The 284,626-nt window shown below is 45.6% G+C and overlaps 8 protein-coding genes across 29 annotated transcripts; 5 read left to right on the top strand and 3 right to left on the bottom strand.

Annotated features, from left to right (window-relative positions):
• Positions 1-5,996: 5,996 nt before the first annotated feature.
• On the top strand, positions 5,997-37,798 carry ARFGAP3 (ARF GTPase activating protein 3). Its single transcript, XM_074825556.1, has 16 exons — positions 5,997-6,128; positions 11,171-11,289; positions 12,385-12,457; positions 14,434-14,565; positions 16,517-16,600; positions 18,816-18,903; positions 19,307-19,363; positions 21,113-21,159; positions 23,346-23,491; positions 26,980-27,105; positions 27,642-27,764; positions 30,834-30,971; positions 32,119-32,242; positions 33,246-33,336; positions 35,909-36,030; positions 36,704-37,798. Exons 1-16 carry the CDS (start codon positions 6,060-6,062, stop codon positions 36,719-36,721), a joined length of 1,557 nt encoding a protein of 518 aa, XP_074681657.1. The 5' UTR covers positions 5,997-6,059; the 3' UTR covers positions 36,722-37,798.
• A 23,903-nt stretch (positions 37,799-61,701) lies between these two features.
• Positions 61,702-87,091, top strand: LOC141923889 (lactosylceramide 4-alpha-galactosyltransferase-like). 6 transcript variants are annotated; one of them, XM_074825550.1, is made up of 3 exons: positions 61,792-61,849; positions 83,044-83,152; positions 85,468-87,091. In XM_074825550.1, the coding sequence occupies exon 3, from the start codon at positions 85,522-85,524 to the stop codon at positions 86,605-86,607; it is 1,086 nt and encodes a 361-aa protein (XP_074681651.1). In that variant the 5' UTR covers positions 61,792-61,849; positions 83,044-83,152; positions 85,468-85,521; the 3' UTR covers positions 86,608-87,091. The 6 variants fall into 6 exon arrangements, with proteins under 6 accessions (XP_074681653.1, XP_074681655.1, XP_074681651.1 ...); XM_074825551.1 differs by having other exon boundaries at positions 83,601-87,091; XM_074825552.1 differs by lacking the exon at positions 61,792-61,849 and adding an exon at positions 61,702-61,753 and having other exon boundaries at positions 83,044-87,091.
• Positions 61,717-76,004, top strand: LOC141923888 (lactosylceramide 4-alpha-galactosyltransferase-like). Of its 2 annotated transcripts, none has more exons than XM_074825548.1 (2): positions 61,717-61,753; positions 72,158-76,004. In XM_074825548.1, the coding sequence occupies exon 2, from the start codon at positions 72,197-72,199 to the stop codon at positions 73,283-73,285; it is 1,089 nt and encodes a 362-aa protein (XP_074681649.1). In that variant the 5' UTR covers positions 61,717-61,753; positions 72,158-72,196; the 3' UTR covers positions 73,286-76,004. The 2 variants fall into 2 exon arrangements, with proteins under 2 accessions (XP_074681649.1, XP_074681647.1); XM_074825546.1 differs by lacking the exon at positions 61,717-61,753 and adding an exon at positions 61,811-61,849.
• Positions 87,092-87,886: 795 nt separating the features above from the next.
• LOC141923891 (poly(U)-specific endoribonuclease-like) lies at positions 87,887-98,253 on the bottom strand. The gene is made up of 7 exons (XM_074825555.1): positions 98,051-98,253; positions 93,214-93,313; positions 91,176-91,287; positions 89,867-89,988; positions 89,667-89,779; positions 88,893-89,046; positions 87,887-88,470 (listed from the first exon to the last, which is right to left on the bottom strand). The coding sequence occupies exons 1-7, from the start codon at positions 98,059-98,061 to the stop codon at positions 88,213-88,215; spliced, it is 870 nt and encodes a 289-aa protein (XP_074681656.1). The 5' UTR covers positions 98,062-98,253; the 3' UTR covers positions 87,887-88,212.
• A 3,944-nt stretch (positions 98,254-102,197) lies between these two features.
• On the top strand, positions 102,198-122,466 carry CYB5R3 (cytochrome b5 reductase 3). Of its 2 annotated transcripts, XM_074825544.1 has the most exons (9): positions 102,198-102,260; positions 105,457-105,588; positions 109,969-110,041; positions 111,995-112,101; positions 113,878-114,012; positions 115,906-115,984; positions 116,121-116,206; positions 118,442-118,541; positions 120,110-122,466. In XM_074825544.1, exons 1-9 carry the CDS (start codon positions 102,240-102,242, stop codon positions 120,280-120,282), a joined length of 906 nt encoding a protein of 301 aa, XP_074681645.1. In that variant the 5' UTR covers positions 102,198-102,239; the 3' UTR covers positions 120,283-122,466. The 2 variants fall into 2 exon arrangements, with proteins under 2 accessions (XP_074681645.1, XP_074681644.1); XM_074825543.1 differs by lacking the exon at positions 102,198-102,260 and having other exon boundaries at positions 105,412-105,588.
• Positions 122,467-123,978: 1,512 nt separating this feature from the next.
• On the bottom strand, positions 123,979-128,080 carry REP15 (RAB15 effector protein). Its single transcript, XM_074825545.1, has one exon. It carries the CDS (start codon positions 125,836-125,838, stop codon positions 125,086-125,088), a length of 753 nt encoding a protein of 250 aa, XP_074681646.1. The 5' UTR covers positions 125,839-128,080; the 3' UTR covers positions 123,979-125,085.
• Positions 128,081-128,210: 130 nt separating this feature from the next.
• On the bottom strand, positions 128,211-244,157 carry PPFIBP1 (PPFIA binding protein 1). 15 transcript variants are annotated; one of them, XM_074825527.1, is made up of 31 exons: positions 244,052-244,157; positions 211,519-211,594; positions 180,146-180,307; positions 178,001-178,206; positions 167,215-167,301; positions 165,930-166,043; positions 165,251-165,382; positions 158,714-158,806; positions 158,134-158,226; positions 156,260-156,374; positions 154,720-154,752; positions 153,346-153,407; positions 152,543-152,627; positions 149,735-149,892; positions 148,670-148,800; positions 147,113-147,166; positions 145,871-145,931; positions 144,730-144,759; positions 143,401-143,572; positions 141,860-141,892; positions 139,465-139,606; positions 139,058-139,186; positions 138,236-138,386; positions 136,918-137,029; positions 136,683-136,771; positions 134,777-134,899; positions 133,812-133,937; positions 132,784-132,972; positions 132,066-132,245; positions 131,636-131,701; positions 128,211-130,914 (listed from the first exon to the last, which is right to left on the bottom strand). In XM_074825527.1, the coding sequence occupies exons 3-31, from the start codon at positions 180,207-180,209 to the stop codon at positions 130,828-130,830; spliced, it is 3,117 nt and encodes a 1,038-aa protein (XP_074681628.1). In that variant the 5' UTR covers positions 180,210-180,307; positions 211,519-211,594; positions 244,052-244,157; the 3' UTR covers positions 128,211-130,827. The 15 variants fall into 15 exon arrangements, with proteins under 15 accessions (XP_074681628.1, XP_074681630.1, XP_074681632.1 ...); XM_074825529.1 differs by having other exon boundaries at positions 152,552-152,627; XM_074825531.1 differs by lacking the exon at positions 141,860-141,892.
• Positions 244,158-259,101: 14,944 nt separating this feature from the next.
• Positions 259,102-278,238, top strand: LOC141923714 (tRNA wybutosine-synthesizing protein 4-like). Its single transcript, XM_074825343.1, has 15 exons — positions 259,102-259,151; positions 259,303-259,432; positions 259,487-259,705; positions 260,710-260,912; positions 261,357-261,546; positions 261,973-262,077; positions 264,111-264,201; positions 266,319-266,576; positions 267,507-267,737; positions 271,378-271,475; positions 271,796-271,875; positions 272,358-272,565; positions 276,411-276,598; positions 276,684-276,819; positions 277,851-278,238. The coding sequence occupies exons 1-15, from the start codon at positions 259,102-259,104 to the stop codon at positions 278,016-278,018; spliced, it is 2,355 nt and encodes a 784-aa protein (XP_074681444.1). The 3' UTR covers positions 278,019-278,238.
• Positions 278,239-284,626: the final 6,388 nt, after the last annotated feature.

Below are 284,626 nucleotides of genomic sequence, written 5' to 3'. Positions count from 1 at the left end.
TCATCTACGTAAAGTTCTGGTTCCTGATGCGGGGAGTCCAGCCTGGTGCAGGCACTCGGACCCCCCGCGGGAGGGGCCGAGGGAGGTCTCTAGTCCAGTTTAAAGCACAGCCAGCTCTGCATTCAGACCAGGTTGCTCAGGCCTTTGAGCTGGTCTAGAAATTGTTCAAAGACCGATTTCATAACCTCTCTGTTCAAACTGTTGTAACCATTATAATCTTCCCCTTTTTATTTGTGGTTAGAACCTGCCCTGTTGCGATTTCTGACCAGTGTGTGTCGCTGTGCTGTGCTGGGATGGAGCCCGACTGTCGTTTCGGTCGCCCCCTTGGAGGTGCTGGCAGGCTGCTGTGGCATCCCCCTAGTAACCTCTTCTCTGGGCTGGCCGAGCCCCGGCCCCTCGGCCTCTCCTCCCGCAGCAAGCACTGGCCCCTCGGGCGCCCTCCGCAGCACTTCCACGGGTTTATCAGGATCTCACACTGGGGCGGGGAGGGGCTCCAAGGCTGGACCGAGTCTGCCGTCATGCTGGCTAGCAGAATGGCAAACTTACTTACCAAACATTTAAAAAAAAAAAAAAGGTATTTTTAAGAAGTTATTTGTCTGCTAGCAAGTATAAACAAGAGGCCATCCTAAGTGCTTCAAACTCTTACTATATTTAATTTCGATGAGAGCTTTGGGAAACAAACTTGGCTTTGGTCAAACAAAAACAACTAGTTTCATCCTCATTTTGAATGGACAGCTGTTTACCTTGCACAAATGAATTTGGTTGATAATTTTGCTTTAAGAACATGGATCTTGTCTCATTATCTAGTAAACAGAGTTTGAATAGACTCCCTAAAGCCAGATTTAGAATGAGAATGCGAGGGACTTCTGGAGGCTCCCCAGCCCAGCCAGGGCACCTCAGAGCAGCTCCAGTTAGAGCAGGTTGTTCTGGGCTTGAACATCTCCAAGGATGAAGAGTCCACCACCTCCCTGAGCAACCTGAGTGGTTCATCACTTTCACCACGAGGGATTTTTCTCCTTATAGGTATCAGAACTTCTCACGTTTCCTCTTTCACTTTGTGCACCTTTAAGACCCTGGCACCATCTTCTCCAGCACTCCTGGCACTCCTATCGGGTGGCTTTAGCCAATTCTTGCCAACAGAGCCCGGTGTGCTACGGCCGCCTTTGCTCCACGACCACGCTGCCGATTCCTTCGTTAACTCGGATCCCCAGGCCTTTCTCTGCAGAGCGGCTTTTCATCCTGTCAGCGCCCTGCCTGTCCTGTTGAGATGGAGTAACTCCGTGCAGGTGCAGGCGCTGCCTTTGCCGTTGGTGTTGGTGAGGTTCCGGCCAGGCTGTTTCCCGAGAGCTGAGCTCCCTCCGAGCGATGCCCCTCCACAGTCTCTGTGGCTGTTGGAGCGCGTCTGTCCCGTCATCCAGGTTATGAAGGCAATAAGGAATGTTGGCCCTAGTACCCACCCCGCAGGGTGCCAGCTGGGTTTTGTAAGGCCAAGCCATGACCCTTTGAGCCCCACAGTCCCGACAATTTTCTATCCAGTCTATTTAGTCTCCAGTTTGGCTGTAAGGATGCTACGGGAGCCTTGCTACAGTTAGTAAAGTAATAAAGCCTCTTGAGCAACAGTAGAGAAATTTTCCTTGTAAGTTTATCCTGGGTTTAAGCAGCTATACTTCTCTTTCACAGGACTAAGTTTACAAGGTATAAAAGGAGAATATGACACTCAATGTAATTTCTCCGCATCCTGCCCCTTCCGTTTCCATTAAAATTCTGAAGATAAATAGTACATTTCAAAACCTAACAGGTGTACATTTGCTTGTACTGATTGAGCCACCCGACCCCTGCTGTAACCCTGAGCATGTTCCAGCCTCACCCCATGAAAATACTTGCTGTTTGTGTAGCGTGTCGTGAATGCTTTGAAAACACGGTCTGCTGTTTCACAGAAACTGTTGACTTTTTAATCTGGCTATTTGCAGTGATCACTTAACAAATTAGGAGCTTTGTCTTTTTTAGTGTAATACTGTTTTTTATTTCCAGTAATTGATAACAGTGGTGAATTCATCTAGTTAAGATGGAATATCAGGAGAATCTTTTCAGGAAAATAACAGACTTTTATCAGAGAAGGTGCAGAGGTGAGTGGTTCCTGATGCACAATACAAAGGAATAGTAATATTCTTAAGTTGTTGCTTCTGAGGCTGAAGGCTTGACACCAAGATTTTGAACATGCTTTCCCCAAACTGCCTCTTAATTTACTTGTAAGCTAGAATATGAACATACATATGACAGTTGCAATACACATACAAGATGCCAAAAATAAAGCTACACCCTCAGTGTAATAAATCAATCCATTGCTATTACTTCTCGTTGAGATATCTGTGAAGTTCATCTGATGTAGTAATACTGTTCTTACCATGGTTGAGCTGGTATTTTTTGTTCTAGTATCTTTTTTTCTTCCAATTATGTTTTTATTCATGACACTTGCAAAGCAAAAATTAAGGCAGATTTCACAGTTGGTGACAGATAGAAATACTGAGGCTTCTAGTAGGAAATGAGTAGACAATAAATGAGATGGTTTTGTACTAATCTGAAAGCTGGCATCAAGATTAAGAAATACAGACTACTTTGTCTGTAAAAAATGTTTTCAATGGCCAACTTACTGGATCATTAAACTCCAGTGACACGCCTCGGTGGGCGAATTCGGTGTTTAGTACAGGATGTAATTTTGGATGTAATGTTGGGGGATGTGGTGTAGGGGGGAACTTTGTGGAGTCGGGCTGAGGGTTGGACTCAATGATCCCAAGGGTCTTTTCCAACCTGAGTGACTCTGTGACTCTGACTCGATTAGGGTGGTTTTTAAAATACCTTTTGTTAGCTGTATATTATTGTAAAACAAAGAAGAAAAGGGATAGCATAGAGACGGTGTACTGAAGGTTGGATATCCAGCGGCAATACCTCCTGTTGTCCTGGAGCTGCATCTGTTTTAAAAAATAAGATTACATATCTTTCTCCAACCTTTCTGGTTGTTGGTCATTCACCCCAAAACAACAAGGATCTTGCTAACTGTGGTCTAGTGGTCAATTTGAAGAGCTGCAGATTCTGTTCCTGAAATGAGGGAATAGGAGATAATCCCAGTTTTACTGGGATACTTCCTCCTTTTTTGGAGCTAAAACATACGCATCCGTTTCAGGAGGTAAGCAGGGTGGTGTGGTGGTTACTGCCGTGGGCCGTACCCCGGGTGTGTCTGACACCGAGCAGTTTACCTGCTGGTGCTCGGTGACTGTCGTTAGCAGCCTGCTTTACTCGCTTTACCCTGTTAGAAATTCAGATTCCTGGGTGCTACTGTATTAGCACAAAATTTCACAAATACCATAGGTGCTTCTTGACGCTTCCATTCAGGGGAGAGTACCCGCGTACATCGGAAGGTTTTGCTGCGTGCCTGGCCGCGTTTCCGTAGGTGCAATCTCTTCTCGAGGAATGACCGCGGTGGATCAGGCGAGGGTCTGTGCCCGCGGCACGCGGTGGGTGCCTTGGGAGGAGCGTAGGGACACGATGACATACAGCGATACCTCAGCTGTACTATTTTTGGCTTTCAACAACGTGTGTCTGTCACGACCCACACTGGGAGCCCAGGGACTCGTAAAGGTTCTGTGATCCCCTCAGGTTAAATTAAGGTGAAACAACACCAAATGACCAGTTAAAATGTTCTACTTGAGGTAGAAACAATTTAAAAGTGAAAAGGGATAATAAGGAATGTAGTCCTTATTGGAAAAAGGAAAGGAAAGAAAGAGTCAAAGAAATCCAGATCACTGCCCTCGTGCAGTCAGATGGGGCTGAGCGAGCACCTCTGGAGAGGAGCGTGCTGTAGGGAGCCCCTCTGACCGCACAACATCATCCTCCTGAAATGTTGTAATGGGAGGTCTCTCGGTGGACATTACTGATCTCAACTGATTTAAAAAATTTTAATCAAAGGGGCTGTGTTTCCCTCATACCATCTTTCCTGCTTTCTTCTTGTTACTTTGGGAGAATCCAGGGGTAATTTCTCTGGACTCTAACCTGGGTGGATGGATCCTTTCCACCTGATCTCAGTGTCTCATCCAAACATCTCATGGCAGATTTTATTGCTACCCTATGTATAGTCCTACCTATTTGAATTTTGTTTCATATAAATTGCCTTCTTGACTCTGGCCTGGTAAATTTGCTTGGCTTGCTAACTCATTTTCCTTTGTCCTTGTATTGTGGTATCTATCAAATCAGTATGCAAAGAGTATTTTCTGTCATACTAAAAAACTAGCTGTAAACAGAAGAGAAACAGGAAAGTTCGTTGCTGCCTTACAGATTTTTCATGTACTAGTAGCACATTTGGCATTACAAAAGAGATCATATAAATTGCGAAAAATGGTAATGAAATATACCTTGGAAATGTTATAAAGAATCCAGGTCTTACCACGGTAAAACAGAAGCAAAAATATAAGCAGAGGGGAAAAAAAAAAAGTTAACTTGAATGACCATTGCAATTTCTGAAAAATTATGCATAGAAAAGCAAGATGTGATTGGAACAAACAATATGTACCAGAAAGAGAACAGCATAATTAAACCATGTATGTATATAAGTATTCAATTGCTAGTATTTTCAATGAGATGACTTTAATAACATACAGTGCTGATGAAGATTAAAAGCAGAACCTGTTGAGCAAGACCTCCGTTGATCAGAGGGACATGAGGTCCCTACTCTGTGAGTGACGTGCCCTGGCAGCTCTCGCCCCAGGAACCCAGGCGGCCACCGGTCTCATCACCATGAACAACCTCCCCACGGACCAGTAAGAACTGGGGCTTGTCAGCCTCCCCGGGAGACGGTGAGCCCCTGGTATTCGAGGCATTGACGGTGATGCAGGGTTGAGGGGCCGAAGCTTGATTTTCATGCAGAGCCATGAGCTTTGCAGGACTATTTTGGACCTTAGATAACTCAGTCTGTGGCCCTGTTTTTAACAAGAAGGTTAGAACAGGCAATCCCCAGAGGTACCTTCCAAACTGGACTTTTTCTGAAAGCAAATGATAGGATTATAGAAAATTTGGTTTACCTGTATGCAGAACACCCAGAGTTAACTACTGCAGAGTCAGGGACAAAGGGCCTTGTGAGCCTCGATGGTCTGTGATGAGGAGGAGCGCTGAGGAGCCGAGCTCTGCGGAGACACCAAGCTGTCCCTGCACTTGGGCCACCCCTCGCACTGAGCAGCTTGAGTTCAGTGCTGGCCATGAGGGGGCCATGAGGGAGCCCTGCGGCACCCTGGCCCGTGATTCCAGCTGCAGGCCTCTTAGCCGGGGGCCTGCCCCTCAGCGGAGCTTCGCGCCCCGAGCCGCACTCCTCTGGGGGGGGAGCATAGGGGGCGCACCGTGGCGGAGGGGCTCTGCCCGCAGCCGCCCTCAGGGCCGTGCCTCAGGCGCTCCAGGGTTTTGAGGTGGGGGTGCCCCTAAGTTGCGCAGTTCCCGATTATGCGTCTATGATTCAGTTTCCTGCTCTGAGAGGCTTTATGATTCTGGATTTGTGACTTGAACGTGCCGCTTCCGAAAGCAAGTAAAACCTGTCGTCTTTTTGTCCTGCTGCTTTGGCACCGGCTCGCCCGTCGCCGGGGAGAGGGAACGGTGGCGTGAAGGAAAACTTCCACAGAGCGCCGGGGCCCCAGGCCCGGCCCAGGCCTGGCCACGCGCCTACACCGCCCTGAGGGAACGTGGCCTCGTTCTTGCTGCTCCGGTACCGCCGTCCCTCCGCGGGTTTTGTCCCCTCACAGCGGAGCGCGCCCCCCCCCCCGCGGCTGCACCGGGGTTCGGTCCGTCTGCCCGTGTGCCCGGTGGCGGCTGGCGGGCGCTGAGGCGGCGGGGTCGCTGGTCTCCATGGCAACGCCCGGGCGGGGGAGCGCCGCCCCTTCGCGCCACGCCGGCGGCCGCAAGGCCCCGCCCCTCCGGGCGCGCGCGCGCCGCGTGGCCGCTTCCCGGGGCGGAGCGTCCCGGCGGCGCGAGCGGGCGGCGGCGGCGGCTTCTCCGTGCGGGCCCCCCACAGCCCCGCCGCCATGGGCGAGCCCGGCCGGCAGGACATTGCCGCCATCTTCAAGCGGCTCCGCTCCGTCCCCACCAACAAGGTGAGGGCGCGGGGCCGGGGTGGGGGCGGCGGCGGCTGCTGCCCTCCGCCGGTGTGACACGTCGCACTGCCGGCGGGCCGGGAGGGTGGGGCAGGGAGGGAGAGGGAGGGCCCGCCGCGCCCCGCCCCGTCGGGTCCCCGTCGGGTCCCCGTCGGGTCCCCGTCGCCCCGGCCCGGGGGGGTCCGCTGGGCGCTGAGGGCGAAGCCCCCGGTCGGGGAGTGCAGCCCCTCCCGGGGCCGGGCGGGTCGGCTCGGCCGGGGGGAAGAGCGAGTTCCGAGCCGGGGACTGCGGGAGGCGGTTGTGGGGGGGTTCGGGTTTTTAATCAAAGAAGCCAACCCCGCTGTGGCACGGGCGCTGCTGTGGCGATAAAAGTTTGATGTTTCCTCATCCCGTTGGACTCGGCCGGTGGCGACTTTAATTTTTCAGCGTTGCAAAGCGCTGTTGGTGTTTGAAGTCCGTTACGTAGGAAGGTGTGCGGGGGGCGGCTGTGAGCTGGGACGGGGTAGGAGGGTGTGCGGAGGGCAGATGTGAGCTGGGACGGGGTAGGAGGGTGTGCGGGGGGCAGATGTGATCTGGGACGGTGTAGGAGGGTGTGCGGAGGGCAGATGTGAGCTGGGACGGTGTAGGAGGGTGTGCGGGGGGCAGATGTGAGCTGGGACGGTGTAGGAGGGTGTGCGGGGGGCAGATGTGAGCTGGGACGGTGTAGGAGGGTGTGCGGGGGGCAGATGTGATCTGGGACGGTGTAGGAGGGTGTGCGGGGGGCAGATGTGAGCTGGGACAGGGTAGGAGGGTGTGCGGGGGGCAGATGTGAGCTGGGACGGTGTAGGAGGGTGTGCGGGGGGCGGCTGTGAGCTGGGACTGGGTAGGAAGGTGTGCGGGGGGCAGATGTGAGCTGGGACGGTGCCTCAGGCTGCCAGGGGTCATGGCAGAACCGTTGGGTGGCAGAACCGCTGTCCACAGCGATGTGCTCCTGTAGCCCTTCCTTTGCCATCTGCCCCGTTGTATCGGCGTTGTGGTGTACGCTGTGGACATACCTGAAAAGTAACACCCTAGGAAACTTTGGATTAGCGTTATGAAGAAGCAGCTTGGTTGTGTTTTCTGGGAACACGAATCTGGAGGTCTGTCTTTGGTCCAAAACTGACTTTCACACTCTGAACACAAATCATGAAGACTGTACAGGCAATGGACACATTTGGTTTCTCAGAAAGCAGAGCTCAAAGATGAACATCCACCAGTTAGTTTCTAACATAAATACTCCTAAAACTTGCCTTTGCCAGGGGGGTGAAAAGTTCATCGAGGACAGGTCCTAGTCCCAACAGGAGGAGTCAGAAGAACTCTTACAAGCTCCTGAAATTCGCTGGCGCTAAGAGATGGAGTAGCCCTGTAATACTGTTGTGCTGCTTGTTCTGTGTTGGGATCACAGGAGAGCCCAAAGGTGCTGCCCGAGGCTGGCCGGGGGGAAAGCCCGAGGATGGAGTGCCGCAAACAGTTCCCTGTACCGAACCCGTTATTGCTGTGCTTGGCTTAACGAGGTGGATGCGGTACCTGAGGTCACTCAGATACATCTGTCCGTCCTTGCAGTCACGTCGGGTGCCACACAGACACTCAGTGCCAGTGTTGACAAAGCAATACTGGCACAGTGGGTGCTGCCATTCGCAGCAGGTCGGTTTGGAAGAAGTAGCTCAGGCGCAGAAAACTGACTAACGCTGCCGTGACGCCTGGTCGTGTTGACCTGTAAAGACAGAGGCAGGAGAGTGGGAAACATCAACAGCTTTGATCCCACAACTCGCCCGTGGCTGTGCATCTGACCAGTCTCCTTCAGTAAAAGCTGTTGCTGACACCAGTTTATCTTCTCATGTTTGATTACATCTCATTTTCTTCCCTTTCTCTTCTGTTCTTATGCTGTCTGCCCCTTTTATTTGTAGGGCTTTTCTGCTTGGAAAGAAAGACATGGGAAAGTGCAAATGTGGGAAAGGTTTAGTATTAAAAGCTTAGTAATGTACTTTGTGTTGTTTATGTGTACAGTTTGGGAGGAGCTGGTATCTCTTCTGTGCAGCATTTGGGCTTCCTGATTGCCTGCTATAAGCAGGCGTGTATATTCATGCTGTGCTAGGTGCTCTGCAGTAGTTCTTAGTGCACATGAGTTTAGGAAAATAATTCTAATTTACATAAATCTGCAGTTTAACTTGTGGATTATAGGCTGCTTAAACTGATATTTGAATAACTGCCTTGAAATTTACATCTCTCTAGTTTGATCTGGGTTTCCTTTACTTTGTATGGCAGGAGAAATAGCTTTTTTTGAGTTCCTGGTGTGCCTTTGGGTACTACATAATACAGAGCTGCCTGACGGCACTTAACAAACATGCTACAGCTGTTAAATAGGATGTATTTTGTGCCTATAAAAATGTTCATAGTCCTTAAGCTACCTGGTATTGCCGAGTGTTTGTAAAGCTCACCTGTTTTGAAGACTGCACCCTGAGGCTGTGCTGTATAGTCTCTTTTAAGCTGGCAGAGATACATTTCTCTGAAACTGTCCATTTTTCACTCTCTTCTCTCTGGTTCTTTCTTCTCTTGTGTTGATGATTGTATTCGTGTCTGCTTGGACACCAAGATCAAGGATCTGACCTGGCTGAAAACTCAGTATGCGTGTGGTGGTGGTGGTGGTTTACCAGTTGCTCAGTTTTGTTCTTAGTGTGTATTGCGGGGGTGTTGGGGCGGGGGGTTGCCCCAGAGCAGTGTATAGTATATCACGTCTCAAGTCATTTTAAGACCACGACACTTCCAAAACGGACAGTCCTGTCTTCTCCCCGTGGCAAACACTCCTGTGCCCTCCCTCCTGTCGGCTCACGTGGCTGTGATGTGAGTTGGACCTACCTTTGCTCCGAGTCACAGCGGTGCTGGCTTCAGTAGGGTCAACACGGGTGATTATTACTGCTGATGCAAGAGGAGAAGGAAAGCGTGTCTGGAGGCAGTGGCTGGTAGCTAAGAGAGTAGCTACTTGGATTTAGCTCACCTTTGACCCAGTGTGAAACCGCCTCCTGAGTTTTAGGCCAGGTTAGTGTTGGTGCAGCCTTGCGGGCGGGGAGTGGCAGGCACAGGGAGGTGCGGGGGTACCCTGTGGCAGTAGCCCTCCTGCCACCCTGACCTCGGGGACAAGCTGCCTGAACCTGCTCCCCTCTTCTGAAGTGCCAAAACTAACATTTCTGCAGGCTATGTATTACTACGTTTCCATATCCAGTAACAATATGTATTATATATCTATTTATTAACATCTTGTGCAAGGTGGATGTTGTACGATTTAGTGACTGCTTACTGTGGATTGTACTCCAGTCTTTGTGTTTGCTCAGCTACAAACATCTTCGTTAGGTCTTTCGCTATTTTTTTCAAAGTGACTGTTACTGAGTCTAGGCTGTCCTGAAATGCTTTAACGCAAAATAACCCAAAAAAATATGTGTGTTTTAAAGGTGATAGCTTATTTAAGCATATCATTCAAACTGATTTCTGCAATGATTTTGATATCTTGGTTGTACCTAATTCAGTACAGAAAATACACTTTACCTGTTTCTGAAATGGAAATGGTTTCATAGGGTGGCTCTGAAATTGTCCGGGTTCTTTTTTTCCAAGTCTAGTTACAATTTATGTGGTGGGAAGCACTTTGAAAATTGAGAAAACTAACCAAAATGAGTCTTAAGTGTTAATGAAACATGCTTCTATTTCTGTTGCAGAGCATGATGGAAATGGCAGTTCTTACATTGCTTTCACAAGAAAATTAGATGTTCCTACTTGAATCACAGTCCTAAAAGCTACAGGTTCTATGCATCTGAATAATTCTCACAGGTGTCTGGTAAACATCTGATAGAGAGTCCTGCATGAGTGAAGATGCTGAGCTGTACTGCTTTGTGGCAGCTAGCTTCCAAGGTGATGCAACTGACTGTTAAGATGTTGAAATTAAGAAGTGTTTATAATTGTAGCGGGGAATGCTACAGCTGGAGAGTGGCGGTAGATGCCACTGACTGTACCTATGGATGGATGCTTTTGCAGCCTTTATAGGTACCACTGAAAAAGCATCAATCAGATAATGAAGTGCTTTCATACAGGAATAGACGTGTGCACATGGCATTAGCTAGGAATAGCTGTTTCTGTTTAAATTTGTGTTCTTCCTTGCATTTGAAAATTGATTTGTATCAGATAATTTTTTTTTTGTTTTGCTTTCCTTGGCCAAAGTAGTACAAAATTCAGAATAACTGGAACAGAGCTTAGAAGTTGTGGTGTGCAGACCTGCAAAGTGTATGAGATGTAGCTGCAGATACCTCTTGTAGTTTTGGGTGAATGTTAAGAGTCCAGTGTGGTGGCAGAGGATAAGAAATTCTTGGGTTTGTCTATGCAGTAGTTGTGGGCATATTTGCTTTGTAACCAGTCTACGTTACGGACAGTTAAAAGGTCGATACAGGAATACCTGTGGTGTCTGGCAGAGAGCGCTGGGCTGGGCAGTACACGGCGTGGACGCTTCCTTCACACAGCTGGATTTCAGAGGCTGCTCTAAGGGTCAAGGGTTCCATGTAAGAAAGTAGATAATGATGTCATTAGTGCTGCTGGTAACTGCAGTCGCAGGTACGTTCTGAGAAGAGAGTAGACTCAGTGGTACGTCACGAGGAGAGCCTGCCCTTGGGAAAATACTTGTTAAACTCTTTTGTATTTCAGTAGTGCTGGAAGAACTGCGTTACACGTGTGTTTGAACTAGATGGATGGGGGTTCTCTGAGCAGTTCCTCGGCCTGTGGTCCCCGTGTACCCTGGTGCTAGTCGGAAACCGGGAGGGCATGTCGTCCTGTCTGGTTAGGGCAGAGACACACAGGTGTGGGCAGATTGCATAACTCCTCTTTATATTTCTAAAATTAGGATAATATGAAGCTGTCATGTCAACGGACGCTGTAAGGATGAGTTAATTAAGTTTGATCACTGCAAGGGTGTTAGCATGACCTGTCATACAACTATAAGACCTGGGTATACTCAAGTCCTGTTACTGATCTCTATTTTCTTTAAGGTATGTTTTGACTGCGGAGCGAAGAACCCGAGCTGGGCAAGCATCACGTACGGCGTTTTTCTCTGTATTGATTGTTCAGGGACCCATCGATCACTTGGTGTTCATTTGAGTTTCATTCGGTAAGTAGTTTGTATATTTTTATAGTAAAAATTGCATCTTTTAATGTTTCTCTTTGTTTGTTCAGATACCTGCTCAGAGAGGAAAACCCGTTCTTCTCTCAACTACTGACTCAGACCTTTTTAATGTTTGTATTGGCTTTGATGTATCTGATAGCTGCCTGGGAATTAGGTAGAGTTCAGCAGGATTTGTACCCCGCACCCATTCCCATTGCCTGCTGCTTGTGTCAGTAGTGCACATCTGTTGGCAGGTCTGTTTCTGCACTGAAGGTGATAAAAATGAAGAACAGAGAAAGCACGTTGAAGTGTTTTATCATTCCTCCAAATCAAGACTGTGGCAAATACTAGTTTATTATCTTCAACAGTGTTACAGTGTACAAAGATAATCTGACCCCCAGCAAGCCCATTCAGAGAGCTAAGTACCATTTTGGCAGCTTTTAGCTCAGTCCGTTGGTGCAGTAAATCTGCACCCCGGCTGTCGCTCGGGTGAGTACCCTGACTGATGGCCTGGGGGCCTTTTTGGCCTAATAAATAATTACATCTTTGAAACGTAACGTTCTGCTTGAAGTGAGTGACAGCAATGCATCCCAGAATGGATTGCACATAAAACCAGCCATTTTCAATCAACCAAAGTTCTTCCTCTGCTGCCCTTTCACCATACACAAGAGCGTTACAAGAGGCCTCTCAAGAATCCATTCCTAACAATCACAGTGTTAGTTCACCTCATACTCACTGAGCCCCACGTTTTTGTTGTGATACGACATTCCAATTGTCATTTTGTCCGTTACATGTGATGGTCACCTGCTGTTAACAGAGTTCAGATGTGATTCCTGAAAACATATCTTATTGGTGCTTTCTAAAAGGGAGGCCAGAGGGTGCATTTTTTCCAAGCTTTTATAGTTTGAAAAACTGTGGCAGTTCTACATGGCTTTATTATTTGTTTTGCACATTGTGTATTGTCACAGATTATTTTTTTTCTACAGATGCATGTTTTTCACTTTACAAATAAAAAAGGGGGGGTGAGAAACAGCTTTTTAAAAAAAGGGTAGATTTTAAATGGCTTTGGAGATAACATTAAAAATGTTTTATTTTGTTTAGATCTACAGAACTGGATTCCAATTGGTCTTGGTTTCAGCTGAGATGCATGCAAGTTGGAGGAAATGCAAATGCTGTATGTACTCCTGAGTATTGCTTTGCACGTTGAAGCCTGTTGGGCTTGGAAGCTATCAGCTGTCCTTACTGGCTTGCATCTTGGGGATATTTTTATTTTACCAGTCCATTTCTCTTTTTTTTTTTTTCTCTTGTTTTTAAAAATTCCTTTGAACACTGATTTCATCCTTCATACTTCTTGCAACTTTTCCATCTCGTTATAATCTGCAAATGTTTTCTTTTTTCTTAGTCATTAATAAATATCACTGAAAAGGCCAGATCAGATTCCTTGTCAATATGCGTCTAATTTAACAGGGAAACATTGACAGCTGCTGAAAAATGGCTTTCCAACAGCTTGTAAACCTAGCTTATGGGCATCTTCCTGTGTCTGTGTTTCCTTACATGGTTTATGAAAACATGTCAAAAATCACGTCACTGTCCAGAGCCACACTGAAGTAAGATCTGACTTAGACCTGAGGTGCAGCTGAAGTAGAGATAAGACATGCTGCACTGTCAGAGGGGAAACAGCAGTGGTTTGGTTTGGGACACTTCATACTGGCTGTTACTTTCCACTTCATTTCTTATGTACTTACAAATAACTTTGTTACACAGTGTTTTTGTAAATTGAAGTTATGTTGACTGATGTATTATTCTCAATCTCCTTTTTAAAAGAGGATGTTTTCCCTTATCAACTCTTTCAGAATCTTGTTTTCCCATGTTTTTTCAAAGATTGACCACCAATAACTGAGAGTGCTTCCCTAAGTTGACCCACCCAGTGTGTGAACATGCCATTTCCCTAAGCAATTTCTACTTTTTTTCTAATTCCCTGCATGCTTTCCCCTTATCTTTCTTCATTTGTGCTTTGTACTTAAATGTTGTCAAGAAACTTCACCCAAATTTGCTTTCCATAGGCTTTTTCTTAACAATCTACTCTCCTTAAGTCTAACGCTTTAATATTCAGCTGGTTTTTCTTTTTTTTTTTTCCCTATTTCCATACAAAAAAAGATGGGGTTTGGTTTACCAAAAAAAGCTTGAATATCAAGTTCAAAGGTGTACATATTTAAATGCAAAAATGCAGAATCTTTCCAGCATCTGTGATGTTTACGACTGTTTCTGTTGTAATCACAGTAGTTGATTGCTGTTACCTCTCTCCTGCACGGTTGTTGCTTAATTTTTGTATGAAGTCTGGTACTTGTACACTAGATTTATGTTTTGCAATTGCAGCATGTGAGGTCATAACCTTATGCTATCTAGACTCGCTGATCCTATCAGAAACGTGTTTATTATGTTGCACCGTGACAGTCTGACATGTTCTTCCGTGCAAGAATGTGTGATACCATTTGCTAGTCAATTCTAGGTACAGAGAAAATTATTTTTTTAGATCTCCCAAACAACTTGTGGAAGTCTGATATAAATGTATTGATTTGCTTTTGTTCAGATCCTAAATCGGAATAAAATTTTTCATTTATATATTTATATTTTTATATAAATACACAAGCATATAAATATGGGTGCATATATATGTGCATACACACACTTTTGAAGGGAGACCATTTTTATACAGTCATTTTGCTGTCTATGCTATTGAACATACATTGTTCTCTCTAGCATATTAGAGATGATGTCAAGCGGTGCCTTTTAGAATATCAAGAATGTCCTCTGAAGCACAGGTATTGGCAATCAATTTTACCTCTTCCTTTCTACACTTAATTTCAGAACTAGGATTCTTTGCATAGGACAGCAAGTTTGCAATTTGTATATGCTTTTAAAACATCCCACTAAGATATTTGTTTTTTCTGTTGTTTTATTTGTATGTAAAGAGGTTGCCAGAATGGAGTTTTCTTTTTATTTTGGAGGTCTACATAGGCTTCATTATTTAAAAGATTAGATTTAGGTAGAGGAGCAGAGTATTTTGCTGCATTGCAATATATTTTTATGTTAAAAGGCATTAGTTTTTAAACCTGTTCCTCGTAGTGTTTTCTGTGTTCTGCTTCGCAGTCTGCTTTTTTCCATCAACATGGATGCACAACAAATGATACCAATGCGAAGTACAACAGTCGTGGTGCTCAGCTTTACAAGGAGAAGATTAAATCTCTTGCAACACAGGCAACGAGGAAGCACGGTACTGATGTGAGTAGTGTGTGTCCCGTGTCGTTAAGATTTCTGAAAAATTTTATCTTCATTCTCCCTAGAGTCATTTGAAGTTTCTAGTTAGTAATGCAAAAGGTTATCTGTCTTCAGGAGGTGCTGATACACACTGCAGTGAATAGGCAAGCTGGGGAGTGAACTATTTGTAGCTTACCTTTTTTGTTTGAAAATTGAGATAGAGCTCAACTGGGGATTTCAGGATCATTTCTGGCTCGTTCAAAACATTAATTTTAACACTTGCAGTAACTTACAGGAGTTCTGGGCAGAAACTTTGGGTGTTTTTTCTAAATGGCAACTTCTTTGTTTGCAGGTCTGCCCTAAAATTATATTAGTTGTATTGCATAACAAAAATGTCAGCACTTCTCCATGAACTATACAGTGGTTTTATTTTTGCTTATCTGGAACTGAATTATTGAGAAGTACAGCATGTAAAAGCATAAAAGTGCTAATAGATTTAACTACAACATATTTGTGATTTAAGTGGTATTTGATTTGAATGGGTAAATGTGTGGTTTTGCTTCTTTTCCCTACAAAAATAATATTTGAAAAATTAGCAGGTTATATATGTCCTGAACTTGCATTAAAAATGCTGAAACAGTTCATGCATGCTGTCAAAACGTTGTTAAATGTTTTAACATTGTTAAGTAAGTTTGACAACAGTTCTCTTCTTCATACACAGAAAGCATGTTTTGATTGTTTAATTCAGCTTGTGAAGTCTGTGGCTGATTCATTTGGAGTTGATCAGATGAGTGGGAATTAAAAGCAAGAAAGCTTGTTGGGTTTTTTTCTAATATATACATCAAATAGCATGACATTTAATGGATTATAATAGTTCTTTATCATAAGTGTTATAGACAATATAGTTCACATCACTAACTTCAGAGAGTATTTTTGACTTACTGAACAGCTTTAGATGTAAAGCATGTTCAAGTAAATTTAAGTTGACAAGTTCCCCAAATGACACTTTGAAGAACTGTTATTATCTTGCTTCAATTACAGATTCCCTCCAATTGTTTGATATTTATGTATTTCTTATCTAAAAATTATAGTAAATATATTTTTAAATTATGTACTACAAGCTTAAGTGATTTATGTGCTATCTAAATTGCTGAAGTAAATTATTCAGATAATTAGATTTAGTACCAACCATCCCCTCCCCTGTCACATTTTTTAAAGTTTCTTCTCTGTCGGTTAAGTTAGAGTCAGTTGTTGAATGGTGAGATAAGCTCATCTGTGCATTCAGTAACCTTTTTCACAGAGGTCATTATTTTTGGTCATGTATCTCCTGCACGTGGTAGGAAGAGCCATGAGAAGTTATTTGCCTGTGAGTAACCTTGGCGTGCAGATCACGGGTGATGGTCATGTCCTGCACGATGCTAAGAATGATCAGTGGCACTGTGGGCCCTCCAGCCCGCCCTGAGGTCAGGCATCGTGCAAACCCTGCGTGAACTGTAGCAGAGGTTTGGGGACTCTGGGGCGAGGTGGGAAAATTCACCAGAGTACCAGACTACACTGATGCGGTTCTAAAGTCTGCTTCCAGGGACTGCTAGGGTCATGTTTTCAGGTTTTTTTGCTTTGGGCAAAATAAGAATATTAGGGAGAAAATACCATATATGAGAATATGAAAAAACTTACTTATTATAAAGCTCTAGCAATACTAAATGTTGACAGTATTACTGCAGCAGAGCTTATACTGAGCATTTGGTTGGGAAGAAAATGGTAAATGTGAAGGAACAGGTCAGAGAGATATGAAATTAAAAAAAAGGAATGGCATATGTTGAAGCTCGAATAAATTTGTAAGGAAAAACTATGTACCAGGAAACAAAAATCAATACATTTTTAACCTGAAAAAAAAGTAGTGTTAAGATTAGTGCATTTGAAAAAAATATATTGATGCAATTGTCCTGTAAAATTCTCACTCTTTTAATTCTAGCTGTGGACAGATGGATGTGGAATGCCACCTGTGTCACCTCAAAACAAAGAGGAAGACTTTTTTGCATCCCATGTTTCTCCCAAGGTATAGATTACCTGTATTTAATTCTTGTTAACTTCCTAAACACTTAGGTTAGCTGTGTGTTCTGTGATGAAGATTAAACCCTGAAAGAAAACCTTACAGAGAAAGGGTAAATCAGTGAGTTAACATTTATCTGCTTTTCCTTCTGTGGGTCTCAGAATTATTCCTGCATGTGAACCACTTTCTGAGGTGGTAATTTAGCATGACCCAAACAGTAGCTAAATGTGGAACGAAACTATCTTTTTGTAGGCATACATTCCACTTGAACTCATGATTCCTTGCTTGGGAGTGCTCTGATTTAAATATACTATGTGATAACTTTGGTTTTTAATCAGTAAAGTTTAACAGTTCTTAAAACATTTGCTAAGCAGAATCTTTTTTTTCTCCCTCCAAAATATTTGCATCCTCTTTGGCAATGTTAAAGTAACTTTCCAAAGGCTGTTGCTACTGTTGGTTTTTGTTTCTTTGATCCTACCTCCTTAAGGTGATAGATGCGGTGTTTATTTCACAGATTAATGTTTCAGAGACTCTCGAGTCTGGTATTTGAAAAATATCAGTGAAAACAACTTCAGCAATGGTGATCTTCAACTTAGAGCAATTAAGTTATTACTACACCTAGTATTCCTAAATATTGCAACAATATTAAGTGTTCTAGTGTAACTGCTTTCCAGTACAGTTGCAGTCTGTGAACACCTAAAACACAAGTATGACCATGAGGCATATTTTGGGATAGAGAAGAATTCGGAGAGCTTGGATATATCAGATTAGCCTTTGTTGTGAAAGCTCTCTACCAGTTCATATGCACGTTAATTACCCTGGCATGGTGCTGTGATTGTGCATGGGCATTAGCAGCAAATAATAAAAACCTGTGCAGGTTGCTCATATCTGCACCTGGGTGAAGAACATAGTGAAAATGACACAACTTTTTACTGACTTTCTAGTGTATATGGGATGCTTAAGGTTGAAAAAGGTTTTTTTTTTTCCTTTTGGTTATTTAGTTGTGACATTTCAAAATGTATTTTTTTTGTTGTATTTGTGAGTTGTCAAAAATGATGCATTTTAAAGGGAAATTCAGCCTTTTTGCTATTTATTTGTTTCATTTTAGGAACTTCTACTTCAGCCAGCATTTAAATGTCTTATAAAAATAAATTTCAGCATCTTTGAGACACTGAAAGAGTATTTGCATTTTACAGACTGGGAAGATTGCTCTATTACTCAGAAATGTTCATTGCAAAGACCAAAAAAAAAACCCAGTTACTGTGAATTCTAGTCTATTATCTTTACCAGAAGATCATCTGTCCTGATAGTAGAAAAATAAATGGAGTATTTCTGTTTGCAAAAGGCAGCTCGGAAGAATGTTTGCAGTTGAGGGGGAAAAGCATAAACTGACACAAGCTAGAGAGAAAGATGTTGAAGCAGAAAAGCGTTGCAGATATTTTTGTGGTTGAGGACAAGAAGTAGAAACTTGATACAAACCATCTTAAGAGAATGTGTGGGTAGGATAAAGTAAATTTTCACAGCAAACTTTCCAGGTAGCTGCAAAGGCAGGGGTAGAGACAAGCAGTCTGTGTACCTCAGGGCAAGAGATTATTGGGGTATGGAGGTTTTGAGAGAGTTTTGAGGTTGAGGTTTTGGGGAAGAATAAGCATGAACTGGCAGTGGCACAGCACTGGTGGGAAAGATAATACTGAGCAGATATTGTTGTTACCAGGTCATAAGCCTGCATGTTGAGGAGGGTGTGTCTGAGGGAGGTGGGAGGACTCATCAGGAAGGCTTGGGAGGACTGCTCGCAATCAAAAATTGTGTTAGAGAATGGGAAGTGCAAGAGCTTAGTGTGGGGAGAAGGCTTGGTGATTATATGTAAAGAAATGATCCAGATTTCCTGTACCGTATTACTGTTTTGAGTAAAGACAATTAATAGCCAGCATACAATAAATACATCTAAATGCATATGATTGTTTTGGATGGTAAACATACTGAAATTCCTGAGAGGGTGCTCAGGAGGGGTTTGAAACCAGCTCGCTTTTAATAAGGGTAGGCGTTTCTTGTAACTTTAGTGACTGCCCTTCTGAGAACAGATTTTAAACCTAGAAGCTGTATTCATAAGAATCCAGTATTAACTAATCATTGATGCTGAGGCAGTCTTTGAGCTCAGTGCTCATATTTATTTGCTCTATCCTATTTTGTGTGCATTTCTGATTTTGAATTTTTTTTCAAGGCAAAGAATACAGAGCGGGTGCTATCGGAGTCAGAGCCAGATTCTCTACAGCAGAAAACTTCAGAAAATATTGCAGAATGCTATGAAGGTGTGACTGATTCTTTGTTAACAATAAGCTGCATTTTTCTGGTAGTCTCTTTGTTCAGTCTCTTTTTACCCTACTTTAATAGTTAAATAACCTAACCTTGCTATTAATGCAAGAATTTTGGGAGAGGAAGGACTTTTTAGAAGGGTTATGTTAGAATGTATGAGACTGCATGTTCCTTTAATAATGTTTAATAGAAATCTAAATTAAAATTTGATGCAAAAAACTTGGATGAATCTTTGGGTGCCTGCAGCTCTTTTAGTGACTAGTAAAGCTGTGATAGAAATAACACACTATGCTATATGTATCAAACAGTGCCCTGAGTACAGTGAGTTGTGATTTGGTATTTTAAGCACTTTTAAAGAGCCTTCTGATATTCTTACTCTTGTTACTCATTATGTTTTAGGACCAGAACATGGACCAAGTGTTGATTGCCTTAGCAGATCACCGAAAGCTGCGTTAGGTAATGAGTGTAAGCAGAATAATATAGTAGCCACTGTAGTGTACTTAAATACTCATTTGTACAGAGAATGTAGGACTGGGAAGAGATGTGGAATTCTTACTTTGATATCAGTGTGTGTGAGTTAGTTGAAACATCTGAATTTGTATTACAACTTCTTCTGTTAAACAGTGTACTACTACTAAGAAGTTAATTTTAGTCAGTGTTCTTCTGGTTTTACCTATCTTCTCTTAGCTGACCTGATGAATTTAAAGGCTGCAGGTATCACACCTAATAAAGGTGACTGTTAATGTTTTACACCTGTAGGTTGCTTTAAGTTCTGCATTTAAAGTGCACAGGTGGAATAGAGCATTGTGTTGTGACTAACGGCCTGTTATTTTTGTTAAGCAAACACATCTTGTACTAATAGGTCAGTCTTTCTATCTAGACGTAGTTTTTGCTCCCTTTTCAGAAAACTGAGCATAAAAATTCAGACTGGAAAAATCTTGTATTTGTAATACAATATTGTCAATGTCCAGAGTCTTAATATACTCTTCAGTGTTAAGTAAATTATACTATAAGTAAAAAAAAAAGTTGAGGAATATAGAGTAGAACAAAATACATCAGTGATTGATCATTTTGAAGATCATCCTGCAGGAGCAGGTTTCTGAGAATAGAGAGTATCGATTCTCAGCAGCACAGGGGTAGTTAAGTGGTGGCAGGGTCTAACTCAGTACTTCAGGAAGGTCTGATCTTCATCACTGTGTTTATTTTCACTTGGTTGGGTTTGGTTTTGGGTTTTGGTGTGGGGTTTTTTGAGAGGTGGAGGCTAGGAAAAATAGTTAATCACATACACTTCCTGGTTTTCTCATTTGTATCTTTAACACACGTTCTCATAAAACAACTGCTTTTCTTGTTTGTTTTGGACATCACAATTTCTATCTTATGTGAAGAATCTCTGTTCTGCGTATGCCCATTTCCATCTAAATTTCAGCTCAAAGCAGTTTTCCTGTACATACAAATGTTCAGTAGGATTTGTTGATTGAAAATGGGGGGATTTATCCTGGCTTGGGGTAGCTGGTGCCTTACAGAATGTGGTGAGTCCTGTTAGGGTCTTACTGAAAACATCAAAGTTAGGAGTTGTGTCAGACTTCGTGCAGAGCAGAATGTGGGTTCGTTTCTGTGTTTCAGGATTTAATACAAAGGATTAAGGCTGGAACTTTCAAACTTTATGTATAAAGCCAGACTCCAAGTACTGTACTTAGGCGATTGATCAAGGTGTTCAGTGTAGTGACAGAGTATGTGTTCACCTCTGATAATGCTTCTGATTTTGTTTATGATGATACAGGTGTGTTGTATCTGTATCACTGGTGGGTTTAAACATAGCCAGTACCTTTCTATCCAGGAAACGATTCATCTTGGAAAGGGTACAGGGTGAGGTGGACCTCTAGTCTGATTTGGAATAGCAAGTCCTGCTTTCTTGTTCTGTTTACTAGCAGGTACCTACAACTGAAAACTGAGCAGTAATTTTCTTTCTATTGTGTACTTGCAAGAGATACGATATCCTCAGTCAGAGGCGGTTTGAGATAGTCACAGTGCTGTTCCCTGTAACTCAGTTTAGAGTCTCAGCCTCTTAGTGCAGAAGCTGTAATATTTAAAGGCCTTAAAATAAATTCCAAAAGCTATTTTGAGGCTGATATTGTGGAAATTATTTTCTGCAGTTCTGGAATTAATAAAATTGTATGTAAAGTAACGTACATTTGATCCTTGCAGAGAACACCACCTTCATAAAAAAGAAGCCAAATCAAGCTAAGAAGGGGGTAAGTGTATATAAAAAAACGCGTATTTTAAACTGTGTTACAGATCTCTGGAAATAATGTAGATTACAATATGGAAATATATCATGTAAGTTAGCACTAAACAGTACTTGTATTGGTAACAATTTCTGAAACTAAAATGGAATTGAAAAGCATTTCTATGTCAAAACAGCCAATGGTCTGTTTGCAAATGGGTTATTGTTAAGATTAATTTGTGTAACAGGTTGCTGTTACTATGTAGTAGAGTGCTTCAGATCTGTGGGTGGTTTTCTGACCTCAGATAAATTCAAAGTCTGTTTACACATATATAGTTTACTGAACTGTCCAGACTTCCACATGCTGCATATCTGAGTGTCATTTTCTCTCTACTGTCTGGACCTGAACAGCAGGTGATATTTTTTCAAAAATGAGTAAAATAAAAATGTCAAAGCATACGTTGATGTCAAGATCTGTATCCCACTTCTTTTCACAACCATTGTCTGGGCAGCTTCACTAATGCCCTGTAACCTTGCCTCTCACTTGCTGATACTGGGTTGCAGGGCTTCTTTAGGCTTTCACCTGAGTTAGTTGGCACTGCAATATTTTTGTAGCAAATCCTGAAAACAGAGGGAATTCCAATAGCACTTTGGAGTGGCTAAATACACGTGTGGTATAATCTGCCAGTACAAGGTGAGTTTGAGACATTCAGATCTGTGTTTCTGGAGCAGTCCTCTCTCATAGCGCACAGCAGTATGGTGTTTGGTTGTATTTACAGGTAACTTGCAGCTACATTCAATTCGGGATAATTTCAAGGTAGTTTACAGACTTGTTTCTGAATGGGGTCTTAGCACGTTCTTAGGCATCTGGTCTTTGTAAAGAAGGCATGAGGAGAGTTGAGCATTTCAGAATGATGGTTCAAGGAACCTGAAAACTGCGTAAGACCGCTCAAGTTAACTCAGGTTTTCTAGGAAGAGCTAGGTTTTGAATGTATGGCTCTTAAGGGCCAGGAAAATAGCCCTAGTATTAGGCTATTAGGGTGACAGTATGTTACAGGGAGTCACTTCTTTTAAGTCTGGGCTATTGTATGGCAAAAGATTTTGAAGGTTTGTTGGAGTGGATTAATTTAGATTGAAGCCTATTATTTCTTGCTCCCACTAGAGGGCCCTAATATGCAAGAGGAATTTCTTATTCTAAGTGGTACATGCCAGGTACGTTCCCTTCCAGTCAGAAAAGTGTAACTGAGTTCACAGGTGCACATACAGTTTGTGGGCTGTGGTGTCAGAGACAAAAACTGTATGTATGTAAGCCAGAGCTTTTACATGAAGACTTTAAAGCATTAAAAGGTTAAGATATATTGTGAAAATTAATATTGTTGCAGTGTTGCAGATTAAAAACATGGGAGACTAAGAACAGCAGTTTGAGTGCTGTGCCACTGTCTGAATCAGCATCATTGTATCTGTTCATCTTTGTAGTATGAAGTGTTTTTAAAATCTATCATAATCAGAATGAAAGAGTATGTATCCCTGTATTGAAGTAATATGAACTAGAAATAGAATTATTTTAAAAGAACGAATGCAAAACTGGAATCTCTCAGATGATGTATTTATCTAAAAAAGTTTACAATGCTTTGTCATGTGCAAAGGGTAATCATGCGTACACATACAAACAAAACTTGCATATTGCTCTGCTACCATGAGTCAATAAATGCCTATGTACATGCTTATTAAAAAGATGAATAAATCAATACTTAAGATAACACACTAGCACTGGCCAGTGAGAACTAATTCAAGAATCTTTGCCACTTCTAAATGTAAATCACGAATTAAGTGAATGAGCACCAAATGGTTCCATCGCAACGAGTTTTATTATGTTATTCCTATGCAACAGAATTGTTATTAAGGAACTAAAGTTGCACTATATAATATTTATTTGAACATGCCAAGCTCTGAACAATTGAAACTATAATGGTTTCATTACCCTGTGATGCTTGACCGCAAAGCTAACTAAATTTGTAAGTCAGTAGAAGCATGTAGAGGGTCAAAACATGAAAAAATACCTTCTCTGCGCCAAACTTTCATTGTTGTTTGCAAATGCTCCCAAAGAGAACATGGTGTTTGCTGTTGCTTTCAAAGTTGACTGTTAAGTCAGTTGAAGTGCTTGTGTCACTTACAATGTTGGGGCTTTTGTTTTTTGTTTTTCAATATATCAAGCTTGGTGCCAAAAAAGGTGGTTTGGGGGCACAAAAAGTGAGCAGCCAAAGCTTTACTGAGATTGAAAAACAAGCACAAGCTGTAGATAAAATGAAGGAACAAGAGGATCTTCATAGCAGTAAGAAAACTGAGAAGGAAGAGCCACTGTAAGTATGAATTATATGTACAATGGTGAGCCATGAAGCCTAATTTCATGTTAATGAAGTAATTGTCAACATTTTCAATACTACCAAAGATTAGCTCATGCAAATAAAACTTCAGTTCTTGCTTTAAAAACAAACTCAAATGTGGATGAGGTGGGCCAGACAGCAATTCCCCCATTGCCCTTTTTTTTGCCATGAAGTATATGTTTCTAGAGTTGATGGTTTACTGTAGCAATAGCCCAGTGCTCTTTTTAAAAATAACCTTAGTGTTATTGTTATTTAACACAGAAAATAAGGAGACATTCTACTGATACATATGAATAAAATGTGAAAGAAATCTAAAATATGTTAAATTTAAATTATTACCACAGAAGACTCTTGCCTCTTGAACTTTCTTTACCCCATGCTAATTACCTAGTTTATTTTGTTTTGGTGTAGTGATCTGAATACTTTAAAAAATAGTCTTTCTAAAAGCATAGGGAACATACAAATATTCAGCCTTATTTGTACTTACTGGGTAAGAGTTCCTATGCTGAAGGCAGGGGGTAGTTTAGGTATGACTAGAATTGCCTACTTAAGTTTCAGCTGTTTTATGCTGGAACTGCCTTTGTTTTCACCAAAACCCTTTGAATATTTTTGTCTGAGGCCTCAAATCAGTTAGTCCCACCTTAATTAATAAATATTCAGCCCTAAGGCTCAGAGGGTGCTCTTCCTGATTCCTTCCACTACATTTCTCTGCTACGTGTTTTGGTTTTTAATGTTTTGTTACTTGTCATCAAAATTTAAAGAGCTGGTTAGTGTACACTTCTACTGTTGCAAAGCTTAATGTCCTCTCAAGTGCTAAGATACATCGTTTTTACAACCTATTGAGAAGTTTTCTGAATTATTACATAATTACAGGGTCACTTGGAGCTCATGGTACCAAACTCTTTGGTCTGTAATCTCCTCCCTACTCTTTTTGCTCACTTTTATGTAGCCTCTGCAGAAATGGATGTTTTGTGTGCATCAGAAATATTAATCATGAGGGGATCATTCATTTTTCATGAAGTATTTTTACCACAAAGTCAGTGATTGCCAAAAAATGCCAGTAGAGTGACTCAGAGGAACGGACTACTAAGTATCAAGAAAAATTTTTGCTCATTATTATTTATTATTCTGTAATGATATTATCTTTAATGATATAATTCAGTTTGGAAGAAAGTCCCAAGTAGTGATGCGGTTTTTGGTCAGAAATGTATAAATCTGTATAGATCCAAGGCAACCTTTAGTATAAGGTCGCTGCAACCTTTCTGCAGTGGCCAGAACCCTCTGAAAATGCCTGCAAGCATGAGGGGTGCACGTACACTTCAGTTTATGGATCCTATCCCAGTAGAGGCAAGGTAACTGTTTCCCTTGAGATTAACTTTTTGGATTTTTAACTGTAGATGGCAGTATGTACCAAAATTAAAGAAGGGTGAATACTTTTAAAATTACATTTGCTTCCAACTAATCTGTGTGGCAGTTTTCATTTTAAAAGCTTGAGTAATGAGCTTTAGTAAATAAATTCAGTGTGGCTTTGTTACACCGCGGGCATGGAAACGATGCTTTTGTAGTCTAGTGCTTAGAAGGAAAAAGAGTCCTGAGGCTTAAAACTTAAAATGTGATTTTATAATTGGTACAGTTTCTTTATTTCCTGTTGTGGACTGACAAGAGAGTCACTTTCAAAAAAGTTGATCAGTATCCCCATTTGTTTTAATCAACAGTAAACAAGATTTTTGATGTTCATGAAACAGATTTCATAGGGTGGGCTGCTAATCTTTCTACTTAAAGTGCTGGGTAGATTTTATCAGTTTCAAGTTGAATTTTAGAGAACATTTTCAATTTTCTGTGTAACAGTTGATCCTAAACTGTAAGAATTGGTTTAAAATGTCCCCTCTGTGCTTTGAAGGTTTATTTTTCTGATTTCAAAAGTCATTCCACAGATGCATCCTGGTTCGTATCTGACTCTTATTGTTAAAAGCATCTGAACATAAGATGTAGTGATTTTTTAGTTCTGGCTCCAAGTCCTCTGAAAGCCCTGAAGGATACCTAATCATCTGAGATGGCGCTCTCTCCTCCTTTTTGAGATGCCTCATCAGTGGAGGAGTGATGTCCCGTTCCTTATAGCAGGCTGGTACCCCTGTCCCTTGTCTGTGAGAGAAGACAATCAGCTGCTGTGCCCTTTCCGTTCTGAGAGGTTCAGCCACACCAAAGCTCCTGCCTTGCCAGGGACGCACAAACCAGCGGGGTGGGAGCTTTGGTAGGGGCATCTGGTACTCCTGGTTAGAGTTAAGTCAGTATGCCTGGGACCAGAAGAAATCAAGCTGGGAAGAGCCTGTTTCAGTTATCAGATAGTTAAGAGACACACAGGAAGAAAATACTCCCTGGTCAGAAACTTGGGTTTTTTTAATTCCTGCTTCTGCACAAAATGGACAGAAAGTTACAAGGGTTTTCAGACTTAAGTACTTCCTTTCTACTTGCAGCAGGACGTCTACCAGCAGCACCCTAAATCTCACTTACCTTTCTTCTGGTAGTGTTCATTTGAACTTTATGCCAGCCAGAACTTATGAATTAAAATACTGCTGCATTGCTCATTAAACTTACTATTTGTATCCCTTTTAACCTAACAAATTAAATGTAAGCAGTGTTTCTACAATTCTGTAATCGAGATTAGAAACCTCTGTCTCTGCTACACCAGTGTAGTTAAGATCATTTTGGGGTACAGGAAGGTTCATGGCATCTCAGAAAGACAACTTACGATGTCTGAACTGTGAGGATGTTCCAGATGACAAAATGTGTTGCCAGCTGTGCAGAGAATGGTAAGTTTTGGATGCTTCAAAGTTTCCATAACACAGAATATATTCCATTTTGGGAGTACAAAGACTCTCTCCTCCCCTCTTTGGGCACAGGGGAGGGCAGCATCGGTGAAGGAGTGTGGTCTACCTCTAGCACTTGTCTCAAGAGCGTGTCTGTAGCAAGTGTTAAAACCACTGAGAGCATGAAGAGGGCGAAGGGAGGGAGACGTGGTAGAGCCACGCTGTGCATTAGGGGAGAGTGTTACTGGTGGTGTATCGTGAATGCCACAGTACTGTAGGTGTCACAGTTGGATAATTTCGACGGTTATTTGGTGTCACATAGAATTAGGACTGTGGAAAAAAGACTCTTTCAGTTTGACGCAACGATGATGCAAAACTGCATCCTGAACTTCAGCAGTAGCATGTTTCACATTTGTTTTGAAGAAGACTACCTGCTCATACACAGACCAGGGAGCTGTTTAGACAGTCATCTCTACTGGCTTTCTCCCATCCTTATAGCTGAAATTTAATCCAATTAATAATGATTATTTTCAGTAAGCACAGAACATACAAAATATAGTGCTATAACATATATTGTTAATTTTCCACCGGTGTTATTGGGTTGGGTGTTCAGTGTAGCATTTTATAGTTACATGTTAACTGTATGTTTTGTTCTAGTGTATCATCTTTACGGTTGGCCTACAGAGACCTTGATATTAACACAAAAGAAGAAAAGTTAAATCTGTCTGGTAAGAAGAAAACTGAATTGGAGAGACTTGGCATGGGATTTGGCAGCAACAGAAGGTTCGTGAAGTTCTGTAAACTGTATGCAGTTATCCTTCGTTTTACTTAGGAAATGAAAAAAATAGTGTGTTATGGAAACTTAAACGATATCATCAAAGAATCTAGTATTTTTCAAGGGGAAGGGGCAGGATTGCGTCTGATAGATTTAAGTTCTAACCTGCAAAAGGTGTTAACCTGAATTGTAGGATGTCAGTAGGGTGTTTGCCTCTGCTGGCTGACTGTGGGGAAGGCAGTCGGGATGCTTTCAGTGAGCAGTACCAACCTAAGTACAGTCTGTCTTTTACAAGAAAAGGTCACGTTGCTGTGTTTCCAGCTGCTGGAATGGTCTGTGTGTTCAGAAGTCCTTGTCACCATTCCAGAGAACTATAGTTGAGTTTTCCAGGGCTTTTTTTGTTTTAATTCCTCCTTTCTAAATGTTTGTATAGCTTGGGCTTTATCAGCAAGCTTCAGAAACTGGATTTGGGCTTTCACTTCTTTCATTTTTAGGGTGTGAGCTTTGTTATCTCTTTACATAGTTATTTTCTTCCTGTCCCCAGTGGCATTTCTCACTCAGTCACCTCAGATATGCAAACAATAGAGCAGGAAACACCTGCAATTGCAAAGCCGAAGAAAAAGTACACTGATGATGTAGAAGATTCATATTTCTCTTCTAGTTCAAGGTAATGTATAAGCTTTTAATTTTGAGTGGGAATAGAAGTATATGCAAATTACGTGTTCAAATATACACAAGATATTTGGAACTTAAGATCAAAACACATGACAATTGGGCATGTCTGCACACGTAGCATATTCTCGGGGAACATCTGAATCGGAAAAGCTGTGAAATAGTTGACCTTACCTCGATGACAGATGTATTTATAAAGAAGATGAGTTACTTTTTCTGAGGAGAAGGTAGTCTAAAAGTCTAAACCATGTGTTTAGGGGTTTTGTCTTGTACAGGGGTCTAGTCTCTACTTGCACAGAGAGTTGCCATATAAGCTTTTATTTGCTCTATACTGAATCCAGTGAATTTTTTGTCAGAATGACTTGTGTTCATTCTTTCTTCTTGCGGTACTGTCTTCAACTTTCAATTTAATTTTAGACAAGTATCAACATCTGATACTAGATAGACTACAGTTGCCTCACGGACACATGCTGAATGCAAAAAATGAAATCTTTTTGAGGTATTGTGCCTTGGATGTATTGTGTAGGTCTCTGCAGTCTTATTTGACTTTTATGTATCTGAACATAAAATGTAAGTAAAAACCAGTTGATGAATTTTTGATCACAGTATGAATGCAATGCAAATTATAAAATACTGCTCTTGGGAGAGAGAAGAAAAATAATTAGTCCTGCAGGCACTAATTGCAATGAAACAGCTGTTTCTGGACTAATAGATAGAAACAGGTGTTGCTTTTATAAACTGCCTTTGGTGCCACAGAAACATGAAAAATTGTACCTAATTACTTGTAGACAGGCAAATAAAATCACAAAGGCTTTTGTGTCATTACTTTGTAGTATAATCACTAGTGGCAGAAATGCAAATGTGGTACCAAGTAAGCTGGCAGCAGTCTTGTAAAATAAAACATACCATTTCAGTGCTTCCCTATTTGTTCCCTGAAAAGAACTGTTACTGCTCTCAAATTATTCATAAGCCTACTAGCAGGCAAAGGATAAATTATGGAAGAGGCTTTTTAATGTGTTTTGGTTCAATAATTAGAAGATAAATTGTAACCTAGCAGTTCCCGGCTCTTGTTCTTCTGGTTATAGGAATAGTAGAATCTAATTGGAGTTGGTATACAAATTCATTCTCTTTGAAGAAAGTACAGAGTCAGATTGTTGGATTTGGTAAGGTTTGTAAGGTGGTTATTAGCCTTTGTTCCAGGCTGTGACTTTGAAATAGAGGTAATTTTAATATCATCTTGGTATGTGCCCAAAAGCAAAATAATCATGCTGGATATTAGAGTGCTGATAAGTATCTGTAAATTAAGCAAGCTAAATGTCTCAAGGTTTAGATAATTGAAGCCTCCCAAAATACTTGGATTTTTATTTTTCTTTTCGCTACAATTAATAAAATCTTTATTAACATAACAATGCAAAATTCTGGTTTCTATTAAATGCAGTTTTTCCTTCTCACTCTGTCCCCCTGCCCCAAATTCTGAAGAAGTATTTTGCAAAGTAGGAAAGTCTGAGGGGAAAGGATGGAGGAAGTAAGTCATTTTATTCAAATTGGCTCTTGTAGCCTCTGCGCCATCCCATGGTTTTGACAGCCATGGTGAGATTGTGTAGCTTCATATATATGCATATAAACACCTTGTTTGTTGTTACACATTTGTATGGAGCTCATAGAGATTTCTGTGGCTTCTTTCTGTCTGTCAGGAGAGAAGGGGAGAGACTTCTGCTTTTTGTAGAAGTTCATTCCAGATCTGTCTCTGCTCATTTTAATGTGCGGTGGTGTGACATTGCTGCTGAAGGTGTCACCTTTCTCAGAAAAGGCAAAAACAAGTGTCCTGACTATTCATAACACAAACATGGAGAATGTTGTTTTTTAAAGAGTGCTTTTCCCGTAATACAGATGCAGACTTTAATATTCCATGCTTGTTCTGCTGAATGATTCCGTTGTGCTAGCCTCCAGTTGTTTTGATCATCTTACTCCCTATCCTTACATCTTGTCATATCCAAACTTCAAGAAAGTTTCTTTAACCACAAGGGGGGAAATTCTTAATCTTTGGCATTTTAATAGTGGTTTTTTTCAAGTATTTTCCATAAATGTTTAGATAAGTGTAGATAATCAAAGGGGGAAAAGTCAGGATAACATACCACCAGAATTGACAAACATGCTTCATTTTCTTTCCTTTTCTTTCTGTTTGTGTTTTCCCTGCAGTTTTGATAAGCAAGAGAAGACTGTCTTCTTAAATTAAGGCTCACTTTTAAGAAATGTGTTCTTTAGCATTGTTTTGATAAAACATGTTATAAAACTCAGAGCTACTTAATATTTGTATTAAATTAAAAAACCCACAGAACCAGAGACAAGAGCTTTCCTTACTGTTCAGAACTATGTTTATTGATGCCTCAGCAGGTGGGAGCAGATTCTCTGCTTGTGTGTTCACAGATTGACTCGTATGGGGCTGTGAGATCAGCCACCAACAGCCCCTTAGCTAGAAAGCTTCACCCCCGTGGGACCATGGCATGGTGGGGTGCCATGGGTTAGCTGGGTGCTCTTGGATCTCTGGAGCGTTCAAAGTGCCTTGAAAGTTGTGGTGGCTTTTTTCAAAGCTGGTGTCTTAGCACGGAGCGTCAAGAGCACCAGCCCTTTAGAGCAGACCACCCCGTAGGGTTGTCACCGTGCCGTGCTTGCAGGGTCCATCCTGAAGTTTTTTTAGGGTCATTCTTAAACTAGCCAGGTACCCTGAGAGTGTTCTTCCCAGTGCTTTCCCTGACGCCAAAGAAGATGTAATACTTTGAAGTCGTGAGAACTCTGCTCATTTTGGTGGGACCATGTCTTTCAGGCTGTCCACTGCATATTCATGACCATATTCAGCCTAAAGAAAGGCCGAACTTTTTGGTCAGTTGGATACATGTGTGTAAAACCAAAAATCCCTTGGATTCAACTGTAGAAAGCTTCTAACCAATATTATGAAATCCAGATTCACTACCATTGTGCTGAAAACTTACGTGCTAATGAACACTTATTATAGCAATATTTATCTAACAATATAAAGTTCCCACTTTTCTTTTTCTCCTTTTAGGTACTATGATTCTTCAGATTTGAAGAGCAGCACTTTCTCTAAATGGGATGACAATTCAGATTCTTTTTGGAAGAAAGAAAATAATAGTAGAGATGTCGATATAATGTTAACTTCAAAAAGTACAGGATTTTCAGACAGGTATACCAAGAAAACCTAGGTGTACTATGATTTGAGTCCTGGTCATAATAGTGGGATTTTTTTTCAAGCAACTTCCTGGCTGAATTTCTTTTGTAAGCTGAACTTCCTAGTTACATTTTAAGCACTTCTCTGTTTTGCTAAGTGCTGTACAGTATGTGTACATGTACTGGAGGTGATTTCCAACGTGTTCCAGCAAAAAAAGTAGTAGACAAAAGATGTGGAGAGAAACTCAAATATTTGCACTGTTCTGAGAGCATAGTTGCTTTACTTGCTTTGTTTATTGCCTAATGAACCAAAGAGAACCCAGTGACCAAAGGAACAAAGCTGTAGGGTATTCAGCTTTTAGGATCAAGGTGTTGAAGATACTTGCAAACAACCGGTCTAGTTGTGATGATAAAAAAAATGTATTTCTTCTTTAACAACTGTTTTTATCTTTGTAATCAAGTGGAAAATGTAAGAATGTGGGGTGTTGTGTGCTCAATTGATGTTTTCAACTTCTGTTCTTACTTAAAACTGTGTTTTTCATTTACCTGTAAAATGCAGGTTGTGCACTTAAGTACAACTGTCTTTTTTTTTAACACAAGCACGTTCTGTCATGTCCTAAAGAGTGGACCAGTGATGCATATTACACAAGATAGGGATTCATGTCTGCAATGCTATTACTTCCTTATTTCAGTACTTTTTTTTTTAAGTAAAAAAAGGCAAGTGTTGAATATATATGTTTGAAGTGGAAGGCATTCGAAGAACATTGAACCTTCTTGTGCTGTTACATTTAAATCTGAATTTCACTAACATTGTGTTTTGGGTTTTTTGAGGTTTTGTAGAAGTAGTCTGTCCTTGTTCACATAATTTAGCTTGCTTTTTAAATGAGCTCTGAAAATAGACATACAAGATTAATGAATTTGAAACACTATATGCTCAGCATCTTGTAAACCCGTCACTGAAATTTTATTTGCTGCTCCTATCAACTTAGTTATCTGAATTTCTTTATGCTGGGTTGATACTGATTTAATTTTTATTTTAAAAAATCACTATTATACTTTTAGGCTTCAGAAAGCAAAGGTGATAGTGCTTCTTGTTTGATTTATTGCATTCTGCCATAATGTAAATAAGTTATGCTCACTAAAGCATTTTATTTTTCTTTTAGGCCTGCATCTCGTCGTAAGCCTGACTATGAACCATCTTTAAACACAGATGAGGCACAAAAGAAATTTGGCAATGTAAAAGCGATTTCATCAGACATGTATTTTGGAAGGCAAGATCATGCTGATGTAAGTAGAAAGTAGTGATAAGTATTTTTGAATGTTAAAATATTCTTTGACTATGAACATGATGTTCTTATGTAAAGAGAAGCCAGTAAATAGTTAAAATGGGTAGAATTGGTAAGCTTATAGAATTATGTCCACTTGGATATTTGTTTGATAGAAATGTACAAGTTTCTGATAACTCTGTTAGTTTACTATTTCATTTTAAGGAGTTGCAGCTGCAAGCAGGACCTTGCATCCGCCATCACTCTCCGCTGGGAGAAGTGGTAGACTATGATTCAGCAGTCTTTATTTTTGAAAGAATCAGCCTGATGCTGAGTGAAGGCATATTTCATTAGTTCTAAATACCCAAACTGGTGCCAACAACCCATTGTTAAAACAGCTGTCCTCTCTGTATTTGTTACATGGAAACATTATTGTAAGGCTAACTAAGCAGATAAATCATTTAACAAATGACATAATTGAATCAGCCTAGGAATAAAAACCCGATTAATATTATTTTGGAGGTGAGGGATCATTTTAAAAAATCTATTTTTAATGAAAAATTAACAATGTAAAGAGTAATGTAAAAGAAATATAATCAATGTATCACCATTCCCAGGGAACTCAGAAGAAGTTGAATTGAAGACATCACGTGATTGGAAGGGTTATCGATGCTAACTGCAGTGCTTTTTCCTTACCCTACCCAACCACTCCATTTCACATTTTTTAGTTGTTTTAATGGTTGCATAGTTTTTCAGCAATTTTAGGGTAGCTAACAGTGAGTAGGCCTCTTGGTGTTGCAATGATAAATGTCACTCTTTGATCAACTCAGAAATGAGTTGAGATGATGACAGACTAATGTAAGTCATGTGAAGACTACGAAATGGGAACAGCTTTCAGAGCAGCCAACTTCAGCTGGATTTGTATGTTCTAAAACTGTATCTATAATCTCACAAGTTATCTGACCTGACCTTGAAAGGTGACAGCAGACTGTTACAATACTTTTTTCTTCTCAAATCTTTTCTAGTATGAAGCAAGGGCTCGACTAGAAAGGCTTTCTGGAAGCTCATCTATAAGTTCAGCTGACTTGTTTGAAGATCAGAAAAAACAAGCAACAGGTACATATTGAACAGAGTGAGAATCTGTATCATGGGGTGAACACGTTCCCATACTCTGATTCTAGTTACGCTATCAGCTGGCTGTTGCTGTATTCTGCAAGAAGTGTGCAAGTGCAGTATGCATTAGTATTGCTAATAAACAGGTGTAGTCATTATTTAAAAAAAAATAATTTCATTATTCAAAAAAACCCAATTTCTTAAATTTCACGTTCTGTATTTTCAGTTCAGTAAGTTCTATATTTTATACTGTTTTTTTACGTGACTTGTTGCAAATAATAGACTAACTATATTGCAAATAATTTTTAGCAAAGGAAAACTGTAATATTTTGTTATAAAAACAAATGAGGTAACACCTAAATTGACTATCGGTTCGGGGCTTTTTTTATAAATTACCATAAGTAACTTAACCTATTTATATATGTGAAAATAGCGTCACAATAGTATTGAATCTAAGAAGAATTTTTCATAAAATGTTAGTGGCCTTGAAATTCCCATGTAGTCTGTTGCATGGCATATCCATTCTTCAGGATATCTGCTTCTAACATCGGTCTTGCCAAATTACTAAGGAAATTTTCAATTGGTTTGTCTGTTTAAAAGATTTGTTGGAACCCCTTACGTTGGAGAGTATAGTTCATCAAATTAGCCAGGAAGAAGTATTAGATTAGATTGACTGAAGAGCAGCCTCTTAGGCTATTGAAAATACCTCATGTTTTCTTTCCAACACCCTTTTTGGGTAGTGCAATACTGTGAAATAGAAAAAGTAGGAAATACTGGAACATTTTCTTGACTTGATCAGTTAGGTTTCATTCCTTGTGAAGAAATGGAAAAAATATAATTATCGAAGAACTTGAAATCTGTGAGTAATTATATAAATAGACTGGAAAAGCAAACAGTATGCAGCATCTGATTTTACTTTGGAAAAGTTGGAGGGAAAAACCATACATGTGACTGTTCGGCTTTGATCCCCTGAAAGCAAGTTTTGAATACATGGGCTAGTAGAGAAATAACTCCTGTTACCAGTTACTTAAACTGGATTTTAGTCAATTGAAATGTAAAAAAATAAATAAAATTAAGGAAGGGAGGAGACATAAAGCAGAAATTACAGTAACTTACTTTAGCCACTTGAAAGTGTATTTGCAACGTGGTGACATACTTGTGCTTAAAAAAGATGTGGGGAACATAAGCCAAGAAGTGGTGTTTCTTTCTGAATTTCTAAACTATGTTTTCAATAATACATGGGATTGTGATAGCATATTATTTTATCTCTCGTTGACTAGAACTTTCTTCATCCTTTTAATTTTCTTGGCATATAAATTATTTTATATGGAATTAACTATTTTTTCCTTTAATTTGTGTGGGGTTTTTACACAGTAATGGATAAGAGAATGAACTAGGAAAAGATAAATATAAGTTAAAGATGGAACACATTGTGTGATGTGAGAGATATATATAGTCTCTGTGTGTGTGTATATATATATGAATGTGCCTTTCTATGTACACATATATATATGTGATAAAATTCTCACCGTATTCTGAATAAGCTACTTACAGGCAATTATATAATGTTTACTGTGTGTACATGAATTGTGCACACGCGATTATTCATCACTGACCACTTGGAAGGGTTCTTGGGGCTTGTGGGGAAATGCAGAGATTTGTAATAATGGAATGAAAAATACCTGCCTGCAACTCGAGGTTAGTTACTCTCTGTGACTGGCGTGTAACCCAACAGTAAATTTAAAGTTATATTACAAAGACTAAACTTCTGCTAAATTCTGTGGGTTGTTAACTGCTCTAAAATAATAGTGAGGAAAAAATACACCAGGAATTATTAGTATGTAGATTATAAATTCATACTATATTCAGTCTACACAGTCTTCCTTTCCTGCATGTCTTTCTCCTACACCCCCCACCCCAAAGACTGTCTTTTGACAGTGGCCCTTCTTGGAGAAATTTTACTGCACTGATAGCTTGTCTGGTGTTGGATTAATGCCAAGGCCATCATTAGTTCCATAAAATAAAGGTAATCAGGAGACTGGAGGCTGGCAACAAAAACACTGCTGTAATTCTGGGGTCCTTGCCAGAATAAAGTGTCCTTTGAATCTAAAGTTGTTTTTATGAGCACTGCTGAGATTTTAGGGTAGAACAGTTTTGGGATGCTTGCTTTTGTACAGAATGCTGTAGGAGCTATTTACCAAAAAGAGGGGGCTGCGAGGAAACGCTTTTACTTTGCGTTATTTCAGACCTGTTGCTTAGGAAGGATGGCATGTCAGGTGGGTGACTCGTGATTTCCCTCAAAATCAGCATCTGCAAGAAAAGGAGTTGCTTTCCTGCCTCATTTACAAGAAGTTTTTCAGACAACCATGCATAACCAGAAAAACACGAGAAAATTCATGTGGCTGAGAAGTGGTTAGAGCTTTTCTCAGGTTATATTATATATTATATTTTTATATATATAATATTATATATTAATATATAACTTTTCTCAGGTATATTGTCTTCAGGGGGGAAAAAAGGCTGCTTTTAATATAAAACTCTGTTTTCTTCTTGTGTGTGTGTGTTCTCCTTTTAGGGAGCTACAATATTACAAATGTCTTGCCTTCAGCTCCTGATATAGCTCAGTTTAAACAAGGAGTGAAATCTGTGGCTGGAAAACTTTCTGTACTTGCTAATGGAGTCATGACATCTATACAGGTTAGTAAAAATATTCCAATATATTAACCATCAGTTAAAGTATTTTTGTAGGGGTTTAGTATCATGGATCATGCCATCTTTAGGGAGAAGAGAATGAATTTGGTTTTGAGCTTTGTAGACCTCTCATGGCAGATCTTTATCTTTTTAAAAATGAATCTGTAGCTGATAGCTCACTTTCCTTAGAATATCTTTTTTGCCTTTTTCCTTATGTAGTTTATTTCCTTACTCACAATTGAAACAAAAATTCCATCATGGAAATTATTTGCTGTCACTTTACTTTCAAAGAAATAATAGTTCATAAGTCAGGATAGGATAATTTAGTTGGAAGAGACCTACAGTGGTCATCCAGCCCAGCTCTTGTATTGACTTGACAGTAATACCCTTAATCCATGTTTATGCACAAAATTAGGAAATCCAGGCCTCAATAGCGTAAAGTATGCTTCGTGCTCCACTTAGTTCACATTTCCTGTATGAGGTCAGTGGGAGCTTTCAGGTCTTTGAAAATCAGGCTAATTATCCTGGAGCTGAACCGTAAGTTCCAGTTCCTGGAAGCGCCGGTCAATTTTCTTTAGGTCTTTAAGAATTAAAACTAATTATTTTACAAATGTAAGTAAAACTAATCTTTTTCAATGGGAAACATACTCAAGTCTGTCTGGTTGTTTTGCTTTTCTAGGATCGATATGGTTCGTAACATCTTTTGTATCGACATCCTACACTAAAGAAGGATTTGTCTTCAGATCTACAAGTAATCACACTGCTGTTTCAAATGAAGGTTGCCTTAAGACTGATGTTTTCACTTGTTCCAGCATATTAGTTTCCTTGGGGAGCTTTCTGGCTCAGCCTTTTCTTACTGCTATTTCATCTTTACACAGCAGAAATCTTGTAGCTACTTGTTACATTGCACATGCTCCTTTTTTTTTCCTTTTTTCTCCTTTACAGTCTTGTATTTCTTAGTGACCTTAATGTTAGATGTTAGAAACTTTATTTTATTACTGTTTGGGGCTGTGAGGCAGGAAAGAGAAAGAGGGATGAGCACATACATTGGAAATGAGGCTTCCTAATGGCAGCCTCAGTGCAGCTGCATCCTTACTTGCCAGATGAAACTTGTCTTCTGACCTCCTGATCTTATGAGCTGTGGAGAAGAAAATGTAAATTAAGCATATGCTGAGGTGGTATTTAGTGGACTGTAGCAAAATATAGAATTAAGTTAAACCTGCGCTTACCAGGAAGTAGAAGCTCTTGCAGTCATAAATTGATGCACATTAAAATGATGGGGAATTAGTGTTTTAAAACAATATTCCTGCTAGAAAATTGTATGCTTAGATGTGAGGTATGGAGAAGGCAAGACACATGGTATACTGAATAGTGGATTTCATCTTGTCATGGGAACAACCTATTTATTCCTAGTTTTCAACATTACAAAAAATTGCAATATAGAATCCTTAAGTGCTTTTTAAAAATCTGTATTGTGTACAAATTGAAAAAAAAAAGGCCTAATAGAGTAGTTAATTAAACACTTGTTAAAAATGTTTAGAACAATCTTAGGTTTTTGATAAATTATGAAATATTGAATGAGGAAGTAGCGGGGCTGTGTTTTAGACAGTCTAGAATTTATTGCTGATGACATCCTGTATAAAAATGATTATGACCTTAAAGAAAAAACCTCACAACCAAGAATGAGCTCAAGCTAATTCCATTCTGTAACTTTATTTCTCAATTCAAATTTGTAAACTGCTGATATCTAATAAAAACAATTGATATAAACTCATTTTAATTAAATTTCTATGTGCAGACAGCAGTCTTCAGCTTTCTAAATACTGCCATCTGTATTCTGTCTGTACAATGGTAAAATTAGCCTTTAATTTCAATTAGTGAAACTAGCTTACTTATTAAATTGCTATAGTGATTTAGAAATCAAAAACCAAGGCTGGGGTAGAAAGTAAGCTACTGTATTGAAATACTGCGTTGGAATACGGTTAACTGTATACCTGAATTTGTTTTTTAATTTCTAGTTGCCTCTTACATCCAACTTGCAGTTCTTGTAACTTTCTCTTGTGGCTCTTGCGTTTAGATTTATTAATCCCAAAATGAACTTACTTTTTTAAGAGCAGTACGTGATCATAGAATCATAGAATGATTTGGGTTAAAGCCCATCCAGTGCCACCCCCTGCCCCGGGCAGGGACACCTTCCACTAGCCCAGGTTGCCCAAAGCCCCGTCCAACCTGGCCTTGAACCCTTCCAGGGAGGGGGTGTCCCGATCCAATGTCGGGGGAGGTTTCGATACGATCCCAAGAGCAAGATTAAGACACAAATGAGGTCAAATGCTGTATACCCCAAACAGGTTTTTTATTATTAAAGAAGTGAAGAGGGGTAGCGATAGGACAGAATGGAAGGAAAAGGCAGAAATAAAGCAAGGATGGGGGATAGGGCTGCAAGAATAGTCACCACCATGGATCCAGCGACGTCCCGTTGGTCCTCAGTCTTCAGTTCTTCAGCGGTGAGTGCACACGAATCAGGCTTCAATGGTAGATGCACACAGAGAAAATTTTCTGCTGTCTTTTTAAGTTCATCGTATCGGCTGATTAACGTATCTGCTCGCCTTTAGGTTTTTTTTCTCTGGTCCAACAGGTTTTGTTGCATCTGGCTTCAGGGCAGGAACCTTTGCCTCTTGTCAGTTCATTAGCCATGCAGGCATGGGGTCTGGCCTACACAATAGGGCCACAAACGGCTACAGGATGGGGCCAGCTCAGCACACCTCTGCCCCTTTGAGGCTTATCTACGGAGTCTGACAATGCAACTGCAAAGAAGTGGGGGGTGCATCCTTCAATACACTCCCTCTTCTCTTGGCGACATCCCCCAGACCAATTCACAGGCCACAGCAGCTTCTCTTGGAGGTTTGCACAGACACAAGCAAGCTTTGAGACAGTCATAGGACATTTCAGTCTCTCACAGGGGGCAGCCACAGCTTCTCTGGGCAACCTGTGCCAGGGCCTCACCACCCTCACAGGAACAATTTCTGCCTTAGATCTCATCTAAATCTGCCCTCTGTCAGTTTAAACCCGTTACCCCTCACCCTATCCCTATCCCCTCCTCGCCCAGCCTGGATTTGTGCTGGGGATTGCCCCGACCCATGGGCAGGACCTTGCCCTTGGCCTTGTTGAACTCCATGAGGTTGGCCCGTCCCCCCTCTCCAGCCTGCCCAGGTCCCTCCGGATGGATCCTTCCCTCAGCGTGTCCCCGCACCACAGCTCGGTGTCGGCGGGAACTTGCTGAGGGTGCCTCGATCCCGCTGTCCCTGACAAAGATGTTAAACTGGTCCTGACCCCTGAGGACGCTGCTCGTCACCGCTCTGCACTGGGACATGGAGCTGTTGACGGTGACTCTTTGAGTGTGACCATGCAGCCAATTCCTGATCCACCGAGTGCTCCGTCCGTCAGATCCACGACTCTGATTTAGAGACAAGGGTGTCGTGTGGGACAGTGTCAGACCTTTGCACAAGTCCAGGTAGATGAGGTCAGTAGCTCTTCCCTTACCCACCAGCACTGTAACCCCATCGTAGAAGGCCACCAAATCTGTCAGGCAGGATTTGCCCTTAGTGAAGCCATGTTGGCTGTCACCAGTCACCACCTTATTTTCCACGTGCCCCAGCAGAGTTTCCAGGAGGATCCACTCCATGATCTTGCCAGGCACAGAGGTGAGACTGACTGGCCTGTAGTTCCCTGGGTCATCTTTTTTTCCCTTTTCAAAAATGGGGGTTATGTTTCCCCGTTTCCAGTCAGTGGGAGCTTCCCCACACTGCCACGACTTCTCAAAGACGATGGAAAGTGGCTGAGCCCCTTCATCCGCCAGTTCCCTCAGGACCTGTGGACACATCTCACTAGGTCCTGTGGACTTGTGCACCTTCAGGTTCCTGAGATGGTCTCGAATATGATCTCTTACAGTGGGCATTTGTTCTGATAAGCATTTGTTCTGCTTAACTGTGGAGCTTTACAATAAAAAAATTGCTTTGTTTTCTCCTTTCCCACCCTGTAGATATGGTTTTGTTAATATAACAAGCAAATGTACTGGTCAGGGCTTACTTCGGTTTTCTCTAATTACAGGTTATGACTCTTGGTTTTCAAACTTCTCAATTAAGTGTACACAGAGTAGAAAATTTACTAGATTTTCAAGAGCTGCGATATTCCAACAGCATCCAGTGACTTGCAGAAGAGCTGCTCCTGCAATAACTGGGCTGCATATTTAGGCATTTGTGTATGGATGCAGTTGTGTAAATGAAGGCAGTGAAGTACAACAAAATGCAGTTCTGTCCCCTCCGATGTAACAATGTACGTGAGATCACCCACACTGAAATAATTGTGTGCGTCATTGCAGTACAGCAAACCACTCATGGAAAAAGACAAAAAATTGATATTTTCAGTACAAAATAAGAAGAAATTCTAGAAGGAAACAACTATGGGATTATTTTAAATGCCATAAACCGTGCAACTCTCTTAAGGGTGAAGCTGGAGACCACATAAAATGATGTGTGCTTGATTTGGTTTTGAGGGGCTTCTACACAAATTAGCTTTTTTGCATATCCATGCATATGAGACTGCATTGTCTTTGATCAGTAATGGTCAAACCGGTGTCCTTCAGACCTGGAGGTTGCTGAGGGTGGAACAAAGCAGAAAAATTGCAGCCATCCTTTGTTCTGCTGCTCACAACTTCAAAGACAAACAGAAGCATTGCCTTTGTCTTCTTCCAAGATCAGCTGCAACTGTCAGAATATGTTACTTCTAATTTTAGTGCTTTCAATTTAAGTTTGCTCTTGGTGTCTGGTATTTAAAACCTTCAAAGGGAGCCTAGCCGTGTAGTCTCCCACAAAAAGCAGTATGATCTCATAGTTCTTTTTCAACTTCGATTTCTGTAAGACTTTTGCTTCCCTTGACATGGTAAGCAACGTTGCTTTCTTCCCAAGAAGATGTGAAAACAGGGAAGCATGGCCCTGCTGAAGCAGCCCAGAGAGCCTTGTGGTGCTTGGAAGGTAAGTAGAGGGTTGTGTCCGTCCTGTTTTCAAACTATGCAAGAACAGTTTGTTTTCTGGTTTGCAAGCCTCTAAGGGTGCACCACCTTCAACAACCTTCCTGTTTTTAGAGAGAAAAGAAGGAAAGGAGCGATAGAGGACTTGGAACTTCTGTCCACCTTCTGCTTAGCTTGCAGCTTTGTACCGAAGCTCTGCAACACTTACATCTTCCTTTGTAGCTTTGGATTTTGTGTGGTTAGTCTGGCCTTTCTGTTCTCTTCTGTCATCTCTAAGAGCAGGTTTTGATCTTCAAGGCAGCTATTTCTGTGTCTTAGCTAGTGAGAGTTCAAGTTGGTTGCCTACTTAAAGACATCTGTTGCCATTAGAAAACTCTTAGCCTCCCTTGCCAGATCGCTGGCTGAGACACCCAAAGGTGTGGGTCTGCTGTAGTGCTGCGGCCTCAAGGGCATCTAAAGTGGGCACTTGGGTTGGGCCCCTTGTGGGTGCTGTCCGTTGAGCGATACAGGTATCTGCTCCCCACCATTTATACTGATGCTCCATGTGTTTACAGCAAGGACTCCCACATTTTCTCTTAAATGGGAGGTTGGTACAGAAGAGCTGTGGCTTTCCTTGGTGGAGGTGGAGAAAATAATGACGTTGTTGACAGGCTGGTTTGAGAAGATGCAGCAGGATTGTCCATGAGACAAGGTGCAGAAGGTCAGGATAGGCAGGAGGCAGGTTTGGTGATGGGGACATGGAGATGTTCCCATCCCAGCACTGCAGGATCCTATAGCGTGAGGACAGAAAGTTCTGCAGCCTGTAAGTCAAATTCTTTATTGGTTCATCAACTAATGAGCCAATCAATGCAAAACAGCATTTATATCTGTATTTATAAATGGATGTGGTTTTCTCATGGTTTCTGTTACTGTAATGTTTAAGGGGACAAAATCCTTAGGGAGGTGAACACAGTGCAGTGCTTTGTGGATGCAAAGATTGCTAGCAGAACAGCTTGATTAGAAATGATACATATTCCAGAATTAAATTGTACTGATGAATGCATTGGCGTTCCATTACTTACCTCACCCAGTGCCTCAGAGGTTTGGTGTATGGAGAGGGAAGGTGCTGACACAGTAATGTTGCTAAGAGAAGCTCCTTTGTCATGGTCTGTAAAGACCAGTTGTGTGACAAAACGTGTGCCCATAGCAGGGAAAGATCTAGGACTTATTACTGAAAATGATAAAAGGGGAAGGAAACGGAAATTGCCTGTGTTTCCTCGGAGAAACATGTCATTTGTTATCCAAACATACTCATCCCCCCTGTGCAATGTCTGACCGGGCAGTGGCTCCATCAAAAGGCAGCCTGTGAAGCTCACAGTGCTTGGGCATGAGGTAACACTTTTCACTCTGCATAGGAATCCTTTCTAAAAGCTGACATAGAGCTGGATTTCATAGGTACAGCAGCCAGCCGTTGGAGAGGCACCCGCTTTCTCCTTCAGTTTTCTCATTATATGGACATGAATTTCTGCATTCCTTTCTGGTAATACATAATGTGCCCATAGTGTCTCCTATTTGTCTGACAGTTCTTTCCTGTTTATATTCAAACTTGATGCAGCAATAATTCATGATTAATGCAATTACAAATGTGAGCAATGCTGGGAGATCCAGAAGCATTAATAGGACGCTTCAGAGACACAGTTCACAAAAAGCTTGACTAGTTGGAAGTGAACGGGCTGTATTGTAACAGGACTGCACTTACTTTGCAACCCACATTTGCAGCTCCTTGTTTTCAATATCTGAAGATGACTGTTATATTTTGTAATACTAAATATCACCCTTTTCTGTCTTGAGAACAGCAGAAAATAAAGGAAATGCAAAGCTATAGGTTAATTTTCTAGCTAGCATCTTAATTAACACCAGTCATCCACCAAAGAGGAATGCCTGTTTAATACCTGATTGCAACAGTTATTCCTGGCCTGGAACCAAGTGCCTCGTGAAGATGAGGCGGATGCTGCTGCCTGCACAGTAGTGATCTAATGGTGGGTTTAACGGTGGTTTTTATTGGCACTTGCCCCTTTCCTGCTCCTGGGCTACGCTTTGTCACCCTCTTTCCTAACTCTCCCGTTCAAGGTTAGAACAAGCTGGGCAAGAAAAGCCAAACTGAGAGGCAGCCCAGCTTCAGGGACGGGTTTGGTTGGGGGGTGTTGGTCGTTTGGGTGAGCCAGTTTTTCAGAACCCTGTAGGCACAGTGGAGGGTGGTGACCTGAGGGGGCAACTGCTGGCGTGGGCCTTCCCAGCCAGGCGAGATGAAGTCACGGCCATGTTCAGCGAGAGTCTGCCCGAGATTTTGGGAGTCAACCCTTCACGAAGAGAATGGAGGTGATTGCAGCAACCTGGTTCAGCCCCAGGGGAATGCTCATCAAGGCTGGGTTTTTCTTAGGAAAAAGATTTCTTCCTCTCTTCCCCGGTTTGGCTGAATTTCATTTTTTCTGATTAACACAAAATCGGCTTCTTTTTAAAACTAAGACAATGTTTGTCTCCTCAGTGAGGAGCAAATGAGACCACTGACACCCCCTCAGCTATTTTAACTTCTTTACAAACTCAGGACTGCTTTGCTCTGAGCTGTATTTTAAAGGTGCTTCACAGACCTACCTGGCAGCTGTTAAGGACATGGAGACAAAATGCTGCCATCAGGTCTGAGGGGATTCTCTGATGCCCCAGCCTGCCAGGTCTGCTCTTTCTTAGGCCTGACTAAATTGTGGGTACTCAAGCAGCAACATCCAGCTGTCCAGTGGATCTAAGGAAACCTGCACATGGCTGCCCCCCTTCTATAAATCCAGCTGTAAATAGGATTTCTCTGTGCTGAGAGACGTCTCCTGAGACGTGATGAGAGCTCCAGTTCATCCCTGAAGACAGTGCTGAAGGTAAGCACCGCTACCATTATCTGCTTTGTGAAGGTCAGGTCAACAACATATACAGGCCATCATAGTGTTCCCAAACCCACAAATGTCCTTGAAATGTGAAGGAAACCTGTGATTATGGATGTGAAGGGGCAGAATTAAGGCACATAACGATGATAAAGTGAACCCAAACATCCTGCTCTTGGGGGAAAAAAATATGTGTGCCTATGAGTTTATACTGAAAATGTTGCTTTTCTGCAAAATAAGTCATATCCAAAAGGAAAATGTAGGGGAAGAAAAGAGGGTTTGGGTACTTCTGGGCAGAATAATGTTGAAATGATTATTTTCTTTTTGTTGAGTGGAAGGCTTTAAATCCTTCAGACCCATCTTGGCAGTTCCCGACTGGAAGCAGAGACGTGTGTCACAGAGCGCTGGGAGTGGGAGGGGGGATGGTTCAGAGGAGCCGAGGGCCACCATGCACAAGATGGTTCTGCTTTGCGTGGCCCCAGAGCTTGGGGGTGCTGGTGTGGTGTTTGGTTTTATTCTCACAGCTAAGAAGTTTATTAAAAGTTTGTCAGGAAACTTTCAGCTTAGATAATCTTATCTGTGTCTGCCTGTGTTGCAGCTTAGAGGTTTGAAATGCTGTGATCGTTTTAAGTGCTAAGTTAAGTGCCAAAATAATTATTTAAAGCATAACATTATTACCTACATGTATCCAACCACATTAAAAAAATTAAAGGAAGTTTTCTATTACAAAGTTATTCAGTGGTTATTTTCTGAAATTCACTGCGTGGTATAAAGATGTTAAAACCTTACAAAGCTGTTTGCCCCAAGTCTGGGAAACGGGTCGAGTCCCATTTCAACTTACTAAAGTAGGATTTGAGGTTAAAAGTTTGTTAACATTAACTATGCTAATTCATGAAAACCACAAAATAAAACTGGTCTCCTCTGATGAACAAATGAATTGAAAAACAAAGGAAACAAAATACATCAACAGCATGCAAATAACTAGGATATTTCTTTTACTTTATGACTTGTGAGACATTACCAGTGAAATTGGGGAATATTTATTTAAAACACGTAAAAGCAAATGTAGCTTGATCTTTTTTTTTTTTTTTTTCTCCACAAGGTGCACCTTATTTGTGTTTTCCATCCTGCTGGCATTTCTACCGAGTGACTGACAGCAGTTCAGCTGGCCAGGATGGGGCAATACTTGATTAAAAGGCACGTGTGATGGCTTGTCCAGACTCTGGCATCCCTCTGTGCTTGTGAACATCTCATCCTCTTGTGCAATGTTTTTCCTACCCAAGGGACTGTCACCGCACGGCAATGCCAGCAGCATCCACCTCACGTTCCTTCCCTGGGAGGGGAGCAAGTTTTGTGAAGACTCTCTTGTTTTGGTTGGGTTTTTGACAGCTGCTTGTTTTCCAAATGCAGGTGCTGGGAAGTGTCACCCAGGTGGGAGGGGGCTGCGCTGCTGGGGGTGGCTGGGGTCGTTCCAGGCTGCCAGGGCTGGAGGGACAAGCCGCTCCTGAAGGATGCGCCTCGTCCTCCCCGTGCCTGCCTGGGGTGATGCCGGGGGTGTCTGCCATGGCAGCTCCCCAGAGGAGCTTTTGTCTTGGTGCCAGGCGGTGGGAGGACCGCGGAGGTAAGGACGGGAGACTCTGTGCTCTGGCAGTCATTTGCAGCCTTCCTGGCAGCTCTGGCCCAGCCACCCCGGGCTCGTGTCCCCTCGCCTCCCTGCCCTGGGCTCTGTGTCACAGCAAGAAGACAGGCCGTGACTGGAAACCCAGGACAGGGACAGGCTGATGGCTCACCATCCTGGCCCAGGAAAGATGAGGATGGGCTCTTGGGAGCCTCCAGGCTTGAACTGGTCTGTGCCAGACGTTGCTGAGGGGTGACTGAGCAGAACCCCGGGAGGTGCACAGATGGGCAGGAACGAGCAGTGGGCATTGATCCGCCACACTGGACCCTCATGTCCAGGAGCAGAAGGTCTGGAAACAGCGTCATGGGCAAAAACCAGCTTCCACAATCTTCCCTGCTCATCCTCTGCACTTTACAAGCTCCTTATCCTTCCTAACAGGACAGACTATGTCCTGTGACCCTCAGAAATTTTACCTTCTCTGTCGTGGTTGCTCACATTGCCTTCTCCTCCTCTCCCCCCACGTCTTTTTTCTGTCTAGAGCTATCTGCACTCATCTCTCCACAATCATTTTTTCCAGTTATGCAATGCCAGCTTTTGTAGCCCCCGACCTCCTGTTCTCGGCACTTCTATCACTTGCCCTTTTCTGTCTGCTTTGTTTCTTTCCCCTCAAGTGATTTGCCTTGCAGCTATTTTGAACATTACGAAGCCAATCCTTTAAGGCACTGTTTGTACTTATGGTGGTTTGATCTCTCCCATTCTTTAATGACGTTAATACCACTTACTAATACCAGTTTCAGTTCTGTGCTCAACTTCTCTTTGTTTTCCAAGACCTAATAGACAAGTGCAAAATTTCTTCATGAAAGTGGTCTACAAGTTTTCACAACCCTCAGGGCTGTTTCCATGGTGGCAGCGGGAGGCCTCACCTCCAGCACACATTAGTCATAGTGACTTCCCTCCCTCCTCCCAGTTCTCCAACTTACAGAGGTGTGCTCCTGGCACCCACGTGGCTGGTGTGGGCTGAGATCCCAGCTGAGGCCGGTGCCTCGGCCGGTGGCGTGGCTGTAGGTGAGACCTGATGCAGGACACGAGCTCCTCCCTCACCTACGCCCTTTGCTGGTTATTTTGGTGTTACAGCTCTAGTCCTGGCGACAGCACTAATTCAAATTTCTGCTCCCAGATGACCAGTTCCAGCTCCTCCACTTGCTGGGGGTGGATGGAGAGCTGAGGCTCTTGGACGCCGTGGCTGTAGGCATTACTCACGCTGATGTGCACCATGGACTGGGTATTGCCATGGGGGTTTGGTTTAAGATTGACCCCTCAGGCTGGTGTCTGAGCTCCCTTCGCAGCCGGCAGAGCCCCCGGCGCTGGCCCACGGGAGCTGGCCGGCCGCTGGGTGTTTGAATTTGCTCGGTGATGCTTGGGTCTCCTCCAGCTGGGGAGGGAGCTTGGGCACTGCTGCCCCAAGCCCCGCTCCCCAGATGCTTTCATTTCTTCCTGCACAGCTGTTAACTTGCACTGCTTTGAACAGCAAATGTTTCCACGAGGAATTAATAACATGGGGTGCCTGACACTGACCGGTCTCTGGCCATGGTGAGACCGGGTGTGGGTCTGTGTGCAGCCAGGGCATCCTGCAGCTCCCCAAACTGCTGCTTGCCACACCCCAGCTCCCAAAATCACCCTCTCCCTGCTGCTCCTGGCTTCCTCCTGCCCGTATTTCTTCTACCCCACTGGTAATTGCTTTTATGATACGTGCACTGGTGCTCACTTCTGTCTGAGGCCACCTGAGCTTTGTTTTGCGGCTGCTGCAATATGCAAGATCGGAGCTATGGCAGCAAGCGTGAAAGCTTTCTTGGCCGAGCAGGGCAGGGAAGAAGCTGCTCCGCCTTGGGATCTTGTTCCTTCAGCTTTGATGGAAAACAATGGCAGTTTCTGGAAGCTATTACAAACCCAGTCAGCAGGCTTCAAACACAAATAAAATGTGCTCGCTTGAACTGAGACATGCATGACATGATGGGCCAGGGGGGCAGGAGACTTCAGAAAATGGGGAGTGGGCAGAAATGTGAAGTAAGGCATTAATTATCTCACTGGTATAGAACTGCAAACTGAGATACAACTGCTGTTCTAACTGGTATATAACTGCATAACTGAGATACAACTGCTGTTCTGATCAAATGTGACTAATAGAGGAGAGCTGACACCGCAAATCAATAGCAAGTATTTACAGTAGCTTTTTGCCTCATCTCAGACATCACCCTCTCTGGCTTTTTTATCTTTTCTCTAAGTTTTCTAAGCATCCATGGAAATACAGTTTAACACTTTCATCTGCCCCTTCTCTCAGGGAAAGCTGCCGCACCCCACCTCTGTCAGGATCCGTCAGCAGGCTGGATCTGTGTGCCTCTCCCCGGTTGCAGTGGGTTTCTGCAGCCTGGGGGGTGGATTTGAGCAGCAGCGATGGCAGCCAGCGTGCAGGCACGTGGAGCTGCTCAACTTTGCCAGGCAGAGCAACCAGGCCTGGGTTGCAGCCTGGTCTTCTTCAGTCTTGGCTCCTGCACCACTCTAGATTAATGCACATTTTGTTCCCCCCAAAGGAAACGGTTGGTGTGAAGTTCAGACACCTTGGGGAGTGAAAAAAACGGCATCTGCTCTGACTCATACCCCGGACACACCAGCCTGTCTTCACTGATGAGAGAGAAGGTACCTCACTGATTTCAGAGAGTCGATGAGATGCCGGGAGCGTGTGGGAGCAGAGCCGCAGCCCCCCTCGCCCCGCTGGCAGCAGATGGGTGGCACGGAGCGCGGTCCCGGGCTGTAGGGAAGCCCCTCTGCAGGGAGGGGACACGTACAGGTGGTTTAACTCCAGCTGCAGCCTTTGCTATGACAGACTTAATACCATAAATGCTGAGGGAAGGGAGGAGTTTTCTGAAACCTTACTGAATTTCAAGCGAAAGATTGCATCTTTCTGGGAAGCATCAAAACTGTGATGTAAGTGCTGATAAATACGAGCGCATAGAGGCTCTTGTGGAGACTGGTGGGACTCCTGTGCAGAGCAGTGCATACAGAGCTATGTCAATAACTCCCTATTTTAATTAGCTTGGAGAAAACTGGAGAAGAAGAGTTTTGTTCTCACTCAAAACAATTTAAAAATATCAGGTAAAAAAAAAAAAAAGTAAAGAGAAAATGTTTTGGATCAAACTAAATATGTTGTTCAGCCTGAGAGGCGATGTTTTCCTTCTAGTTGGAGACCTTTCGGTTGAAGGACATTGTAAATGCACTTAAATGAAAACCAGAAAAAAATGATCAAAAATGCCAGGAAGAAATTATCTTTCCTCTGACTCTTTCCTTTTATTTCCCCATTTTGTTTTTTGGCATGAACAATCTGGAATCCACAAAATGTTTTGTTGGCATCAAATCTGTACTTTGTGTTGGAAAAAGCTTCTGCAGGGGTAGGGGGCGGGGGGGGGGTGTGGTGTTTGTTTTTTTCCTGGCCTCTCCCTCACTATGTGCACAGGGTAAGTTCCAGCCCATTTCCCAAATTGCTTCCAGTCTTCCTGCTCCACTGGTGCAGGAAAGGAGAGCTGCCCTCACTGGGGATGTGTGGGGTGGTGGTAGGGCCGTAATGCTGGTGCACAGTGTGGGGGAAGCCCAGTATCCCCACGTAGAGACATGGAGCCGTAGCTAAAAGTCATCCGGACTAGGCTACCACGCTCGATTCCTGCCTGCTTGGGTCAGGGTGGAAACCCACACCCTGCTCGAAAAATCTTTTACTTAATTAAAAAGGAGCCTCAGAGGTGGGTGGGGGAGAACAGAAATAATTGGGATGCCTCAGCCATGCACTCAGCACCCAAAAGGGGGTCAGCTGCTGAGCCGTGTCTGCGGCAGGGGGTCTGAGCCAGGAGGAGGAGGAGGAGGAAGGACAGGATGCTAAGGCCTGAGATGCAGGGGGTGCCGGGGCAGGCAGCCCCACAGGTGCACTGGTGCGAGCGGGTCTGGGTTTCCCTGGCCGGAGCAGCCGGGCTAACTGGAGATCCCCCACCCACAGATGCTTCCTGTGGCACTGAGCCACCAATTTAGCCATTCCCTCAGAAGCAGGTAAATAAAATCCCATCCCTCCACCTCAGCCCAGGGTTGGTGCGAGGCCGGTGCCTGAGCAGGTCCGTGGCCTCGCAGGTGGCTGCAGCAGGGGCCGCGGTAACGGCACCAGGTCCCTGCGCTGAGGTGCAGCCGCTCTGTGTGCGCACACCCGGACACATTAAAGGCCTTTATCTGCACCGGGCGACAGTGTGGGCACTTTCTGTTTGCTCCCAGCTCAGGCCAGAGGGTGTCCGCACTCTGCCCGGGTGCGTTGGCAGCGCTGTGGGTGTAAAGAGCCAGGCGGGCTCCAGCGCCAGCAGCCACAGCACCTTCCCGTGCGCTGCCCGCAGCTGGCCCCGGGGGCTTTGTCTGGGTTATCTTTTAATTGCCAGAAAATTCATCAGGGTATTTGGAGAGTGGAGAGTAATAAAAAGCTGACTTAGAAGAGTATGTCAGCTGACAATACAGATAATGCCCCTTCCTAAATGTATTTTTCAAGGCATCATTTTTGACAACAAAATTAATGTTTAAGAAACTCAGACCGGAGGAATATAGTGAAGCTACACAACAAAAACATCCAGTAAAGTATCTTTAGGGACGTTCCTACTTGCATGACAGTATTCACAAAATCTAAGTTTTCACTAAAAATGAATTTTAAAAAAATCTCTTGCACGCATAGTTGAGGAAATAACTTTAAATGAATGTAACTAGGAGTTACTTCTGCCTGAGCCTTTACAAAACCTGCAGCACCGAGGTTAACGTCCTGGTTCCCCGCAGCTCTTCCCGCTGTTCGGGCAGCGCGTTGCTCCCCCTTCTGCGATGGACACAACCAGGAGAGCTGCTCCAGGAGCCCGGCCGCCCCCAGGGGTCCCAGGCAGAAAAGGGGGGAGAGATGGGGTGAGCAGCCGCTGACACAGCAGATGCCTGGCTGGGTTTCTTTGTTTTTTTCTTTTTTCCCATCAGGAGGGTGGACAGATGGAGGGCGATTTTAATCTTCTTCCTCATCCTCCTGGTGCGAGAGTCTCCAGGTAAGAGGACGGCCGGCTCTGGCCCTCCAGCCCCGGCCGCAGGGACCTGGCCGCCGTGGCTCATCCCGGCAGCAGAAGGATGCCCTGTAATGGAGGTCTGCAGGTGGCACCCGCTCTGATTTTTGGCAGAATCCACTTGCCCTCTCCAGCCACAGCGTACAGAGCTGTGTCCACAGGCAGCGAGGTGGGTGACACCTCCAGGCAGAAGGTGTTGGCAGGGCCAAAGTGGCGCAGGATGAGAGAGCGATGGCCGAGCTGGGGGGCTGTGGGCTCCGAGCGGCCACGTGCCCCCAGCCATGGCCACGGAGGCACCGACCCCTGGGGCTGGGCGGTCTGTGGGGAGCAAGTGCTGGGGCTTGTGCTGCTGGGATGGGCAGGAGACCCTCAGGGGCCTGCCCTGCCCCGAAAATCAGTGGTCAGTGACAGGCAGGGTCTGCCGAGGCGGGTTTTGCACGTGCCTGATTTTCGGGAGCATGATTCAGAAGGTTTGTAGGCTCGTTGGGTTAATTGCAAGTCTGCTGGGATGAGGAAAACAGCACTGTGGTGCCTTGTATAAAATGGCTTGCTCTTTTAATTTGGGTTTGGGGGGTTATTTTGAGATTTAAAAATATTTCTACAAAGTCTTTCGTTGCAGCTGCGGAATTCTGTTTCCTCCTCTTGATATCTGAAACTGGTGGGACTTCGCATAGAAAGCGCGTGCAATACATGGCTGCAGAGAGGAGCAGAACTCAGCAGAACTCCTGTGATAAAGCAGCCGCTTCCCCCGAGCCAGATGGAGGGAAATCGCTGCCCACTGAAGAGGTGGATAACATCTCCCTGCCCAGCATGGGGTTTGTCACTGCTTCTCTGTAGTTTGCAAAGTGCTGTGCCCCAGGGACCATCTTTTCTTCACCAAACACTCAAAAATGCTATGTTGATATTTTCATGTAAAACCAAGCATTCCTGGTTTGCACGTCTTGGAAATAAGATGTCCATGGTTTTTGGTGGAAACATGGACAAGTTTCATCTCGATCTGGCTATCTGTTCAGTGCAAGCCCTATTTAGCTGGAGTCCCCCTCGGTTCCTTTGCCAAATTATTCTGTTTTCTCTGCTCTTTTTGTTTTCCCCAGGCCAGGGAGGGGTTTGACCTAAAACCTGCCTGGCACTCCTCGGGGCTGGGAGCTGAGGGTGACCTGACCCGGGGCCGCTCACGCATCGCTGCCGGAACCAGGACGGCAAAGGACACGGCGCCACGCTGGGCACGAGCAGCTCCCAGGTACACAGATGGCGTTTGGGGCTTTTTTAGAGTTGATTTGGGCGGGTTTCAGGTACAACCTTGTCCTGATTTAGCCAGGATAGGGTTAAGTTTCCCCAGCAGTGGGGCGAAGCTCTAGCTGGGTTATTCAGATACCCTGCTGATGTCAGGTCGGGGCGTCAGAGCGCGGGAAGAATCGGTGAGCGCGTGGGTTGGCGCAGCCGTTCCTCTCACTGCTGTATCGGTAGATATCTTGCTCTGTTTATTGTTATTACTGTTATCGTTATTGTTGTTTGTTGTGTTGCTGTTGCACTGTTGTATTAAACCTCTCTTTATCTCAGCCCCGGGACTTTGCATTTCACTGCCTTTGTGGGGGAGGGGCAGTGGCCGCGTGGTCTCAGACCCCGGCAGGGGCTAAACCACCACAAACCTCTACAGGGATAAGTCTCCATGCCACTTTTTACGAGTGACTTATTTTTCTGCTGGTTTTTCCATGGTGGCTGCCTGATGAAGGCCCCTCCCTGGGGCATCCTGGCGCCGACAGCCCCACCGCCTGCGCGTGGGCTGTGGCACCAGCTCAGTGCCGCTGCCTGGCTTTCCCTCGGGGAAACCCCCCAAAACCCAACGCTGCCCTCTCCCCAGCATGGGGCCAGTGGGCTGGAACGAGCTGTCTTGCAACACGATTTCCCACGCTCCTGGAAACGATGAGATAAACCTTCGATGGGAGGGAAATACAGGATAAAAGAGACACTCGGTGATCCCCAGCCAGAGGCGTTTGGGAAGCCAGACCCGGGCTGTGGCAGGTCACTCATATGCTCTTCATTGCATTTCCACAACCATAACATCACATCACGGAGCCACTCCAGGTAGCGCTGCAGAGCGAATGATATCGACTAGTTTTACAAACAGAGAGCCTGAAATCATTTTGGAGACACAGATGTGCAAATATCTGCCTATCTAAAGCGAATATTTAATTTTCCATTTGTAAATTTAGGAAGCCTGTAACGAGAGCTGGCCTGAACTCAATGGATTGTACTTTCCTGAAGGCAAAGGCGGTATTTCGTGAAGTGGGTTATGTTCAAACAGTTAATAATACTCCAAACTGTTCAGCCGAGGGGAAGTGTTTCACTTCTTGTGAGAAACTCCTTTGAAATGACCTTATTTTGTGTCCAAAATATACAGACTTTTGAGCTGTACGTGGTTTGTGGCTGCACTGTTGGCCATCCCAGCTGATGCAAAGGCAGGTGAAATGCAGCAAATTTAGGCAAGGGCTGAGGGGGTGCCTGATCACGGGCGGGCACGTCTGCTAGAGGGACTGCTGTGAGAGCTCCCGTCTGCTCTTCAAAACTGGCTGGCTTTGGAGATGAAAACATTCAGTTCCTCGGTTTGCTGTATCAAAGCAGGGTTCTGGAGGATGGGTGAGGACAAAGTGGAGCCTCTGGGTTTCTGTTCTCATCACGCACCTCGCTGAAGGAGTGGAAGCATGGCGATGGCGGTGGTGTGCAGGCACTGCTGGGAGCCCCCATCATACCGTGAGGCTGTGTGTGGCGGTTGGGCCGTGCCTGAGCTGGTGAGCTATTTCAGCCCGTTTCAGACATGGGTGGGAGTGAGAGGCCGGGCCAGTCCCCGCTGCACCAGGGGAGCCAACGTCTCGCTTGCCTTTTGGACCAGGGCAGGCTCCATGCCGCAGCTTGCTCACAAAACACGGGTGCCCCGGTGTGCAGGGTCTTGCCCATGTCACCCCTGCGCTGTGGCTGGGCACGCGTGGCTGCTGGTCCTGTGCTGGTCCCACTGGTCCTCCATGGTGCGGTGGGGAACCCAGCTTCTGGGGGGTGACAGTACCCCGTGGACATGGAGGGGCCACCAGGCACCGGCGTCCCCTTGTTGGGCAAAGCCGTGCGTGGAGAGGGGGTGGAGGCACTCTATTCCCTTGGGGCCTTTCCTTATTTGTTTCGATCGTGACAACATGATTTACTTTATCTATAAATATCCTTCTGGCACAAGGAATAAAGCTCTGGATGACATTTTCCAGATGGTCTCATGTTCCTGGGCGAGGCGATCCCTTGGCATCATTAGAAAAGGGAATAAAATGCGACCTCCAAGCCCGCACACCATTTCGCAAGCGGCTTTAAAAATAATTTCACGTCCATCCCTGATCTCAGGACAGAGCAGAAGGAGCCCATTCTCCATGTTTTGACACATGTTGCAATCTCCCAGCTGGGACCCAACACCCCTTGAAATCCACATACTGCAAAAAAACTGTCAGGCAGGCTGAAGTCAGTGGCCTTTCTTCTGCTTTTTTTCCCCCTACTCTTTATTTTTCTTCAGAAAAATGCTTTTCCTTAACAATATGGGGGGATTTGAGAGATAAGAAACTGAAAACTTTGCTGCTGTTCCTTATTACGGGTTTTGTTTTTTTTTAATCTCAAACTTGCTTCAAGACTAAGAGCTATTCAAGGCAGGCATTTAAAAGTTCCCATTGCAGTTCAAAACGCCCTGTATTTTTTCAAGTCCTTTGGAAGGAGCACCCTGACCAGGCAGCGCTGGCAGACCATGCCATCGTTAACTGCTATTAAGTTGTTCCGATTAAGCAATCTGTGGCTGGACAGGCAGGAAGGCCCAGGGGTGCTGTGAAGCTCCTGGCCAGCTTCCCCAGGAGCCCAGCAACATCCCTCCTCCATATTAGTGGAGCGTGTAAGAGCACAGGGAGGCAGCCCTGGGCTCAGTGACGGTGACAGCGAGCAGTGCTGGCTCCTGTACCCGACATGCTGGCAGCCACCTCAGGGACCACTGACCGGCACGTGGGGAAGCCCCTTTTGAGCCATTGTCAGGGTTCGCAGCCTGGCGTGTCAAGTGGCTCCCCAGCTCAGCTCCTGTTTGCTGTAACACACCCCTGTCCTAGGGGTCTGCACCTCCCTGTAGGGCAAGCGCGGGGCCGGGAGCTGGCGAGGAGGACGTGAGGGCAGGCGCTGCCGGGGCCAGCACCAGAGCATGCACATGGCAGTCAGCGAACCCTCGCTCCCCTGCTGGTCTTTGTGTCACTGCTTACCCCAATTTCTCATCGCTACCCGTGTGGCAGCAGTTTTTTGGGGGTTTTTGGATGGTTCCCCCATCCCAGAGAGGCTGGCAGGGCCGTTTCCAGCTGTGGGAGCAGGGATGTTGCGGGGTGGCCAACCCCAAGGTGGGAGCACCGGCCACGGGTGGCAAGCACTGCCTGTACGGTGTTGGCCCTAGAGCTGAGCAGAGCAGAAGGGGCGTAAAACACAGGAGAGGCTTTGCCTGGTGTCTGCAGCATTTCTGGTTTGAGAAGAGGAGCCCTGAAAGCCCTTAGGGTGCAGGGAGGGCACAGGGAGGATGCACCAGGAGAGACCGACCTGGTGGGGCTGCAGCCACCTGCTGTCATCACCGGGCATGTTGCCAACTCATCTGTTTTGCAAAGAGCTGAAGCTGCCTTTTTTAGGACCTGCGCCTTTACTCACAGACTAAAAGGGCTGGGGGGGGGGCGGGGGCCAGCACAGGGGCTGTGCTCTCAGCAAACCATGGCTCCAGGTGGGAGATCTCAGCTGTCAGTGCTGATTTACCGCAGGAGAGTCCCTGCTGCCGCTGCTCCCGGGGCCAGGGGTTGCGTCAGATCTGACACGAGAGTTGTGGCTCCTGGCAGTCCTGGCTTTTGCCACCTTAGGTGTTCTTGAGGAAAACCTGGGGAGGGTATGAGTTTCCACCCCACTGCTTGGAGATGGAAACCACAGCTTGGGAAAGGTCCTTTGAACTTCACCTGCTCATAAGACACAAGTGTGGCCTGTCCCCAAACTGCTAACACCACTGTGCACAGCTCTGCTGCTTTTAGCTTCGTTTTATTTTAGGTTCATTTTATTTTAGTTAACCAGCTGTGGATTGGCTGTTATTTTTGCTCTGAAGCCAGGGAAAGCAAAAGTTTGCAATACTTATCGAGGCTCCCCTGCCTGCCGCGGCTCTCCAAGCGAGCCGCCTGCGCTGGGCGAGCCCTGAGCGGCAGCAGTTTTGGGGACAGCGTGAGCACCTCCCGTTCACACCAACCGCAGCGTCACAGTGCCAGGATCTGCAAGAGCCTCCTAAACCGGCCCGAGGCTGCGCCTGCTCCAGGCTCGTCAGGGAAAATGTTTTCCCAGGACAGGGAGTGCCTGTTTCCCCAGGGCTGGGGCACCAGGAGCCCTGCAGTCACAGTGGTGTGATCAATTCCTAATCGTCCCTGACATTGTAAGTAATGATATTTTTCCTCCTCTCTCTGTTGTCGTACCAAGGCAGCCCTGCCTGCTGCTACTAGTGAATACACGAGTTACCCACCAGTCAGCAGTAAGAGCAGCACGGTCCCACCGTGTTTACCGACTCCATGACTACTACAGAAAACCGCCCCAGTTTTCACACCCACTCCTCCTTCCTTATCAATCTAGAGGTGGCTGGGATGAATGATTAGGTGGAATGGCAAATATCACACGTGTGCTACCAATTCTACTTTTCAAACTAAAACCAAACAAAACTAAGCCTGACACAATGCCCAGGAAGAACACGGGGGTTGTTGGAAGACCATTAAACTTTATGGAGAGGATGAGTTGCAGAAAATGTTACCTAATACACATAAGCTACCCACAGCCTGCTGGAGACCAGGAAAACCTCAATAACCATCAGCAGTTCTGTGTGTGAACAAAAGGACTCTATTTCACTAGTTAAATACTTACTTTAAACTTGATAAGTCCTGTGTGTTGGCATTGGTTGTCTCAGGGGGAGTGAAAATCTTCCGTGACTGTGTTTTTCCCTGGCATTTCGGTGGGTCTGTTAATCCTGCTGTCGCGCCACACCCCAGAGCTGGATAAATTTCACTGAGGGTGAGTAATTTGTGGTCTGTGTGGGTGTTGTGGGTTTTTTTGGCTTGTAGAGCACCTCCAGCACATGTTTAGGTCAGTGCTTAAGCACCTGCTAATCCTTTAGACTCAGGCTCTGGCCTCCTGCTCAGGAGCCCGGAGCTCTGCCCCGCCAGACCAGTGGGACCCAGGCGGGACTAAGGAGGGACACCACCAACGGGAAAAGCAGACAGCTCCTCTGGAATTAGCCCAGACAAATGTCAAGCCCTTTGCAACCCACAAAGAAGTGGAAAAACCCCTGTATTACACAGTATTTCTGTAAGCTGGCTGACGAGCATGAAGGCACCCACGCCTCTTCCTCTGCTTGAGGTTTTTTTTGCCTGTTTCACAAGTTAGCTTCGATGGCTCGGAAGTCTCAGACAGTCACATGCTGCTTTCAAACTGGTACAGGTTTCATATCAAAATGGTACATTTATTTCAGCTTAACAGGAAACTTCTAAATGACAATATCCAGCTCCCAAAAAGCCCCAGCACTCAGCCTAGACCATCCTCTTTCCGGAAGGTGCATTAGGACCTTGAGAGAGCAGCCCCAGATCAATAACAAGCCAGGCAGATTTTTTTTGAAATGGACCTTTTGTATTCACTTGTGTTTACAGTCCTAAATGTATTTTACTTCCAAATAGCCTCAGAGTAAAGAGTAATTCACATTTGAAGTGCAATATATAACTCAACAAATATCCTTAAAGACCACGTTGAACAAAGGAGGAACAGAGGACTTTATTAACGACCTTTATTTGTGTAGGAACACAATGGTCAGTTGTTTTTAGCACCATGCTCACCATCTTAATTACATCTACACCTTGCTGTAGGTTAAGGTGTGAAAAACAGGAATGTTTTACAGCCTGCTGCACTGGAGCTGGGAAATGCTGCAACTACTTTCCTTATGTTAGGAGAACTCAGCATTATGCCTGTGGATGGTAATATTAGTCTGATAAGCAATAAATGTCAACAAATATATGGAAATACAGGTACAGGGGAGAGTCAAACACTGGGTGTTTATAACTTCATCTCAGTGCCCAAATCAGAATCACCTGATTCATGGGAACTGGCAACTCTGACCGACCGCAGCTTTACAGATTTGGGCCCTTATTATTAGCCTCAGAATTTGTCCCAGAAAATCATTTAGACAATCAGTGGAGTCAGTTTGGGATTTTCCAATGATTTGGGGTTTTCTGGTATTTCTTTCAAACTGGCCTTCTGTCAGGAAGGATTGAATTTTAGTGAATATCAAAATTAAAAGGAAATGTGGTACAGGGAAATAAAGGTGGACAAAAATTTCCCAAATTTGACACTTTCTAAGCAAACATTTTCCCTCTAACTCAAAACAATTATTCTTTTTGAAACATTATTTGAATTTTGAGTCCTTTAAATATGACAGAAATTAAAATTATTTGATACGATCAGCACGAAACTTTTAAGTACGATCCAACCCAGTTTGGTGGTGATTATTAATTCAGTACCCTTCTACTTTGGACCTGGGCCAGGGAAAGCTTTTGCAATCTCAGGCCCCTACAGAGAGGGAAAAACATCCTTGATTTCCAAGTACTCAAATGGTTCCAGATCTTCCTGCAGCTCCCCTGCAGCCAGCTATAGGTACACGGTGGCCGCCCTTACCGATTCCCGTCCGGAGTGAGCTTGGCTGGTAGAAAGCTGAAGCGGACACGGTTGGCGCCTTTTTGTGCAAAGCAGGTGGCTCCTGGCCTTTCATCCAGCTGAAGGCTCTTACGCCTGTGGTAACACGCCTCCCTTTGGGTTTAAATTATGTAGCAGCCATCCTGCCGTCTGCCTGAAGGTAACGCGCTGTTCCAATTTCCCTCTTATCACATCTTCATTTCTAACCCATTCGCTGGACACGGTGCTTATCATCAAGCTTGACTCAACTGGCACAATTTATCAGAGTGCATCCCTCGTTGGTGCATACTGATCAATAAATATGATAACATCCTAACCACACCAAGCTAATGCTGATAAAAGGATTTATCTGTAAATGCCAACTTCAATTTAAAAATAAAAAGTCTTTTGGTAGAGGCTCAGCAACTTCATCTCAAGGGGCGAGTGTCTGCTAGCAAAGACTGTTCACTGGTTTTTTTCTTCTTCTTTCCTCTTACAGAAATTTGATCAAGAAAACCTGGCAACGGGAACACGCTCCGGTTTCGATCGCATTGTGTTGTCGCTGATGGGGAATACCATCCCTTTGGCACTGTAGCACAAAAAAGACAGGTGGTTTAAGGGTCTCAGTCTGCAATCTGGCTCCTATCAGGAGAAGGCCAGACAAGCGCTGGTGGCTGCATCATGAGAGGGTTTGATCTGCTTTTCCGAAGAGAGGGAGAATACTTCTGGTTTGCTTAAAACCAAAGCCAGGAGAGACAGCAGGAGTGAAGCCAACAGCAGGGGTTGAAAAGCAGGAGGAAGGAGAGCAGATGCGAGCATCTTTCAGCCTGGCCACTGAGTCACCATCCGCAGCCCCGTGGGACAAGCTGCCCCTCGACGTGACCCTGCGAAGAGCTGCTGGACAGAAAGGTGGGAGCAGGGCGGCACCAGACGTCCGGGTGCCTGCAGGAGACGGCCCTCGGGCAGGGGAAAAGAGCCCCAAGGGCACCACCGTGTCCTCAGTTATGCCCGTTTACCACTTTGGACCTTCCAGCTCCACGAACACCTAGGCTCCGGTCCGTCTATCACGGAGAAGGTACGTATAACTGCAGTACAGCACGTATAATATCTGGGAGACTGATACCGCAAGGGCTTAATGACCCCACTGGCTGCCTGCTGTCCCCTGCGCTCTGTGCAGGCCACCCAAAGCCTCTGGCATGGGCTTGCTCTGCCCCCGTGAATGGACACACGTCCTCCCTCCTCCTCCCGAGGTGGGACGTTACAATCTAATCGCTGCGTGCCAGCCGCGTGGCACCCTCCTCCCTCCCCACCTTTGGTGAGCCCTGTCCTTATTTCTCAGGCTGAGACCGGTGCCGTGATTACGTCTCTTTCTCAGGAACCGTTTCTGTGTAAGCTCTTCCCAGCAGTGGTGCCTCGGCAGCTGATGCACAGACATTTCCAGCAGCGGGACTCAGCCCTGGCCAGCAGCTCGCTGACTTATTTTAAAACAGGGATGAGGATGAAGCCACCTGTAGTGTCATAGCAACCCTCCCCAGCAGCTCCCCTGTCCCATTTCAAACCAAAGCCACCTCACCGACTGACAGACCAGGCACAAAACTGCTCATTAAATCAAAGCCAGGCTGAAAGCACTTAAAAACTGTTTACTCAGGTGTTTTGCAGCTGTGACATTAGCTCACAGGTGACGCTGCTCTGCTGCCGGCTGCTGTGGAGGCTGACCTGCATGGTGCTGTGCTCTTTGTGCTGGCTGGGGGTGGGTCACTGGCCTCCCCAGCCTGTCCCAGCATACCCCAGTTGTGATCTGAGCAGGGCTGACTGGCATCCTCGGGGCACCCCCAGGTCATGCAGGGCTCTAAACTGACAGAAACTAATGAAGAAAGGGCCCAGAGGCACGTGCAGGATCCAAATGCTGCTGTTTGGGCATGTCTCCATGTCCGCAGACTAAGACTTTACCATCGCTGCTGTAGTGGGAGCTAAATCCCGGCTCTGGCAATCTTCTGGAGAGAGGGCTGGGCTGCAGAGCCTCCTTCCCTACCTCGTTACCCTTCCACAGGTGCCTGCATGTGCCCTGCCCGCTCCCATGAGGTCGCTCTGTGCCCCTGAACACACCCACCCCAGGCTCACAGACCCCACCTCACCTTCCCCTGCGTCCAACACCCGCTTTCGCCCAGGGACCGGGGGAGGAGGAGCACCCCGGGCTGCTGCAGGTGCTGTCCGTGCAGCTCGGAAACGCAGAAAAACTGGAGCGGGAAGAGATGTTAGGAGGTCATCTTGGCCCAAAGGCTTCTCCAAGGAGGGCGAGCATTGACACCTTTGGCAGCAACTCTGTCGCATCAATCTAAATCCTGCTCAGCAGGGCAGACAAAAGTGTCTTGAAATCCATTTAACTTCAAATAGGATTAAGGCCTGTTCTTGTAAAAGAAATAGTTTATTTTGGGGGGCAGGAGCAGTTTCAGATTACTTAATTTTGGGAAAATATGTTTTATGTTGAACGCAATGTCAACATTTCTTTTGTTGAAATGCTTGTCATAGGTACACCGCTGTGTGACACAGAGGTAACGTACTGTATCATGGGAATTGTGAAAAACAGGGCTGGAAGGTGTCTCAAAAGCGCTCATGTCCAGCGCCCACTCCAGGTGGGATTGATTCCCTCCACCTAAACCGTTCCTGATTATCATCTCACCTGCTTCCCAAAATCTCTGGTGATCTTCTCATGCAATTTACTCCACTCTGTAACAGCCTTGCAGTCAGAGGGGCTTTTCTAAATGAAAGCCCAAACTTCCCTTCTTTATTCAAGCTCATTAAGAACTTGTTAAGCAAGCAATTGTCAGGAGTAATTTAGACAAAACGTCCTCCTGCCTGAGGGTAGATATGAAACTTGCGAGGCAACATGTAAGCAGCTCATCTGCGGGCTTTTTTTTTTTTTAACTAAAATTTTCAGTTTCACGTTTTTGTTGATTCGCGTTAACTTTGTACCCGTTTCCCTTGGCGTCAGAGGAGGTGGGAAGCTCCGCTCCTGCCCGCACCCTGGCAGCCCTTTAGGCCACCAGGTCTCTGACCGGGGTCGGTTTAACCCCTCCGCGCCCGCTGCGCTCCGCGGGAGCATCGCGGGTCGGATTCGGAGCTGCCGACCGGCCCGGGGGCGGAGGGGAAACGCCTGGAGGTGGGCAGGAGGGAGAGAGGGCAGAAAAAGCCTTAAAACTATGTATTATGGATGAAAAAAACCCCGATCCACCACCCCCAAAGCAGCCGTGCCCAGCGAGGAGCCGTCGCTCGGAGCCGTCGGGGGGGGGGACGGGCGGGCGGCAGCGGGCGGCCCCGTCCCTCCGGCGAGTAACGGGTACGTCTTGCGGGGCGGGACCGGCGGGGGGGGGCGGGCGCCGGCGGTGGTGCCCGGGGCGGCCGGAGGGAGCGGCGCTGCTCGGCGGGCGCGGGGGTGAGACGAGGCGCGGGGTCCGGGGGCCGCGGCCCCGGGGGGGGCGGTCCGCGGGTCTCGGGGTGCCCGTGAGCCGGGGCTGGGTGGCTTCGTCCTCCCGCCCCGCTGGGGAAAAGGTGCATTTTTCCGCGGGGAACTTTTCCACTAGCGGAGCGCGTCCCCGCGCAGCGCGGTGCCCACCCCCTGCCGCGGGCGGCCCTTCCGTGGGGGCCGGAGCCGGGCTGCGGACGGGAGGAGCAGGGGCTGCCCCCCGCCGGGACCCCCGGGCGGCTCGGAGCTGGCTCCGGGGGCCGCCGTGCCCGCTCGGAGCTCCGCGGGTCGCAGCCCCCGGTGCTGCCGGCCGGGGGGTCTCTGTCCCGGGGGTGGGCAGGCGCCTCGGCCGAGGGGAAGGGGAGCTGCTCCCGCGCGGCTTGGGGGGGTTCTGCTGTGCTGGCACCGCTGTCAGAGGCAGCTGGCGGAGGGGGGGACTCTGGCAGCCGTGGGGAAGGGACCTGCACGTCGTGGCCGAAAGGGCCCCATCCCGCTTGAGAAGGACTGGCCAAAGCTGAACCCCTGGGTCCGCGTGCGGGGCAGCTGCACAGAGGGACGGCAGAGAGAAAAGGGTCGGATGGACGGAGAAACGCGGAATTCCTTTCTGCCAGCGGTGACAGGCTGGCTGGGGAGAGCCAGGGGCACTGCGAGAAGGGGCGGGGGGGCAGCTGGCCGTCGTGTTCCCAGGCAGAGACGTGCCCTGAGGAACGTCGAGGTCTGAGGAAGAAAGATGGAGACTCGCGATAGAGCTGTAGAAACACTTGCTGTGGCGAGAGCAGGAAGAAAGAGGCATAAGAACTGTGAGAAACTAAAACTAGTAATGCTGCTGAAAGAAGGCAAGTTTAGAAACTTTGGCTAAGAGTTAACTATTCTGGTTAAACTAACATACTGTTTCTTAATGCATGAGAGGTTGCTCAGAATAGACTGGATGTTTCTTAACCTTGGAGAGACCTTCTCTAGCTTCTGCTGATCTCTAATGATTTTGCACTATTATTCACGGGTTTTGCTGCAGGGAAGTCAGAGGAGCAAAATCTTACCGAACTCAGAGTTCCCCTTTTTTGGTTCTTGTCACAATTCCAGCAGCGGCCGGAGGCACAGGCTCTGTAGGAGGAAGCACTGACTAGGGAGTCAGTCATACGTGAAGGCCCTTCTCCTTCGCATGCCCCTCGTCTGACAGCACAAAGTCATCCTTGAGAGCTGGAGGTTGTGATGTTGGGTGGATAGCAGTCTGCCTGCCATGAATTAGTCTCAGGTGTGTTGTGCAGGTAGCAGCTGGTAACTATGCCCCAAGTTTTCCTTCTCACAGGATTTCTGCTGGCTCTCAGGGCACTGGCTGTTTCCATCCGACAGCGGCTCTAATGAAGATTTTCCTGCTCAGGGGTATCACGGGGCCAACTTCAGTAGTTGTGGACTGTGAAGGCCTCGATGTGCAATTTTGTGTTACCACTGATAAGTTCTGCGATGCTAAAAGGATGCAGCCTCCTGGCTGCCTGTTCATGCTCTGTGCCAGTATTTGTGCCTGCCTCACCCTGCAGTGGAGCAAAACCAGTTCTGGGAGCTAAACCAGTAAGAAAATCAAATCTTTCAACAGAATTGGATCTTTGGTGCTTTGCTTTTCAGGGCTGGTCACAGCAGGGTCAGAGGAGCATCAAGGAAGAGCCTGAGGGGGAAGGGAGTGGGGCCACTTGCTTTAGCAGCAATTAGTCATTGCCTGGGTTTTGTTGTGTCATCAGTAGATACTTTGGCATGAGGTATTTAAGAGTAATCCTGCTTCCATCTTAACTTTCATTGCATTTGGTCATTAGTAGAGAGAGAAGCCACTGTCTCCAGTCACAGTTACCATAGAAAACCGTGCAGATGTGCCTGTTCCATATAGAGAGGGGAGACCAGATGAGCAGCGTGTAGTGCTGGGTCCGTCCTGCTATCAACGCTGCTGTGGTTTTCCAGCATGTGATGGCAGGAGGGATTGGAGTCCCCCCCTCTTGTCTTTACTGGCAGGTCCTCGGTCAGTCAGCGTGGCTGTACTATGACTTATCTCCCCAAGGGCTGCGCTTCCCATGCTTGTTAAAAGCTTGGACTGTGTCTTCTGGCTTTGAGATTCCTTTCTCTGCTCTCGGCTGGGGTTGGTTTTTTTTTTTCACAGGCACTCCTGACTAAACAAACACTTAAAACTCCTTAAGTTGCTGGGTCATTCAGATTCCAGAACAGATTCACGAATCTTATTTTGGGCAGCCCTTTCACTGGGAAACAGGTGATACATTACCAGTGTACCCCTCCGCTTGTAACTCGCTCACCCCTTTGCTTCTCTCTACTGGCTTTTACAATTATTATAAACTGGGGCTGGGAACTCTGCCCAACAGTTTAGGAGGTCTGGTGGAACTTCAGATTATGGCATTGTGAACCAACTGCTCCTCTGAGTGAAGGATTAAGTACAGGATGTTAGTATTTAGATTTTTCTGTTAAAAAGGAAAGTGTTCACACTCTATATTTTTGTATAATTGCGCAAAACCTCCCATCTGTGCAAGATACATGGGTTAATATCTCCCGATCTTTAGTATGTTCAGTCTCGTGGTGATTCTGCCAGATAGGAAAGTACTTCTTCCATATGTACAGGAGGAAGGTGTGTTAGAGACAGAAAAACAACACCCGAGATCCTTGAAGAATTGTAGAGATGAACTTCACTATGATCTCAAGTCAGAGGTGAGATTTTATGCTTCTGTTTTAACTGCTTCCTGCAGCCAAATTCTGCCTTCTCTTTTATTTTAAGTATTGATGAGGGGTTTATGTGGTCTGTTTCTTGAGAGCTAAAAGCTGTGAGGTACAAAATCTGCTCCTTTCAGTTAAAGAAGGCCCAGATGCTAAGCTTTACAAGAAAGCACTGGGAAACTTTTCTTGACGTGGTGCTGAATAAGATGCTCCTGTTCTGTTCTGGGCAGAGAGAGATACCGGTCTGACTCCGCACTGCTGCTGGGTTCCTGATTTTGCCAGCCTTTCTTTACCCGGGTCTGTCTGTAAATGCTCCTGCTCCCCTTCGTGCCCGGCAATGACTCCTGCACCTTTCCTTGTTCCACCGTGCTTGTCATGTTGCTCGTCAAAACCCTTCACCACTCCACCCCCGGGAACCTTGGTTTGGCCCAGCACCCTGACACTATACGGCGTTACCCCAGCAGTACACAGGGGTGCACGGGGGGATGAGGGGTGCGGGCGGGCGCAGCCAGGAGCCCCACGTGAGACCCAGCCACGGGGCTGAGGCATTGCTGGGCTCAGTCTGTGGGGCAGGGTCCGGATCGATGGGGTACAGGGCCGGACACGGGCATGGCTACAGTGTCAGGGCTTGTAAAAGCCTCACCTTAAAAGCCCTCTCCATGTTCCTCATCTCCTCCGCACTTCCCTGCCTGCAGCCAGGCTGCCTTGTAGCACTCTTTCTCCTCTGTTGAGCAGTTCCATCTTCTGTCCTGCCTCACAGCTCAAGGTTTCTGGGTTGGAGATGCTTGCTGTTGCCCTCTCTGTTTCCTGAAGGCATCCCACATAGCTGCTGCTCACCAGGGTCTTTACGGGCCATGGCAGAGTGGGGAGGAAGGTGTGGAGCACAGCAATGTGGGGAGGGGTGCACCAGCCGTGAGGAGGTGAAGGGGCCACGGCCCACCGTGGAGGAGGGATGGAGACTCACAAAAAAACCCCGAGGGGTGTGCTTTGAATGATCACAGGACTTTCTGAGTTGGGTTACAGCTCCCACAGTGCTGGCCAGCTGTACAGTGCCTAGTGCTGGGGGCTTTGCTGAGTGTTCTGCTCTTGTGTCTGTCAGATGCAAGTAAATCTTACCACTTTACTCATGAAACAGGCGTAAAAATCTAAGGAAGACACCAGGCTGTAGTGTTTCACTTGTACTTACAAATCTGCACTAAGAAATACTTGAGGTCATTTGAGAGCCTTGTAAGGATACGTGGAGTCTTATATTTCAATAAATAGTCTAAAGACTAGCAACAGCTTTTTGTAAAGTTAAGAAGAAAATTAATCTTCCTGGGGCTTTTTGGGTAACCTCAGGTGTGCCTGAGTGGGTGAGGCATGTGGGGGTGGGACCAGAGGGCCTTCCCTCCCTCCCGCCCCACACCCTGCTCCTTGGTGGCCTTGCCCCAGAGATGCTGCTCACACCTGCAGAGCTCCCTGGAAGGCTTTGGGAAAGCTGCAAGTCAGAAATGATGCTTCCTCTTCAGCCCTGTGTTTATTTGAGCAGCTCAGCCCTGTATTCATTTGAGCAGGCAGTCACAATTTCAGTATTAGAAATCTCTCTCTTAATCGGGTAGCTAAATTCTCTGTGTGAATGGCGTGTGGAGCATGAATAGCATTGAATTTACGAGGAGTGTGTTTAGGGAGGTTACGTGTGATCCTGACACGCGCTGGCTGAGTGCAAATAGTGCGTTACCGTGAAGCGTGCAGAAGTGAACAGAATCAAACGCATTATCTCTTACATAGATGGTATTAGTATTGGGGGAAGCCTTAATAAGCAAGAAACTTTAACTTAGATTCAGGCTGTGTAAAAAGTCAAGGCGTTTTAAATATGTTAGCGATGGTGCCCGGTGTGCCCTCGAAAGGCCGCCACGTTCCCCCCTTGGGCTGCGATCGTGTGAACGGCTTCATACAAACCGACCTGCGTCTGCGTCCGTCCGGTCTGGGCACAGGGGCAGGACGAAACACGCGGCTCCAAACGTGAGTCCTGTGCCCACCTTCCTGCTGCAGGCTGCCTCATGCCGCGTGTTGCCAGAGACCGCTCCTGACCGTAACTCTCCACAGCACGTAGGGACAATTCGGAGTATCACTTCCTATGTGCTGTCCACAAGTGTGCTGAACTTGACAAAGCGGAGGGATAAAAGCAGAAGGAGCAGTGCAGAGCAGAGCTGTGTACGGTCTTCGGACTGAAAGACGCTGCACTTCGCTTTAATAACTCATGTTGTGTAGATACGTTTTTTTCCGAATTTGTTCTTGATGAAAGCTGTGCAAACTTTACTTTTCCATTGTGCTTGAAAGGAAGGAAATGGTGTCTGTAGCTTCTCTGAAGCACAGTATCTGGGAACTGGTTTATGTAAACTTTCAGCAGATTTTTTTTCCTTCCGGTTATACTTAAGGGGGCCTTAACACCAAATGTATTTGATGTGAATTGTGCCCACTGGTTATTCTAGATTCAAGCTCAACATGTTTAATTTTGGTGCACCAAATGTTATTTAAATGTTTACCTTGACAATTCTTCTTTGATGCTAGTGAGATTTTAAGATTTTGTGTATTTTCTTGTGACTTATGTTTCCAGTGGCTTTTAGAGTAAAAACTATAGGTGTACCCCCAAAAAACTTGTCATGGCTATCTGAGAAAAAAACAAAGCAAGGGCTAAAACTTGTCGGCCGGGAGGAATGAAATCATGGATTTGACTTTCTCCATGAAGCAGCAGCAAAAAGACCAGATATTTTCTATTGTTCATCTGGGAAAGCATCCTGGACTCAATATTAGGGAGCATATTTAACAAAGCATTTAAAACCAGCACTTTACCTGACCCATGTAGAAATGTCCTAAACTTCTACTATATCCCCTTCAGTGAGTTGCAGCCCTGTCTGCTGTGTGGAAACTCCTGCATGGCACACCCTGCGCCTTGCTGAGCCAACAGCATATTGCTTCAGCCATGGTTACTAACTGTCGAGCCTGAAATAGAAGGTACCTGGCAGCTTCTGAAGGCCACTTTGTGGGGTGGAGGTTGTGATTGATGCTGGGATGTGGCACGCTGTACTGCACAGAAAGTACTATACTGAAGGTACTTTAAAATAACAAACAAGTTTATTATTGCTTGGTGTGTGCATGACAGTAAATGACCTCAGTGGATCTGTCCCCTGCCCTGCCGGACAGTGCAGCCTGGTTTCTGTGAGGGAGGACCCAGCTCCTGACTCTGCTGCTGTGATACCCCATACCTGTTTGCAGCTGTCATCTCTTCTTTGTCCCAGCAAAGTCTTCAAGCGCCTCTTTCTGACAGGGTCAGGAAACTCCATTCACGTTTGCTTTGCTTTTTAGTCACAAAGCACCTCTAAGGTAAAAACATCAGTGAATTTTAAGCAAACGCAGCTGGATGTTTGCACTGGTGTGGCAGTCTTTTCTGTGCTCGTGGTCATTTCCTCTTTGTTTCATCAATTGAATTTGCTAGATGGGACTTCAGTGGTGTATCCCCGTCAGCTGTCCTGCAGCTTCAGATGAGGCTCCAGCAGACACGGTAGGAAGAAATGGAGATTTTGCTATAGCTCTAGAGGTGCTTGCTCTGCCTTGGAGGAGCCTGTGGTTTTCCTGGTGCTTTCTGAAACAGTAGTTGTAACCTGTTGCACCTATTTACTGCTTTAGATACTTCTCTCCTGTTCAGCTGCTGAGTATCTTTACAAGAAATCAAACTGGGCCATTGCTATTTCCTCACTGTTCATAAGGGAGAAGCGTTGAGGGAGCAGTTGTGCTCTTAACTACTCTCCCTCAAATCTGTGCTTCGATTGAGCTGTTCTGTAGAAGCTAAACCATCAGAAAAGCTTCATCTTTATTTTGTAGGTGAAATCTTCTGCCCCAGAGGCCTGAGGGAATCTCCCTTTTGTTGGAAACTTCTCCGTAGGTTGGTTTAGGTGCAGCACAAAGCCTTGCTTTCTGGAGAAGGATGTACGGGTGGATGGCAGTGCTGGGACGTCCTTCCCTTCCTGCTTAACTGGTAGAGTCATTTCACCTGTGCTAAGGAGATGTTTAGGGTAAGCTTTGACAGGTTTGAGCAAATTATAAAATGAGTTCTCTGGAACTTGAAGCTATCAAAAAATTGTTGACAAGCCCTTTCCACTGCAAGTAGGTAAATGATGTGTCACAGTTACTCATTTTCTTTGTTTAAAGAATTTCTAAGGAGTGTTACAGGGAACTTTTTGAAGCAGATGTTGCCACAAAGGGAAATAAATGAGTCATTTGGGAAGTCAGTAACCCTGACCACCTAACCTGTTTTATAACCAGTTTTCTTTGTACTAGGTAGTGCAGAACTGTTGGTAATCCAGTTGGTGATCCAACATCGAAATCTGGATTTCACCCTTACAGGATAAAAATAAACTAGGGAGTTCTCTGTATTTAAACATTACAAAGTACTCTGTATTAGGCCGTTACTGGCAGGGTTCGGGGAGCTGGGAGCTGCAGGGGTGAACTGTGTTGGAGAGGGGCCATGAGCTGCCTGGTGCCAGTTCCAGGTGGTTCCAGCCAGCTCCAGAACAGATAAAAACAGCCCGTTGCACACCAAAACTGCAACTGGTCAGAGCAGCACACAGTGCCTCTGCTCAAATGTATTTAAGAAAAGGTGGTAGCTGCTAGGGACAGGAGTTACAGAAAGGAGACGTGGGAGGAGGCACATGAGGAGATGCAGAAGGGCACATGTGAGGACAAACACGGGACGACATGTGAGGATGCAAAAAAGGAGACGTGAGGAGTCACAAAAAAGGACATGAAAAGGTGACACGGGGCAGGAGGCACAAAAGGACGTGTGTGAAAACAAAAGGAGACACACAAAGATGTGAGGAGACACAGGAGGAGATGTGAGAGGAGGTGCAAGGGGACATGCAAAAGGAAGCGTGAGGTGATGTGTGAAGAGACGTGTCTGGAGCAAAGGGAGGAAGAAGTGGAGGACACATGTGGAAGGGGACACTGGCCCGTGGCTGGAGATGCTCTCTTGGAAGGAAGCGCTCTGTGCTGGAGCAGGTACCCTTGAGGGACTGCAACCCATGCTGGGCAGGGACACCCCTGAGGGACCGTGGCCTGTGGAGAACCTGTGCCAGGGCCTGTACACGCCAGGGGACTGTGGGCTGTGGAGGACCCATGCTGGAGCAGAGGAGCAGTAAGAAGCAAGGAGCAGTGGGGGAAAGTGAGATACAAGGAGCAGCCAAAAGAAACCGTTATGCACTGACCCATAGCCTCCTGTGCCACGTGTTGCCTCAGTGAAGGAATTGGGGCAGGCTGAGGGTAACCCACAGAGAAAACAAGGGAAGTGCAGACTAGGAAATGAGGAGGAGAGGAGCCCGGGAAAAGAGGAGGAAAGGTGTTTACCAAAGCATTTGTTTAATTGTTCTTTGGTCTCCCCCCCCCTCCCCAGTATCTGAATCAGTAGTTAAAAGTTTATGTTAATTTGTAATAAATTAATTAAGTGAAATTCCCTCAGTCGAGGATGCTTTGCCTATGGCAGTATATTCATTATGCTGGGATGTAAAGTGCAAACACTGGCCATATCATTGCTAAAGCCCCATGGGGACGTAATCTGGGTAGAGTCTCCCCTCTCCATGTGTGAGACTGACATACCCCCGTACCGCTGCGTCGGCATTGTGCCAAGTACAGCTTTCCAGAGAAGGGCCAGCACCAGCCGCTTGCGGGCGTTCACGAGTGGCCAGCCTTCAACAAGTCATGTAGGTAAAAGCTGTAGAATAGATGCAGTTTGACTTGCAAACCCTTATATTCAGGCTATTAAAGATTCATTGTGGGGCAGAGCTGGGGTGAACTTTTGCCGTTGATGCTGTTTCTGCAGCGTGGAGTTGCAGAGCCATCTCTCCCCCCCATCCCCACACTCTCTGCTGGCGCAGTACTACCAGCCTAGCGGTAACTACACCATGTACTCCAGGTGTAACGTGCTTAGAAGAATCTCACTCCCTCGCTCATCTTCTGTCCAAACACGAGTGGAGAGATGAAAGAGGGAGGGGACATGACAGGGTCTTTCCATTTCTTGCAACTATATGGAACGAAAATGTGTGATACCCTCTTAGAGTCTGCAGGAAGGCAGAGGGTACAGAGGGGAAGGGCAGCTCGCTCTGGCGTGGCCATTCCCTGTCCGGTGATGTGTCGTTGTCTACAGGTAGAGCAGAAACACTCCAGAGCAGACTCTCTGGGAGACTGAAGGTGTGTTGAAAAATCATAGGATGATAAGGGTTTTGTTCAAATGAAGGCAAAAAATTGGAAGATAAAAAGATCTCAGGGGAAATTTTTCTTTTTTTTCAACTGAAGAATGATTAATCTGAAATGGAACACTCTGTTCTGCTGTCCCATAGCTATCTGCAGCAGGCACAGTGTAGTTCTCTGTTACGTTCTGCACATTTTTGGTTTGTCTCACAAAACTTCTGGTTTTACTGTTGGATTGTATTGATTTTATTTCTTTTAAATTATGCAAACTTTTACCAAAAGGGAAGTGGGGATTAAAGCAGAGAAGACATTAAAATGTTTTGCATCTTTCAGACAATTTTTTTTCTGTAATGTGTATATTCCTTGTGAAACCTTACAGTTTTTTTTTTTCTTTATTAAGAGCCTGGCACCACTTCGACTATGCAGGTTTTGAGCAAGGCAGTGCCCTTCAATTAGACTGTGTGTTGACCCACCTTATATCAAACTGTTAAAACCTGTTGGACTTTCTGGGAAAGAAACTCAGCTTTACTCTTCCATCTGCTGCAACATATCTCTTTATGGTTGTATTTACACTTTGGTCTTCAGAGGTCTAAACTTGGGGGATGGCCAGGACAGTCACACTAGGCTTGTAAAAGCAGAAATATCACTGTGTATCCCAGCTCAACTGCCTGACAGGGGGGTATAGAGGCGTCCCCCTACACTGGAGCATACTGTTAGAGAAGGTCTGGCTCTGTGTGTAGAATAGGTGGGAAAAGAGGAGAATGTGTCTTCTAAAGATGTCTGCTGTACATTACAGTTGTAACATTCAATTATCTTTCACAAAGTATGGCTTTAAATGGTGAAAGAAGGGAAAAATATATTTCTTTCAGTGAAGTGTTACGTACTTTAAGTCTAGAGTCTTAAACATAAAATTAAGTGCATGGTGAAGAACAGAGGTGTTGTGTGAAGGAACATAATAAACACTCCCATGTTGTGGAGCTTTGTAGCAAATATGGGACAGAGGATGGTTATCAAAGAATACACGGAAGGGAAACAAGTACCATTCTGTGGTTCTGGGAGCTGAGACCTCTTGGCAGGAACAGATGATAGCCCTGGGGCTTTGGATAAGTTCTCAGTTTTGGGGAAGGCTGTCAGGTGGTTCCCCTCTGGGGAAATGAAACACCTCAGACACAGCTGTCCCACAGGGTCCCATGACAGCATGGAGAAGCCAGGATGCTTTTTTTAAAGATGACCTCAACGTGTAATGCCGGCATGAAGGGGAGTTCAGCATGTGACTCTGCCATAGTACTGTCCTGAGGCTCGTGGTCTGTTGCCTTCCCTGTCAATGTCTTTTTCTTCTTTCCTCCCCTTCAGATCACGACGGTTGTCTTGGGAGAGCAGGCTCTGACGGGAATGAGAAGGCTCAGGATGCCCAGCTGCCTGCTAAAACTGACCAGGGTGGTGCTGAGCCACAAGCTCAGGGCTCTGTTTATCCTCGCCTTTAAGTTCATGTCCTTTGCCTCCATCGTGTTGTACTGGAGAATCACGAGGGACACTAATGGCAGAGGCCAGGTCTACAGCTTGCCTGTTGAAATCCGCTGTGCTCACTCTGTGCCTTCTCCTCCCCATGCCATTGCTGGTGGTCCCTCTCCTTCCCCAGGGGATGTGTTTTTTGTGGAGACCTCGGAGCGAACTAACCCGAGTGACCTGTTCGTGTGCTCTGTGGAGTCAGCGGCCCGGACGCACCCTGGGACCAGGGTCGTGGTGCTCATGAAAGGTCTGGCAAACGGTAACGCCTCACTACCCAACCACTGGGGCTTCTCCTTGCTGAGCTGCTTCCCCAACGTGGAAGTCCGGCCCCTGGACTTGCGGGAGCTTTTCTCTGGAACACCTCTGGCAAAGTGGTACTTGCAGGCTCAGCAGCGCTGGGAGCCTTATTTCTTACCTGTCCTGTCTGACGCCTGCAGAATTGCCATCATGTGGAAATTTGGTGGCATCTACCTGGACACAGACTTCATTGTGCTCAAGAACTTAAAGAACCTCACCAATGTGCTTGGTACCCAATCCAAGTATGTACTGAACGGGGCCTTTCTGTCCTTTAAGCCCAAACACAAGTTCATGGAGCTCTGCATGAAGGACTTTGTGGAGAACTACAACAGCTGGATCTGGGGGCACCAGGGCCCACAGCTGCTAACACGTGTCTTCAAGAAGTGGTGCTCCATCAGGAGTCTTCGGAGCAGTACGAGCTGCAAAGGAGTGAGTGCTCTGCCCCGTGAGGCTTTTTATCCCATTCGGTGGCAGGACTGGAAGAAATACTTTGAAGTGGTCAACTCCTCGGAGCTTCACCACCTCTTTAATAACACCTATGCAGTGCATGTGTGGAACAAGAAGAGCCAAGGTACAAGGCTAGAGATCACATCGCAGGCTTTGCTGGCTCAGCTGCATTCTCACTTCTGCCCTGCCACATATGATATCATGAAGAAGGACTCTGAACGGCAGTGACTCAAGGGTCAGCTAAGAGATGTTGCCCAGGAGCCCACAACTCTCCAGCTGTTCCATCACAAATGGACCTTCTTTTGAAGTGAAGTGGTGAGAGTTGAAGATAAAACCCATTGGTGGGTGTAGGTGGAGCCTGTAGCTTCAGCCGACGTCTGTGCAGCTCTTTGTCTTGACTTTAACTGCCTACCAGCAACATGTTGTTTCTCTGCAGGACCTTTCTTCTGCTCTGCTTGGTCAGGTAGAGAAATCTCAGGAGGAGAGCAGGTGCTGGGCTGCTTGTGGCAGCCTCCATCAGCCTTTCAGAGGAGTGAGGCCCCTTTCTACGGCTGTAAACCTGGAAGAGGCCTTTGTAGAAATGCATATCCCATCGCCTGATTTGCAGGACTTCTGAAGTGCAGTCCCTCAAAGCAGTGAAAGGATGGGAGAGCAAGGAACAGGAACTGAGGAGGAAGTTAAGGATGTGCTAGAGGAGGTGTCCTGGGAAAAACGTAGAGGAAAACAGAGAAGAAAGAACGGGCTGAAGCGACTTCTTTGTCTTTTCATTCCCTCCTCTTCAGAAGCCTTTGGTGGAGGAGACTTCCTCATGTCTGGTTTGAGCAGGAAGCAGGATGCTGTGGTCTCTGTTTGATGTCATAGATCTGAAAACGTGGAAATTTGGTGTCAATCAGAACATGAGTATCTGAGGCCAGCTCATCATTTAGAAGTTCTTGTGCAGCAATGATTTATTTTGTAGTAGTGACAAATTAACACCCTGCAGTGAGCAGGAGAGCTCATCCAAATCACACCTTAAATTGCACCTGACACAGGAAAAGCTGTGTGTCTGTCTTTTACACTGAGTTTGTCTCTGTAACCAGATGTCCATAACTGCATCTAAGATGCACCAGCTCTTTCGGCACTTGGACGGATCCTAAAGGAATGATATTTCCAAGTATTTCCAAGGTTAGAGAGCTTGGTAGGGAATGTGTACTGTCTAAATTTAAGTCCATTATGAGTCATTTGTGGTGGACATCTTCAAGTAGCCTGGAGTACTCCTGCAATTCACTGTTCAGGAGTACAAATCTCTCCTGGGAAGTCTTGAGGAGGACAGTGCAAAGCTTTACTCTTCTCCCTGAGCATCGTCCTGAATTGCAGTGGAGAAAGTTAATGTATCTCTCGCCAAGGTGCTGTTGTGCCTTTGAGGGTTCCCACCACAGAGGCGAATTTGTTGGACAAACTGTGGGAGAAAACTCGTCCCTTGACTTGCTGGCCAAAAGGATGTATTGATGCTCTTACAGTTCTTGTCTGAAAATAATGAAGAGAGAGCAGTGAGAAACAAGAATAAGGCCAAGACCATCAGCATCGTTCCATCTGGTCCCCACCACACTCTAAAGGGGATTGCTGAGGCACGTGAGCTTGGCACTATGATAGGGTTAATGCAGATGAGCAGAGCACTGGCCATCCCCTCTCTTACACTACTAAGATTATGGTCTCATTGTCAAATCTTTCCTGCCTCCAATGTGCCTCCTTTTCTTATGCCTAGGAACAGCAGTGGGGTGGTCCAGTGACCCCTCTGATAACTACGGGTCGGTCAGATCTTCAGTGTCACCTGGCCCCAAAGCGACAGCTCCTTCACATGGTCCTGCAAGTTCTCTGAGTGTGACTCAAATGATTTCTAGATCTGCAGCTGTCTGAGGCCTCTTCTGTTTCTCAGGTCAACCCGAAGCGATATGAAGTTTGCTCAGTTCAGTCAAGGCAATGGTCAAAAATGTAAAAGACTGTGCATGCAACTTCTCTGTCTCAGGTTTATTTGTCCCTTCTTTGATGATAAAAATGAGAAAGACAAATTACCCATCTTTTACAAACACTTCCCTGTCCCTCAGGGAACGTGGCTGTGCATGCGAGCTTAAGGAGAGCGTGCACTTTTTTTTTAAATGCTGCTCTGTCTGGGGTTGATCGAAGGCCAGTGCTGCTTGGATTGAAAGTTGCCTGCCTGTGAGTTGGGCGGGGGGAGAGGTCTGTGCGCCAGTAGCTGCTCTGGAGTGAAGAAGGTGCTGGAAACACCCCTCCAGTGGCTGGCACCACGTGTGTGTATGTGAGTAGTGCTGCCCCTTTTTTCTGCCCAGCTTTACGGTGTATCCTGGAGGCATTCAGGATTTTGAATGTCTGCAGCCTTCCCAACATTAAACATCTTGAAGAACAAAGACTGTGTAGGGAAACAGCGGACCTTCCTGACTGTATAAGCATTCTTCAGCATGCTAAGCGGTATAAATGGATTTCCACTCCCTGCTCTCACTGTCACTACTCTGTGGGGTTTTTTCACTGCTTTCTTTAGAAGCAGCTGCAAAATTGTCAGCCCTGGCCTAGTGTGTGGTCAGTGAGGTGTGGTTTCTCCTTCTACTGGTTCCTTCTGTTTTGGGTCATTTGGGCTACACAACAGGAATTTTAGTGAGCCAGGAACCCCTACCAGAGATGGTAAAATGGTGATCGTAAAGGCGCAACAGGGGACTCTACTGTGGCAATACCATGAACTGACTGAGGGTGTTTGGGACCCATTGCAATGAGTATCTGGCTTGATGTACTGCTGCTTTTTGGATAAGTGGAGGATGTTTTTTGTTTTTTTTAGTCTTTTTTTCCCCTGTAGAGTCAATGTTCTGAGGTTTGATAAGGAGAGAATCAAACCAAAGCAGCCTTTGGCCTTTTTCCCTTTGTCTTGAGAAAGAAAAATAAATAGTTTTTACTATTACTTTTCTCTGCTATGGTGTTCCATTTTATTCTGCGAGGCGTTGGTGGTAGGTCTGAGCAATCTGTTAACTGTTATGCAGAAAAGCATTTTAAAGTTGTGTCTGAAGTGACTCACTAAAATTAGGAGTGTGGAATGAAGATGAGACAAGTTGAGCATAAGCACACGTGGAAAGAAGGCTCTGTGGACTGTGACCACCTGCCCCCTTTGGGACCTGAGCGGGGGGAAGAGAGGAACGCACAGTGTGTGGTACTGATTCCTAATCCAACCAGGTATCACCCCATCCTTCATGATCTGCAATCTACCTGAAGGTCTGGATGTTATGGAATAGGAAACTCCATTAGAAATGTTGCTTTTTCCCTGGGTGATGGGCTACAGCCTCCATTAGTAGTGACAGCGTCTGTACTCTTGTAGTCCTAAAAGTGGAAGGCTTGTGCGTGCTGCAGCCATTCATTTTCCCACCTGCCTTTCAGAGCCTGATCTAAACAACCTGGAGTCCAGGGGAGCGTTTTGAGAGTCTGTGAAAGGACTGGTGGGGTCTGCTCTACAGTGGGGTTTTATTGTGACTCCTTAACTCAAGAGCCAGGGCAGCAGTTTTCCCTCGAGATGTAAAATAGTTGTCTGTGCTTTCTGCATTGCTGATGTGCAGTCAGGGATGATGGGAAGTGGTGAGAAGGCACTGGCTGTTTCTCACCCCGTCTCCTTTGTCCTTGAGCTCGTGCAGATTAACTGGCACACAGGTGTGCAGTACATCAAGGAGAGAAGCCAGGGGAGGGGGTTGGAGATGCAGAATTGGACACTGCGACAGAAGAGGAGTAAAAAAGGATCAGTAAGGTAATGCTGGACCCCTTCTCCTGGGAAGAGACCGAATGATGATTATTTTCTGGCTGAGAACTCTCCTATGCCAGGAGCTCTTGTGTTGGGGGGATCTAAGATGCGCAGTAAGTAGTAGTAGGGCTCTTTTTTGCCCTGTTGTACTCCTCCCTGTTTCTTCTTCCTCCTCCCAAAATGTGTTGTCCAGGAAGGCTGTGATGCAGAGTAGCTTAAGAGCCATTCTTGGTGAAAAGTGCAGTTATCTGCCTTAATCTTATATATGTTGGGAGCTGAGGTCTGCCTAGGAGTGTTTTTTCCTCAGCACGAGAGAAGAAGAAAAACAAATTTCTGTGTGGATGTGCCATTTGTGAACATTGGCACTCTGGTCTTTCATATGTACTTCAGGTTCATCTCTTTCAAGTATTTGTGACCGTTCCCTGTGTGCACTTGGCTTGTGGTATCTCTGGTGTCTTCTTTGCAGCCATGCCTGTCACTCAGATGAACAGGCATAGTCCAGAAGAGAAAACTACAGGAGGAAATCACTTCAGCTGAACCCTACCATTACAGCTCAAGCTGAGATCTTGACCTTTAAATTTGTGTATAATGATGGAGCCAAATAGCAGCTGCCATGGCTTTGCAGTATGTTGGTAGCAGTACAAGAAGTGAGACATACTCTTTGCAAAGTGGAATCTATGTCCAGGGGGAAAACTAAGTAGGTGCATAAAGTCTGGCAAGTTAAATAGGAAAACACCATAAGGCTACAGAAAACATTGTTTGAAAAACAATTTTCCAAAGATATTAAAGCTACCAATGTTGTTACTCTTTTTTTCCAACTGCAGAAGGAACAGGAAGCCTGCTAGGCCAGTAGGAGATGAGAGGTTGAAAGGGAGTTCAGAGATCAGTTTGAAGCAAACCAAAATTAATTTCTGCATCTGGCTACAGGTAAGAGGAACTTGGGGATGTTTCTCTATACTGTGATCCCTCCCTGGGGGGAGATGCCTGCCGCAGTCTCTTGTGCATCACATGTCCATGGAATACATGTCAGGACTGAATGACCAGGCAGATGATGGGACCTGATGGGATGCATCCACAAGTGCTGCGGGAGCTGGCTGATGTCATGGTGAGACAGCTCTTTGTTATGCTTGAAAGGTCATAGAGGTCAAGGGAAGTGGAAGGGAGCAAAAGTCACTTCTATCTTGCTTATCTTCAAGATGTGCAAGGAAGAGGATCCAGGGAACTACAGGCCAGTTAATGTCACCTTGAACCCTGGGAAAGTGGTGGAGCAAATCCTCTTGGAAGTCATTTGCAGACATATTAAGGACAAGAAGGTGATTAGGAGTAGCTGGCGTGGATTTACAAAGGGGAAGTCATACCTGGCCAAACCGATAGCTTCTATGATGAAATGACCAGCTCAGTGGACAGGGGAAGAGCATTGGATGTTGTTTATTGTGACATTAGTGAGGCTTTTGACACAGTCTCCATAACAGCCTCGTAGACATACTGATGAAATGTGGACTACATAAACACAGTGAGGTGGATTGAAAACTGGCTGAACTTCTGGACTTGAAGGACTGTGATGAGTGACACACAGTCCAGGTGGAGAGCAGTAACTAGTGGTATGCTTCAAGGATCTGTGCTGGGGCCAGCACTGCTTAACATCTTTATTAATGACCTTGATGACGATGGAACGGAATGCAACCTTGACAAGTTTGCAGATGATGCAAAACTGGGAGGAGTGGTTGATAGACAAGGTGGGTAATCGACCTCTGAGAGTCATCTCAGCAAGCTGGAGAAACAAGGCAGCAGAAATCTCATTAAGTTCAACAAAGACAGATGCAGCTGGTGAGGGATAACTCTGTGTCCCTGTGAATGAGGAGTTGGCCAGGAGCCAGCAGTGTGCCCCTGTGGCAAAGGCGGCCAACAGCCTGCTGGGCTGCGTGACGCAGGGCACTGCCTGCAAGGCCAAGGGGAAGCAATCCTTCCCTGCGGCTCAGCGCTGCTGGGACACAGCTGGAGAGCTGGTTCTGGGCTCCCCAGCTGGCTCAGGGGTTAGTGCTGGCATGTGCTGTCCCTGAGCTTGCCAAGCAAGCAGTGGCACCGCGGCTGTGGCTGACAGCACCGGTGACCTTAGAAGAATGCATCTCTCATGAATTCATGTGCCACCGTTCTCAAGTAGCGCTGCCACTGGGTGCAAGCTAATCCTGTCTGAGAAAAAAACAGCTCCTGCTAGCTTTATTTTACAAGTGATGAAGCTACTGAGCAAGCTCACTTAACTGGAATTGGAAGCTGTTACAGCTCTGTCTTAATTCATTCAACAAATTTCCTACTCTGTCAAAGTGTAACAGCATTCCTGACCATTTTCCACTAATCTTAGACTACTGCTTATTTTATTTAGGAAGTCTGAAGCTGAGTTGAAGCTTAATGATGTTGCCGTGACTGGCTGTGTGATCTTCTTTTGTGGCCATTACTTACGTACCACATTGGTTCTCTCTGTTGCAAATAACAGAGTCTGTATATTTTTTTCTGGGTAACTTCAGTGAGATGTACAGTAATTTGGGAATTGACAGCTATAAAACCTGCTGTATCATTTCTCCCCGTAATCCATTTATCTTTTGCAGAAACTTGCTAATATCATCCTCTGACTCTTTGCTGTGGTTTGCTCTTAATTCTTCTTACCCTATGGAGTGTCTGTCCAGCACTGCGTTACAGCTATACGAGTGGGTATTTTCACTGTTCTTTCTTTTATTTCAGGAGAAAACTTAGTTCTAAAAAGTGTGTAAGTGGAATTGGATATTGCAGGGTACACTCTGGGAAGGTGCAGTTGTGATTAAGTACCAAAGATGCAGTTGAGAGACAGGTGCCTTAAGTGTCCTCTGCAGCTGCAGTATCTTATGCCTCGGGCATAAGTGACATTATTGTCACTTATACCCATTACAATTACAGTACTTGCTCTCACCTGAAATATTCGCACATGCTTGGTCTGCCATTCTCTCTAGGGTCAGAAGGAGGAGCTCTGAAGCTGTTGCTAAAATGCTAAATTCTAATTCCCCTAAATACTAGGGTTAATTAGCTGGTGGATTCATCCCTGTTTGGCACTGCTCTGCTTTTCTATGCCTAACGGACTGATTAGTCACCCACTGAATGTTGGTATTGTCAAATCTTACCTCTTCTGCTCTTGTTGGTAATGTAAATCTGGAGAAAATGGAGATCTTCAGCTGTTTTCTGGTGGGTCCCCTGACTCCTGTCAGGCTGCTTGTCATCAGTGATATTGTTCAACACTCCTAGCAGCTACCTGGGTACGCAGCAGCACTTTGCTGGACCTTTTTCCTCTCTGTTTTTGTTACTGAATTTGTCGCAAATTTACACACCCCCTCCAGTGTTTTTCTGTTCATATGTCCACACACTTACTTGAAGGGACATCGCTAAACTCAAGAATACTTGGTTCGTTCTCTTAAAGACAACTGGGACTTGTGCAATCACTTCTTCCAAGGTTGATCAAAGCTGCGTTGCCATCTTGCTACTTGATGTACCATAAATGTAGCTTTTAAATAGTTTAATGGCATAAGGTAGTTGAAGTTGCACTGGAATTATGCAACAAAGACAAGCAATGATAGAACGAAGAAAGAAGGGAAGGTATAGCACAGTGTACTTTCATTTAGCCTGTGGAGCTAGATTTGGGTGTTCATGACATATTCTGGCCAATCTCAGCTCTGTGAGATTCTCCAGCCCAGCCCCAGTCTCAATTCCTCTAGCACTGGGTCCTTTGCTTCCCCAGCAGCACCCTCCTTAAACTCAGAAGGCTATTTTTAATGCACAGAAGTGCAGAAATGATAGCTGAATTGGCCATGAGAGGGCACAGCTATTGCTTTAAAATGTTGGCTATGTAAGGGACTGTCCAAAGCATTTTGCTCAGTTTAAGATACAAAACCACATTTAACCAGTCTCTCTTGTAAATCTGTATTTAAGCATGTTCTGAGAGACATCAAAGCATTACATTCTCAATCCATTTTAGTTAATACTAGTAGGAGATATAGGTTACATTTCTTTTACAGGTTCCTTTCTTCAGGGATGAGTGCGAGAGCCACCCTGTGTTTTCTTGTCACCGCTGGGTGAGATCTAGCAAATGTGGTGACCAAGAAGCCAACACAAGAACACACAAAAAGGGAGGGCAGTGGGAAGACTTTGAGGACAGAGAATCCACCTCATCTCCTCTGAACACAGAACAACTAGGTTTGGGTCTTCTTTCCCGACCCTAGGGATGTGCGCCACGTGCAGGTAGGCTCACAGGACAGGCATTGATAATTTTCCTTTTAAGACAGGTTCAAAGAGCTCACAAGACTGGAAGGAGGAGTTTCTCCCTCTACCTGGGGTTATGTCAGCTGAATACTGCTAGTGGTTGTAGTTGCTCTTTCTACACTGTGGGAGCACTCCATCTCAATTCCAGTTTTCCCAGGAGCCCTCTTATTTGGGAGCATTGTGACTTGATTAAATATTCAGATTCTAAATTGACTCTTATTTGTGTTTTCTACAGCCTCAGCAGCTGCCTGCTCAGCAGTTCAGCTTTTCTCCTCCCCACAGCCTAGGAGCTGGGCTTGTTGCTTCCCTGCCCTCTGCAGACAGGCCAGCTTAGGAGAGAGCAGCCTGGTCGTACAAGACAAAGAGTGTATTTGACAGCAAGCATGAGCTCTGGCAGCCAAAGTCACAGGCATCCAGGGGATCGCCCTTCCTGGTCCCTTTGGGCGGGTGATCAGAGAGTGTCTGGGTGTCAGGGATCATTGTGCTTCTCTTTTGCAGTTTTCTTCTTGCAACATTTCAGGCAAAAAGAATCCTTAGTCTGTGCCTCTGTTTCTGTTACTCTCTGCTCTTCCTCTTCTCCCCTCTTGCCCAGCAGGTGTATTTGCTAATAGCTAGATGATCCCTGTGCACCTTCTTTCTTATAATTTTCTGCTTATTTGCAGGTCCGTCTAGCTCCATAGGTTAAATCTGCTAATTGCCTAGGCATAAGCTGTATCAATTTAAATCACAGAAGGAAAACAAAAGAAAGGAAAATCTTTATTCACATCCTTAGTTCATATTCTACTTTGCAAACAACATTTGCACTTCTGCAGTAGACACAGCAATGGTTTTCCTGTAAACATCTGTTTATCTCTGCCTAAGACTGTCGTTTATACTGGTTATACTAAGGTTTAGGCCTGGAGGTTTGAGACCTTCTACAGAAGTCATAATCTGATAATTATACAATTCTAATGTAATTATGTAAAAGCAATTCTAACTGCTTTCATCGTGATCTGAGCATGTAACATTTCATTCTCCAACATCACCTAGAGCAACTTGCTCTAGGAGACTCTGCTTTGAGCAGGGGACTTGGACAAAGGATCTTCAGAGGTGCCTTCCAACCCCTTCTGTGATTCTGTGACCAGATCAGGCCTGACCTGAGGCCTCAAGAGCTCCACTGATGAAAGGGCTGCGAATAGCTTAAGGTGCTTTCCAAAGAGCTTCCCCAGTGCTGGCATCTTACGAGTCTGCAGTGCTGCAGTGCTTGGAAGGATTTGGGGCGGGGAGAGGGGTCTGGGAAGCTACAGAGCCATAGGCCTGACTTTTGTGGCAGGCAACTAAGTAGAAACTGCAGTAAACCCTAAACTTAGTGGCTGTATGGATAAAGATGGTATTTTATGAATGTGTCAACATGTCTTCTGTAACAGAAGGTCAGTCACCATAGAGCACAGGAACAAGGGGAAACTGTCATAAAATGAGGGATACCTGAATTTGGCAAAGTCATTCAATTAAGTATCTGACATAAGGGGGAATATTCCCAAATGAATGAGTAAATTAATTGTTTGAGAGAGTGTGTGTTCAAAGAAGCATTCAGAAGTGAAGCCTTGGATGGGAGGAGGCAGCTCTGTGAAGTTCTCGGCTCAGTTCTCAGCCACCCAAGCAGCATGAGCACAGGGAATTCTTAGCAAAGGAGTAGGAAACAAAACAGCAAGCGGTTTCCTGCTGCAGAGTAAAGCTTAATGCGTAGCGATAATGGGGTTTCAATTTCCTTCTTTTGTTTTTTTCTTTTATTTTTTTTTCTGATTAATTTCTTATTAGATGTGTTCTTCACAGCACAGCTGCATGACCGTTATATCAGCAGCTGTATTAGCTGAAGGTATATGATGTCACGTCCTCCTTGGTCTGCGTGTTTTTTCCAAATGCTCAGACTACGTTTTTCACCATTTCTTTTCAGAAGAAGGAAGTGCCAGGCCAGAGTTATAGGAACTCTCAGAGACACTAACCTCTTGAAAATCTTGTCCAGCAGAGCAGTGACTTCTGTGACAGCTTGAAAGCAGGGACGGGTGAGTAGTATTTTCACTTTCTGTGCAATGGCACTTGCAATGTCAGAGGAAGGTAGAGAGCGAGATTTCCTGTGTTTGTTTTGCAAAATAAATGGACTGGCTAGTGCAGTGTCTAAAATGTCCTCTTATCTGCTACAAAAGCAGAAATGTATTTCTAAATATACAGAAGTGCTATTGCAGTAGAAGTTCCACCTCTTACTAGAAATATGCATGTAACCTTGAAGCTTGCTCATGGTTAGATTAGAGCCATGCTTTTCCTGCCTTCTCTACAGCAAAGGCTCTGTCCCCTCAAGCCTGTACCTGCTTTCTCTTCTACAGTTCACCAAGCTAAAAATCATTTACAGGATTGAACCAGCTGTAGGGAGGGGGAAATAAGTATGTAAAAAAACAGAGTGAGGTTTTGTTTCTGTCTATAACACTCACAGCACATGCTGGCATTTCTCTGCAGGAGAAGAAAATGTTCTGGGAACCCAGAGCTGATGATTTGTGTCTTGACTACCTCTCCTCTGTCCTCCAAGCCACAGTGCCGAGTGGAGAGCGGCGCTCCGTGCTGTTGCATTTGAAAACCTCCCAGTGCAGATGAGAAGTCATTTTCTGGCTACACGGGGAGTTTAGTGTGTGACCCCATCACAGTAACCAGGGGTGAATGACAATGGGATCGTGCCAGCTGAGTTTTCTTTCCTGTTCCCTGTCTGTTTGGTTACAGCTGTTTTAATCAAAGCTTTTGTTGTTTCCTGAAGCTCTCTGTTCTAGAGCATGGGGATTTGATTTGGAGATGGAGCAGAGGGAGGCAGGAGAAATCATAGAATCATTTAGGTTGGAAAGGACCTTTAAGATGATCAAGTCCAACTGCAAACCTCACACTGCAAGTCCACCACTACACCATGTCCCTAAGAGCCACGTCTACAGGGCTGGTGACTCAACCACTTCCCTGGGCAGCTGTTCCAGTGCTTGATAACCCTTTCAGTGAAGAAATTTTTCCCAATATCTAATCTAAACCTCCCCTGGCACAACTTGAGGCCACTTCCTCTTGTCCTAAATGCCATCATCTTCCTCGTTGCTTCTTCATGTGCTTTTGTGCATCGACCTTTGGGGCCCCAGTGGTGGGTCTAGGAGGTGCTGGTTCTGCTGTCCCTCACTTTAAGGGGAGGCGAGGGCAGAAATACTGATGCTAATGCTGAGAATGTAGCTAGAATTACTTCTCTTTTTGTTGCTACCTTGTTAATAACCTTTTCCTCTCCATTCCTCTCTTTTGCGGGAGAAAGAGAGGAAGTAACGGTAGGGTGGCGGGGGGATTGTGTATCCATCACCAGGTGATTCCGCTGGCAGAGCTGAGCAGGTCACAGCCAGTATGGCCTTTGCATCCTGGGTCGGTGACATTTGGGTTAGCCAGCACCATCTACCAGAGGAGGTAGAAGTGAGGACTTGGCAGAGGAGCAGGGTTGGGAAGCAGCCTTGAAACTCTCTTTACCTAGGCAGTTCTTGTCCTTATCATCTGCATCTGCCTCCAAAGCTGCCGTGTATCAGTTCCCCTCCCATTCTCCATCCATTCTGCATCCATGCTGCAGTGCTATGAAAAGTGAGCCAGGCTCTCTGTAGGGGTGGGTGGTTGATTTCAAAAGGCAGCAACTGCTGGTTCAACAGCCTGGGAGATAGAGGCCTCTTGATAGGAACTGATGACAGCACTGAGGTTTTAGTGTTGTGCTTGGTTTTGGGGAAGGACAGGTTGTGTATCAGGAGAAAAAAACGTTATCGTGAGTAAAAGCTCTCATCAGGGCAGCAGTTCCAGGCAATGTCTGTTGGCAGAGCTCCAGGAATATTCATAAGGAGCATTCCTATTTCCTTGTCCTAGGGTTTTTTGTATGTCTCGTGCAGAATGACCTGAAATTCTAGACAGTGGTAGATAAGGTGTCTAACGCTGTTCCCAGAGTTTGTTGTGCACCACCACAAAGGAATGCCATTTGTGTGTCAAATGCTGCATACACTTCCAAGTGGCAAGCTATGACAACTTACACAGACGATATACATGGACAGAATTGAGGATTAGTCTTGGTTTGTGATACACAGAAAGGAGAGACTTGTCATTATTCTGTGTTTGAAAGAGGGGGGTCCAAAGATGGGCAGTAGTTTCTGATGTGGGATCTGAAAGCCCTGTGACAGCATGGAGAAGCCAGGAGACTGTTTCAGAAATAACCAAAAGGCGTAATTTAAGCATGCTGCCCTGACGGAGAGTTCTGCTCTGCTGTGGCACTGTCCCGAGGCTTCTGGTCTGCTGCCTTGCCTGTCAGGTTTTTTTCTTCTTTCCTCCCCTTCAGATCACGACGGTTGTCTTGGGAGAGCAGGCTCTGACGGAGGTGAGACTGTCCAGGATGTCCGGGTGCCTGCTAAAACTGAACATGGTGCTGCTGAGCCACAGGCTCGGGGCCCTGTTTATCCTCACTGTTTTATTTGTGTTCTTTGCCTCCGTCATGTTCTACTGGAGAACTGGGGAGGATGCTGAGGGCCAGCTCCACAGCTTCTCTACACAAAGCAGGCATGAACACGTTTTGCCTTGCCTTCCCCCTCCTGCTGCCCGTGGCTCCCCTCCTTCCCCAGGGGATGTGTTTTTTGTGGAGACCTCGGAGCGAACTAACCCGAGTGACCTGTTCGTGTGCTCTGTGGAGTCAGCGGCCCGGACGCACCCTGGGACCAGGGTCGTGGTGCTCATGAAAGGTCTGGCAAACGGTAACGCCTCACTACCCAACCACTGGGGCTTCTCCTTGCTGAGCTACTTCCCCAACGTGGAATTCCAGCCCCTGAACTTGCGGGAGCTTTTCTCTGGAACACCTCTGGCAAAGTGGTACTTGCAGGCTCAGCAGCGCCAGGAGCCTTATTTCTTACCTGTCCTGTCTGACGCCTGCAGAATTGCCATCATGTGGAAATTTGGTGGCATCTACCTGGACACAGACTTCATTGTGCTCAAGAACTTAAAGAACCTCACCAATGCCCTCGGTATGCAGTCTCAGGACGTACTGAACGGGGCCTTTCTGTCCTTTAAGCCCAAACACAAGTTCATGGAGCTCTGCATGAAGGACTTTGTGGATAATTACAAAGGCTGGATCTGGGCACACCAGGGCCCACACCTCCTAACACGTGTCTTCAAGAAGTGGTGCTCCATCAGTAACATCCCGGATGCTATGAGCTGCAAAGGAGTGAGTGCTCTTCCCCAAGAAGCCTTTTATCCCATTTGCTGGGAGGACTGGCATAAGTTATTTGAAGCAATCAGCTCCTCGGAGCTTCACAGGCTCCTTAATAACACCTATGCAGTGCACGTATGGAACAAGCTGAGCCATGGGACAAGGCTAGAGATCACGTCACAGGCGTTGCTGGCTCAGCTGTATTCTCAGTTCTGCCCTGCCACCACGTCTGTGAAGATGAAGAACGACTCTGACAAGTCGTCAAGGCCTGCAGCGTGACCTGTGGGCCCTTGGCTGCAGGGAGGGCCTTTCACCTTCCATGGAGCTGGTTTCTAGCCCTCGGAGCAGGTATTCTGTGTGACAGCTCAGTGATTTTGTACCATTTCTGATATCTGTCTCACATCCTATGTGCTTCAGATATACACCAGACCCTGCGTTCGGACTCTCTTGCTATCCTTCAGCAGCCCGTGAGGCTGCAGGGAAGGGTGAGCTCGTTCATTGGTGACTATCAGTTGTTCCTCTGTTGCTGTTCTCTCAATTGCTCCTGAAAAGAGGCCTGAAAAGCCTCTCATGTAGCTTCAACAGCTGTAGGAATCCTTGGTTTGCTCTCTGTAACATTGCTAACTCTGTAAATAAATGCCAGCCAGTGCTATAGGGCACGGTTTACTGGAGCTTAGGACCAAACTCCCTGGGTGGTGAAGATTCTTATGGCTGGCAAAGTATATGAAAATTGCTTTAAGAAACAGAAAACATTTTAAATCTCTGTGTGGCTCAGTGTACAGTTTTTCTTTCTTTCCAAAAGTACTTCCAAAATGATCTTTTCTACTGTTTTACATTCCACAGCAATAGGCTGAGTTTTATGGTCCTTTTCAGGAAGCAAATAGAAAAAAGCAGTTCTGTTACCAGTGTGAGTAAAGATCCTTGTTTGGTTGAAGAAATTCTTGTGGGATGTGTATATCTAACCAGAATTTGTCACAATCTCAGAGGGTCTCGGCATCTGCCTGTTTCTGCATTGGTATGAGAAGGAAAAGCATTACATTCCTTTCATTGTGCAAGCACAGGGGCAGACGTGCCCACATCAGCAGGAGGACCAGTGACCAGGCCCAGGACTAGAACCAGTGTCCCCAGAGACGTCTTCTAACTGTCCCTGGGGATCTAGTCAGCGGGCCCTGCAGGGCCGTTCCTCTAACCCTAATGCAGATTACACGGGCAGGTAAGTGCCTGCGGGCATCGCTGCCTGCAGTGGAGCACAGGGGCCCCTACCACAGAGTTTTAGGTGAGAGAAAGCCGACTGTGGCTTCTAGCAAACCTGGGCAAAGCCAATGGGGTGGCAGACCTGCTGTTGATCTGATGACCATTCTCACATCTGAATGTGTTTCCTGTGTGTCCAGGGCTTTGTAATTGTAAAAATGCATTTGAAATTAACCTCTTATAGAATGAGGAGAGCAGAAAAAAAAAGTACTGTGGTGCTACTTGTGCTAAATCAAGGTTCTTGTCTGGAAGGCAAATGTAAACAATGTGTGGTTATTACTCTTTCAGGTATGCAGTAGCTAACAAGTAAGAGAAGTATGTGTATCAATTTTAATACGGCCTTTTCCTAAATTCCATTATCTGCTGAAAAGTACAGTGTTATCATGCACAAAGGAAGGCTGATGGAAGTTTGATCCAGTCTTTAATGAGAGTAGCAGTATGTTTCAAAGTTTGTCAGACACTGAGCCACAGCACACTATTGATCAAACACTCTGTTGCAGGCCAAAAGCGAGTGAGTCATCAATTTTTACTGAAAACCAATTGTATAAAACAACACATCAACTTACTCTGCCATCTGGTCCCATGTCCCCCCTCTCCCCTCCCAAAAAGAAACATTGCCTGATCACTCTAATACTAGTCTTCACTACTGGTGCTGAGGAGTACGGGGTATGCTGTTCCAATGTGGTGCCCATGGCGGCAAACAACCATCTGTAGCTCATATTCCTCTATCTTCACTGTTTCACGTGTGACTCTTTCTTCAGACAGCAGGAAAATGACGGTGTAAAGGGCAAATTCAAACTCTGGGCTGACACCAATAAAGGTGCTTCCAATGGGCTTGACTGAGCCCTTCCAGCTGAACTGGATGCTCAAAACTTGGTCATCTTTGTCAGGCTGAAAGCATAAACAAAACAATAGAACAGTCTCCAGCACAGCTGTGACCAGACAGATACAATTTCCGACTCCACATATTTGAGAGCATTGCAAGATTCAGTCATCCTGCTGTGCCAGGCTGCTATAGCTGGAGCACAGCCCTTTCCCTGTCCTCTGGAGCATCCATGATCATTTCTCTCAATTAAGCTTCAGCAGTGTTGCGATTCTGTAAACACCGGCACTAACTTTTTAAATAGCTTTTGCAAAAGAATAAGCTGGACTTGAGGGCATGCTAGTATTTCTTTTGCTTATATACATGTGGGCAAATTAGGTTCAAAACATTTGAGCCTATGATTACATCATTGTGCCTTGATTCATTACTGCAGCTTTTATCTCTGGATACATTTGTCTTTTTTTTGCAAAGACACCCTGCTTGTTCTTACCCTGGTTTTGTTCTTCTGAGTGACATATCCCTTGTAGTCAATTTGGTTGTGCTTTTCCTGAAGGTAAAATTGCACCCAGTTGTGCAAACCTAAGATCTGTTTACCACGCCGTGTTTCTCCAACAAAAACATGTTCAAACCCGCAAGAATCAGGTCTGTAATAAACCAAAGAATAATATATAGGGTTTTTTATGTGTTTAAATAGCTCAAATTCGAGGATGTAAAAGGCAAGAAGATGCACATGCTGCTTAGGTTGATTTGTGAGCAGTTTTTTTATTTGTCTGGATTTTTGGGGTTTTCTTTCTTAACTTGCACAAAACTTGCAATGAAATTCAGCCATGAAGTCTAAGTTTGTATTTGATGATGAAGGTTGCTAGTAAATGCCACAGATGCATCACTGCTGCTTATCCAGATTTTAGCAAGGCTTCTGACACTGTCTCCCGTAACAGACTCAGACAAACTCATGAGGTGCAGATTAGAAAAGGGGATGATGTGGGCAGAGAAGTGGATGAATGTCTGCGGCTGAAGGCCTGTGATTAGGGACACAAAGTGCAGGTGGAGGCAGTTCACCAGTGGTGTACCCCAAGAGTCAGTACTGTTGGTATCTGATCAGTAAGTCTTTAAACACAGTCTGTGTGGGAGCAATGAACACCTGACTTAGGCTGTGTTCTGAGGGCATCTTCCAGTTCTGGGTGTAGCAGGTGGCACTCAGGCTTATATTTACCCAAGTCAGAATAGGGTAGGGATTATCAGCGGCCATATCCATCAAACATACCTGTCTCCTTCTTTCCTGGCATAGAGCTGGAACCAGATGTCATAAAGCTGGTACTTGAAATCGGCAAGGTTTGGCTTGGCTAGGTTTTTTTTAAGCAGATATTCATGAGCTAGCTGAAGGATAGGAAACCAAGATACATACACACAGTTTACTTTTTAATTCAGCATTTTCAGCGACTAAAAAAGATCTGTGTTACTCACTTTCATGACTTCTGTTGCTAAGATAGCATCAAGAAAACAGTTGTTTTCAACTATTTCTTCTGGAGTCACTACTTCTGCTACACCGGTTGATGTCTCATAGTTGTCCAGTAAGGAAATAAAGGCTGCAGAAAAAGAGAAACTTTCAGTGTGCTCATAGCAGTGAACAGGCCCTACCCCTAATCATACCTGTGATCCAGCCATTAGAGAGCGCCATCTTTTTAAAAAGATGCCATATAATATGCCTTGGCAGCCCTTAGAGAAAGACATTCCTTTGTAAGTCAGATTGCATTCTCAGGTACGCTGCTGGGTGTAGGTCTAGAGGTGACTCAGGGTCAGACCACTGCTCTACTTTTTACGATAAACAGCTCCCTACTGAGCTTCCTTACGGAACCAAGTGCTGAAGCAGTAATGACATACCAAAACAAATCGTATCTGACCACCAAAATTACAGGTATAGGCTTTGTGAACTTGAGCTATGCTAGCAGAAGGCTTTATGGGCATTACTTCAGTGGAGGAATAATACAGCATAAACCTACGTGAGATGGCTTGAGCATGTGGCCAGTGAGCAGATGGGTTCAATTTCTCCTTTGCACCCTTTTTGCCACTTGCTCCCTCCCATCACTTCATCTACTTCTGCTCTGACACTCAGTGGACTCTGGGGGCTGATTCAACACACCAAGCTGGTAGAAAAATACTTGAGGCCAAAAACCTAAGTCATTGCCTGCCAGGTTAGTGAGCTGAAGGGACTCAGTATAGTGTTCAGTGGGTACCAGAGCTGCCCTCACTACACAGGATTGTGTGGCTCAGAGAGGAGTGGGGGTGCTCCCCGTTATGCCGGCTCTTTGATCAGTTAATGTAACTCTGTCTGGGGAAAAGAAAAATCAGGGAAGGAAATGTACATTTATAGACACGCTTGAAGTATCGCCCCCAACAGAAATGCAAGAAGTAGCTGTGGACCTAGTGCTATCTGAAAGGACCAGAGGCTGTGAGCAATGGAGGAAGGATGACTTTGGTGTTTTTTTCAGTACGTGGAATAACATCAAAGCAATGAGAAGAGTCTCATTCGTTTTGCTTTGTAGTAGAAGAACCACAGAGACAGCCAGATTTTGGCTAAGGCACAAAAGGATGTTCTTCCTGAGGCTGAGGCTGCAGCTAACCTCCATGCAAATGTAGAAACTGCCTTCAAATGACAGGCGGCCTGATGATCCTCACCACCATCCAAATTATATATGGTGTTATATTTTAGGCAAACATGTAAAAACCAACATAGATTCTTCATGTCACTTCCACCATTAACAAAAGGTCTCACTTGCAAAAGTTTTTATGCTCTTCAGGCGTTCTTCATTTACGTTGTGAAACAGATGTTTGGCTGCGCTGTCCTGGACAGCACTGTCACCTTGCTGAGCAGCACCTGCTTTTCCCTAGGAGAAACACCAGAGTAAAACAGTGAAAGAAGTAAGATGTCCTTAGAGAAGACAGTGCCTGCCTTTGTAATAATCAAAACAAAACCCATAACGCGATCAGGATTCTTTGTTAGGAATGGCCCTTCTACAAAACAAGAGAAGACATTACAGAAGAACTGCCAGCATAAAGAAAAAAAGACGTAATCTCTGACACTAAGAGCCTGGAATTTCTCTGTTGACTCATTTTCAGAGATGACTGTGATAGTTCAGTTCTGATCAATAACCAGCTGTGCTACTATGTATATACATCACAAAGGATAAAGAGAAGTAATACAGAGCCAAGGCTCCCTCTCACCACAAATACATAGAAAAGAGATTTGGGCACCTTCCTTCTCTGTTCATTTGTAACCCACAGACCCACTGCATATAGTTTATGAGGCCATGCAGTGCAGAGGAGGGGTTGCTTCTCTCCTGAGTTCCTGCTCCCCAAGCTAGCCAGTCTAATTCTCCTCTCCTCTGTGATAATGGTTAAGCAATCCAACTCCTGAGCAGGCTCCTCAGGCGCAGTCTTTGTTTTCTGATCTAATGACTGCAGTCCCAGCCATTGCCCCAGTGCCGGGGAGATGCCGAGATAGTTCTGTGCAGCTCCATCAGCTTTGGACTGGTGCATCCTGGTGCTCTGGAGTTTTCAAAGACTGGTTGGCCACGTTTAAGGGCATTTTAATCAATGTTACCAATAAGCACATCCAAAATAGAAAGGAGGCTTTCCTGGCAATTTTCAAATTTCTGTTCCAAAAAGGGCATTCTCAAGGAAAGAGGAGAAAAGATGAGTAGCAGTTTGTTAACATGGGCAAGGGGTAACTAGAGCCTTGTTGTGAGAAATGGAGAAACCGTATGGGAGACGTTTTCCCCCCCCACATTTTGGCCTGAAGTAGGTACCCCTTTTTCAAGTTTGTCAGCACGGAAAATTGTATCTTATAATATGAAGCAACATTGAAATAACGTGTTTGAGTACTTGTGTGAGTACAGAATTGGATACTGAATATTCAGTGGCCTGCTGCAATTTGTGGCCAAAACACATGGCCATGTTTGCACTACACTGAGCTGGCAAGGAGTGAAATGCCTGCTCATCAAATCTGATACCCACTCCTCCCTCACAGTTCCCTGGGGCTGGTAGCAGCAACCCTGAAACCCTCCTCACCCACACCTCTGTGCTACTCCACACTCTCCAGGAGACACCCAGGAATTCCTCAAGTTCCTTCCTTATTCCTCCAAGAATGACTTGGGACCTATCTTGCCTTCCCTCTCACTGAAAGTCACCCAGATCATACACACAAGAAGTCATACACACAGAAACATCCAGGGTGGAGGGGACCTCAGGACATCTCTAGTCCTGCTCAAAGTATGGTCAGCACTGAATTCAGACCATATTGCTCAGGGTGTCATCTTGTTGGGTCTTGAAAACCTCCAGAGATGGAAATTTCAGAGCTTCTCTTGGCATTCTGTCCTGGTTGTATTTGTCCTTGTTGAATTTCATGATGTTCCTTCCTTAGTCTACTCCTCCAGCCTGCCTAGGTCCAGCTGAAGAGAAGCCCTGCGCTTACCAACTTTATCACCACAGTTTGCTGTCACCTGCAAAATTGTAAAGGTTGCACTCCATCTCCTCCTCCAGGCCACTGATAAAGATATTAAACGTTACAGGCCCCCAGACAGACACCTGAGAGACTCCACTTGTAACCAACATCCAGGCAGTGTGGACCATTAATGTGTTCTCTGTACTGTTCCTTCTCCTAAGTGATTCTTCATCATAAGGAGGTCCTGCCTATGCCATTAGTGAAGATGACGAAGCACAGGCAACTGTTTTAGCAGAAGGCAGTTTTGCAGACACCTCTTCCTACAGTACCATACTGCCCTTAATTCTCATGTGACTTAGCAATTGGTTACCTGCAAATCAATGGTGTAGTCCTTCCCGGGCACAAGGCGGTTAACATCCATATCCCACATCTCACTGAACAGTTTAGAAAGTTCATGATTTAAAGCCTTCCTGTCAAGAAATCCAGAAAAAATGCACGTTAGAAAAGCACATGCTGTTATTTCAGCAAGTCACTTGTGGAGTCTTCCGTGTCACTCTATGTTCTGGCTCTAGGCTTGTCAGCAGGAGAGCTTTCTCTTCTCCCCACGCCCTTCTGCCAGGGCTGCTCTAAAACCAGACAGCTTACGGTTCATGTTCCTGTCTAAAGAATGCAGGTAACCTGTAAGGATACTTGAGCCTTCCCTAAGGTTATTTTAGCATATATTTTAACAAAGTTCTTGTTAATAAGCCTCCCTGTGGTTCTCCTTGCACTGAAGTAAAAATGAAGACTGTGGTGTTTCATTCAGGAGGATTCTATGTACAAACCAGAGGCAAGCTGGACATCGTTACCAGTGTGCAGCAACAGTGCACAACAAAACAGGAAGCAACGAATTCTCTCTATGATGCTTTTCTAGCAACCTCATATACACTCTTCCTACCTTTTTTCCTGCAAGACTCCACACTAGAGATGCTTTCCTTCACCCATAAGCGTGGTTATCCTAGCATAAAGTTAGCGTGATGAAGGGTGACTAAGACTCTAAACAGAGTGTCTGCGTACAATAGAATTCCTGATGCACTAATCTCTGATGCACATACAAGCCTACCCAGGCTGGTTCTTTCCTCATTTCAATGGAATTTTGTCCTGCATAACAGTGTACAGTTTTCAGAAGTCTATCCATCCATCTAGCAATAAGATTTAGGAAGGATGTTACTGTGATGAACCACCCAGAGGTAGCTGCAGTTTCAAGGGCGTTATGTCCACACTAATACATAAGGCCAAGACAAAGAACGGAGCAGAGAACGGAAGCGGATTAATCTTTAAATGACCGACAGCTGAATTAATCGGTTACAAACCAGCACATACATCGAAGCCCAGAGAAGAACCGCTTGATAATTTTGCATTTCTCCTCCAAAGCAGATGTTATCAAGAAAAGAAAAAGAAGTGTAGAAATTTGTCAACAATAGGCATTTATTTGAAATAGCCTTTTGGGCAACTTGCCATCATTTTAACAACTGGTTCTCCCAGACTGAACCAAGGCACCTTCAAGCCCAACTCTGAACCTCCTAACTGATAAGACATCTTCTGTTCTGGCCAGGATGGAGACATTCACTGCATCCTCCTGCCAGTGGCGAACTCCATGCTCTTTAACAGAAAGAGCAAACAAATATTGTGGTAAGGTCACAGTCTTCTGACGTGGCAGCCTTGATGTGAGGCAGCTTGAGAGCCAGGAAGAGCAAGAAGTGAGCCAGGTGGGCACCTGCCCCATCGTTGGCAGGGAGGTAATAGAAGTCACAGCAGAAAAGAGGGCATTAACCAAATGGTTGGAGAATAGTCTGGAAGCAGTACAGTAAAATTTTATGTGCCTTCTCCTGTCCTGGACTGCACCTCATGGCTGGCTCAGAAACTGCTGGTCTAAGCTCCATATTGAAAGAAACAGAAAGTAGCCAACTGCCTGGAGAATGGAGACTTTTTTTTTTTCACATTCTTAAGCAATCCTTTTTCTCTGGAACTGCCTGTGTAACTGTCAGATGGAACTTATACAGCCTATACTTATATAGCCTAAGATTAAAATCCTGAAAAGCATAAGCAATCTGTGCCTAACTCCTTGAGAAGTTGTTTCCCAAAGGAATTCTCTGAGTTAAGAGCCAAAAGCAGCCAGTTTACAGTAATGCACCAGAGGATAGGCTGCAGCAGGTGAAGAGCATAAAGAACATGTATGATATTCCTATTATACACAGTATTATTTAGAGTGGGGAAAGCAGCCTCCTACAGATGGGCAGGGCAGACAACCGTGACTACTTGGCTGCCACACCTCAGTCCGCCTGCAACGGGGAATCCGAGCCATGGTGTACCTCAGTAACGCTGGAGGCACTGACACTCTGTTTTTGCTCGGGCTCTGTGATACTTTGAGATCGTTGTTGATGGGAAATCTGCAAGATCACTGGCATTTGGAACTGGGCTTGAATAGGTGTCAATACCTGAAAGAAGGAAAAGGACTAAAAATTCTAGTATGTGGGAGCCAAAGGATACGTTTGTTGCTAGGGTTAAAGGTGGATACGAAGGAAGATTTTTGCTTGGAAGAAGTACTTGCATGGATCTCACAGTGGAGCAGAAGGAGGCTGTCACAGAGGAGCTGTATTCAGCCCGTGCCCAAATCCCAGGCTCTGCTTATACAGCAGAAGTGTGGCTTGTGGCACCACATTATCGATACTGGCTGTGCAGCCCAAACGAGACACCTGCTCAACTTCACGGGGAGTTAGCCTCACAGCACATCACAGAAGCCACCAACAGCAGCATTTTTATTTATTTGCAGCGGCACCTCCACATTCTTTCCAGAGTCTTAAGAAGAGCAATTCCTTCTCAAAAGGGCTTGCAAACCAACACTAAACAGAAAATTGTTCATCTCACCAGCTCAGCTGAAGTCCCAAGAACAGGATCAGCACATTCACAGAACAGTAACAAAGATGTTTTTCAAACTTGAAGTCTTCATTCATGTTACCTTGGACTGACCTAATTTTATTGGATCACTTTTCTCCTGAGTTCTGGACCCTCCTGCTGTCTACTCCTCTGCATCAGCTTGCCCCATCTGTTTGAGTACCACCATATTATGTTTAATACAGCTTTTACTTTGGAAGTAACTACCAGTGACAGATAGGCATCTGCTGTCTGTTGAACATCCAAGGTATGTGAAATATTAGGGGGGGATGTCAGGTTATTTTTAAAATATTTTGTTCCATATATATAGTATTTTATATACATATATTTTGGTATGTATATATTTGGGTAAAAGTCACCTATACAGGCAATCGTCATCCCCATCAGTACCTACTCCTTGTTCTTGGTCTGCTCTTGGCAGATTTGTCCTGTGTTTATAAAGCACTGTAGTGCTGTGTTTGATCTTTCCTCCTCTAGAAATGTTATGGAATATTGCATGAGCTCGTGGAGGCAAGCTCAAGGTGTCTACTCAGGAGAGGGTTACAGCAGGAGCATACCTACAGATTTCAATCCTCATATTTATTTAATAAATATACTAAATATTCCTGCATTCAGAAAATGTGTCCCAAAACTCTAAAGTCACTTAATTCTATAAAAGAAAAGCATTTTCTCTCCTTGTTCTCTGCTGGGTGCTACCACAATATCATCATGCACTTTTCCTCTCCTTTTTGTTGTTCCTTTAGTTTCCAAACAGAGCAGAGCACCTGTACACACTGCAACTGAAGATCAGGGTAAAGAAAAATATATCCCTGCCAAAGCAAAGAACTTGTTTAGCAACTTACATAGTCATCTTGTAAAAACTCTTTCTGGACAGCATTGTTTTTAAAAAGGTCCATAAACTTAGCTTACACATATGAGGTGAGACAACTTCAAAGAGAAGCAGCCCAACACCTTCATGCAAATCCATGACACACAGCATTTAGGTAGGGTTTCCCTGAAAAAGAGTACTGTGTATTTACTCTCTGGTTTTCAATACGATTGCAGGTATGACTCAGAACAGAGAGTTTTATCATTAATTCTGAATCGTGTCCCTGTGGTGAAATCTCTCAGTTGTTAGATTTGTGCTTTCACGTAGAATAAATTATTTCTGTGCAAGAAGTCTGGCCAATTGGATTTTGTCCAGTTGGAGTCTTGGTTGTGTTTACTTGTGCAAAGCACCACCCCAATACCAACACTTAGTCTGCACTTGTAAGAGCTGAGAGAACCTTTGGGGGAGGCTCTTTGCAATAGTAACTCTAATGCACCAGCAGTGTAGCTAGAGAAAAAGAATCTAACATCTCCATCTTGTCATAGCTTTCAAGTGAAACATTGACATGGTGTGCCTATTTTTTCCAAGTGATTTTCTTGTATGAAACCTTCATTCTATCCAAAACAATGCCTCAAGAAGAAGTCTTTTATATTGCTATAAATCAGAAATGACTCAAGACATGAAGAGAATTAAAGGGTCAGTAGTGAATCATGTGAGCAAGTCAACAGTGTCAAAGCAAGAAAAACATGTATTGCAAATGGGTCACATGGAGCCCTGCAAAAAAGTTTTGATTGAACATATTCTTTAAAGTAAATTTACCTTCAGAGATCCTTTTTAAAAAGTCTTTAATCTAGGCATAGAGAAGAAAAGCATTTGGAAAGCCTGATGAGCAGCCGTTTACAAGAATTGTCCAATCATTTTAAAAAATTGGTTCAAATGTTGTGAAATACATGCAGCAGCTTATCTGGTTAATAGAAGATACAAACAATTCTCTCAATTTTCCTCTTGTGGCAGCGTGTAGTCTTTTTACTTGAGTCCAGTGATGTTTTTCTTAGTTTAAAGCTAGTATTTGAAATACCAAAGGGTAAATAAGACAGGTTTTGTAGGTGGAATGGAAAATGCATTGTCAAGGGACAACCGTAAGAGCAGGCAGTTACTCGGCAAATACTCTGTCAAGGTCCTGGGCTGACAGGTGATGATGTTTGGAGAACCGATTCGACGTTATCAGCTATGTTTAAGCAAAATCTGATCTTAGCATTACCTTATTTTAGCTAAAACAGCTTACGATTCAGTTGTCTCACCAACTTTTTACATTGAGTTAGTAAAACAAACAGAATAGAAACAGGAAGCAGGGTTCTTGCAGTGCTGCATTTCACGTAACTCCCTTTGACACGTCTCCCAGATGAATATATCCCATCCCCACTGCCCTTCGCGTTAGAGGAGAATTAGTATGATTTTCTCTTACCCATTAGCCATGCCAGGAAGAAGTTTTCTCTTAGCAAATACACTGAGCAGGGATAAGGCAACCTGAAGCCCAGCAATCCTCCTGATAGTCCAAAGCACAGAGGTGCCTCCCTCTTACCTCACTTGCCCGCTGAGGACTGTCACTCAGACTGACAGGCAGCACAGGCAAGCAAGGGAGAGGCAGGAGGTGCCAAACCCCACAAGAAGACGTGGAGTGTAAAGATTGCATGTCTCACGCCTCTCAGGGCAGGCAGCTCAGACCAGGAAGTCAGAGCCACCTCTACCAGGCTCCTGCTTCACCCTGTCGCCCCAGACAGCCAGCATGGCAGGGAGGAGGACAGACGGCGACGGCAGGGAGATGCACGGTGACCGTTGCCTTCTCCCACCTGGGTTTGCAGATACAACCCCAAGATCAGACATGAGGCAGGACATTGCATCTGGAGTCGTGTTGGGTTATTTGTTGACAGATTTTAGATCTCCACGTGAATTTTGGGCCCAGAAATAAGCACTTCAAGTCTGAAAGCCTTGACTGAGATGGACGGGCCATTCTAGCCTTGCTGTTCTATATACGGCTGTTATTTGACAATAGAAAGGAAGATGATAGTAAATCAGATAAAAAAAATATAGGTGGAGGAGAAAAAAACAAAACCACATGCTTCTATATTTACAGCTGAAATTGCTAGTTGTGACCTTGTAAATATTAGAAGGCATTATAATCAGGAAATGTTTTACAAAGGCAGCACTTTGCATGCACCACTGGAAGCCAGTGGCAGCAGGTGCTGGTGAGTGCAGGTACCCATTCCAGTGCCTGCCCTGGGAAGCATGCATTCATTATGTGGCTAAATTAACCTTCAGGTGGTTTAAAGATTATTCTGTTCGATTGATACTTCTAAAATTTTCTTCTTCACAATAATTAATTCCTGAAAAACATAGCTTTAGGTTTAAACTGCGTATATGTATATAGGGAAGCCAAACTGGTTTGATGTTAGGCTACCAGTTATACAAATGGTTCTGCACTTCTGGTCCACGTACTCCTTCAAAGAATCGTATTAGAGCCAAACAAAGCTCCCAGGAATGCAGATGCCTGACATGTGGAATCGCATAGGGGACAAGACATGCAGCTAGCTCACTTAAAACACTTACAAGGGAAGCTTCCTTCTGACACTGGCAAGGGAAATTAATATTATCTTAAAGTTGAATGTCCTTACTTTTAACAGAAATTTTCTTTACCATTTTCTGTTAGTATTTATTGCAGTTCTGGATAAGCAAGTTAAATGACAAAAAATACAGTGCCTGTGTTTATCAGCTGAATGCAGGAACTCTTTCTAGGCTCTCATTTAATATACAAAAGCCAGTGGGCATGTTCTGTCTATAAGAAAGTTGCAACTCCTTTATTCACATTAGCAGGAGCCCAGATGGGAGACCAGGAATTTCCATTTACAAGCAGCAGCATCACTGGAGTCATCAGATTTAAGTTAATCTAAATTACAGGTCAGATCACTAGCATTGCTAGCAATTTCATAACCAAACATGTACTTAAATCTGTTGTAAAACTGTCCTATGATTTATATGTTGAGCTAAGAAAAAGCTAAGGATCCCAAGGAGTGTAAAAGGGTGTGTTGGCCAACAGAAACGAAGCACTGATCAAAGGCAAACAAGAATCTGGGTCGCTCTCGGGTCTAATGCAGGCAGTAAGAAAACCCGAGTGTCCAGAGCCTTGCTAACACCATGGGCTGGCTTTCTCTACTGAACAGATGAGGCAATGCTGTGTCAAACCCACTGCACAGGGCAGTGTATGTTTTCTTGCGCAGGAGCTGAGGTCAGGCTCCCCCTGCCCTCTCTTCCTCTCTTCTGGCACAAGGGAACAGGGAGAGTGTTTGGCACTGTCTCCCTCGCATGTGAACAGCATTTCCAAAGGAATGGGGCAACAGACTTTCGGAAGATGCTCAAGCATCAGATGCTGACCCTTGCCAAGGTCAAGGATCAAGGAAACCCTGTGAATAAGACCCATTTCTAAAGCATATAGGCATCTCTGTGCGTTTCTGGCCTAAGTATTCTGCTTTTCTGACCAAGGTGGCCAATGGATAAGTGCTGGTTTGTCGCCTCTAGTCAGGTGCCTAAACTTCCCTGAAGAGGGAAGGGGCTCATTCAGAGAGTTAAGTTCAACCTCTTTGGTGGATCTAGAGGGGGTGGGCACGAACCCTGTGCTTTATAAGCTTTCAGACCAAAGCAGCCAGGGCTCATACATGCACAAAGGACACATTTGGGCCGGACAGGCTCACTCAGGGAGACAGTAAAAGCTGGCAGCTAGAACAAACACCGTGCAGATCGATAGCAGGCTCAGTCCTTGCCCTGGAGAATCCAGAGCAGGCCTTTGGGTCATGTTTTGAGTGTGGATACAGGGAAGAGGAAAGTTTCTGAGACACTGAGTTTGCTGTACATTTCCATGGGAGCTTTGGCTCTCACTGACAGGTCTCCACAAGCTGACCAACACTGACAAGGAATAGAGACACGGCCTGAGCTGCTCAGTGGGAACCTAGGCAGGTCAGAGCTCACTGAGAGCAGGGAGCGGAGATTTTGATGTCTCCACCCTTCTCTTGGCATTACTGGAGCCTCACCTGACAGATTGTCTCCCACCAAGTTCCATGGTCCCTGGCCCAGCCTGTCTCTCCGTTCTCTCTCCAGTTTCCTAGGCCTTGGCTTCTCAATCCTGATGTCCTTCTCTTCAGCCAATGGTGTTACAATCCCTCCACTCAGGAGTTTCTGGTGCAGCAGCTGTCCTCAAAGAGAAAACGAAGAGGATTACCCAGCCAGGCATGTTTTTGTCATAGAAATCCCAGGAATAACTCACTCCATTCCTGCAGCTAAATGTCGTTACCTAGACTGTGCAGTGACGTGACCTGCTTACCTTTAGGTTGGTCTGTTAACCTTCCTTCATTTACCAGTGCTAATCCCCAGGTTTACAGGTAAACCATGGCTGACTTAGGGATGTTCTCGCAGCCGGACGGGCTGCCTGCACAGCCAGCAAACCCAGAGGCTGGGAGGAAGCAAGTGCTTGGGGGCGCAGGTGGCTCCAGGACCCCTGTGTGAGCCGAGGGGCTAAGGGAGGAAGTTTTTTATTGTTTCTTTTTATCTTAATATTAGGACTGTCAAGCACACACCTTCCTTGATTTTGTAAGGAGAAACTGTGTCTAGGAATCATCGCGATCTGTTTAGTGCAAGTTAAGACGTATTAATTAAAGAGCTTTGAAGATTTTCACATTTAGCACAAAGACGCATTTGCTTATTAGACATTAATTTGTACACATCGATGTAAAGCAAAAATTTAGGCAGCCAGGCCGAAACATCGTTTCTTGTTGCAGGGCTCATTTCTTGTGCTTTTTGGGTAAACATCACCATTCCCGAGTCAGGCTGTCGGCCACCACCGGCCGAGATTCCGAGAGCCCGGGAGTGCCCGTGCGGAGCGTCCCGGCACCCGGCACCGCTCCCTGGGCTCGGCTGGGGGCGGCTGCTGGCCCCGAGCAGCACGACCGGGGCAGTTCGGGCTGGAGGATTTGGTGAAATAACGAATTGTGATGTTGAGTCACCTCCGGCAGGGCTGCCCCGCTGGTTCGGAAAGGCGGGTACACGGTTTCATCGCCCCGGCTCCCCCGGCGTGGTTGGGCCGTTACGGAGGGCAGAGGGGGGTGACGCCGCAGCGCGGGGCGGGCTGGCGGCAGCCTGGCACCGAGATGCCGCCGCTGTCTCTTCCGCGTTGGCGGGGAGCGGCTCGGAAGGAAAACGCCCGGGTGACAGCGGCGCGGGCGCGGCTCCAGGATCTCGTTTCTGTGTGATTTCCGCGCCGGCACCAGGAGCGACGGCCCGATCTGCGCCGCCTCGGGCAGCCGATTCCCCGCGGCGACCGGCCGGGGGCCGCTACCCGGAAAAGCGCGGGCAGCGCCTCGCCCACCCCGCTGCCCGCCTCCCCCCACCGCCGCGCCGGGCACCGCCCCGCCGCCTCCCGCCCGGGCACCGCCCGCGGCCCGGCCCCGCGCAGCGCCCCCCCCGCGCGGGGCGGGACCCGCCGGCGGCCACCAGGGGGCGGCGGCGGCTCGGCGCTGATTGGCGGGGCGCGGCGGCGTGACGTTCCGGGGCGCGGCGGCGTGACGTCACTGGAGGGGCGGGGCTTTCGCGTCTGTCTGGGGGCAGCGATGGGGGCGCAGATCAGCACCGTGAGTGCGGCCGGGCCGGGGGCGGCGGGAGGGAGCGAGGGGCGGGCGGGCCGGCGGCGGGAGGGGGGTGATGGTGATGGTGGGCGCGGGCGCGGCGGCTGCTGTGGCGCTGCGTTCTGCCCCCCCCCCCCGCGCCTCCCGCCAAGGCCTTGAGCGAGCTGAGGCCCCGGGTTCGGGCGCGGGCCAGGCCGGCTGTCAGCGGGTTCGCTGGGCGGTGTCGCAGGGTGCCCGAGGCCCCTGCTGTCCCCCGCCGTGTGCCCGTCGCTCGGGAGGGGGAGCGGGGGCGCCTGTGTTGGCAGCCGCGCCCGTACCCCCGCAGGGATGCGGTGGCTCCGGGGCCTTCTCGGGGCTGGCGTGAGCGCCCGCGGCTCTTGGCTGCGATAATGGTGCCGGTGTTGGCCGCCGTGGCGTGTGCCTTGTCCTTGTCCCCGTTGCCTGAACGGTTTATCAGTGTCCGAGGGCTTTAAGCCCCAGCCTGACAGCTGCTGTTGCGGTGTGGAGCTCTTTCGGGGTCGCGTCTGCCGAGCGGTGGTTTGCAGGGCTGTTGTCTCCAGAACGCATCGTTACCTTCTTCTCGGCAGCCGCCTTTCTTGTTTCTTTCCTCTGATGCATCTGCTCAGACGTTCCTGGCTCTGGGTTTGTGAGAGGAGCAGGACGGAGGTGGATGCAACACACGCTAGTTTGGGTACAGGTGCTTCTTGGGTTACCTGAACAGAAGAGGATGAGACAGATGCTAAAGCTGCCCAAGGGAAGAAATGCTCCTCCCTTAATCCCCTCATCGTTCTCTAAAACAGATGAGAAGAATGTTTAACTAAGATCATTTAAAAATAGGGCTTGAATGAGGAACTGGGAGAGGGGTGATCGGAGCTGAGGGTACAAGGTTTTTCTTGCCAAAGAATCATTTGGTTTGTGTGTTTGTGGGGCAGCTCGGTGATGCGCCCTGCCACGCGCTTACCCGTTTAACTGTGTTTTGCTCACCACGCCCTAGTGGAAAGGGCTGGCAGCCTCCATGCTGTGGCTTTTCTCGTGGCCCTTCTTGTTATCCCGCAGAGGTCTGTTTCCATTAATAAAAATTCCTGCTCGGTTACTTATTCTGTGATCTGTTCGCAAAGATTAGTGCAGCTGGAAGCTGTGAGTCACCAGATCTTCCTTTAGTGATTCCTGGTCTTATGGTCAGCCAGTCATTCCCTTTGCTGCAGCTTCCATGGTTGCAGTGCAGTTACCTTCATCAATATCTTGATATGCCCTGTGGTAACATCACTATTCACCCCGAGAATGTATTTCTTAGCAAGGATAACCTTTTGTAATCATTCAGCCTTCAGTTCTTTCTGGTTTTTTTTCTGCCCACCAGCTGATACTTTCTGAGTAAGGGACTAAAATAGATGTTCAAATTAGTGGGTATGCTATTTCTTTCCAGGCTAAATTCCATGAGACTTTTGCACTAATTGACCGCGAATAACAAATTGCCTTCCATGAGGCTAAGACTGTGTTAAAAGTATTTGTCAAAATTAGACTGCATTCTCTTCCAGTAGACTTGGATCTGGTGCATTGCTTCAAAAAATGATGATTATGCACATTTGGGGAGTGTGTTAATTCCATTTATTGAACAGCTGTGATAGTTTTCACTTGACATCTGATGACCCAGAAATAATTTGCAAAGATGAGAGAAAACACAGGTGGAGAAGCTGACTTGCAGAGATGGTACTTTGAACTCCACTCTCCTCCTGCCTTCCTGATTATCTGCTACTGGTGCCCGTTAGTGTTGGAGTTGGGACTGTGTCTAAGTTTTTGAATTCCCATTTTCAGCTGCAATTTTGCTAGACCGCAGCTGTGGGTTTTTTGGTCAATTTTAGATAGCCATATCTGTAAATGACACTAGTTTATTTTAACTTATTAATGTCTTGTTTGAAACATCGTCTGTGGCAGATATTCAGCTTGCTCTCTCCACCAGGTCTCATTCACCTGTTGCACTTCTCATTAGGGAGCTTATTTGCTGCCCTGTCACCTTCTTAAACAACTCCTCTCTCTCCCCTCTTTTTTGTGACTCAGTAAGCTCTTCCTCGAGCTGCAGTAATGTGGTGCATCTGTGGGAATTGAGGAATAACATTCCTGTAAATATCAGCTTCTTCAGAAACAACCTGTGTGGAGCTGTTTCCGTATTGTCAAATAAAAGTGAAAAGTGCAGAGTGTGTTTATGGCATTGTGTGCCTTCAAGCTATACCCAGTGTTGACACATTTTAAAGGGGTACGGCAGCATTTTAACAAGAGAGAGTTTATGCTGTCTTTTTTTTTTTTTTTAAATTTTACACTTGCCACAGTTTTAGTAATGTAGGACTTTTTTTTTTTTTTTTATAGCCTCCTGAGAACTGTCACACTCACGGAAATGGGCTTTGGAAAGATTGGTCAGGTTCCTTTAAAATTAAATGAAAGTGAAAGCTAACTGGGCAGGACTTTGAGCTTTTCTGATTAGTTAGTGCATTGTATGCAATCTAAGTACTTGCCTTTTTTTTTTTTTTCTTTTGGCTGCAGTCATGCTTCTTCCCTCTCCTCTGTTAAAGCATTGAATAATAAATTACAGAGTTAGAGAGGATTTTTATAAGTAGTTGTTCAGTTTGTTCTCCTGTCCGAAGTCAGGACCAAGTCCCCACACAGGGGATTTTGCAGGCTGTTGTGGTGCTTATCTTGCCTCGCAAGAGCAGGACTGTCGCTGGGAACAGGCACTAGAAATGGAGGCGCAGGCCTCTGGCTGAGCACAGTCCTGGCAGGCTCTGCCCTGTAGCCTGCGGGTGACCCATCTTCAGCCCTGGGGACACACCAAGTGCCCATGGCACTGGGCTGGGGAGGTGACATCTCCCATCCATCCTCTCTGTACAGCTGTAGTTGCAGCAACGTGGTCTCTTCTGCGCTCTCCTGGGCTGGCGTGGCCGCTCGGCCTCTCGCGGGTCGGCAGCCCGCTCGTGGTGTTGGGGATGGAGAGTGCCTCAGCGGAGGAGTAACGCCAGGTAGTCGTAAAGCAAATCTGTGTGTTACACTGGCTGGTGTTCTTTTAATATTTCCTCTTCCTGCTCGTATTAGTACGAAGAAACAGGTTTTTTTGGTGTTTAGATTGTCATGTCATGCTACCACATTCCTTCTCACCAAAATAACTTTCTCTTGTTACACACACATGTCTCACACTCTTTCTGTATTGCTGCAGTTGAGTTGGATTGTGACGTACCCAGCATGGCTAATCTACACCGCTATCCTGAGGATTTTCGGAAATCCCCATCCTGCGATTACTCTGAAGGATCCTGAAGTGAAGTATGCGTTGAGGCTGATTGATAAGGAGGTAAGGGCATGTACAGTGCTGAGCACCACCTCTCCATGGATACTGTGGAATGCCTATAGCTTCTTAAACCTGCGGTAATGTTGCAGCAGGGCAAATATTTGTATTTTAAGGACAGGACTTCTTTATAAATGCTCCTTTCCTAGTGTAACTGAGTTGTGCAAGCAGCTTGTTTCCAAGCAAGTTAGAGTGGAGAATAATGCTTTAGAAATGGCAAAACCTGTAGTTTGTCACATGTGTCTCATGTCACGGAGTACAGCAGTGGAAATTCCTAAACTCTGCACTGCTAGATTGGCTGTGAGACAGCAGTCATGCTGTCAGGCAGAGCAGGCAGTTTTTTCATGGTCAGTAGCATTCTGCGTACTGGTTGTCAGAACTGTGTTGATACTGATTCATGTTATTGGATTTATGTACTCTAATGTGGTACGGGAAGACGGGTGTTGAAATGGTGTAGTCCTGACAGCACCGGAGCTGCCTTGGCTTCTCTTTCTTTCTCTTGAAAGTAGAAGCCGTTCTGTACCTCCCAGGCTGCTCAGCGGGTTTTCGGAGGAAAGTCATGACCCTTTCAGGGGTGGATCTTGCTATCAGAAATTGGTAACTCAACTTCGGGAAAGGGGACCAAAGCCACAAAAGGTGAAGAGTCCAGATTTTCATTGGATAAACTCACCATCAAACGCATGAGAGAGAGATCTTGGCTTTTCAGGTGTGAAGTCAAACCTGAAGATAACTTTCTGTGTTGACTTTTTAAGTTATTGAGCTAGACAGAAAGTTATCAGAGTTTGGATGAAAAGGACTTTGGAACAGAGCTTTGTTTGTGGTATAGGGAATGCACCAGTAGCTTGGCTTTCATTTGTTCTGTCTGTCAAAGAAAATTATTAGTGTCATTCCAAGTCCTAGTTTCATGGGAACTGAAAGCTTCCCTGTGGCTTGGGCTGGGCAGCATTACTGGGTTTATTTCCCATATGTACTGCAACAACGTTGTTGTTATATACTCCCCACTTTCTCATCAGGTCTGTAGCACGTGGTTGCAGGTACAGTCTGCCTGACCAGCAGAAGGGGGGGGAGGCTTGAGGCACTGCACGTGCTTCTGAGAATTAAGCTACTTGCAGGTTTCTGCTGTAGCAGTTTGTAACAGAAGAGAATTCACAGTTCACTTGATTTTATTTATTTATTTATTTATTTGCTAAATACTGATCTTTTTCTCACTCTGTTGTTGTTTTTTGTATGCTTTTTTAAAATCTTGGTATGGAGGAATGCTCTTACATAACCAGGTCAAGTGCTGCTGCATGCAGTACCTTGATCAACTGAGAATATTTGACTGATGAATGTTTATAATTTTTTGCTGAAATGGGAGATGTGTCCTGGAAACAGAAGTTAATTTTGAAAAATAACAACTTGATACAGTAAGTGCTAGTAGTTTCTAACATCCTGCCAAAAATCTGGTGCAAACACTCTGATCTTTGGTACTAAACTTCAACATTGCCCCATCCACCTGTCTGGAAAAGATGAAATTAGTCAGTCTTTCTGATGTGCTTCAGTTTGTATTTTACAGGCTATTAAATTTGAAGTGGATGAGAACTTTAATCTAAAACCACCTGTCATTACACAAAAACATTTTAACTTGAGAATTGTGGCTCTCGGTGTGGTTGTGGAGCCTGCTCAAGACATCTGTGTGGTTGGCTGGAGTTTACCTTCCATTGCAGGAGGAATTGCAGTACGTTGGTTTTACCTTGTAGTGTTGCTCCTTTTGCCTGCCCAGCCTAGCAAAAGACTCTCATATTTTAAAAGTTTCTGCTATTCCCATTACCATGTTGGTATTTATGATTCCCTTTTTATGACTATGAAGCTGTTAGTACCTTCACCAGCAGAGCACCAAAATGATTTGTGTTTAAAACAAAAAATGAACAAACGTACTCCCTGTTTTGGGGGTAGCTGGGGGTTGTAATTTTTAACCTGATGTATTTTGATTATATCATTGAGAGTATGGCCTTGCAGAAAGTTTTTTTTAGCGACTGTTCCTTTGCTTAGGAAGGGAAGCGGCTTAGACCAGTGTCACAACTAAAGAAAATGGAGTGGTGATTGCAACAGAAAACATGAGTTGCACGTCCTGGGCTGCTGTACAGCAACACACGTATGTGAAATTTCAGAAGGATTCCACAGTTACGTAGAAAGAGTTTTTAAGTGTCTTCAATCTGAAGTTTGGAAACCCTTGTTCTAGAGAATGCCTAGTTTGACATATATGTGTCTTTTAATGCAGCTTAGATTTCTGTGTATGAAAGCTGGAAATCAAACGTACCATTTTGTTGAGCTGTTGCAAGCAGAAACCTTTCTGCCTCTACCCACTGTCTGCCTTTCACCCACCAGCTGAAACGTTAACAACTGCCCAGATGGCGTATGCCAGACCTGTCTGTCGAATGGAGAAATAGGGGTCACAAAGCTGCTTCCTAGGGTTAGGTGTAGGAAAAAATTGTCATAATATAGTTAGGTGTGCTGATTTAGTTTATGCCTTAGAAAAGCCCACAACCTCAGGGTTTTTTTTTGTAATGGTAAGCATAATTCATTTGTTGCCTTTCAGTGGCTTCAGCAAAGCACCAGCCTGCAAAAACTGTTGTCCAGCTGTGCGTTTGGTTGTGAGTGTGGAAGACTCCTCAGCAACTCGAGACAACAATGCGTGCTGGCAGCTGAGCCCTGGGGCTCGCAGGTGCTTAGGGCAGTGCCAGGTGGTGGCTTGGGGGAACGCGGTGAAGATGGCCCCGAGCGGGAAATGGCTTCTGTGTCCTCTTACAAGGCAACTTGCTGACTGGCGTGCTCAGTGTCCTGGCCATGTCACAGGGACACGGTGTAGGCATGCTGATCTGGGCACTAGGAATTTCTTGAGCTTTTTAGTGTTTCTACAGTTGTCTCTCATGATGCACCAAGATGTCTCTTGTGATGCATCTGTATTCAGATACCTTTCTCAGCTTTAATTGATGAGATGATTAACGGGGAATTCAGAACTTTGCTCTTTCTGCGTGCTGTTAAAGACTGCGTCTTAAAATAAAGGATTATTGGCAAAATCCAGCCTTGAAGTAGTGAAGCTTGTGCTGAACTTTTCATAGAGAAACAGCAGCGGTCAGTGCGAGAGCAGCAGCGTTAAGTCCCTGTTAGCTGTCTTTCTAGTGGAATTTTCAATGGCAGTTACTGTTCCTGAAGTACAGAGAAGCTGTTTTTAGGCTGCCACTCAGTTCCCTTCTTTCTTCAGCATTTACCTTAAAATGATTTATTGTGAAGAAAATGTCATCAGTGTGACCAGAACTCGTTAAGGGAAGACTAGACAAACGGATGAGAAAGAAGTCTGTTTCCATTGGTTACTTTAAAATCAAAAAACCAAAAACAAACAAAAAAAGGGTTACAATATTTTATAGGATGTTTCTGAAATTTTCTCTAGAAGGGATATTATGTCTCATAGGGCTTTAAAAAAGAGAGTCATTGGATGAGGCATCAGGCTGTATGCTGTTTCTTTCTTTTTTTGCGTCTTTTTCAGTCCCATGAATGTGACCTGATTTTTTAAGAGGTAAAACATATGTAGTGTAAGAAATAACATTTCATTTACTCATTACCAAAATTTTATTCAAGGTATGACTTTCCTAGTAAAAGATTAGGACAATTATCCCACCTGGACTGCATAAATTGTCATAATTTTATAATAAAGTTCCTATCTAAATAGAGCGCTCTTTTCAATTTTAATTAAGGATTAATTACGTTTTTATGGAGAAAATATTTTTAAGGCCCTTAACATAGCAAAGGGACCAGGTTGCTGCTTTCTAATCTTCCTGACATCCACTAGTGTCTTCTGAAAAAGTCTTCTACATTGAAATGGTTAATTCACCATGATTTTAAGATGTCAAAATCAAAATTTTTTTGGCCTTGAACTCCTGCACATTTAAACTTTAAATGAGAATATAAGAACTGATTAATTTTTATCTTGTGGCCTTCTCACAGAAGGCAATGTAAATGTTCATACTGTTTATAATGTTATTGTTTAGTCTTAATCTGCATATGAGTATCTTAATAAGTTTTGCTAGTCACATTTAAATATACCTCAAGACAGTATTTGCATTTGTCTGGGTTTTTTTTTCTATTTTTACTTCTGTATTACTTCTAAAATATTTTGAGATAAAGTTAAGTTTTCAGGGAGTTTGAATTAAAAGTTGACCTCTGCAGGATTGCCACATTCAGAGAAGTTCGTATTTGCATGATGCAAAAATTTCAGTTAGGATGCTGCTCTGCCCCAAATATTTAATCCTGCGGGAAGACAGGCTAGTGTGTTGGCTCTACAAGTGAAATCACAAACATTAAATCCAAACCACATAGCTGATTGTTCTTTCTATTCTCCTCTTTCAGGAAGTTAGTCATGACACAAGAAGATTCCGATTTGCTCTCCCTTCCATAGATCACGTTCTGGGTCTCCCTATAGGTACGTTCTGGCTTTCCTTACTGAGAATCCGAGCACTGTTAGTTCCACGGTAAGAGACTTTGCGGGGCCCAGGGAGGTTTCCTACATTTTGAACTGTTGAATTTCAAATACTGTCCACGTGCTTTGAGCTGGTGTTTAGAGCTTTGCAAGATTATCCTCGCACTGTGAGTGATCTGCAGGGTCTGACATTTTGTGTACTTGCAGAGAGTGTACTTTCAGCTTCCTTCTGTGAAGACAGCAGAAGCAAGTATACAAGTATAAGAACTTGTATTTTTCCAGTCACGACTTCCTAGTGTGTGTTATTCCCATGGTGCTTGGTCTCTGGGGTCCCCTGAGGCAGTGCTCTCAGCTACTTCTCCTCTAACACATGCAGTTTACCAGACGATCTGCTCACTTTGGAATTTGCAGCCAGTCTCATGGAACTTCTTAATCACCATGGGGTAGATGTTTCCTTAGGTCTCGCCACATGGCCTGTTGCCTTCCATAATAGCTCAGTGCTATTGTTTCTTACGGAAAGCTGGTGAGGGTGGTAAAAGCAGCTGGAAGCAGCAGGCTGGGCAGCCACGGGACAGGTACTGGTGTGCACTCCCCATGTTTACTCCAGCACCAGCATTTTGCTTTTAACACCCGCTGGAGCATTACAGGGAAAAACACGATTGACTCTGAGGGAGAGTGGGATTGTGTATGCCCGCAGACAGAGGCTGCCAGCCGCTGTCCTCTCAGGGCAGGGTAAAGCTCTAACAAGTAAGAGCATAAGGCATGTTTTCCCTTTGGGAGGAGCACCTTGGTTGGATTTGTACCAATTCCTGTGAGACACGCCCCGGCAGCGGTGCTGTCTGTCCAGGTTCACAGTCTGCAGGGGTCACCATGGGTCTGTTCCTGGAGGTGCGGGTGGCTGCAGCTCCCCTCAGGTCTTCCCAGGCAGGAAACGTGTGTGCTGCCAGATTTGTGTAGGCTTTGTTGAGAGGGTTATTTGAGTCATCCTTACATGACGTCCATGTACAGCTTCACGTGAGTTATAATTGCTTGTTTCCCGAGTCACATCTTCATTCACCCACTGGTTTGCCTCACTGTCCCTCCAGCTGTCCCTGGCAAACCAGCTCCCAGTAAAATCCCCTCTTTGCATTCCCTTAACAGGCCAAGGAGCTGCACCGTCTCTGGAGAGCTGCATTCATCTGAAGAGATAGTTTGTTCTGTTGACCTTGTTGATAAAATAACAAAAACCAAATCCCTCTCCTAGGTATCCTTCACTTGGGTCTCTTCAGGGTGTTGTAATTTTATAGGAAAACCTTTCAAAGAGGTTAATTCTTTTTTTTTTTTTTTCATCAAAAACATAGACATTGAGAAAAGAAACTGTTGTAGAGAGTTCAGTGAATGTGTGACAGATTGAAACATGATCTCTACATTCAAATGTTGAGCTAGAGGAATAAAAGAAAAGTGATTTATGTCTGGGCAGCCTTAGTAATGGCAGCTGGAAGACCTCCCCGTAGACATGAATGATCTGTGGTCAAAGTAAGAACAGTTATAAACTCAGTTGTAACTAAACTGTAAGAGTTTATAACATGTTAATAAAGAAGTTTGAACAGCACGTGGCAGTTTTCCCCTCCTATGTAGTTTTTACTTGTATGTATGGGGGAGACGTATCACATCTTCTGCAAGATCTCACAGTTAGGGCTCAGGTAAACGTACGTACGTAAAGCTATCAGAACAGATATGATTGACACAGAAAATTTGCAGTGGAGTTGTCTGCCCTCTCAGATAGAATCTGTGCATGGTGAACAACTCTGGTAAGGTGTTACAATGTCAGGGAAATGACAGAGGAAAAAGTGGTGCCCCAAAGCAAGGTAGTTAGGAGAACTTTGAGACTGCATTTACAGTCCATGCCAACTCAGTACATCCACTGACAGAAAAATCTTTTGAAATCAAACTGCTTTTTTTCTTCCTTGTGTACAGGACAGCATATCTACCTGTCTGCACGGATTGATGGAGCTCTGGTTGTTAGACCTTACACTCCAGTTTCCAGTGACGATGACAAGGGCTTTGTGGATCTTGTTGTCAAGGTGAGAATGTCAGATCTGTGACTTTCCGATTTAGAGACAAGGGTGTCATGTGGGACAGTGTCACATGCTTTGCACAAGTCCAGGTAGATGAGGTCAGTGGCTCTTCCCTTACCCACCAGCACTGTAACCCCATCGTAGAAGGCCACCAAATCTGTCAGGCAGGATTTGCCCTTAGTGAAGCCATGTTGGCTGTCACCAGTCACCACCTTATTTTCCACGTGCCCCAGCAGAGTTTCCAGGAGGATCCACTCCATGATCTTGCCAGGCACAGAGGTGAGACTGACTGGCCTGTAGTTCCCTGGGTCATCTTTTTTTCCCTTTTCAAAAATGGGGGTTATGTTTCCCCATTTCCAGTCAGTGGGAGCTTCCCCACACTGCCACGACTTCTCAAAGACGATGGAGAGTGGCTGAGCCCCTTCATCCGCGAGTTCCCTCAGGACCTGTGGACACATCTCACCAGGTCCTGTGGACTTGTGCACCTTCATGTTCGAGACCATCTCAAGAACCTGATCTCTTACAGTGGGCATTTGTTCTGATAAGCATTTGTTCTGCTTAACAACTCCTCCTACAATGGGCAGTTCTCCCTTCTCCCACTCCCTGCCTTTGCCTTCTGTGACTTGGGTGGTGGGGCTGGAGCCCTTGCTGGTGAAGACTGAAGAAAAGAAGTCATTGAATGCCTTCCAGGGAGGGCCCATGTTTTCCCTAGTCTTCCTTTTATCACCAGTGTACCTATAGAAGCTTTTCTTGTTGCTCTTGACATCCTTGGCCAAATTTAATTCTATCAGGGATTTGGCCTTCCTAACATCCCTGGCTGCTCAGACAATTTCTCTGTATTCCTCATAAATTTCTCTATTTGCATACTGCAGTTTTCTAAAATCTGTGTAAAACTGCAGATGTTCACACGCTTTTTTTTTTAAACCTTCTGAAATAAGGAATTAATCTTACCTCAACTGTCAGTTTCTTCTGAAGCTGATGTACTATGGTCATTATGATCATTAAGAGCAGTGATCATTATTGTTACTGATCCAGACAGTGTGAATGACTGATGTAATTGGCAAGAATGTGATTTTGAGTCTTATGATAATGTACTTTTGTTTTGTCTCTTGGTAGCGTGACAAGGGAAGAATGTAAATCTTTGACTTAGAAATGTTTCACAAGACTCCTTCCCAGTGTGGCTCTCTGTGCACGCAAATGGTGCTGCTCTTGTAAAAGTGTAGCTAGTCTCAGCTTGAACTCTTTCACACCCAGGTGATTTAAAACAAAAAACCAGCACAGTTCCAGAAATACAGCTACACCCACTGATACCCATTGGTGAACGGCTGAATATCCGATTAATTGTATACACTTTTTTTGTTATTCTAACTTTGAGGTGTGAACAGTTGGCATCCCAAGAAGAAGGTTTGGGTATATCCCTTTGCAACTGAGCTGTCAGAGATCTCAGAAGTTTTTCTGTTTGAAATCATGGTGGGTTTTTTTTCCCTTTTGAACTTGGGTGTAAATCATGTTGATTATTTAGAGATTTTCTATGTTATAGAAATACAATGGAGAAATTGCCAGTCTGTGTCTAGTCTGATCAAAACTGGGGCAAGAGTGGCATTTTAATCCTTTCAGAAAACTCAGTGCTTCCATTTTATTGTCAGTCAAATCTTCATTGATAGTATTTCTTTATGTAGTAGTTGTGTTCTTTGCATGAGGAGTATGGGTACCTAAGTATTTGAAGGGCAAATGTGCATCTTTGAGCTGTGAAATTAATTGCTTCATTGTTATTTTTAACAGATCTACTTTAAAGGTGTCCACCCGAAGTTTCCTGATGGAGGGAAAATGTCTCAGTACTTAGACAGCCTGAAAATAGGGGATACTATTGACTTCAGAGGACCAAGTGGCCTACTTGTCTACGAAGGAAAAGGCAAGGCTGACTTAGAAGATGTAATTTATCCAGAGTAAACAATACAGAAAAAATATTATAAAGTAGTAGTAATACTGGTCACTGTTTCTTTCCAGCTGGGTTCAAGTCTTTATAGAATCACAGGATCATAGAATAGTTGGGGTGGAAGGGACCCTTAAAGGCCATCGAGTCCCACCCCTGCAGTGAGCAGGGACACCTTCAACTCCATCAGGTTGCTCAGAGCCCGTCCAACCTGACCCTGAATGTTTCCAGGGATGGGGCATCTACCACCTCTCTGGGCAACCTGTGCCAGTGTTTCACCACCCTCATCGCAAAAAATTTCTTCGTTGTATCTAGTCTAAATCTACCTCTTAGTTTAAAACCATCACCTCTTGTCCTATTACAACAGGCCCTGCTAAAAAGTTTGTCCCCATCTTATAAGGCCCCTTTAAGTATTGAAAGGCTGCTATAAGGTCTCCCCAGAGCCTTCTCTTCTCCACGGTGAACAACCCCAACTCTCTCAGCCTTTCCTCAGAGGTGTCCATCCCTCTGATCATTTTTGTGGCCTCCTCTGGACCCGCTCCAGCAGGTCCATGTCTTTCCTGTACTGAGGACTCTGGAGCTGGGGAGCGGAGCAGAGGGGCAGAATCTCTGTGGCGCATTTTGATTACACACGCTGCGCGAACGGAACCTTCTCTATCACCTCTTTATTATTCTGGTGGCTACTCTCAGTATACTCACCCTCTCCACTAGACGTGGCAATTCTTTCCTGTTGTTAACATCTCTGCACAAAATAAACTGCTAGTGTCTTAATTTTAAGTCAGTGGCCATCTTGAGGGGGATTGTTGTATGGCTATAGAAGTGCTTGTTATTGATACTGTTCTCAAAGAAGGGACTTCTCTCCCTATTTATATGGACATAGTTTCCCAAGTGAAAATGAAGCAGGAAGTACTTTTGTGCTAATATAAAATATCTCACTTTGGCATAGTGCAGCCACAAATGTGTCACAAAAAACCTGGCAGTTTTGTGAGCAGCAGAACTCAGACATGTGGCTTTCCAGAGCTTTGTATGTTGTGTTCGTTATCCTGGATGGAGAGGTGTGAATACAACAAATACAACATTTTGGGCAATTTCAAACTGTCAGCTTTGAGTGAAACTGGCAAATCAGCTCAAAAAGAGGAGGTAAATATACAAAAACACCCCCATCCTGCATATTCCAGGTTTTCCCTTAAAATAATTCACATGGGATAAATAAACTCTCTGAGCAGAGTAATTCCTTTGTGTGGAACTGTTTCCAGAATCTGGGATTCTGAATATCACTGGGGGTAGGAGATGTGAGCAAATGGAAATACAGGTAGTGATGGTTTGATGCTAGTCAGGAGTAAGCAATAACCCATGTCAGTGTCTGATGTTGTCATTGTTGTAGAGAGTTCAGTGAATGTGTGACAGATTGAAACATGATCTCTACATTCAAATGTTGAGCTAGAGGAATAAAAGAAAAGTGATTTATGTCTGGGCAGCCTTAGCAATGGCAGCTGGAAGACCTCCCCGTAGACATGAATGATCTGTGGTCAAAGTAAGAACAGTTATAAACTCAGTTGTAACTAAACTGTAAGAGTTTATAACATGTTAATAAAGAAGTTTGAACAGCACGTGGCAGTTTTCCCCTCCTATGTAGTTTTTACTTGTATGTATGGGGGAGACGTATTGCATCTTCTGCAACATCTCACAGTTAATCATCTTTCAGGATTTGTTTTAATTTGTGATGACATCACTTTTGTCTGTTTCCTCTTCCTGCTTTACAGAGGAGGAAGGGTGACAGGGCTGAAAGTCAAGTAGCTGAACATGGTGGGAAGGGATCACGGGTGCCGTTTCCTGCCTTCTTCAGTGATCTCCATTTCTCTCTCTCTTCAGGCAAGTTTGCTATTCGGCCTGAAAAGAAAGCTGAACCACTTACTAAGAAAGTGAAGTATGTGGGGATAATTGCAGGTGGGACTGGTACGTATATATAAAGATCCATCTTTGGTTTCTGGCAGCTGGGAGATGTATTTATTTGTGTATTTTCTCACGTGCTCATTTGCGCTTTCTTTGCTGTTTGGTATTCTCACATCATTGACCTGCCTTTCTCTTTCAGGGATAACACCTATGCTGCAGATCATTCGAGCAATCATAAAAGACAAAGATGACCCTACTGTTTGTCAGCTGCTCTTTGCTAATCAGGTAATTCTGTCCTTTTTTCCGTTTATGAAGTTTTACTTTACTAACAGAACTCCACTCAGCAATTGAAGTTCTTGCTGAGAAAGCCTGGTACAGAAACACAAACCGTGAGGGGAGAACCGAACTGAAATGGTGAAAACTTCCCATATAAAAGCACTATAATGAATTGCTTTTTTAGTGTTACTACAGAAATGCTGCTTTCAGCTAATGCTTATTTTCCTGTGTCTTGTTGTTTCTAATTCAGTTTATAAATGTTTTAAAACTCTGCACTTCTTTGTGCAAGTTGTTGAAGTTTTGGGCAGGCTTTCCTGGTGAAAACATGAAAGAGGTGGACGTCTGTCTCCTTCAGCAGTTGTAACTCCCCAGCTTCACAGCAGGGAGTTATGTGAAATCTTTCTGTCTGAGAACACCTTAGGTGAAGCTCAGATTCACAGTGGTCTCCAGCAGCTCCCTCAACTACGGAGCTCTGATTCTGCGTGGCTGTTCCCTTACCTTTCCATTCCCTCTGGCGGTTCTTCACGCGTTTCTGGTGCGGGTTGAGGTGTGTCCTACTGCCGTGCTGGATAAAGAGAAGATCCCTCATCCACGGAGTCCCTGCAATAGAGATTTCTTGGGTGATCAGGCAACCAAAACGGTGGTGTGCTGCTGAACTGTAGTGCTCCTTCTTTGCCTGAGGTTCTCCTGGTGTTAATCCTTTTGCTTTTAAATTTCTCCATCATCATGAATATTTGTTTCTGGATTATGTACTGTTATTTGTGGTGAACCTCACTTTCTGCCCGTGCTTTTTGGCTTCTTTAGGCTCTCCCCCGTCATTCCCCTTTGATACTCAGTGTGTCCTCATTTCCTTTGTACCATATCTGAGTTATAAACCAAGATTTTTCTGCCCAGAAGCTATGATCCAAGTGCCAACAGACACCCTGTTCTGATGCTTTATTACAGTAAGAGCCCTGCTGGTGCCCGCTGCTGTGGCTGCAGCAGCTGGTCTCTTTTGAGCCCTAGGAGTTGGCGTAAAGTGCAGTTGGTGTCAGGCAGGAGGGCCAGGATTTGCTGTGAGTAATTCAGAATGACTAATAGAGGGATTGAGCTGCTTTAGCAACCTACAAAACCTACTGCTTCTTGCAGGGAGGCCTCGGGGAATGGTTGCCTGTGTATTAGCAACAGCCCGTATAAACATCAGTCCTTGGCTTTAAAGAGTCCTTGTACCCAGTAACTGCACAAATACAGAGCAGTCTTGTGACAAATAGTCAGGAAAGCCTGCAGACTAGAAGTTTTCCAATATTTAATATTTTAAAATATATGTTTAATGTGTGTTTTGTTGATCTTGTATTTTGGCCCTCCTGAAAGAGCTGTGTTGGATTACAGATTGCTGTACACAGGCTCATACTGTGCTTCTGACTAGCACGCTTTGGGTTGGGCAGACCCAGTAACAGCTTTTCTGGAACACGTGCAACTGCAGATCCAGAAATAGGCACCTTCTCAGCAATAGTTGCTGGCACGTTCCTCCTTACCCCCCCAGTTACAGACATAGTGGTGTCCTCAGTGCCAAATTATTAAGGCTGCAGAGGATGGTACCACTTTTAGTATCAACCCTTTTCCCTCCTTCCCAAACTGCAGCTGCTCTTACAGGAATAAGGGTTTCTTCTGGCCTTCGATGATGTTGCATCAGGGAGGAGCAGAACTTGATACCCTGGGTAACATTTGTTGTTCCAATCAGAACTTGATACCCTTTTGGTTATCTGTTCCACATCCTGTTCAAAAACCAAGCAATCTTTGTATGGCACTGCTGATGAAATTTGAAGTGGTAAAGGTGAAAAACCTGGCATTTTCCTGACTGAATGGCACAGTATGGAGGGGTAGGGAGATACTAGTGCACAACTGTGGTGGTTTTTTTAATGGAAGTTGCTTTTGTAATAGTGTTAAAAGAGGGCTTTACTCTTCTGATGCTACAGCTAATTCCCTGAACAAGTGAAGGCTCTGTGTTTTGATACAGGCTTTGCTTTGTTTTATTTTTTAGAGGGAAGGCATTGCATGGTCAGGATTTGGGAAAGTTATGAAACTTTCTATTATCTCTGCCACAGGATAGTCATGGAAGTAACTTGTGTTTGCTCTCTTCAGCCTGTAAAACGTTGTTGAATAATCTGTTCCATTTCACAGGGCTGCGGAGTAGATAACACTCAGTGGTCATCTGGGGACTGCGCTCGGATGCAGAGTGTAATCATTGTTTTCCTTGTCCTGCAGACCGAGAAGGATATCCTGTTACGTTCCGAGCTGGAGGAGATCCAGGTTCAGAATCCCGGCCGCTTTAAGTGTTGGTACACGCTGGACAGAGCACCCGAAAGTAAGATCTAATGTGCTACTTGCACTGACACCGAAGTTATGAGCATTAATGCATGTGTTTGGCAGGAGACCTGCTGTGTCATGTGCATATTTCTGAGCTCCTTTCTTGCTTAGCGTGTTGTGTCTGAATGCATCCAGTAGCATCATTCTTCACCCAGTGTTGCACAGAAACTCTTCGATGTAATCGGGCTGTGTTTCCAGAGCTGCAGAGCTCTCCTCAGGTGAATGGCAGTGCAGTGTTCCTCCTCCCGAGACTACCCCTGAGTACTTAGTTACGTACGCTGGAAGGTGACCTTCCTTCCCCACAGAATAAATATCAGGTGTTACCTTGTTGTCTTGTGTTCAGAGCAGGCGTTAAGGCAGCTGTGGTGGAGGTATCTCATGGGGACGCGGCCAAGCGCAGCCTCCTGCCAAGCTGTCACTGCATGGCACTTCATGGTAGCTGCTCTTCTTCCTAGGCCGTGGGATTACCTTTGTGTTAACAGTGTTTCTCAATGACAGTACAGTTCCAGCTTGGAGCAGTCCAGTTTTAAAGATAATGTGATACAGCTGGCTGGTCCAGGTGGGAGGATGAGCTAGCTGAATGTGCCTCCCTCAGCTGTGCAAGTTTGAGAAAGAAAAGGCTAAATAGTTAGTGCTGTTGTGAAAAGGCTCGATAGTTTCCGTGTCATTCCTTGTTGTTTTCCTTTCTTGCTGTTCCCCATCGTGCCCGCCCACGTCGGGATAGATTCAGACTCCTATTCAGCGGTAGTTTGGGGCAGAGAAGGCAAAGCCATAGGCCTCCTCTTACCTTGTGACCAAGAATACACCTCTGGTAGGGTAGGGGGAATGGTCGTGCCATCTCCACAGTCCATTCCTGTCGTGTCATCTTCCGCAATTAGCGTTCTGGAAATTCTAACCACTGTTCCTTTCCTTTGATGTTTGTGAATTGTGAACTGATCTTAGCAGTTGCGATAGAAGTTCCTCCTTAGAACCCCTCAACACTGTTCTGCAGACTTTCATACCATGCATGAAACTGGACCAAAAACTGGAATTTTGGATAATCTGTGGGAGAAAAGTGTGGCAGCCCTACTGTGCCCAAAGGTTTAGGTCAGCAGCTTTTTGCATCCATGACTGGGGGTATGATGTGTAAACCTGAATCCCGGCATTAACTGATGAGCACTGAGAGTATTCCAGCCGGGAACAACTCCATCAGCTGGATTTCCCCTAGTGAACTTGTGAACAGTGGGGTAAGGGGGATGGATGCTGCTGTTCCCCAGTGTGGGAGCTGGGGAGTCGCGTTCTGCTCACAGCTCTGCTTGAGATTTCCTCAGGCCTTTGAGCAAGCTGTATTAAAAGCTAGCCCTGGTTTTCTCCATACATCAGTACTGTGTCTTAAAAGCAGAGGTGGCCCTTTTTCCATGCGGCATAACTGTGTTGAGGACACTAATGTGAGCGGAGTATACAAATGCTACAGCCCAGAATGTTACCAAAAAACCATGAAACCCCAACACTCACCCTAAAGTGACTTGTACCTATTCCTCTGTTTTTTTCTTCGTTCTCCTTCCTCTACTTTCATTTTTTTACCAGATTGGGATTACAGCCAAGGATTTGTGAACGAAGAGATGATCAGAGACCACCTGCCTCCACCTCAGGATGATGTTCTGATCCTCATGTGTGGCCCTCCTCCAATGATCCAGTACGCTTGCATTCCCAACCTGGACAAACTGGGCTACACCAAGGAGATGAGGTTCTCCTTCTGAAGATGACTGATAATTCAGTGATCTGGTGTAGAAGGGAAGACAAAACATTTAATGGGGAACAGGACAAAGTTAGAGATGGCTGATGCACAGTGCTGGGAAGCTACATGTACATTAAAAATGCTTCATTTTTTTCTCAATCTCTGGCAAGTAAGACACTTAAGCTCAACTGTCCTAAAACTGTACTGTATGTTGCAGAGGAACAACCATGTTGTGGAAAGGTGCCTAGAGCTCGGCTGTATTGTTTGCTTCAGCTCCAGGGAGGGGACACAGCTGCTTAGGGCAGTGAACACCCATTTACGCTGCTGCTTCGTGCTGTAATTAAAGGTGGTAATATCCTACCTCCCAACACTGTGCATACCCAGTATTTTATTTGGTATGAAAAGACATAGAATGTATTGGATTATTCACCTTGCTTATGCCAAATTCTAATCCTTGCCGAGCTTTTACAGCACGAGGGCCAGGAGTGTCTGCTTTGTACGTGTAATCTTTGCAACATCAGAAGCTTAAAGGTGCTTGTTCCGTTGAAGGATGACAATTAACCATTCATTTACGACCGAAGTTGTTCGAGCTGCCTTGTTAATCAAAACAGAGAGGTAAACAAAATTTGTTTCCTTTGTACTTTGGAATGGCCTCTCCTAAAGGCAAACACTTCTCTAGGTGGTCGCAGTGCTCATCCCTGGGCAATGAAAGAAAGTACAGAAGGCAGGTGGCTTTGTGCACTGTTCCACAAATAGCTGGAATTTTTTGCTTGTATGTGTGGAATACTGAAAAAAGTGACTAACCTTAGTGTTTACTTTCAAATAGCAGATGGTGCCATAGGAGTACAAAAGCAGTTGTTCTGCATGTCCTGTGCAGTGGAAAAAAAATGCTGGGTGAAAACTGGATCTAGTTTTAGTCTCTTGTTTCCCAGAGACAGATTTGGAACAAAGGGAGCTCAGGTTTCATTGCCAGGGTGGGTTTTGGCCGGTAGCTCAGCCTGGGATGTGGGGTGTGTACAGTCGGGGCAGAGCCCCAGAGGGTTTTGCTTGGTAAGGATGCACGGGAACAGCCTTAAGTCACCAAACTGACAGCAAATTCAAATGTCTCACTGAATCTAAAGCTCCTTCTTAGATGGTGTTTACTATAGGTGTGATTTTTATTTTTTTAATACACTTTTTTTTTTTACAGCAGCCTTTTACCTAGCCTTTAGTAAACTTAAGGCATCTTGTGTGTTGAACTTTCTGCTTCTAAACAACAGAGATGCTGCTGAGATTAGAGCTGTCCTGCAAGGAGTCTGGGAAACTGAAAATCTTCTTCTGGTGATGAAATCCAAGTAACTGAAAGGATGGTTAGTCATGTATGCAGTAATGTGGATGCTAGTTAGCTACAAGTGTCAGTGTATAATACCACTTTTTTAAAGATTCGGGTAGATAGCTGAGGTTATAGCTTGCCATGTGTTCTTTTGTGCAACAGATGGGTACTGTGCACTTAAAAGGTTAATTTTCAGCATGAATTAAAAAGATACTACAGTCAGTTTAAGGAACCTCAAATGGATAATACCGTTATTAATTTTATTAATTAGATGCTTGCTTCTGAAGTCTTCAATTTTTGATGTGTGCTTCTGAAACTTGTTCTTTAATACTATGCTCCAAAGTTTAAATAATACTCAAGTACGTTTCAGTCTCTCTCAGGAGGCAAAAAGCAGAAATATGAGAGGAATTATCTTGCTGCTGGTTTATATCACTGTGGGATACACATAGATTTTTTTCATTATTGTCTTTAATGAAGTTTTCTTGTAAAAAAAATAATCTGGTTATGCATCAACTATTTTGTATTACTTACTCTGCTTATTAAATTACTGGCCTTTTTCACATCTGTGTAAGAAATAAAAGTATTTTGCAGGTGAATCACCTGTGTGTTACTGAGCACATCATCTTCAGCCTCATAAGAGACAAACTGTAATTGTAAAATACTCTGAAGTGAAGGTTCAAAAAAAAAAGCCTGTTTATTTACCCAAGTGCTTCTCTCTTTTGTTTGAGTTTGGTGAAAACTGCTGTATTTGGATGCCAAATCAAGGAGTAAACTGTCTGTTTTTCTATCACTCCAATCTCCTCTTTTTACCTTTATTTTGTACATCTTCCTTGTGAACATGAGGCTCTTTTAATAAATAAAAAGAGGGATTTTATATAATCTACTGAAAGAAAACTGTGTCACAGTCCCCTTTGCTTGATGGTGCTGTACTATAGCATTTAAACAAGTCAGTGGTATGTTGGTTTTGTGTTATTTTCTTTTTTTCTTTGAGCCAATTCATCTGTCCGTCTCAGAAAATAAGAGTATTCCTCCAGTTTTCTGACAGGATGTGCTGAGTACTACTAACCTCCTGCAGCTGGGGGGACACGAACCTCCTGGATGAAAGGCATTTTGTGGAAAGTTTTGAGAGAAACAGGATCGAAAGGGCTGCTGCTGCTTTGGCTCTACCAGAGGCGGGTCCCCTTTGCTTACTGCGGTGGCAAGGCAGAATCCCCCCACCCAGGGACTGCTCCTACTGCTCCTGGAAGGAGGTAAGAAAGGAGCTGTTCTGCTGGAGCTGGGGCTTGAGCGCGCTCTTCCCCTGCTGCCGCAGCAGTCCCAGCTTTGCTTTTGCTTAGAGAATTCTCCATGGGGTTAAACTGCCTGAGGTCAGCACCTTACCTGGGAAATCAGTGTGTGCGGTTATGGGAGCTTGTGGTGTGGCTCTGAGTCACCTGAGCTGAGCCTCCAGCTTGGCTGAATAAGCCAACATGGTCAAATTTACATTGTTAAATAGTTTGTTGTGCATCTTCTCCATTATTAGCTGTAGTGCAGAGCCTTGGCCGGTTCCCACTGTCACTAAGGGCTGAAACTCCAGGTGAGGAGTGTGGTGCCCCAGGGGGGCCGTGCCCTGGCTCCCAGAGTAACCACCAAGCCTGGGTGGCATCTCTCTCTCAGGTACCAGGGACACTTTGGAAGACACAGGTCAAATAATTGGCAAAACTGCCCTAATGTTTAACTTCCAGAGTTCCAACTCTGTATAGTAAAGATGTTTCTGATTTTTCCCCTTCCCAATGCCACAAAAGCATGTGAAACATCCAAAGAAAAAGGCCCAGCCAGTGTTCAGACAGTGTTCCTACAGAACTAAACAGCTTAAGGGACACAGACTAGTTGTAAGATACCAATTTAATGCAAAATTAAAGCTTTTCTGCTGGTGTTTTATAAACCAATCAATCCTGCTGCAGTATTGGTTATGCTGTTACTTTAAACAGGCAAAAAACCCCACCCCTAACCTTCCTGAATGGGTGCAGAGCCCCCACTCTCTGCACACACCCCCCTGGCACCCCCCTGCCTAGGCGTGTTTTCTGTGTAAAACACCAGCCTGAGTCCCTCAACCCCCTGCTACACACAAAGACAGTGCTGCCAGCTCTTTAAAAATAACTATCTCAATGAACTATTTCAAAACCGAAAGGCCTCCCTTCTCTATATCCAGCTATGTTTCTGACTCGGCAAAAATTTCACAGTTCTCTTCTGTTTGTTGTTGCTTCAGTTCACCTTTCAGCCTCCACAGGGAAAGCTGCGAACAACGCTTCTGGCACTGACGCTGCAGGTTCTTTATGCCCTTTTTTAATGGCTCTGTAAAGAACAGCCTCTAGTTCTCAGCTGTCACAGCTGCCCCATCTTGTAACTCAAATAGTAAAATATGCATGAGCTTTTCAAATTATTTTTATTCTGTTAAATAACATTACAAGAAAGGTACAGGCAGAGGAGTTTTGCACTGACAAAACTATTCAGCTATAGCTATAAACAAACTGAGTTTACCAGGCTCAAAACTGATAAGGTTTTCCTTCACTAGTTAACAGTGGCTGACAGAAATTACAACTGTGCACCCAAAAGTCTCACTTAGTCCACTAAAGCCTGAGGGAAATGGAATAAATTAGTTCATAAATGAAAATCAGCTGCTAAGCTACTGTAAACAAATTCCAAATGAAATAATTTTGCCTTCTCTGAACTTTTGCTCTCTGCCACAAGTGGTCAGAAGCTGCCTCTGCTGCTGTGAAAAGCAAAACCTCCCACCATGGTCTCCAGGGCCAGGTTTTTGTCCCTGCTGGTTGATTTTTCCCCAAGTTTTCTTTACCCCCTGCCACTGCCTTTTGCCCCACCTTGACCCAACACAGCTGCCCAGCAAGAACAGGCTTTGCAGCTGGGACCAGCCCTGCCCTGCCTCTCAGTCACAGCTCTGAGGCCCTCTGGTGCCTGGCACTGATCTACTTTTAAGGGGCAGGTAATTAACAGGTTTCTCATACAGCCCATTTCTATGGCAGGGAAGGTCTTTTCCTCTTAGTTCAGAACCAGCATTTTTTAAGCCCTGGAATTGTCCTTCATGCTTAATGCAAATCTTCTGCCCAGCACCAGTGCATTTTATTACAGACTCAACCTCCTATTACAGAAAAAAAAAAAATCTGCCACAGAGTAAACAAAGGCTGTGAGTCAAATCTACCACGACCCCCCAAAGGCTCAGAGCGATGACGCTTTCATCAGCTCCAGCCAAGACTTAATGTCTGGTGAACAAAATGTTCTGGAAAAATGACGAGCCTTCTATAAACCTATTTTTCTGGCAGGTACGTCCTGTTGTTTTAAAACCTGGAAAGACTGATTCAGCCTGGCTTCTGCAGGAGTTAAACGAGGGGAGGGGAAAGTGGGAAATAGGAAGGTGGAGGGAAGAGCATGCGAGAAGAAAAGTGAGAGGCAGAGCTGAGCCCCACGCAGCCTCTGGTGCCAGTGTGCAGAGAGCCACTACTGTTAACCAGTGGTTTATAGAAACTTCATGTACACGTTGCCCACCTTCTTTGGTCCGTTTTTTGTGCCAAGGCAGTTTTCCAACATGTCTTTTGTGGGCAGGAAGCTGTCAGTATTGGTGACAAATTGCCGTAGTGCATTCCTGCCTGACAGGCGGCATTTTTGCTCCTCCTTGGCAATGCTGTCTAGCATGACTCCTCGGATGTCCTTAGGCTTCCCTGGCACACCGAAGATGATGAACAAGCCCAGGCAGTCCTGTCCTACCAGGTGGCAGAACTCTGCCAGCTTCTCAAACCTGCTCTTGTTTTGGAAGCGCTCGTCTGCCAGCGCAGCTTCCCGGCAGCAGTCCTCCACTGCCTCCGCGGGGCCACCTTCGCCACGGACCAGCTCAGCCAGCTGCAAAGCCTGTACGGCGAACTGAAGTTTGATTTGCTTGTCAGCTCCAGACAGAGTCCAGATCCAGTCCACCCCGAACAAAGAGGACTGCTGCTTGGTCATCTTGCTGGTCATGATACATTCCTCTGCTCCCTTTTCCATGCAGAAGTGGATGAAGTTGACCAAAAAGATCTCACTCAGCGTGTTTGTGGCTGGCTGGAATTTGCTCTGAGGATCCACAAAACCAAGGTAGTCCTTCAGCCGTTGAGATGCATGGACCACGCCTTGGCTGAAGACTTCACAGATGACTAGAGTTTCCGCCTTGTTCTCCTGGCTGTCCTCGTGCGAGACCTTCTGGCCCATTTTCTGTGCAGGAGGAGGTCGTTTCCACATGCGGACCGCTTTGGGGAAGTCCCTGCCTTTTCCAGCGAGGGCTCTGTAGGTGCTGGGCTCAGCCAGACCTATTATTAAGCATGCACATGGCTACCTGTTGCCCTCCCGCTGAAGGTCAATGGCAGCGGCAGAGGTGAACTCCGTGTGCTGGCTGCCGACCCACGGGGCAGATGGGCTTTCTCCTGGGTGTGTTTCTCTGCAGCTGACTGAGCAGCAACCAGCCGGACAGGCCCAGTAACTTCCACACCTACTGAATGCCTCGGTGCTTGTTTTCCTTATTGTTAATTCTGACACCATTTCTTTAGCTGATGCTATCTCATTCCAGTCTGATCTTATCTCCTTTGATCTCATTTTTAGGACTATTACAGAGAAGCCATTTTATTGGCACTGGGTGCTTCCTGGAGATGAAACCACTTCTGCATTAATCACACAGAGAAGGGTATGCATCCAAACATGAAGACTTGTACAGGCGCTTGAATTGATGCAGTGGTCTTTTTTGATGGGCCACTGCCTGTGTCCCAGTATTAACTGCTGCTGCGAGTAGCAGTGGTTGTGCCACAGCAACGCACATGGATTTGGACTTTGCCTCAACTGAGCAGCTCGTGCTGTTGCTGTCTGTAACTGGATTATCTCAGTGAAGCTTGGACAGGCAGTCCATGCAGGACTGTCAAAGAGTTACCAATAAACCCACTTCCTAACCTTACAAAATCCCCTCTCTCTAGGTGTGAAGCTGGAACGTATGTTACCGCTGCAGCAGGAGCCAGCCCTGTTCAGCTCTGGACGTTGCTGGTGCCAAATGCACCACTACGGTCTCTTCATTGGCCCAGGATCTCACCACCATTCTCAAGAAACAGGCTCTGTCCTGCTGGATGCTGCTCTTCCTTCTCTTCACTCTCAGTGAGTGAAAAAAGTATCAAGAATCTGTCTTTCTCTGCCCTCTTTACTCTCATTGCTCAAAACATCCTCATACGATCTCTCTCTCCTGCCTACAGATGTTCTTGTGCTCCTGCCACCCCATGGGAAACACCTTCTCAGGTGCATGGGCTGGTCAGTCCTGCTGCTGCCCTTGGGTCCCTCTCTCTAAGGAAGAGATCACGTCCTACATATTATGTGTCTTTTTCTCCCACAGGTCTTCAAAGGTGCCATGGGCCCATCTCCATTCCTTCATGACCTTCTCACAGCTATGATTAGGGAGCATGCTGCTGCTTATCCTGTTATCTCTGATCATAACTCTAATTTCCCTTTACTCAGGGGTTCCCCAGCACTCTCCTGATACTCTCTCTTTGCTGACCACTGCTCCAGATCCACTGGCAACTCAGAAGGTTTTGCTTCTTAGCTGCCTCAGAGAGCACTATCTTCTTCCTCCCAACCGAGGATAAGAAGCACAGTAGGAAAAGCTCTTGCTGCAAATGAAAATGCCAAAATACTAAGGTGAAGCATGAAGTATGCACTAAACATTCATAAGAACAAAGCGGTGCAAGGTATAAAAAGCATGCAGGTGGGGTAAGCACAAATACTCTCCTAAAGGGAAAGCCAGGATGCAACAATACCTAGTAGATGGGAATCAGAAATCATTCCAGAGGTTATTCTGGATAACTTCGGCATTCCTAAGCATATATGTAATTTATGCAAACAGAAGAAAGCTGGGTTTAATCTCCATAGGCTCTTGATCAATACCCATCTATCTTTTCCTCATCACTGTAAACAAACAGACAAGGAAAGTTTAGCATCCTCTAGGTTTCAAAGTGCTTATCCTCACTGTTCCCATTGAAATGCTGAACCTGATGAACAAAACCACAGAAATGAAGGTAAATGAGATGGGGGTTCTGCATTTTCTGGTCCGTTATCTGGGCTACACTGGGCAAAATACTGATCACGATTTGTACCTGCACCCCAGCAACAAAATGTCATTTGGGGAAGCTCAACTCCTGTTGGCAAAGCAGCTGGAGCTCCTCAGACTGCTGAGGGCTGGAGGGCACAGGGAGGGGAATGACACCTAGGCCAGGGAGACGGCTGCCCTTTACAGCAAGAAGGGCCAGAGTCCTTCTTTCGGCACCGTGCGAGGACTCCCCGAGCAGCACACACCGAGCAACGGGGAAGCGCCTTCTCATCACACTGTGCCAAACAGCCCAAGATGCTCAGAACTGGATCCCTGAAATAAGTAAAAAGACTTGGGGTAGTTGATTCCTTAGCTGTTAGCCAAGCCCTTCTGCAGGCACTATCGACAAATGAACAAACAAGTCCACAAAAAACATGTGATTTTGTCCCTTCTCCCTCCTTTGTCTTTTAAATAGAACAAAACAAACTTCCTAGGAAAATAAAAGGGAAAAAAGAGGTTACATGAGAAAGGAACCAGCTTCCAGAAACACCTGGCATTTTCCACAGACTTTATTGGACTTTACATGGCAATACACAGTAGTTATGTTGCCCTCTTCAAACACACACAAATTAAAATACCCCAACGGTATCAATTGTGTGCACATGCGCACAGAAACTTCCTGACTTCATCGCCTGCTTTCAAATTCCACCCCCATAAAGTAACCAAGGTTCAGATGACAGACAACTTCGAGGGGCTGACCTGGCTTCCAACCAGCGAATGCAGGAAAGGGTTGTTCGGAGCGGAACGTTACTTACACTGGACTTAAATAAACCATCATCTCCTGTTGTTGATACACTTGCTAACAGCACTGGACTGAAGAGAAATCAGAGAGTATTTGTTTGTGCCTATTCCAGCACATAACGTTGTGTCACTAGCCCCCCCCTTTTCTCCCCCCGTGAATATCCAGTCATATTAACTAGTCAGCATCTAGTGAGAGCGAATCTGGAGATCTGCTCAGGAGCCTGCACCAAGGTCTTCCCAGTGCTTGAGCAGCATTTGGGAGAGCAGGGTCTTAAGCTCAACTTACATGTAAATAATAACCATATTGCAGAGTATTCACAGAAAGCGAGCCCTGAATTCACATCCCAAGCATCTGCACCCTAAAGCTGACGGCAGGTGTTACACAATGTAGTATTTCTGCCTGAATAAAATAGCTCAAACACCCCCAAGACTGCAGAGGAAGAAACAACAGACAGCAAATTATTTGCAGACAGGCATTAGTCAGGAGTATCGAATAAAGCATCAGTTGTGATCTGTTTGTAGACGGATGGTAAGCAGCACAAACTATTTTATGTATACATTATGGATTGTTTGCCTGGCTCCAGTTACTAAAGAAAAAATGGCAGTGCTTGACATTATGTGTAACACAAGCAGTCCACATCAAATTTTTCATCTTGGTACATAAGCAATAGCCTACACTGCCCATCCTTCCAAGAACCAGGCTGGTAACAGCTTATCAGGTTACAATAATATAATGCTAGAATGAGTCTCCAATCTACTCCAACATCCGATGGGAGCTCCCTGGTAGCCCTGGAAGAACCTTTCTTCCTTTCCTAGCTTTGTTAATAGTGTTTCAGAAATACCCACAAAGTCAGCACAAATCTAACATCCCCACCAGCAACGTGTCAGAAATGGCCTCACTTCCAGCAAGGAGGGCGATGAAACGAGTGACAAACGCTTGGTAAAGCAACATACCACCGCAAGAAACAATTCCAGCTGTACTTTTTTTGCCTTTACAAAGCAAAGAAGCTTCATGCCATTGTGCTAAAATACATGCAACATTCAACACCATATGAATGACCACTGTAATAAACAAGAGTTACTTTTTTTTGTTTGCTTTTGGCTAGGACACCTCGCAATACTGGAAGTCTGACCAAAGATTTCCACTGGCTAGTTAGGTTTTTTAAAATCTGATGATCTTCAAAAGCAGAGGAGCTGTGCTTTAAGCAGGTAAAACAATGAGCAATATGTTTGATATGTGAATTTTGGAGGAAAAGTCCCACTTTAGCTTTAATATTATGAAATAATATATTTCCTATACATTTCTCTATATAACTTTAATTTTTTTGCAACTACACCATCTTTATGTTAGTCACAGCACAGAAGTATTCCTTCCATGTGCAGGGAATACTCTCAACTTTAAGGAAATTTTTTAAGTCACAGAAGTGTTAATAACCCTGTTTGAGTGATGTAACTACTGCTGCTGGGAACAAGAAAGAAGATGTTTGAAAATCTGCAGTTTCCGTATGAGTCACTGCTAGAAGAAACATGCTTTGTAATTGTTTCATCCCAAATGGAAGATCATTAAACTGTGCACTTAGTAAAAAGGAACAAAAGCAAACAGTTCCAAAGGTCAGCCTGCCTTTTCCAGTAACCAGCTGGTATGCAAACTGGCATAATTTTTTTTATAACCCTCTCCCTTTCCCCTACACCTCAAACTTTCCATCACTCTATCTCACAAAATTAAAATTTTTGCTTTTATATGTTCTTCATATACTTCTTTTTTCTTTTTTTTCTTTTTTTTTTTTTATAAAACAGTATAAAAATAAGACCAACAGTCAAAAAGTTACTGGGGAGTTTATGCAGGGCATGGATTACTAAAATCCTGCACCGGATATTGTAGGAAGGGCAGAACTGGTATTTGTACCAAACAAATGCACTTGAAAAAGAGCAGTAACATCTTTTTTCAGCTGAGAGCCTAGAGAAAGCTGATGCACGACATCCACAGACACAGTACTTCTACCTAACATCTTCTGTTATTTTGAAACAGTATAAGGGATTATCTGAGGCCGTGAATAAGCAAAAGGAGCACTATCATACCACGTAAATTTAAATGCAACACTCTGAAACATATCACCAGTTTGTACATTAAATATAGGGAAAACAATTACCATTCACCAGTGTCTGGGTGTTTCTTATGGCAACTTCTAGAGTAGGCACCTTTTTTTTTTTTTCCTCCTTTTCTTTTCAAATTCTCCACCCCCCAGCGTTACTTCTAACAAACAGAAGCAAGAGCGATGTAATGTACATGATCTGCTGCCTGTCACATGTAATGATGACGTTTCTTGCACACAGGAAAGTGAGCCTTTGTCAGTGCCTGGTGGTTCCTGTCACACGTTGGAGTCCTCATCTGTTATACTGGTGCTAGGAGAGCGAGTCGCAAAGTCTTTAAACATTTCATCCTCTTTCAACATGTGCTAGAAAGGAAAGGAGAGAAGAGTCAAGGTTCAGGCCCTCACAGCTGAAAGCAGGCACCTGGGCCAGTCTGGTTCTGTGCCCTCAGCCCTGCCAGACACTGCTTTGTTCTGCTGAGGACGTTTTTCACCTGTGCTGGTGACAAAACAGCTCGCTGCTGTCTGCTGGCCCAAATGGCGTGGGGAGCGCAGGCCCGGGCTGGCCACCACCCAGTAAATTTGTCATGACCCTCAGTTGGCAACTCATGGCCCAGGGGCAACCGGGTGCCACGTCTCTGCCCTCCCCGGAGCACGGGGAGTCAGCGAGGAGAGATGGCAACCACAGGCCACCTCTCCCAGGCGGGGAAACCTCCCTGCCAGGATGGGCAGGTACCTTCCACAACCACTGGTTTTTCTTTTCCCCTCTGTCCCTGTACAAAACCCAAAGGACCTCAACTGACCCCTAGTTCTGATGAGGCTTCACTATACCCATAATTTGCACAGTATTTTATATACTTTAGCCCCGAGAGACCAGTGGCGCTTCACTCTATCCAAAGATTAGTGCCGCTATGCACTGAAATCGATCAAAGCAATTGTCCCCAAACTACAAAACTCATCTGCTTAACAGAGCCAGTAATAGCAAAGAAAAGTTGTACTTGGTGTATTAGCGACTGCCAAGGGGTTTAGACCCATCTTACAGAAATACAGATCTTATTCCACAGGACCCCCCCCTTTCAAGCCTTACTGTCAAGTTGTTGATGCCTTCAGAAAACGCTCCTATTTGTCTTACTGTCCCTTCTGAATCTTCCATCTACAAAAAACAGATCATGAATAATGACTCAATAATAAATTCACTGCATGCCATGACAGAGTGGCAATTAAGTGCAGCACATAATACACCTGACATGGTCTGAGCAAGGCAGGAGCGTGCCCTGTCGCGAGAGGACAGTTATGCCAGAGCAGATCCTGCTGCCAGAGCAGGTCCTGCAGGTGCTGCGTTCACCGCTTGGACCTCCTTGGGCCGAGAGACGCTTCCGCTCGTAACGCTGTGCAACTGCACGAAGTCACGACCTCCACGGGCCAAAGCAAAAGGAAGGCTTCCCCTGGGAAAAGGCAGGTTTTCCACCAAACTTGACAGCGCAGTCAAGGACTCCAAACTGCTAGAACTGACTTACCTGCTCCAGCCTGTCCAAATCATCATCGTCATATACTCGGATATCCAGGCCAGGCTTAAAACCCTTCTTCGACCCACTTCCAGATGCCCGCCCCAGCTCCATCGGACACACATACTCTTCCACATCATCTTGCTTCTTCTTCCTCAGGCTTCCAAAATTGCTGAAGGCAAGTTTCTTTGGCTTACAATTGAAGAGAAGATTGACAAGAAGTTAGAGAATCAGCAAAGAATTAACAGATCTCTTACTCTTGCACTGGTGTTTCAATGATGAAGGATCTAAACAAAGATCTTCCAAATAGCTGTATTTCATGATAATTGCATCTGAAAGAACAAGATGTGTCCCCTCATTCTACCACTGTTAAGACAAAACCATTTAAAGGACACCAAATGAGATCAGAATCCCACTGCATTAAACTATGAGCATATGAACAGTCAGAGACAGTCTCCCTCCTAAACGTCTTACAGTACAGACAGAAGGACAACATACAGGAGTGCTACCTCTTGTCTGTGCACGAGAGGCTGAGGTGTGGTGCGTTCATGGCAGACACAAGTGTCAAACCCAGATCTGTTGAGTCCTGCTCTCGTGCTTCTTTCATTAGCAGCCAGCCCCTTCTTTCAGACCTTACTGAACTGCCTGCCAAACGTGGATAAAACCAGCACACTGGAGATGTAAACATCTGCCTAGAAGCTCACACGCTGACCCAGGACACGTGACCTACCTTTACTTTGGCAGTTGCTGTTAAAAGGACATAGTCTGGGGACTCCATGGCTTCACGCTTCTGCTGCTGGGCCTCCTGCCCAATGAGGAGGTTGAAATGAGTCGCCAAGTGTCGTCTCAGTAGTGTCTTGTTTGGTGGGATGTTCAGCAACTGCGCCATGGTTTCTACATTGAAACGAGGCTCCAGAACCTATTAATCAAATCACAGAGAATGAAGCCAGTACTGCCTGGTGAGGTCTCAAGGACATCAACAGACAGGCATATCTTGGTCACTTCCTACCTGTTGCTTTGGGGTTTTTGTTTGTATTTTAGAGGAAACATACAGCAAAGAGAGAGAAAAGAGAGTTAACTACTTAAAGGATTCATAAAATCCTACCTCCAGGCTTTCCTTCTTGAGTTATAAATAAATTGGCAGGTAAGAAGAAAGGAACAAACACCCTTAACTCATGTAATGTGTGAAGCTGCCACAAAATGTTTACCCACCATCCTCTTTAATTCTGGAAAATGTAGCCAGAGGAATGATGGAAAAAAATAAACAGACATAAATATTTGGAGCAGGGATCTTAATCACCACAACAAACCTCTGCAAGTATAAGTGTCTCATCTGGAGTATCTGATGCTAGAGCAATTAAAGCCAGTCCTGGTTTGACACCGAAATCACAAATTTTACAAAAGTAACAAGCCTTCCTCACAAAATAAGAACATATCCAGGTCTAGGAAGGAAGATGGTGGCTGTTTAACAGCACGGTAACAGTGTACAGCATCATAGGACAGGAGGTGGATAATGCCATAACTAAATTAAATTCTGAGGGGAATACGGATAATCAAACCCATTGCTGCCCACACTAATTCTGCCCAGGACATTAATGTCCTTTGAACTGTAGGGTAATACATTTTGATAGCAATGTCTTGTTAAGCAGAATAAGAAGATAAGGTGTGTGCAGCAAAGATAATGTCAGAACTTTGCTCTAGTGACTCTCAGACATTTTTTTTTTAAATAAAGTGGAACAAGCCAGCGTAAAACCTTACCATCAGTCCCCCGTGCACACCGCTCCCGCGCAGGTTAGGCGCATACTCTGCCAGGTCAACAGAGCGTAACCACTCCATCACGCGATGATTGGTCCACTGGGTGACCTCAGAAGGCGTGATGTTATTCTGTGAACAGGAGGAACAGGCAGTTAAAGGAGACTCCCTGACTCAGCTGTCCTAGCCCCAGTCTTCACTGAAACAAACATCTCCTGCCCTTCATGAATGCAAGCCCACCTTGCCCTTGAGAAAAACCCTCTTTCTGGATTGCTATGTCGCAGTAATACCAATGTGGAGGTGGGTCTGGGCAGCGGGCAGGTCTGTATTATGCTTCACATCATTCGATTATCCTGCTGTGCGCTAGGACTACTTGCAACTTCTAGCAGTAGAACTGAAGATTTAGCTAGCTCCATGAGCTGCTGTGCTTTTCTTGCAGATACACATTGTGAATCTAAATCCAAGAGTCTGGGTTGCTTCATCATCCATTGCCCTATAGCAGCATATGCTGCTTCCAAAACAAACTGATGGCAGTCTTCCATCTGGTAACAGGGCCAAACTCCTCTTACACAGAAAATTTTGACAGTCATCAATTTTCCAGAGAGTTACACAAGACGCATGGCAACAGTGTGCTGAGATCAAGAAGATTTATGTTCATCAGATGATCAAGATGATCTACAGCACATCAGAGACTGGGCCAAACCAGCCAGCCGTTGGCTAGGAAGAGAAGCAGGAGACTTGGCAAGGGGGACATGAGTCTGGGGCCATGGAAGGTGGAGGAAAGTTAGTAGTGTTCCAGGTAGTGATGGCAGAGCATGAGACTGGAAGAGCAATAGGAGAAAAGGAAACCGAAAATGAAACAGATGAGAGGAAGGAGGAGACAGGAGGAGCGTGCAGAGCAGGAATAATCAGAAACACCAGGGAAAAAACCCTAGAGGATTTCTCTTCCCAGCTTCATCTGAAAGCAGTACCTCATCAGACGGCCTCCTGCGCAGACAGTTGGGCTCAAAGTTATTTATTCTCAAAACCTGAATGGCTCTTTTGATGCTGAGGTGGTGGAGGACACTGACAACTTTCAAGGACAGCAAGTCATCCTGTCGAAGAGGAAGGGGGAGTTAATAAACATAAACATGCTTATTGGTGGAACCAGCATCTGACTAGAGGAGACTACTTTGGACCCTGGCTTAAAATGGCACATCTGACACATTCCAGGGTAAGATTTTAATATGTGAGACACACGATTAACATCAAACCATCTGTCCCAAAATAAAAGCTTTCCATGTTGTACTGTACTAGCTCCTGGGCGATGTTCTTCACATGGGGTACAGAGCTTAGTACAAGAAACCTGGGGTAACAAGGAGGGGAAGGGGTGAGATCACACACCCTCAATGATCAGATTAGAGCCAGCACAGCTTTGCACAGTGCATCAGACTCACCTGGCATTTGCATTTAATCCTGCCAAAAGTTTTAATACCATAAACATCCAGCTAAAAGCTTAACTGAAAACAATAAATTACCCTGAAAATTGAGGCATTCTGTATGGTTAGAATGAAAAAAAGGAGGGAAGAAAAATATGAAGGTGCATCATGTTGGTCTCCCACAGCTGCAAATGATAAATGTTTTTTGAAATGCTTGTCACAAGTGATTGAACGATGGAAAGGGTGACCATACCCAGGCTGTGCAAGGCTCACCTTAAGTCGCCTTGGCCCCAGCTCACCAAGCTCCTACCTTGTGCAGGCACCTGCTACAATTCGAGGGAAGGAGGGCAGTTGGCCAGGAGCACCAGCTCCCCCTCACGTGTGCCACGGGAGCATGCTGGACACACAGGCAGCCTGAAGGTTGGCTCTGTGACAAGGCACTGCAAGGCAACTGGGCTGTGCCTTCACACCACACCACTTTCAGCATGGGACAAGCCACTTCTCACACACTGCAGGGCAAGAGCCTGCAAAGGGACGGCCACATTCCTTCCTGCAACGTATCAGTGATACTAAAAAAGCAGCCAGTTCTTTCTCCAAAAGCTTGATCCTCACCATATTTTCTACTTAAACATTCATCTCACAAAGAGACTTATTCTATAGCTCGCACAGACTGGCAGTTTAGGCTCCCACCAGCATCTGTGGAAAGTGTCAGGCATCCCTTCGTGCCATGCCAAGGGATGAGATGGTGCCTCACAGTGTCCCTCTCTGCACTGACGACTGCCTTTGGCTGGACAGGTAGCTTTTTGAGATGTCGAGAAATGGGAGAGATTAGTTCCTCCCTTCGTGACTGAAGTTCCCTCTTCTCCTTGTACTCAGGGCTCCTTCAAACCACCGAGAAGGGGTGAGGCAGAGCCTTGTAGCACCCAAGGGGCACAGGAGACGTGGTGGACAGTGGCAAAGGAGACAGAAGGTTTAGATGAGTCTCACAGGTTAAAAAAGGTGGCTGGTGCTACCCAACACCCTGACCTGCCCGATGAGTTTGCAATCTACACAATGCGGAAGGGGTCACGTTTTGTCGAGCCCCTGACGACAACGACAAAGTGCTGCCACGAAAGGCTTGGGGGAAGCTGAGAGGAGGTGAAGGTGGGAAGGGAGAAGGCTGCTGGCAGAGGTGTGTGGTACGGCACAACTGCTTGTGCTGTGGGGTACGAAAAAGGTTGCTGTCGCTGGTGAATGGACCCAAAGGGAGCAGGAGGAACACGGAAGCTGGGATGGGGATGTTGGAGGGTGTTACGTGAATTTAACATCTATGCCATCGCAGCAATAGGCACGGTGAAAGCAGGTCTCTCTAGTCTCAAGTGGTCTTTAGTGAGCTATCTGGAGGTATGCCAGCATGCACTGAAGTGGGGAGAAACAGAACATGAAAAAGATGTCAGGAGAAGAAAAGCCATTTACTCACCACGCTCATGTAATGGAGCATTCGGCCATCCACCTTTCCTTCATCAAACTGGGTCTTATACTGGGGGAGGCCAATGTCATCCAGCCACCCTAAGGCAGAGACAGATGCTCACGTCAGTGTGGTAGCGAAGTTACCTACCGCCAGTTAATGTTGTTCTCATTCTTTGAGCCCTAAATTAGCCATAATTAGGAACCCCTGTCTAAAGTTGCTGCTTCCGCATGTAATAAAATCTTACTGGTAACCCAGTGGTAATCCAGTTTCCCATGATTGTTTTCCTCTTCAGATCCGAGCGCCTGCAGAGCAAGCTGGAGCTTCTTCCGATGCAATGGGTGCTTTATCCCAAGCTCCTGTGAAAGGAAAGAAAGCAGCAAACCTAGAGACAATACTGTATTTTATTTCTCCCTCTGCTGAATTACAAATGGTTTCAGGGAGTCACACTGTACTCAGCACTTGCTGGTGACTTAGCAGGTTTATTTTATATTTGCTGAATATCAGCATCATTTTAGCACTAGGGAAAGGCCCACTCACTGTGGTGAATTAATTTCAAAACGTGGTGGATTCCAAACTGTAGGAAAATGTCAGCCACAACGTTCTCATACCAGGTTAAAACAATCCCACAATATAAACCATGTCAGCATTCAGAAAAATACTTGATAGGATTATTTCCTTCCCTCCCACTTAAGTTAAAAGAATTATTTAGTTAAGAGCATGTGAAGTTCCCAGGAACTACTGAATTTTATTAATGCTTCCAAATGCGTAACACCTTCCCCAGTTTAACTGCAAGTGCAGCCATTCCAGGATCTCTTCCATCCCATATACACTTGCTAGTTAATGTTAACTCTGGTTAACAAGCCACTACGTTCATATCACACTCTTCTTATTCCAGTTGTAGTGTAACTGTAATTTTGAATTAGCTCACTGCATAATTGAGAAATCAGGCTTTCTATTTGCTGAGGAGAGTGATTTTTTTAAAAGCTGAAAATTCAAATGTTAGAGAATACTGTGGATTCAAAGTATAAATTGAATCAACTTTTTTTTTCTGACTCTAGTCCTAGAAAAAAGATAATTCTGTAATGATTTAAGACAAAGAGACTGATCATCCTGTGTGTAACAAATCCTCATTCCTCTTTGTGTAAAATGGGCAGAAAATACAATCAGACAAAACCAGCAGTTTTTTTACACACTTCTCACACAGACATAAAATAACTGTACCATACATGAGTACTAATGAATCAGGGCTACAAACCCAGGACCATGAGGCACTCTCACGTGCATATTTTTAGAAGGTGGCATAGCCAATTGATATGTCCATGCTTAATGAAGTCAAATCACATATTTGTAATTATTGGCTTAATTACAGAGCACTACATTTCTATGAAACTTCAACAAAAATGAAACGGATTTGATTTCACTGCAGATGACAATATTTTAAAAAATCATCTTGTTTATGTTTTTATTTTTACTGGGTGCATCTTACAGACATGATTTACATGCACAGAAATAGCAGTTTCCTTGTAGCTTTAACTGAAAGCAGTGTTTCCAGTATTTCTCACCTTTTCCAGGTCCTGCTGAGAAGCCTGCAGAAGCGTTTGCCCAGACAGTATCCAGTGTTTGCCATTACTTATGTAAGAGCCTAGCCCTTGGTCCTGAAGCCAGTTGCAAACCTGCTCCTTCGTCCACTTTGCGAATGGCGTGTCCAGCTCACTATAGATTTTATGAAAAAAAGACTGATACATCCCACGCCTCAAATCTCCTATTCTCATACATAATGATAAAACCAAAACCTAAGCCTAATTCACGAGTATTCTGTGGGAGGTGGGACAATCTCCAGGGGAGAATGTGCATCATGACAGGCTGTCAGGTGAACCTCGTGTGGAAGGTGTCTCTACTTCTGAACCGTGCGCACCACGAAGCACTGCTGGCTGCTGATCTCCTGCCACTACCACAATAAACACGGTCTATTAATACTAATGAAAGCAACGACCTCTGCTGCCTCGTATGGCTAAAACTCTGAAGCGAGACCACAGTGTTTCACTTTAGCCTTTAATCCCCAGAAGAACAGCAGGAAACATACCCCAGGAGTATCTGCCCTTGCCAGGTGAGGGCTCACACCCTGCTTCATGCGGCCTCCCAGCCACACTCCTGCAAAGCCGTGAGCAAGGCAGGCTCTGCTCGGCAGCAGGAGCCCACCACCCAGTCAACCCCAACCCTGCAAAGACCATCTCTCAAAGGAGGAAGCAGCCTGGTTCTGCCTGTTCCCATCTGCCAGGAGAGGGGACATTTCCTTTGGGCACTGCGCTTCTCCTCTGGACCCTGTGCTCGACCGGGGCTGGGGGGAAGGCGGGCACCAGCACGCTTTGCACCACTCATCTTACTTGTGAGACTGCCCCAGGTCCCGAGACCAGCCCAGTCGTGGTCCCGCCGTTGCTCTTGTTCCTCCTCTTTTGAACTCCGTCTCGGACATGTCATCTGGGTTGAAGGTGGTCGACTGACTTCTTTTAAGCCTAGTTTAAAGGAAGAAACCATATTCACATTTGGCTAAGGAAAAGGCTTGCTGCTACTGCTGCAACCAATATAAGTAAGATCTCCTACAGGGTTTGTAGCTCTTCTTCTACCTGCCACCATCTACTGTTAGTTCTCTCAAATGCCATACTGGCTCCTGCTCTTGAGACTGTAAACCATGGAGCCACACGCCGGAGGGGGAAAAAGGGAAGATGTCTCCCAGCAAACCCCTGCATAAGCCCCAGCTCTGGAGAACGGTCACTTCTCATCTTTTACTTACTTTCCAAATAACTTCTTGATCCCCCTGGCCTTTTTCTTGGAATCTGGAGAAGGTGGCGTCATCTGTAGACTATCCGTTTCTTTTGGGCGAGGGGGCAAGCCAGCCAGATCCAAGTGATCTGCAGATCCCTTCTCCGTTTCAGCTATTGGAAAACAAAAGGCCCATCAAGACCCACTTGCGCAGGACTGTACAGACACACTCCTGAACTTGGAATTGCCTCTTGCTAAAATTATTGAAAACCACCATGTTAAGAAAATGGGGCAAAGAAGGATGGGAAAATCCAGGAGAAACAACACATGTTCCTCCTTCATGGGCTGGACTGGGAACACTCCAAGGCAATGCTCTGCACCAGTTAAGTGCCTTGCATCCAAGGTGGGCAAAAAACGCCTTGTGAATCAATCAGTGAATTAAATCCCAAGTTTACTTTTCCTCAGGGAGTGCTCCTACAGTCCTTTCACAGACAGAGCTGAGGCACGTGGATGCCCAGAAACAATTCAGTGCTGTGGCAGGGAACCAAACCAGGTGTCCCCAAAGCACAGAAAAATAAGTAATTTCCCTGCAGGCATCTTTCCTAGTAAGCTGCAGTATTCCATAAATTCCCCATCCAGGAAATTCCAGGAGCAGGAGGGCCCTTTTCCCCTCACTTCTGCAAACTGTGGAATATTTTGTTCCTCTGCAGAGAAACACCATGGAGTTCAGGCTCTGTCTGAACTACATCTTCTGAGTGATGCACAAAGCATCTCTGATTAGAGACCCTACACATTACCACCCACTCTAAAAGCATTAAATCCTTGATGTGTAGCTGTTGTTTTCTACCACAACAGACCTGAGGGCTCCTGTCCCCAAAAGCTGAGCTAACAAAGAACAGAACTATTTAAAGATAAATTTAAAAAGAAAACTGAAAGAATTGCAGTATCTACTAGGCTACGTAAGCAGAGATATGCCAGCAAGTGCCAGACAGCTGAATAAAACTACCATGTGGAGTTTATGCCACTTACTAGCTGGGGAACAGTGACAGCATGAGCCTGTTCAGATGAAGCAGCCGTGGCAAGGCAGCCTGCAGCAGGCTGACAGTCAGGCCTGTAACCACTTTTACCATCTTTTAACATGGTTGTATAATTAGATGACCATAATTTGTTTTTTAACTGGACTCTCAGACTTCAGAAGAAAACCAAGCAAGTTACCCAAGTCAAGGTAGCACATGTATTGCTGGGACACGTAGTCTCAAGTCACAGAGTTAATGCTGAGGCGGCCACAATGTGCCACAAACAGCAACAAACTGCAGGCTTTGCCAGAGTATCTTTCGGCTGGGCAAAGTTTAGATGATTCAGCCAGAACACATTTAAACATGTCCCATTTTCCACCAGTGTTTTAGGTGTTAAACCTTGCAGTGAAGCAACAAGGTCACATAAAAGATTATTTCTAGGCACTTTGGTCTGACCACTATCGATAAATGGATCCTGCAAGTGAGAGACAGCACTAACTTCGAACCAGGCTTTTGCATTTGTGGTTTTTGCTTTACTTGTATAAAAGAAGTGCTAGCTTAGAAAAAACATGTTTAAACAGCATTCTAGAGAGAGAATACCAGGACAAGGTTGGGCGCATTAGTAGCGGAGATTTGCGGGTATTGCAACGTTTGCTCCTTGTCCCTCGCTCCCTTTCATGCACAACCCCATAGAACAGCAAATATTTAAGGGGCCACAGGGGAAATTGTGAGGGCCCAGAGCACTTGGTTTCTTCATCAGTGAGGGGCACACTGGCTGGCTCTACACCCCCCGCCCCCGCGACTGACAGAGCTCTGCTTGCTAAAGTAGGACGCTGAAGGTCTTACCTGCTCTTGCCAGAACCACTCAGGGAACACACACATCACAAGACTGGTTTTTACTACATGAATGGCTCTATCCCCATTTGCCCCAGTTATTTCTCATCTGTTTATTATAATATATGTATCTTAGAAGAGGAATTACATATCCTTCCCCCCAGAAGTCCCCTAAGTGAATGCCTGGGAAACATACCTCATTCCCTGCTTTGCCACCATTTAAGCTCTTCCAGGAGCCATAGGACAGGTGACAGCAAAAGGTGCCTCCAGCATTTAAACATCACCAACACCCACCTGCTACCTTGGTCTGCGGGTAACTTTGTGCTCAAAGTTACGGCAAAGGTCTCTGCAAATTAACCCGCAATCTCTCTCATTAGTAGCAGTTACTGAGAAATGGCGCAGCTGACTTTTTAGCAGAGAGTAGATGTTAAATGAAAACTCCTTTTAGTGATGGACAAAGTTTCAATGCAGAGCTCTGGTGTCTAGTTCTTGTCTGAAAAGTGTGTGGCCATAACCAGCTGTTAGCAGCAGTCACAAGACAGCGCTGGTACAGGCAGACATGCAGGATTACTATACCTAAAGTAGGTGCACTTGCACTTCGACTGCGATCTTCAGATATCCGAACAATGCACATAACCACACGCAGCACAACGGGAGAGAACACGCAGAGGGACAAGGTAAAACACAGTTCAAAACTTACATCAGCAAAATACAAGACAAAAGGAGGGAGGTACATGAGACACATGCGCCACACACAATGCTGAATTCACACAGAGATTAGGATTACCAATTCCACGTTAATCCCCCTCTCACAAAAAAAAAGAAATGCAGTAGAGCTCTACGGTGGAGAGGGTAAAACAGCACCGCAGTCACTTTGGTGCAGGGAGGTCACTTGCTCCATGACACATGGGGCAGGTGACTCACGTGGGCTCCTGTGAGGTGGCAAGTATCTGGACACCAGCTTTACAGATGAAAGCACTGAAATCTGGATAACATAAATAACTTACTCATATTCACAGGACCCTGACTTAGACGGCCCATCTTCCAAATCTTTATGACAGCCACAAGTACTCCTCTTGGTTAGGCAAATTAATTTCAGGATGAAACAAGTGATTACACAAAAGCACACATGAAATAAACCAAAGCAAAGAGTCCAACCCTCAGAATAGACTGTACATCTATTCCAAGTAAGCTAGCAAGTTCCCATGCTATATGTCACAGGTAAATATGGACAATGTATAATAAATGTGCAGGTATGTTATTTCTTTTGAACAACAGTCAAAAATTGTCTTTGAGTAAGCAAGAACAGGAGACTCTTCTGCTCAGCAAAGCAGAAGCTATCCCCCTTCAGGCTTCTGAAGGATGGAGTTAAATTCCTAAGTCTTGTGCAAGAGAAAGCCAAAAACTTTAGATGAATGGCAGTAGATCTGATGCACAGACTCCCCTGATGCTTGAACTGGAACAGTGGAAAGACTCCTAGAGCAGAGCAGTGAATGCAAGTAGGATTTCAGTTAGTGGCAACAGCAACTTCTGCATTAAGCAGAATATTTTATTTCTTTGTCGTGCAAATTCATCAAATGACATTATCAAAACAACTCCCCCTCCACTACAGGTCCAAAAATCAACATGAGCTTGAATAACTTGTGAATCCTGTTCCTGTTGTTACCATCTCTTTTGCAAGGCTGCTTAAATACACATAAAATAAAGAGGAAGACTGAGTGCTGCTGCCGCATTTCTGTACATCTGAAAATCTTATGTAAGATAAACTGAGGATGGAGCCAGGGGAAAAAAAGCCCACAAGTCCCATGTGTGAACTACTGCCAGACAGCTAGCATTTCAAAACAGCAGCAATCCACTGCAAGGTCCCAGGGAGGTATCACAGCAGAGGCTGAAACAGAGCAAATACTTCATTACATCAGTGAGGTTTTCTTCTGGGGTTTTGGGGTTTTTTTTCTGGTTTTTTTTGTTGCTATTTGATATTTTCCAAACATTCCACTGAGAAAAGTGCCACAAAGTCACAGTGAGACTAAGGCTAGCCTTCCTGCTTCTTAAGACAGTTACAGCTGTTAAGACCCTTCAAAATACACAGAATCTCCATGCAGGTGCATGATACCTACCCAGATTGGGGGCACTTGCGGTCCTCTTGTTATTTTTTATCTTGAAAAAGCCTCGTCCAAATGAAGATCTGGCTTTACGGGTACCAAAACTATCCTCATCGCCTGCGCCACCATGAGAAGGAGACTTTGGAGGAAGGGTTGCGAAATTATTACCTTCCACAGGAGGTTTAACCTGCTCAAGTTAGGGAAATAAAGATTCAATATCAGGGAATTGCAAGGCTGCAAAGTGACTGCTGCCAGATAATCTGGAGAGTCTCTCTCATTTGTTACTACAAGAAAACAGAATGTAAAGGCCATAAAAGAAAACATAAACAAGATCTTCATCTGAGTATGTTCAGAACCCAGGATTACTATCACTACCTCTAAGAGTAACCTGTCTTCTCTAAGATGTTTCTCAGTTTCTGCAAGGCTGGCTTACAGGTATGGAAAAGGCAAAAATACAGTCCTGGAAGGCTTTGAACTTTTCCAGCTTTCCAGGGTTGCTGTCTTCCCCACTGGTAGCTGTAAAGGCAGCGGAAAGCAGAGAGAGATGAGACCCCCATAGTATACTGGTTCTCTGCCAAATGTCAGACAGCTCTTTTTGTCAATCCCTGCTCTGCAGTTTCAGAATTAATGGATTAACTATGTCCACTGCCAAAGCTGAGAGGAAATTAAGTATCAAGCAAGGAGTATAAATGCCAAGACAGACATCAGACACACCAGTTAACCAATTTAAAGCAGTGGTTTTAACCTTGCTGGTTGTTTCACTGTCTCTTTAAGAAGGACGAAGCAAACCATTTGCAACCCAAATAGGATCCTTTGGCTTTTGCTGAATCGACACAGCATCCACCCTACAAGTGGTATCTGAGGTATGTCGTCTCTGCTCTGGTCTTCCTATAGGTATTAATTGTTGTGTGCAAACTATGGCCATTCGGTGCCGCAGGGTGATTGCTCTGCAATGACTGTCTTTCTAGGAACACGGTTGCTAGTCACAGAAAACAATCTGGAAAGCCAAAGGTTTTTATAGAGACACTAATCAAAGGTAATTACAGGTCAGTAAAATATTTAATGGCTAGCTTTGCTAATTATCTAGTGGTAGAATATGTGGGGGAAACATTAGCTTAGATGGCAACCCTATGCTCAACCGGACTGAAAGACCATCCAGTGTGCGAGACGCTGCGAGCCTGACACAGAAGCGATGGTGACAACCATCAGATACTCCTCACTATCTTGTCTGCAGGTCTGCTATTCCGCCTCTGGAGCTGCAATTTCACACAACTAAGCTTTTGAACACCCGCTCACTCTCTGTGTTTCCCCATGTACACGCACGAGTGCGCACACACACGTTACCTCTGTCGGCTTCTGTGCAGCGTCTCTGTCCTGTTTGGGAAGGGTTAAGAAAGACATTTAAAAAGTCATGGTTTATGGCCAGTATTCAATTCGTTATGATTACCCTGAGTTAAACACTGACTGAAATACTCTTCCCTGCCTATTTTTTTCCCCCCAAAATAAATCTCTTCATAGTTGTATTTCACACAGATTAACTCTTGCTTTCTTTGAGGTCAGTGAGCTGACAGGAAAATACGGCTGCTTCAGTTTACTTTGTAAAGGATTAGCTCTGTACATAATTAGCGACATGCAGTCTGTTAAGGCACTAATAGGCACAGCTGGCTGAGGGGACCCAAAGCAGGAATCAGACAGGATAGAAGCCAAGTAGATAAAACATCCATAGCCTCCACTCCTTGGCTGTCCAAACGAACAAAAAAATCCCCAAACCCTAACACATGAACTCTGGCTCCCATCATCGAGTTCTGGTTACATTTTCAGTCCTGTCAACATCCCTCCCGAGCTGTTAAGACACAGCTCAGCACCTTGGGTATCACGGAACTTGGGAGCTTTTAGGAGTTTAGGCTGTCAAAAAAGAGCACAGGAATTGCCCTGATTTAATGACATTGTTAGAGGCTAGCTGCTTTTGGTCACTTGAAGAGAGACCTAAACTGAAGTTATCACCAGACATACAAAGGCTCAGTATTCTCTTCCCAACCACCTAAAACATACAGGCACCCCAGACTGTATTTTACAATGCATTAATTACATGGCCTTGCAAAATTATGCACCTAAACACAGGTAGGAAGTGGTAGTGGGACTTACTTTCTTCTTGTCTTAAATCAGAAAAGCGTATCAACTAAAAAAAAAACCAAACCTCATTATCTGAGGAAAAACACAGCAAGAGAGTCTCAGGTAAACACCTCATAAAAAAACAAAACAAAAAAAAAAGTGCCTGTGTTTTCAAGGACAGATTTTCTCCTTTAATAAAATCTGGAAGATGTCACATGTGTGTGACCATTGTTAACACATGACGTGAGGACTACTCTACTCTGACTCGGAATTTCTCAGAAGGAGGCAACAAAGCGTCCACAGGGTCACTGTCACAACAGAGACATCACCCCTATTTCTAAGGGGGTGGGAGGAAGTAGGAGACCAAACTAACCGCTTCAGACGTCTCTTTTCTCAAACTGCTCAGACTGCTGGACTTCTGCAGCAAAGAAGCTCTGAAACAAACAACATAAAACCCAAGCCAAGTTACTGGAATGAAATTTGCCAAGATAAACGCACTCCCAGGAATCAGCTTTAAGGAAAGTATTATCATACATGATGAGATATACTAAAACCAAAGACATTTGGAATTAAAGCAATCAGTGCACTGATCAGATCTCACACAATTTGTTGAGATACAGTAACTTCCACATCATAATTACTGCTGCTAATGCTTCAGTGACATGATGCCTACCTTTGAATATTTTTAGCTTCTTATTTAATGTTTTATTTTCAGAAGCACAAGCAGAAGTTACACAGGCAAAGGAAGTGATATAAACAAAAGCTATGAAAACCAGTATTTTTAGCAACAGGCTTCTGACTAATTTAATCCTTAAAGAAGCCAAGCACATTAAATCAAGCATGTCATGTGTGTTTTAGTATTTTATCTTCAGTTCCATTTTCCATTTCGGACCAGATATCCCCCAACTTCTGGTGGGATTTACAGTCTAGAACACTTAAGCCTGGTTGAAAAGAAAGTTACCACTAAAGTTTTTCCTGCAACCAGGTATAAATTATGAGTAACTTCACTGCATTTTTACAAAGTTACCTATCTTTATACCAACGTAAGGGGAGTAGAATTTGGCTTTGGGAATATTCTCATGGCACTGACTAAGTCACTCAAAATAAAAACAGCTGCTGAGCCTCACACCATGTACCAGACAAACCCTGTCGACCTAGGCTCCTTACTAATAAATTGCTTTAACTCGAGTTCATAAATAGTTCCACTGATTTCCCTAGGGAATATGGCTATGTGGCAGAAATTAAAATTATTTTCTCATTGTAGTCAGCTGATCACCCTTCCCCCACTATCAAAAGGAAAAAGCAAATCACATGTGCATGTACTAAGGAAAACTGTAAATTTCAAAGTATATTGACAGTCTACAACTCAATTAGAGATGCTTCACAGTGTAAAAGAAATGAACTGTACATGTGCACAGATAAAGCACTGGAAAAATAATGACCACAAAAACAAAGGACATGAGCAGAAAACTACCACCATTAAATATCATCTTAGCTAGAATTAGTTGACATATTTACATGCGTATGTAAAATAAGGGGGGCACGTTGCGGGGGGTTTCAAGTTGACAATCACATATAAATATGTTTCCTAAACATTTTTGATTATGATACTTACGCTGGACTATCACACAGTTGAGTTTCTGGGGAGGAACCTGTTGATCTTCCTTCACTGGAAAAACAGAAAAAGATATGAAAAAAGTAAGGGATTTGGGGATCCTATCCAAACACCTTGCCGATACAGAAACCCTATTATCTCAGCCTGCTTTAATCCTGTTTTCACTTCAGCTGCTATGGTACTAACACGTCAAATTTTCCCCTCTACAGTGGCAAGTCTTGTAAAAGATAAAGGACAAAGGTGAACTCGAGAGTCCCAGGAAAGACAACTCGCACTGTAAGTTGATGACAATACTGCACTATTCAGCTTAAATAAATGCAGAGGTTACAACATGCGCAGGGTCTGCAGCAGCACGAAGTAGTGGAGGTCACCAGCTCCCTGGAGGCACCCACAGTGCGGGGCATTTTGCTGCAGGTTAGTGATTTGTTTGTTTTTTTCCAAGACGGGACATAGATGAAATCCCTGCTGGTGATGGCTAGAGCTGCAGGAGGCACAGCACAGCAGAAACCAAGCAAAGCTGGTCTTCTGGACAGGATGCTTTCCTTGGCTGGAACCAGAAAAACCACAGATCAACTTGTGCTTGCACTGATTTTTTCACATCAAGATTGATGATGGTTTTAAGTCAACAAGATTTCCTTGCCTCTGGATTCTTAGTATTTGATGCTCATTTAGATAAAGCCAGGGATTTGGACCCAGAATAAAAAACCCAAGTGTAGCCTTTGCCTAGCTGCGAGTCGGTGTGCTTGTCAGTACTCACTGCATCCCAGTCCAGATCTGCAGGGGCTGGGTTTCCTCACCCAGGCAAGGAGGGTGCAGGCTTAGAAAAGCTGCAGGAAGCTGACAGCCACTTCTCACCCAGGAGAGTTCACCACCACTGGGTCCAAGCACAGGGGCCCCTCCCTGGGTGCCACAGCTCAGCCGCAGCCCCGGGGTGCAAGCCACACATCCCCACCCTGGCTTGCCCGGGACGCTGCGCCTACACATTTCATCTGGCTTTCAAAATCTCCTAAGAGCAAATGAAGAAGTATCTTTGCATTTCATCATGCCAAATGAGAGCAGCAAGGATATCTTTCTCTGATCTTTTGAAACGCCGCTTGGGTTTCCTTCTGGGGCTCCGTTAACAGCTCAGGGTTAGAGCCGGACAGTCCTTGTGTGGCAGTTTTGGCAGTGCCTCACACCAATCTTCAGCAACTGGGGAAAATGCCTGAATGCAAATCATCAGGAATGCATTTGCGTTAGCACAGCCAACACTATCTCAGCCAGACCTGGATGATGTAAACCTAGATAAAAATAATGATTTTGTGTCTTTCATTACATTAGATCAGTTTTTTCTCTCCTTCTGTTCATTTCTTGCAAAGCAGCTGGTACAGAGCATGAGTGCTGCTACAAGCAACAGCAACCAAACTAATACTTGCTTACTGAAAAAGATTTAATCAATGCACTTCAAGAACTAACAAGACAATGACTTGACAATATAGTAACTGACAGATTATTACTCTCATTAAATGTCACAGAATATTGGATTTACAATTGAAAAATACATGGAAACAATAATACCTCATTTCACTTGCAGGATCTGGCCTAGGCTGTGTTTTCACTTTCTCTGCAACAGGTTCTGAGCTCTTGGATGTTGATGAAAAAGAAGGAATTGAAATCTGTAAAATACTGGTGTGGATCTGTAAGGAATTCTAACAAGAATGAAGAATATGTGTTACATCATTTTGAGCTGGAATTAAGCAGTCATAAATGAAAAAAGAGTAACAGATAAACTATGAAGAAAAGGATCTGAATTAAGATTTTTAAAAGTGATTTTTTTTTCTATTGTAATACAATGATTTACTACTTGAAAGATGGCACTGAAGATAAGATGTGAATCACTGCACAGATAAGCTACAGCATAGACAAAAATCTCACAAGTCTCCCAAAACTGCCCGCTAAATCTATCTCTACCACAGACCCCATGAAGGGTAGTTCACTTTTCAGGTTTACCCCTGTCCTCAGCCACTCAGAGAACACCAAAAAGCTGCTAAACATTTAATTTAATTTAGTTTTCTTCATAGTGTGTTCATGCTGTAAGTCAAGCAAGTCAGTCAAGTGCCTGCTCTGACTCAGAGCTTTAAGAGGAGAGATCTATAGTTTTATTACTGGAAAATGTGATTATAAAAATCAGAGATTGGACCACAACCTACTTGCCATTTAACTGAATGGATGTAATGATGATTGCATCCTTTTAAACATGACAGGATATATTACATAAGTCCCAACATGTTTACTTCAAGTTCCTGACAAATTAAATGCAGCTCCTAAAACAGCTATGTTTGATATGAAAAGTAATTTGTATGTTTTACAGGAAAAGTGGTTTAGACCCATTCTCATGACAAATACAGCTATTTGCTGTCTCTTGATCCCATTTGATGATTAAGAAAAATAAACTTAACTGAACTCAAATGAAACTCCTCATCAGCTTTCACATTCTCCAAAAGGATATGGGACATTACTAAGAACTGTGTAACCCAGAAAAAATCTTTTCGGAAACTTGAGTTTTGGCATCTGCAACATGAATCCATCACAAGCAATGTTTTCAAGGAGTGATCACATTAAATGAGGAAGAAGAAAAGATACCTCTTCATGAATATTCACATTAAACTCATCGTGGATTGGAGATGCTGTTACTGGGGTTGAGGATGGGCTTTTCTCTGGATCAGTCAGACTTGGTGTGTCCAATAAAACTGTGGAAACAGACCCTGAATTCAAGAAGTCTTCACCATCACTTTCCTTGCCTGAAGGGTGAGAAGATGGAACCTTGTTGGCTTTGCTTCTGGACACATGATGACCCTCGCTCCCAAGCAAGGCGCAGCCGCCGTGCTCATTTATGGGCCAAAAAGGGAAGAGGCTAGGATTACTTTTTTTTTAAGGACAGATTACAATGGAAGAAGGGGAGTCACTGCCAAACGTCGCTTCCCAATTCAATCACCACAACATCACAGGGTTGGAGCAGAGCGGGGACATACATCTGACAGCAAAAGGCCCAGCAAACGCCCTCAGGGCATTTCAACAAGCTGAGTAAACTGGAGTAGTTATTTCCTGTCCCGTGTTCTGGAATTTCATACTAAATACTTCTTTTCCCTTATTCACTAGGGAAAGACCAGGGGGTCAAGTCTTAAGATGCCTCTATGGTATCTTCATATTACCCACAGGAAAAATGCATCCCACTGCACAAGAGTCTAACATCAGCTTTTAAGTGACTACATTATGTATGCAGGCTGCCACAAACTGAGTGTGTCTCATTTAGTTAATGCCGTAGCCCGCACCAGAATCTGGCATCCTCTGCTCCCAGTGAGCGACTTGCTGCTCCTGAACTGACTCAGTACTACCAAAAGGCGCTTGGATTTCCACACTTGTCGTTGATACCAGAGTACTGACACTGACAAGAAAAAGTTAAAGGTAATTGATACTAAAAAGTGAGCAGAAACCTAGCACTCATTGCCAAAGATCTGATGCAAATACACACCAAAGTCTGTTCACAGCAAAAACCTCTCTTGTTCATTTTTTACTGCCTGAAATCTCTGTCCACGCTCCATGAATTGACCATCAAGCACAGTTTCCAGAGACTCGAGGTCTGTTTTAACCTCCTCCTGCCTTTGAAGGCATAGCACTGCATGACAGAGCAACACCTACTGGAAAAACACCACTCCTCCCACACTCAGCATGGTGTTTTGCCCTTACCACCTCTCCTCTTCCCTCACCAATCATGTGCTTTCCCAGCCTCGCAGACTGAAGACATGCAGCCGTGTCCTTAGTGACCTGCAGTGGTTGCAAGGAAGGAAATCCCTCACATACCAAGATCCAAAGCCCACAGTTTTCAGCCCAGCATGCTCTGGCACATGTCAGCTCCTGTCCAGGCTTACACCCATGATGCCAGACTAAGAGAAGCTGCTTCCTGAACCCACCGCTGTACCGGCCTCAGGGTTGCAGTGCTCGAGGGGGAGCAGGACAGGCAGCTGGAGATCAAGGGTGTTCACGTGGCCCTGCAACGCCCCCACCCATTTGTGGGGCTATTGAAAATTTTCACTCTTTGAAAGGATCTCTTGGGGCTCCAACATCCTTCTCCTAGGAAGGCCATCCACCTCCAACATCTGCACAGCCATCAAAAGCCACAAGCCTTTGTCTGTCCTAAAGAAGCTCAGACAACAACCTCGGGTCAATTCAAGGTCTGTGGAAGGCTGGACTCAGTGACACTCAGTGGTAATACAACATTTTGGTGCACGGACTTTTAAGTTACGTGTATATCATACATGCATACATTATCAGAAGGCTAATGTCTAAAATTTGTTGGGGACAGCTCTTTCAGAGGACAGTGACTTACAAAATGCAACTCAAGTTCTGAAAGAACAGGATGATGCAGGGAAAATAACCCACCAGGACAGGACTATTGCTGTAAAGGGAGATGCTCATTTTCTACCATCTAAGTGTTTTCATCTGAAAACCCAGAACCATTTCAGTTATAATGTTCTACATGTGTTTATTTTGATTTTCTTTTAAGGGAGAAAGGAGAGAGATAGGGTATTCAATGCAGTTACATCAAACTGATGACCACCTCAACATTTATCACTTCTGGGGATCAGAAGCTCCTCATCTGGAAACCTCCACCAGCCTTGGCACATACAGAATGGACCGTTACATGTCACAGTATATATTACACCTACCATTTCAGCCACACAGTTAAGCTCATTATCTGGTGGCAGAGAAGGACTTTTTTTCCTGAGGGGGTGGGGTGTGGTGTGTGAAAAAAGACTGGTAGGAAAAGCCAGCCTGGCCCCCCACTGCAGTAAGGAAGGAGAACTATTCTACAGCTGCTGCACGTGGTGGTTTGTGAAGGCTTCATTACATGCCAAAGACATGGCATGTCATCACAACACAGTCCTGGCAGCACACCCGCTTTACTACTGACATTTTTGCAGCTCTTGGGCATTGCTATTACAGCGCGTGCAGCCGCTGGGGCAGTGCTGGTTTGGCTTGTAGGAATGTGCATGCTCAGGCGCTGCTCTGCTCAGCTACCAACTCCTGCCCAGGGATACATGCAAGAGGCAAACAGCAATTTTTAGCAGTTAATGAAGCAGCCAGCCCTGAAAGGCATTTCAGAAGGCTATGGAAAGACCCTGAGAGCTTATCATATTCAAACTAATTTTACAAGGGGGAAATAATCAACATGACAATAATAGTTACTACTGCCAGACGGTAAATGGGACAGCACCCAAATGTGTAGCTGCCTGGACAAAAAGGCAATTTACCAGTTCTCACCAGTTGAAGAACTGGCTTTTACTCTAAGAGATGCCTCCAAAGGTAAGTCTAAGAGTCAATATAACACTACCACAAAGCACCTGGAGCTTAAATGAAAGTTTGATTTTTTTTTTTTTGATTGTACAATACCTTTTTTACCTTGAGCCAGTATCACCATGTCTTGAACTTTCTTGTACCTATTCAGTGATTGCCGAAGCTCTTCTATTTTCCGATCCTAAAATAAAGGAAAGTTGTGACCGTGCTTCTTCCTTCAGCAAATCAAAAATAAGAAATACAAATACTAGGTATTTGTAGATATTCAGTTTAATGGGTTGTAAGACTAAAAGAAACAGGAAGTGTGGATGGGACAGGACCCAGAACTCTGAGAGGCTTTGAAATATCAAAACTTGTATTTAGCAGAAACTACCATCTGGTAATCACCAGAATTGCCCCAGCCTTCAAAGTGGGTTTCAGCTCCCTTATTAAGTCAAAGGTAAAGTATAATAAATTTTCCAAGTACAAAGAAAGTAGTAATCAAAGGAGTTAGGGCTTTGGTGATCAAAAGAAAACATCCTATAAAATGCATATGCATATGAATACGCAAAGCCATACATGAAAACAATTCATCCTTTACAGAAAGCCCTTTTGGAAATGCAGCCTGTGATATCTCATGGGACTTGTATGGAGCTCTCTGCGTTTTCAGAACAGGGTGTAAACTGCAGTCGCACAGAACTGAATGACACAACAGTGTAAGGACTCTGTGTGCATGTGATAGAGCTCGTAAATGCTCAGTTATAGTCCCTTAAAGGCACTGCAGTGCTTCTCTCTATAGTGAATCACTGATTCTTACAAATTTGATTTTTTAATTTAATTGTGACAAGTTCATATGTGAAGATTTTCGTAGAGATTTAACTCAATCTGATGAATGATTACTGAAAAAATGACTTTGCTACCTTCTCTTCATTTGCTGCCATTAGAGATTCTACCGCCTTCTTCATTTTCTGTACCTCTATATCTAAAAACACAATACAGTTCTCTAAGTCAATTTAAATAAGACAGTGTAAGGAAATAAGTAAACAAAAAACCTAGAAGCAACTCGGTAATATCTGAAAGCAAAGTTACAAATTAAAAGACAAAACATAAAGCACTTAATTCTACTTCAGATGGACATATATAGAAGAAAACTCTTTTTCTTCAAACCCCTTTTTCTGACATTCTTATCAAGGAAATGATGAAATTCAGGAGATTTCCTTACCCACCCTCCCAGCCTTAGGAAAATGGAAAAGTGAAGAGTAAAACTACTGCTTGACTTTCACTATCTCCATCTTTCAAATAATCGCAAAGCAAGAAGTCCAAAATATAAAAATACTACATTTGGAATGCAATAAAACATACCCTCATTACAACAGTCAACAAATACCCCCAATGGCATCTCAAAAACCCACTATACAAAGCAATAGGATTAATGGATATGATGAAGAAAGCACTGTGCAGTGATGCTTAGCCTTAATTCAGTATGGATGTAGAAATGAGGACAGCACAATGGAATGATACAAGGATTTGCTGTGATGAGCAGTCATGCCAGAACATATATTGTAGTTCAGACTTGGAAAAGGTCCCCAATACAGATGACAGTGTTCTGCGCTTCATCTATAATCCTTATTTACAAAGCATAAATACATGGAAACATGTATGTTCTAACAAGGTCAGATTTTGGAGGTGTCCTGGACTAGAATTCAAAAAGAATGGAAATAATCTCCATTTTTACTAAAAATCTACCTTGCATAAATGATGTAAACTTAAAATTTTGTTACAAACACAGGCAGGTAGACAAATTCACAGGCAAGAAAGCATTTTATCTTGTTTTAACTTCCTAAAATTTCTCGGCAAACAAATAGAGTGGGAAGAACATTTCCTTCCTTAATGAAATGCAAGAAGAAACAAGCTGCCTGGCTGGCTTTCTAGATGAAAGACATTCAGACATGTTGAGCTAAAACAGCAACCGATCCAATTCCAATGATTTTCACTCAGTTATGCTAACTGGAAATCTGGTTTACTGGATTGTGACTGCATTTCATTGAGAGTCAACTGTTCTGTGAGTCTCCATGAGACCAAATCTTCCTTTGTCTATCAGCTTTTCTTCAGAAAACTTTGTATTTCAAGTGTGATATATCCACCCTTATTCTCAAATTTTACTGTAACTAAGGGTTATAGATGATGCAACCTAACAATGTTTGTTAAAGCAGTTTTGCAAACACATGCAGAAAGCTATTCTGGAAAGCACTTCTGAAATGCAAATGCTTGTGGAAAGACACCAGAAACCTTACTTTTATCTTTGAGCTTCTTTTTACAATTTTCATCTGCGCAGGAAAATCCATTGGATTTGAAATTAGCATGAGGGTTATGACATTAAATAACTTTTAAGACAATAACGATACTTAAGGAGTCAACCATTCCTCACTTATTGCAGAAGCAAGCAGTTCACAGTTTCCCCGGTGCACACAAATGGTCTCACTGCTCTCAAACACAACTACCTGTCTCAAGGATATCTTTTTCAACTGTAAATTTTCACTTGTAAGGCCTCAGAAAAGGCTAATGCCAATAGATTACTCTTAAGCTAACACTTTACTAGCAAAAGCCAGCTAAGTGATAAAGTATGTACATTTGTTCAGAAAGCACAATTCAGCTAATGGGGCAGATAACCTGTGTTATCTGCAAACAGCATTACTTAATATTGGTCCAAGGCAGAAAAAACATGGTTCGTCATGGCAGAAGACCTCCTGCTGAGCTATACTGAAAACTAAAGCTGAAAACCAGAGAGTAGTGGGAGATCAGCGTACACAGCAGCTCCCAGGAAGGAAAGACCCATATAAGCAGTCACAAATGCAACAAAGTCAGCTCTTGTTCACATTTAAATATTCTTTAAAAAAAAAAAAAAAAAAAAGGTAATCATGGTTCAATGTGGTCACTTTTAGTGATCTTATGCAGTGGTTTTTGAAAGCATTTTATTAAATAAAATGTGACAATTTACACACAACATTTTCCTCCTCAGGTCAGGGGAGGAGACTAATCTCTTGTGGCTTTATCCTTCTAGAAAAATGTACTTTAAAAGCACAATCTTAAAATCAGCAATAACTATCAGTGAGATATATTCAGAAGTGAAATTGCAGCAGGTCAAAAAAATCTGGAACATTTTTGTGAGGCTTTAAAGAAAAATTTCTGGTTTTAAATAAGGTCTTGAATCTAAGTTTCCCCCAAATAAATACTGATTTTATTTCATCTTTGCAAGCAAATAAAAGAATTATCTGACATGTAAAATTTCTATGCTAATTCAAGCTTAATTAGGATTTAGACTTAACCAGTGCACAAATCCAGAATCAGTCCTCAATTTCACCTACTTACGGCTAGATCCACACTGAAGATTTGCTGGTACAGATCACACTTTGGTTTGCAGTGCGGCTTTTCCTTTTCCTTACCAGTAAGGGGTGTACAAGCAAAGCCCAGCATAGATACCCACACAGAAAGTTTCCTTCTCAATATAATCTTTTTGTGGAACTTGTTGAAATTAGTTTAAGGATTTCTTTATCCATATAAACTGCATCTTTAGAGGCACCATGCAAGCCATGTGAAGAGCTAACTAGGGATTACTTAGGCTAGTTTAAAGTTGATCAAGAACTTGCTATGAGAGTAGGTTCAGCAGATGCATTGTGAACACCCACTAAATATTAAAAGAAGTAAACACAAAGACAAAAAGTATATTAAAATTGAGGCTTTTATCTCTTATTTCCTGGACAACCATTCACGGAAACATGACCTCAGATGAGGTGACTGAGGAGGACACGGTGAGAGAGCCTCCCTTCTTCTTACCTCTATCCAGTATTTCAATTCCTTCTCCTTTCAGCTTGCAAACCAATTTTTCTTGCAACCTTTTTACCTCGACTTCCTTCTGCTCTAGTTTATCTTTCAAAGCTGATAGCTCATCCTGTAACAGATACAGAATCATTCAGTGACAGCTTCCACACGTGTCCGAGACGTTTCCAAAATCCCCTCCTACGAAGCACAGTGGACAGGTCCTCAGCCAGTGGAAACGACCGAGGGCCCCCCGACATTTACACTGGCTGAGGGTACACCCACCAAACTGACTCTGAACATCACAACAGACCACTGAGTCCACTGGGAGGCAAAACCAGGGGGCCTATGGTCCAAAAGTGCTGGTCTCGTGTACAGAGATTTTACCTCTAAATTTAAAAAAGAAGGAGTAAAGCAAAAAAAGCAGTTTTCTTATTTATGTAACCTTGCGGAGACAGAAAAACTGCAGGTGATGAGGCTGAATGCTAGAATTTACCAACACTTTGGTATTTATAGGGCATTTTTCATGTTCAAAGCTGGACAATTATGGAACCGTGATTATACTAGGCTGAGGACAGTTTCAGAAATAACCACTGTTTCTATGAAAGAAAAATCAACCACGACACCATCAAGCACATAAACACATACTGGAAAGTGGTTCAGATGAAAATGTGGTACCTCTGCCATGGTTTGGGTTTGCTGATCAAGCACTGGGAAAGGAAGCTTAGAGTTGAGATTCATGGGAGTAAGACAGATGGTGTTTGGGGGAGTTGGGGTGTATTAGATAAATGCTGTCAAATTTTAACATAGATCCAACCATCTGCACTAGCAAGTGATTGGCATGGATCCATGCATTTAACTTTTTTAAATTTCAGTCAAATCCTACACAGTTTAGTAACATGTTTCTTTCATGTCCGAGGATATCTTGTGCAACAGCATCATCAACGCAGGACCCTCAGTGCAACCTACCCAACACTGAAAATTTAATTTGTTCAGTTTGTAAACAAAACAAGGCAAGACTCATAATTTTGGCATTTACAGCTTCTAATAGAAATTTTAAATCCTTAAAGGAATAAACCAAACTAGAACACTGTGGCTTAAGATATATTCCCAAGCTTCCCTCAAAGGATCTGTTGTAAATATATCGTGAGATCTGCAACCCAAACTATGGCCCAGACCACAGAATTTCCTAAAATTGGTTCCTGTTTGCTCTAAAGCATCATCAAAAAAACCACATCAATCTTAAAATTGTCAAGAAATCAAAGATTCTTCCAGAACAGTGGTTGGGCAATACAATTCTCCAGTGCTCCAACTCAGTACTGATTTTGATGGGATTTCAGTCAGTGTGGGACCCATGCTTCTCCAAAACAAGACCATCTTTTGGTCACTCGAAAAGCTGCTGCTATACCCATGGGCAACTAGAGTTGCATGTGGTGGTTGATGGGTATTGCTTCCCCTGAATTAGAAACACGGTATGTAAATTTACATGTGGGAGAGGGGACAGTATAAGAGAATCACTATTTTCTAGCTAGCTTTCATGAATAAGTTTTCTCTAAAAAGGTGAGAAAAGTTCCATTTGAATAATGGATGTAAGCTACAGAGAGGCAATCTTCCCTTGGAGGGGGAATGATTTTAACCCAAGTCTAATTGCACTATGCGTAACCTACGCAAAGTTCACAACACTAAAATCCTCTCCCATGCAATACAAAAGCTGCTTACAAGGAATATCCACATAAAGAGCTTTCCACATCTAATGGGAAAGAGCGCACTGCTTATCAACACACAGCAATGAACAAAGAACAGAGCATGACAGCACGATGCAAGACAGACCATAAAATGGTGGAACATGAAGGATTCGAAACAGGCCCAATGTTTCCCAGAAACTACTACACCTTCAGCATCTGGCTTTTTTGCTCCATCCGCTGCTTTTCATACTGCATCTGACCCACTTTGATTTTCATACTAGAAAGTTTGGCCATTAATGACTGGTAACAGAGACAGAGGAGTGAGAGAAAACTAAAGGTAGAAAAGAGACAAGGCTAAATGGCAAAGAGAAGTTAGACACTTACAGAAACAGGCTGCTAGAATTACTTAGGTGAATGCTTTCTCTTCAGAAGTGGCTCATTTTTAGCACGTTTAGGAGAAACTAAACGCTCAGCTTTGGTCTCACCTATGGCACACGCCTTATGTACCGCAACTGGTGCTTCTTGACGCATATGTGAAATAAGGTAATAAATATACTGTTACCAGCCAGCTGCATGGGAAGTTATCCTTCATGAAAAACAATACCCAGATCAGAAAACTACAGCATGAAATCTGGAAATAACCCGTTGCTAAGCGAGTACCATGAAACCCCTGGGCCTGAGTGTGCTCAGGATTTTGCAGGGTGCAGGCGAGGACTGGGGAAAAGAGAGCGAACTTCTAAAGCCTGACTTACACCCACCTCTGCTTTTTCCCCTCAGCCTCACTTACTTTGGTTGTTTTCAGTTTTTTCTCATACTGGAGTCTTTCATTGTCCATTTCTCCCACTCTCAACCGCAATTCATTTATTTCCTGGATCAAATCCTGTGTGAAGGGAGAAACAAGACCAGAAACAACAAAGAAATTCAGTAAACAAAAAACAGAACAGCTACCCATTGGTAGGACTGTAAAAACACAGCAGCAATAAAAGGCACTCCATACACAAAAACACATCACCCAAATTCATAGCTTAGTGCTAAGTTGAGCAATTCAGAGCTTCCTAGATATTCAGGGACTGTATTTCTCAGTTTCTGCATTACTGCACTGAATGCAAGGGGACAGAGGACAAAGGGAGACATAAATTGAAGTTGTGTTCCCTGTGCTGGGGGCCAAGAAAGGCCTCCTGCCCCTCTGGGACAGCATGTTCACTGGCCACCAGTGGAAGTTCACCACCATGAGTGGGTAATGGAAAACCATGGCAGCCATCCTTCAATACGCAGCAGCCACACCCTCCCCTCCCCAGTCCCTCCCACCCCAGGCTTGCCAGCTGCCACCTGCCTTTGCAAAATATGAAGCAATTACAGTGTAAATCCATGTTTCCGCCACTCAAATGAGCCCCTCTAACTGAGGGCTGAATGGAAGAGTTATCAGCGGTTTCTACAAGCACAAAGGCACATGTGTTTAAGCATCAATGGTGTCACCACATCTGAGCTTTGTGAATTCAGCCTGGTTTGGAAGAAACTCAGGAGCCACCACCAGCTCACATCTGAGCTCTTCAGAAGAATGGCTTACCTCCTGGCCATCCTGCTGGAGAGACCGACCAGGTCTGAGTGGCACCAGCTCTCAGCTCCCTTCCTGCAGTGGTCAAACAAACCCTGAGCTTGACTGTGCCGCCAAGGCGCAAGGCATCCTTTCGCCAAATGTCTCAGTCCTCCAGATGGGGAAATGGCATCTTGAGCGGCCAGCTGCAGGCCTGGACAGAGTGTCCCTCCACATAAGAGATACCACACCACAGCTTATTGGGAAAATAATCTTCCTGCTCAGCAGGGGAACACATTACCAGGAAGCTGTGGCTTTCGCACAACTCGGCAATGTCCAGCAAGCTTCTGCCTCATGTAGATGTCACTGACCTCTCATTTATGTATGGACACCAGATCAGTGTTAGATTTGTGTGAAAGAAGAAAAAAAAAAAAAAATGCAGTTTCTCAGCAGCTACTGTAATGCTGTATCACCACGAAACTCTTCAAAAGAGGAGATAAGCTCTTTGTGCACCCTAGAAAATGTAAGAGGCCTTGAACTGCAGTGTAATGGCTTTTACACTACCAAGATAGTGTGGTGCTCAGGTTTGCCTGCCTTCCTACACAGTAAGGCAAATCCTATCCATGTCAAGCAACGCTGTACATCGAGCTAACAACTGTAAGCACAATTTTTGAGAGCTAATTGTATGATTAATAGAGATTTATAATTTATAAATTAACAAGCTGATGTTTAGAAGGTATTCAATGGTGCCTCTAACACCTGCCTTCCAGCCCCATGCCACATTTTCTGAGCTTACAAACCTCTGGTTATTATTTCGTGATTAATGAATCTGACAGCAACAGAGCAGCATCTGTATTTCTTTAGCAAGAACCAAACTCCATTACCAGAACTACAAGAAAAATGAAAATATAGAACATTTTGATGTTATTAGTAATAACTACTGCTAATGATGACCTTCCGATTTGGGTACGCCTGCAATTCCTCACCGAGTCTTCAATGTGTGACCTTTACAAAGCACATCACTCTTCTAAGTATAAATGTAGATGGATGTCAGTCTGCATGACTACACCAATTGAGCTGTTTCTTATCAACACCAGGTGTTCGAGATGTCTAACCAATCTATTTTCCCAGGTCTGATGGTCAGCTTTGACACTATGGCAATTGATTTGTTTGGGGCTTTTCTCTCCTGCAGTCATCACTTCTGCTTTGGCATGTTCCAATGTCAAAATATGCTGTATAGCAGTAACTGCTGAGGTTGTTGCCTACTTACTTATCACTTCAACTATGTGACTTTAAAATACTGAATAAGGAGAGAGAAACCAGTTATCCATATTCAAAAGGCCCCTGTGAGGCAAAATGAATAACAAACCAACACTCTTTTTATGAAAAAAAGTTAGCACAACTCATATCAATTAACAGCAGCGTCAAGATACACTTGCAATGTCACAGAAAACAGCAATCTTGCAAGTGCTTGCATTCTCGCAGAATCCAAGAGTGTAAGATGCTGGAGCAGAAACTAAATTCTTCTGCTTGATCTGTTATGGGCCTCATGGGTAATTGGATCCTTTACCACCGGTAACTGGTCACCAAAAATACTGTACAATTTCTCAAGGGTTAAATAGAACTAAAGACAAGCCCTGACAGCATGCTTTGCCCTAAAAGTATTTTCAATACTCTCTTGCAAGTGCAACATTAACTCAAGTCTTAAGTTATCTACGACACAGTACCTGTACAGGACATTCATTCTCATCTTTTCAAGGCAGAGGTGTACATTAAAGATTCACCAGGTTCCATATACAGACCCTCACTAGTACAAAAGAGATGGTCAAGCCCTGCATAAATGAGCAGAGGAAAAAGAAAAGGCCCAAACGGGGCTGTCTTCCTGGCTACTGAATTTATTATTTAACTCTGGGCAAGGTACTGGAGGTAGAGATTGTCAATGGCACTGAAGTTCCCTAAGAAATCCTAATCCTCCCAATGTACTTCACCTTCCTACTTGCTGCCCTGAAACATTTACCGTTTTCTTCCACTATTCTCTATTCAACTGATTTTGACTGCAAATCTGTCACAGCAAGGACTGCCTTATCCCCTCCTGCAGTGGTCCCAGAAGGAGATCACAGCATTGTCTGAAACCTGAAGGTGCCAACCATTAGAACTGCTTATGACCTGAAGAGCGCTTGGGACCAGTGTGATGCTTGGGGTGTGTATGTCCCCGTGGCACTCAGGGTGTTGCACCGTTCATCAAGACCTGAGACCAGATCAAAACCCCACCGAGTTCTCTGGCTGAATCAGCAGTAGAACAGCCACCCACATGGTGGCTAGTGTATGGTACCTGCTTTGCTTGCATTTAACACCTCCTTGTCGGGCACCCATAAATGGGTTGCAATACCTGCCCTGGGCATAATGCACGTTCCTGTCTTAAAAACCTGCAAAACAGGAAAAAGCCATGAAACGGTCCTCTTCTGATCCCGAGTCAGGTCCCTCCATGCAAACATCCAACAGCTGTTCCTTGCATGGATCCACGCATGGAGCTGACGAGGTGGGACAGACAGACTCCTATTCCCAAAGCCTTTTCCTTCCCTGCTCGTGTTACTTGGGCTTTTCATGGCAGGGCCAGGGAGGCACAAAAAAACAATAATAACTTTAAGCTTCAGGGGTCAGAGGCTTCTTACAGGCACTGGAAACACAAACTACATTCATCATTTCACTCCACTCAGAAATTCATCTGCACAAGGAGACTGGTGGTGTATAAATTATGAAGAATTCCCCATGAGTGAGCCAGCTCACCCGCTGGCTGCCACTTCAAAGACCGTGTCTGGTTATGGACTCCTCCCTAAATAAACTCCCTTGATGATATTTTCTTACATAAACTCAGCCCAACTGAGACCACCCATGCTCCTTAAGGAAAATAATACTGGTGTCTGCTGAGAAAGTGGAAAGACTGGAATGATTTAAAGAACAGAACAATTATAAAGCTGTATTAAGTATACAATTAGCTTTGAAAAAGCTGTGTATTTGTGAACATCTAGACAGTAAAGCCCTAGAGCACAAAGGAAAAAAAGTTTACAGGTCTAGTGAAGCATCTGTTAGAGAAGGAATGGTGAATACGAGAAACCTACCAAGCTGGAATGGGAATTTGCAGTGACAGACATAAGTAAAAACTGAGTAATATGAAAGACTTAATCTGAATGGTAATTCTGTAGGAGATAGTAGCTCCACAAAATTGTAAGATGTCAATTTTTTGTTTGTTTTCACTTCCTTTTCCCCAAATAAAAAACAGAAACAATATTCATAGCTTTCCTTTCCCGGTTTGGGTATGAAATTTTTTCCATTTTGAGCACTGCATGTAAATGCTAGAATGTGTTTTACAGCAGAATATTTTAAATATTCAAATACTCAGCTGCTGAAATAACTGATCATCTACTACTTTAAACAGGAATATAATTAAATCAACACTGAGTAAGATATTGTGTACTTCTGAAAAAGCACTGCCTCCAAAATACCTGTTAGGGGTTTTGCATGGCTGAGACCCTTACACCTAATTAGCTATTCATTTTTTCACCAGACAAAATGGAAATTAAGACATATTCTCCCTTTCAGTGTCTAAGCCTAAGCCTTTTTACAGCTATAAAGTGTTGAAACAGAAAAGAAACAACACAGGCATTTCTATCACACTAAACTACATCATTCTGGTTTTCAAAGGGAGGGAGGAACATTTTAGTAATAGTTCATTACTTCTGGCATAAATATCCAGGATATAAATCTATATAGCCCTTAATTATAGTAATTACCCTTTAAACATAATTTAGATTACCTTCTTTTTATCAAAGAGATTAAGCTTATTTCAAGGTATTTCAGAGAGAAGGTCTTCACAGCTGCCATGCAGGTAACCTCTTGCACAGAGCCTACAGAGGAGCAGCACATGCTCTGGTCCCCACACTGTGACCACGTTTCTGGGCACAGAGGTAGCTCCATGTCTGCCTTCTTGGTATGCTAAATTGGGCTATTAAATTGTGGAGAGACTGCAGTTCAGGGAGGAAACGAAGGGGGAGTACAGAAAACCTTAGCAATTAATCATATTCAGTAAAAATAAGGATAGAAAAAGAGGAAGCAAATCACTCAAAGCCCTATCACTTTTGTTATGTGTTTTGGAAAGCACAAGGAACCACAGGGTGTTTACAAATGGAGATGCAGTGGAATCCAGTTCTGAAAGCACCTGCTCACTGCAGTCATTTGGACCAAACCTTGCCTCCCGAAAGCCATTTACTGATGATGTCAACTCCTTTATCTGTCATTTGGGCTGCTTATGATAGGTGTCAGTATACAGGTGAAGTAGTTATTTGTTGTATGCTGTAATTCATGACAGAGCCGAGCACTGTGTGTGCAGGGACACCTCCTGTGAGCTATGAAAGCAGCCAGCTGTCAAACACACCTAGGAACGCACCAGTCCTTCAACGATTCCCTTCCCCTTTCCCACCTGCCAATTTCTCCAGCATTGCCATGCACAGTACTCGCCTGAACTGCAAAATCAGCTGCTTTTAAGGCAATGCTGTGATCTTTCACATAACATCTGGTATGAGCCTAGAGGAAAAGGTAACGGGAGGCAACATGAATCCAACCCACAGCCTGACAGCACCCAGATGTGCTACACTGCAGGAATGGACACTGCCATCACTACGTAAATGATCACCACCTTTCAAAACTGAACATGAGTCAAGTCATTGGTTTTCAACCTGTGGACTTCTTTGGGTCTGTGGATTACTTCAGACTGGTCCAAATAAAGTAGTTCAAAAGCAAGCCTAACTTTTGCTCTCATACTTACAATAAAGTGAGGGATGACACTTCACTAGAAAATATGCAAGAAACTGGAAGGGAGTTGGTAAACCACTGATTGAAGTGGAAAGGGCAACTTTTGTCTCCTGTGATGGCATTATGGCTTCTTTCCTTCTAGAAATGAATGACATCTGGAACATCCACAATAGGAACATCTGACCTTTCAGCTCATTTATGAACCCAGAATTGGAAATTTTGTTCTGCTTCCTAGGCAGACTCCAAGGTGTTTCTGATACAGGGTATGTCACCCTGGCAGCAAAGCTCGGCCTGATTCTTGGAATTTCCTGGAAAAACTGGGTTTGCCCACCTGCTTTGAGGCTTTCTGGCTCCAAACATGAGCAAGGTTCAGCTACACAGACCTGTGGTGCACAGAGGGCAAATGCCTCAGGAGAGCGCTGCCAGGGAGGGCAGCTCTGCCCGGCACTGGGCTCGAAGCCAGGCTGAGATGAGTAACTGCTGGCCTCTCAGTCCTGGGCTTCTGTAAGGCTGGGGTTTGAAGAGAGGCTTCAACAAAATGCCCTCACACCGACCCACCTCATGCTCTCTGATATCAAAACCAAAAGTTATGTCTTTTAGCGTGCTGTCTCTTTGCACATGCATGCTTTCTGTACTTGCAATGGGCTAAAGCATTTGCCTCAGACGTGCCTTACGAAGACAACGACAGTTTCAGGTTGGGACAGGAGAGTGCAGTATGTTCACGATTTTATTTCAATCCATTCTAAATGTCATCCCTCCTGAGATCTGATGGCAAGAATCAAAAACGGGTTTTGGAAATCTGTCTTTGTAAAATCAGATTTTACCAAAGAGGACACTTTTTATTTTATGAGATGCATGTTTTAACCTTAAAGATGGGTTCCCTTCTTGCCTGGCCAATAAAAAGAAAAAATCCCAGGAAATTTTCAGGTAATGTGAAGCCACACACAGCTTTCACAATTTATTCAGTTGGGTTTTACTCACCTCTGTATCTCTGAATCTGTCTTCATAGTCCAACCTATCCTTCTCTACAGATGTAAGCTTTAACTTCAGAGTGGAAACCTCTGCCATAAGATCCAGCTTCTGAGTTTCAAGGGACGTTCTGCTTAAAAGCTCCTGATTCAAGATAAAGAGGAAGAGAACAGAATTATTCATCCGAGGGGAAGAAATCAGTAATTTATTTCTACAGCTAAAGGCCTCTTTCATGGGGAAAAGCATCACCCTCCTCCTTGCACTATCTGAAGCCCTGGGACACAGCTATTACCCATCTGACAGACTCCAGGCACCTAGGATGCATCTGAGATCACTGGAGCGTTATCACGGGTTGGCTGCCAGGACAAGAAAAAAGCTTGTCTGTCACCACAGTTGCCCTGGGCAGCAAGGAGCTTTGACGGGAATCCACCCATCCTGTCAGAGGCTTTAATCCAAGTCTCTTTGAAGTTCAGTGAGGAAAGGGTCAAAGAAGAGCAGAACTAGATTCCTGCAGTGTAAAGCAGCACTGATATCACTAAGCACAAAGACTTTAAAGCAAATAAGGTAGAAAATTATCACTTAGTTAAGAGACATCAAGGGGTGCAACACCTTGAAATAAACTGCTCTCAGTAGCCCTTTGTTAAGACAGAATGAAAACAGACAGCAAGACAGACACGAGGCTCTGAAATACCTGCTGCAGCATCTCTTCCGTGGCATTCAGCTTCTCCCTGTGCTCCTCTAGACAGAACTCAAGATCCCGAATCTTTTCTCCTTGGGCCTCCACCTGGTCTGTAAGCACACTTACCTGCACAGCAGAAAAAAGGGATGCACAATTTAGTACCTTGCACCCATGCCATACGTGTCACCTGGAGAACTCATGTGAGTAACAGTGCCAGATGGGGCAAAGATTAAATGGGATCCACGGCAGAGGAGGAGGAGGAGCAGCAGAGCTCTGCAGCAGACACTGTGCATGGCAAAAGTGACAGGAGAGGAGGGAAAGCTCTCCCCTCACACTTACTGGAATTTCAGCCAAAGTTCTGGTGGATGCATTGCAGTTCTGCATCTCCCCTCCTGACTTGTCCTGGAAGTTTCCACAAGGGGTGGCTGCTGCATTTTACAGCCAATAATTATACCAAATAGCTAAACCTCACTGCATATAATTTATTCTCCTTTCCAAGTGACTGCACACAGTGTACCCACAGCACACAGCTTCTCCTTTCCAGAACAATAAAACCAAAGGAGGCTAAAATGCACGGACTGAGGTTAGGTAAGACCAAGACAACACCTTTGAGACTGCAGACCGTTTCCCATTTTGCCTTTTCTGAATGAAGCTTTTGTTTTAACCAGGCTTTTTCGAGGAAGTTTTCAGTACTGCTGGGAATGAGAGCAAGCTGTCTAGAGCAGCACTTGGTGCTGTCACAGCCCCTAGACCAGGTCTGTGTCGGGGACAGCAGGATGCTTGTGCAGACCAAGGGCTGTCAGACAGTCCCAACTCTGACAGCAAGAGTAAGCCAGCTGGCAAGAGCACAGGGGCCTGACCCAAGTTCAGCCCAGCAGCAGGTGAGCAGGACCTCCGAGGAGCTCCTTGTCTCCTCCTGCCTGTTGGCCAGTACCGCAGCTTTTGTCACCCTTCATGAGGACAGGACATCTGTCACCTGATGCAGACAGCATGTGAGTGGTCAGGGAAGACAGTGATCTTAAGGATACACACAAATGCAAGGTGGTTGCTCTGCAGACCTGCTCAGCTAACAAGATTTGGAGATCATATACACAGAAATAAAGGCCTTTAGATTTTTCCTGTAATCTAAATTCACACCTATTCTTAATCTGGTTTAACTCTGAGGTATCAGCAAGCCTTCTGAACTCTGTCCAAGATGACACAACTGCAAATAAATCCTCAGAAGTTTTAACACATACTATCAAAATGTCTTATGAATGCAACAGCAGAAAAAAAAAAAAAATAGGTGACTACTCACTTGCAGAACAAGAGATTCCTTATCATTTTCCAGACGAGCCAGCCTTTCTTGATACACATCTCCATTCCCAGATACGTGCCCATTAGTCTGAAAAAGACAGCAAATATTGAGTAGTCAGCTATCGTACCATAAGTGTCATTCCACGTTACCGACACTCTTAAGCAGTATTTTTAGTCTGAACAGTTCAAGAACAGATTCAAAGTATTCTTCAGCCCCCAAAGGGTTACAAATCAAATATATTGTCAACAAAGGCTACAGGACCACCACTCAGGACAAGAATTGTTCGGGGGCTTAAAGATGAGAAATGAAGAACCTTCTGGTGACCTAATTCTGCAAAATTCACTTACTGTGTATTCAGCATTTTGTTAACAAATTTTGTGCTCAATGATGTACTATGCTAAGCCATACTTGCAAAGAGACAAATACCCTGAGACGTTCAGCAAGTGAAAAAAAATCAACATACAATCTACAAAATGTGCATTATGCTTCCTGCAAGTCAAACAATTTTTCTAAACCACACAGTAAGACATCCTTTCACATCAGGCACATTTTACTGGGTATGGTTGAATGTCTGCACTCTAAACACATCTCTCTGTAAAGCTGCCTGAGGCTGAAGAGAAACAAGAATACATGTTAATGCTATGATAGAGTTCAGAGGAATCAGCAACTTTCTTTCTTCATAATAACTTCAATGCTCTTGAGCAGCGAGAAAGATTTTGCTCTATCCATATTCAAAACTGTCTCAAAGCACTTTGTGATGGACGCCACAATCAGATCTCAGCTCAGAAAAGAAATTCTTGTTCCCATCATTGCATAAATCGCTTAGAGGAGTCTGAGAAGCTGCTCTGAAATCCAGCATGCTCAGCAGAGACTCCCACCAACACTGAGGGGGCCCTGATTCCTTCTGAACATGCAAGGAACCGGGCAACTGATCCTCGTGCCCGGGGGAGTCTGCAGCACAAACCTGCCTTGAGAGGCCACCACCGCTTCGGAGTGGCAAGCCCCAGGCTCCTGCTTTGAATCTCCCTTTCAAGCAGCTCATCTCCCCTGATTGCAGAGGATGCCTCGGGAAACCTGCTGGCTAAAACTCCTTTTCTAAGTTATAGGTCTGACCTAGGGTGGTGGGAGAAACTGCCTCACTGGAAACTGAAATAATAGAACTCCCACCGGCACCACTTTAAGATTAGACACAAAGCAAAGAGGAGGGGGTACAAAATATCTGACCTCACCTTAGTGCTCTCAAGAAAGCAGGCTGTGTCCTGGCAGCTTTTACATCAGCATGCAGTAGTAAATGTGTCTGCCAAGCACACGTGTAACATTACAAGGGGACCACAGTATCTTCCCTGAAATCACTAGAGCTACAGTAGACTAAGAAAGGATGCTCTTTAGCAATTTGTACCAATACCTCATATCATGGTACCCTGCAACAGAATTATTTAGCAGTAAATCACCAGGCCTTCTGACCATCCAGACACTAAGAACCATACAGAAGCACTCTAAACTTCTGAGTTTGCCTTGTTTTTCCCCTGACCTCTACCAGAATTTAGCTCATGCCATAGGATTTCCATTCAAGATCAGTGAGATCTTCAGTTTTGTAACACTTTAATTTAGGTGAAAGAAGTCGAAGAGCTTCCAAAAGAAACCTGTTAGCTGCCCAGTGAGCAGATTATGCTTTAAATGTTATAACTTGACTTCTATGTGAAACACAAAGCTGAGGTTTTTGCATACTTTTGCTATTCTGTAGCTCCCTTCTCATTTAAAGTCCTCCAGTATATCTCAGGCACTTACTCAGCCTCCATAAGAACAGTGTCCATATTTTGTAATATACAACACATTTATCAATCCAGTGTGTGTATCTGAAGCAGGAAAGTGATATTCAGCCCTACTGCAAGCAGGCAGCCGAGATGCAAAGATGCCCCTCCATCCTGCCAGGGCTAACATGAAAGTCCTTGTCAAAGCACAGACTCAACTCCCTGCCTCCCAACCACCATATAAGCACCCCAACCACTGAACCTCCTGATACCTCTAGTCAGCCTAACAAGACACAAATTAACTAAAACCAAAAACTGTGTGAAGAAAATATAGGAAGGTAAGAATTGGTTTCACACTATGATGGAAACGTCTATGATGCTGTGAAACCAACGAGGTGTTAAAGTAGAATGTTAGTCATTGCACACAGCATCTTGCCAAGACACCTTTGTTGTTAAACTCCATTCACATTTCTCAAAAAAACCCTGTTTTGCTCAGCACATCATACTTGGCTTTAAAATAGGAGCGTTTAGAGAGTGGAAGTTCAGGCTGCAGCTGCATATTGCCTAAGAGGGAGGAGGTGATGGGAACCCCATAGAGGACTGGTGTAAAGGTTGTTCTTCCACAAAACCAAATACAAAGATGTATTTGCTGTCTCTTGCCAGAAATATTTTGTAAAATCTGCATAAAAACAGATCTCCTGTAGTACACTGAAAACAGAAACAGTACAATCCAACAGCAGTTTGCTTTTTGTCTGAAATGTTGTAACTTCTGCACAATACCTGGGACTAACTCTTCATTTTAGGTACGGAAAGGCAAGAAACTTGCTGAATTTGGTTTCAGGGGGGAAAAAGATGAGAGTTGGAGAAAGGATGACACAGAAAGGCCATGACAGCTATTTCAGAGTAGCAGCCCCAGCACCTCCTATGGTGGTGCAGAGATCAGGGACCAGCAGGCAACAGCCACACAATGCCTTTCTGCATCTCTCCTCTGCGCTACCTTCAAAGGTAAAAAGTTGATACCTGGGCATGATTTTCTTCCCAGAGAGATGAGAAAGGAAGAGAACAGGGTAATGACAGCAGTGGGCAGGACTGAGGGGAAATGGAGAGGGAAGATGCCCAAACACTGGATATGGGAAAGCAGTGTACCAGGAGACAGGGTGGAGGGAGCCCCACGGGGGAGGAATTGGCTACAGGGAGGTCTGAAAGATGCCAGGAGACCTGGTGTGTGCAAAACCTGGGTGAGCAACACTCCGTGTGTCCTTCAGGAGTTTCTCTTCAACTGGGGACCTGCAGCCTCCCCTGGGACTGAGCCTGGCAACTACTCACCCTGCAGAGCAATGGCTCCGCTCTGGGGGGAAACAAAAAAAAATAAAAAAAAAAGAAGAAGAAAAAAAAGAAAAAGTAAATATCTGGTTCAACAGCAACCACAAGCATATTTTGGGCACCTGGTAGTTCTGGATCAAATCTGTATCATCAAAGTCAATATAGGATTAACATACTTTACTAGCTGTGTAAGACAAGCTTTGACATTTTCCAAAGAAGGGTCTTTTTGATCAACAACTTAGAAACTATCTTCAATTAAGCATTTAAACTCTTCATGTGTTTTCAATTCAGGGATTAATTGCAAAACACTGTATGGGAAGAGAATGCAGATTTACCAATACCAACCTTAATCCTAAAAACAAAAGAACAGTTGTCATGATGCCACCGAGGCTTTGCAGGAGTTCCAGGCTAAGCATTTACTTAAAATGCCTTATAAGATCAGACCCAGTGCACTCAAAAACTTGGCAAAATCAATCCATGGCTAATCTGTTAAACACATGTGTAAGCTTTGTCTGCAATCATGTAAGTGTAAAACTCCACACTGCTCTGGAGGGCATTATTCCTGTACTAAGCAGATGCATCACCAAACTTTCACAGCTTGCCTGCCCTCAGTCTTTAATCCCTTTCCCCTGGAAGTGAGTTAGCATTCCAAACCGCAGGCAGGTTTCCAATAGCTGCTGTTTTAAACCTTCTAAAAAAAAATAAATATAAAAATCCGTTTCTTCTCAGTTGCTGAATTTTCCTTTCAAAAATAAAGCTCATTTTTAGCCTTCTGCAGCTGATACCCTCATTTTCCTTCATCTTCTCTTCTGCTTTTGAGACATAAGCAGCACAAATTACACTGTTCTTGCTGTTGATGCAATTTGATTTGTATAGAAGGAGCTGCCACTCCACAGCATTATTTTCTTTTACGGCAGATTGCACTGACTGTTTTGACCACTACAGTCCAGTCAACAGTTGGGTAAGTGAGCTGTCCCTGACATCTCTTTTCTGACCATCTGGAGTTAAATTAGAGCTCATCAACATGCTTACGTTGTTCAGATCATTGTAATACACATTGCCTACGCTTAGTTAAGCACAGCTACTGCTGTTCTGCTTGTTCACTCAGTTTCAGAGAGTCCCTTGCAAGGAGGGTCCTCCAGCCTCAGCTACCTCAACATCACTTGGTGTGCCACGGGCAGAGCCGAAGTATTCACCACTGTTTCCCCTGCGATACAGAGCCGTGACAGCTTTACCCTCTCTAAGTATAGATTCCCAAATTCATACTGGTCAAATCTGCCTGAACACAACCCGTACCAGTGTCTACCCAGTTTGTGTGGCAGCACACTGCTGCCCTCCCAAACAGGCATCTCCTGCATTTCACGCCTCCCTACTCATCGCTCTGAATATCTGCAGCCTGCTCCACATGGTCCGGCAGCAAGCAGGCAGACCTGCTGCTAAGCTTTTCCTAAAGTTTACAGATTACTTCCTCCTTACAGAATGAGCAGGGGAAAAAAACCCACAAACCCACTCAAAAACCCCCGCATTCTATTTAAAAGGCTTCACTACAAGAAAAGTGAATTCTGAAAGAAAACCAGCTTAAGACAGACCTTCGCTCTGAGGAGTTTACCTGAAACATTTTCTAAATGTGAATAACACGGCTGTTGAACAGGGAAGATGCAATCATTTCAAAATATTCAGCGTCTTCAGCAGCAGCTCAGCTGGTATCTGATACAAGAGGAAGACAAAATGCTTATTCCCTAACAGCGTTGCCCAGCTATAGCTTGTCACTGGGAGAAATGCAAGAGCCAGAACAAACACAGATAGCCTTACCTTATTTAGCCAGACGCAGTGTCCGTGAATGTCCCAGCTATACTCCATGCTGGTCATGACTATCTTCATGCATTTAAGGACACAAACGACTGTGGCAGGCAGCCGAGGCTGAGAGCTGCCGCCCCAGCTCCGCAGGTACCCGCTGTGCCGAGCGGCACCGTCAAGGCTCCTCTGAACCGAGACGGAGAGGGTAAGTGACGGCAGGTTTCCTTGCCTAGCCAAGGATGGAGGCGAACGTGGCAGTGGAGAGGGAGATGTGGGAAGCAGCAGCGCTCCTCAGGCGGAGCAAGCAGCTCCTCTGGGGAATTAACACATCAAAGCCCGGGAAGATCAACCCTTCTTCCAACCTGAGCCCGCTGGGATCCCAACACACAAAGGCCAGGCAGCGAGGCAGAGGAGGATGAAAGCAGGGGGGCGCAGAGCTGTGTAAACCTGATCGGGAGTAAGGGCAGCCCCACGCAGGCGGCAGCTGGCCATCTCCACCCTCGCTCCTCGCCAAACCCCCACCTCTCTGCACCCTCCTGGCTCTGTGGAAATCATCCAACCCAAAAACACGTGAGAAAAGAGCGATTCTGACCTCTTTAGCTACAAGGTAAACAGGAGGGAATTTTCTTTTCTTAATGGGCTATTAACTGTACAAGCTGGAAGTGCACATGTAATTCACTTGTAGGCACCAAGAAAAAGAGGAAGGAGAAAGCTGACTCAACTGTCCCAGGTCTCACGAGTGGCTTGTCTCAAGTTTATGTCATACTTAAGAACCATGTAAAATGCAACAACAACAACCAACCTCTGTCCTCACGTTTAAGTTTCAACTCATGCAGTAACAGCAGCAGCAAAACAAATCCTTAGTATTTTTGACCACAGAGCCTAGCTCCAGGAGTCCTGTGATTATCTCAAACCCCACAGCTTTTATTATTAAAAAGAAACATTTACAACTACCATTGATAGATAAAAATCTCAAAAACATGAATGCTGAATAACCCAGAACAAAAGAGTAGAGCAGAAGAGGAGCAGAAGCTGTGTTTTTTAAGCCAGGCTGATGCTTTTTGAATTGGGAATGGTGATTTTCAACAGCTGGGCCATCAGGGCTGCCCTACGCTGCAGCGCAGGACCGCATGGGTTGTTCTCACCGCTGATGAACTCATCCACAACGCATGAAGATGCCACACCAAGACGTGCTATAAATGAGCTATATTATCTTCCAGTGTTAAAAACTCACCAGTCTGGATGATGTCCTTTAGCAAGAAGCAGGGTCCTGTGTTTCAAGAACTTAGAGAGGTAGATCTCTTACAGACAAAAAGTATTGCTGGGAGGCAGTTTATGATGACAGGCTGAAAGGCTATGACAAAGCTCCTTTCATACTGTAATTTGAGGAGGGATCTCCAGCAGGCGTTTGGTGGTAAACACCTATGTGCCACACATTACCGTAGGACCTTTTGATAGCTAAACTCAACATAAGCAGAAGTTGAGCCAAATGAATGCACTGTACACCCACACTAAGACAATCAAACAACAAACTTTGGTTTGAAGACAAGATTATTCCATGAATAAGAAATATGAGATGATTTCTGGCTAACCAAACTGCTTCCCCCACTTGGGAACCACCCTGTCATCCAAACAGGCCAATATATCTCTGTAAGATGACAACCTATGTTTAGCCAGTGAAGAAAACTTCTCTCTGAAACCTAATATCCCCTCATTTTAACTCATTACTCCCAGCCACTCTCTGGAAGAACCAACTTGTTGAAGAAGTGTCAAAATGTGAGGCTGCTCTGTGAGATGACAGATATGCTGTTCACAGCAGCAACACTTGACTGCACAAGCCACTATAGGTGCCACAGCTCAAATTGACAATCATTTTCAGATGAGATGAAAATGTTCTTCAAGAAACCTTTGAAGTCCAGGAAGTTTGTTTTGCTTTAATGATCTTCAAAAATTCACTTCTGGAGTGAAAAAAAAACCAAAAAAAATTATAACATATGTATCCAAATTCAGAAAGTCACTTCCAAAGCTAAAACCACAGGTGCACTTGCTGTGGATTTTAAAGAAAAAGTCTTATCCCAGCTCCTTCGTTCCAGGAGCACATCCTCTAAAGAGGAGAAGGCACATAACAGGACCCACATATGCAAGTTCAGATCAGGAGCTTGGGGAAGCTGTCTCTGAGGTGTGGGAAGGGACTGTCCACCCACTTCTACCCTTCACCCTCCTTTTTAACAAGACACAGTTGGTTTCTTCTTTCTGGGAGGCTGTTGCATAAGAGGTATTTAAAAAAAAAAAAAAGACACCAAAAAAACACTGTCAAGAAAAATAATAACCAGAAAGAAAACTGTCTCTTGTTTGTTTCAACTGAAGAAAAACTGGAGCAACATTCATGACTGGGAACAAGGTTTCTGAGAATTATTCTTCAAGAGATGGATCTACCAACTTCCAGCTGGACACAATGGGGCTGCCTTGGTCTTGCAAAAGCAGTTTCATTTAAAATGGTCTTGTTAGTAATAATGATGTCACAGATTACTCACAGGCTGTCTATATTCAAGCCAGAAGCTCCATTTCCACAGAGTACAGCACATGTTTTATTAAAGCACACATCAGAATACGTTAAACATTTCTGTTGATCAGGAGAAATCTGAAAAAACTCCAAAACTCTGGAATAGTTATCATCTAGCTATGGATTTCAGGTCTGGTCCCCAGTGAAAGCACACAGTCCCAACATGTCTGAGCTTAGTAAAGGCCTCAGTCCCTTTCCAGACTTTGAACCAATGGCCTTGTTTGTAATTTTTAACTGTGATGTTCACCTGCCCTCCATTTGCACATGGAGACAAGAGCAGGGTTTCAGCAAGACAGAGATCTGTTTTGAGCTGTAGACTGACAATTAGAAATAACGTATTACTGTTAAACTGGCTTATCTGTGCAGCAGAAAGCTGTATATACAACTTCTCTGAACTCCCCACGGGGGCCATCCGACGGATTCTCTTGGAAGAGCTCTGCCAGATGTCTGGGCGCTGTACATCAGCTCTGGTGTCACGTGGCCATCTGGCATCCACCAGTTAAAAAAAGTCAGCACGAGGCGTTTTAACTCACTGGCCCTTTTTGAGTGCTTGCATAGACTTCTCTAACACACTGAGAGGAGCAGAAAGGAACGGGGCAGCAGACACGGGGCCGCCAACTCTGGCATGGCAAAACTGAATGCTCTGCCCCATTTTACACAAGCAAGCAACTTTAGGACACTACTGTCAGATCCTCTTCCCAACTAGGGCATCAGCGGTTTCCCTGCCAGGGCCAGGAGAGGATTTTTCTCTTGTGACACACTGTTTGGCAGCAGCAAACACTTTTTTTTCCCCCTCTGAGACACGAGAGACTTGCTTACAGCTTCGGATGGGATGTCAAACACCAGTTCCAGCAGCTTGGAATAGCCCAGTGGAGACAACTTCTTCATGCATGGAGGATTAAACTGATTTCAAACCAAGGAGGTGTCTTCCCCTCCTCTGTAAGGATGGGCATAGTTGCAAAAAGCCTTCCTGCAAATCATCTGGGCACTTCACATAACACCTTCCTGCTCAGACAGGCGCCAGCAACACTGGTGACACCTGCAAATCCCACGGTTGCAGCACAGTATGAAATGTAACATTCAGTCTTTCCTACTAGGGGGCTTTAAGGATGCCCCCTTTAAGGATGCCAGAGAGTACAGGGGAATAATCTGAAGCAGACTGAGGATAAGCATACTTTGAACAGCTATTTTCTTCAATCTTTTGTACACACAACCCCTGCCATGTCTTTTCCAGTGCTCAGCAGGCACTAAGCTGGGTGGCATAACAGAGCCCTTCCTCTCCTGGATTCAACCCATGGCTGCAACAAAAACCGTGCAGTGACCCACATCACATGGATCTGCAGGACCCCGTTCCAGATCCTAACAGCCAGGCATCCTGAAGTCACACATTTGCCATCACAAGGGGCAATGACTGGCCTTGGCCTCATTAATCTCAACAGGCACTGCAGCCTCCAGCCATCCTGACGGGCCCTTTTACTTCAGAACAACATGTGGTGGATCGGCATCACTAAGCACATACTACTGATGCCTGTGCATGTCACGGGGAGCAGTTAATTTCCAAGGCTGTTTATTTGGCATACGAACACTTTGATTTATAAAGGCCATACTGCCATGAAACCAGTTGTGTCCCTTGATTTCTGCTCCTCACAGAGCAGAGACTAGTTACAGCGATGTTCACTGCTGTACATTACGCAGGAAGGAAACGCTGATGTGAGCAGGAACTCTGCGCGCTTTAAAGATCTGACTCGAACGTCACTCCTGTCTCCTCCTCCTGATCTCAGCGCTGGCTGCCACACTTTGACAGTGGGGGCGAGATCCAAATCCCACTGGAGGCAGTGGGAAAGCTCCCACGTGCTTCATTAAGTTTCAAGCTTTTTCAAATGAGTAGTTCAAAGCAAAGGGGGAAAAAAAAAGCTCTCTCCCCTCAAACCTTTCCGCAAGAGCTACATAGAGAAGCGAGCCCCATGGTGCTAGCCCAGGCCCGCCCCTGTCCCCGCTGCGCTGCACACAGCCCGCGTGTCCCGACGTGGCACGTCAGGCTGCCCAGCACCAGCCGCGGCCCTGCGCCTGGCCGGCCCAGCTCGGGCACACACAGCCCCACACCCACCGCAATGCAGCGCTGAAATAAACCCGACTATCGAAACAAAAACGGTTTCTGCAAGATCAGCCATGGCTCTAGGGTGACTGAACCCTTTCTGAGAGGGTGTGATGCCCGTCCTGGGAAGGAACCAGGCAACAGTGGCTGCCTGTCCCGACAGCAGCAATGCTCAGGGTGCAACACAGAGCCATGGCGGTGGTCTGTCCTGCATCGGACCCAGCCTTCATCAGACCTGGCATCCCCATCTCGGCAGCACGGTGTTACCTTGGCCAACACCAAGTGTGTGAGACAACAGGACCCAGACACCGCTGTAAGACAGATTTGGCAGAACACACAGAAGCGCACACCCACTGCTGTCATTGTAACAGCCACAGGCTGACTTAAAACCTGAAGCACAGCCTCCAGAAATAAGTCCTGACTTCCACTGCTGGTGCTTCCCCAAAACCTGCGTACACCCAGACACCACAAAGCAAACCCTGCCACAGACCATGAGCACGAGGGCTCTGGCCCTGCTGGGAAGTCACCAGTCACAGGGCGCACGGAGGCAAAACCAGCGAGTCCTTCAGAAAAGATGCCGTGTAACTCACCTGCTGACAAGCACAACATTTTATTTCCCAGGGTAGTCTTCAGGTAGCCTCCATTTCAGTAATATTTGACTTTTTGGGAAAACCAAGTCTTGGGGAAAGAACAGCCCTGTCAGGTATATTTTGGTGTATTTTTAAAGCAAGGTGACAAAAACTGGCAGGTTCCCAAACACAGAAAATAAAAATTTGGTTTGGTATCCAGATTAAAGGGATGTTGAGCTTATACCACTCACTTCTTTTATAAACCAGGTAAGGAAGCTCAGTAATAACACTTGTCCTTGTAGGAAATAGGCTGCCAAAAATGCTTTTTAGTGAAAAGTTCACACTGAAAACAAATTTTTTCCTTCCATTTAAGCACCTGATTCCTATAAAAATGTCTTTCCCGAACACTCTGAGACGGAACTCCAGTTACCGAAAATGTTTTGCTCCCTAGATTGAGACACGGTGGTACAACGAAAGCACAGACCAACCCACTGCACAAGGTATTTGAGCAACAGCTTTTCCAAGGCCCCGCAGCAGCACCTCCAAACCAAAAATCTCCACCCTTTGGTTCTCTGAAATCTACTCTAAAACTTTTTAACACCTGCATGACACAGAGCCCCGCTGACTGAGCTGGCCTAGCTATCATACAGAACGAGCGTGTCACGGGTGAAACGAGGCCAGACCATACCATCTGACTTTGGAGCCATTCAATCAGAGCCTCTGCCGTCGAGTCCGGGACTTGGCAGCGCAGCCCCTCTCTCTCGTCCGCCTCCATCATCTCCAGCAAGCCCCGCAAGTCCTCTACCAGGTGCAGCGCCCGCAGGCCCCCCATGAACGGGGAGGTGGGGGACTGGCAGTCAAAGATGCCGTTGGAATACTCCAGCGCCTTCGAACCTGCGGGGAACAAAACCGCACGGGGTCAGGCACGAGGCAAGTGGGTCCAACACTCAGCAAGGCAGTGTTTGCTCCCGCTGGCATTTCACTGAACCAAACTCAACGCTGGTGCTGGGTTCTGTCCGCGCCACGCGGTCGTCTGGAGAAGGCGAAGCCCTGGCTGGCGCCACGCAGACGGCAGCTCCAGCGCGAGGAGGTGGGCTGACACCACAGAGGACGTGCAGCCACAACCCTGTGTATCGCCGGTGGAAAGTCCTGCGGGGGGAACAGGCTCTGCCGATGCTCTGAGGCACCCCGCAGGGACTGCATGACACAAGTCAGACAGTGAGGGTGTCCAGAGGAAACCATGCTCTGCATTCTTCATGTAGAAATAGGTTATGCTGCTCCAAGGCACTGGAAATTTTTTAGAAGAGTAAAGAAAAATGTGATAATAAAGAAAAAAACCAAATCACTTCTACACAAGAATAAATTTTAAACCGAACAGTTTGACAGGGTAGTACTGACATTTGCATGTTAATAAAGAGAAAAATCTCTTATTTGCATAAACTCCCAGTAAGTATATTTGACCTACATTAAAATTTGCTATATATTAAGTAAGGTAGGAAACTATGAATTCAGGATTAAGGCTGATTTAAGTCAACCTAGCTAATTCCAACTATAATTTCAGCACACTGATTTGTGACCTTAACACTGTAATGCCTCAGCACAATGAGATGGGTTCACAACAGAGGATCATTTGTATTATCAACTTCTGGAAACTACAGTGATATGCCATATATGCACTTCCATGAACTTTCATTCATCTCATCTGGCAAGCCACAAAAATGTGAGTATTCTGCTAATTCCCTTTGAAAAAAATAAAGAGAAAAATACCCACAATGGCATAGGAGTTGTTATCCCGTTGTTATTTTATAGGTCTGTTCAGACACACGGGTAAATGAAGTCTCTGGTGACTTAAACATCCCAACATCACATTTTATTTTTATATTAAACCTCATCCTGCCATAACCAACTTAGGCTCTTGGAAACACAGATACATGATCAGATTCAAATACCAGTATCTACTTATGGAAATTACTAAAGTCACAGCTTGTATGTATTTTTAGAGATCATTATGATCCAACTGAATCCACCTTACATGTGTTCCTGCTATGTGTCCTTAATATCTTTAGGAAAACTGCAGAGAAAAGTCATTGTTCAAACAAAGCACGCACTGCATGATGATTTTTTTCCCTAAGGGAAATTATTTTAAGTGGAACTATTAAAGACTTTATAACTGTGTTGCTATCCTTGCAGAATATTTTTTCAGTTTGGGTAGCTGTTTGCACAGCTCTGCTGGAATAGGATTAGACTATTAATTTCTTGCTGCTTTGCTCCTCTGTGTTGTGTACTTATATTATTTTCTAACTCACTAGACTCAGCTTAAAAGCAGAGGTTGGATACTTTGCAATGCTTCTCCTTGTTCCACTTACAATTTATAGGTACTTATAAAAAAATCAAATGTTCAAACCAAATGTTTGGACCCAGAGCATTCCAATTTTGAAAAAAGGGAAAGTTCAATTCATGTTTTAACTCTGTAGAGTTGAGAGAAGTTCAGAGTAGCCAGTATCAGGCAAACCTCCTGCCTTGCAGCAGCTCTTTAAACACACTCAGCCTAGTTTGAAACGTGCCTTGTCCTTGGCTTTCATGGTGCTGTGTGCACCAGCTGAACTGCATCACTCAGCCACTTTCAGCAGCATTTTGATAGAGGCTAGGAAAAAAACTACAATCCATTTATCCGTGTCTGTGTAATCCCCCCACTCCATTTATTTGTAATTGCTAAGCTATAATGGAAGACACCAAACAGAATTACCAACACGTTCTCTTATCAGCCTGAAACTCTGCCCTTCAGGTATGAGAAAGGAAACAGCTAAATGAAGAAGCTGCCCCAAGCGTTTACCTGCTATAATGCCATCCATCTGCTCCAGAGCCGCAGCGAGCATATCACTTGCATCACTCATCATCTTCTCTCTTCTCAGGAACGATCACCAGCTACACCATAAGGAGCAATGAAACACTGAGAGTGTACGTTGGATCCAGAGCCTCAAGTCTGTGATTCAATCTGCAAAAAAGAACTTCATTTCACTGCATGTTCTCTGAATTCAGACACCACCATCACTGGACCAGCAGGAAGACTGGGGCCGTTTGCTGACCACAAGACTCAAGGTGTTCACCACCAGGCAAGAACTGGTATCAAAGAATCAAAGCACCAACCTGATGACCCGGTTCCTACTCTTGGTCAGCCCATGGCCTGCTTTGCCTACAGGTCCGTGCCACTGAAGGGGCATCCCATAGAGCACCTCAGAAATCCCACATGGCACTTCAGGGAAGCTCGTGTAGAAGACACAGGCCCTCTGTCACTAAAAGGAAACTGCAAATCAGCAATAAACCGCATGTCTATCCACTGCATTTTTTCTCCCCAAGAATCTGTGGTATAGGAAAGGAGGAGTCTGACCATTTGCTCAAGATTTCTGGATGTCTGACAATCCAGAAGTCCTGGGCATGCAATCATTTGCCTACAGGCAGGATATCTCAGATGCCCAGGACTCACTGGACATAGCACGCACGCACAGACTATCGCCCTGACAATGCTGCCCTGAGCCTAGCAGAGATTCACGCTGTAATGATACAACCTGATCTTACTTTGAAAGAGCCAGCTTTGAAAAGCCAGAAGTGGTCCCCAGAGAATTATTCCCAGCAAAGCCTGAAAAAGTGAACCTGCCCGATGTGCTGCCTGGGCAGGTGAACTAGCAGACCCGAAATTCCAATGGTCTGCAAGTTAAGAACACGCTTAGGTACTTTGCTGAAGTGGAGCTGTAGAGGTCAGAGGTGTTCCCAGTCCCCCACCCTAGCACAATGGACACATAAGCCACTGAAATAGCCCAGATTGCCGTGACTTTAATCTAGGACACACGAGACTACTTCTGCTATAAATACAGTTAGGGAACAAAGCTAAACAAACACCAGGAAGGAAAACTTGCTTTAACCTTTTGCATACGCTGCCATTTGTTTTTTGTATTAGGCCTAACACTGCTGACATTTGCCCCAATACAAGCAATTAAGAAAGTTGTTCACAGTTTCTTTGGCATAAGTCCTGGAAAAGAGCCTACTAAAAACCAAAATAAAATAAAAATTCACGTTACAAATTGAATTTTCCCTCCTATGAGTCACTCTATTGGTTTGATCCACCTGGGAGGTAGCTCTCACTGGAGACTGCCAGATAGCTTTGCTGAAATGCTATCCTTAAAATGCCAACAAACATTTCATCTTCCACATCAAAACTTTTATTACATAAAGTAGGTCCAAACTCAAAGGTAACTTCTGAAGGACAGCACAAAGACTACTGCACTTCTGGCAAATGCCTTGCTTTATCATTTAGTTGCCAAAGTCAGAAAAGCCAAGAGAACTTTAAAAAGTCAAAATACCGGTAAATTAAGGTGTTGTAAATCTTAAAAAATGCAGTAGCATCATAACTGAAGACCTCCAGCCTTCAAGAAGGAAACCCCCAAATTTAAAATCAACATAAATAGCAAACTTCAAGCAGTACAATACCTGCCATAATATGCAGATCCTTCAAGATATTTGGTCCGGTGCCTCTACGCCCAGTAAAAATGAGCAGAAAACTCAGCTTTTGCAAACACATTCACTTGGACAATTCTGAAGACAGTCTTGTCCTTTCCCCTTTAGGATACTCTGGCATGGATAACCAGGTCCTGCTGAAGTCCAGTAAACATGGTCATCCAAGTTGGATTTCCCTCTGAACGCATGAGCACACAGAGAAACCCCAGGGCTGCTGCTGCCCCAGGCAAAACTCTGATTCCTCACAGCTCCAAGCGGAAGAGGACCTACACACAAAGCATCTACAAACCCATAACAGCCAGTTAATGTCTGGGAATCGGGAGTGCTCACGATCTTCCCAGTGTGAACAAACACCTCATGGGGTCAGTAAAGACGACAGAGCCAGACTCTTCTCCGTGGCGCCCAGTGACATGACAAGATGCAATGCGCACACCTTAAAACAAAGGAAATTCCACTTAAGCATTAAAAAAATTTTAAAAATAGAAGTATTTTTTACTGTGAGGGTAGCAAGCACTGGAAAGAGTTGCCCTTTTGAGATCTCCATCCTTGGAGCCACTCACAGACTGACTGCCCGGCACAGCCTGCCCTGGGCAACCTTGCTTTGGGCAGCGGGTGGGCTGGAGACTTCCAGAGGTGCCTTCCCACCTCAGCCACCGTTGGGAGCTCAGCACGACTCACAATCAAACATTAAATACATTACTGAAGAGGCTGCCTTGGCAAAGCCAAGCTGCAGGCTAAAAATGTGCTAAGGAACAGAGTGCTCCCTAATCAAGTTTATTCACAGTGCCCTCCTTGTTCCTCACCTTCTGTCTAGGAGAGACACTAATTGGGGGCAAGGAACTGCTAATTTACATTTGCACAGAAAAACCATGGCTCACAGGCACAGAAAAATCACCATCCCTGCACTTCATCCAGGCACAGTCACTCCTTATGTTTCCAAAAAAAGCACTCGTTGCTTTTCCTAAACAAGGTTTTTGTCTGTGGTTATCAAAAATGCCTAAAACAGCTCTACTGAAGGGAGCAGCAGGGGCAGATGGTGGTACCAACAGCATCCAGGAGACCTCCAGCATCTACCCCACTGTTACCAGGTCCTACTTTCAAGGAAGGAGAAACATCAGTCTGCACAGTGTTTCCTTGACTGTTACTGCAGAAAGAGCTGTGCTGCCAAGAGCAGCAGTGAGAAATTTTAAGATACAATTTAGTGAAACAAAACCGTGTAAACACACTGATCTCCAAAAAACCTTCCACCACTCATGGAGCATCTGTTAGCAGCCTGACCAAGCTTACAGCTGAGAAACTTGTAGAGGTGAAATAAAAAGAACAAAAAGCCCCCAAGCCGAACAGCTGGAGATGACGCAACAAAATCCCATTTCCCCAGCTATTTGGTCCTAAAAGTGCTCATTGAAAACGAGCCTGGAACGGCACATCCTGCTCTGGCCACCCTCCCAGCACAGTGCATCAATCACACCTAGCAGTCAGGAAGCAAAAATGCTGTGATAGAAAAATACTACTGGAGGCATCCTTCCCCAGTAAGCGCATAGAATCACTTTTGTTCTTTGCACACCATCACCAGCACACAGAAACGGATGGGCAGGGAGGAAATCAAAGACCTCATACACCAGCAGACCAAAGAACCAAACTGCATGAAACAAGAAAAGACAACAAACCGCAGGAGGAAGGGGGTGGAAAGGGGAGGTGCAGTAGGAGTCAAAGAAACGCAATTATTAGACAGAAGTCATAAATCAGCAGCCTTTCGGGATTATAGGAAAGAGGACAATACTGAAACACCAGCAGATTAATCCCTGTGCCTGCTGAAGGGCACCGAGACTGCCTCTGACTTCACAAACTTTGAGAGGAGCCTGGGCTCACCACTAACGCAGCAGACCTTTCCCGATACAGACGTTCCTTTCTTCATTTTGCTTTTTATGGCTTTGGTTTAATAGAAATAAAACCTAAGAGAAAACACAAAGCTTCAAGGGTTTTTTTGTTGGCAGTGACTAAGAAAAACCACACAGTCTGGTAACACGAACAAAAATCCATCTTGAAGAAGCGCAATGGAGCTCTTTAGGAAAATAAGGAAAAGCTCATATTTCAGATGATGTCAAGCAGTTTAAATTCATTTCATTCACTAAAGCAAAAAGAAGAAAAAAAAAAAAAGAAAATCATCATTTTAACACAGATGGATCTATGACACAGCAGATGAATGAGAAGCCAAGGTGCACACAAGAGATGGAGAGGCAGATGCACGAAAGCCACCCCTGGCACAATGCCATTGAGAACACACCTGAGAGGAATGCACTGATAGTACCCTGCCTGACAGACCATTTAAACTAAGTTCTCCCTTGCTTTCCAAGAAAACCATGACTTACCTTCCTCATTGCTTCAACACATACACAGTCAGTGCAAGATGGGGCGGGGGGGCGGGGGGGTGTTTTTACAGAAGCAGATCCCCCTTCTAGAGCTCCCAGACGACCACCATGCTCATGCCGGCAAGAACAAGCACCACTTCGCCAAGGCTCTATTTACAATCCACCATTAAAAAAATAAAAATAAAATACAAACAAAGCTCTCTCCACTATCAGTTCTGATTAATCTTATCACTAGCTGGCACTTCTACTGCATCCCTGGCCATTATGGAGAAGATGTTATTTGGTCTTACTTGTTCAACGTCCCCCCGTGGTTCGAACACACCAGTCGGTTGCTAGGGCTATGCTGTTCACTTTTCAGTAGGTGGAGATTTTTTATTTTTATTTTTGAATGACATACAAACCCTCTGGCTACAGTGCTAGTGAAGATGTATTCCAAACGGCTTACAGAGAAAACAAAACACTACCCTGCAAATAAATCCAAGGAAAGCTAGAAAAAAACCAAGGGGCTTTGTGAACGGGAACTGCAGTCTGCTGGATGCAAACAGGAAAGCTGCCTGAATGTGGATTTAAAAATCAGATATTTAATTAAGATGGCAGACTTTAAAAAAAAAGTGCTTAAACATTCTGCATATGTAGGAAATTATAGTTTCCCCACTCAGAGGCTCTCTCCTAGATCAAACACCACACAGACAGGCATCTAGGGGCAACATCTTCAAGCCTTTTTTTTTTTTTTTTTTTTTTTTGAGGTGGTCTCATTCTGAACATCCACCTGCAAAACACACCACACTTTAAATCCAGAGGTTTGCAGAGCTGAGGAGAATCAGCTGCCTGCTAGCAGGTCCAAAGGCCAAAAGGACACACTGTGACCCACATGCAACCTCTCCAGGGAAGGGCCTTTCGTCCCACTCACCTTCCTCTTTGTGCACATGCTCTGCAAACACTCAGCGTTTGGAAAGAAAGCATCAGCTACAGATTATTTTTATGATATGATGCAATAAGATGGATGACTTGAGTTTCTCAGCTCTCCCATTCCTACATAACACTCCTTAAATCAGGAAATTCTGATACACAGGAATGAAAAAATCTCAATTGGGGCTTGTTTCGAGCTGTAGAGAGTAAAGAAAGAACCCCCAAGAGCAGGCTGTTAGGCAGAGCAGTCTACCACAAAAACACAGTGAAAAAGCCAACAAATGGCAGTCATCTCTTACAGGTAAGGTAGAGGGAGAGAACCTGTTCCACAGCAAAAGTAAGACACCAAATTTCACCTTGCTGTCAAAATAAATGTCCCTGCATTCTTGGTCCTACACGCACGAGTCGACCGAGATGTCTGAAGCATCTTCTGGATTCATTCCTCTCGCCTTTCAACGCTGAAACAACACATCTTAGCAATTAATTTTACAAGGTAAAGCTCTATTTCATGAAGAGAAATGCCATTTCAGACACATTATCATATCTATTTGTGCTTTTTCTGGCTGGCCAGAAGAGCAACACAAACACACAGACTTATTTGCAAAATACATTTCAATCATAAATAAAACGGGCTTCAAATTAATTCAGTCTAAATCTCTGGCACAATTTCTCATGGGATGTTTTGAAGATGCTCAACTATAGTGCCACCAGATAGTAGCATTTTAACACTTAATAATGAATATATTCAGCTAATTTACACTGGGAGTCATTAACATTTCTTTTAACATAAAAAACCTGCTCCATTTCATACCTTCCAGGCCTGAAAGAAAAAGCTAAAAAAGAAAATGGATCCTTGTTGAATATATTGCTCTGCTGTTCTGCAAGCCAAGAACAAATGAAATTTAAAAAGTAAAATAGGAAATGCTGGAAATACCTTAATGGGAATAATGCAGAGAAGTATCTTAGCATGAGGCAGGGACAGGAAACTAGTTGGGTCTCAAACATGCTCAGAGTTGTGTAATCCAGACATCCCCCCCCTTCCTCGAGGACAGGCAGCTGCCTCTGCCAGGGCCCCCCCCCCCCCCCCCCGCACCCCCGGGGACACCTCCCCGGCAGCTCCTGCAAGAGCAGGCACCCACCCGTGCTCCTCTGCCCTGCAAGGGCTAAACAGCCCTTACACACAGACTGAAGCATGGAGGCCTGGTGAGACCAGTCACATCATGCGGCTGGTCCTTCCACGCACCAGTGCCCTGCTTCGGGAGGACGGCTGTGAGGAGCCCTGTCCCTGAAGCGGGAACCCAGTGGGACCAGGCTCAGGGCCCCAGCAGCCTGCAGGCTCAGCGCCCTCCAAGACCCCAACGCTCAACTGTGCATAAAGGATAAACGTTATTATGAATAAAAACCAACCCGAATGTTGGCAACGGTTTACTTAAACTGATAATGTCTATTTATTTTTATATATATAAATAAATTTCTTCTTGAACTCTCCTCAGTGACATCAAGGCAGTACTTGTTCTCATATTACACAGGACTACAAAAACCCAACAAACGTCCCTTTGTTCCCTAACTCTAGATCCTTTCTTTGTTCCCTGAATTTCATTATTTCTTTATTATACAACAAACATTATTTATTTCCTTTAACTGAAAAAAATGAATGGAAGCACACTGAGGCTGAAAGCCTATCCCACAGTATGTAAGAAATCTCTTCAGATAATAGTTATTAAGCCATAGAAAAGACTTTAAAGTATTTTAAGAGCATAAAGCACAAAAGTCCTTCCAAGATATAACTATTTATACCTGAGAAAAACTTACCTCAAATCACACAACTTTTTTCACCAACCAGCTAAGTCGCATTCTGCACTTTGCCTTAAAATTTGTTAAACACATTAGTCATGATGCAAAAGCTAAGCCTTGACAAGATAAGCATCCTTCAGATACTTTGACAGAGATATATACAGAGCAAACAGTTTACATAAACACCCGAAGTCTCTGAGTCAAGGTTTATGTCTTAGATTCGTATCCAATTACAAAACAAACCATTTATTTTGGTCTGCAGTACTGAAATCATTCTGGTTGCTTATCTCTGCTACCCTACTCTCCAGCAGCTTGTTGGTTTGGGTTTTTTTGTCATCGGAAGGAATTTAAAAAACACAGCAGGTTGACAGGTTATGTTTTGTGCTGCACAAGTGAGCTCTGTGATGGCTGGATGACACGGAGGCAGCCAGAGCAGCAGTACCTTACCTGCAAAGCAGCCGAGTAACGCAAATACCTGTCTGCAAACGCTCTTCAGACTCCTTTCACTGTTTACTCACAAGCAACCCAAGGTCAAATGGAGGCTTGCAGATATACTTCACTTGGGGCTGTTCATGTTTTACTGGTTAACTATTAAGTAAATGCCTTCTGCTACTCATCTTGGAGAGTTTAATAAATCAATGTTATTTTCTCACATGTTTTGCTTGGATCCATTGATTAGAAAAACAATTGAGATATTCATTGCTCACTTCAAGATGGCTAAAGCAAGCAAGGAAATGCCTCACATTCCCCAGCAACACGTTATTGACACGCTGTGGCCACACTAAAGAGGCACTGTTGGGTAAGAGTCCAAAAGGTAGTTGTTCAAAATGCCTTACGAACCATCAAATCCTGCACACAGACCCATGTTTAGATCCGATTTCATAGCTTGTGCCGCTTCCTTTTAATGGGCTGGATCCAAAGACCAAATTCACAAACTTCCAAATCTGAAAGTGTTCGGCTTTGGATTTTGGACCTCCATGTCTAGGAGTTTCTAGATCCACAGTTTCAGTGTTGTCACTACACAAAGCAAAAGTAGAGGGCACCTATCATCTAAAGCCCAGAAAGTAAATAAAATATATTTAGCTTGAACAGTATTTTCGTATGTTTAACCACCAACTACTTGTAAAGAACAACAGAAAACCCAATACCTCATAATACCACAGCATCAACTGTCACATGGGGAAAATTTTCATACATAAAGTCCCAGCATTACATCCTTACCCTTCTGTCTGCCTCCAATTTTGTTAACATTTATTTTTCCAGGAGGACTATGTAAGAGAGTGTGATTATCTGAAGTATATGTCTTATGTTTGAGAATACTTCAGTGATATCTGAGAACTTAAGGTTGGCAGCACAACAACTGCACCACTGCACCATCAACAATCCCCTGATACAGCATGATTGTCCATCTCTTTCTTCTTGGCAATTTAAAAATTAAGCAGGGCAAAATTCAACATGGTTGAGGACTTTTTTTTTTTATGTAATAGGATGGGACTGAATTTTAAAGAGAAAAATATAAGGGGGGGAAGTGAAAAATAAGAAAATGTAGGCCAATTTTCACTCTGGTTTTGTCTTGCTCACGTTAAAAACATGCGGACTTCTGCATTTCCTTTTCTCCTAAACTAATGTCCTTTGCCAATAGCTCATGCTGGAGCTTTGCCAACAGCTTATGTTTAGGTAGTACACTTGGGAATCTGAGAGTCTACACCAAGAAAACCTGCTGTACGCAGCATGTGACCTTAATCACTATTAAAAATGGACTGTCCACCTTTAAGATTCTTGGAATATCAGATGTAGGCACTGTGCCTTTCGAAACACAGACCTCAAATTTTGCATTAGTTCTCAGCTTTGAAAAGGCCCAAGCAGTTCATGTGCAAAACACATCCTGAAACTGGCATGTTTGTTCTCATCAATGATAAAACAAAGGTGAATGTAGTCACCTTCATGTTTCGACAGCTGCCACGTGTGCTAGCCCGCTGCCAGGTGGGGTCCCGCAGAGCGATGCAGGACCCAGCTGCAGCACAGGGAGATGGCTCTTGGCCAGGGAGCGCGGCGTGGCTGGGACACTCTTCTCCCTTCCCTTGGGACCATCTTCCCTCTCCTCTGGGGGACAGCTTGCCTTTGCTGCCCCAGCTCCAGAGCTGCTCATTTAAGCCAGGGGTGAAGAAGAGGCACTCGCAGCCGTGGCTTTTTCCCAGGGCAGCCCCAAAATGCTGCCACGCAGAGGGGGCTCACCCAGCACTGCCCATCGCACTCTTCCTCTTGACTGGCTTCTGTCCCTGATGTCCCTTCCCAGGACACAACTTCCAGTCCCTAGGACAACACAGCCCTGAGTCCGATAACCAGAGATTTCCATAATGCTGGAGTAAGCAAAGCTTTTTTATTTTTTTTTCAGCCAGGGGGCAGAGCACTGTTGATTTTGTCTTGTTTTTTTTAACACCAAAGTTTCAGTGCCAAGAGATGAAGGACAAAAGCCGTGTGCTCTCAGCTGGAGGAAAGGGCACTTCTCTTCTGAATGCTGCACTGATGAGCAGCAAGCAAACAAATCCCCCCAAAAACCCCTATTATCACAGTGCAACTTTAAGGTGCATATGCTGTCCTCACTGCTGTCTAATGCTCACCCTTGCTCAGCTGGGGAGCTGTGTCCTGCCTACCCTCGGGCCAGCCTCGCTTCTCAGAACAAAGGCTGTTTTGCAGCTAGGACACAGAAACCAGCTCTCTTGCTGCCCAGTCCTTTTCCATGAAAGCCCACAGCTGGTTCTTCAGAGTAAGAGGTGTTGCCTTCTCCATCCCATCTCAACCTCTCCTCCTCTCGTCAGACTGACACCTCCTCACCATCCCTTGCAGAAAGGTTTTCATGCCCTGGTGCCCTCTGGCCTCCGGCATCACCCAAGGCTAAAAAACTCAGTGGAGCAGCAGCTGAGCTGTGCGTGGGACTCAGAGGAGGAGCTCACAAGAGAAAGATGTCAGTGCTAGGGGAATGGGAACAGTGCTGGGGCAGGCTGGAGGGCTACACAGAAAATACTGTCATGGGCTACGGGTGATGCTGAAGGGTAGGAGGGTTTTCACCAGCAAGGAGGAAGGAGGCAACAGGTCAGCATCAAGCCAGAGCTGTGACCTCTGCACAAACAGAGCATGAAACAAACTTGGTCCTGGCCCTACTGTCTTCCCTTTCTTCTGCAGCGGGAAGAGAAGCAAATCTAGGAGGAAAGGAGGTGGCAGAGGAAAAGGTGACTTCCTTCTGCTTCTTCTTCAGCAAGAGAGAAAGATGTAGTGATGGAAGCGAGCAGCCACTCTCCATCCCATGGCCAAGTCTCTGTGAATAAGTAGGAGTGGGAAATACCCCACCCATTACCCATGGCCCCATCAGTAAGGCAAGCAGAAAGTGCCAGCTTTACAACAGAGGAAGACACAGCTCACAAGATGAAGAAAAATCTCAGCGATCAGAAACTTAAGACATACTTGCATCAATGCATGTTTCATGCCCAACTGGGGACAGAATTGCAGGTGCTACAAACCTGCATACATTTCTGTGGGTTGACAAGGTTACTGAGACTGAGTTTACTTGCTACAGATGATCTGCTAAATGTGAAACAATTTTTTTTTATTATGTATGTTCCATTAGATACAGCAATAAACTGTGGTTTATTACTGACCTTGCTAACAGTAGGCTGCCCTTAGTAGACAGGGCTATAGTGCACTAAAATGGCGGATAACTTTTTAAGAGCAGCGCAAGAAAATTTAAAATCCAGCTGCAGTAGTACAGTGTGAACAGACCTATAAACCACCTGGTTTGTGTGCCCAGAGCAGTCTAACCCCAGCAAGGGGCTGCAAAGCCTTCTCAGGCAACAGGGTCAGCAGTGGGTGGGTTAGCACACACTACCCCATGCTGCCCAGGCCAGCCACGCCATGATCCAAGTCAATGAGTCTGGAGCAAACTTAGGTGTGGCTAAATCATACAACAACAACAATGCAGAAATACTGCCCTGTGCAAGAGCTGAACTGCCCCTCTCCCTTATTAAGTATCTGCAACATGTTTAAGCCAGTCTACAACTCTGATACACCAGTCAGGTTTACAGACTCTGATGGAAAGCCAGTTTTACATAATAAACCTTGCAATATCCAATTTCTCCCAAAACTTGAGATCTTAGAGAGAAGTAATTCCACTAGGATCTTAGTTTTCATTAAGAAAGAAAAAAATATTATTGAGCCACATGCTTGCTGAAGGAAGTCTGATGTGATCTGAGAATATCCTGAAAGTTTGAATACAGGAAGCCCCTTATTTGCCATGTAATACTGTAAGGCATAGAAGGGATGTGGATGGGGGAAGAACAATCACCTGTTTTTTTTTTTTTTTTTTTTTTTTAAGTCTTCAATAGAGGAAAGAAAAAACCAGCTTAGGCTGCTTAACTGTTTCCCTTCCCTTAAGCTACAGATGTAGTTAAAGCTTCAAAAACAATTCAAGTCATTTAATACTATTTTAATTAAAAGTTGTTTTCATAACATAAAAAGACCAAAAGTAACCTCACTGCTGTTTCATAGTTGTACAGGGAAAAAGTGGTTCGTGTGTAACTTCATAGTTTTCTACCTTTCTGAAACCCCAGTGTAACAGAAGATAGCAAGGATGGAACAATACAAGTAGGATTTAAAGCTCTGCCTAGCCCATGGTTTATACACATCCAATTAGCTCCTCCTGCACACACACCCACCCACCCTTGAGCTCTGGGAACTGCTAATGTAATTCCTGCAGTTAAAAACTTCGATGCCAGAATCCTTGTTTGCCAAAAGCAAAAACAACAGCCAGCACAGCTGGGCGTGTTTTTACAGGAGTGGATGCCCAGCTGTAAAGAAGCTCAGATCCAAGATCTGAACTGTCCCAACATTCAAGATATTTATTAGAAATCTGTATTCAGCACCCCATTGCCTCCCAAGGACCACCGTGGCCCTACTTCAGCAGAGCAGTCAATGCAAATCAGAAGTTCTGGAGCTTAACACACTGCAGTTTTATTGGCCATATCCAGGGGCCTCTCCGGGACATGGGGTAACAGCCCGAACAAGTCTCACGCTGCAGCAGCATCACACTCTGGTTTCCCCATCACAGACTATGTTAACTTCTTACTGTGCCATGGACATTGGCAACACAGACAGGTGAGTGAGGGACTGCTCACCTGCCACGATGTGAAATCAAAACTAGTACAGAACAGTTCAGTGTATGCCAACCGACAACACTCAGTGTTTTGGATGAATTAATGGCCCTTTGAATTTCCATTAAAATGTTCCTCGGAATACATAATCTCAAGATAACACTTCAAAAACCTTGAGGGATCAAATACACTTCTAATGTTACATTTCTTTGAAGTACTTTCCCTTTGTATTTCAACAACACTTCAAAGTTTTCCTACTTACATACAAATCAAGTTAGACATCTGATGCTAAAGGAAGCAGATATTAAAAGTGTTTCTTTCACACTTACCCCCCACCCCACCCGAAGGTTGGGAAAGAGACTTGTAGAAAGGTACATATTAACTGTACACAGATTTTCACTATACCAGTTGATCAGGAAAGAGATCATGTATCAAAGGTCAAACAGAACCAGGGTACAGCCCCAGTCCCACCTGCAGCTGAAGATCCTGATCCCAATGAGCAGCACAGGTTTAACCTGCAGGATGCAAATAGTCTTGTTGACATTGAGAGAGATCAATGGAAGTGCCCAGTTGTCCTGGTTTTGGCTGGGGTAGAGCTAGGGTGGTTTTTTTTCATTCTTAGTAACTAGAATAGTTGTGTTTTGGATTCAGTAGGGGATTTGATATGAGAAGAATGTTGATAATGTACTGATGTTTTTCATTGTTGCTAAGAAATCAAAGAATTTTCAACTTCTCATATCCTGCTAGTGCACAAGTATGCAAGAAGCTGGGAGGGAGAGCAGCCAAAACAACAGACCCAAGTTGGCCAATGGAGTATTCCATATCATCTAATATCATGCTCAGTATATAGATAAGCGTGGATCAGGAAGCTCACTCTGGCTTTTGGGATTGTGGTTTCACAATCACAATGTGGATTCTCTCTTCCTTGGGACTACAAGCCAGGAACGGGCTGGACATTGGTCAGCAGGTGGTGAGCAATCACATTGTGCATTACCTGTTGGTATTTTCTATTATTACTATTATTATTATTGATATTAATTTTATTTCAATATTAAATTGTTTTTATCTCAACCTACAATTCTCCTTACCCTTACCCCTCCAACTCTCCCCCCCATTCCCAGGGGTGGGGGAGTGTGAGCGAGCAGCTGCGTGGTGTTTGGCTGCCGGCTGGGTTTAAGCCACAACACCAGTCCATGAAGGCCACTGGAAGGAGGAGGCTGTTCATGGGAAAAACAAAGGTCCACTTGTACCATCGAAGTAAGGTGATCATCTTCAATGGTTTTCTTCAGAGACAAGGGGGAGAACTCCACAGAACTCCCAAAACATCATCAATGTTGCCAGTGAACGGGGAAGGGTGTAGCTGGCAAGATGGACTGAAATATAACCAGGTTTTTGTGCCTTGACCAAGGACTTTGGCAGACCAGCTGAAAAAAGAAGTTGTCCTCACTGTCTATTACCATTCCAAAAACCCCACCAAACCCAACCATAAGTAAACAAACCATGATACTTTCTCATTATCACCATGAACTAACAGCTTTCTCAGCAACTATGTGAACACCTGGGGCCAAATCCTTCATGGTATACATGGAGACCCCAGGAATTACCTGGATGTAAGTCTTGCTTGTTCTCAGGCACTAAGGAAGTTTTAAAAGGTTGATACTTGCTTCATATATAATAGAGCTATAAAAATAATTATTTATTTTAAAACTACTGCCCATGTATTTCCCTTTGTTAAGGCTGACTATTTTTCATGTGCCTAGTGAGCCATGACTGGAGGGACTGTTTCCGGAGAGTTATATTTAGCTCTGAAGCACTGCAGATTTTGTTTCCCTGGCTAAAGTTAGGATGGGATCCTCCCTTAGAGGAGGATCTTACTCTTAGTCTGTTGAACAGAAAGAAAACAGTGAGATAGCCTAGTCTGGGCTTGCAGAAGACACTGGTGATGCCAAGACCCCAACTACAATGATCCTGCTGAGCAAAAACGGAAAAGTAAATCCAAAACTAGCAAGAATGTTTACTTTACATATATAATAGACCTACAGCTTTAGCCCTGTTTAGGAAAAGAAACATTGCTTATTTCAGGATGTAAATCATCATATATCTTCATACAGGGGTCCTGTCATAGTACAGCTCCTCTCCGGAACAGCTCATCATTTATTTCCTACTATACAGTAACAGCCTGCAGCAGCAGCATTTAAGCAGCTATGCAAGGCTGCCTCTTCAGTCACCAGACAGGAACGGGGGCAGCTCTCGATCACAAGTGTGCTGAACTGCTCACAGAAGGGTCCGCCACTGCTCCCCTCCCTCCAGCAGCATTACAAATCCCCATGGTAATCACCCTTACAGCACAGAACTGCCACTTACGGAGACAGATTCATCTACTTCTGGGTTTTGCTGGTAAGATATAACTACCATGATATTTTACTTCATAGAGGTTCTGGTCTCATTAATGAACTCTTACTTTTGCAAATGAATTACCATACATCAATCAACATGAGTGTGCTCACTGCTGGTATACTACAGTTTTGTAATTACTGAAATAACTGAAATAACACTGTAATTAGCAGGTTTCTAGCAAAGTCCAAAAAACAAGACAAGAAAGTTTTCACTGCTTCAGTGCTACAACACAAGGACTTCCTAGGACAAACTTTTAAAGATCAGCCACTGCAACTGTGCACTCAAGTTTGCATAAGCCAGGTGCTCCTGCAATTCACTACATACTTCAACCGCTTTACCCAGGGAAACAGCCTTATACTTGATCGCTGAAGGTAAATCCTGTGTGCAAATAAGCTACAAGTCCAACGGGAAGCCCTGATGAAGCTTGTGGAAATCCACATTAGCTCAAGGAGCACTTGCATGTAACAAAGTGCAAGATTAGTGCTGTTAAAGCCTCAAAAAATATATTGCCTTTATATTGCACTTCATTAAAAATAAACTCCCCCAACTGGAACATGCCTTACCTTAAAAAGTGACTGAAGGAAAGAAATTTAAAAGAAGGGTTTCCTTTTCATTTCCTGAGCACAAGATTTATTGCAATACAGTCTGAGTGGAAGATATGGATAGGTAATATTAAATACGAGTTTATTAGAAGTGCCTAAGTAGTGCTTTCCAAAATGGAACAATAACATGCTCTGCACAACTACTCCTGCTGTTACAGACCTTACCCAGAAGATTATCTTTTGATCTCCCAACTTTTCCAACTCCATTTTTCAAGCTAAAGAATCTTTGACAGAAGCCCAACACCTTGATGTTGTGAGGCGAGAGAAAGGGAAAACACCCAGAATAACTCTCCATTCTATGAAGAAAACATTCAAAAAGCATTGTCCACATGGCAGATCCTTGAGAAAGCTGTGGTCTACTCATTTTTCATCAATTCTTGATAAATTTTTGGAATAAAGTTCATCTGGCCATATATTTAACAATGCAGAAGAGCAATCATTACTCCAGTTTATCTAAATTCTGGTTCAACATCCAACATTAAAATAAAAGGTTTCACAAGTACATTCAGAAAAAAAAGAGAAAAAAAAAAAAAAGAAAAAAACCACCAGGAACAGGTATCTCTGTGTGGTAACAACCAGATCTCTGGCAGTGGAGGTATCTGAGTCATCTATAGTTGGCCTTTGGGATTTGGACTTTGCTCTTTTTTAAAACTTCTCCCAGTTCCAAATAGCAAGGCTCTTGTTTCCTGCAAATGTCTCAAGGAACATAAATGCATTCAGGCCTCATAGTATTTTCATGAAATATCAGTTCCTGCTTCTCTACTTGACTTGCAGGCAAAATCTGCCACTTTAAGGAGATAATCTTAAGCAGCTTTCCGAGAAATGTCAAGAATACTAAATTGCCATTTCTGTGCTCTGTTTCAGGTTTTTTTTCCTCTCCTAATATTCTATTTAAATTGTCTTTAAACAGAAAGTGGAGCACTATCCAAGATGAACTAGTGTGAAGCGATGTGCTATATTTTACAGACTGCAAGACCTGAATCAGTACTGTCAGCTAATTAAAAAAAGTAGGGGTTTAATTCCCCGTGTTACATTATTGTGTCTAAAAAAAGACTTAGGAAAATAACATGAACAGGACAACTATTAAATGTCATCCCATTTTTCTAAACTGAGGCTCAGTTACCAACGAAACAAATGCTGATGCTCAGCCACGCTTCTGACACTTTAGTACCTGTTTCAAAGCTTCCGCAAACCTAATGTTACTCGGGCAAAAGCTGCTTATGATTTATGGAAATGTCTTCATTTAAGAAGAAACCTTAACTCACTGTTGCTACACTGCAACACCAACTCTGTCCTCAGCGCTGGAGAGCATTCCCAGTTGGCCCTCTTCCAACTCCGCACAGCTGAGGATGGACCCTGGGATAAACCTTGTGTCCTGTGTTGATGCTGCAGGAGGTTCTCAGGGCAGCAGTGGTCTCACTGGGAGAAGATACCACCAGCATTTGGGAGGTTTCTTTGCAAAGACTGACTGTCCGTGGTCCCTTACAGCTTATTAACTGGGCAGGTCTAGACTGCCTAAGCTGCCTACACTGCCTAACTACCAAACCAGGAGGAAAAAGAGCCAGAGCATGTCCAGGTATCTGAAACAGGGGACCCAGCAGTGGAAGGGCAAGGTCAACATCGAAGAGGTGACCTTTCCGTGGAGGGAAGTGATTTAAGCATGAGTGTGTACTCGGCAGGGAAGAGACAGGTCTGAGTAAGGTACCTAGGACACCCCAGCACCTCATGCCCCAAAGTACATTGGTAAGGAAGCCAATCTGATCTGACCACGTGCCTGAGGGCCTCGGGAGGAGACATTTAGCACTGGCCCTACAGTGAGTGACCAGCAAGGGGACCTGTGCCCAGACAGCAGCGCCCCAGCAGTCAGGGGAAGGAGGGAAACCAACAGATCCCGGCATAGAGGGCTCCTTTAGGCCTGAAACCAGTACTGGGAAGCCATGGCCAGACAGCTATGATTTTCCTTCCAGCTAGAGGAAACATTTTGACATGGTCGCAGGTGAGTTCCCACACCACAGGCACTCCTCAGGCTGGACTCAGCAGCACCCCTGGTTGCTGAGACCACCTGCTCTGTCCTCACACGACACCTCACACTGAGGCAGCCTGGCCCAAGGCTCTCCTGGTACTACAGCAGTGCGGTCCAAGGCAGGAAACTTCCATCTTAGGTGAGGACAGCAATTTTGAACATCTACACAGCAATCTGCCAACTCAAAAGATGCTACGAAAAATACATTATTTTCTCAATTCTGGCTGCAAACTCAAGAGAGCTAACATGACTGAAGCCAAATGTAAAGATGAAGTAAACTGGGTGTTAAGTCAAAAGAAACAGCTTAGCTAAAACATTTGCCCTGAAGGGCTTAGGTCAAAAGTTGCTCACCTGAGCTGAGACTTCTGTTACTCTGGTCTTCGGGGCTATCTTAACAGGCTAGCCTACCTGAATAGAGCACATGTGAGTAGAGCGCCTGCGCAAAATTCTCACCAGTGGGAACTTCTCACCAGCAGGGAAAAAGCCAGCACTCCATGTGGAAATAGCATCCAGGAGTCTCAAGTGCAGCTCCACACTGCTACTAAGGCCACACTTAGTGCAGATGGATATTCAACTTGCAACTGAGCAATTGATAGTCTTGATTATTTACAAGATAAACTTGTCTGCAGATCTCAAGCAATTCATCTTCAAATCATTTAGAACTGGGCACAGTATGGCGGAGGGGAGAATCAAGGGTTATTTCCCACTAACGCTAGAAAATAATGCAGTGCTCTTCTGAAGTAAGAAAATATCAAGTAACAATAAAAAGAGAGAAACACACCCGCCACGCATGCATGCCAAAACACACATGGCACCACAAGGACGTCTCCAGTATCTCTGCAACAACAGCCTGTTCCTTGGAGGTTTCTTGTCCAAGACCTATGACCCAGCCTGGTGCTCCTTTGCTGGCAAGATCTGACAAGATCCCAAGAAGCTGGTGTGGCTGCAGGCCAGCGACCTCGTGTTGTGCCGTGCTCCAAAGAGCCACATGCAAATGCCTAATGAGAGTAACATGACTACACACATTTCCTCTCCTGTTGTAACACCAGCAAGGCTCCAAACTTGTTCTAGATAATACAGCAGATAGCAGCTCGGCCATATCTCAGTGCTCCATGGTGTGGATCACAGCATTCACTACAGCTGTCATAATACACTGTAAATTATACACAGCACACACCCTTAATAATATAAACCTCACAACTGTCTACATATTTTGTGGTAGCAGAAATTAACAGACGTTGACAACTAATCAGATAGTAGAAGCACTAAAGGAGACAGAGGTAGTCTGTTTGTTGTGTACATGCATGATTTCTTGCCATCATAACTGACTACACTAATAGTTTCTTCTGACATAGCAATGTTGTTGGGCTTCTTTTTCCCATTCTCCCAACAGGCTGCTACTTCAGTTGCTCAGAGCAGTGCTGCCCCTACCTTTAGTGACAGGGGATTATCACTGGCTGACAACACCCCACTGAACATGGAAGCATACCTTAATACCACACCCGTGCACCAAGAAACCCCTTGGCATGCCTGGACATGTGATGAGTGCTTGCAGGAACTACCCAGAGCACCCGATACCACTTTGTGGGGGCTGTGCACAACACTCCTCCTACTTCTCTGCCCAGAGCACTGCAGCAGACCTGGCAGAGGTCCTGGGAATATGAACACAGCTGCAAAGAAGGTCTCTAAATAAAATAAGGAGATAGGCTATAAAGGAGCAGGAACATGCAAGTGAGGGCAAGGTTAGCTACTCTAGATAGTCACAGGATGCAAAGGTATCAGCTTCCAACAGTGTCCAAAACTGCAAAGGAAGCAATAAACAGTAGCAAACTGTTGTACTGAGAACAACCAGAAGCAGAGGGAGGAAAGGAAAAGCAGCGATAACGGAAATCCATGCCAAGATCTTGGACGGAAAAGCACCAAACCCACAAAGGGGCCTCTGCGAGTGCTTGCAAGCTGGCAATTGCAGACTGCCTTTGCTCCGTTGTCAGACTATTCTGGGGCTGAAACACTGACAGTCAACAAGGTTCTCCCCCACATAGCCAGAAATATGGCAGAAAGTGGCATCCCCCACCTACTGGATTTTCACCTCCTGTTGGGAGCCGGGGGTCAGATACAAAGGGGACCAGAGCTGCCATCAGCTCAGTTTTGGTTTTCCCAGCAATGCTGCAGCACCTGATGGGATGCATAACCCTATTTTCTGTCCACACACGGACAGAGATGGCTGTTCACTGCCCAGGTGGCAGAACACCACAGCTGCTTTACCACTGCCATCGCCTGGTAGACCTCAGGCAGAACACCACCCAAGGCACGTCAAGTCTCCACTGCTGGGTATCAAGCCAAGAGGACAAACCAGCCAAAACGCCCCTGGCGCTGAGCCTTGTGAGCACAGCCAGGACTGGGTGCCCAGTCCCACAAAAAGTTGAACTTTCCAAATATTTTGAACAGCTCCTTATCAGCAAAGGAGCTTTACACCAGCTCAGCGTTTCACAGTATTTATAATCTGGTCCTCTTAAATTGGATTGACAACCTCGCTGAACCACAGCCCGAAATAGACACAGTCTCTCTGTCAGCACAGGATCTTTTCAGCAAGACCCACCCAGCCTGAGATCAGCAAGTTGCGTAAGCCCACATTTGATCACAGCCATGCTCCTAATGGCACCGAAGTCAATGGTACTGAGAACATGTTTAACACTGGCTGCCTGTTTGACTAAGTGACCAAAACAGGACCTCATAATACAGATCCTGCCAGCTTTGTGCAACCTGTGTGTGCTTTCAGTAATAGCAGCCTCTAAGGTCCACAGTAGAATACCAGCTCTCCTCATCTTGGCTGACTTCAGTCCATCAGCTGCCAGACATGACCTCTGCCACAAACCGAACACAAGCAAGATCCTGACCACTGTGGCTACAGTCTTCGTTCCTCCTTCCTTCTCCACTTAGAGGCACTATCAGCGCACAGCTACTGTGGCAGGGGGGGTGATGGTGTTGGGGCCCAAGGGAAACGCTGAAGTTACAAAACTCAGATCAAGTCTGCAGCAAAGACATGCTCTCCTCCAATACGGATCTTGCTCCAGATCACCTTGGTTCAGCCTGACACCACCATCACACAGAAAAGCAACTTCTTTACCAAGATGTTTCTAGGTAATATTTGCTTAAGGTTGCATAGAACCACTGTGACCCATAAGCTTAACTGCAAACAAGAGAACAAAACAAAAAATACTCAGTGAATCAGGGCAAACAAGGGCTGTTCTATCATATGAGAGGGTTCACAGAATGGGAAAACAGGCTGTGGAAGGGAACAAGCCGGGGAAAGCCTTCACCAAAGCAACTGGGAGTCTGGAAGGAAGCTCACCCATGTGCCCAGCACAGCGGCAGCAACTTCACTAAAAGTTAACAGTCTTTGCCACTCATGGTGAGTAGGAAAACACTGGCCACTCGGTCATCAACCTGCAGGGACAGTCTTACAATATTAGGTTCATTAGTTTATCACGTACTGATTATTAGCTATTGATGCTTATACAATTGCGAGGATGATGCTTCAGCTAGCTTGGAGGTGTTGCCAAGGTTAAGTCAGCCTATGCCCTGCATCAAAACTGCTTCCATAAAGAAAAAACGATGGGTCACTGTCATAGGAGACTCCCTTCTGAAGGGCACAGAAGGCCCAAAATGCAGACTGGACCCACTTCCTAGGTAAGTCTGCTGCCTCCCCAGGGCCCAGGTTAAAGATGTGAAGAGAAAGCTTCCTACTCTGGTACGGCCCTCAGATTCTTATCCACTATTGATTTTTCAGGTAGGCAGCAATGACGTTGCAACAAGAAGTCTGAGCGCAATCAAGAGAGACTTCAGGGCCTTGGGACAACTGGTTAAGGGATCAGGAGCACAAGTAGTATTCTCTTCCATCCTTCCAATTGCAGAGAATGATGAGGGAAGAAACAGGAAGAGCCAGCAGATCAATACCTGGCTCCAAGCCTGGTGTCACTAGCAGAATTTTGGGTTTTTTGATCATGGGTCGGTTTACATGACACCAGGCCTGCAGGCAACAGATGGGGTACACCTGACTCCAAGGGGAAAACCTTCACACAGGAGCTAGCAGGGCTCACTGAAAGAGCTTTAAACTAGATTTGAGGGAGGAAAGGAATAAACACCAGGCTCACCAGAGATAAGCCTAGGGGCAGCACATCAATGTTTGTGGGTCGGTGTGCTCACGAGGTCCTTTGGTCTGCCGTCTCAGTGGAGATAGGGGATGGAGATCCATGCAGCAGCAAAGATACAAGGGTTATTGATGTGTTAGAAATGACAGAAGCACCTCAGAATGGTCACATAGGAATTAGGGCTTCTCCCCCCAAAAAGGTGGTGGCACCAATAGCCCAACTGAAGTGCATCTACACCAAGGCACACAGCATGGGCAACAAACAGGAGGAGCTGGAAGCTGCTGAGCAGCAGGAAAATGATGATATATAGTTGCCATCATGGAAACATGGTCAGGATGACTCGCACAACTGTGCTGCAGCGGATGGCTACAAACTCTTCAGAAGGGATAGGCAAGGAAGGAGAGGTGGTGCGGTAGCCCTGTATGTTATGGAGTGTTTTGATTGTCTACAGCTTAACAATGGTGATAACAGGGTCAAGTGTTTATGTGTAAGAATCAAGGAGAAGGCTAACCAAGGCAGATATCATGGTGGGAGTCTGTTACAGACCACCCAACCAGGATGAAGAGGCAGACAAAATATTCTATAAGCAGATGGGAGAAGCCTCACGATTGCCAGCCCTTGTTCTTGTGGGGGACTTCAAGTTACCAGATGTCTGCTGGAAATACAATACAGGGGAGAGCAAACAGTCTAGGAGGTTCCTGGAGTGTGTGGAAGAGAACTTCCTGACACTGCTGGTGAGGGAGCCAACTAGGGAAGGAGCCACACTGGACCTAGTGTTTGCGAACAGAGAAGGATTTGTGGGTGATGCGATGGTTGGAGGCCATCTCGGGTATAGTGATCACAGAAAGGGTTGTCAAGCACTGGAACAGGCTGCCCAGGGAAATGGTTGAGTCACCATCCCCGGAGGTATTTAAAAGACATGTAGATGTGGTGCTTAGGGACATGGTTTAGTGGTGGACTTGGCAGGTTTGTGGTTGGACTTGATATTAAAGGTCTTTTCCAATCTAAACAATTCTATGATTCTGTAATTATTAGTTTCATTGTCATTATTTTAAATAAACAGCTGCTAAGGGCATGAGAAAAGAAACCCCCTCCAGGCATAGGATCATTGGCTTGGTTAAGCGAGGAAAGTGCTTCAGATATCTGAGCTCTTGGGTAATGCCACCTGCCACAGCAAGGATGATTCTGCTCCCAAAATGCACATCTTGTCCCTGTCAGTGTCACTCACTGCAGGTCTCTGAGGAACAACTTCATCTCCCTCAAACCAGGGGTTTGGGGAGTGATAAGCCTGGGTCCCTACTGCTTTACATCCCTCGAATCAGTGCACACTGATCTGCTCGGGGGGGGGGGGGGGGGAGAAGAACAGGTGTCTCCCAACCTACCCCCTCGTTACACACCTCAGTACAGGTATACCAGAGGAGAATCAGGCCTTCACAAAAAAACAAAGATAAAAGAAAATATGGCAATCATTGTGCTATCCTAATGAAACAGACTGAATTCTCTGGCCTTACCATTAAACACTAGATGATTCAATTGAACTCAATCTCCCCTCATGAGGCAAGGCTATTTCCTCTTCTGCTTTCTTACAGTAACTCAGATTTGCCTATGCCCTATTTTTGGTATCTAAATTAAGAATATTGCTCATAACCAGATTATATAGCATTTATTCTGAAGAGTAAGAGATACTGATACAGCTAAAAATTCAATATAAACACCCTGTGGATATAAGCCATGACATTTATATAGCGGATTAGTAAGCACTAAGAGGAATTTCTGATGTAGGGCACATGACCCTCCCTTCATTTCAAAGGCAATTATTTTAATACCACGATTTCAAAATGTGACGTGTTCTTGAAAACACTTGCAGACAGACAGCTTTATCAAAAAAGCTTCCAAATCCTGAAAGGACAATTTCAGGTGCATCTCCAGTTTTGAGATAAGAGAACATCTGGGAAGGAGTGTATGGGCTGGCCAGCAGATAAGCAGGCTGAGACAAACATCAATTTTACACAGTATGGATCCCTTAGACAAACAGAAAGGCTCGGGGAGGTTCAACACAGAGCTCCTGCTTCAGCCCATCTCTAGTTGAAACCAGCACCACTTGCGCTGCCAACACCGTCACTGCCAGTGGTGAACCATGCCACCAGCAGAGCATCTCTCCATCCCCAGTCCCCACCCAGCAGGTTTCTGCAGCAGTCTCACCGCTCCGAGCAGCCCTTGCCTTTCACACCTTGTCACCTACTGCTTGATATTTTCCAGATACCTCAACCTGCAAGCTACTGCCATGTGAACTTCAGAGGGACAGCTTACAGCTTTAATCACAAAAGAGAACACAGCCAGGCTCCCCAGTGATCACTTATCAAACCTGATCAGCATCAACTCAGCCTTTCAAGAACAGGAGAAAGGGAGAACTAGCCAATTTATTGTAAGGAGAGCTGAAGGGATGACAACAGCTGGTTTTTCCATCAAGACCTTAAAAGTTCCCAGTGCTTTCTGACAGTGGTTTGATGCCCCAGGCTAAGAAAAGACCCATCCAAGCCCCTCTGGGCAAGAGCCATGGGCACACCTGGGCCATCGCCTCCCAGACCAAGGATGTCCCAGCCAGTTCCAAGGGAATATCCGTGCCTGCTGGCACCCTGTGCACCCCATGGCACAACACACCTTCCTCCTGAAGCAGCAGCTGAGGTGAGTTCCCTTAAATGTTGACTCATACCACTTAGTTTTGCAATCAAAGATCATCACCTGTCCTGCTAATCCTAGCCATTTCCCAAACCCCAGAGTCATGTTACTGTAGACATACTACGCCAAGTAAAACTGTAAGAAAGGGTGCAACAAGTTGTCCAGCTATCATGCAAGGTTTGCACATGAGGGTGTGGAGATATGGGTGGTTGGGCGGGCAGGTTTAACATGGAAGTTGCAAATTTAAGATCTTAAAAGACAAAAAATACTCTGTGTTCCCTTACGTTATTTCAGAACGGAATTTCTTAGTTACACCAGTAAAACCAGGGAGGGTAGCAATGAAGTTCACCATGGGGAACCGCACTGGTTCAGGTACCCACCCCAGTACCTGCCCCTACCATGATCACCTTCTGGCTGCGATGTCCCCCTTCTTCCTTCCTTCCTTCCATTCAAGCTAATGTCCCCTCTCCCACCACCCTTCTCCCTCTCCTAATACTTTCCTACTCTCGAGTGCCTATGATGTTTGTGATTTGCAGTCAACCCCTAATACACGACAGCTTCTCCCTTCTCTTTGCTGCTTGCAAACACTTAGGAGGAAGCATGAAAAAAAAAAAAATTTAAAATCCCAAACAACCCTGCCCTCAGTTCTCATGCTTGGCACGACTGCAGCCACAAACAGACGACGGCAGGAAAAGTCTTCAGCCCCACGGCTGCTGTGTTGGACCTTGGGGCGATGGTGCTCCACGAAGCAGCCACCACGCAGGGCCAACTCTCAAGGCTCTGCCAAGCAGAATGACATGCAATTCTCACAGCTGAGAAGTTACCCAAGTTTTGGTGAATTTGCATTGGGGGGAAAAGGAGAAGGAAGAAGTATCCAGATAGTCAGGTACCTCCCTCCCTCTCTTAATTTCACATACCTAAGTAACACACAGAGATAGTAAAATATCTCCAAGAAGTTCCTTGGTAAGGGTATCAGCATGATCTGAGCAACTCGCCCTGAACACATTCTTGGAAGCACTCACAATTTTTGGATGCAATACCTCAAAAAAATTACAAAACACAAAATTAAAAAAAAATAAACACAACAAAACAGCCCAAGGCAAACATGCAGCTCCCCACATGCTGAGCTGCTGATGCTTTTAAGCAGCTAAAATCGAAGTCCAGTGAGAGAAGTTGTCAGATGACAAAGGAGAGACACAAAGACCTCACCACAAGAGTTCCCACCCTGCAAGTAAAGCATGAAAGCTTGCATACCAACTGCTCCGCACTTACTGCTTCGAAGTCCAGGTCCCAACCCAGCCCTGAGGGCTCCCCAAGCCCAGCAAGGGAAAAACATCCAGATTTGTGAAAAGCCACATTCAGCTCCTCAAGAAGTCAGCTGACAAGTAATCAGCAATTTGGGTATCATGAGAAACACTGGATGAAACCAGAGCCCTGTGAGCATGCCGTAGCTCACGACAGCTCTGCTCAACACTGGAGGGGAGCACATACAAATGAGGTATCAGCTATATAAGAGATTCAAAGGAAAAGAAGAACAATACTGGCTGTGATACCTTCATGCTGCCGTTCCTCTCTCATCTAAGGCATCAAGGATATCTGTCCCACTCAGTAGAAACAGAAAACTAAATATAACATTGGAGTTAAATCTTGAGCCCCTAAAAAAGGCTCGGCAAAGTTCTGCATCCCCACATAGAGCGCATGGCTGAAGACAGCTGCTTTCTCCACCGCCTTCACTAGCAGGGCATGCCCAGAATAAAGCTGTGTTAAGTCATGCAAGACTTTTGCCAGAAAGTTTATCAAACAAGACATCTGAAGCCAGCCAGAAGGTGGCCAGGGAACCTCTGAGAACCTGTGGAAAAGCAGCCACAGGATTTTCCAAAGAAAGATGAAGAAATTCTTTGTGTGATTTCCATGCTCCTCTGCACCAAGCCACTTTTCACCAAGCAGATTATCTGTCCTCCACAAGAGGACTAAACAGTTCTAATGCTGTCCAGTGCTGCAAAGCACCTTTGCAAAAGCCAAAATTCACGAAAAAATAAGTTCTAACTAACTTTGAACAAGTAGTCAATATTGTTACTGTGAACTTCCTCTGTAACAGAGCACATAATTCCACAGCTCACTACTTACAGCACCCACCTTTTCTGTATGGCATGCCACACATTTGGGGGTCTTGTCAGTTAATTAAGCAGCTGTAAATCAAGCCCTATAGCCTAGTACAGTTGTATAAAATTATTTCTGCAAAATGAAGTAATCCCAGACGCCATTCTGAGCCAACAACTTCCACTACAGCCCGTGGTGGTGGTGGGGGAATCCTAGTGTGGCATGTGGTGGATGAAACAGGAAGGATTAGTTTCTATATATGCCATGTGTTACACAGTCCCTGTTTAGGATGGGTCACTTTTCCCATCTCAGTCTCAGATGGAAAACAAAATGGGGAAAATACTTCCAAATACTACAGAAAAGGTTTCCCCTGCTTCTGGTTCAAGGGGGAAGAGTAGGGAAGGAGCAGAGAGATCCCCCAGCAGGCAGTGATCGACACCCTCCCCAACAACCCTAACTCCATTTACACATTGCTTTGCCTTTGTAAACTCCAGACAATTCGTCACATACCTTCAACCACACACTGAGGAGTGACAACAACATCAGTAAGTTAGACAACTTATTTAAAAACAAACACCAAAAAGCACCACCACATGCATGTAACTAAATAGTTAACAAGGTTAGGCAAGATCATTAAAGAGAAACAGCTCTCCCAGTCCTTTTGTTTTCTTGCCTTTTTTTTCCCCCTCTAGTTTAAACAAGAGGTATGTTGCTCTTCTAGTACAAGTCAGGGAGCCAGGAACACAAGTTGATTTTGTTCCTCCTTTCACGGCCTAAGGTCACTTGACTTCTTGTTCTCCTTCCCCATCTGTAAAATGGGGCAAATAATGAGAAACCACTACACAGTGTTATAGGAATTACTAAATTCATAGCCGTACAGTTATTTGAAGATGCAAACAAAGTGCCAAGCATTATTACTAGATGATGAAATGATATATTTTCTCCCCCAAGCTATATAGAGGAAGAAAAAAGCCACGCAAACAGCCAACCACATTCCTAATGAGATGCAATACTCAGAAAGTGGGACATCTTAAAACAGACTGGACAATCTTCTTCCAGCTCACGAAGATTATTCCCAATACATAAACCTCACAGGATTATAAATGGAAGAAAAGAAATGTATCATTTGACCAGGGTTCTGCAGACAAAACAAGCTCCTCTAAATAAACAGGCAAAATGTACATTCTTTGTCCTGAAGAGAGCAAAAAAAATTCTCAGAGAAGTAAGGCAAGAAATGAAATTAGATTTAAAAGCTTTGTGGGGGATGAATTTATGTTTTCTGAATATAAAGCAACTGTCAGGACTGGGAAAAGCTATTAAATAAAAAGGACTGAATGGAAGGCAGGGAAATGCAGTGTGCAAGAGAGGTCACATGTTAGATAAACAGGGTAGCATGCTAATTATTTACAGATAAATACAACTCCCTCTCTCTACAGAGATTTATGTATATTAAGAGAGCCACCATCAGTACTGTGGGTGAGCATAACGTCGTTAATATTAACATTATCCAAACCACATCACATAAAATGTGAAGAACAAAACTGTAATAACATACTGCTTTCTGCACACAGCAACATTGACTCTCAGAAGAAAGGAAGGGAGAAACAACCAGAAAAACCCTGCCTCCTTCCATCCCCGTCACTACCTGCCAGGGCAGCACTCTCCTTCCCCATCCCTTCCAGTTGGAGAGGATCATGGCTCAGCTGACAGTCTTACATGGGACAGGGGTTGTCATTCACACAAGAGAAATGTTAACTCAAAAATAAATAAATAGATCAGTGGTTTTAACTCTTACCGAGCCCAGCAGCAAGTCAGGTCAAAAACTGACCTTTGATCAGTAACCCCAGGTCATTTAATGCCCTAACACCACTCCAGCAACATACTGGGTTATGGCAGGGGGAGGTCTGGGCAAGGGGAAGGCACCACATTTCCTACAAACAAGGAATTTTACCTTGCACTGGACCCTTTGCTGTACAGCAGTCTTGGGTAACACGTCAACACAAAGGCAATACCCCCACTCTACACAGGCTGAAGCTGCGGCGGTGTGAGCTGCGCTGTGCCCCACACCTGCCCCAGCACACACACCACAACCCCCCTGCTCCAGCAGCCAGGCAGGAACCGGCCGGGTGGCCTGGGGTCTCCCTGCACCCCAACCGAGGGCACTGTTACACCGCCGGTAAACACACACGGCAGGCTCTGGGGAAATGTTTTACATTATTACTATTTTGAGCACATTTTGGTTTAGCACAACTATTAAAAACCCAAGAAACTCTGTGTGTGGGCTGGACCCCTGCAGGACAAGTCATCAAGTGCTAATAAACGCAATAATGACACATACACAGAATTAGCCTTGTACTTCTTTCCCTCCCATATTCAACGTGACATTGGTGGGGGAACAACAAACTCTAATTTTTGCCTTTTGCATACAGGCACTGTAACAGGGTGGACTGGACATGTGCTATTTCAGTGCTGCATGTGCAGACTATTGTCTCAGTTTTGTACACCCAGCCAATCTTCAGTCACCAAGCGCAGACTTTAACTCAAAGCAGTCCCAAGAACTGGTGGAGCAAGGTGAAGACCTACCTGAAAACCTGCACGGATTTTGCTAGGAAAGAGCAGCAGCCACACGAAGTATGACTGAATCTGGGTACATGGACATAGCCAAGGTCTCTGTGTCTTCATGGCACCACATTAAAGCAGTTCTGTCTTCTAAGGCTTATTTTAAAAGCCTTATTTAGCTTTTCTGGATTATTTATACACACTGACTTACTGTGGGCCATGGTTGGACTGTCAGCACCACGTTTAACATGGTGCTTGCTAGGGAGGGAACAACAGAATGGGAATCTGCGCTTCTATGGCTAAACAGAGGCAGCAGGAAGAGGCACCAAAATGCCACTTGAGACACATCAGCATATTCTGCATGGCATGATCGGAGCTCAGACAGCTGGACTGAACTTGAGGCAAAACACAAAGCCCGTATTCCTCCCCCTGGCTGAGAGCAGCAGACAGCAGCCCAAAACACAGCCCACTGCTCCTGTCAACACTGAGTCAGGCACGGGAACTTCTTGTCATCTTGTTAGGAGAGGCTCTTATTTATTTGTTCAATGGTGAAAGCAAGCAGCAGCCGGAGAAATCAGATGCAGCTTTCTGGATCAATTGCTGAGGGCATTGGGTCTCAGCATGCCTCCCCATACCAGAAACACGCCAGCACCGGAGCTACAGCAAGGGAGGAAGGAGGACTGAGCATCTGCCACTACAGCCTAGGATGGACACAGACACACACCCCTTCCCAGGCGGAACAGTACAAGTGACAGGGAAAACAAAGCAGATGTAGGTCCCAAAACTTCTGCTGTTCCTGGAGAGGGGAAACCAGCAGAGCATCTGGAGAGCTAAGAGGTAGAAACTTCCAGAGAAGGCAAGACATTAGCACAGTGATGCCAGCAGACGGAAAGTCTCCAAACACACATCCAGCAGAACGTGGCTGCCAGCCAACATTGGACTTTTAATGATGTTTTTACAGCCATGACCAACTCAAATCCAGCTAGAGTGCAAGGCCAGCTGGAGTGTAAATCCCAGCAACTCTGATAAGCAGCAATAAAACTGAAGAAATATAAGAAATGTAAATGGGAGACAATAGGTGATAACCAATCCTGGAACCAGTAGACCTCTGATTAAAAACCGCGGGAATAATTTGGCATGGGAGTTTGGGGTTCCTGACAAACAAGGAGCAACATCCACTTCTTTCCAGGTCCAGTGCAAGACCTCAGGCAGCCTGTGAATCCCAGCGAGCTCACACACAGTGATTTAGTGTGGGAAGGGTCAGAGATCCAAGAAGAGGTGCTCCAAAGGCTATGGCGAGGAAAAGGGAGCAAAAGAAGGGAAATAACATTTCAAATGAGACACCAGTCCTCACATACTGTGGGCCTGCAGGGAGTCTAGGGATGCAGGACACACTAGGGAGCAGCAAGGACCAAAGCCAGGACAGCCCCAAGCCCCTGGCAGCAGCACACCAGTGGTCCCCGGCAGCAGAGGGGGTGCTTGCTGCGCCTTCCAGACTCCAGTGACTGTCAGCAAACCTGTGGGTACAAGGCAAGCACCCCCTTGGGCCGCAGGCTCTTAAACACCTGAGGAACAGCAGCCACTGCTGACGGCATCAGCTGGCCCCAGGGCGGTGCAGGTAACTCAGGGCATGCAGGGGCACAGGAGAGGGATCCAGCCCATCTGCCACAAAGCGTAGACAAAAAGGCAAGTCCCAGCCAGAATGGAGTGGGGAGACACACATTATGAAGCACAAAGACAGCAGCAGAGAAGCCCAGTGCAGCTGTGGGGCAGAAGCTGACAGCTGATGTAGACAGACTTTCAGGGGCCCTGGACAGGTGAACAAATAAGTGACCAGATGTGCCTTCTGCAGATGTATCACAGGAAGGGAGGGATGCTTGCTTCTCCAGCAGGGCAACACCACACCTCAGAGAGGACGGTACAAACCGATACCGCACTTCTCAACCAGGGATAAGGCAAGGATGAGCAATTCAGAGGCGAGAGCAGCTGAAGGGCAGCAAGCTAAGACAAAGGATGCAGCATGCTAGGAGACACTGGTCTGGGCAAGCTGTTATACAGGGTAGGAAAGAGTGCAGCAGCGTGAGTCAGAAGGAGAGACCCAGCAAGCACCCAGGGCCTCAGCCATGGTGTTACAGGGCGAGCACATCCCAGCCGCGGGGTGTGTGGCTGAAGTGCAGATGCGGCAATTCCACCCAGCTCTCCAGCTGGAATTTAGGATGCTAAATCATGCTAGATCATACTGCAATATCCAAAACAAAGTAGATGAGGAATAACCATTCCCAAAACAAGACTACCAGCTCTGATGTGCACTAGGCTACTTGGATCAAATCAGTCTAGACCAAATGCAAAATGGCGCTCCTTGAAGTCAACTAAACTGGGCCATTACCAAGGGCCAGTGCAACAGATAGTTTATTTTGCCAAATGCGTTTTTCACATAAACTTGCCCCAGTAATCTGAAAGCTCTTAGCAGTTTCTCTGCACATTGCCATAGACATGCTGAGTCAGATTAACTGTGCAGCTGCATCACACAGACACAGCAAGTCCAGTGGGCCTGGTACTGGAGCCCTGGCACTGCTGGAGCCCATCATATGTCACAGAACAGCTCCAGTGGTTGTTTCAGTTTTGTTTCTTAGATAATCAAAATACACTTCAATACTCTGCCACAGTCCATATGTTAATTCCAAATCCACTGTCTTTAAAATGTGGAAAGCCTCCCTGAATCTTAACAGCGGCTCAGACTGTGTTAGGGGATGGCTATCCTTTAAAATATACCAAATAAATGGATGCCTACACAAACAGAAGCAGCATGACATTCTTCTACAACTCCTGCTGGAAGCTGTGTATAGCATAATTTTAATGACATTTGAACTGAAAGCCTAAAGGAGCTGTTGTGTAAGGTATCAAGCAAGAAAACCAGCAGATATGTAGATAATAGACATCAGCAATGCTGTGGGTTAGATTACTCACCCAGAGGAGCAGACTTAATGCTGATCTCCACTGTCACTCTTGAGCAAGCACTACTGATCCATATAAACTTCTGACACTGAAAAGAGAGAAATAAAGAATTTAATTAATCACTATGAAGTCCGAGGCGACTTAACAATGATATCTTATAAAAGTTTATGAAGTGACACAGGAAGTACAGTGGATGACATACATAACAGCATTTTTAAAAAGCCAATACCAAGAGACTGAAGGATGACAACTGATGTAAAAAGGAGAAATAAGCCTGTTTATTCCAAATAATTCCCAGCAACATTATCTCCCAGTATTTCTACATTACACAGATGGCCTGTGCCTGCCCTCCACCTCCCCAGTTGATCATACACACACAAAACAAAGAAGGTGCATGATGCCTTGCAAGGCTTCCTTCTCACTATTGCAACGTCCAGAAATCCCCACCAAGCACCCTACAGCACTGAACGTCTAGAGATCAGAGCACGAAGTGAAGTCAGTGGAAGTCAGAGCAGCCCATAGCACTGAGCCAACCCTACAGCTTGTTCCCAACAGCTACTCCTGAGTCTCTTTACTATGACTATTTTGGTAAATCAAAGATGTTCTCTGTTACTGTTGTTTGACAGAAAGTTTTAGTCATGGATACTCCCATCTACAGATCGTGGTCTAAATAAGAGCTATTTCATGTGGGAAGCTTGACAAAATTGTTCTGGGAGAAGATTCTGGGTAAACTTTGAATGTGAAATGCAGAAGGGAAGTTTAGTGAATAAAACTCCAGACGAATAACAAAAAACTTCTAAACCTAGGCAATTCCATGAGCTCCCATTAGAAGAGACTTAAGAATCAGTAAGTCATATATGAGTGCTCAGTGAAACACAGAGGGTAGGAGGATTGAAACAACCAGGAACACTGCAGTCTACCTCCACCTGGGACACCGCGCCAGCATGCCGAGATGCTGCTCTCCAAATGAAAATCATGCTAAGAGCAAGAACAGATCTTACCAAATTTACAGAAGTTTAGGACTTCTGTAAAGCAAGCAACATGATCAGAAAGCAAAGAATCAGCTCAAAAAAAAAACCCAAACAAAAAAGTAGGACTACAGAGACACAGAGTAACTAGTTGTTGACTTGGGACAACAAAGACCAGCGGCAAATATCCAGAAGGTGTAAACCAGAACAGAGAGAATTCAGCCCATGCATGACTGGGAGATGAGCAACACACACACGCAAAAAAATGCATTTCAGGTCTAGATACTAAAAAGCTATAATAGATGGTCTCAGGACACACAAATGATTGGGTGATCATTGCTTCTCAGAGCACTTTTTTGACTGGATTGAACAAAAACCACAGGGGAAAAAAAAATTACACCAAACACAAACAACAGGGACATATGAATCTGTGCAAGCAGACTCTGTCATGGGATTGGGGCTTTAGGCTATTTCAACAGAATAATTATGTCCTGAGCCCCATAAAACACAGGAAAAAAAACATCTGTCAGATGGAAAAAGAGACAAAACATGGTAGGCGGGGAAAAAAAAAAATATTTGAGGTTTCTGTAAAGGGTACTGCAGAATGTCATGGATGAAACCACAAAGCTAGGGGAAAAAAGTCAGTTAACAGTGTTATTTTAAGTCTGCTTAAAGTAATACCAAGGGCTGAAATGGAAAACCTATAATTAGACAGAGCTCCTCCCCTTCATTCCAAATACCCAACTCCAGCTGAGCCAGACAAGGCCCACAAATTGACAGGATCTTTGGGATTCCCAGTGCCCCGGCTGCCAGGACCCACAGGCAGCAGTCGGGCAGCGGAAAGGAGGTGCAGAGCCCAGCGGCTGTGGGATTTTGACACTGTGCCTTCACTGCGTGGGGCTGGCCAGCTAGCCAGCCAGCTGCCTGCTGTCACAGCTGGTCTGCCCCTCGACACCCGCTTCAGAGGCAGTCAACAGTCCTGCCCGAATTTCTTCATCGCCTTCTCCACCACAGAAAGCATTTCCAGTGCAGGAAGGTCCCAGCAGCTTTTCAGAATGAAGCTCCCTCCTGGTGCTGCCAGGTCTGTCTCCCTCCATCGACACCATCTTAAGGACGGGACAGTCACACTCCCCACAAGTGCTGATCTCCAACCGATCTCTTCTTCCCAACGTGGGCACCGGCAGCACCACAGCTATTCCCTAGCCTCTCTACAATGACTATTTTAGTAAATCAAAGATGTTCTTTGTTACTGCGGTTTGACAAAGTTTAGTCATTTCCTTCTCAACAGAGTCAGTCACACACGCACAGCCCACACCTCGGGCAAACTGTACGGCCACTCGCTATCGAACGAGGGAGGGAACACTCGCATGCATTTCTCAAAAGTGAACTAAACTGCCTTAGCCCTTACCTTGTGAGCTGCCACCACAAGGATTCAGTTTGTTTCAAAGGCTGCTAGGGAAGTGGTCTACATTTCCACTCCCTCCACTTCCTTCCTTCCTCAAACTCAATTTAATTTTTACTAATGAACTTCCCCAGAAATCTCAGACTCCCTCCAATCCTACAGCTAAGGAAACCTCTCTTTCACTGAAGACTCTTTTCAAAAGTAATTCCTATAGGGCCAGCTGTGACATTCACCCCAGTATTTCTCCTGGCTGAACAGGGCACAGGACACAGAGATCCAAGGGGCTTTACCCTGCGACCTGCATCAGGCTGTCAAGAAGGCTGGCAGCCCCGGGGGGGAAGTCTGGAGCTCAGGGACGCTGGGTGAAAACTGGGACTTGTTGGATTCTTGGAAAGGGTGGAGTTTTTCTGGTTTAGCTGGAAGGGTAAATTATCATCCGAGAATGGCAACCGAGGGAATAGCTGCTCTTACATCACACACGATAAATGCACCACAAAGCCCCGACCAGAGGGCACACAGGCAGCCAGGTGTGGGGGACGGGAGGTCTCCAGCCTCGACAGCAAGAGCTAAGATCTCCACTGAGTTCATTCTAAGTTCAATTCCAGTATCAAAAAAACAACCTCCAAGAAAACCACACTCATAATCAAGAGACAATTTTTAGGAACGATCATTTAAGAAGTGCAGGACTAGGCAAACCAGGTGAGATAAAAGTTAATTGGGTTTTTGCTTTCATACAGAGAACATCACAAAATATAGATGCCCTGGAGGAACCTTTCCAGTACCCCCAGGGAAAAAAGAAAAAAAGTACTGCAAGACAAACATAAAGACAGACAGAAAAGAGGTGCGCAATGTGAAATTTTTTTGTCCTTTCCAGACTATAATCCCTTAACCAGGAAGAAAACACAAATCCTAATCCTACAATCTTGCATGTTCAGCAATAATATTATACCTTGCCGATTAAAGGTTTTCTACAATAGCCACCCATTCCTTTTCAAATTCAAGAAGCACGGTTGCTTGCAATTACACACTGTATGAATTTAAACAGGACACAATCCTATGCCTAAAGACCTGAAAAATTCACGTTTCACTATGTTTAGGGGCACAGCTTAACAAGGAAGCTGCAGCACTATTTCTTTGCTTTGTGCCTACCAGAAGCTTTGTTTCAGGAACATTTTTGGAAGAATGCAGGAGTACTGCAAGCAAATAATCTAGTTTATGTCCGTTCTTTACTAGAATCTGCTTTGCCTAATCATTTCTGATCAAGAAAAGAAGGGCTTTGAGTTACAAGATCTGAAAGAGTCCCTCCTCTCTACTAAAAGCTAAAATATTACTCTCTAACATAGGAGTAGTCACAGCCCAATTCAAATTACTCCTTCTTCCCACACACTTGCTTCGTGTGTTTGTGTTTCAGTTAAAAAGCTACTACAAAATTCTTCCTACATTTTTAAAAGAAAAGGGAGTGATACATTCCATGCGCAATGGGACTCAAAGAAGTTTGTGTTTAAGTATCTCCCACCACCCCCTCTGACCCCAAGGCGCTCCATGAGCTACACACAAGCTTCCTGCACACACACACATGCCTGAACTGAACCCAAGGGCCAGCCCCACTCAATTATCATGTTTTGTAGTTGGACCATTTACACCTTGAGGACATGGTCAGACTGGTCGGGAAGTCACCTGGGCAATGGAGTTGGGACTTTCAGCACCAAGAAGTCACACAGGAAGGAGGGACCCAGGCAGAAGGGCTGTGGCTGGCAAGGCTCAGCCTGCCGCAGGGCACAGCACAAGAGGCGGTCGCCAGTTTCCCAGATCAGGAGTGTTTCTTGAAACCCATGCTGAAGGTCCAGACAAGCTGCTCTGGCCTGCGATGGGAGTGGACGCTACCTGTAACACCGAGAGCTCGAGGCAGGCACAGTTGCCTCTCCAGGAAACATCTGACAAGAGCCGGTGCGTGCCCGGCAGTCCGCAGCTCTGCACACATCCTGACCTCTCCTCCCTTCAGAGCAGGGACTCACGAGCCTCTGCTTTCTCAAGGTAGGATTGCTTGGATCTCTTCCGACAGCCACCCCTTTCTGCAGCTTGTCTGCCAGAAGAGGTGGCAGGAGGCCTCTTCTGCCAAGAAGCCTCCTCTGCCTGCCCCTTGTCTGCCACACACACCCCTCTGGGCAACAAAAGAAGAGCGAGTGCTCAGCTTCTTCCAAGTCACTCTCCACCCGCGGCCATGGCGCCTCTTTGCCAAAGCCCAGCCACGCTTGCAGGAGCTCGGCCAAGCCGTGGCTTCTCACAAGTGTACACAGAGGCAGCCCAGAGGATCCCACACAGACACAGCTCCTTCTTGTCAAGGCATGCACAGGCATTTCTGCAATCTCATTATTTGGTTTCCCCCTCATCTATATATATATTACTTTTTTCAGAACTTGGCCATACACTTTCACCCTTTCCAATGGTAATACCTAGCTTATGCTGAGCAGTAAAAAAGCATCGGTTTGTTTTTGTTCTTTTTAAAGCTTACGGTGAGAAGATTCTTGCTTGAGATGCGTATTTGATGCTTGCATACTCTGCCTTTAGTCTGTGTTAACAGTTCATTTTTCCTTTAAAATTTTTTTCTCTGTAAAGAATGAACCAATAGCTACTAGATATAATGACTAAAAAATTTATGAAGGAAAATTAATAACATGTATATTTCCAGGAAGTCACCAATGCAGACTGATTGCATCCAGTTATCTTGCCTTGAAAAGGTGGGTGGAGGATTTAAAGCCAAGAAGCAAAGCAATGTAGGAACACTTGAATGATTTGGGGATCTAACGATTTTCCATGGAAAAAGTCATTGACGCATGTCTCTTATGTTGGCATGCTAATGGTACAATTTTTTTGTAAAATGCCTTTGGGCAAAGGCTGGTTTGAACCTGAATGGAAGCAATCAGGGCTGCAGTTTGAGTAATTTTCCCACATTTGTATACATCATCTATCCACACCAAGTATCACCCATCACCCACCAATACACAATCTCTGTTGCATTTAAATCACCCTGTCCCTGGATATATTTTTCCACTGCTGCAGACGACGTAACAGATCTCTTATTTATGATAAGACAGCCTAGTTGCAGTTAGACAAACACATAAAACGCAGATGCTTTAGCCCTTATTTTTGGTTTCTAGAAGGCTGCACATCTTTTGACACAGACAAAAACCACATAGCATCCACGTTAACAAACCAGTCTGGTTTTGGATATTACTACACCCACAGCTGAAACCCAAAACAGTACTTGTTCATCCTGCAAGTGCCAGCCTTGAGCTTAAAAATCAAGTTTTGATCCAAAACTGAGGGGGCAGGGGGGAGTCTAGCACACACACAAACCTGAAGCAAAAACTAAAGGGACCTGAGTAAAACTAACCACATCATTAACTCCAGTGACCCAAGCAGCTGGTATCTCATACAACAGCATTTCCTACCACAAAACAGTACATCTGAACAATGTACAAGCACAAATGTCACTGAATCAACATACCAGCATTGGAGGATACAGACAACACTGCCAACTGCGCCACAGCAAAGAAACACTTTCTGGAAGCATAATAAAATATTATAAATAATCTGAGTCAGAGAAGAGTAACACCAGACAGACTGTTTAATGAAGTACTTGTATGATCAGTAGCAAGAACAAACTGCAGGTTTAAATAAAAGCTTTCAGATTACTAACTTATCAGATTCTAAGTGAAACAAGACATGATTTATGCAAGGAAAAAATTTATGACTAATCTATGACTAATTCTATATTAATCACTGACTGAGTCCATCTCTGAATTGGGAGTGCCACTCCATGCAGTTTCTGTCAGCTAGTGCTTTAATTCTACAAGCCAAAGAAGCAGGTTATACGCAGTTTATCATCTGTGAAAATGCAGATGTCAGTTGATGGAAGATATAGAAGTGACTACAAGACATGAAAGGTTATTTTATGAGCTTAACCGAAGATCTCATGCCCCTAGCACCCATGTTATGGAAGCTGTGTGGTAAGAAGTCTGTGCAATCAGATATGAGAGAATTCAATCTCCTGAAAGTAATTTTCCATAGCACAAATTTCACACCATCAAATACTGGTCTTGTCAGTATTCTGCCTCTTTCATAATTATGTCAAGTTTGCTGACACCAAGGCAACTAAAGCCACTGATCTTGTTAATCACATGGCAAGCCAGAGCACACGGAGTGGACAGCCATCTTCAGGCATCACTTCTGTCCTTGTCTAAATATCAATAACCAGCTGGAGTCTCAAAGCAGCCCTCATTCTGGAAGCCAAGAAGCTGCAAGAGTTTCATTAGAGGAGACTAGTTTTTTTAGGGTGAGATGATCACAATGGGCTGCAACACTGCTATCACTAAACTAACACAAAAAGATTATCACAGTGTTTTCTCTCTCACAGGCACCACTTTGATCTTATTCTTCTACACATGCAAAAAAGCCAAGAAAAGCCTCCATGTGCCTCTTGGCTGGAGGTTTATGGGACACCTTCAACCTTGGCATGCTCTGTCAAATGCAAAAGGCGCTGCCCTATCAGTGTTGTTCATCATCTTAATCTGGCTGGTGTTGCCACACACCCGTTTCTGTCATCCTTCCCAACTCTACTAGAAATAAGCACAAGACATTCCTTAACAAAAAGGGATCGGGCTCACACATAATGTTTGCCATAACATTTTCCAGGAAGATGCCCACCCTTCAATCATCCTGAATTGTTACTGACATCCTTCACTTTGAAGTTCAGTCACAGCAATACTTCGCCATTCCTAGAAGGAACTTAAATAGCTCCAACACCACAGACGTACAAAATCTTGTTAGTGAGGAACACACATCCAAGCTCTGCATTTCCAGAGCTGAGAAGTGAGGAGGAAGCTATGCAAACTGCAAAAACCAAAAGCACTGATCAAGAAAAGGAAGAAAATATTTTTTCGTTGTTAAGAAGAGGCAGCCACAAGATTAAAAACCCTAGAAATTAGGATCAATGTAACTAAATGCTTCACCAGCTTCACAAGTTTTATACAATTATTTTGCTCTTTCTCCATGCAGACACTTCAGTCATTTCAGCCCTTCTGAATTGGTTGCATGCTAATATACATGCACACAACAGGATCCAGCTATCATGTTTTCATATGCACTGAAAATAATCCTGAAAATACCATTTCTACTAATCTCATTGTTCAACATAGTTTTAAAGCACATGATTGCAGAATAAAACTCTCACCACATATTTTTGGCCTGGATTCTAAAGGAAATTAAGTTTATGTGGTAGTGTTGTTTGTCAGTCCTCACCCTATTAAGTTTTCAACTCACTAGTCAATTTAGACCACATTTGGCAGAAGGCAAAGAGATCTGAATAGGTGTCACATTCTTACATCTTTGGGAGAAATGAGCATGCAGGTAGAGACATATGCAAATCAGCCTCCCATGGAGTCAAACTGCTGCAAGAAGTCAACAACTCCCTGCTTTGTACGGCCCAGCAGCCGCTCCATCAGCATCTGCACATGGGCATCCAGTGCTCATGTTGACTCTTGTGTGGCCAATGTGAGACACACTGGAGAGGAACCATGGACCAAGCCAGGAGGGAGGGAAAAGATCGTTTGGAGATTAAGGAACAGCGAAAATGAAGAGGTCCAAAGAGAAGGATCACAGGTCATGATAGACAGAAGGCCAATGCACGCAGGGGAAACAAAATCATAAGGAACTAGGTTTTGTCAACTCTGCTCCCTGAGGGATAGTTGGTGGCAGCTCTTTGACATCTCCATACCCACAAGCACAGTAACGCCCTTTTTCTGCCCTCCTTCCACCCCCTGGAAAGCTCACAACACACCATTCTCCCATCACACCCTGGGCAAGTTGTTTACAAGCTGCGTTTCATCTTCAGCTACCCACAAACAACACTGGATGCTACTGGGTCCACAAATGGACCGTACCTTCAGCTGGCAGTCACAACAGCAGCAGCACAGCAGCAAACAAGCTCATGCTTCGGGAAGAGCTGGGGCAGACCAGACCCACCTCAATCCACCTGCACAATAGACAGCTGCAATAGAAAGTAAAATCCCCTCCAGAACTGTCACCTATGAATTGCAGCCACCTTCCTCTTCATTCCAGGAAAGGAGAAATGCACAACACATCCCACGAAGCTCTTGTTAGGGAATAGAAGCAACCCTGAGGCACTGCTGGAACATGACCAAACAGTACAAAGGGAACAAAAGCTTACAAGCCAAACTGAGATCACTTGCAACCCATGTGGGTTGTTTTTGCCCAAAGGAACACTCAGTATCATAAACCTGGACAGCTATTAGGGAATGAGAAGTACAATCAGATTATCCTTACTTCATAGAAGTGGAGGGCTGAGGGCCAGAAACAAGCAATGACTACCCTGAGAGGTGCCAAGCAGCTGGGACGGACAAGGGGAGCACCCTGCAGAGCTGGGATGGGCATCCACCTCCAGCCAGGGCTGAGCAACCCCACAGCAAGTCCCACAGCCACTGGTAGCAAGTTTGGCTCTCCCCACGCCCTCTCTGTGCTTAGCAGTTAGCAGATAGACAGCAGGAGGTTTTATTTGCCTTAGTTCTTAGAAACGAACACTTCTGCACCATGAAAGCAGAATGCAAATATCTCCTTCCCACGCCCTCACAAGCCTTTCTGGTTTAGTTTGATTTTATTCAAGAATCTTCTTTATAACCAACCTATTACAGCACTTTATTTAAGGAGTAAGTAAGGATGCTGCCACCAACATTAAATATCCTTTCACTAACAATTACAGGGCATTATCCTCAGAGGAAAAACTTCATTAGCTTTCAGTCTCTCTCCTTTAAAGAGGTCAGCGTCTTGCAACAACAGAAAAAACAGTTTTTCTCTCAGGGAAAATACCAAGCATGCAGTTCAAGACACAAAAAATATGCAGGCAGAGCACAAGACTCATGGGATATACGATGAGACACAAAACCATCACTTCAAGTTCAGACCAATTACACAACAATTTAAAAAGTCACCAGCACTGGCTTCCCCCCAAGCTCTCCATAGTCTTAATATGCACACCTGCGATGGCAGCCCACTTGTCAGTGGGCATTTTATCCAGCCCTTGGACTGAAGCCCTCTGCGCCCACAGCCAGAAGGCTCTGCGGGAAGCAGGGCTGCAGAGCCACAACAGCCCGAACAGCTCTACTGCTGCAGCAATCACCCCAGGTCAAGAGCAACACATGTCCTGACAGCAGCGTGGAGAAGATGCTGGTCCTGTCAGGAACACTGGCTCTGTCCTTTGATGAGATGCCCTCTCTCCAGCTGCAACAGTCTGGCTCCTCTTATTAATAGCAGGGTGCTGGTATCTATACCCAGGGCTCTGAGCCAAGCACTGCAGTGTGTCAAGAGCAAGGTGGGGAGGTTTATGGATAGAGCTTCAAAAAACTGGGCCTGGGAACAAGACAGAGCCCAAGCACAAAAATAAAGGTATCCAACAAAAACAATAAGCCTTAAATCACAATGAATTATGACCAAGAAATGCATCATAGCAGAGCCTGAAACAGAGCCAGGTGGGCATACCTGACCCCAGAAAACCGTATCTTCACCTACGAGCTTTCCACTCACCTTGGCCCTATTAACGCTCCTACTTCACCCACACAGTTTTCTCTCTCATGGAAGAACAAGCAGCCCTAACCATCACAGCAGCCAAGCAGAAACTAGTTCAGTGAAAGCTAGTTTCATATTTCACATGAAATATGAATAAATAAATATTTTACATTTAATTGGTTGGTTGGCTGGCTTTGTGGAAGGGAGGTTGCTTGTTTTTTTAAGGAAAGAGACAAACCTTGCTTAGACTCTGAAATGAAAGTTGGATGTGAATGAACAACTTACAAGATGCTGGGGGCAACTAAGTTCATCATTCAGTATGTGTTATGTTGTATCTTCATTTAGAAATCACCTAATAACCATCTTTCCCATGAGGAACAGTTAATATTAGAAGCCACATACATCCTACACAAGCATGTCTCTATGAAACATCCTACATAAGGATGTTCCTATAATCCAGCAATTTCACAAAACAGATTTTTAACTGCTGTGTAAAGTTTCAGCCACAGCAAAAAGACTTCCACATCATTTTATCTGATTATTTTCCACCACGTAAACCGGGGAAAGGACCATCTTCGGGAACATATTCTGAGAGGTGGCGAAGCACAGGGAAACCCCCTCCCCTGCGCAGAAGGGTTGGGCAAATCCTAAGCCTTTCACTGACAGCTGCAGAGTCCACCCCCTCCAGCCATGCCTAGAAGCACATGGTGCTGCCCTATGGAGGACATGGTGGAAACAAAGGAGAAGCAAACAAGGTCTTTTCAGGAAAAGTCACCATCGTACCTCATCTTCTGCAATCCAACCCACCCCTGTTACCATACCTGGTGATTTACTCTTGTTACAGCCCTCTCCACAGACAACATGAGAGATTGCTTCAATGACAGTATCAGAGAAAAGGCTTTCAGGTGACAGCATGTTTCTGCCTCAGTTCCTTTTAGCCTGAAATATCCCCCAAGAATCTTATAAATTTGTGGAGGGGAAAAAACAGGCTCATACTTGACCAAATAGTAAAATACATCTCCTGTTTTACCTACAGGGCAAGTCATCACTTGCAAAAGCATTGAGATTTACGGGGTAGAGTACGAAGGAAGACATAAGAATACAGGTAAGTTGTTCTGAATTTGTACCGCAGTACAGTGGCTACCTTAAGTGCTTTTGTGATTGTAAGCAGTCAGTTGTTAAGATCTTCATTAGAAACAGGAGCACTGCCCCAAAAAGAGGCAAAGGTCATTTCACTTTGATTTCCACAAAACCCCCGTAGCTACTGATCTCCAACACAACTTTCACATCCCGTTCATTCTTCATTTACTATCTTGTATGCTGCTTAGGTATACAGCACATCTCTAACCCCAGCAAAGACAAGGTCTAGCAGATGCCAAACTTGCAGAGCCCTGAATTTAAGAGAATACAAGTCAAGAAGAGCATCAGACAGGACTACATAAATGCAATGCTCTACAGAGGGTGATCTAGACGAACCAGAAGAACGTGAGAAATGAATTGCAGAGAAGAAGACAGATTGAGAAGATCTGTATGAGCCATGTGTGCAGCGCTGAACAGCTTGCAGCATGGAGAAGCCGGCTAGCTCTCTTCTGCAGAGAAACGTGTCTCAAGCACAGGGCTGTCAACACACAACACCACATTCCTTTTTAATTCAGGATTTTCTTCCCCCTTCTCTATGCAATCTGGGGACCTGCAGGCTGAGAGATCACCTGCTGCAAGAAATTATTAAGACAGCTTACCGCAGGTCCTGCCGGGCTCATTAAACCACGTAACCCTCACATACATGGCAGCAGTGCAGCTGGTGATAATACATTTCCCCTCTGCTTGCATCACCGCTTCTTCCTCATTAGGGCACATATAATCTTTATATAGAATTTCTTTATGTAGCCTAATTTCCCAAGAAGTAATCACTCTACTCTTCCCCTGGTAATACAAATGAGACAGAGCTGTAAAGTGATTTCATTTGCTGTTTATTCCATGGCTCTCCTTCCCAAAAGTTTCTTTCAGATGTTCTGTATGAAGCCAGATACATTGGGTCATGAGAAAATGTCTCAGAGAAACCCAATGTTTCATCAAGTTTTGTGTGGAAAAGATGAGTAATTTAGGAAGCTTTACATCTTTGAGTTTACTTGACATTTCTTGCCAAAAGAAATCCATGAACTTCCTTCCTTAAAAAAAAAAGAAAACCCAGAGAGCACTGAAGAATTCAACTCTCCACTTAGAGCAGGGTAAATGGAGTTTACCCGATGCTCTGAGTCACATCTGTGTAAAACAGGCACAGGAAAGGGGAGCACGACAGACACCCGTACCACACACAGCAGAAGAGCGATGCAGATCTCGGTCCGCCTGCTCGCCTGCCCTGGAGTCGCAGCAATGCTATCTGGTAATTACGCTGCAGTGTGGTCTGGCAAGCCACGGGCTTCTGGCTTCAGGTTCAGGGCTCTGTTGCCAGCTCATTCAGGGGCTCCAGCACATCTCTTTACCACACTGTTTCAGGCTTCCCTCAGAGAAAGCAAGAAGAGACAGACTAAACCCAGAGCTGTTACTCTATGCTAAGACTACAGCAATCCAGACTTCAAAGGCTGATCTCACTATAGCTTTTTCAACATTCTGTTAGACAATAAATATGCCAGATGCTGAAAAGGTCACTGCTGAAATAATCACTGTCCTGCAGTGACTACCACTCCCTACAAGTGAGTCGAAAATAGGGAATACAGATTTGTGTCCAGACTTCCCTGTAATTCAAGAGTGTTCACGACAGATTGTTTTGCTTCTGAGTCCAAATCCTTGCTGAGCCCTCAAAATGCCTGTAAACGCTCACCAAGGAAGGGTAAATGAATCACTGGCTCAAGGCATCTCATGACACACAAACCTCACTGCTTTAGCTGTTTAAAATCATCCTCCCCAAGCAAAGGAATAGGTTGTAGTTACAAACTCTGAACAACAAAAATAGTACTATTTAAGACAAAAGGGAGAACATTGTTTTTAAAGAGTAGAACAATTCAGGCAGTCAGTATTTGCAAAAACCTTCTTCTACATGTCTCTATGCTTCTGTTTTCAGTCTTTCCACACTGCAGTGACTTTTGTGCAATTACTAGCTAAGTACTGAGAAACTTAATTGTACTCTATTAACAATTAAAGTTTTGACTTCCTATCCAAGAGCTCTACTACTTTTAATTAAAATTGCACGTTGTAACGTTGTTAAGAATATGCAAATCCAACACTGTGAAGTCAGCTCTAATAAATGCACAGGTAATCTTTGAGCCTCCATACAAGGATGCTGATACAGAGTTAAAACTAAGCTTTATGTTAGCACAGACGAAACCGAACAAACACACACACGAGGGTCCATGAAATGGTTTTGAAGGCTGAACTTCGCATAACCCACCTCAGTGTCATTTCAAAGGGTCAGTGAGCCACTAAAGTCTCCTCAACTCCTTGCTTAAGTAGAGTGCTTTAAAACAACGTTCTTCATCAGATTTGCAGCAGTTTGAGGATTGCAGCTGGATTTCCTATATGGCAACCATGCAAACCAAAGAGCCAAAATGAGGCATGACCCAACGGCGCCGTAAAGTCAAGAAAGTAAGAAAGCATTGAACAAGATCAACAGGAGGGTCTGCTAATCCAGGCTAACACCGAGCATTTTCTCTGTCTGAACATAAAGAAGTCAGTTTGATTCAAAGGGCACTTTTTTGCAGGGTTACAGCACTGACTTAATGGAGCACCACCTAAATATCCATCTCCTCAAGCCAAGGCTGGGTTAGTTCCAGAAAGCCAAGTTCTGATGCTTGTACTTGCACATCACGAAAGCAGAGGAAGAGGGTGCCAGGGTAGGTCTAAACAAATTTTGAATGTTTTCTGAGTCCTTTCATGTCAGTCACACATCCTTTATAGTTGGAGTTGTGAAGATGTAGTCTAGTCACAAACCCTGAGGGAGAATGATCCAGACATACGTGTACCCGCTGATTCAGGAGCTGGAGTCATTTGCTCCCCCAAGCAGCTGCAATTAGCCCCAAGATGCTCTGAAGGGCCAGGGTGGAGTGGGAAAAGGGAGGAAGACCAAAGGAAGAGAGAGGGGCCATGTGGCCAGCTGATAGCCCACCCCAATGAGGTGGCCTCTGACCTGGGCTGGAGGGAGATGCTCTCCCTGCCACATGGCCATCCCACCACTCTCCTGCTCCAGCCTGCCCAGCCAGGGAGGGAGAAGGGCTGCGCTGCAGGCACTCACATCTGGCAAGCAGCTCCCACAGGCGGCCCCCAGTTCCTCTGGGGCAAGATTGCTCCGGGCTGGACAGGGCAGCGGGGAGCTCTACCGCAACCCCTCGCGCGGTCCCTCCAGCTTTGCTCGGTCTAAATTCAATGGGGCTGATCATCTAGGCCAGTGCCTATGTCAATGCAAACATGTGGCATTATAGCTGCGATGGCTAGGAGCTAATTTTGGCAAAGTGCAAGGCCTTCTGGAAAGCAGAGCCAGGAAAATGACAAATAAAGGCCCATATGATTTGTCTCACTGGTCCTCCCAGTAGCTGTTTCATTACATCACTATTTTCCTAACTAATAAAGGTCAAACTATAATTTTTGTTATTTTGGATTTATGGTTTCTCTCAAATTAAAGGTATTCTTATGCCAGGAAGAAGCAAAAAGGAGATTTATTTGCCCTACAGATACTGTAGCAAACTGAGTTCAGAAAGAAAAAACAAAAACCTCATTATTTCCCTAATCTTTTTAGAAAGGGAGAAAACAGTGAACAACAAGCCAAATTATTAGCACGGGGGGGGGGGGGGGGGGGGGAAACACACCAAGAAAATAAGAGCCTTTATTCCCAGGAGATCCTTTTAAGGAATTTAGGAGATTCCAAGGGATGCAGCTGTACTTCCTGTGACCTGCAGTGTTCAGTTTGGGACACAAGGAAGGTCACTGCCTCGGAACAGCTCGGTGCACCCACACTGCACCCGCAGAGCACTCAACTCAGAAAAGCAGTTCACCAGGGCAGAGAGATGAACTGAAAGATACTGCAGGCACAGGGGTGGAGGACTGCTGATATACGGAGCAGTCCTGTCAAGGGCCCCCGCTCAAGCTCGTACACGGTAGCAGGCTTCTCAGGACTCCTTCAGAGCAGCGTCTGCAGCAGCGGCAGGAGACAGAAAAGCTCTTTAACAACACACAGTTAGGAGAATGCCGACTAGATAACACACATGTGCCGTTTTCACTCCCAGTTTCAGGCAAGCTGGGTATTTGTAAGAGAAATATTACCAAGTAGTAAATCAGTTCATGATGAACCATGCTGTATCAGCATGCTTCTTGCTATAAAAAGCATTTGGAAGTGATACAAGCAGCTGTACACACCATACATTTTATAATGCACACACAGCCCGGGGAACATCACTTGATGTGTTATTGATAGGCAGCCACTTCTGAGGCCAGACGGACTTTGAACAGCATTGCAGCAGGAGGGCAGGGTACAGGGAAAGAAAGGGACAGAGCAAGAACACTAAACAGCTGCAGGACTTTATAAACAGACTAATTAGCAGAGTTTGTCTACATTGAAAAATTAACTAAAGCACTGTCCCCAACATGACCTCCCATCTACACCTTTAATTTGAGCACAGCGCTTTTAACTTGAGTTGGCAAGAGACATAGGCAAAAGTTTGATTAAGCACATTTAAGCAATACCTAAGCACCAGTGCAGGCAGCCAACACTCAGGGATCCCTATGTCCTCCAAGTTTTCCCCACTATCTTCCCCCTGCCATGTGCCACGTACAACACCACCATACCCTGTGGACAAATTCAGAAAGCAACACAACTCTTTTGTGTGCTTATATTCGTACATAAAAATATTTGCATGTATATATTTATTTTAAAAGTTTAGTGCTATATATAAATATAGCAGAGCATTCAGACCCCTTAGCATCCTGCAAGCACAGCTACTGCTAACCAGAGCAGTATCCTTCCTTCAAAGGATGCCCAAGATCACTTGAGCTCGACTCATCAAGAGGGGCCAGCTCCACCGGGATACACAGCTGGGACCAGCTCTCCCCACAAGCTCTTCTCCTTGGCTAGTCACCAGGGGAGGGGTGACGAGAACATCATTCAGTATTTTGGGCACACAAGCCCTTCATCGCTAGCACAAGCCGGTATCAAGCTCAACATACGTCGGCAAGATCACTATGAGCATAACTCAGTTCTGAAGGATGTCAGCAGGAAAAAAAAAAAGGTGGTGAAGTTGCAGGTGCCTGTGGAATAGGAGGCAGAGGCAACAGTTACACTTGCCTACAGCAAGGAGACATTTCACCTTGAATCAGGATCCCTTGAGTTGGAACCCAGCCAGAAAGCCAAAATAATAGCCCTTCTGCTCACAAAACCACTGCTGAATCTTGACTGTTCACAAGCTGTCTGGAACACAGTTTTAAACTCATTTAAAATACAATGGGGAAAAAAATTCCCATCACCCTGAGAAAATGTTAAATCAATGCTTTCTCCATTCTTGCTTTGACTTTTTCATTACTCAGTACCCCAACAACTAAATGCTTTCTTCAAAATTGACAAATTTTGAAGCATTGCTTTTTCATGTATATTTTTATACTCCCTCCCTGCACATGATGCCATTGGATACCTTTAAGTATTGCATATGCACAGGTAAGGAAATTTTGCTTTTACATGGATTAAGTGTCTACATTGTTTCTTTGAATCATCCAGCTTGTGTCATTTACAGGAAATTAAATTAGCACAAAGCATCTTTTAATAATCATAAGAGGTCTCTGAAAATTCAATTTGCAAAAAGACAGACCAGCATTCTGCATTACAGTAAGTGGTTTATCAAGCACTTTGACGGAAGATCTTGTTCAAAGCCTTGTCCAGAAATTTAACACCACCTCGTACTATTCCAGCGATGCAGTCAATGAACAGAAAACAATTACGAGAGCACAGCCAAGCAACCGCTCACGCTGTTCACAGGCTAAGTTGCTTCACAGTCTTAAAATCTGGAAGTCTCTGGGTACCAGCTAACACAATCCAACTGAGCCACAGCCCGGATCAACTCCGTTCAGGCAAGTTAATACTGATCTGCTTTATTCTGTTTTCCTAAAATGAAGCCAGCTCTGCACTGCCGGGGGCTCCAGCCGTGTGAAGGACGGAGTCTGGTGGCTCCCCCCAAAACCTGCACGGGGTTTTGGCAGGGAGTCCTCAGCACAGGTCATCTCAGAGGATGCATGCAAGAGGAACAAGAGGAAGAGATGCAGAGAAAGAAAAGACAGCAACAAGGTATGGAGCGGACTTTAAACAACAAAGCAGCCCAGGGACAAAGGCTGCTATGTCCATGTGCACAGTTGCCCCTACCAAATACATAAAACACAGCCAGAGGCAGCAGCCTGAACCACACGAAAGCTCTCGCTTTGACATACCAACCTCTCCACATGCTGCTTGATCACCTGTGCCTCCCTGAAAAGCGTCGCTCCTGCTCAGCGGCACGGTCTGCCCTCATATGCCACAAGGGCTCTGCATGCTACGCAGTCAGGCAGCCCCGTCTCAGAGGAGCTCGGGATCCAAAAGTAGAAAGACAGATAAAAAGCAGGATAGAAGGAAAGCAGTAAAAACGAGGGAGACGACATATCCCAGCCTGAGAGGGAAAGAGCGGCAAAGCTACATGCAGAGCTCAGTCTGGTCCCATCCACCCAGCAGCAGATCCAGCATGAGCACAAGCAGCTTTTGTGCAAATGCTGAGACATGGAACATATTCCAAACAAATATTCCTTAAAGGGGAAAAAAGAAAAAGAAAGATGCATCAAGTAAGACTTTTGGGACAACTACTTTTGCTCCCGGATTCATGGGCTTTAGCCTATTTTTAGTAAGTTGTCTTTGCAGATGTCAAAATAACATCTCTCCCCCTCTGTACATACACAGCTGGACATGAATCTTCACAGCCTGACAGGCATCATCTGCATTCAGCTTCACAGATGTGAATTACAATAGGAAGTCTCGAGAGGAAGCCTCTTCTCTGGAAATCCAAACACTAGTCGTTAATATGGTCTCAGTGCTGAGCATACAGCCCATGGGAAGGAGGGACCCACAAGTGCAGGGTTAGAAAGTTCCTTCCTCACCACCAGCAGTATTTCCTCCATCCTTTATTCCTAAGCAGCATGGTTTTAAAAAATCAACATGTGCAACTAAATGCTAGAATACAGAATTGCTCCTTTTCTCCAATACAGGCACTATTAGTGCACAGGATCACAGCTAAGAATCAGCGTTTCACTCAGAAACTGCCTCTCCTAGGCCACCACAGCTCTGCAGAAAGGCTGCAAGTCTATTTACATCCACCACATCAACACGATCTCTGCACGGGCAGGAGAGGCAGCCAGACCATGTGGGTGCTGCTCTCCCCTGGAGGTGGTATCTACCCCTCCCCGCTCCCAGCCCTGCAAGAAGGTGGCACTGGAAACCCTCCCAAGCTTCTCAGCGCTCTGACTGTTCAAGCCCAGAGTAAATGGGGCTGTAGAATTACACTGGTCCTCTTGCCTCCACTGCTAACACACCTCTCAAAGCATGCACATTTTTATACACTTTTTGTTCTTCACGAAGCCTAAAAACCTCGCTGGGAGAACTCTGTCCACTCCAGAGACACAAGTCAGGAAAGCTCCGTGCCTCTGGGAGCTGACTCCGACTCCATCCAAGGACAATCATCCCAGCCTCTGAGGCTTTCCTCAATGCCATCACTGCAGGGAAGTCCCCCGTACCCTCACCCCAGTGCCAGGAAAAAGGGATGAGGGCCAGAGCAAGCCCCAGCAACACATTTTCCCACTGTAATGAGAAGTGCCAAGCTCCCCGTTGACAGTTTGGCTACCAACCAAGCCCAAGCACTCGCCGACCCTCACAAGAGGCTCTGCAGCAAGAACGGGGCTGTGGCCCACCCGCTCAAAGGCTGCCCTGACTAGATTGTTTTCCCCTGCTTTCCACATCCCTGCCACACGCTCCATCACTGCGGAGCATGAGGAGGAAGCAGGCATACCAGAATGGCATGTAAAATCCCCTCACATAGGAGAGCCAGCTCCAGTTTGGCCCACGTTAGCGGGACACACAACCTGACCTCTCCCTCCTCCATAGGGAGGAGCGTGCAGGTCCACAACCACAAATTCACCCTGAGCAGGCCCGTGTTTTGTTCAGCTACTTGACTTCATCTCCAGCATCCCTCTGCCTCCCTATACCCACAGTCCTCTCCCGTAAATCTGCCTTGTTTCTTGCAAATGCCTACACAGTGAGTTTGGTGTACTGGCTTGTCTCAAAACTTCATCAAGCCTCATACAGGCACAGCCAATTTTTAGAGGAGGATTCACTTTTCATTCTTCATAGTCTCAAAGCTATGCAACATGTTAAGTCTGTGCCATAGCCTCCTGTTTATCACAGAACGAGTAACACAGTTTAATCTGGATTAATTTCACGTATGGCTTCTATCATACTCTGGAGAACCTCTGGCTGCCCTCACACTTTTGTATAAACATCAACTAGATCCAGGCATGAGGCTCTAGAGGCAAAACCTCTTCCTCAAAAGCTTTGCAGCACAAGCTAGACAAGAAGGATTAAAGAAAGGACACCGCATAGATTATGGTGCTCTGAATTTCCTCGTGTGCCCGTGGGAGACTGCAGGCTGTGGTACAGCAGGCAGGGACATGCACTTAGAGGGCAGCAGCATGCGTAAGGAGCACATCCTCCAACAAGGCCCATGGAGGGACTGAGGGTCACACATGCTTCAGCTGCCAAGGCCACTCTTCCTCTCCACCGCTCTCGGGAGGGACCAACAGGACAGGGGACACTGGCTCCAGCCAGGCAGCAGCACAGCAATGTAGGCTTGGCAAGACAACTGCCACACAGGAGGGCCAGCTAGCTGAGCACATCCAATCCAAGACTTCACAGCCTGGGAGGGCCTTTTTTGTTATTTTTGTCAAGTGACAGTACTTTAGACTGCGCTGTTGTATCCTCAACCCTGCAATTTCTAACTCCTCAATACAGCAGGGTCAGTTGCTCTGTGGCAGCTGGCTCTGGAAGAGCTCTCACCACTCAACAAGCCCACCTCTACCCCCACCAGCCCAGCCCAGAACCCCCTACAACCCCTGGTGGGCCTGTTTCCTTGCCCCTCACTTCTACCCACGAAGACTTCAGCAGCAGAGACCCCAACAGCCCCTCCACGCAGGGCAGGGCAGTACCAGGATGTCCTCCTCCCTTCACCAACTATCTCCCTCACAGCTCGCCCAGACAAAAAGGACAACAACTAAGGCATCTCCACGTGGGCTATCACTGGGTCTCCATCCCCATTAACCTCTCTCTTTCCAGAAAAACATGGCAAGTCGACAACGCAAAGCTGAGGTCTCACTAGAAGCAAAAGTGGGACTTTCATTGCCTCTAGCAGGTAATTCATGCACTGCACTGTTATTTCTCTCTCTGCTTACAGCAAGTAACATCTTACCCACAAACAGTCCAATGTCTTAGGGCAAAGAGACAGTAACCCAGTAAGGCTCAGAGAAAAGGCAGTGGGGTCCCATTTCTTCCTTTTAACACCAAAGAACAGAGACAGCCCATTTTGCTCCTAAATGCACACTCTGCAGGAGCTACATGAACACAGCTGGATCTAAGTAAGGGAAAAGCTGTTCTTCACCACGTGCAGCAGTAAAGCCAGGCCCTAATTACCAAAGCCATAGAAAAAAATATGCAGCACATTTAGTAAGAAGAAGAATTAACTGCAATATCACAGCCAAATTCCAATGTAGCATCAGCAGTACAGCTGGATACACTGTCCTAAACAACCAAGTAGCCGATCCTAAACTATTGCCACACATGCTGTAACTTCCCTACCCACTTTAGTCCCTCCCCTCTGAAAAAGGTGTTGTGATATATCAGTATATCAAGGCAAGTCTCTACAGAAACATCATCTTGTTTCAAGTTCTGTGTTTACAGATGCCTGACAGGAAGCTTAGCCTTGCCTAAACGCCACAGACCTAACTCTGCAGCCTGTTATTTTTATGCCACAGCCCAAAGTGAATGGAGTAGTGTAAGGCACAGACAGGCCAAGCATGACCTCACGTATGTTTTGACAACGGCATTTTCATACCAGCCCTGGGTTTCACTAGGAGCAAAGTGACTTTGCAGGACAGCACAGGACAACTTGTCAAACAGTTTCTCTTCATGGAAACACAACAGGGTGAGACATTTGTTGCAAGAAACTCAAACATACAGCAACCACTATTTTTGTTCATCATATCTCTGTGATATTTTCACTGATGAATAAATTACCATTTTCATCAGAGGCAAGATTTCCAGTTGGAGGTTATTTACTTTCACCTCAATCACAGCAGCTCTGGCAAGCTAACCCAAGGTGCAGATGATGTACAAACCAAGCAGCAAGTGCTCGCATGCTGGGAACTGTTCAAACAGGAATAATTCAATCTTTTTGTAGTCTCACCCTGGCTAATTTGCCACAAACTGTCTCTTTTCAGATGCTACATGAAACACGAGAAACAAAACAAGCTGGATTAAGCTGGTACATTTACAATCAGTTCATCTACTGAGAGTTCAGGTCAGTTAGTTTTCTACGTAAAAAAAATTAATTTTTTTCAGCTTCACAGGGTGAAAGGAACAAAAATTCATTGCAGTAACCAAACATTTCTCACTGAACAAGTGTGCAGCGATTACTTAACTAATGCAAACGATTTTCAGTCCGCATGCAAGGAATGTATGGGATAATTGTAGGGCACGCTCTTCTACCAGCATTTTACAAGTACTTTTTAGGTAGCTATGGAGACGTTACAGCGTTTTTCATTTTGCTGTCATAACTAGACAGCTATTGATTTCTTCGTAAAATTCCTTGGAATAGTGGGGAGGGAAGGGGGAGTTTAAAGTACAACAAGGTCTGAGAGCAAGAAGCTAAAGAAAACAGAAACAGATTTCAGATAGAGACAGCAGCACAGAGGCTCCTTGCAGGAGGTAGCTTTGAACTCCAGGTCTTGCTTTAGTACTTCTGCAATTAAGGAGGTAAACATACATCACTATATAGTGTGCAGGCAACAGAGGGATAGCCGCCCAACCAGGTCCAAAAGGAAAAACATTTCCAGCCTCCATTGCCATCACCCCGAACAAAAGGAGGCACTCTCTGAGGGCATGCTGTGGTTTTGCTCCAACACAAAGCTCTCTGGGGACATGGTGGGACTCCATCCTTGCAATTATCATGCTGAGCTACAAGACGTTCCCCTCTCCCTCTAAGCAGTTTATGTGGAAGCCTCATCCCTGGCAGGCCTTGCAGGTAATTGGTGCCTCCTCTCCACCCTCCCCAGGCACTACAGCTTGCAATACATGGCTGATCAAACAAAGCTGCACTTCACCCTCTTTCCAACAACAGCTCAAGAGCTTGCTGCAAACTGAGCAACTGCTGATCCTCAGCCACCGATTCTACCGTGACACCCAAAACGATCCTGAGAGAAATGCCTTTCACCATACTGACACGTTTATGATCAAACACTTCTGCGTACACAGATATAAGACTGCACATCACAACAAGTGAATCTGAAACCCTAGATACTGACCTGGAAAACACTGTGTTGCACAGATAAGGATGTGCAATAATTATGGATTTAAGTCCCATTCAGAAACTCCCTCTGTAATGAGAACAACAGATCAGGCTCTTAACAGATTTTTCCCTTTGGATAAGACAGAAAGGAAAGCCTGTTCAACCAAAACATTTTTCTTAAGTTCACCTTGGACCCAGTCACAACAATGGAGCCAGAACCTGCAGAATTATCTCCACCACCAAGCTGCAGGAAGTTTACCAACACCACCCTAAAACCAAATCCCAATCTTTTCATCTCCACGTTGCATTTAAAGCTTCATAGCTGTTCACCAAGAGCAATACTGCAAATGGGGGAAAAGCAAGCAGGATGCTGCTGCTGCTGCAGAAGCGTTTGCACCTACCACAGACCTGTTACCGCTCCTTGCTCCTTTCACATAACACCCATCCGTCTATGCAACCACATCATCAATCCTGCTTTGTTAATTTGTGTGAAGGCTTGAAAGGGGGGAAGGATTAATCATCCTTTAAGCTCCCCAAGCAACCGGCTGAGGATGCCATTACTGCCCTCGGGGTATATGAGTGCCACCAGCTGCCGTGGGTGGAAGCGCTCTGTCTAGACAGCACGCAGACACTTTCACCACTCTCAGCAACAGCCAGATCCACCCACGTTCACAATACCCTGGTCACAGCTTTGCAACGTACTTCTGTGGCTGGCACTACCAGCCAGTGGCCAGCAAGGCCACCCGGCCCCAGTGCCCGCCAGCGCAGGGCTGCCCTGGGAGTAGGGCAAGCCAACCAGACGGGCAACGCCACAGGACAGCCCTGGGACTCACCCCATCCCGCAGCCAGCCGCTCCCAGATGTTTCTGCCACCCCACCACCGCCGGCAGCATCCCAGTTTTGCAGCAGTACCACGAATCCTGCTGCACACCCCACCAGATGCCAGCGGCACACCATGTTACGGCAGCGTCCCCGTGCTGTGGGGCACAGGCCGGCCAAATGGCTGCCTGCCTCCCCCCGGGGCACCGAGGTGGGAAGGGGGTACATCCGCACCCCTGACCCAGCGGCAGTCCTCCTGCTCAGAGAGCAGAGCTACGCTGCACACACCTCCCTGGGCTCCAGCCCTCCTAAGCAAGGGCAGCGCAAGAGACCCGGGCTACCCTGCAGTGCCCAAATTCCTGGTAGTGCTGCCCGTCCCGAGGATACCCCAAAAAACACACTTCTGTCCAGCACCAGAGGCTGCAGTGGTCCTGCCCAGCACTACACAGGAGGTCCAACACCAGCTCCAGGATGAGCGAGGAAACCTCTGAGAGGATACTTCTGGTTAAGACCTGTTTCATATCCAAGGGAAAGTGTAGACCAAGGTAAATCACTATATGCTCTTTTTGGAGGAGAAAGAGAAAACAAAAAGAAAAACAAAACCAAGAAAACAAACAAACAAAACCCATGAAACACAGAAAAAAATCCCAGCCTGACAAGAGATTCTTCTCTATTGAAATAAGAAAAACAAGTTCTCAGAGCCAAATTAAGCTTAGCCAAGAAACATAAATATGCATTTCTGAACCTTCCCCTGATGTTTCCTTTACAAATGTAACAAATTAAAATGCTGTCACAAGTTAAACTAGCTTCAGTTAAGCGGAGAAAAAAAATATGCTGATGGCTCTAAGATCCAACTGACAAGCCTTTTCAGGTCTGCTCTGAACCTAAACCAGCTTCCCAGAGATTTAAATTAAGAGTAGATAAATAGTCTCCTTTGCTTAATCCTGTTTTGGAAGCAGGACAGAGGATACTGCAACAAAGCTAGCACCTGAACCCACCAGGAGGCATCCAGCTACCATATGCCTTTCCTGGGGATTAGTTGCTCAACACACCCCCCTCTTCTTGAAGACCTTTACTCCACTGTGCATACAGCTGTGGGCAAGAATTGGGAACACTCAGTATGCCTTGGCTGCTCCAACATGTCCCTACAACCCTCCCTCTATGTAAGCTACTAACCCACTGAAACTGTCTATAATACACACCCTGTTTCAGGAGAACAGCCTCATCTTGAACTTGGATCTTGAGAGAAGCCTCCAAGGGCACCTACTTCAGCCTCCAGCGGCAACGTGAAGGTCCCCCCCTCACAGCACAGAGGTCCCTAGGAGGTAGGTTACATGAAGCACTTGTCAGCTACGGTGTGGAACACCTTGCATTTTTCAGTGAACCAGAATTTTAGGGAGGATGACATTTTCGTGTGTTTCTTAACAAAGGAGCTCGATGTACCATCGCTCCCCTCCCATTTAACAACAGTCTATCAAAGATGCTGCCAGTGCAGGAGAGAGAACAAAAGGCCCCAGCTGAGCAGCACAGGGAGCACAGCCATCAGACCACCACCTCCCACCATAAAGCGTGTTTTCCAGCTTGGACATTTGGATAGGGCAGCCAATGCAGGTCCCCGCACCAGGAACGCTCCCTGCTCCCATACAGCCACAGCCTCATCCACACCCCAGCCTTCGCGCCCCCCTGCATCCCCCCCCATGCACAGCAGCTCTCGGAGGCAGCACGCTCCCCACCAGGCTGGCTCCCAGCGCTCCTCTGGGATGGACAAAGATGAACCCATGCTACATTTTAGCACAGGTTTATACACCCAAACTAGTGTCATAGACGAGACACTTCACAACCACAAGAAAAGCTTCCAAAATAAGGCAAAACCAGACAATCATACAGCTGACATCTACGAATATGCATTCACGCTGAAGCTGAGAAGATCCCAACAGGCTGCACGCTCCCTCTCCTTGCCAACACCTTGTCTCCACAGGACTTCTTCCATGTGACTAGACTACCTGATCCAAGCCTAGAGGAAAACAGACTCTGGCAGTCTCCATATGGCAAGAGTCACTTTTACAAACCTATGGCAGCTGAGTCCTTGCTAAGCTGTACAGAACCCAAGACCACAAGTGCTACAGCCACGTGGGATAATAACTATTTTCAGAAGCACAGAAACCGCTCAGTGCTTTGTTACAAAGAAGATAATTTTCCTCACCTGCTTTTCAAGGCAGATGTAAGTTACCAGCATTACACTCTGCAGAACTTTAATTTGATCATATGGACACCTTCACGTGCCAATCTTGTGACCTCCAAAAACACAGAGACCCACCTCCAAAGGGCCAGCGTGTTCTTTTCCCCATTCCTTACACTCCCTAGTCTAATCTCCTTCAACACTGCTTACACTTTCTCCGTGTTTTGCAAAGGCTGTGTTTCTGTCTAAACTTCGTACATGGCTCTAGCTAGTGAGTACACACACTTCAGAGAGAAAAGTCAAAATTTCAGTAAGACACCTACCTAGAGTTTCTGGATTATTCTGGATCCTCTGAATGGACTTGAAGTTCCCTGAACTCTGGAGGTAACCAGAAATTAGATTTTGCTCAGATCAAGACCCATGCCATGGAAAGAGACTCAGCAGTGCAGAACAGAAGCCTAAGCACACTCAGCAAACCCAGCACATCCTCAAAGCGTCTGATGTACTGCAAGAACCTCTGATGAAGCTCTGTGTGTGTAGCAACCACGCTCCTCCTGCTCTCTACCTGCAGTGTCCCTAGGACAGCAGGTAGCCAGCAGTAAGCCACAGGCCACAAAGAATACATGAACAGCACACAGCCTGCGAGCCATGGCTTGGTCACTCCTTTAAGCGCAAGTGTGATCATAAACCTTAACCGCATCTTACCACTGCAGACAGAGAAACCAGCTGGGACACCTTTGCCAAGTTCCGTGTCGAGGGGCAAAGGCCAACAAAACAGCCTCTAAGTCACTCACCGAACCACTATTCTTTACAGCAAGGAAAGACATCGCTATTATTAAGAACTTTCCTTCAGAATATTAGAACTTGGTCTGAAATCCTTAGGACTCGCACTGTGCTGGGTTGAACCCCTCGGCCCATGAGCGCCCAACCACAAAGCTGGGATAGAAGCAGACTCCCATGACCATGCCTGCTGACAGAGCACATGGACAGCTGTGCGCAAAGCTGCCACAGCATCAGCAAACAGTACTGCCGTTCCTCAACCTCAAAAACAGATCCTGCTGCTGGTTTGGTAAACGCATGTGTGTTCTTGTTTCCATCATTTATAAAAGACCACTACAGGGGAAAGAATTGAAAACTGCGAGGTTGGAGGGTTGTTTGTCTGGCAGTTTGTTCATTTTTACAGTATTAAAGCTGTTTTTCTCTTACCAACTAAAAATTGCATACGTTGTATCTCCCTTCACAACCACCACAGTGTCTGTGAACTATTTGGTGTTATTATCTACATACATATATATAAAATATACCCTATACTTTTTAGCTAGATTTTTGTTTCAGAACTGATAAGTCTGAGAAAAGGTATTCAAGACCAAATCATTACCATTTCCTCTTATTTTGACACATCTGTTACAGAGCAAGAAAATGAAGTTGTTCTCCCAAATCCATCACATTTGGAGCCATGAGAACTCTTTGATTTAAAATGTGCTGATTCATGCTAGTGGTTATCAGATTTTTCCAATCTGAGACATAATTAGACAGCTGCTTTGACAACACAAAGATTCTCCAGTTTAGAGATCAGATGCTGCAACAGCCGGCTCAAGTCTCAGCCTTAAGCTTTCCACTAATATTTAGGAAAAAGCCTATAAAGAAAGATGCAAGTACAAAACAACTTTTGGATCAGTGTACTTGATCTTGGAGCCTTTTGTTCGCAGGTGGCATTTGATGGGATTTTATTCATGCAAGAGTTATAACACTGTGCCTACTGGAAGTGTGATTACCATCAAGATGTACGCAAATGGCTGCTTAAAGTCACACTTTCTGTTATTTTTATCTTACCTCAAACACCATGAGCCAGAGACTGCTTAAATGGCCTCTGGTCCTGGTTCTCTGATACAACCTGCACGCACTGACTGACTAAAGATGCAGAGCGGCAGAAGGGAAGGTGAGCATCCTTACCTTAACACAAACTGGGACACACACAGGTTTCCAGCCCAGTGCCAGACAGGAGATCGAATCTCCCTGCCTAAGTATTCCCAAGTGATACGGGAGAACCAGGCTTTTGCATCTCCCAGTGGTTTTATGAAGATTCAGACTTACACCATGTTTTGAAGAAAGAGGAGAACAATTCTGGTCTCCACCAGGGGCTGTTCCTCATGGTCCTGAGATGACATATGGGGGAAGATGCAACATGCAAGGCACGAGGGTAGGATTTAACAGCATTCCCTCCAGACAGCACCTCAAACAGCTCTCTGACCAAACATTGGCTCTGTCAGCCTGGAGGGGCCAAACAACTCAACAGCAAGAGAGCACAGGACTCCCACCCAGGGGACATGTTGGGTCTGTGAGGCCATACAGCACAGCCTAAGCCCTTCCAAGTTCTCCACCTGCCTCCCCCATTAGTGAAGAAGGTGGCCCAGGCAGGGGCAAGGAGAAGAAAGGCCATAGCTATGACTGGGCTAGAAGACCTGTATCTATTTCCACTGAGGAAAGAAATCAGCTCTTTACATAATTGGTTTATCTTGGCCTTTTGACAGAAACAGAAGACCAGCCGTTGGAAAAAGTATAAAGCTTTAAGCCACCACACTTTCCTCATGTACAGCAGAAGTCACAGAGGAACAAAGTACTCTGGAAGCTAAAGGACATCAGGAAATCATATATGCCCATATCAAGGGTAATACACATGGGCAAGCAACTGCAAATCCAGTGTGATGACTGAATTATTAATGGAAAATTCCATCCTTTAAGCAGAAATGAAGTGCTATCTTGGCAGCAAACACTACTAGAAAAATAACAAAAAGCCACTATCTTCAGCCTGAGCTGAACAAACACGCAAGTCAATTTAAGGCGGGGGGGGGGAAGGAGGGAAAAACATGGATACATCATTCCCTGCATCTTGAGGTGTGGTCACAGCTGAGCACCCTCGCTAGGGCACCCAGAACAAGGAGAGATCCAGGGCAAAGCTCCCACCAGAAACCCACCAAGATAGATGTTACAACTTAGTGTGATCATCTGCTAAAGTTGCCTGAAGTTGGAAGCATGCAACCACTGCAGGTAATAACCCCAGAAACACTGTCCTCCAAAAGAGGGACCAAGCTTTAACTCTGGATTGGATCTTGACTTTTCCAAACATTGGGCAAGAGATGTAATCTCTCAGGAATAACATGAAGCCTTTCCTATGTTATGCAAAGATTAATGCTTGTAAACCTGCCATCTTCAAAGAGCTGAGCAGTAAACTTCACTGATTCCTGAAGCTGTCATTAAATGTCCACCCTTGCTTCATTCACAGATCAGCTGTTCAGCAGTCAGCTTTTCAGCACTAACAGTCAGTCTCCTACCAAGACACAAGGAAGGCTGATGCCCGAGTCCTACTCAAACTAAAGAAGGCAACAGAAATGCAAAGACTGATAATGGAGGAGACCTAGGCACTGTACATCTGCTAAGGAGACACTGCAATACACCAGTTAGGCTCTGGACACACCAACAAATTTGCAGTATGGCAAGACAGGGTGGGAAGTTATACTAGATGCTAAATAAATGTCTGGGTATAAACACCAGCAGTAAACACAAGGCAAGGCAATGTAGTTTACCTCTCCTGGGCTGGATCCAAGAGCAGAGTTGCTAATGGGATGACTAATGGGATCTCACAATTACAAAAGGGGGAGGGGGGCCACTCTTCAGCCTAAGCAGGGGAAGGTACTAAGTGGTTTTATTTATGAAGGTGTTAAAGTGTTTTTATGTATTCTTAATGCACAGCTGTATGCACAAGCACCACACAAGAAAAAACAAACACAACAAAACCTGCCTGAACCTTCCAATAAACCTGTTCCTTACATTTATAAATTTACAGATGTGGCTTGGCCAGACAGAAATAAGTCAGATCATAATTGTACAGCTTTAAAGAAGCTACACACCTTGGGTTTTGCTTTGAAGACTGAAAATAACAAAGGTAAGTACGAGAAGAAACTGTCTCAGGTGTACCAACCTAACTTGCCTATCACCATTTACAAGCCGAGGCAGAGGTTACCAGCACCTTCTTAAGGAAGAGCACACAAATTCATCAGTGGGACGGGGACTTTACTGACCACCTCTACCACCACAGGAATTTCCAGGATGCTCCGTTACCTCCCGAAATCCTGTCTAGTATTTGGGCTCTGACTTTCTCTGTTGAAAACTACTGCAAACCAGTGGACTCCCCAGCCACACGCGTTTCTTCTTTTGAGCTCCTCTTGCCCCACCCAGGAGTCAGGGATACACATTCGGACCATCTGGATTGGATTTGTGATCTGGCTATTGCTCTGCGCTCCCCACACCTTCACAGAAAACACATAATGCAAAGCACAAAAAAGGAAATTAGTTATTCAAACGGGTTTACAGCAACACTGGCTTGTCCTGAGTAAGCCATGTATTTTGATGCAATCACATCACTGTCAAGAAAGTGGCTAAACCTTCTTTGGTTTTAAAGCTCTTCACGGGAAGGATTTTCACTTCACTGAACCTGCTCCTTGAAACAGTGAAAGAAACATCACAGAAACCCCATTTGGGTAGATTCAAGAGACACAAAACCTCTTGAAGGACGCCGTACCACGCACCTCGCAACATGCAGTGCTGCCTGTCCTCAGGCCATCCAGACCTGACCAGTGGGTAGGGACCAGACTTTGTCCTCCCCATCACCAGTGAGCAATGGGACCAGACAGGCTGGCAGCACCACCTGTGAACCTCAGTCTCCTGGGAATGGCTGTAATTTCAGAAATGTTAACAATTATCCTCATGTTGACACGGGTGACACGCAAATTCTCCCCATACACCTCCACAGACATTTTCACCAGGACCCCATTCCTTCCTGCAATGTGTTTTACACTGCACAGGCAGCGCAACCCAAAACAGAAACAGGACTTGCATCTAAGTAGGGGGGGAAAAAAAAAAAAAAAAGATGACATTCACCAAAGCTTTCTGCCCCATGTGATATCCTTGATTTCAAAGCACTCCACCTGTCTTTCAGGGACAAGCAGAAACGTTATTCACAAATTTTTTTCCAGAGCATGGACCTGCTGCAGACACATATGCACAGAACACATCAACTTAAATATTCTTCAACAGAACTCTTAAACCCAGAACCGATCCAGCAAACGGATGAAAACCCAGGGCAAAACTCACTGAAGCTGAGGAAGCGCTCAAATCTGGACCCATGCATTTGGCCTGGGGCTCTTGCCCTCACGAGGGGTATGGTGTCTGTTGAATACCTAATAGCACCTTGCTCAAAGGCAGCGTGCTCAAAGCAGGAGCAACCCGCTGAAGAGGGAACCCACTCCTAAGGGCACCGCTCCACAGCCAGACGAAAAGGTGAAGCTCCCACTGCCTTCGGGGAGGAGAGAAACATCAATTTCATACTCCCTGCATGGAAACACAGACCTTAATTTATGAGCGACGTGGAACGCCATTGCCAGTCTCACTGGCAAACTGAACAACTCCCTCTGCTTCTAGGAGCTGATGTATCTGATACAGCTTTTTCAAGAAACTGTGCTAAATCCTATTGTCAAAACTCCCCCGGGACAGCTACTAAGCCAAACTAGGGAGTACTTTGGCTCTTAATTTCTTACCAATGTGAAGAAGAGGCCAAAATCCTTGCTGCATTTGGAACCGAGAGTTTGGGCAGATTTCAGTTTTCCTAGTTTCCAGGATGCCTCTCGAATTGACCTGCCATGCCACCTCACTGAGCACACCAGTTTTACTGAAACCCGTGCCGATGGTTTTTATTATAATTACAAGTCCCTTTTGTCCTTCACAAACTTAAATCCTCAAGCTATGGCTGCTACCTTTAACAGAAGCAATAAATCCGGAGCTGGCACACCGAAACATCTTCCTCTCAGATTCGATCGTGTAAGCACAGAGAATATTCTCACTGTGACCCATTTTTGCTGTTTACTTTTTGGATTGCAGACACTCGTATTGCTCAATCGTGCTGCCACTGCAATACATACCAGAGCTTACACATTGTGCTGTTGGCAGTATCTATGCTTGGGCCAAAATAAGGAGCCAGCAGAGTCTCTGAAGGCTCAGACACAGCCAAGCCCAAGTCCTAAACATTTCATCTGCGTTTCTGCACAAGCTCAGCAGCACTGAGCTTCCACGAGAGAGCACACACGTGTTGTTATACCACAGCGAAGCCTTTAACACCACAGCTTAGTCTTCCCTCCACAGAAATAACTACACAGGTGTAAAGCACCTTTTTACTGCTACAGGGGCACCTCGGCCAGGGTGTGAGCTAGCACAGCTATTTCAGTTTAGAAGTCACAGACCTAGAAGAAATAATTACAGGATGTAGGAACCCCAGGCCTTAAATCAAAACACGTTTGTTAGTTCAAGATAAAACTCACAACTGAAGTTTCACAGTACTTGCGGCTGAAGCCACAGAAGCCCGAAAAAGATTAAACCGGAGCCCATCTCTCCCCAAAATTTCCCCGAGAGTTGCGTCAGCTCCAGCACACGCGTAAGCTACGGAAGGTCAGGGGCCGGCTGCCGAGCCCCCTCAGACACCAGCCAGCGGCCGCGCGGCCAGCCCTCACGGCAGCCTGAGGGCAGCGGGACGGGCGATTTTTGGCGGGAGCGGGGGAGTGAAGGGGGAAGCCCCTCGTCGCTCCCCCGCCACCACCCGCAAACCGCCCGCTCCCCACTCGGCGCGGCGGGGGACACGCGGCGGGCGCCCGACCCACGGCGCCGGGCTGCTCGCAGCGGGCTCCCAGCCCACGCGTGGGGCGCGCAGCGGCGCCCAGCTCCCCGGGCGGACACCCGCTGCTCCAGGCGGGGCCGGCGGCCCGGGCCCACGGCGGCGGGGAGGCGCCCGCCCCGCTGCGGCCCGCTCGGCGCGGTGGGAGCCGTCGGTGCGCGCCGCCGCCGCCCGCGCAAGGCAGCCACGGCGCGGGGGGAGGGGGGGTGGGTGGCCCACGGCAGGGTCTCAGCCCGCCGGGACGGGACATGAAGTTGCCGCCGTCGGGCTCAGTTCGGTTTCCGGACAACGCGGCCGGGCCCCGGGAGCTCCCCGGCGCGCCCCTTACCAGCGCCCACGCCCCGGCGGGCCGTCCCGGGGCGGCCGCGCCTCCGCCAGCTCCGGGCAGCTCCCGCCGCCGTCCAGTCCGGTCCGCACCGGTCCGCCGCCCGCCCCGTCCCGTCCCGTCCCGTCCCGTCCGGCCCCGCCCGCGCCCCGCCCCGGACCACCCCCGCCTCGCAGGCGGCGGCCGGCACCCAGCGGGGCGGCGGGCCGCGCCGAGCGTTCGCCTCGCTCCCCGCCCCGGGGCCGGGCCTCCCCGACGGGGCGGGTGGGCGGCAGCGCCGGGCCGGGCCGGCGCCCTGATTGGGCCCGACGGCAGTCACTCGGCGGGCGGGGGCGGGGCGGGCGCGGCGCCGGGGCCCGGACCGGGGCCGCCCCTCCCCGCCCCGCGGCCCTCAGCCTCGGCCCTGCCCACAGCGGGGAGCCCGGCCCGCCCCTCCCGGTGGGAGCCTCCGGAGGCGGCGCCCGCCGCCGCCGCGCCCGGGGCCCGGCCCGGGGTGAAGGGCAGGGCAGGTCCGGCCTCCCGCCGGCGGGGCTCCCGGCGTGGCGTGGCGCGGGGACGGCCGGGAGTCCCCGAGTTCCCTGGGCCCCTGACCGGGGAACAGCCCGGGGTGCCCGGCGGGGCTTCCCGCCCGGCCCGCGCCGCGCCCGCCTTCGCGCCTCAGGCTGCGGCCCTCGGCCGACACCCGCACCCGCTGAAGCTGCCGCGTCATCCCCCGGCCCCGGGGCAGGGAGCCCGCCACAACCCAGCCGCGCCTTTGCCTCCTGCGTGGCAAGATGGTCGGCAGAGGCCTGAGACGCTGCTCCTCCAGAAGCCGAGGGGCCGAGTAGCAGAGCGGTGGGCTCGGCTTGGCAGCCAGGTCCAACCAACTAACTCTTGATTTTGGTCTGAGTTGACCCCAAACTTTTTTTTTTCTTTTTTTTCATTTCAGACCTCTTCCTCCCATCCCCTCTCCAAAGGCAGGGTTAGACAGTAAGATGGTTTTGTATGTGGAAAAAATGATTTGGTTGTTCTTCGTTTCTGACCATAACTTCTGAAAAAGTGGCAGTTTCCGTTCAAAAGCATGTTGAAAGTAAACATTTTGAATTCTCAACAAAAACGGGAAGGTACCATTTGCTGTTTATGCACAGTTTGCAAAGAGGGCAAGTCGATTCAAAACACCTTTTTCTGGCAAGTTACCGGCCTGTCATGTTGGCCACACACCTGTAGTGTGTCTCAGGTTAAAGGGGGGGACTGAGTTTTAGAGTATGATAGAAGAAATGCACGCAGCCATGCAATTAAATGCTGGTTTTCTGTGGTATCTTCTATTTCCAGTACTTCTGTTTCAAAACTTCTGTGGCTAACTATGGTTTTTGAAGCTGCAGCATTAGTTTCTGCAACTGATCTTTTTGCCTTTTTCCTCAAATCTTCATCAATTCTCCAGCAAACATTACCAGTTTGCTGTCAGCCGACGGGTGAGCACTAGCACGAGGCTGAACCACAGGGTCCCACATCCAGCGCTCCCTCCTTCCTGGAGTGGCTGGAGTTGGACTTGCCTGATAACAAGCACTTGGAACAAATACCGATCCCTGCTGAAGTCTGATATTCAGCAGTCTTTGTTTTCTGAATTGACCGTTCTGTTGCTTCCTTTTTTATACACTTTAATTAATTCTTAATTCAGAAAGTGAAGATTGTTATTAACCTAATGCAGAAGGGCTTCATTAGTCAGGATGGCGTATGAATGAGATCTCTCTGAAGACAAATCTGAACTGACAGAACATTTCAAACAACTGTTTGAATTCTTTCACCAAAGAAAATACTTTGCAAGTCAAGACAAATCTCTGATAAGGCTTTCTGGCTTGCTTATCTCTCATCTCCCAGAATAGCTTAGCCCTTTGTGCTCCAGGCTGGTTTGCAAGGAAAGGTTGATTTTCTCCACCTTTGTGAAAACATCAGTCTCTGAGAAGGCGAACATCTCACTTATCCCTCCCATGAAGGCTGCAGGAGGTTACAAGGAGTAAGAGTATTTTCCAACATCCTTCACTGCTTAAGGAGGTAAAGGGAAAGAGCTTTTCCCTCACTTTGCAATGGGAACACGTACCGTCTCCGTGGTTACAAATCAATAAATGGCATTAAGCCTCGTATTTCAAGAGCTGCCAGCGGCATTTTGAAGGCACAGCATACACTCTGTTACATGATCTTCTTCGGGTGGTACTTTGGGTCTTCTGCACATTCACAGCATGGTACCACTGGGGATACGGTGTCGCAGCGCAGTTGCTTGTCAGCTGGATCAGGGGTGAGCAGATGCACTCCAAGCCTCCGGGATCATGGGCACAAAGCAGGTGTCGGGGTGTCAGGGGTGGAGGCGCGAGCAGGACCGTGCCTCTCGCTGCAGTGACTCTGGGATGAAGCCCCTTGCAAAACAGCAGTGACTAGCACTCTCGTTAAATCTGCAGTGCACCTATTCCATGGTTTTGCCTGCGCCTTGCTGCTGAGTGACAAACATAAACATGCAGTTGTCCTTACTACATTCTCACAAGCATTACCATCTCATTTTATGAAGTTTAAGTGACTCACCTTGGCTAATTGGGAGTGTTAATGACTTGTAGTGATCCAGATTTCAGCTTGCTCTGGAAGTCATCTGCTTTTCGCAGCACAATGGTCATTAGTCCCCTGCCCCAGTATCAGTGTTAGCTCACAGGCGGAGCCCTGAAATACAATAACAAGCTGTGTACATCGCAGCCAATTTTTAATTTATTTTTATAAAACTTCAGCACCATGTTGGGCCCCAGAAGTTCTCATTTAGACCAAAGCCACTCCCCAAAATACAGCAGCTGAAAGAGCCAAGGGATCTCCTTCTCAAAGGGCAATGATTTCACACCCAGACTGTAGACAGCTTTCATTTCAGGACAGCTCAGAAAGTGGATTCTGTGAGTCGCTCTCTTTATTCCCAGCCGGGTGTTAACCTCGAAGCGGAGCCAGGGTGTTTTCAGGTCAGGCCTCTGCTACCAAGTCTCCTGGCACAATTGTGACAGACAGAGCTGTGATGAGATAAGACCCTCTGAAGGCAGAGCTGTGCCAGCAAAAGCACCTTGTGCACATGTAGGTATAAGCAGAGAAAACAGCGCTTTTGTCCGGGTAGCTTATTCTGCTCAAGAAGTTGGAATTTGCTCTCTCAGCAAAAGCATGGTTTTACTGTTAGAAGCTGCACCTACCTTCAAAATGTTTGCTCTTCTGACCAGCTGTTGTAGCTATGCTGTCAAAGCCTTCCTGGCTTTCAACTACCTGAAGTATCCTGACTGTTAAATATTCAACAGAGCTAATTGTTTTAGCCAAAAACCTTGAGCTTCGGTATCATGCTGTGTTCAGTCCTGGGACAAAGCACTGCACAAACAGTTTCTAGCTGTCAAATCAATAATTTAACCTTCTTCCTCATGTTTAAATTCTCCTCCAATCCCTTCCTAAAAAGGAGAGGAGAGATTCAGTGCCCAAAAGATTGACTTAATCCACAGCAGCTGAAGTACAAAATGCCCCCAAACTGTACCCCTCAAAATGGTCAAACTTCTGACCTCGGCTGTCCCATCCCTGAGTCTTCCCACAGCCAAGCTTTTGAAAACACTGTAGGAAAAGCCTCACACACTGAACCTAGTGCTGAACTGATGGAAGGGATGCTGCCTTGGCTCTGCCGCGCTGGCCAGACAGTTCTGCTCAGGGCTGAAGTGCTTCACATGAGCAGTTTCTCTCTAGAGTTTCTCATTTAAACCCCCAAGAAAGAAGGCAGACTTTTAAGAAATGACCAGTCTTCTCCTGTGTATGGGATTGTTTCAGGTGCCCCTAATCCTCTGTGGTGGGGTTACCTGCAGCCTTGACAGCCTCCAGCTGCAGTATGGGATGACACTGCAGCAGGAGAAGGCAAAGCACATCACCTTTCCATTTAAGAACCTGCAGTCTAGGGGTTAGTAGTGAAAACTGTCTGTGAAGAGTCTTCCTGAAGGCTGGATAAAACTGAGTCTCCAAGAAAGTGCTGGAGAGGAGATGCCATTTCACACTTGTGTCATCCATGCTGCCCTTGGTAAAGCGCTTGGTGTTGCCATCACCAGCCTATCGAGATGACCAGTCTTGTGTATTTTATCTGGAATCTTGTGCAATTAGCCCCTGAAAATCAAAAAAAGCAAACTCAAGTTCTTTCTCAAGTGGGCAAGAAAGTTTCCCATAAAACTTCACACACCCATGAGGGTGAAAAAGTAATTAGCTGCAGGAATTTCTCCAGCCTGAACACAGAGGTGAACCTCAGAGATGTGTCAGTGGGTATCTGGAAATCACAAGAAGTATTACTAAGGAGAAGATGCTGCACATTTTATGTAAAATGTGAGCAAGAGAAAACCTCCCGGCATGAGCAGGAATCATAACAGGATCAGCTGGAGGAATCCCTACAGGTTCAGTGGCAATAGCGTAGCTGTTGAGAAGATTGGGTGTTTCAGATGGGTTTTATCTTCCCATTATTTTGAATGACTGCTGTCATTAAAAGCAGGAAAGGAGAGACTACAGTTCAAAAGCTTTACATTCTTAAATTTCTGCAGGCCTACAAAACATTATTTTTCTCTCTCTGGAGGTCTCCCACTCACTAATTTAGCTATAAGTGTACCTTAACTGGGCTGAAATGCTCATTAGGTTCATCCACTTGCAATTTTCACAGCATTCTCTCGATTTCTGTATCAGCAGGTTATTCTTAGGAGCTGTTTTCTGGTGTACTCAGTAAAGACGACTGCTTGATCAAGAGCTAGAGAGAAGTCCTCTGGGTGCTCAAAGTGTTTGACTTCAGACACAGGAAAAAATGTTCTGCTTAGTGGTGTAAGAGTAGTCAGAAACTGGCATATAGGTAGCAGCACTAACTTTTACTGGTAGACCTCGCTGGGGATGGTACCAAATAAGCACATCTCTGCTGAAATACACACATGGGGCTTGCGCAGTGATCAGCCAGCAAGGCAAATACCCGCGTCTGTGAAGTACTGTAAAATGTTATCTGGGGAAAGCAGGCATGGTGGATGCAGCAGGACATAACAACCCTGCCAGAAACTCAGTTTGTAGCATCTGCCAAATCTGAAGGACACTTTTCTGCTAGACATGGCCAAATTCATCCCTGGTGCAACTCACACTGCTACTCATGTCTGGCCTCACCACTACCCTTCATCTATGCCTGACTGGTGATGACATCCTACACCTAAGCTTCTGCACCCCAACCACTAGGATCACTCTCACTTTTCATTTCCCACTAATTCTGAGCTCATATTGCTCTGGTTTGTCTGGCACTGTTTACATACAGACATGGTGTTATCCTTTCATAATGACTTTCTCATTCCCTGGGGAAATGTGTGAATTTTTTCATTTTTTCCATAGTTTCTCAGATACTCACCCAAGCACATCTCTTGGTTCAGTTTGTTCTCGGCATCAACTTTTAGCTTGCACTGTAATGAAAAATTGCCAGTGCTACTGAATGCAGTCTTTTTACAGTTCTGCTAAACTCATGCTTACAGGCACATCCAAAAGCCTTCTAGCAGGGCTCTCCAGCAAGTGAAACGCTAGAACAGCGATAAAGTGCCTTTCTTAAAACAGTCTCAAATACTGCAACCTACTGCACAGAAGTTATTCTCTCCACAGTGCCAGTGAAGAAAACAAGGGATGAAGAGGTGAAGAATGTATCTCCGTTCACAGTGTCACACCGTCCAGAGTCTCCTGAGCAAATCTCTGGGCAGGGCGGTGCATTTGCACAGTGCAGAGTAGCCGAAGAGCCGCATTTGCACCCTCCCGACCCTCTGCCACAGAGTTGGCAGAAGCAGCCGCAGTGCGGTGCCAGCCCCGCTTCCAGAGCCGCAGATATCTCTGCCCAGCGTGCTGTAGACATAACTGCAGTGACTTACCCCAGATCACACAATGAGTCAGTGTCAAAGCTGGCTCAGTCAGCTGGCCTCTAGGCTCAGGCTTTAACCAGCCTTCAGGAGAGGGAAACAACGCCAGTTCAGACATTCCTTAAATACTAGGGCCGCAGGGGAAGGCGACAGCATCCTGCCTAGACAAGAGCAGGAACTGCATTTGCTTCTCATTTCCAAGAGCCTGAGATATGTGCACCTTGTTTGTTCCTGGACTGACTTCTCTGGAAATGCGTTCTGCTGGTGACTCACTGAGGTGGGAAACAAGGCCAGGCTCCCAGGCTGAGTCACCCCGGGTGCAGAGGATAGGAAAGGATGCTTTCTGGTAGCAAGCACCAAGCAGGTTAATCACTCGAAACTACTAAAATCTTCTGCTCTAGAGAAACAAGAGGTGGTAAGCAAAACCTTAGGGGCTGACTAGGAGAGTCACCAAGCTGTCTTACTGTATCAGTCGGCATGATACTTGCCATGCTCCAAGCAAAGTGACAGACAACCATAAAACGGATTATTTTATTCTGAAAGATGAGAGAAACATGGAAAATACAGCTCAGAGAGAGCACAAGAAGAGGGTGATCATCAATTTAGCTACTATCGGTTTTGGTCTCCCTCTCTCTCTCTCTCTCCAGAGATCTGACACCTTAGGAATGAGGAGAATAAAGCTTTCTTTCATGGAAGATACCTATTTTTTAGGTTAGAAAAAACATCAAAATTACTCTCCACATCACTTGTGAGCCCTGTCTTTTTGTGTTAAGGATAAGTAGAAAAAGAGACAAAGGAGTTTTGTTTAAGTGGGGAGTAAGTCATGTCTGAGTTAGTATGGCTGATGTGAACAGTTTATAAATAGAACTTCACTAAGCCTAACAAATTAAAAATATTTACATTATTTACCTAAAACAAACAGTGCAAGGACCATTCATGAGACAAACAATGGGGAAAAAAATTAAAATCACACTTCTGCATTCTTGTCAGGTGTGAACTGAATTTCAGCTATCTGCTGGTTAATAGGAGAAATAGTTGCCTCCTCCCATTACAGAAGTGTCTGAATAGCTTACTGAATTTATGACACAGACAATTTAAATCTAGATGTCAAAATGCTTTTTCAGATTGCATTTATTCAGCAATGTCTCTATTAAAGCTGGTTAAATGTTTTAACTTCCATCCCAGACAGAGTATTGATTTTGACATTTTGAGAGAAACAGAGTAATGCGTTTGGGATAAAGAGATGAATATTTAGAATTTTCACAAAATGACATATTCCAAGAACAGAAGCTAAGCAAATTAATATGAAAATAAGAATATAAATATTGAGCTATTTCATGGGAATGCACAAATTTTCATCCACTGTTTGGCCTGGTCAAATCAGTGCTGACCAGGCAAGGAGGTGAAGGCGGGGATGGCTGCACAGTGGCAAAACCAAAGAGCACAGAAATACTGCCAGGCCGCGGGGTTGCTCTGTCTTGTTGAGCTGGACCTTCTGCATTCGTTTAGGTATCCTGCTGCCACTGCAGCTCCTTCACAAGGACCAGATGGACAGGCTGGATGCAACACAGGTTGCAGAAGTGAGCAGGCTTGTGAATGATGAAAGGTTAAACGCGTGCAAAACAAAAAGCGAGACACAGAAAGCGGGTGAGCATAACAAAACAAAGTAAGGGTGGATAAGCGAATGTGCATCTCAGATGAGATTAATTATACTCTGAGTCTAATCTTGCTGAAGATGGAAGACACACCTCTGGCAACTTGGCTTCGTGAAAATACCCACGGCTGTCAGGTCTCGTTGGCTAAATGCCGTCGTGCAAAACGGTTTTACTAGCCCTATCAGCTCATTAATGCACAATTTGCTAATGCACAGGCATGAGGGCCAGGATTCTGCATCAGCGGTCCTGTTGTGGCGGTTTTGTCTTTGTGCCGGAAACTTCTGAGAACATGTTTAAAGAGACAGTTCTCCTTTAATTCAGGTAACAGTGCACCATGCACTGCAGGTTTCATCGAGACCTCCAAAAGCTGAAGATCTGTTTCCATGAGAACAGCTATGTCCATCTTCTATAAAAATGTCTTTGGTTCCTAAAATAAATGTTTTATATTAAAAAGGTTCTTAAAGAAAGTTTCAGATTTAAGTGATCAAAGTTATTGTCATTTCTTCTTAACATCTGTGGGTATTTCTTCTAATCCTGGGCTCAGTAAAGACCTATTTAGGAATTTCCAAATAACTTACTCTTCAGTTCCCCTTGCTCAGATGACTTCTTGTATAACTGCACACAGCACTGCTATATTTGTACATAAACCACGTTAAAATTCAAACAAAAATGTCAGGAAGTTCAGATATGAGGCCTTTAATTCCTATACAGAACACGTGCAAGGAACATTCAAAGGAAGTTTCAATCCATCGTAGGCATCCGAGGAATGATGTTTTCATATTCAGGGTAAAACAGGAGTCAGAAGTAACCATTATCTTTTGGTCAAGTGTTTTGCAAACATAAATGTTCCCCTTAATCTTTGGAAATCAGGACTTTAGACTGCATGATATTTTAAAATCTTGTTTTCTTTTTAAGTAAATACCTATACTTTTACATATACATAAGTAAACGCTTGCACTGGATTAATTAATAATTCAATAGCCTACTTGAGACGTAAGCCTATTTAAAATAAAGCGTGAAATTCTTACACTGGGTATTAAAACATAAGTTTAATATATATATATTTTTAACTGAATGAAATAAAATTCAGGGTGAAAACCATAAACGTTTGCTGTTAAAGTTTTAAAGAACATAAAATCACCAAACAGATGGAATTACCATCTGAACATCTGGAACAAGAATTGGCTGAACTAAACCAGCTTTTGATAAAAGTGATTTTTCTACATGTGCGGAAAGAATATTGGAGCTGAACAAATTGAATAATCTAAAACAGAAATAGCAGTAAGTTCAAAGTTGAGAAACTAACTGGGAACTAAACACCCAAAAGCTTGTGTTCCTCGCTAAGCTGCAAATAAAAGTGAGGAATGAAAGCAGCACCTCTCTTCATGCTTACATTTTGAGGGACACTGTGATCAGCAGCAAGCACTTTGATTCACTAGCTGCAAACAATCTAAATCAGTTATGTTTTAATTAAAAATATACAATGATGAGCTTTGCATGGTTTCTTCTGTGGACAGCACACTTGCGACAGTCTGCGTGGTTAGGTAAAAATACTAAAGGGAGAGGGTTTTTGAACAGCATGTGTGTACTGAAAATGGACTGAGCCATGAACTGAGCCAGGCGCTGAGCATGCGGGCACCCGTCCCGGCTGCTTGGAAGCAGTGGGCTTCCACCCCTGCACATGGGCACTGCAGGGCTAAAACACCGACCACTGCTGTGTAAATTGTCTGGTTTTTCATTCCTGCATGACGTGGGTACATACTTTTCTTTGCCTCCTTTGGCCCAGGCTTAGCTTGACATGCCGTGTGCTGCTGTGGGTCCAGGCTGGCTTCTCTTCACTTCAGCCCACACCCAGTTTTAGTCTCAGGACCCATACATGTGTAAGTAATAGTACCTTTGTTAGGGGAGAACTATATATATGAAATAAATATGCAATACATATGCTCTTAAAAGATGTTTTTGAACGATGCGCTGAATTCACAGCAATGTATTTTCCATGGCAGCAGGTGACTCCTCAGAGAGATGGGGAAAGGGGCATACAGCACAGTTAGTCACATCTCCTAGGGCTGGGACAGCAGAGAGTAAATTGATGAAACACACCATCAGCAACACACAGCAGTGGCTCAGGAGTGCCAGTGCTGTTGCCTGTACCAATGTTTGACCGCTAATCGTTGGCTCCATTGTGTAAGCCAGTAGCATCCAGGCCTTGCTATCGACTTCACCATTGAAGAGGCAATAAAGGATTGATAAGAGGAGAGCATCCTGCCCCAGAAGGCACCAGAAGCTGGGTGATTGCCCAAGAAACATGAAGTCAGCAAAAATCTGTGAAAACTGGGTGAGAAGCAAAGGCAGCAGGTGGAGATTGCAACCACCAACTCAAGACTGAAAAAACTTGTGTGTCCCCCCCCCCTTCTTGCTGATGTACACAGCAAGTGAGGCTAATTAAAATATAACTAACCAATAACATGTGAAATGGTAATTATGGACAAAGGAGTGTAAACTTAGGTTTTTACTAATCGTGTAATAGGATAAATAGGGTGTAGTTCCTTTGTGTAGCATGCTAGCTTCGTGGAATTATGCCCTAGCACCCCTCTTTGTGCAACTATGAAATAAAACTGTTATCTCAGCTCTGTGTGAGACTGGATCTTGCACACCGGGTGACGAACCCTGTTTGAGGGACAACAGCAGGACTGGGACTTTTGTGTGCATGACTGAATAAAGGTTCCAAGGCTTGGGGTTCCTTTAGGAATCCTCTGACAGAGGTCCACATTTTACAGCCGAGGTTGTCAAGAATATGAGCAAAATACTCAGGTGGAATTTATACACCCCCTGGAGGCCACAATCCAGTGGACAGGTAGAAAAAATGAATCAAACACTAAACCGACAAATTTTTCAATTATGCCAGGAAGCCCAAAATGGGTTGAAGCTTTGCCACTTCCCCGCCTGAGGATTAGAGTGACTCCTAGAACTAGAGGAAGGATAAGCCCGTGTGAAAGTCTGCACGGCAAACCTTCTAACGTCAGTCTGACAGGGAGGCCCCAACACTTGCATCTCGTAGGGGAAAGGGTATGAACCGGGTAAGGTGTTGGGTTCCATCCACAAATACGCCCTTTTAAGAGCACCCATATCCCTTGATTTCCCGGCACACTCTTTGTGTGCCAGAGATCAGGTCTGCCTACGGACGGGGAAGGACGATCCCCGTGAGGAACAGCAGAAGGGACCCCACCGAGTGTCGCTCACTGCGAGCGCTGCTGTGAAACTGGGAAGAGTGGAACCCTGGGTCCCTGACACGAGGGTAAAGGAAACACCTCCTGGGCTGGGGCGTGGATGCCTGAGGGGCCTTGGAAATTCACTTTAAGATGCAGTTAACGAATCGCACCTGCAATGCTGCTGAAACCTTGGTTCATCCAGCTTGTACACAAGGAATATCTCTGGTTTGTGTCCTTACAGCTGTGGGGGGAAGAGCCGTATTGATCTGTTTGTACAGAGAATTTAACCTGTGCTAAGGATGGACATCAGAGTTGGAGATGGAAGTCTCGGGAAGTTGATGAGCGCTTCCGTTAGACGGTATTGAGCGTCAGTTCTTGGTGATTGGAACTTGTCGCTTAATTCCGCGTGTGCCGCTTTGGAGGCGGAAACCCCGAGCAGCCCGGTGTGAGCCCCGCGGTGTGTACAGCAGGGTGAGCCTCCCGGGGGGAATCGCTGCCGGGCGCTTTGCACTTGCCCGCGGCCGCGGTTCATCCCGGTGCTGGTCGCTATAGTTACCGCGGGGTGAGGGGGGGGGAGCGTGCGCCGGGCTGGAGGAGCCCCCGGGGCGGGCAGTGAGGCTGCGGGCAGCGGCCCCTCCCTGTCCGGGGCGGTGCTGGAGGAGGAGCCGGCGCGAGCCGAGGGAGCAGCAGAGAGAAGGGGAGCGGGGCCGCGCGGTCGGTCGCCTGGCGGCTGCCGGGAAAAGCCGCGACGGGGGGGGCGGCGCGGTACGGCGGGACCGGCGACAGAAGACCCGCAGGGTCGGGGGGGCGGGACGGCCGCCTCTGGCGCGTGGCGGGCGCTGCAGTCACGTGACCGGGGCTTCCGGTCGGCCATGTTGGCTCCCCGGGGCACGCCGGGAGCTGCAGTTTTCGCGCACTCGGCTGCCCGGCAGTTGCGTCGCTCCCGGGCGCGCGCGGCACGGCACAGTCCTCGCTACCGGCGCGGCCCCGCGGCGCAGCGCGAGGGGCGGTTTTGGGGCGGGTTCGTGCAGTTTCCCGCGGGCTGCCCGCGGCTCCCCGAGGACCGGTGTGCCCGTGCCCCGGCAGTGCGCGTGCGCGGTGGCGGCCCCCGGAAGTGCCGCAGTTCCCAAGCGCTTTCCAAAGCTGCCCGTGGGGCTCTGGGGGTGCAGGGCTGTGGGGTGGCTGCATTCCACCCCCCCCCCCACCCCTCGGCATCGCCCGTGGGGACTGCGGAGGGGGTCAGAGAGCAGACGGGGTGAGCTGTGCTGTGGACCAGAAATGGAGGCAACGTTTTGCCTTCCTGTGGCTTGAGAACAGACGCGTGTGGCTGATTGAGGGGCTCTGAAACAGACGGAGTTGTGTGGCTTTGGGCTCAGAAACAGAGGTCAAGTCGTGCGTTTTTGGGACTTGAGAAGCGGCTCAGCAGGCAGGTTTTTGGGCTCAGAAAGAGGCACTAAGGCGGTTGGTTTGGGGGCCAAAAGCAGAATGCAGTTTGGCTGGTTTTGCAGGCAGGTGAGAGGTGGAGGGGTGTGGGAGGGCCCTGGGGGCTACGGGGGAAGGGAGGGGGTGGGGGTCGGAGTGGCATGGGACCCTGAAGCTCGGGAGGCCGGCGTGCACCAGGCCAAACTCCACGTCTGAGGTGGTCTCTGGGGGGAAACGTGCTTCTCAGACCCTACGTGCCCTCTTTGAGTTCAGCAATTCTTTGTACACAGCTTAGAATAATTATGAACTAATTAATAATACAAAGTAATGAATACTTAGACAATGTACAAGGAGGATGTTTACTCCTAACACTCAAGCTCTGACCGTGATTGATTTACAGCCTTGTCAAAAGCCCAAGCTGTTGCCGGTAGCTGGAGCCTGTGAGGAGAAAGAGCTGAAATCAAGCGGAGTTTCAGTGCAGAGCTGAAGTATCACTGAGCCAGACCTGTAGCCAACAGGAGCTGGAACAAGACGGGGTGTCCGCTGTCTGGAGCCGGGATTAGCCAGAGCCACGATTCTCTGCGGCTGTGAGGAGCAGGAGCTGCGCTCAGCCGGGGTGTCGACTGGCTGCAGCACCCCTTGGCTCGACGGCGGAGGCTCCTCAAAGAGGGCAGGATTTGAGGTGAGTTGGTGGGAGAGAGAGGAGCAGCAGGGTAGGAGCCACAGAGCGAGGGATGGCTTCTGAGTACGACGGATGCTTTATCTTTCTGGTTTTGTGGCTTCCACGGGAGATGCTGGCTGCAACACCTGCTTTTTGGGGGCAGCACGGCACTTCCCAGGAGGGTGCTGTTGCGGTAGAGGTCAGTGCTGGCTGGCATGTCGGTGACTGGTGGTGCTCTATCTTGCAGGCGATGGAGAGGAACCTGGTGAATGCGGGAGCATCCCAGTTAGATGATGTGCTCCTGATGAGGATGGATTCTGGACCGTGCTCTCTGAAAGGTAAGTCAAGGGGCAAAAGTCGTGCGTCGGGTGGGGCCAGCAGAGGCTCTACCATCAGGGCTGTGGAGAGGGCTATTTAGGCTTCCTTAAGTCTGGGGGAAGAGAGCAGGGTCTGTCCCACAGGATGTGCATGTTCTGGCCTGTGTCTGTGTCCTCATGTCACTTGTGGTGTCTGTGTTCTATGCGGTGCCTTCCCCACGTCTCTGTGGTGCCCCGTGGGCTCTCTGCACGGCGCATGCACCTTGGTAGGTGTCCATAGGGTCTCGGATGCCTTGCTGCTTTAGAAAAGAGCCCGTTGAGCACTTCCCGTCTCGTGAGTGGAGCTTACAGTGTGTTTTGCATCACAGATGTTTGTGGAGGGTTCCCTTTGCGGAGGAGATCTGGGCCAGAATGACAGCTCTGCTCTTCCGAGTTCTGTTTCCATAGAGGTCCCTCCCCTACAGCACTTCACACCCTCCCCCGTGTCCTTGTGGTCCTCGGCCTTAAAGCCCGGCTCCTCCCACGTCGGTTGTTCTGGTTGTGTATTGCACTGCAGCACTCGCTGTTGTTTTTGACTGCACCTTGCTTTGCAGGGCTTTGTGTTCTGCAGGTGACACAGGGCCATCTGGATCCCCAGAGCAAATCCTCGAGCGAGGTTTGCCGGAGCGTACAAACGCAAGCGAAGGAGGAGCGGGAGCGGGGCCCGTTGCGAAACATCTTCCTTGGCTCCCGGTTAGGAAGGCTGACACCGTGGGGGCGTGTGGAGCAGCGACGCTGTCAAGGCGCATGGTGAGGTAGTTCCAGGGGTGGGTTTAGAATGGGGGTGATCTGCCACTGTGGCAGGTAGGCAGTGAAAGGGATGTTTGGGTGAGGGGTGGATTGAGTGGATGTTGAGTGAGCGTCAGTTTCTGAATGTGTCTAACCTTGTGTGTGTGAAGTTTTTTTTTTATTTCAGGTTGTATTTAATGTTAAGATAGTAAATTTTTTTTAAAATTGTATTTAAAAAAAAGCCCAGGTGGGGGTTCAGTATCTCTCTTACTCAGACAGAACCCTTCCTCAGGCTTTCTCTGTGCCCCGGAGCTCTCTCACAGTCTTCACTGCTGTCTTGGATGTCTCCATTCAGCCGCTCGTCCCCTGAGGACATCTGTACGTTGCTGGAACGCCTTGACTTTTTCACCGTGTCCCAGAGCTGCCTTCTGTCTCTCTTTCAGTCTCAGCACCCTGCTCCTGCTGTCATCACACCTACTGAGGCCAACCTCGTGCCCCGCAGCCCTCTTTTGGCACTGTGGCACACTCTGCACCCTTTTTCCTCCCTGAGACCCTTTCCTGATGCCATCTTTCATCTCCAGAATGCTCGCGTTGTCCTCTGTGCTAGCTAGGATACCTGCCTGGTCCCCTGAGGACGCCTGTAGTTTCTTCAAATCCCCTCTGGACTTCTTCATCATGTCCTCGAGCATTCTTTTGGCTGTCCTCCTCTGCTACTGTCACAGTGCCTGTCGAGGTCTTGGATGATCCCTGCCGCACACTTTAGCCCTGTAAGTCCCCTTTGGACTTGTTTTGTCGCAGTAGCACCTCAGGATCCTAAGATCTCTGTTCCCAAAAAAGAGCATTCTTTTTCTTCTTTATGCCACCTAAGATGCCTCCTGAGACCTTCTCTGTGTACCACAGCCTTGTTTTAGCTCTGTAGCGGGCTTGGATTCTCTCTCGTGCCCTCAGAAACCCATCCTCAGGTGTGTTTGTACCTCAGAGCACTCTTAATCATCCTCTGTGCCATCTAGGGTGTCTCCATTTGGTCCCGGCCTCCCGATGACATCTGTACTGTTCAGATCCCCTCCAGACTTCCTCCTCATGTCCCTATGAGTCTTCTTTGGTGCCTTTGGCCCAATCAGGACCTCTCTAAGGGTGTCATGATGCCTATCGATGCCTTCAAGGTTGCCCCTAGCAGACTTCTAGCTTTGTAGCAGACCTTGCAGCCATCTCATTCCCTCAGAGGACTTCCCGAGTGTTCCTGCTATCTGTGACCCAGCCCAGTCAGTCTGTCCTCTCTTCCCTCTAGCCGTGCCTCTGTTCGTTCCCTGGCCCTCTGATGACGTGTTTCCTTGGTTCAGATCCCCTCGGGATTTAATTGTCATGTCCCCAATGCTTTTTCTGTCTCTCTGGCTCCCTCGGGACAGTTCTCCTCCCAGTCACGATGCCTCCCTAGACCTTTCTTGTAGTCCAGTTCCATCCTGTAGCACTGTAGGTGGGGCCATCTTTGAGCCGCACACGAACTCATTTGTTCCTCTGTGCTAGCCAGGATTCCCGTGTTTAGTTCCCAGCCACCCAAGACCGTCTGTACTCTGCTCAGGTGATCACCCGAGTTCCTCCTGGTTGTCCCTCAGCCTTAATTTATCCATCAGCTCCGCCCCCACAATCCCTCTCCTCACAGTCGCAGTGCCTGCTGAGACCTCCCTCGATCTCCACAGCACCTTGAGGCACTCGATCTCCTTTTCTTCAGTTGAACAAGTCTTAGTGAGTAGCTCTTCCATGAGCTTCTTCAGTTTCCTCTTGAATCCATTCACATTTTAAATATTGGCAGCATCCCAAGGCAAAGAATTCTGTCCATACCAATAATCTTCAAGTACTTCAACTAAAAGCAGGGAATACCCTGTTCCCTGTGTGCAGAGGGCAGGAAGTGGTGGCTAGACCAGTTACTTGTTAGAAGAAATGAACAGGGACGCTGAGGTGGGCTTCTGAAGAGGGCCGTTTTGCCTCCAGTATGGATGCCTTTGAGAACAGTGTAGATAACAGTTCTCAGGACAGGTGTAATTGTGGGATTGCTCTGGTACAGAGACATAGAGCAGGTGATTTCTCAAGGTACTTCACAGTTTGCTTTGTTAGATTTGGTTTTGGTTGAAACAGGTAAACAAGGTATAGCGTATGATATTTTTCTGGAGTACAGAGGTATGCCATGATAATGTTTGCAAATCATAAATCTGAACTTATTTGTGAGAACAGCGATCTGTGAGACTAGTCCTGGGGCTTACAGAGAGCTAGCACCGTGCTGGTTCAGGATTCAGTGCCATTGCACAGAAATGAAATGTATTGAAAAAACAAACCAACCAACCCCAAAAAGCTTGAGAATGGTTTTACGGTTGTGAGGCAAGCCATTCAAATTCTATCAAAGCAATGGGACTTTCTTAGCCTAAACTGAAAGATCTATAAATGAGAGCCCTTCAGATTTGATTCTGAATTATAGTAGTTCTATAAAAATGTTGTTAAAGGAAATATGGTAAAGCTTTGTTGTTGTAATAAGTGTAATAATTCTGTGAGAAATCTGTGGGTGAAATTTGCCTTAGGAATAATGGAGTTTTAGATCTGCAGTTAATGGCTCGCTTCTTGACGCTGTCCCTTTATGGTTCCTTTAGTGATGGGGATTTTCTTGTACGTGTCCCAAAGAAATGGAGTGGATGGGCACAGCCTTGTGAGCGACTGCCTGTGGGGTTGATTTTCTTCTTTGTCCCTTTTCGTCTCAGTATTGCATCAGCGCTGTAGTGAGATTGTGTCATTTTTGTCTCCTAGGAGTCATTACCTTTTCTGGAGAGGATTATAAATTACTGGGAGTGGATTTATCAGAGCTGTCTGAGCTGGAGAGAGCCCTGGAGGAAGCAGGACTGGACAATGAAATCCCCACCCTCTTCAGAGCAGAAGTCGTGCTCACCTACATGGAAAGCAGCAGGTCAGTTGAGTTATCCTCTGTTACCTAAGTGGTAAAATGAAAAGAACAAGCTGCGTGGTGTGTCCGTCACCTGGGGCAGGGAGACCTGGGGCCTCATAGCTAAAGCCTCAGGAATTCTGTGGAAGTCCCAAACAGCTCCTTACATCGTAATTGTGATGGGGTAATTGATGTCCCCATGACATCCTAAAAGGGAGGAAAGACAGAACAACCACCACCTCGAATGAGTGATTCTGATTTTTTTTTTTCTTCTTCTCATTCCCTGAATTCTCTGCACGGACTGGGGAGAAGACATTTGTAAGTCACCAGCAGAGGATTCTCTTGTGTATTACCTCTGTCAGGATGCACTAACAGCATGCTTGGTGGTGTTGCAGGAAGATGTACAGCATCTGCCATGTGATGGGTGGGCCCTCCATCGTTTAATCCTCATGCACAATCTGCCGACAGGTCCGACGCCTTGATTCGGTGGGCAGCAGAGCGTTTCCCTCGGGCGTGCTTTCTACTGTACGAGCAGATGCGCCCCGGGGACCCCTTCGGACATGTCATGCAGCAGCATTTTAGCCAGCTGAGCTCTGCGCTTCGTTCTTTGGCACAGTACCCTGATTGTGAGGCACAGCAGAGACGCTTTTTTGAACAGGTAAGTAGCTGCAGCTCTAGGGCACACGTGAAGCGTGGTTACCTGGGGAAGATGGTAACATCAAATCATTTTGTAAGTCATCAGCTGTGTCAGGTTTGGGTTGAAGCAAACGGGGCCAAGGCTGAGATGCTGCCTTCTCTAGTAGCATGACGAGGCACCTGAAGGTCCTTCCAACCAACTGGCAGCCTATTTTCTGGTATGGGATTAAGGCAAGATGGGTTCCTCTGAGGCTTTTGATACAATAAATTAAGTTCTTCAGAGCTTTACAGGTAAGGGATCTGTCTTCACCAGATTCTGGGCTGCTCTTGTTCCAGCTGGACAGTCTTAAAGGCTCATGCAGGTGTTTAGTCAGGGGTCTTTGTTTTCTTGTGGGAAGTGAGTCTCTATCTTTTCAGAGGTAATAATTTTGAGGAGTTTCTGTTCTAGGGCTGGACTGAGTGCAGTGTCATGGATATGAATGAGTTTTTCACCTGTTGTACTCCAGAAGATGAGCAGCAGAGAGTGCAGGCTCTGGAGCCGTTTGAGTATGAGGTAACCCCCCTGTGAGCTGGCTTTGATATGATAAGCTGTCTGCAATCCCTTGTGGTCACAGTTCTGTACAGGAGCTGCTGAGGCGTAGGTGTTCGCATCGGCAGAAAGGATCTTGAATCAGACTTAGTTAATGCAGAGCTCGCAGGAAGCTGCATGTGAAACTGGGGCGAGTAGCGTTGCAAGAAGATTCTCTTTGGTGTTAGAAAAGCCTCTTGTTCTTCCTCAGTGAGTGGTCTCTCAGGGAGAGAGTCTTAGCAAACCAGCTGGTGGTGTAACAGAGGTAGGCGCTAAAAGTTTGCATGGGTTCAAGGGGCAGTTATTTTGATGAAAGAGAAATGCACTGAGGATTACTGAATACATAAAAATACACCTGACGTGGGGTTCCTGACTGCGAGTGGTTGGGAGCATTCCTGGGGGAAGTAGATGCACTTGTCCTGCTCTCTTGCATTTCCATAGCCCATTACTGTTTGTCACTGTTGTCACAGGTTACTAGTTTCAGGTATTTTTTGGTCTGATTTGTACAGCCATTCCTATATTAACGATTGAGATTTCGCTATGACTCTGTTCTTTGCCATTTTTGTGTTAACTGCTGGCAAAGTGTGCAACTATTTGAAGTCTAGGAGATAAGTCAAAGATAGCGAGTAACTTTGAGATAAATATCCTGTAGGATACTTACTAGAGGTTTCCCTTTTGATTTTGTGGTTCTCTGTTTATAATTATCTCTAGAAATCTTAACAGCCTGCAGTATGAAAACAATTTAATGTGCTTGCATTTATTTTGCCAACATGCAGTATCTGCTCTGCTACATGAATGCAAAAGTGAAAAGACTGAAAACTGCCAGCAGATTTGCAAAGTGGTGTAGAAATGTCTACAAGAATTCTTGCAGATCAGGGCGATTGCTCATACAGTGAGAAAGTAAAGGTTTGTCATTTTCCTTATAGAGGAGCTTAACATGTACACAAGTCCAGGCTGAAAAATGTGCATAGGAGTAAGATGTGTGGTAGTAGAGCACTCTGCAATTAACCTTTGAGGGAAAGATAAAGTAAGATCCAGGTCTTGGTGGAAACAAGCTTGATCGAATTAGGTAAGAAATGTGAAATACACAGTGCTGAGAGTGACTGATTTTTAGAATAATTTGCCTAGCGACAAATAGTGGATTCTTCCTTTTTCAGTATTTATATTAGTTTTTGGATATCACTTTTCAAAAGATGCTTTTTTACTTCTGGTGGAAGTTGGGGTGATGATGCTAATATTGTGATTTACTGTGCCTTCCTTTTAAATTCATGTTTATGCCTTTTAGTCACGTAGATGACAGAATATATCCCACCCCATGGGAACGAACCTACTCAATTCCCTAAAGTCCGTAAAAGCCAGGCTGGACTCTGGTATTGCTGCTGACTCCCTGCACAGTCCTCTTGCTTGTGCTTCTGCCTCTGAGGGATTCCAAGGCCAGACTGGAAAACATGCTGATGTGTTACGGGCTGACAGAGACCACGTTGCACCTTTGAATGTTTGTGATTTCTTTGGGATTGCTTATATTCCATGACCTTTAAGAAACATTAGTCACTCTGGGGTACAGCCCTCGCTCTTTCTTATGATCAGAACTGGGAAGCATAAAGGGGAGCTGATTCAAAAAAAAAAAAAAAAAAATTCCTCATGCAACATATAATTAAGGTATGGAACTCCTTGCCACAGAATGTTACAGATGATAAAAGTTTATGTCAGCTCGAAGAGTGTCGGGATATGTTCGTAGATGAGAAATCCATCAAGAATTGTTCAAGAAAGACAGAGCTTCTTGCTTAGAAAATCCCTGAGCTGTAAATTTTTGAAGGTTGGGCTGAGGAAGGTAGTTACTCGCTTGCTCTTTCTCAGGTTCAGCTTTAGTTTTCTGATTTTGGCCGCTGCTGGATACAGTGCTAGGCTGGGTTGGTCTTTGATTTGATCACCCTGGCCATTCTGAGATCCCTACTACTGCTTGCTCTAAGATTTTGAGGGGGATTGTTTTTGTTTTTTTTTCTTTGGGCTTGCTACAGGAATGGCACCTGAAATGTTCTCATTACTTTGTCTTGACTGCATCAAAGGGGATGGAACCTTCCTGGACTCCATTGTTATCCAACATGACAGGTACATACTGACTAGTTTTTGTAGTATTCTTTTATCTCATGCAGGCTTCTCTGAGAGATTTCAGGAGACAGTAAAACCCTGGAAGGAACAGATGGGATGCTGCCGTCTGAGTAGCTTTCTCCATCCTTCTAACAATGGTGCTGCTGTCCGTAGCGAGGCCAGGGCCACGTCCTGACTCCGGTGGTTCTGACCAGCTTCATTCTTTCAGTTTATCAAACCTTCCAGTCTGGACGGCTCTTCCTTCTGTTCATACATGGGGCCCTCCAGTGAGTGGCTGCAGCCCAGTCTACCCTGTTCCTCCTGTTGTTTTGGGGATCCCACAGGCCCTCTTGCCTCCATACATGACTCTCTAAGCCATTCTGTCCTTCCAGCTCCCAAAAGGTGGTTATGTTTTACTTACTGAACTATCAAAGTATTGTCCAGCAGAGCACTCAGGGGCGTGTCACGTTTGTTATCCCCTGTGGGTGGAACTGTACGTGTAGCATTTCTGTTTCTGAAATGCTTTTAAATCTGTATGTTGCTTTTTTAGATGGGGGGAAAGTGGTACAGTTAGGGAAGAGCCAAGACCAAGACTGTGTTTCCATGATAAAAAGGACTTGGCAGCAGTAGCAGTCCAAGAAGTTCCTGCTTTTGGCTGCTTGCTCCTTTTTCAAGGTGGAAAGCAGAGGGTTATTTATAACCTGTTTCACATCACTAGTCTTGTTCACAGTATAGCACCACAAGTATTTCTGTCTGCAACTGAAAGTCAAAATCTGTGTTCTAGGGAGCAGGAAAAGCAGCTGGAAAAGGATAAGGCAGGATGGCATTCCTTAAGCCAACAAGGTCACTGACTCCTCTGTGTTGTGTCTTGATTAGATTTGAAAATGTGCAGTGAAATTGCAGCTCAGTGAATTTGGATGTGGTTAAATATACTGTGTGATTGTTAGTGGTCATTACGTTAAACCTTAAGGGCTCCTAAATGTGTAGGATCTATCCTTAAGTTAAAAAAAAAAAATCTGACATTAATACAGTGAAGACACTTCATTCAATAGAGACAGGAATAGAGTCGTTCTGCCACTGTCTCTGTTGTATTCAGAACTGGTAGGAAGAGCCTTTGAAGTCTGGTGAACTGTCCATGCTTGGATATTTTTTACTGGGAATGGCAAAGGTGTGTCTCAGATACCAGTGTGTGCCGGCAGCCATCCTCTCAAATAAATTTGGGTCCCTGTTCAAGGGAGTGAACAGAATGTGGTAAGTATATTTTCTGGAATGAAAAAACCCCTCGTTCTTAGGAAGATCCATCTGTAGAAAGACATTTAAGCCCAAGGAGATGGAATTTTTTACTTCATCAAACAATAGAATGTAGGGTCTTGTACTAAACAACATTCAGTACAGGCAACTTTTCTGGGTGTGGTATACAAAAAGCAGAGGTGCTTCTCCTCCGCCTCATCATCTCCTATAGCACAAGAATAAGGCATTTGTTTAGAACAAAGAAGATGCAAATTCAAAACTGATTAAAAGCAAGCTATTTGTACAATGTGTAGGTGGGCTGGAGTCCTGTGCTGAAAGCTTGTTTCATACTAAGGGATATAGTGCATAGAAGATATTGAGATAACTGAAAATATTACCTTATAGTAGGACCACTGGAATTGAGATTATTTGTCATGCTTTAGAAATTTATTTTGATGTGTTTGTGAAGGTAGGATCAAAACCTAGCAAGAAACTTTGAAATCCATCTTCCAAGGGTTTGTCCTTTTTCTGCTGTTCTTTGCTATTTAAGTAGCCAAATACTGTCTCCATCGGAAAGGTCCTCCTTTGGAAGGTATTGCAGTGATTCCTGTCTTGCTGCAGGAGTTCAGGACACTGCCGCCTCTTAGCCAGTCTTACCTCCACCCCATGAAAGCTGTCCCAGAACTGTGTCAGGAGCTGAGGGAGCAGCAGGCAGAAGTTGGAAGTGGGCACAGTGGTAGTTTAAACCATTACTGCTTGATTTCTAGGGCGTGTCAGATTGTCTGTGTGCTCTGTCAACTTGCTTCACAACCTTTTCGTGTAAAGCTGAACTTGCTTAATCTCTCGTTTAAAACGTAGTCCTTGGTTCTTGTTTGTGGGTAAGTTCTTGGGTTCTCTTTGGCTTACAGTTCCTCGTCACGATGCTCCTGTCAGGGTGGTTGGGAGTGTCACTGCAGCAGTGTGTGCAAGGCACTCCGAAGTTCCTGGCCTGAGACGTTACGGTCACCACTCCGTTCTTATAAAACCCAACGTGATTCTCACCACTGGAGGCTTTGGGGAGGAGGATGGGCAGCACTGCCGTATGAGAAATTTTCATGTGCTAATTAAGCACATGGGCTGCTGGAAAGCTGGCTGTGTGAAACAGGAAAATCCTGATAAAAGATGGGGTGAGTTTCCATACTGATAGCTAGTGTAAGGAAGACGTTTTTGTGCTAACGACAAAGTAGTGTCTAATAGAAAAGTGATGTCACACTGGCAGTCAAAGAGATCTGAAGGTTCTGAACGCTCAGTGCTGGGTCCTGCACTTGGGGCACAACAACCCCCAGCAGCGCCCCAGGCCTGGGGCAGAGCGGCTGGAAAGGTGCCCGGTGGGAAAGGACCAGGGGAGGGGTTGGTCAACAGCGGCTGAATATGAACCGGCAGTGTGCCCAGGTGGCCAAGAAGGCCAGTGGCATCCTGGCTTGTGTCAGCACTAGCGTGGCCAGCAGGGACAGGGAAGGGATCTTACCCCTGTGCTCGGCACTGGTGAGGCCGCCCCTCGATTCCTGGGTTCAGTTTTGGGCCCCTCACGCCAAGACAGACACTGAGGGGCTGGAGCATGTTCAAAGGGCAATGGAGCTGGTGCAGGGTCTGGAGCCCAGGTGTGATGGGGAGCGGCTGAGGGAACTGGGGGGGTTTAGTGTGGAGAAGAGGAGGCTGAGGGGAGACCTCATGGCCCTCTACAACTCCTTGACGGGAGGTTGGAGCAGGGTGGGGGTCGGTCTCTTTTCCCAAGTAACAGGTGATGGGATGGGAGGAAACGGCCTCAGGTTGAGGCAGGAGAGGTTTAGGTTGGATATTAGGAAAAATTTCTTCACTGAAAGGGTTGTCAAGCACTAGAACAGGCTGCCCAGGGAAGTGGTGGAGTCACTGTCCCTGTATTTAAGACCTGTAGATGTGGTGCTCAGGGACATGGTTTAGTGGTGGCCTTGGCAGTGTGAGGTTCGTGGTTGGACTTGATGATCTTAAGGTTCTTTTCCAACCTAAATGATTCTGTGATTCTATAAATTTCATGGGAGAAAGGTTGGTGTGAACCATGATGTTTTGTATCTCTGCAGCTGAGCGGCTGTACCATACTGTGTCCTGTCTCTCGAGCAGTCTGGCCCTGGTGGTAGGAGGACGAACATCCCCGTCAAGTGCAGGCTTGGGAATGTTGTGGCTGAAGTTCCCTGAAACCTGTTACGCCTTGGACCCAGATGACATTACGGTGGAGCTTGTATGTCTGCAGCCTGCTGCTGAACCAGCTGCTCCGCGTTGGAGGCACAGTACGACTGAAGTGATATTCAAAGGTAAGAAGCCTGGAAAGAGTGGAAATGGCTGTAGGTACGCAGAGGTGTAGAAATTTCAGAATATATGGGGCAGTCCTGTCCAGACAGTGAGGTCTAAAAGGCACATTAAGATGTAGCCTTGCTTTTTTATGTAGTACAGGCTACATAGTTAATGTTAGTGTGTTATATTCCTTGGTCTGAAACAACAGCTTTTTGCTGAATGTTTTGGAAACAGTATGATCGTGATAGATACATCACCACTTTAGAGAATCCAGTCACATTTCATAAAGATTTTGTTCCAATGGTGATTTTTTTTTTTTACCAGGATTAAAGACTTAAGGCTTGAACTTCATTTGAATGTATTTTTCTTACCGTGTCTACCCAGTTCTTGGTGCGTCTCTTTTGTTTGTCAAGTCCAAAAGTATTTGTGAGAAGCTTTACTAAATCTGACAAAAGGGGAAGACTGAGCAGTCTCACCTGAGTTTCCTGAACTGAGCAACTGAATTGGTTGATCCAACAATTGAGCAGGATTTCAATTATCTATGCCATTAATACAGGATCGATTTGTTACAGAACCTATACAACAGATACCTTGTGACAATGACGTTTGTTATAGATGACCTTGTTAGTTTTCTAGCTGCAGAGCAGGAATCAAAAGATATCTGTGGTTGTGTGGTGCCAAGAAAATGCTCATAATGCATTGTGAAAGTGCTATAATACATACTTGCAACTGCAAGGTGGTTGGCTCCCCTCTCAAACACGCCCACCCCCAAGTGAAAAGTCTCCTTTTGAGCTGGTCCTGTTTGAGGTGCAGGATGTGGCCAGGCAGGCATCCTGACCAGCCATCTGTTAACATGTGACCAGTCCTTTTTATCCTTTTATGCCCTCAAAGGTGCTCCAGAGTTGTTTGATGGGTTTCACAGCTGGACATCGGGGCTTACAGTTCTCCTGGGACAGCCCTGGGAGGAGCTGGGACAGATGCTCTGTTTCTGTGAGCGTGTTACTGGGGTTCTCTTGCCTGCACACCTCCACTGCCTCTCTGTGCCTCTTGTGCACGGGGAAATGAGCCTTGTATGGCCGAACTGCTCTCCTGGGTCGGGTCTGGAAGTAGCCAAGGCAGGATATTCTTTGGGTTCCCCCACTCTGTTTTGTGTCTGTCTTTCTCTGTGGGTGTGCAGGTGAGCTTTTAGCACGTAACCTCGAACTGCTGGTGAGTGAGGCTTTGTGATGATAAACAGATGCTTACAAGGAAAGCAAAGCAAATGTTAAGAATTCTTAGTGTTAAGAATTACTGGTAATGGAACAAGAACTAGAATGGAGAATATTGTTCTGTCATTATGTCAGTCACAGAGTCACAGAATGGTTTGGGCTGGAAGGGACCTTAAAGCCCATCCAGGCCCACCCCCTGCCCCGGGCAGGGCCACCTTCCACTAGCCCAGGTTGCCCAAAGCCCTGTCCAACCTGGCCTTGAACCCTTCCAGGGACTGGGGCATTCGTAACTTCTCTGGGCAACATACTCCAGTGTCTCATCACCCTTATAGTAAAGAATTTCTTCCTTATATCTAATCTCAATCTGCCCTCTTTTAGTTTAAAACCGTTGCCCCTTGTCCTGTCACTACAGGCCCTGGTAAAAAGTCTCTCAGTTTCTCTCATAAGCCCCCTCTACGTATTGAAAGGCTGCAATAAGGTCTCCCCAAAGCCTTCTCTTCTGCAGACTAAACAATTCCAACTCGTTCAGACTTTCCTCACAGCAGAGGTGTTCCAGCGCCCTGATCATTTTTGTGGCCTCCTCTGGACCCCCTCCAACAGGTCTGTGTCTGTCTTGTGCTGGGGACCCCCGAGCTGGATGCAGTGACAGGTGGGGTTTCACCTCTCACCTCCCTCAACCCGCTGGCCACACTTCTTTTTCTGCAGCCCAGGATACAATTGGCTTTCTGGGCTGCAAGTGCACGTTGCCAGCTCGTACATAACTTTTCTTCTACCAGTACCCCAAGTCCTTCTCTGCAGGGCTGCTCTCAGTCCCTTCGCCCTCCAGTCTGTATGGATACAGGGGAGTGCCCTGACCCAGGTGCAGGACCTTGCACTTGGTGTTGCTGAACTTCATGAGGTTCATATTGGCCCAGTTCTCAAGTCTGCTGGTAGAAAAGAAATTAAAAGAGGCTTTGAGATTTCTTCTTGACACTTGAAATGCAAAAATTTCCTCTATCTTATAGCACATAATCCCCTGTGGTAAGTGGAATTGAAACCTGGGGATGTAATGTGTTCTGGAAGACTGGTTCTTTGAGATCATTTATGGCTGAAGTTATTTGTGCTTGATCACATCAGAAAGAAGTTTCAGAACTTCCTCTCTGAAGGATAGTATTGTAATCCTGGAACGTTGTGGAGCAGGATCTCTAGCTCTTTATCCGGGAGAAGTGCCTGGGAAGAGATGTTACCCCTGTAGTAGCAACTGACAAATACTCAGTAGTTCTGAACAGCCTGAATCAGGCCCAGCAGTGCCACACTGAAGGTCTGTCTAGTAAAAGATACTGACTGTAAGGGGCAAAAACTTCAGCAGCTGTTAGCAAGTCAGTGGTGGGACTTCGTGGAACTCAGGAGGTGAAAGCTGTCCTTTGTTAAGCTGCTTTGTTCTCCGATTGCTGTCAGGGAACTGTTGAAGGACAGCACCAGGGAATTGTTAGGCAGTTGTTAGTCTGGTTTGGAGCATCCTTTGAGTTTGTGGAGCAGTGTTTAATTAACATCATAATGTAGTTTTTTGCCTTCCAGTCAAAAACTTATATCAAAGAAGCAAATGCTAAATGGGTAAAAACAATTTTATAAATAATAGACTGGCTTTTGTCTTTGTCAGACTGCATTGTGTCATCTTATTTTTGCCTTGATTTTTGCTTTGTAGCTGAGGTATGTGACCAACAGTTGTGTTATTGGCACAGTCCGTTACGAAGAAGTGAGCTGACGGGGTGCAGTGCGGTTAAGGCACAGCCTTGACATCTACCCAGAGTACTTGTGCACCTTTTGTGCCTCCTTTATGAGGCTTTTCCAGATTAATGCCTACAGACTTAAATTATCATTATCTCCCTTTTGTATGAAGAAATACACAGCCTTGTTGTCTTATGAGGACTTAGCTGTTTTCTTGGGATAAATAGATGTCACTGTGTTGCTTATGTACTTAGGGTTTTCTGGTTTTATTAGTTCTCCAGGTGTAATCTTTCCATTGCCTAAATTTTCACTCTGTAAGTCCATTAGGTATAGCAAAAACCATTTTTTCTCCTTTTGGTTTTGAGGCTGTAGTGTGTGATTTCCATTTAGACCTTAAACATTCAGAAACTATATAATATAAGTGGATGATGGGGGTCTTCTGAATGACCACAAATATGAAGAATACAGCTTCTTAGTAAAAATATTTAGTCTTCCATGTGTCTTATAAAAAATCTAGATACAAGAGTAATTCCTGTATCTATGAAACATTTTTTTGCATTTATTGCTAAAGCCCGGTAATGTTCGTCCGGTTACAGGATGTCTTACTATAGACAGTATATAAAACCTCTGCCTGACTGCATTAATTTCTATATTTGGTCATCTTCCCTTCTATGCAAACAAATTTTTGCTTTTCTGCCATACCAAATTCTGCCTTCTCTTTTCACCTGGCTGTCTTTTTCTGTAGGCGAGAAGTACCTGTTTCTGTATGGCGGTCGCTCTGCGCTGGAGCCTGTGCTAGGGGATTGGTATTTCCTGCACACTCAAGAACTTTCCTGCAGTGTGGTAAGAACTGAGGGAGGCCCTGGGGAGTAGAAACTGCCTTCGCTTCCCAGGTTCATGCCGCTGTGTGGGAAGCCCGACTAAGTCACAGCGGAGTTGCCGTATTGAAGCAGATGGCATTGGCAGTACTGTCCCACTCTGTGGTGATCAGAGCTAGAGCTAACTTCTAAACACCTTGCTGCTTAGTGGAGTACAGTCTTCACAGAATAATTGAGGTTGGAAAGTATGTCTGGAGATCTAGTCCAGCACCCTTACTTAAAACAGTTCTAACTAGAACAGGTTGCTGAAGATACTGTCCAGTTGGGTTTTGATTATCTCTGCAGATGGCGACTCCCCAGCCTCTGTGGGCAGCCTATGCCAGTGCTTGGCCACCTTCACAGGAAGATGTGAGGGGTTTTGATGTGTAAGTGGGCTTGTTTTGTATTTCGATTTGTGCCCATAGCCTCTTGCCCTGTAGCTGGGTACCCCTGAGAGCTTTCTGTCTCTGTCTTCTTTCACCTCTGCAGTAGGCATTTATACACGTTAAGGTTTTGCCCTGAGTGTGCTCAGTCCCCGAGGTGAGCAGCTCAGGGCCGGCGCGATCCGCCGCAGACGCTCCGGTGCAGTGTGCAGGGGCTTTCCTGAACCAGGGAAGCATCAGGGGAGTGCAGGGATGGAGCTGGGAGCAGCCAAGCCTCCCGCACCTGTAAAAGAAGCCCCTGGGGAGCACCGTGACCAGGAGTGGCAGCCAGGCCCTGGTTTGCGGGGAGCCGGCAGCCGTGAGCACACCCGTGGGAGAGGCGCCCAGGGAGGGGAGCTCCTCAGCTTCGTGGCAGAGCTCTGGGAGGGGGTGAGTAGGTTGAGGAGTATCAGGGAGTCTGAGGAGATTGTCTACTGGAATTGCAGCCTGCCTTCCCTGGGACAGACCTGTCAGGCAGACAGGACACGTGATACGGAGGATTCCCTGTCCTCTCTCTGTCCCACAGAACATGGTGATTTAAGGGATAGAGGAGAACAGCAACAAGTTCCTGCCCGGTGCAGCAGGCCCATCTCCTCCAGGACTATCTCACCTTCTCAGGTGGCCATGAGGCTCTGGAAGTGGAACCCAGCAATGGTGAGAATGGTGGTCCATCTAGGTTGGAGGTGTTGCCAAGGTTAAGCTGGCCTACGCCCTGCATCAAAACCACTTCCATTAAGAAAAAAGATGGGTCGTTGTTATAGGAGAGTCTCTTCTGAGGGGAACAGAAGGCCCAGTATGCCGGCCAGACCCACTTGTTAAGGAAGTCTGCTGCCTCCATGGGGCCTGGCTCAAAGGTGTTACAAGAAAACTTCCTATGCTGGTGTGGCCCTCAGATTATCATTTCTTACTGATTTTTCATGTAGGCAGCAATGAAGTTGCAATGAGAAGTCCAAGGGCGATCAAAAGAGACTTCAGGGCCTTGGGACAACTGGTTAAGGGTTCAGGAGCACAAGTAGTGTTTTCCTCTGTCCTTCCAGATGCAGGGAGTGATGTTGGAATAACCAGGAAGACCCAAGTGATCAATACCTGGCTCTGTGGCTGGTGTCCCTGGCAGAATGTTGGGGGTTTGATCACAGGTCAGTCTACACGACACCAGGCCTGGTGATAGATGGGGTGCACCTTTCTCAAAGGGGGAAAAGGATCTTGGCACAGGAGTTAGCAGGGCTCATTGGAAGAGCTTTAAACTAGATTTGAAGGGGGAATGGGGTAAAACCAGGCTGGCTAGTGATCAGCCACGGGATGGCACGCTGATGTTTGAGGGACGGTGCGCTAGCGAAGTCCTTCAGTCTGCTGCACAGGGTGCTGAGTGCACTGCAGCACATCTGAAGTGTCTCTGTACTAATGTGCATGGCATGAGGAATAAACTGGCCCAGCGAGAAGCTTCGGCCCAGCCTCGGAGCTACCACGTCACTGGCATAAGAGAAGCCTGGTGGGCTGAGTCCTGTGGCTGGTGTGCTGTGGGGGACGGTCGCAGGCTGTCAGGAGGGACGGGCAGGGCAGGCGAGGCTGGGGGTGGTGCTGTGTTTAAGGGAGGGGTTGGATTGTACGGTGCTTGCAGTGGGTGATGACACAGTTGAGAGCCTCTGGGTAAGGATTAAGGGGAAAGTGGATGTTGTTGTGGGGGTCTGCTGTCAACCACCCAGCCGGGGTGACACCACCGATGAACTGTTTTATAAGCAATTAAGGGATCTCTCTAGATCAGCTGCCCTTGTCCTTATCAGTGATTTTAACTTCCCAGACGTCGACTGAGAACATCATACAGTGAAGACAAACAGGTCCAGGAAATTCCTGAAGCACGTTGAAGATAACTTCTTGGTGCAGGTACTAAAGGAGCCAACTAGGAAAGGTGCCCTCCTAGATTTGTTGTTTGTAAAGAGCAAAGGACTCGTGGGCAAAGTGGTGACTGGTGGCTGTCTTGGTCACAGTGACCATGAAGTAGTTGAGTTCCAAATCGTTGGCGCTAGGAGAAGAACTGCCAGGAAAACTTGGACCCTGGGTGTGGGGACTTTGGGCTGCTGAAGGAACTAGTTAGTAAGGACCGTTAAGAATCTGCTTTTGAAGCATGGAGGTCCATGAATGCTGGTCTCTCTTTAAGAGCACGGGAGCAGGCAGTTCCAAAGTGTCAGGAGTCAAGTAAGCAGGGCAGAAGGCTGGCTTGGCTGAGCGGGGATCTTCTAGAACTTAAGCAGAAGAGGAAAGTGTGTGGACATTGGAAGCAAGGACAGGTGACATAGGAGGGATACAGGGATGCTGTTTGCCACTGTAGGGAGAAAATTCGTGCAGCCAGAGCTGGATTAGAGTTCAAACTGGACAGTACTGTGAAGGACAACGAAAAGGGCTTTTTAAAATTTGTTAACAGCAAAAGGAGGATCAGAGAGAACATTGGTCTGTTACTTGATGAGGTCAGTTGCCTCACAAATAGGGACATAGAAAAAGTGGAGACTTTAACGCTTTCTTCGCCTCTGTCTCTGACAGCAGTAGTGGGCTCTAGGACCCCCGCAGCCCCCTGTTGGAAGGCCATGACTGGGGGAGTGATAAACTCCCAGCTGACTCCAAACTTGTTTGAGACTTGCAGCTCTAGCTGGATGCACATAAATCTGTGGGGCCCGGTGGGATTCATACCAGGGTACTGAAAGAGCTGGCTGATGTTATTGTGGGACCTCTTTGCATTATTTTTCAACAATCTTTGGAGTCTGGAGCGGTCCCAGATGCCTGAAGCTGGAAAATGTCCCAGTTCTCAGGAAGGATAAGAAGGAAGACCCTGGTAATTACGGGCCTGTCAGTCTCACTTCAGTACCTGGTAAGATTATGGAGAAAGTTGTTCTGGGAGTTACTGAAAAACACTTGAGACAATGCCATCATTGGTCATAGCGAGCCCAGGTTCATCGGAGGAAAGCCCTATTTAACTAACCTAATTGCTTTTTATGACAAGGTCACCCATCTATTTGCCCAAGGGAAGCCAGTAGATGTGGGTGGTTTTGATTTTATCAAAGCTCAGTTGTAGGGCCATTGCTCTTTGATGTTTTTATAAACCATCTGGATGCAGGAGTCAAAAGTACATTAAGTAAGTTTGCTGATGATAGTAAATTAGGAGGAGCTATGGACTCCCTCGAGGGTAGAGAGGCCTTACAGAGAGATCTGGAGAGAGAGCTGGGCAGTCACCAATCGTTTGAAATTTAACAAGAGCAGGTGCCGGATTCTGCACCTAGGATGGAGTAACCTTGGCTGTACATACAAACAGGGACGAGAGGCTGGAGAGCAGCCCCACGGAGGGGTCTGGGGATTTGGGTTGATGGCAAGTTGAACATGAGCCAACAGTGAGCCCTGGCAGCCAGAAGGGCCAACTGTGTCCTGGGGTGCGTCAAACATCATGGCTGGCTGGTTGAGGGAGATGATTGTCCCGCTCTACACCCCACTGGTGCGGCCCCACCTCAAGTACTGTGTGCAGGTTTGGGCGCCTCAATGCAAGGACCTCAAACTATTAGAGTGTGTCCAGAGGAGGGCAACCAAGATGGTGAAAGATGCCGAGGGCAAGAGAAGTGGCTGAGGTCGCTTGGTTCAGCTTGGAGAAGAGAAGGCTGAGGGGTGACCTCATCACAGTCTACAGCTTCCTCAAGGGGGGCAGCAGCGGCAGAGACGCTGATCTCCCCTCTCTGGTGACCAGCGATAGGACGTGAGGAAATGGAATGAATCTGTGTCAGGGGAAGTTCAGATTGGACATTAGGAAAAGATGGTTCACTGAGAGGGTGGTCGGTCCCTGGAACAGGCTCCCCAGGGCAGTGGTCATGGCACCAAGCTGTCAGAGTTCAGTGAGCACTGGGACAATGCTCTTAGTCCTACAGTGTCCCTGCCCGGGGCAGGGGGTTTGGAACTAGATGATCTTTAAGGTCCCTTCCAACCCAAACCATTCTGTGATCTTACATTTTTTCCTTCCTGTAGTGCTTGCACTAAAGGTTTTCTTTCTGCATATTAGTACTGCAGTTCAGCATTTTATCCTGCTCTGTGGTTTGAGCCACTGGTCACCTGCTTTGCTGGCCACTGCATTAGCCTGTGTGTTTGTAAACTTGTGGTTCTCAGGTGCATGTCTTGAACAGAAAGCAGCATGCAAGAATGCCAATAAAGTTACCTCTAATAAACACGCAGAAATAAAACCCTTTAGAGACTGAATAATATTAAATACACTGAGGGCCAGAGAAATATTGGAGCTAGAGTAAATGGAAACACTACTTAGCCATCCCTAGAGGACCATGGGTGGGTTGGGTTTTTGGTTGTTCCCTATCACACTTGCTCTGTTCCCCTCCAGCAACTGTTCCTGCCCTATGGCAGGGAAGAATGTTCCATCTCATGGGGTGTGCAATGGGGAGAGATCATTTCAGAGCCTGGACATGAAGACGACGCTTAGCTGGGCAAACCTCAGCCTTGGGCTTCTGTTTTCCCAGATTCCCGTGGAGGGCCCAGTACCGGAGGGTCGTCACTCCCACGGTGCCTGTAGCTGGAGAGGAGGAGTTCTCATCGCCGGAGGCCTGGGAGCAGCTGAGCGGCCCTTGGGCTCAGTTTTCTTTCTGAGGGAGCTGGAACACGGCTTTCAGTGGCAGAGGGTGGAGACGCACCCTCTGCTCATACCAAGGTAAGTGGGAGGCGTTCAGCAGTGGATCTGGGGCCTGTCTCTCCCTCTCTTACTAATGGAATTCAGTCTCATTTTGAACTTACAGGTATTCACATACTGCACACGTGCATGAGGGAAAACTTCTGCTTGTCGGTGGCGTGTGGCTTCACTCCTCCTCTGTGCCAGGTGTCACTGTCATTGACCTAATGACCGGTCTCTGCTTGGACTACACGATTAACGTGGTAAGCACCGAATCTTTTCCTCTAGGGTAAACGGTGCTGTGCGAAGGAACGTGGTGACTTTAGGGCTATTCCCTGAAACGGAGTAGGGAATGCAAAGTAGGCAAATTCGTGAGTGGAAGAAATATTCCCTGTTTGAGGCAGAGTATAATTTTGAAATGCTTTTACTAGCCCAGAGAACATAATAGCGTACAGAGAGGGAGAGTCTGAGTGTGCAGAAGATTGGAGGGCAGGGAGCTGCTCTGTTCCAGACAGGGGGAGCAGAACTGAGAGGGGCACAAGCATAGTAATTTCCGGATATCTGTGGAAGAAGAGAACAGATCAAACCAAAGCCTCAGTCACTCTTTATGGAGGTCTGTTGTATAATTTCATGAAGAACTTGACGGTGGAAATTGCTGTGTGCTATAGCTGTGGCCTGAAGTACAAGAAGAACGTAGCGTGGAAATACTGGAAACTTCACTTAAACATAAAACTTTTTCCTGCAAGGATGATTGAACACTGAGCAGTTGCTCAGAGATGCTGTGTTGTCTCCATCACTGGAGATGCTCCAAACCTGACTAGGCAAGGTACTGAGTAACCTGCTGTAGTTGAGGCTGCTTTGAACCAGGGCGGTTGGACTAGATGATACTCAGAGGCCCCTTCCAACCTCAACTATTCTGTGATTGTGTTCCGTGATTCAGTGAAGAACAATCATACGGGTGATGTCACATAGCAGGATTTTGGCATACTCTGGGCAAAACTTAGTGTAAGGTTCAGGGAGTACAAAGACATTCTCACTCATTAAAAATCACGGAATTGCAAGTTCTTGGGTGGGTGGAGTATACTAGAGGAGTTTCCTTGGTCCTGTGTTCTCTAGCTGTCTACTTTTGCCCACATTTGTGGGTGGTATAGTGGACTAAATGGTCCTAGATGGGACCCAGTGTGGCTGTTGTTAACGTTGTAATGAAGGTACCGTATGAAATAGCTCTCCAGCGCTGTATGATGTACACATAGGTTGAAGTCCTGTACGTTCAAAATCTCCTTTCCTTTTTTAGGAGCATCTGGAGTGGCCATTAATGCTACATAATCACAGTAGTGTCTTTCTGCCAGATGAGGAGGAGTTGCTGCTTATTGGTGGTGGTGGGAACTGCTTCTCCTTTGGGACACACCTGAACCCAGAACCTGTCTCGTTGAGCCTCAGCAGCATCCTGACCAGCTGCTGACCGGGACCAGACGGGACGGAACCGTGCTGCTGCGCTGCGGCGACATGTCTGTTTGCTTGTAGGTCCATGAGCAGCAAAATGTTTCCACCAAGTTTTTGTGTCCAGAATGCATTTGTAAAGGTGGGATTAGGAGGGACAGTCGTGACAAGGGGTGGCATGCCTCATCTGTCTTTTTTTGTACTGCCCTTTGCATCGCTGTAAATAAAGTATCTCCAAAGTAGCAGCAGAGCTTAGAGCTGACCTGGGGAACAGCGCTGTGCTCAAAAGGGACGTGGCTGCACAGTGCTCACTTGGGGGTACAGTGAAGTCCCTGAGTCAGAAAGCCAGTGGAAGTGTTCAGTCAAGCATAGTTAAGTGAAAGGAAGTGTATTGAGTGTGTTTGTTAGGAGTTGGAATGGGCTGCCCAGGGCAGGGGGGGAGTCCCCATCCCTGGAGGGGTTGAAGAGTCGGGCTGACCCAGCGCTGAGGGATCTGGTGGAGTTGGGAACGGTCAGGGTGAGGTTCATGGTTGGACTGGAGGAGCTTCAAGGTCCTTTCCAACCCAGATGATTCTGTGATTCTGTATCACAGGTCGTACTTGAATGTTTCGAAAGGTCACGTCTAGTGTAGATGTGACAGACTCACGTTCCTCAGCTGCTTGTTGCGGATCGTGCAGCTCAGACCCTGGCAGCTGTAGGTCCTGCTTGTTTCCTGGGAGGGGGTGATGTACCAGTAAGAGAGGGCGGGGGGAGGGTGTGAGAGATGACTTGTAACTCCCCCAAAACAGGACCTGAGAGAAACAGGCCTGTGAGAAAAAACAGCCTGAGAGAGATAAGGGATGGGGGAAGTGGAGGCCCCCCACCCACCCCAAGCTGAGGAATGTCTCAAACACTTGCAAGTAGCGAAACTACAGCCCCGGGGTGGGTAATGTGGAGTTGTGGAGTTTGGCGCTGATAAGGCTGCCGGGATGGGCTGGGGGGGCCCTGTGAAGGCAGAACCGTTTTGCTCTGGGGCCTCTTGTGAAGTTTCCAGGGGCATCTGTCCAGTGAGTGACCTTTGCTTCATTATCCACAAAATGCATGTTAAAGTTGACACCCCTGGATATGCTAATAAAGATTAACAAGATCATGCTAATTGCATCCTCCCACGAAGCACCTCACCCCTCCCCAGCCATGGCATATGTAGGTATGGGGGTTGACCCGGGGGACGGACCCAAGGACAGTGGGTATAAATCGAGGGGCGGGGGGGTGAGGAGTGGAAGGGAGAAAGAAAAAAGATGTGAAGCAGACAGATGCATCCCTGACAAACTCGGGTGGGACCAACGCAGGAACCCCGACTGGTGATCTCTGATTCTTTACTTTCTCCATCTCCCCCCTTCCCTGTCCCCCTTTTCCTTCGCTTCCATGAAGCAGTGCAGGGCACACTGCATTGCTTGCCACAACTCGTTATATACTTAGCCAATTATCATGTGTCCAATTAGTACATTGTGGGAAGTTAATACATGTCTGGACTTGGGAGACTCGTCTCACCGTTGTCGACTCTGTTGGGGATTTACGAATCTGAGTCACTTGTTTCCCTCGTCTGAGCAGGACATGACAGACCGTGTGTGAAATCACGACTTGGCCTCATTGCTGACATTTGACCTCTTCTGTTCCTGGGAAGGTGCCGTGGTGAGGATACTCTGCTCGAACACAGTGTTTGAGCACAAAGTTCACACTGGGGTGACTGTGGTGGGTTGACCCTGACTGGACGGTGGGTGCCCACCAAAGCAGCTCTGTCACTGCCCTCCTCAGCGGGACAGGGGAGGGAATATAATGGGAGGCTTGTGGGTGGAGATGACAGGAGACAACTCACCATCACAGGCAAAAGAGACTCAACTTGGGAAAAGTGATTTATTGCCAAGCAAATCAGTGTAGGGTAATGAGAAATAAACCACCTTCACTCCACCCCTCCCTTCTTCCCAGACTTACCTTTACTCTCGATTTCTCTACCTCCTCCCCCAGGGAACAGGGGTTGTGGTCAGTTCATCACCCCTTGTTTCTGCCGCTCCCTTCTCCTCGGGGGGAGGACTCCTCACGCTCTGCCCTTGCTCCAGCGTGGGTCCCTCCCACGGGGTGCAGTCCCTCAGGCACAGACTGCTCCCACATCGGTCCCCCACAGGGTCACGAGTCCTGCCAGCAAACCTGCTCCAGCGTGGGCTCCTCTCTCCACGGGGCCACAGGTCCTGCCAGGAGCCTGCTCCAGCACGGGCTTCCCATAGGGTCCCAGCCTCCTTCAGCCATTCCCCTGCTCTGGGAATGCCCGAAGCAGCCCGGAGCAGAGACCCACCTGCAGCCCGTGGAGGACCCCCTGCTCTGGTGTGGGGTCCTCCCTGAGTGCAGGTGGGTGTCTGCTCCGCCGTTACCCTCCCCGGGTGCGGGTGGGTGTCTGCTCCACCGTTACCCTCCCCGGGTGCGGGTGGGTGTCTGCTCCGCCATTACCCTCTCCGGGTGCACGGCACAGCTGCCTCACCATGGTCTCCACCACGGGCTGCCGGGGAATCTGCCCTGGTGCCTGCAGCACCTCCTCCTTCTTCACTGACCTTGGGGTCTGCAGAGCTGTTTCTCTCACGTGTTCTTACTCTTGTCTCTGGCTGCACTTGAATCTCCCAGTTTTCTTTTTCCCCTTCAATACATTGTCCCAGAGGCGCTGCCACCGTCACTGACGGGCTGGGCACTGACTGCTCCGAGGGGCGGGATGGGGCGATGGCGCCGCCCGGCGGGCAAATGTCGGTACTGCAGCGCGGGGCCGGGAGTGCGGGTCGGCGCGGCTGTTTGCCGTGTTCTGTGCTTCCACCGCGTGGCGACACGCGGGCACTGCAGCCCTGTATGCATTGGTGTTAGTTTTTGGCTCCAGGTCTCTTTTTTACTGTCTCTCTGTCCCTGTTTCCTAATTCTTCCTTCTCTGCCCTGTAACATGTAGCTCTGTGGTTTGTTTTGTGTTCCTCCCCTGCCCTTTCCCTCCATCGTTTGCTGTCCTGACTCCCCATCGCTGTTGCTTTTTCCTCCCCCTGTGTCCTGTTCTTTGTAGCTTTTTTGTCTTTCACCATCTCTCTTAGTCTCGCTCCCCACCCCTACTCTTTTTCCCTCCGTGTCTGTTGTACTGCCCATCCCAGGTTTTTTTCTGCATCTCTGTCCTGCTCCTCATCCTTCTTTGTTGGTCTCTGTCCTGCTCCTTCTTCCTCTTTCTGTTGCCTCTTTTCTTCTCTCCCTGCTGCTTCTTCTCCATATCTGTGTCAGGCTCCCTGTCCCCATCCTCTCACCGCCCCGTTCCTCGCCTCTTGTTTTCTCGCTACCCCCATACTGGCCATCCGGCTGCCCCTTTTCCCCTGTCTTCTAGTGTCCTGCACCCTGCTCCTCATTTTTGGCAGTCTCCAGCTCTGCCCAGCAGCCCGTTGCTCCAGGAGCCTACTGACTGACTGTCTGTTCCCTGCTGGCCGGAGGAGCATGGCTCTGGGAACAAGCGCCCGGGTGTGCCAGGGGCAGGGGGAGCATTAGGGGCCCTGAGCCCAGGAGCAGACTCCCTTCTGGGACTTGTTATGTGTGTGACTGAATAAACACTCGCTGTCTGCTGGCTGCCTTTTGTGCTTCCTTTGCACCAGGGGAGGGGTGATGATGCCCTGTGGGGGTGGGGGGATGGCCTCCAGCTGTGGGCTGCAGCTGGAGGGGCCCCAGGTGTGGGCAATGAGGCTGATGGCAGCAGCCCCTCCCTGTAAAGGGGTTGCTCCAAGTGGAGGGGTGGGTGCTGCTGTTGAAAGCAGGGAAGCCCTGGGAGGTGTAAACCAAGGGAGGAGCAGAGCAGTTGCTGAGGGTTGCTGGGCTGTGGCTGCACCGAGGGAGAAGGTGAGTGGAGCTGTGCAATCAACTGGGCGCTCCTGGGGAAGGAGCTTGTGGGGAGGATGGTGGTGCCTGCACGCTGGCGGCGGGGGGGCACTGCTCGGTGTTGGAGCCGGTGGTGGGGACACCGTGGGGTAGGGCTGCACCTGGTGAGGCTTCTGGGTGCGTTGGCGGGGTTGGGAGGGGTGAACCATGGTGTCCCTGCAGGGTCGGAAAGTAGGGAAAGCTGCCTCTCCCTACACAGCAGGAGCTGCAGTCCTGGTGTAGGGGGTTTCTGGTCACCCCGTCGGTTCCCTGGGGCACGCTGGGATGGGCGCTCTGCCCGCGCTGGGCTGCAGGCGGCCATGCTGAGTGTGCCAGCGCCTGCCAGGAGCTGCAGGGGGTGCAGACTTGGCTGCCAGGCAGCGGCATCGCTCACGGGCGCGTAGCACGGCCTGGTCCTGGCTGAGACACGGCCCCTGAGCGCAGCTCCAGGGAGAGGTTTGGTGACGCTTTCAGGGGGTTTCCTACGGGATCGGCCCCTGCCCAGTGCGCGGCGGTTGGCCCCGCCCCCGACGCTGCGTGCCGCCTTGGCCCCGCCGCGTTCCTGCTCGTTGCTGTCACCCCGTGGCCATAAGCCGGTACTGCAGCCCGGAGTTCACTCCCCCGCCGCGTTCGTGCCCGTGTTCCTTCAGGCGGAAGACAGCCGGGCGGTGGAGTTTCAGAAGAAGAGGAGGGACAGGAGGGAGGAAGGAGAAAGTAGCGTCTGACCTGTCAAATTCTCCCGGCAGTGCCGAGAGCTGCGGTGAGTCCCAGGCCCCCGGGACCCTCTCGCCCCCCTTATATGTCCCAGTCCCTTCCTGCCCCTCTCTTTCTCATTCTGTGATTTTTTTTTTTTTTTTTTCCTTGCTTCTCTATAACTTTTTTTCCTATTCTTCTGTCTTGCTCCCCCTTCCTGTCTCAGTTTCTCTCTCTCGTCCTGCTGCTCCATTTTCTTTTTCTGTCTGCACTTTTGAGGATGAGTTATTTGACAACCTGGCAAACGGACTAATCAATTATTTAACTTGACAATGAAATAACTTTTGAGTGTCCTGACAGGGAACTGCCTTCGTTATAAGACTGAAACCCCTGCCCAGGTTAAGACCCTTTCCCTGAGCATGTGTAGTTGCAGAAGCATTACGTAAGCCATATTATAAATGTATGTTAATCACTAGCAGTCAATACCTAATAGGTGTGTTTGGAAAAGCACTAACCTTTGATTTTTGTGTGTAAAAGAAGCATGAAAACCTGCTGTGGGTGTGCTTGATTTGTGGAATAGTCCCCCAAGCAGCCAGGCCTGAATAAATACACTACCTCTCCTGAGCGTGTTCAGATGGGTTCATTGCATGCCAGGCACAAATCCTCTTTTGGGAGAACAGTTTTTGGGCGACCCAGTGGGGACGGCTGTAATGCCCTGCCCGGAGCGACTTGCTGACTCTTGGCGGGGAGACCCTGCTCTCTGGACGCCAGCACGCGGTGACCTCCTGATCGGGGACCCCATGAGTGCTCTCCCCGAGCAGAGTGGGTACGCGACGCGACGGTGCAACGCTCGGTAAAAGAGATATTGTTTGATTTAAGGTTGCACGTGCTCTTAAGGGGGGATTGTTGGTAAAATAGGTAAATTCATCTACATTTGACAGTGACGACTGGAGGATATATGAAGTGGTGGGTCAGAATGGGCTTTTTGAGTAAAAATATGGGAGCTCAGCCATTTAAAATGTCTCCCTGTTCTCCTCTCGGGCCTATTGTAAAATACTGGGGGAAATACCCCTATCCTTCCAGTGAAAAAACTGCATGATCCAGGATATAGACTGGCTCAAGATTTAAAAGCAATCAATCACTGGTGGTGGACATCCACCCGGTAGCTCCTAATCCATATCCATTGTTAACAATAACAGACTCAAATGGCTACTTTTCTGTTTTAGACTTAAAGGATGTCTTCTTTTGTATACCTTTGGAAGAAAACAGTCAGCAGATTTTTGCTTTTGAATGGGAAGATCCGTCGACTGGAAAAAGAACCCAACTTTGCTGGACTGTGTTACCCCAAGGATTTAAAAACAGCCCGACCATTTTCGGATCAACCGTGGCTAAGAAGCTGGAGCAGGGGCCAGGTAAGGAGAATCAAATAACCTTTCTTCAGCATGTTGGTGATGTCTTGTTGGGGGCAGGTACTGTTGAGACTTGTAAAGAAAAGACCGTCAGCCTCCTGAATTTTCTGGGAACGGCTGGGTACCGAGGGTCAGAAGGGAAGTACAAGCCACAAGACAGACTGTAACCTGTCCTGGGTTTGAGGTTTTCCCACAAAAACTGGGCGATGACAGAAAAGAAGCCGTTTGCAGAATGCCCCCCCCCCCCTCAATCTAAAAGCAAGCTGAGAGGATTTCTAGGAATGGCCGGATGGCGTCGCCTGTGAATTCCGAATTTCGGCCTATTAGCAAAACCCTTGTATGAGGCAACGAAGGGTCCTGAGGAGCTACTAGAATGGACTCCGGAACGCAGGAAATTTTTGATTATATTAACCAGACTTTAATGAAAGCCCCAGCTTTAGGACTACCCACTCTGACTAAACTCTTTGCATTATTCATGAAAAGGGTCACGTAGCGTCGGGAGTTCTAACTCGGCTCTTAGGAGACTGGCAAAGACCCGTGACTTATTTCTCTAAACGATTAGCTCAGGTGAGTTCAGGATGGCCGGGCTGTCTGCGGGCAGTCCCAGCTGCTGTTCTCGTTATGCAAG

This window comes from Strix aluco, chromosome 5 (genome assembly GCF_031877795.1).
Source record: "Strix aluco isolate bStrAlu1 chromosome 5, bStrAlu1.hap1, whole genome shotgun sequence".
Taxonomy (NCBI): domain Eukaryota; kingdom Metazoa; phylum Chordata; class Aves; order Strigiformes; family Strigidae; genus Strix; species Strix aluco.
The sequence above is the reverse complement of the archived record's forward strand: the minus strand, read 5'-3'. Positions and strand labels throughout refer to the sequence as shown.

What these genes read in the sequence shown, in the direction of transcription:
- ARFGAP3 (XM_074825556.1), top strand. Translation starts at nt 6,060, where the DNA reads ATGGGCGAGCCCGGCCGGCAGGACATTGCCGCCATCTTCAAGCGGCTC. An exon ending in AGTACAGGATTTTCAGACAG is followed by an intron (nt 30,972 to 32,118) that starts GTATACCAAGAA and finishes TTTTTCTTTTAG; the next exon opens with GCCTGCATCTCGTCGTAAGC. An exon ending in GAAGGCAAGATCATGCTGAT is followed by an intron (nt 32,243 to 33,245) that starts GTAAGTAGAAAG and finishes AATCTTTTCTAG; the next exon opens with TATGAAGCAAGGGCTCGACT.
- LOC141923888 (XM_074825548.1), top strand. Translation starts at nt 72,197, where the DNA reads ATGAGAAGGCTCAGGATGCCCAGCTGCCTGCTAAAACTGACCAGGGTG.
- LOC141923889 (XM_074825552.1), top strand. Translation starts at nt 85,522, where the DNA reads ATGTCCGGGTGCCTGCTAAAACTGAACATGGTGCTGCTGAGCCACAGG.
- LOC141923891 (XM_074825555.1), bottom strand. An exon ending in ACTACACCATTGATTTGCAG is followed by an intron (nt 91,288 to 93,213) that starts GTAACCAATTGC and finishes TGTTTCTCCTAG; the next exon opens with GGAAAAGCAGGTGCTGCTCA. An exon ending in GCCAGGAAAGAAGGAGACAG is followed by an intron (nt 89,047 to 89,666) that starts GTATGTTTGATG and finishes GGTTTATTACAG; the next exon opens with ACCTGATTCTTGCGGGTTTG.
- CYB5R3 (XM_074825543.1), top strand. Translation starts at nt 105,427, where the DNA reads ATGTCTCACACTCTTTCTGTATTGCTGCAGTTGAGTTGGATTGTGACG. An exon ending in TCTACGAAGGAAAAGGCAAG is followed by an intron (nt 114,013 to 115,905) that starts GCTGACTTAGAA and finishes TCTTCAGGCAAG; the next exon opens with TTTGCTATTCGGCCTGAAAA. An exon ending in GATAATTGCAGGTGGGACTG is followed by an intron (nt 115,985 to 116,120) that starts GTACGTATATAT and finishes TTTCTCTTTCAG; the next exon opens with GGATAACACCTATGCTGCAG.
- REP15 (XM_074825545.1), bottom strand. Translation starts at nt 125,838, where the DNA reads ATGTGGAAACGACCTCCTCCTGCACAGAAAATGGGCCAGAAGGTCTCG.
- PPFIBP1 (XM_074825527.1), bottom strand. Translation starts at nt 180,209, where the DNA reads ATGATGAGTGATGCAAGTGATATGCTCGCTGCGGCTCTGGAGCAGATG. An exon ending in GAAAAGAGACGTCTGAAGCG is followed by an intron (nt 144,760 to 145,870) that starts GTTAGTTTGGTC and finishes CTTCCCAAACAG; the next exon opens with GACAGAGACGCTGCACAGAA. An exon ending in TGCAAGTGCACCTACTTTAG is followed by an intron (nt 139,607 to 141,859) that starts GTATAGTAATCC and finishes GTTTTCCAATAG; the next exon opens with CTGAAACGGAGAAGGGATCT.
- LOC141923714 (XM_074825343.1), top strand. Translation starts at nt 259,102, where the DNA reads ATGATGCCTATCGATGCCTTCAAGGTTGCCCCTAGCAGACTTCTAGCT. An exon ending in CCTAGCAGACTTCTAGCTTT is followed by an intron (nt 259,152 to 259,302) that starts GTAGCAGACCTT and finishes TCCTTGGTTCAG; the next exon opens with ATCCCCTCGGGATTTAATTG. An exon ending in AGAGACGCTTTTTTGAACAG is followed by an intron (nt 261,547 to 261,972) that starts GTAAGTAGCTGC and finishes TTTCTGTTCTAG; the next exon opens with GGCTGGACTGAGTGCAGTGT.